We start from the raw sequence: 259,408 nt of genomic DNA, 5'->3' as shown, positions 1-259,408 counted from the left end.
TTCCAGGCAAGACAAGGCAAGGCTATTCCAGGAAAGGCAAATCCAGGCAATGCAAGTCAAGGAAAGGCAAAATATTCCTGGCAAGGCAAGGCAAGGCAAGGCAAGGCAATGCAATCCCAGGCAAGGCAATCACAGGAAAGGCAATTTCAGGCAAGGCAAGGCAAGACAAGGCATGGAAAGAAAATTAGATGCTAGGCAATTGTAGGTTAAACAAGGCAAGGTAATTCCATGGAAGGTAACTCCAAGCAAGGCAAGGCAAGGCAATTCCAGGCAAGGCAAGGCAAGGCAATTCCAGGCAAGACAAGGCAAGGCTATTCCAGGCAATGCAAGGAAAGGAAAGGCTAAAATTTCCAGGCAAGGCATGACAAGGCAAGGCAGGGAAGGGCAGGGCAAGGAAGGGCAGGGAAAGGTAAGGCAAGGCAAGGCAAAAGGCAAAAGGCAAAAAAGGCAAAAGACAAAAGGCAAAAGGCAAAAGGCAAAAGGCAAGGCAAGTCCAATCGAGGCAACTCAAATTCAGACAAAGCAAGACAATTCCAGGGAAGGCAATCCAGGGCAAGGCAAAAGAATGCAAGGCAAGACAATTCCAGGTGAGGAAAGTCAAGGCAAGGCAATTTGAAATGAGGCAATTTCAGTCATGGCAAGGCAAGACAAGACAATTCCAGGCAAGGCTATTCCAGTAAAGTCAAGGCAGGGCAATTCCAGGCAAGGAAAAGCAAGGCAATGCAAGGCAATTCCAGGCAAGCCAATTCCAGGTAAGGCAAAGCAAGGCAATTCCAGGCAAGTCAATTTGAGGCAAGACAATTCTAGGCAATGCAAGGCAAGGCAAGAGAAGGCAATGCCAGGCAAGGCAAGGCAAGGCAAGGCAAGGCAATGCAATGCAATCCAATCCCAGGTGAGGCAATGCAATCACAGGCAAGGCAATTATAGGAAAGGCAATCTCAGGCAAGGCAAGGCAAGACAAGGCAGGGAAAGAAAATTTGAGGCAAGGCAATTGGAGGTAAGACAAGGCAAGGTAATTCAAGGGAAGGTAACTCCAAGCAAGGCAAGGTAAGGCAAGGCAATTCCAGGCAAGACAAGGCAAGGCTATTCCAGGCAAGACAATTCCAGGCAATGCAAGGCAAGGCAAAGTAAGGCAAGGCAAGGCAAGGCAATGCAATCCCATGCAAAGCAATCACAGGAAAGGCAATTTCAGGCAAGGCAAGGCAAGACAAAGCAGGCAAAGGAAATTCGAGGCAAGGCAATTGCAGGTAAGGCAAGGCAAGGTAATTTCAGGAAAGTTAATGCAAGGCAAGGCAAGGCAAGGCAATTCCAGGAAAGACAAGGCAAGGAAAGGCAAAAAAATCCAGGCAAGGCAAAACAAAACAGGGCAGGGCGGGCAAGGCAAGGCGAGGCAAGGTAAGGCAAGGCAAGGTAAGGCAAGGCAAGGCAAGGCAATCCCAGGCAAGGCAAGGCAATCCAAGGCAAGGCAATCCCAGGCAAGACAATCACAGGCAAGGCAATCCCAGGCAAGGCAAGGCAAGGCAGGGCAGGTCAGAGCAGGGCAGGGCAGGGTGGGGTGCAGCGGGGTGGGTCGGAACAGGGCGGGGAGGGGCACGGCAGGGCAGGGCAAGGCAAGGTGGCAAAGCAAAAGGCAGCAAGGTAAAAGGCGGCAAGGCAAAAGGCATCAAGACAAAAGGCGGCGAAAGGCGGCAAGGCAAATGGCAGCAAAGGGCGGCAAGGCAAAAGAAGAAGGCGGGCAAGGAAAAAGGAAGAAGAAGAAGGCAGGCAAGGCAAAAGAAAAGAAGAAGGCAGGCAAGGCAAAAGAAGAAAAAGGCAGGCAAGGCAAAAAAAGAAGGCAGGCAAGGCAAAAGAAGAAGAAGGCAGGCAAGACAAAAGAAAGAAGAAGAAGGCAGGCAAGGCAAAAGAAAGAAGAAGAAGGCAGGCAAGGCAAAAGAAAGAAGAAGAAGGCAGGCAAGGCAAAAGACAGAACAAGAAGGCAGGCAAGGCAAAAGAAAGAAGAAGAAGGCAGGCAAGGCAAAAGAAAGAAGAAGAAGGCAGGCAAGGCAAAAGAGAAGAAGAAGGCAGGCAAGGCAAAAGAAAGAAGAAGAAGGCAGGCAAGGCAAAAGAAAGAAGAAGAAGGCAGGCAAGGCAAAAGAAAGAAGAAGAAGGCAGGCAAGGCAAAAGAAAGAAGAAGAAGACAGCCAAGGCAAAAGAGAGAAGAAGAAGGCAGGCAAGGCAAAAGAAAGAAGAAGAAGCATGGCAAGGCAAAAGAAAGAAGAAGAAGGCAGCCAAGGCAAAAGAAAGAAGAAGAAGGCAGGCAAGGCAAAAGAGAAGAAGAAGGCAGGCAAGGCAAAAGAGAAGAAGAAGGCAGGAAAGGCAAAAGAAAGAAGAAGAAGGCAGGCAAGGCAAAAGAGAAGAAGAAGGCAGGCAAGGCAAAAGAAAGAAGAAGAAGGCAGGCAAGGCAAAAGAGAAGAAGAAGGCAGCCAAGGCAAAAGAAAGAAGAAGAAGGCAGGCAAGGCAAAAGAAGAAGAAGAAGACAGCCAAGGCAAAAGAGAGAAGAAGAAGGCAGCCAAGGCAAAAGAAAGGAGAAGAAGGCAGGCAAGGCAAAAGAAAGAAGAAGAATGCAGGAAAGGCCTGAGATTTGAGAATAATTGTCTTTGGCTCCAAGTCAAATCTTCTCTACACATTGGGATGAGGGTTGGGCCCCCTTGATTTTCCTGGGTGTATCCCAGGAAGTAGATATCACAGGCAAGAGTCTCTTGTATGCAGCCCTCTACAGGTGGCATCTCACACTGCTGGATCTACATTAGCATTTTTGTGACAACCCATCCCCCAAAGTTCTGCTAGAAATTGCCCTCATGGATAAACTCTGTGGTGACCCTTTTCTTGTGTCAATTCTGTATGAGCCCTCTCTGAGGCATCTTTTGACATCTGTAATAGGTAAGCCTACAAAATTAGCACCCAGTAGACACTGCCAAAGTTTATATCCTGAACCTTCTGGAGTGGTGGCTGGAGCCACATATGAGATCCTTTAAGCCACTTATGAAATGATAAGAATTGCTGCTCAGGAATGTACGCATCAGGGACTTGAAGTAGCTCTAGGCATTGAGCATCAATGTGTCAAAGGCTTCCAGGGTCCTTTCAGTGTAATTCTATCCCCTAGATACTGGCATTCTGGACCTGTGATGGGAGAAGCAGCACCCGTAATCTCCAAGGTGCCATTGGGCTCATTCTTTTATTGTCTTGATGAATTGTCTTGCTGAAGAAGCAGTTGGCCTCTTCTATACGTACTAATCTCTTTATCAAATGGTTACTTGGCTATATTTTCAGTTTTCTCTTGTTGACTTGTCTTTTCTTTCTTAAAAACAAAGCAACTCAGATTTTAAAAAATACTTACATTTTGTTTATCTTTTATAAATTATGTCTTCTTTTTTTCATCAACTATTATTTTAAGTTCCAGGGTACATGTGCAGTATATGCAGGTTTGTTATATAGGTAAACATGTGCCATTGTGATTTGTTGCACAGATCAACTCATCACCTAGGTATTAAGCCCAGCATCCATAAGCTTTAAGTTGCTTCTTTCTATTATTAGGTCAGAGGAGCCATGCAGCATCCTCAACAAGTTACTGCTTAGATGTTTCTTTTAACAAATACCCTAGTTCATGATTCTAAAATTCTGCCTTCACAAATTGCTGGGACATAAAGACAATTCAGCCAAGTTCTTTACCACTTTATATAAAGGATGGCCCTTCCTCCATCGTGCAATACCATGCTCCTTGTTTCCATCTAAGACCATACCAGAATTACTCCTAGTGTCTATGTTGCTAACAACATTATGTTTACATTTACTTAAGTAATCTCAGAGATGATGTAGGCTTGGCTGTTAGCTCTCCTTCTTCTGAGCCCTCATCAGAAGAGCCCTTAGCTCTCCTTTAATGGCAATGTAGACTTTTGTAGCCTCTTCTTTCAAACCCACCCAACCTCTGTTCATTACCCAGTTCCAAAGCGGACACACATTTTTAGGTATTTGTTATGGTAAGAATACCACTTCTGGTACCCATTGATATCTTAGTCTTTATTGTGCTGCTAGAACAAAATACCTGAGATGGGGGAATTTGTAACTGACAGAAATTGATTTTCTCACAGCTCTAGAGACTAAGTTCAGTATCTCGGTGCTTGCACTTTGCAATGGCCTTCTTACTGTGTCATCTCAAGGTGAAAGACTGAGTGACAAGAAAAGGAAAGGGAAATAAAGGGGGCCATTTTATAATGGCATTAATCCCCCCCATGAAAACAGAGGCCTCATAGCACAATTAATTCTTTAAGGCAACATGACTTAGTAGTATTGCAAGAGCAATCAAATTTCAACAAAAGTTTTGGAAGAAACACATAACTTGCTTTTGTTTTCCTTTTTGATTTATCTGGATTCTGGTTAATAGTCATCTCAATTAACATATTGGTATTTTTTTAAGGTTTATTTGGCTTCTATTTCTACATTTTTTCTAATTCCATAGCAAGACATCCATTATGGGTTCAGTTTAGATTTGTGGATTTACTACATCTTTGAGGTAGGCCATTGTTCCTCTGAAGAAACAATCTTTTCACATGAGAGGGAATAAAATCTGAGCTCCAAACTCCACTTCTATTCTTTAACTCTCAGATTTTAGGGCAGTTCATATTTGTGCTAGTCCTGAAGCTAATATCAATGTGTGTTTTAAAAGTCCAATGTTGTTCGACAGATGATGGCTCTGACCATGGCTATATGTTTAGCTTTTCGTGTTTTAGGGTTCAGGAATCCAATACTCCTCCCAAAGATAATTCACTCCGAAGTCGAGGATCAGAGTTGTTGGAGCTTTCCCTAAACCAAATTTTGCCCTCCAGTCCATAGGCTTATAATAGAAAGTTGGTAGCAGTCCCTGACAGAGCAATTCCTCCTTAGAAGTCTCACAAAAATAAGTCAAACCCCGTCAGCAACCTCAGTTGATTAGTTAACTGGCCCAGAGACTAGGATGCAGAGACAAGGTATTCACAAAACTGAGTTTGACTCTGTTTCTCTGTGAAGTGCATAATAAATGGAGGAAGTGGGATGGTGGTTAAGGAAATTGAGAGACTATAGACACTCAGAGGATGCGGTATAACTCCAGCTTTCATGTGGAGATGAGGCTGTGGATGGGAAGCTTTTACAAAATGACCACAAAGTAAAATAGCTGCTGGAGTCCGCAGGGAAAGGAGGGGCAAAGTGGAGGAAGGAAGCACAGACTGGGAAGTGGACTGGAATTTCAGGATTTTGTTTGATCACTGTTGGACAGTGGTTCTCTTTAGAGAGGAGGGATCCAATTTTAGTGTCTAAACTAGACAATAAAATTATCTGAATACCTGTCTCCTTATGGGAGGGAGTGGAACAATATGTGATCCCATCTACCAAAAACTTTTCATTCTTACCAGTTGTGTCAGAATTATAGAACTTCTGCAGAATGGGCAATAGAACAGAGAAATAAAGAGCATAGACCCTGGTGTCAGGTACATTGGGTCTGAATTCTGGCTATGCCTCATGTTGTGGCTAATGTGTGACCTTGGGCAAGTTAATCCAACTTTCTGTGGATAAGCTTTTTTTCTGACTAAGGTATCTCTCTTCTATGTAGGGATTTTTTTTTTCCTTGAGACAGAGTCTTGCTCTGTCACCAGGCTGGAGTGCAGTGGCGTGATCTTGGCTCACTGCAACCTCCGCCCCAGGTTCAAGTGATTCTCCTGTCGCCTCCCTAGCAGCTGGAACTACAGGTGTGCACCACCATGCCCAGCTAATTTTTGTATTTTGAGTAGAGATTAAGTTTTCACCATGTTGGCCAGGATGGTCTTGATCTCTTGATCTTGTGATACACCCCTCTCAGCCTCCCAATATGTAGAGATATTTTTAAAAAGTTAATATATTTAACACATGTAAAAATATTTCTCAGAGCATAAAAATTGTAATATACATGTTTTTGCAAATGGAATAATATAAATATTCTAAACTATTATATGAAAGGGTATATTTGAAGGTACATAGAGAATTATAGGTTTTTGTTTTTTTTTTGAGATGGAGTTTCGCTCTTGTTACCCAGGCTGGAGTGCAATGGCACGATCTCGGCTCACTGCAACCTCTGCCTCCTGGGTTCAGGCAATTCTCCTGCCTCAGCCTCCTGAGTAGCTGGAATTACAGGCACGCGCCACCATGCCCAGCTGATTTTTTGTATTTTTAGTAGAGACGGGGTTTCACCATGTTGACCAGGATGGTCTCAATCTCTTGACCTCGTGATCCACCCGCCTTGGCCTCCCAAAGTGCTGGGATTACAGAGAATTACAGTTTAAGCTTTAATCATCACTGTTACGTGCTTAGCAGAAAGTCAACAGTGTTGAGTGCCTTGTTGAACGCATCATCACTATCATCACGCTCTTCCTCCTTTTTCTCCTCAATGTATCTAGCAACAGTCCTAAAGAGTCATTAGAGTTGATTTATTACTTCTTGGCAGTGAGATGTAAGGTGCAGTCCCCAGAACCCTTGATCTTCTTCCATGGGAGTTTCTCTTTCCTCAGGTTTCTTTTGGGACATACCTGGTCAGGAGAGGAGCCTCCATGGTAAATGATGTTAGCATGCCATGAACTGTGTCCCTCCTTTCCCCACTGCCCCAAACAGGATGCTCCACATCTTGTCCTGCTGCCTCCCTTGTCACTTGTCCCACAGATAGGCCTGCTCCAGGTTCACACAATCCCTGCCCTTCCTCCCCAGGCTCCTCCCTTCACACCCATTATCACCATTCCTGGAAGGTCCCTGCTTCTTCATGGGCTGCTGAGGGCCATGGGAACTGGGCACCTGGTTGCTGCTTTGATATGCCCAGTTTGACAAGCTGTTTGTGAAAGAGGACCTTATCTGTAACCACGCCCAGGGTGTGCCAGGAAAAAGGCCCCCCAACCTAATACCAGAATTTCCTTGTGTCAGAGCTATCCGTAGGGCCTCTGAGCTTGTACCCTTGCCCTCTGCTTAGTTCACAATCAAAGCTCTCGTTATAATAGGAGGGATCCACAGGAAAACAGCATCTGTTGTGGATTTAAGGAACTTACAACTTCTCTGAAAACTATATACTCAAGTAAATACATTAAATAACTGGGGTCTTGATAGAGTAGGTGTTTCTAAGTATTCAGTGTTGAATACAAAAGAATGAGATAATGTCCTTTGCAGGGACATGAATGGTGCTGGAGGCCATTACTCTTAGCAAACAAACACAGGAACAGAAAATCAAATACTGTATATTCTCACTTATAAGTGGGAGCTAAGTAATGAGCACAATGGAACAAATAAAGGGGAGCAACACACACTGAGGTCTTTTGGAGGGTGGAATGTGGGAGGAGGAAGGGGGTAAGTAAACGTAACTAATGAGTACTAGGCTTAGTACCTGGGTGATGAAATGATCTGTACAGCAAACCCCCATGATACAAGTTTCTCTATGTAATAAACTTGGATTTGTATCATTTAAAATAAAAGTTAAAAAAGAAAAGAAAATCTGATGCTGTGAGGTATTTTTGTCTTAAATTAAAAAAAATAATTGCTTGTTTAATTTTCACAAGATAAATATGTCATGGTATCAAGTATACTGGACTCTTACCTTATTATATCCTTTGGTAATATTTATAGAAAAATAGAAATCATTCTCTGGTTGTAATCATTTTAAAAGACATAACTACTTTCTGTAAAAGCAGAAATAAATTGGATTAATTTTAAAAAACACATATGAATCAGACAGTGAGAATAAACAATGCTAACATTTGCCATCTTTGTTTAATATCATTGGTTTTCGTTTTTGTCTTTTTGAGACAGTTTCCTGTTCTATAACCCAGGCTGCAGTGCAGTGGCACAACCACAAGTCGCTGCAACCTCAACATCCCGAGCTCAAACAATACCCCAACTCAGCGTCCTAAGTAGCGGAGACTACAGGCATATGCATATGTATACCTGGAGATGTATATATATATATATATATATATATAGCGAGAGAGAGAGAGAGAGAGAGAGATGGGGTCTCCCTATGTTGCCCAGGCTGGCCTTAAATTCCTGGGCTTAAGTGATCTTCTTGCTTCAGCCTTCCAAAGGGCTAGGATTACAGGCTTGAGCCATCACAACAGGCCCACCATTGGTTTTTATACAGAGAAAAAAAAACTTAGAAATTGTTAAGCAAATACTATGAAAAATTGTAATATATATTCTTATATGTCATATTTTTATTTTTTAAACTGTATGAGGATTAATAAACAAAATTTAGTATTAATCTGTCTTTTAAAACCATACATAAAGTTAATGAAAAAGCTTGTAACTTCCTGCAACTGAATTTTATATTCAATGCTATGGTTTTGCTACTAGTCCAAGTTGAAATATAGATATCTACCTTATTCAATTTAAATTCTGTTTAATATCTTATTATATTTTGTTGATCCATTTGTCCCAATTCATATACTCATCTCTCTTTCTGTGAGCATTGAGGTTAGTTTTTCCTTCCTAATTTTGCATTCCGATTGGCATTTATTCCCTGAATTGAAAATGACTATTCTATGATGATTCCGGTAAGTATTCAATTTCATCACACCGTCATTGACTTCATACTAACAAACAGTTGACTTCACATGGCTAGCTTCTTTAAGTTTCCTTAGGCAGCAGCTCTCTACAATTCTCACATTGACGATATCTGTATTTTGTTAGCTCAAACCTTTCTGGACATGTTAAATATTTAGAAATATAAATTTAATCTACTTCTTAAGGTACATCTTGAGAAGTTTGTGAGCCGAAAAAGACATGGGGGAACCACTTAATGCCACAGCACATTGTTTTACATTATTTGGAATCAGTAAATTCCTTCCCAACTTTTCGCCATGACTGACACCAAAGAGGAGCCTCCAAATTTACAGGGAGTAGAAGGAAATCTGCTCTTCTCTGCTCCCTCTGGGTTGCTAGAGGACATGTGAACCCTCAGTTGTTTTCTGCTGAGCAAAAGCAAAGTCCATCTTGGACTTAGATAGCTCGCCAAAGTATTTGCTGGAAGGGGACCTGACTTGTGACCACTCCCAGTGTGTGCCAGGAAGAGGCTTCTACTGGTGCCAGAATCAATGCCGTCAATGCCCTGTCTAGGCCCCGAAACTCAATCCTTGCCTCCACCCCTTTTGTTTGAATGATGTGGTTCTTATCTTTCTGATCCTAATATAAAGCTCCTACAGCTACTTGGCCTGAGAAGCCACCTCAGATTCAGCCAACAGGTAAGTGGGCATTACAGGAAGAAGGCACCTCTGACATGCACTCTAAAATCTTGGGGAAAATACAGTATGAGTTTTTCTGCTAAAAACTCATCTCTCTGTCCAGGAGATTTTAGCAGTAATGAAGCCTCAGTGGGATCCAGGGTTGTTTTTCGATTACTAAGTCTGTATAATCCCCAAACTCTCAAAAGAAACATCTGAAGCTCTGGATGTCTCAGAGGACCTTCCTGGTCTCAGAAATTCTGAGAGGAGGTTTTAAGGAAGGTAATAGAAGCTTTGCTCTCCACCTCTCAGAACCTCCTTCTCTGTTGACCAGGCGGCCCAACTTGGTGACAGGCATCCATTCCTTATCCTCTGCTTTGCCTCCGCGAGCTCCGCGGCCTCGGCCCCGGCCCCTTCCACGGCCGCGACCCCGGCCCCGGATGCCACTGCCGAAACCTCCGCGGAAGCCACCGCGGTTCCCCATCCCGGGGCCCCCAGGGCCTCCGCGCCCCCCCACCCGCCCCCCGCCGCTGCACCGGCGTCATCCGCCATTTGGTGTTTTATTGGAGAAGAAGCTTTTTTTTTTTTTTTTTTTAACATCTTTTTTTTTATTATTAAAAACAAAAGTTGCAGGTAAAGGGTGGTCTCCCCAAACAGGCTCCAGGTGGTTGCCATCTCGTGAGATTGTTGATTTGCCTCTTAATCAAGAAATTCATTGCAGAGCAGCATGGCTCAGACCAGCTCATACTTCATGCTGATCTCCTGCCTGATGTTCCTGTCTCTGAGCCAAGGTAAGATCTCTTTTCTACCAACCAACCCTGTCTAGCCCTGAAGCCTTCACTCTATCCCCAAGCTTATAGGTCTGAGAGAGAGAGAGAGAGAGAGAGAGAGAGCGCAGAATCACCATTAAGGATTGTTTTGTGGTGTTTAGTGATCTTTATTGCTGATCTCATCACATTTATCCACATCCACATCCCATTTAGGAGTTTGAGCTAGAATTTAAAATAACCCCTTATAAGCCACTGCCACAGTTGGCTGAGTTTATCTGATTAAATTTATACATGATGGTGGATTTGGGGATGTCAGTGTGTAGAGAGTCACTAATGGGGTGGAGAACTGAGGAGAGCCTTGTGTTCAGGGAAACCAAGGAGAGGCTTGTGTGAGAAAAGTAGAAGCCTGAGTTCTTCAAGGCAGAAGATCCTGAGTCCCAGACATAAAAGGGAAACTGGAGACATGTTTCTTTAGCCTATCCATTCTGTGTTTTTACCCTGATCAAAGAAACCAAAGAGAGAACATATAGGATACAGGAACAAAAATGAACAGTCATCCCATAATAGACTGTATTCTGTTCCTATATATAGGAGCATCACACACTGGGGTCTGTAGGGGGGAAATAAGGGAGGGACAGCAGGGAGTGGGGAGTTGGGGAGAGATAGCATGGGGAGAAATACCAATTATAGGTGATGGGGAGGAAGGCAGCACATAACACTGCCATGTGTGTACCTATGCAACAATCTTGCATGTTCTTCACATGTACCCCAAAGCCTAAAATGCAATTTAAAAAAAAAGAGAAACCTCAGAATCTTCCACCTCACCTTCCAGCCTTTACCTTACCCTGAGACCCTCTTTTAATCGTCTCTTCTTTTTCAGGCCAAGAGGCCCAGACAGGGTTGCCCCAGGCCCGGATCAGCTGCCCAGAAGGCACCAATGCCTATCGCTCCTACTGCTACTATTTTAATGAAGACCGTGAGACCTGGGTTGATGCAGATGTGAGTGAGGAGGGCAGCGTGGGAAGGGAGGCTCATGAAGGGAGGGGAAGCTGCCACTCTCCAGTGTGTTCAGTGGATGCAATGACATAAAACTGAACCCCTTGCTACCCGATCATCAGCCCCAAACTTTCCAATCTACTTTATCCCATTATTCAGCACATTCCCAGCACAAAGATGCTGGTGGTTGATGACAGCATCATCAGGGACATTACTGTGTGTCCTTTTTCTGACATATCACCTTAAAGGACTCAGTATAATCCTCACACATTCCTCCTCCACTGAGTGCTCCATTTTCTTCCCCAACAGCTCTACTGCCAGAACATGAATTCGGGCAACTTGGTGTCTGTGCTCACCCAGTCTGAGGGCACCTTAATCAGTAGCCTCACTGATTAAGGAGAGTGGCACTGATGACTTCAATGTCTGGATTGGCCTCCATGACCCCAAAAAGGTAGGCTGCAGCCTTCTTTATCTCCTAATGATCAGGTTTGAGAAGTAAGAATGAGGTTCAAGCTCTGGTCTCTTAAGTACCAGTTTTTATCATTTTCCAGAAATCAGTCTGCTTACAGATCCTATAATGTTCTGTGTAGCAAGGTACACTGCAGATGTTTGGAGATACAAGTGGAAGGCTGAATTTTCTAGGTGTCCTGGGCATCTATGAATAAACTCATTCTGTCTACAGTCAACAGAACATCCTTATGCACCAACTTCTTACCTATTTTGTTATTGTCAGCATAATAAGAGAGACTAGATTGCTGACTATACAGTGTTCACTCATGGTAAAGAATCTACTGCTGGCATTTGGGAACATGGTATTATACTAAATAACATAACAACAACTAATGGCCAGCCAATGCTATGCTGGATATGAGGGTCGTGGGCCTCAAAGACAAAAATTCAAGAACCACTTTTTAAGTGAGCTACTCTGGATCTCTATGTCAAATTAGAAACATTTATTTCTCGGTGAAACAGGGGTAGTGATTTGGACAGTTCAGGAAAGAAGAAGTTGAGAGCAAAAGTAGAGGAAAGGAAACAATATTCAGCAAGACAACAAGGTTTATTCTTCTCATGTGTTTGGGCACGTTTCTGAGTGTACACACAGGCCCAGTGATTCTACTGATTTTTGAGTGACCACTGCCTCTGTTCTGGATCTTGCCCAACTAGAACCGCTGCTGGCACTGGAGCAGTGGGTCCCTGGTCTCCTACAAATCCTGGGACATTGGAGCCCCAAGCAGCACTAATCCTGGCTACTGTGTGAGCCTGACCTCAAGCTCAGGTAAGAGGCAGAGAATCCATCCACCTGTTTCTGTTCTCTGCTGCTTAGCTCTAAGGATGGGACTGGTACTGGGATAGAGGAAAGGTAGCTCTTCATCCAGGAAATGGATGTTTGTTTTTTGTCCTGAGTCCTAAAGCCAGGAGGGTCACAATCTTTCTGTTCTCTCATCTCAAACTCTTCTCATTGACTTATAGGATTCAAGAGATGGAAGGATGTGCCTTGTGAAGACAAGTTCTCCTTTGTCTGCAAGTTCAAAAACTAGAGGCAGCTGGAAAATGTCTAGAACTGATCCAGCAATTACGACAGAGTCAAAAATTAAACCAGACCATCTCTCCAACTCAACCTGGACACACTCTTCTCTGCTGAGTTTGCCTTGTTAATGTTAGTACTTTTACTCACCCAAGTCTTTGGAACCCTAGTAATGAAAATAAACACATTTTCATCATAGTGCTATCTTATTGTGTCTGCTATTTCCACAGCTGATGCCTGGGTGGTTGAGATGGGAGTGATTACAACAAAGCTTGCTCTGGCCTATCCACTTTTAAAAACTCTATCCACGTATCATGCATATTAGAAGTCAGTATTTAAGAACATACTTGGCCTTGCTTATGACAAGGTTGACAAGAGGGAGAGTTACCAAAAACCCACATGCTGGCATATCTCAAAGATATTTTGCATTCAGTTCCAGTCCTCTTAAATAAGTCTAATATCACAGAAAAGCAAGTCACACAGGTTTTTTTCTTATATTTTGCTTCCCAATGTATATAAATGTTTTGTTTATATTATACTGTAGTCTATTATATGAGCAATAACATTATGTCTACAAAATAAATATACATTATTTAATAAAATAGTACTTTATTGCTAAAAAAAAAAATGCTAACAATCATCTGAGCCTTCAGCAAGCAATATTCTTTTGCTGGTGAATGGTCTTGCCTCGGTGTTGATGGCTGCTGCCTGATCAGGGCAGTGGTTGCTGAAGGTTAGGGTAGAAGTGGCAGTTTCTTAAAATAAGACTACAATGAAGTTGGCCACATTGATTTGATTCTTCCTTTCATGAGTGATTTCTCTATACTATGTAATATTGTTTGACAGCATTACTCCCACAGTAGAACTTCTTTTAAAATTGTAGTCACCCTTTCCAAACCCTGCTGCTTATTTATCAACTAAGTTTATGTGTTGTTCTAAACCCTATGTTGTCAGATTAACAAGGTTCACAGCACCTTTGTCAAGAGTAGATTCCATATCAGGACACCACTTTCTTTGCTGATCTATAAGAAACAACTCCTCATCCTTTCAACTTTTATCATTAGATTGCAGCAATTCTGTAACCTCTTCACGCTGCATTTCTAATTTGAGTTCTCTTGCTATTTGTACTGCATTTGCAGTTACTTTCTCCACCAAAGTCTTGATCCTTTCAAAGTTATCCTTGAAAGTTGGAATCAACTTCTTCCAAACTCCTGTGAATAATGATATATTGACCTCCTCCCTTAAATCAAAAACATATTCTTAATGGCATCTAAAATGGTGTACCCTTCTTTCCAGATGGGTTTCAATTTACTTTGCCCTGATCCATCAGAGGAATCACTATTATGGCAGCTATAGTTTTGTGATATTTATTTGTTAAATAACAAGAATTAAAAAGTGAAATTACTTTTTGATCCCTAGGCTGCAAAACAGATTTTGTGTTAGAAGCAGGCATGAAAAAAATCATAAATCTTGCATATATCTGTATGCCTAGGTGACAAGGTGCATCATCAATGAGCAGTAATATTTTTGAAAAATCTTTTTTATGATATGTAGGTCTCAACAAATAGGATTAAAATATTTAACAAACAATGCCATAAACAGATGCTGTCATCCAGGTTTTAGTGTCATTACCTTTATTATCTGAGCTAGATCTTCCAGATAACTTTATAGCTTCATCAACACTTGCTGCCTTATCTTGAACTTTTATGTTATGCAGATGGCTTCTTTCCTGAAACCTCATAAATCAACCTCTACTAGGTTCAGACTTTTCTTAGGCAGTTTCCTCAACTCTCTCAGCCTTCATAGAATGTTGCTGACTTTCTCAAAGTCAGCAATAAGAATGTGTTTTTAAATAATTTGTGCTGTGTTCATTGGAGTAACACTTTTAACATTCTTCAAGAACTTTTTCTTTTTATTCACAATTTGTCTTTTTGGCACAAGGGGCCTCAATTTTAGCCCATCTTAGCTTTGGACATGCCTTTCTCACTAAGCTTAATCATTTCTATTTCTTAATTTAACTCAAAAGGCATGCAATTCTTCCTTTCATGAAAAGGTTATTAATTGGCCTAATTTCAATATTATTGTGCCTCTGGGAATAGGGAGGCCTGAGAAAAGGGAGATAGCTGGGGAAGTGGCCAATGAGTAGTCAGAACAAACACATTTATTAATTATAATTTTATATGTTTCATCGAATCCCAAAATAATGATAAAAGTAACATCAAACTGATCACATATCAGCACAACAGATATAATAATAACAAAGTTGTAAATATTGCAAAATTACCAAAATGTAACCCAAAGACTTGAAGTGAGCACACGATATTGGAAAACAGCACTGATAGACTTGTTCAATGTAGAGTTGCCACAAACTGTCTATCAAAAAAAAACAAAACAAAACACAGTATCTATCAGGCACAATAGAATGAAGTATGCTTATATTCATGTAAACCCAGTTCAAGTTACTTGTGATTGTTGATGGTCTACAGATGGCTCCAGTATTTGATATTCATGAGATTTTTACATAGCTATGGTCTGAGGATGTCGCATCTTTGCTCTATATGCAAATGGAAGCCATGATGGAAATGGCAATTTAAGAAAAATTTTCAGATCTAGAGTGCTGAATGCATAGTGGAATGACCTAGAGACTTGGAATCCAGCAACAGTTGTTACGTGGCCCTCCTTGAATACATGATAAACCAATAAATAGTTAAAATATCCAGGTCTACTTAGTTACCTCCTTGAAGACTACATCAACAGATACAGTCAAATTCTGAAGTTCTGAGTCTAAGGAGTTTAACAAATTAATTTTGTGAAGGCCCAGTTCAGACCACAATGCCATCCATATCAATAATACCATTAAATGTGATTTGATAAAACAATCCAATTAAAAAAACATGTTGTCCCATTAAAACAACCACCACAGTAGCAAAATCTAGATCCAATTATGTGGTATCTATAGGAGTTCTGGCTTAAATGTATAGAGTTACTGAATGTTTTCTTCCAAGTGTTTGATAGTTTTATCTCTTAAATATAAATCTATATTCCATTTGAATCAATCTCTATATACAGTGTAAGAAATAGAACCAGATGCATTCCTTAGCATATAGCTATCTAGTTGTTCCAACACTAGCTGCTGAAGAGTATTCTTCTGTCTTGAATTTCTGTAATACACTTGGCAACAAACGACTAACTACAAGGGTAAAACTTTATTTCTAGAGTATGCATTCTATGCCACTGATAATGTATGTTTTTCAATATGACAACTCTACATAATCTTTTATTACTTTAGCTTTGTAATAAGTTCTAACATCTGAAACTGTAACCATAAGAACTTGTGTTCTTTATCCAAAATGTTTGTCTATTCTTGACCAATATTGTTTTGGCTGTTCTGACATTCCGTACGAATATTAGGATCAACCTGACAGTTTCTGCAAGAGGCAGCTGGAACTTTGATGGGGACTGACGCAATCTCTTATCCATGAACACTATTTATTCTAGGTCTTCTCTTTCATTCAATAATGCTTTATAATTTCTAGTGCACAAGATTTGCACTTCTCTTTAAAAACCTTCTTAAACGGTTATTCATTTTGATATTATTGTAATGAAAATGTTTTCTTGATATCCTTTTAAATTGTTCATTCCTACCACATGGTTTTTCCTAGAGAATATTTCTTGTGTACTCAAGAAGAATGTGTATTTTGCTGACATCAGGTGAAGCATTCATTCTACAGAAGTTAGTATGGTCTAGTGAATTTAGAATATTTTTTAAATGTTCTACTTTCTTGCTGATCTTCTAAGTTTTCTGTTCATTACTAAAGTGCTGCATTGAAGGCTCCAACTACTACTGTTCAGTCATCTGTTTCTGCCTTCACTTCTTCCAGATTTTGCTTCATGCATTTTGGGACACTGTTTTTATTTGTATGGGTGTCTACAACTATGACATCTTTCTGAAAGACTAATCACTTTGTCTTTACAAAATGTTCCTCCTTTCCTCTAGTAACATTTTTTTTTCTTTAATGTCGAGCATGTCTGTCATTAGAACAGTTACTTCAGCGTTCTTGTGGTTGCTGTTTGTGTGACATATCTTTTCCCAATTTTTTACTTTCAAACTACTGTATCTATTTCATGAAAGGGCCATATATGCAAAGCAACTGGCAAATGAAGGAGTAGTTGAGAAGTGAAAGAACGAGGCAAACAAATCTAGTTTGTCAATAAAGGGTAATTTAATAGAGAACTTACACACAGAAATGTGGTCTTGATGGCAGCAAGACAGGCAGATCTCTGAACCATAACTTCCCAGGCTCAGTGCTCATATACCACAGGGAAAGGGGGTGCAAGCTTTCTAGGGACAATTAAAGGCAACCTTCCAGAACAAGGAAAAATGCTTTATGTGTCACAGCCTGTAATTCGTAGGAAAAATATTGTATGTGTCTTAGCCTGTAATTTGTATGATAGTATCAAGGTTGCTTTGATCTAAAGGCAAGATTTAGAGTGTATATTCTTTTTTTTTTTTCCATTAACCTATTTAATAAACAGTGCTATACACTAAATTAGAGAAATAAATCTTTTTTTTTTCATTTTATTTCTTTTTTTTTTTTTTTTTAATTTTTTATTGGATTATAGGTTTTGGGGTACATGAGCAGAGCATGCAAGACAGTTGCGTAGGTATACACATGGCAGTGTGCTTTCTTTTCTTCTCCCCTTCACCCACATTTGGCATTTCTCCCCAGGCTATCCCTCCCCACCTCCCCCTCCCACTGGCCCTCCCCTTTTCCCCCCAATAGACCCCAGTGTTTAGTACTCCCCTTTCTGTGTCCATGTGTTCTCATTTTTCATCACCCACCTATGAGTGAGAATATGCGGTGTTTCATTTTCTGTTCTTGTGTCAGTTTGCTGAGGATGATGTTCTCCAGATTCATCCATGTCCCTACAAACGACACAAACTCATCATTTCTGATTGCTGCATAATATTCCATGGTGTATATGTGCCACATTTTTCCAATCCAGTCTATTATCAATGGGCATTTGGGTTGATTCCAGGTCTTTGCTATTGTAAACAGTGCTGCAATGAACATTCGTGTACATGTGTCCTTATAGTAGAACGACTTATAGTCTTTTGGATATATACCCAGTAATGGGATTGCTGGGTCAAATGGAATTTCTATTTCTAAGGCCTTGAGGAATCGCCACACCGTCTTCCACAATGGTTGAACTAATTTACACTCCCACCAACAGTGTAAAAGTGTTCCTTTTACTCCACATCCTCTCCAGCATCTGTTGTCTCCAGATTTTTTAATGATCGCCATTCTAACTGGCGTGAGATGGTATCTCAATGTGGTTTTGATTTGCATCTCTCTGATGACCAGTGACGATGAGCATTTTTTCATATGATTGTTGGCCTCATATATGTCTTCTTTCGTAAAGTGTCTGTTCATATCCTTTGCCCACTTTTGAATGGGCTTGTTTGTTTTTTTCCTGTAAATCTGTTTGAGTTCTTTGTAAATTCTGGATATCAGCCCTTTGTCAGATGGGTAAACTGCAAAAATTCTTTCCCATTCTGTTGGTTGCCGATCCACTCTAGTGACTGTTTCTTTTGCCGTGCAGAAGCTGTGGAGTTTGATTAGGTCCCATTTGTCTATTTTGGCTTTTGTTGCCAATGCTTTTGGTGTTTTGTTCATGAAGTCCTTGCCTACTTCTATGTCCTGGATTTTTTTGCCTAGATTTTCTTCTAGGGTTTTTATGGTGCCAGGTCTTATGTTTAAGTCTTTAATCCATCTGGAGTTAATTTTAGTGTAAGGTGTCAGGAAGGGGTCCAGTTTCTGCTTTCTGTACATGGCTAGCCAGTTTTCCCAACACCATTTGTTAAACATGGAATCCTTTCCCCATTGCTTGTTTTTGTCAGGTTTATCAATATCATACTGAATGGGCAAAAACTGGAAGCATTCCCTTTGAAATCTGGCACTAGACAAGGATGCCCTCTTTCACCACTCCTATTCAATATAGTACTGGAAATTCTAGCCAGAGCAATCAGGCAAGAAAAAGAAATAAAGGGTATTCAAATAGGAAAGGTGGAAGCCAAATTGTCTCTATTTGCAGACGACATGATAGTATACCTAGAAGACCCCATCGCCTCAGCCCAAAAACTCCTGAAACTGATAAGCAACTTCAGCAAAGTCTCAGGATATAAAATCAATGTGAAAAAATCACAAGCATTCGTCTACACCAATAACATACTTAAAGAAAGCCAAATAAAGAGCGAACTGCTATTCGCAATTGCTACAAAAAGAATAAAATACCTTGGAATACAACTCACAAGGAACGTAAGAGACCTCTTCAAGGAGAACTACAAACCACTGCTCAACGAAATCAGAGAGGACACAAACAGATGGAGAAACATTCCATGTTCATGGTTAGGAAGAATTAACATCGTGAAAATGGCTATACTGCCCAAAGTAATTTACAGAATCAACGCTATCCCCATTAAGCTACCATCGACTTTCTTCACAGAACTGGAAAAAACCACCATGAACTTCATATGGAACCAAAAGAGAGCCCGCATAGCCAAGTCAATTCTAAGCAAAAAGAACACAGCGGGGGGCATCACACTACCGGATTTCAAACTATACTACAAGGCTACAGTAATTAAAACAGCATGGTACTGGTACCAAAACAGAGATATAGACCAATGGAACAAAACTGAGGCACCGGAGGCAACACAACATACATACAACTATACAATCTTTGATAGAGTGTATATTCTTATACCAAAGACAGTAAATAAACCAGGGGCAGTGGCTCACACCTGCAATCCCAGCTTTTTAAGAGGCCAAGGCAAGCAGATTGTTTTAGACAGGAGTTTGAGACAAGCTTGGGCAATATGGTGAAGCCCTGTCTCTACTAAATACAAAAATTAGCCAGATGTGGTGACCTGAGGTGCACCTGTCATCCCAGCTACTGTGGAGGCTGAGGCAGGAGGATCACCTGAATCCAGGGAGGCAGAGACTGAAGTGGTCTGTGATCATGCCACTGCACTACATCCTGGGTGATGGGAGTGAGACCCTGTCTCAAAAAAAAAAGAAAAAAAAGATAGTAAATAAAAAATCACGAGGTATTCCTGGGACTGAGTTCAAGCAGAAGTGAATATAGCACATTAGCATCCAAGATGGAGTCACTTTTGTCTCCACACTCCATGGCTCTAATCAGGATCTTATAATTTCACACATCCACTTGTTCCACAGTCATCCCTGAGCTGGGGACCCGGTGTAGGATGGGGGGCACAGCAGTCATTTTGATGGGTGGATAACATATTGCATCAATTTATTTTCTGCATGTAAGCAGAGGCTACAGCAGTAATATGAACAACTGGTGATTATACCTATGCTAAGTATAAGAAACACAATTAATAATGCCTTTTTCCATCATGCTCCTCAGGAGCTGAAAAAAATATAAAGGAGAGTCTTTGGGAGAAAGCATAGCGTCAGAAAGAAAAGGCAGTTATTCATTTATGCATGTCCTATAGGACTGAAGTTATATTGCTATAATTATTAAGAATATATATACAACATTCAGTCTTCATAATAGCACAAATCCCCCCCTTCTGCAGCCATTAAGACAGCTATTGCTGGAAAAGCAAATTTACATGCCTTCCATTTTATACTGCTAGGTAGAGAAAACATTCCCAGTCAGACATAATACCCATTTCATAAAACATTTAAGTAAAGCGGACACAACTGGAGCTTCTTTTCTCCATCCCCAGATCATTTTACATTTTTCTGTGGAAAACGATTTGGGTTCAGGGACTTGGGCTCTTTAATGTTGGGGGCTATGAGAGGCTCCCTTTGGTCCACTCAGCCTTCAATCGTGTTGTATGAAGATCTTTGTTTTAATCCCACTAATTTCCATTTTGTTCGTTCCTTTTTTTTTTTTTTTTTTCTTTTTTTTTGAGACGGAGTTTCGCTCTTGTTACCCAGGCTGGAGTGCAATGGCGCGATCCCGGCTCACGGCAACCTCCGCCTCCTGGGTTCAGGCAATTCTCCTGCCTCAGCCTCCCGAGTAGCTGGGATTACAGGCACGTGCCACTATGTCCAGCTAATTTTTTGTATTTTTAGTAGAGACGGTGTTTCACTATGGTGACCAGGATGGTCTCTATCTCTTGACCTCGTGATCCACCCGCCTCAGCCTCCCAAAGTGCTGGGATTACAGGCTTGAACCACCGCGCCCAGCCCTCGTTCCATTTTTTAATAAGCATCTAAAGATTTTCAACCTGCTGCATAAGTCTCATGTCTCTCCCGTTTCTTTTTCTGCTCAGTTTCATCTCTATCGATGTTTTCTTCACTCACCTTGTTTCTTAATATTTGTTTAAAAATTTCTACCTTTCTGAGATGAGTCCATTCACTCTCCCTCCTGCCTTTTCCCATTCTCTTGTTAATAAACTTAATGTTTTTATTAACATCTGTGAGACCATGAGAGGAAGCTCAGACAGCAAATTTGATAAGGTTTTTTGAACTGACATTTAGCTCTGCAGGAGCAAAGTCACATGTAGAAGGGGTCACCTTAACCACAGCATTTACCCTGACCTAAGTAATGGGGCATACTCAGTGGTGAATATCCCTGTCATCACAGGCCCATGCAGCTTTCATAGGAAGCATATAAACTGCTTCATCTGAGGTGCTTTACTTGGCATTTATAAGGAGAGCTGGACAGTTCCTTTCCTCAGGATAAACAGAGCTTACAATGGCTTTCATCCAGTCCACCTGGCTGACAGTTCCCTCCGGAAAGTCCTCTTGTGTGTCTGGATCATTTACCCCAACTTATAATTGTTCAATAGTGAGTTGTGCATCCTGCATCAACCCAAACATACTATTTCACTCTGCAGCATTTGAAACCAAAGATATTGCTACTAAATTGGTTATTCTCGGAATCCATTTATTTAAGTTTTCTCAAAAAGCTGATAATGGCAATCTGCAACATGAAACAATTCTTTCACACTATGTCCTCTTGATTCAATAGTTTCAATAGAAGGTTATTCCTTCTCCCATATTGACTACCTTTTTGGTAACCACTGGTCTGAGGTACTTTCTTTTGTCTTGGAATAGTCTTCCCTTTCGTGGGTACTTTGAGTTTAGTGGTACGGCTCAGACAGGCCCACATCAAAACTTGCTCCAGCCTTAAGTTCCAACCTAGCACTCTTTTTTACATTCATCTTAACTATTACATGTTACAATAACCAAATAATTGAATATTTTACTTCCTTATTAGTTTCATTTTCTTATGCAATCAGTGAATCAACTCCCTGGAAATTGCAAGGTATTAGAATGTGAGAGTTCTTGCGGTTGTGCCTTCCTTCAAAATGCCATTTCCCTTTCTTTTTCTCTTTTTCTTTATTTATTTATTGTTGAGACTGTGTCTCACTCTGTTGCCCAGGCTGGAGTGCAGTGGCCGGATCTCAGCTCACTGCAACCTCCGCCTCCCAAGTTCAAGCAATTCTGCCTCAGCCTCCCAAATAGCTGGGACCACAGGCATGTGCCACCACTCCTGGCTAATTTTTGTAGTTGTTTTTTTTTTTTTTTTTTTAGTAGAGACGGAATTTCACCATGCTGGCCAGGATGATCTTGATCTCTTGAATTTGTGGTACACCCGCCTTGGCCTTCCACAGTGTTGGGATTACAGGCATCAGCCACCGTACCCAGTAGCCATTTTCCTTTCAATCAACCCTCCTACTTGGGGATTATATAGCATGTGATATCTCCAGTCTATATCTTTTTCATGCATCCAATCTTGGCCATCATATCCAGTAAAATGCAGGCCTCCGTTGTAATCAATGCACGGAGGGTATCCATACATGACACTGAATTTTTCCAAGCCCTTAATGATGGCTGTTTGGTTTGCCGTTTTTCTAGGGAAGGCCTGCAACAATCTCTTGGCAGTATCTACACGTTAGTGCATGCTTTTGTTCCAAGATCCCTGGCAGGGTTCCGATGTAGTCTATCTGCCAGTCTCTTACAAGAGCAGCTGTCCTATGTGTGTGTTTGTATATTCACCTCGTTTCTGTCCAGGTGTTTGTGGGATATGACAGGGGCAGTTGGTAACTGCCACCACTAAATCTGTGTAGTAGAGGGGCAATCTTGTTCACTTTCCTATTTGCCAGCACACTTCTGCACTGTGATGCCCACTGTGTTTATGTGCCAGTCAGCTAGTTCAGATAATTACAAGGGAGCTAAAGTTCTAATTTTTGCTAGAGTATCAGCTGCCATGTTTCCAGGAAGTGAATCTGACTGTTGTGGAAACATGATACACAGTTAAGCTTGCAATGAGTTCTTGCAGCCTTTCTACATAGCAGATCCCCATAAGAGTTTCAAAGCACATATCAGTCATCTGGGGCCCATTAGGCAAGCCAACTGTAAGACCTTTAAAAACTTCCCAATTATCTGTACATAGAAATATAGGCCATAGCTCATGGGTGGAAACCAACCATGCACCTTAGAGTTCTTACCATTGACTGCTTGGCTGCATTCCTAGCTCAAACCAGATAGTATCTGCCCATGGTGGTACAGCTACTGCTATCCATATACAAGGGTTAGTTCTTTTCCATTGGAACACCAAGCATTTTTAGGAATGGAGACTGTGCCTTTGTGCACTATTGGAAGCATCTCTTGTTGGGGATCCACCTTAAGGGCAGCACTGGTTCCACAGATAGCACTGGCTCTAAGATACTACTGGCTCTAAGAGAGTGTGCAGTTTGTTCCCATGGAACTCATGGAGAAGGCAGTATATTGTTGCAGGGATACATCATGCCCCTTTTGTAAAGTGGAGGCTTGGGCAATAGCTGATACAGGCCTAGGAAACAACTCTTCTACCCCACTGATCCCCTCAGGGCTTGTGTTCGCATATAAAGACATTGGCACCTTGGGAAGGGGAGACCAAAGGCTTGTGCCTGAGCCACTAATATTTTAGCCTTCGCCAATGTGTCTTCTTGTTCTTTATCCCAGCAACAACTAGATCCCTTCTTCACTAGTCAGTAGAGGGCATGAAAACATTGAGCTAAAAGTGGAATGAAAGCCTACTGATATTCCAAAAGGCCTAGGAAACTTTGTTACTGTTTAATTGCTTTAAACATGGAAAAGTGTATTTTGTCAATGACTGTGCCTGGATAAGGCATGTCTTACCCAACCAAGTGACTGCTAGGAACTTCGCAGCCAATCTTGGTCCTTGTATCTTTTGTGAGTTGATGGCCCATCCTCTGGATGGGAGAAGAGCACACAATGCATGGAGGTGCTGCTGTAGCAATAGTGAGTCTTCAGAAGTTGGCAAAATATCATTGTTAGAATGAACCTGTTTAACAGCAGGTGCTGCCATAGCAATACTGAATCTTCAGAAGTTGGCATATTATCATTGTTAGAATGAACCTGTTTAACAGCAGGTGGCAGTGAACACAAAGTTAAATCTCTAGCGATCATGTTTTTCATGATCTCTGTTTTCCATGACAAACAGTTGGGCTGTGGTAATAATGCTTGGGCAGCACTTAGAACGTCCACTGTTTGCTATTCCAAGAAAAAGCATATGGGTTCTGTAAGTCAGGGTGCAAAGCGCTACATTTTTATTATTTGCTCCATCACTTAGATTATATTAGGCATAGTAGTGAGGCATGTCTCTGGAACCATCTTATTTAGTTCCTGGTGGTCTACTCTCATGTTCTTAGTGCCATCAGGTATTCTTACTGGCTGTACAGGACTCTAGAAGGGACTCCGGAATGGCCACATAATATTAACTTTGGTCAGCTCCTGCATGATGCCTGTCTTTTTTTTTATCCCACCCAGAAGTGGATATTGATTCACATGAATCATACACAGTGGAGGAGGAAGGTTTACCAGTTTCCATTTTGCTGCTCCTTTTAAAATAGCTTTTACCACCCAAACTCATGGGTTAATTCCCTCACAGACATTTGTAAAGTGCATTTAAAATGGACATTCATACTGAAGACGTTTTCTGGAATAAATGAGATAAAAACACATAATATGTGGGGGTTCTCTGCCCAATAAAAGGAGGAAGGGAATCTGTTTCACTCGAATTGCTGGCCCCCGATAAACATCCACAGCTGCTCACTTACCCGGGTGTCTCTCTGGGTTTCCATGACTTACGGTGCATATTTCACCTATGTCCACTAAAGCTAAGGCTTTCTGCTTCTATTTTGGACTCTGTGTGAGATCCACATGGGGCCTCTGTTTGCCTCCTATCACTGGCAGGTGGAGGCAACAGTCTCTAGACTGGAGAGTAGTCGCCCCTGAAATGCGGAGAGACTGGAGTTGTTTTATTTGAAGCTCCTTCTTTTTCTCCCTATTATGGTGGGGCTCTAGGAAGGAGTGCAACATGTTGATCGGGTGCCAGGTTTTTCTAAAGGCCCACTAATATGGCATTGTGTTTCTGATCGATTTTTTCTTTGTCTTCTCCAGCTGAGATGGGATCATGCCATATCTGTTTCCTGGTAATCCTAACTAGGCTGTTCATTTATTCTGTGTTTAGTCTGGCAGACTTGGCTTCTCCTTCTCCACTCCCATCTTTTTTTAGTAACCAGACAGACCTTATCTCTTTCCTTTTTATTTTCTCTAAGATTAGCTATAGCTTTCTAATGTAATATGTATCTTGTCCCACAAGAGGGCTTAAGAGGCATATGAAAGAACCATACCAATTCTATGGTTGGTGGAGACAGGACAGCTTGCAACAACTTTTTTCCTATGGTAAACACAACCTTATCTGGTCCTGTGAATGACGGGGCATAGCTGGCCTGAGTGTGCCCAACTCCTTTAAACTGGTCCTGGTTTCCTCCTGCATCCACCTTGCCAGCGTCTGACCTGGACAGTCCCCTTCATTTGGCCAAGCCTCTGTCATAGCCAGGATAATCTGATCTGTAAGACTATACTTGACCTCAGGAGTTGCGGCACTATGCAACGCTGTCTTAAAGGGGATTGAGCTCATTTTATCAGCTTCACTTTCTGCTAAGGAAATACCTTCCGCACTAGGGTGTCTTACCTGCATCATCCATGTAGCTCAGCTTTCTCTTGGCTAGTGTTTGAAAAGATTTTGCTAAGTTCAACAATTCTGCCAAGGTGTAATTTTGGACATTCAGACGTTCCTGTTTAAAGGCTGTCCATCACTGCCTGCAGGTTAGGCAGGTTAGGCTTTTGTTTTCCACTGCGTGAGGGGTGCTGCTCTCAAAAGGGAAGGATAATTAGCCTCCTCCTCTTGAGGTATGGCTTCATCTCACTCAGTAATTGGTTCCTAAGGACAACAAGTTGTAACGTTCCAGTCCGGTTTAGGAAGAACAGCTTGCATTTTTGGCCAACACAGCTCTATCCTGCCTAACCATACAAAGCAACAAGCTGGGGGTTCCAGGCGAGTATCCTGAGTTTTGAGCTTATCTGCCAGAACACATGCAAACACAGAGGTGGAGTTCCTCATATCCTTTTCTAACTGTAGTTCTTCCACTAGTGTTAGTACCTTCATCTCAGCTGCTAACTACACTTCTGTGGCCATTCCCACAACCCGTAACAGTGAGCCATAAGACTTGCTACTAACAAGCATTCTAGACCCTCTCACATTTTCAGAGCATCCCTGTACTCACACAATGGTCCACGGGCATCTAACAAGTAGGCAACACCACCCCAGGCATTAGGTGGGGAAATAGCAGACACAGACATGGGGGAAACATGTTTATTTTTATTCTTTAGGACCCCCGCAACTGGGGTAGGTAAAGATACTACAGGTCAGTGATGCAAATTCAGAAGAGAAGAGATGGTCTGGATTGATTTGGAGAGAGATGAGATGGTCCAGTTTAATTCTTTTACTCCATAGTAATTGGTAGACACATTCTAGACATCCACTTTACAGCTACCTCTAGTTTTTGAACTTGCAAACAAAGGAGAACGTCTCCTTACAAGAATCATTCTTCCATTTATCGAATCCTATAAGCCAATGAGAAGATTCAAACTGAGGGGATCAGAACGTGTTGCCCTCTAGGCTGCAGGACTCAGGAAAAGTCAAGAGGAAACGCTCCTCTATTTCCTGAATGAGGAGCTCACCTTTCCTCTATTGCAGTCCCCAGGTCAATCCTGAGACAAATAGGATAGGATGGCAGTAAGTGTGAGGTTGCTGTACCTCTCACCTGAGCTTGAAGTCAGGCTTGCACAACAGGCAACACTGGCACAGCTTGGGGCTCCAGTGTCCCAGGATTTGCAGGAGACCAGGGACCCACTGCTCCAGTGCCAGTGGTGGTTCTAGATGGAGAAGGGCCAGAGCAGGGGCGGACGAGACTCAGAAAGAGAAAGAAACACCTGATTTGTGTTTGACTTGTGTTTCTTGATTCAGAAACTGGTCAAGACATAAGGCAAGGATAAACCTTGCTTTATCTCTGAGTGTCACACATTTCCTCCACATTTTCTCTAAGCTTCTCCTTTCCTGGAATCTTTACCTACCTCTCTGTGTCCTGCCAAACAGTAAGTGTTCTAAATATGACACAGAGAACCATAAAACATCATTATTGGAACTGGTTCCTGATTTTTCTTTCCTGAGGCCCCGAAAGTTCATATCCAGCATAGCATTGGATGGCCATTAGTTGTTGATATATTATTTAGTACACCTTGAGTTTCCCAAATAGAAGCAGCACATTCTCCTCCTCTATTACCTTTCTCTATATGGTTTACAAGATGATAACACAATAGATAAGAGGTGCATAACAGATATATAAAGATGCTACCCTAGAAGTAGACAAAATGAGTTTACTGTGAATGTCTGAAACACAGAGGATATTCAGTTTTAAGCTTATCTCTAAGGACCTATAGAGAAACTTAATATCCTGTACATTATAGGATTTATAGAGAGGTTGCTTTTATCATAGTATGGTAAAAACTGGTGTTTGCGGTGCCAGACATCACACCTCCTTCTTCTCTCTAAAACCTGATAATAAGGAGGTAGAAGATGCAGCAGACTGGCCCAGTGGGAGTCATGGTGGCCAATCCAGACATTGCAATCCTTGGTGCCACCCTCTTTAATCAGCGAAGCCACGAAGGCACCCTCGGCCTCAGTGAGCGCAGACACCAGGTTACCCGAATTCGTATTCTGGCAGTAGAGCTGTTGGAGAGTAAAATGGAGCATTCAGTGAAGGAGGAAAGTGTGGGAGACATAGTGAGCCCTCCCAATGGATGTGATAGTAAAAGGACCGCACAGAAATGTTCCTGATGATGCTTTCACTGACCACCAGCATCTCTGTGCTGAATGATGGATTAAGTATACTGGAAAGTTTTGGGCTGATGATTAGATAGGGAAATGATTAGTCTTATCTTATATCAGCCACTGAACACACTGGAGAGAGGCAGCTGCCTCTGCTTCATGAGCCTCCCTTCCCACACTGCTCTCCTCACCCACATCTGCATCAACCCAGGTCTCAAGGTCTTCATTAAAGTAGTAGCAGTAGGATCCATAGGCATTGTTGCCTTCTGGGCAGCTGACCCGGGACTTGGGCAACTCTGTCTGGCCATCCTATCCCGGGAAAAGAGAGACAATTAAGAAAGACTCTCAGGGCAAGGCAAAAGGCTAAAAGGTGATGTAGGAGCTTCTGAGGATTCTTTATAGGAATAGATGGTTGCTGTACGTCATGAAGTGATTGGTCACTTCCATTCTCCTGCATCTTACTTATAGTCTCTCAATATGTCTTTGCTCCAGACAAAAGCACACAATAAATAGGCTAATGAAATGTGTTCCCATTGTCCCTTTTACTTCTGGGGCTCAGGCCTTTTCTGCCTTGAAGGACTCAGGCTTCTGCCTTTCTCAAGCCTGTCTGGTTTCTCTACTCACAAAGCTCCCCTCAATTCCCCATTCCACTAATGACTGTCTACCTACAGGCATCCCCAAACCCCTGATTATTAATAGAGTTGATATGATAAACCAATGCCAATTGCCACAGTCACTGATAAAGGGTCATACCAAGTTTCATTTCTAATTACCTTATGAGGTGAAGATGTTTTTGAATGGGATGAAATCAGCAATAAATATCACTGAACAACACAAAACAACCCCTGATGTTGACTCTGCTATTTTTCAAGTGAACCCATATGCATGAGGATGGAGGGAAGACTTCAGGGCTGGTGTGAGAGATGTGAGGGAAAATCTCACCTTGGCTCAGAGACAGGAACATCAGGCAGGAGATCAGCATGAAGAATGTGTTGGTCTGAGCCATGCTGAGCAGCAGTGAGTCTCTTGCTTAAGGAGAAAGTCAGAAATCTTCATAGGAGAATACAAGGAAGAGGGTTTGAGAGAATGAGAGCAGAGCACCTATTACCTTCCTTAGATCCTCCTCTGAATTCCTGACAGCAGGAAGGTCCTCTGAGATGTCTACAGTCCCAAATATTTCTCTTGAGAATCTGGCACCTATTCAGACTCAGTAACCCAAAGTAACTTTGGCTCCCACTGAGGCTTCATTACTGTTGACATCTCTTGGGCAGATATGCTGTATCTTCCTCAAGATTTTAGATTCCAGCCTTTGTCCTTCTCCTGTAAAGGTGTTCTCCTTCTGAATGCCCACCTACCTGTGGGCTGAATCTAAGGTAACTTTTCAGGCTAGATAGTGGTAGAGATTTATAACAGGGTCTGAAAGAAGAGCCACAGTGTTTAAGCAAGGGGTGGGGCAAGGAGTGAGGGACAGCGTTCCTACAGAGGGCATTGACAGCAGGAGATTCTTGCATCAAGAGGAGCTCTTCCTGGTATATCCTGGGAAAGGCCACAGATAAGGTCCCTTCCTCCAAACTGGAAAGCTTTCCAAGTTCAAGGCAGATCTTGCCCTTGCTTGGCAGAAACCAGATGTCCTATTTTGTAGGCTTGAAGATCCAGCAAGGAAAGAAAGTGGAGCTAAAACTCAATTCTTCTTTACTTTCTCCTTTCTTCTTATTCTAATACTCTGTTTTGTTTTTTGTTTGTTTGTTTTGTCTCTGAGCACCCTCCACTTTCAGGTTCTGTCAGTCCATGTATGGTCAGTCCTTCTGTACTGTTCATTTCCTGGCAAGATCACTGCCTGCATCACCCTGATATAACTTCCCTGTACTTCTCAAACCATTCCTGCATTTCAGTTTTGACTGTCCCACAAGTAGCTGAAAAGCCCATACTTTTCCTCCTCTATGAACGCACTTAAAGACAATCAAGATCACTCTCTATCTTTTGCAAAAGGAGCTCTAGGTTCTGTCTGAGAATCTCCCTTATTGGATTTGCTGCCTTGCCTTCTGATCCTACCATCCAGTAGAATTTCCTATTGCTTATTTTCAATATTGGCATTTTCTCTATTTAGCTAATTAAAGAACACTACAGGGTCAGACCTAAGAATTCTCCCTCACAGTGTCTCCTTAGCATAGACTAAAATATCCTTAGAATATACCAGAAGATAGGTTAACATCTGCTCATTAAAATTTTAGTGGTACCAAGTCTTTGATCTTTGGAGAAGGTAATTATAACTCACAAGAGGATTCCAGACTAACCCCCATATATGGTCTTTCTCTGTAAACTCAGTTTCTTAGTTTAACTTGGCTGTGTGACAAATTTCCACTTCCATTGAGGTTGACTGAATGCAGTTCCTTGTAGTTGTAGAGTTGTAGCAGTAAGGTCCCCATTTCCTTGCTGGCTATCAGCTTAGGTGCCAGTCTTAGCTAGATTTCTTGGCACAAGAGCCCCTCCATCTTCTAAGCTAGCAAGGGGACCATGCATTTTTTTCAGCCTTTGAATTTCTTGACTTCCCCTTATGCTGCCAGTCAGAGAAAATTCTCTGCTTTCAAATGGCTCATGTGATTAGACTGGGCCTCTCCAGGAATCTCCCAAAACCTTCTTTCTTGTTGAGACAAAGTCAATGAATAGTGACCATCATTGTATCTTCAAGAATCCCTTTTGCCATATAATACAACATAGTTGTGGTTTTTTGATCTCCTTCTATTTACAGGTTCTGCTCACATTCATAGGGCACACATTATACAAGATCAAGATGGGGGCCATAATTCTGCACTGCACAGCACACCATGGCAAATAATTCAATCTCCCCTGAGATGAACCTCCCTCAAACTTGTATGGGGAGAAGAATTACTCTATTTCCCACATGAAAGAACCAAAACACTTGATGCCTAAGACATTTCCTCTGGACTTTCATGTTCATGACCTTTCAGCTAATCTCACTCTCACCCAACTACTCCCCATATGTATAATACTTCAGTCCCTAACAATTTATCTTCACATCTTTTGAGTAAATCCAAATTACTCAATTTATGGCTGCCAGTCCTGAAGAACAGTCCCTCTATGCTTGATAGTGGCTGAAGTACCCTTGCTAAAGCCCCATAAAACATTTCACCATCCTGATCCAGTCAGAATGGCCCTTGAGACTCTTCTTAGGCCAAGAACATTTTCAAATAGTCTTACGCTACTGATGTTGTGCTCGATTTTCCTCCAGTGTTTAGTAGGCTATATCATGTAGGTTTGTGTAAGTACAGTCTTTGATATTCGTATGAAAATGAAATCACCTAAGGATGCATTTTTCAGAACATATCCCCATTGTTAAACAAATTATAACTATATTCTGTGGCACCTTATACTCAAAATGTTCAAAGATTCCAACTGTTTAATGGACAGCCTTTTAAAAGTTTTTATGAAGATGGTTTTAGATATATAAACTCTTTTAAAAAAAGGAAAATCCTAAAATTTATTTTCCCAAGTATTGTTGAGGATAGGCTAATAAAAACATTGACTGTATAATCCCAAATTTTAATAGTACTCTGGTTTATTTTCTTCCACACGGCCACCCGAGGGCACCCCAAGCCAGTGCATCTCAGAGTCTGGGCCAGGTCCTGGTGGACAGAGTGAAGGGAGTGGTTTTAGGAACTTACATGTCTCCTGGATCACTTTTTGAGATGTGCCCTCTCCGGGGAGACAGGAATGTGACAGGATCCCCTCACTGTTGTATCTTGAATAAATGCTGCTGCTTCATCCTCTGGGGTCATGGCCCTGTCCCTGTGTGGGAGGGGCCTCTTCCATTCCCTGACTAGGAAACCACACTCCATTTAGAAAATAATTGAGAGGCTAAGTCAGCACTGGGTAATATTTTGACTCCATTCAAGGCTTTCTTTTTCTTCTTTCCAGAAGGACTTTTGTGCAGAAATGGATCTTTTCTTGCTGTGTTTGTCCTTATTGGAAGGCAGCTCCAGGAGGCCTGTTGAGATGTTGGGGGACTGGACCCCAGGGGAGGGAGTCCCAGGCTATGCGCTTTAGGATTCCTCCTCCAGGGAGAGCAACCTCATCCCTGATCCTGACCGCCCTCCTGGCTCACGCTCTCCTGTTTGGCTTCCACAGGCTGGGACTTCTCTGGCTTCCCTCTGCCCACACTCTCCCTGCTTCACGTGTCCCAAGCACAGGTGGCTTCATTTTTCTCTCAACTCAGGGAACTTGCTCAACTTCTGTAAAAGTCCCCACTTAGTGGTAGAAGCTTGCTGATGGCATGTTTTAAAACTTTGATTCAAATAACCTTTTAATACTTGAATATTTTAAGTTTTATACATAGTTCCTAATTTTTTTCCTAACAGTTTCAGATACCCAATAAGATCCTAGAATGGCACCATGTTGTCTTTCTCTAAGTGCCTGGCTCCACTCTCTCAGGAGTGGGTTCTGAGGTCTCTGGACTACAGGATATTCAGAAGGTCAGGAAGAAGCCCGGCCTAGGGATGAGGGGCAGGGGGACTGCCTCCTTCCTTGAGCAGGCAGAGACACAGCACCACCTGACACCCCTACTGCCAGCACCTGTGTGGGAGCCCAGGCATCCTATGTAACCCTGCATTACCAGCAGGCTGAAAGAAAACAAGCGTGGAGGCCACCACTTATTTTCAACAAATTAACCAATAAACAATTCTCTCATTTTTTCAGAAAAAGGAGGTTGGGGCAAGGAGAGGGGAGAAGGGAGACGAAACCCAGAGCCGATTTTCCAGAAAATCCTGCAGGAGAAAAGGATGCAGCTGCCCAGAGGAGGGAAGCAGGATCACACTCAGGAAAGTGTATGGGGTCCTGGATGACACCAACACCCAGTGCAGTTCTGTCTGGCGACCTCTCCCACGGTGGGGAAGGTGAGTGTTCCCTGGATGTCCATGGGCAGAACCTGCTGAGCACGCAGCATGTTGGGGAGTCTGACACTGGAGCCATTCTCCTCCACTCCAGTCAATTCCAGGCAAGGCAAGACAAGGCAAGACAAAACAATTCCAGGGAAGGCAATCCCAAACAAGGCAAGGCAAGGCAAGGCAAGAGAAGGCAATGCCAGGCAAGGCAATGCAATTCCAGGCTAGGCAATTCCAGGCAAGGCAAGGCAAGGCAAGGGAAGGCAATCAAGGCAATTCCGGGAAAGGCAATTCCAGGAAAGGAAATTCAAGGCAAGGCAATTCCAGGTAAGGCAAGGCAAGGTAATTCCAGGAAAGGTAACTCCAGGCAAGGCAAGGCAAGGCAATTCCAGGCAAGGAAATTCCAGGCAAGGCAAGGCAAGGCAAGGCTATTCCAGGCAAGGCAATTCCAGTCAATGCAAGGTAAGGCAAGGCAAAAAATTCCAGGCAAGGAAATTCCAGCAAGGCAAGGCAAGGCAAGACCAATCCAGGCAAGTCAATTTCAGGCAAAGCAAGGCAATTCCAGGGAAGGCAATTCCAGGCAAGGCAAGGGAATGCAATTCCAGGCAAGGTAACTTCAGGCAAGGCAAGGCAAGGCAACTCCAGGCAAGGCAAGACAAGGCAATTCCAGGCAAGAGAAGGCAAAGCAAGGCAATTCGAGGCAAGGCAAGGAAAGGAAACTCAAGGCAATTCCATACAAGGCAAGGCAAGGCAATTCGAGGCAAGGCAAGGAAAGGAAACTCAAGGCAATTCCATACAAGGCAAGGCAAGGCAAGGCAAGGCCTAGCAATTCCAGGCAAGGCAAGAAAAAGCAAGGCAAGGCAATTCCAGGCATGAAAATTCCAGTCAAACAAGGCAAGGCAATATAATTCCAGGCAAGGCAAGGCAGGGAAATTCCAGTAAAGATGATACCAGGCAAGGCAAGGCAAGGCAATTCCAGGCAAGGCAAGGCAAGACAATTTGAGGCTAGGAAATTCCAGGCAATGGAATTCCAGGAAATGCAAGGCAAGGCAAGGCAATGCAAGGCCATTCCAGACAAAGCAAGGCAAGGGAAGGCAAGCAAGGCAATTCCAGAAAAGGCAATTCCAGGCAAGGCAAGGCAAGACAAGGCAGGGAAAGGCAATTCCAGGTAAGGTGAGGCAAGGCAATTCCAGGGAAGGCAAATCCAGGCAAGGCCAGGCAAGGCAATATCAGGCAAGGCAATTCCAGGCAAGACAAGGCAATGCAGGGTAAGGCAATTCCAGGCAAGGGAAGGCAAGGCTATTCCAGGCAAGGCAAGGCAAAGCAAACAAATTCCAGCAAGGAAATTCCAGGCAAGGCAAGGAAAGGCAATTCCAGACAAGGTAATTTCAGACAAGGAAAGGAAAGGCAATTCCAGGCAAGGCAAAACAAGGCAAAAAAAGGCCATTCAAGTCAAGGCAATTTCAGGCAAGAAAAGGCAAGGCAATTCCAGACAAGGTAATTCCAGGAAAGGCAAGTAAATTCACCTGGAATTGCCTTGCCTTGCCTTGACTTGACTGGAATTGGGTTGCCTGAAATTGCCTTGACCTGCCTTAGTGGGAATTGCCTTGCCTGGAATTGCCTTTCCCTGCCTTTTCTTGCCTTGCCTGGCCTGGAATGCCATTCTGGCAATTGCCTTGCCTGGAATTGCCTTGCATGGAATTGCATTGCCTTGCTTTGCCTTGCCTTGTTTTGCCTGAAATTGCCTGGCCTAGAATTGCATTGTCTTGCCTTATCTTGCCTTGCCTGGAATTGCCTTTCCTTGCCTTTTCTGGAATTACCTTGTCTGAAATTAACTTTTCTGGAATTGCCTTGCCTTGTCTTGCCTGGTATTTTATTGCTCGGAATTGCGTTGCATTGCCTCGCCTGGAATGACCTTGCCTCTCCTTGCCTTTCCTTTCCTTATCTGAAATTACCTTGTCTGGAATTGCCTTTTCTTGCCTGGAATTTCCTTGCTTGGAATTGCGTTGCATTGCATCGCCTTGCCTTGCCTGAAATTGCCTTGCCTGGAATGACCTTGCCTCTCCTTGCCTTTCCTTGCCTTGCCTGGAATTTCCTTGCTGGAATTTGTTTGCCTTGCCTTGTTTTGCATTGCCTAGAATTGCCTTGCCTGTAATAGATTTGCCTTCCCTTGCCTGGAATTGCTTTACCCTGCGTTGCCTTGCCTTTCTTGGAATTGCCTTGCCTGGTATTGCCTTTCCCTGCCTTGTCTTGCCTTGCCTAGCCTGAAATTGCCTTTCCAGCAATTGCCTAGCCTGGAATTGCCTTGCCTTTTTTTGCCTTGCCTGGAATTGCTTTGATTTGCTTTGCCGTGCCTGGAACTGAAATGCCTGGAATTGCCTTGCCTTGCCTTACCTGGAATTGCCTTGCCTGGAATTGCATTGCATTACCTTCCTTCTCCTTGCCTGGAATTGCCCTGCCTTGACTTCCCTGGAATAGCCTTGCCTGGAATTGCCTTGTCTTGCCTTGACTGGAATTGCCTTGTTTCAAGTTGCCTTGGCTTGCCTTTCCTCACCTGGAATTGCTTTGCCTAGAATTTCCTTGCCTTGCATTGAGTTGCTTTGCCTTGACTGGAATTGCCTTGCCTTGTCTTAATGGGAATTGCCTTGCCTGGAATTGCCTTTCCCTGCCTTTTCTTGCCTTGCCTGGCCTGGAATTGCCTTTCTGGCAATTGCCTTGCCTAAAAATGCCTTGCCTTGCATTGCCTTGACTTGCCTGGAATTGCCTGGCCTAGAACTGCATTGCCTTGCCTTACTTTGCCTTGCCTGAAATTGTCTTGCCTGATATTGCCTTGCCTTGCCTTGCCTGGAGTTGCCTTCCCTGGAATTGCCTTGCCTTGCCTTACCTGGAATTGCCTTGCCTGACGTTGACTTTTCCTGTCTTGTCTTGCCTTGCCTAGCCTGGAATTGACTTTCCTGCAATTGCCTAGCCTGGAATTGCATTGCCTTGCCTTGCTTTCTGTTGCCTTGCCTGGAATTGCTTTGACTTGCCTTGCCTTGCCTAGAATTGACATGCCTTGAATTGCCTTGCCTTTCCTTACCTGGAATTGCCTTGCCTGGAATTGCATTGCATTACCTTGCTTCTCCTTGCCTGGAATTGCCCTTACTTACCTTTTCTGGAATAGCCTTGCCTGGAATTGCCTTGTCTTGCCTTGCCTTGACTGGAATTGCCTTGTTTCAAATTGCCTTGGCTTGCCTTTCCTCACCTGGAATTGTCTTGCCTAGAATTTCCTTGCCTTGTGTTGCCTTGCCTTGCCTTGACTGGAATTGCCTTGCCTTGTTTTAGCTAGAATTACCTTGCCTGGAATTGGCTTTCCCTGCCTTATCTTGCCTTGCCTGGCCTGGAATTGCCTTTTGGGCAATTGCTTTGCCTGAAAACGCCTTGCCTTGCATTGCCTTGCCTTGCCTGGAATTGCCTGGCCTAGAATTGCATTGCACTGCCTTACTTTGCCTTGCCTGAAATTGTTTTTTCTTGTCTTTCCTGGGGTTGCCTTGTCTGGAATTGCCTTGCCGTGTCTTGCCTTGCCTTGCCTGGAATTTCCTTGCCTTGCCTTGCCTTGCTTGAAAACACCTTGGCTGGAATTGCCCTTTTTGCCTTGCCTCACCTTGCCTCGAATTGCCTTACTTGGAATTTCCCTGCCTTGCCTTGCCTCAAATTTCCTTACCTGGAATTACCCTGCTTTGCCTTGCCTTTTCTTACCTCAAATTACCTTGCCTGGAATTGGCCTGCCTTGCCTTGTTTTGCCTTGCCTGAAATTGCCTTGCCTGAAATATTCTTGCACTGCCGGGAATTTTCTTGCATTGCCTTGCCTTGCCTTGCCTTGCCTTGCCTGGAATTGCCATGCCTAGAATTGCCTTTCCTTGCCTGCCATGCTTAGATTTGCCTTGCTTGCAATTGCCTTGCCTAGCTTTGCCTGAAATTTACTTGCCTGGAATTGTCTTACATTGACTTGCCTTCCCTTGCCTTCCCTTGCCTTGCCTTGTCTTGCCTTGCCTAGAATTGCCTTGCTTTGCCTTGCCTTGCCTTGCTTGGAGCTGCCTTTCCCGAAATAGATTTTCCTTGACTTGCCTTGACTTGGATTGCCTTGCCTGGAATTGCCTTGCCTTGTGTTGCCTTGCCTGGAATTGCCTTGCCTTACCTTGCTTTGCCTTGCCTGGAATGGTCTTTACTGGAATTGCCCTGCCTTACCCTTCCTGGAATTGCCTTGCCTGGGATTGCCTTCTCTTGTCTTCCTTGACTGGAATTTTCTTGCCTTGAATTGCCTTGCCTTGCCTTGCCTTGCCTTGCCTTGAATTGCCTTGCCTTGGCTTGGCTTGCTTTGCCTGGAATTTTCTTGACTTTCCTTGCATGGAATTGCCTTGAGTTGCCTTTCCTTGCCTTGCCTGGAATTTTTTTGCCTTGCCTTGCCTGGAGTTACCTTTCCTAGAATTGCCTTGCCTTGCACTCCTCTCTGCTTGTGGACCTGGTGAGGCAGGGAGCAGAAAATACAAAAATTAGCAGGACGAGGTGGCATTTGCCTTTATATCCAGGTACTGTTGACAACGAGGCAGGAGAATCGCTTGAACCCGGGAGGCAGAGGTGCAGTAAGCCAAGTTCGGGCCACTGCACTCTAGCCAGAATGACTGCTCAACACTCCAGCTCAAATAAATAAGAAATAAATAAATGTAAGTCTGTAATTCTATCACTTTGGGAGGCTCTGGTAGGTAGTTCACCTGAAGTCAGGAGTTCTAGATCAGCCTGGCCAATATGGAGAAACCCCGTATCTACCAAAAATATAAATACTAGCTGGGTGTTGTGGCATGTGCCTGTAGTCTCAGCTGCTCAGGAAGCTGAGACAGGAGAATTACTTGAACCCAGGAGGCAGAGGTTGCAGTAAGCCAAGATCACGCCACTGCACTTCAGCCTGGGCAACAGAACCAGACTCCATCTCAAAATAAATAAATTAATTAAATTAAAAATTAAAAAAAATGTGTAGTAAGATTGCAGTTGTGCAGCAGAAGCATGCTAGTCCTATCCAGGTAGTGAAGGCAGACTTCATACACAAATCTCACAAGAACTTTTATACCTGCCCCTGAAAGAAAGCCCTGATTGCCTTCCAAAGAAGCAGTACATGGACAAATGCATGGGCGGTCCCAAACAGCACTGGAAAGATCAATAAAAAACAGGGAGTGACATGCTCAGCCCTTGAGGCCAAAATGCCCTTTTTCAGAGCAGCTGCCAGAAAACAGCGAGCAGAATCAGGTTCGAGGTCACCTGTGGGTGAAGGGGAGAATGGTCAAATCTGGGCAGGGGTGTAGGAGCCTCGGCATCCTCACTGGAACAGAAGAGAGCTGCTCTGTGATGCTCAGCTGACAGGCAGAGCCTTGCAAATCCAAGTTCTAATGGTACAGAGAGGCCAGGCCAGGCAAGGTGAGGACAAAGACAGACATGCACAGGAATGGTTTCCTGGAGGACAGGGCCCAGTTACATCTCTCAAATGGGACCAGATTGGTAGGAAGATCAGCTGCTTTGGGCAACCAAGGTACCTTCTGGGTGAGCTCCCAAACTAGATGGTGCTAGGGGCCCTGCACCAGGCAGCTGACTGGACATCACATGGTCCTGTATTCCAGGAAACAGCATCTAGCACTTGTCTGACCAGTTCTCCAAAAGAACCATCCACATGCCATCTTTCCATTTCCCCCCTGTTCACAGACTGGGCATGGCCTGACCAGAAACTCTCCTTTAATGTTTTCAGTCGCTGCCAAAATCAGAGCCCGGCAGTGAGGAGGTGATGTTACCATGTGACTCTGGGCCAGGCGCTGCCTCATGCTGTAAACTTAGTGCTTTTGGGAAGCTGAGCTGGGAAGATCACTTGACATCAGCAGTTCAAGACCAACCTAAGGAACATAGATCTCTACAACAATATAAAAATAAAAATTACCCAGCTCTGGTGACATGCACCCAGAGTCCCAGCTACTCAGGAGGTTGAGGTGGCTGGAGCTCAGGAGTTCAAAGCTGTAGCTCTGATGTTGCCGCTGCACTCCAACATGAAAGACAGAGTGAGGCCATGTCCTGCAAAAGGAACAAACATGCTAGGCATATAAGAAACATACCTGAAAATGGCCGGGCACGTGGCTCACGCCTGTAATCCCACAATTTTGAGAGGCTGAGGTGAGTGGATCACTTGATGTCAGGAATTCAAGAGCAGCCTGTCCAACATGGTGAAACCCCATCTCTACTAAAAGTACAAAAATTAGCCGGGCATAGTGGTGGGCACCTCTAATCCCAGCTCCTCAGGACTGCGAGGCAGGAGAATTGCTGGAACCTGGGAGACGGAGGTTGCAGTGAGCTGAGATCCCACCATTGCACTGCAGCCTGGGTGAAAAGAGCAAGATTTCATCTAAAAAAGAAAAAAACAACCAACATACCTGAAAATAATGAAAGCTGTTTATGACAAAGCCATGCCTAACCTACTACATAATGAGGAAACGTTGAAAGCAATTCCTCTGTAAACAGGAACAACACAAGGATGCCCATTCTCACCACTGCTGTTCAACATCACACAATCAGGCAAGAGGAAAAAATAAAAGGCAGCCACGTTGGAAAAGAGGACCTCAAATTATCCTTATCTGATGAAGATATGATTTTGGATTTAGAAACATGTAAAGGTTCCACCAGAAAACCCCTAGAGTTGATCAATAAATAAATACAGTTATTGCAGGATACAGAATGAATGTACCAAAATCAGCAGCATTTCTATACACCAATAATGGTCTAGTTGGGAAGGAAATTAAGAATGCAGTCCCATTTACAGTAGCAACAAAATGAAAAAAGATATGCCACAGAATGAATTTGACAAGGAGTTTGAAGATTTCTACAAGAAAAACTGCAAAACACTGATGAAAAATTTTAATAAGACAGAAAGAAATGGACAATCATCCCATGCTAATGGATGGAAGAAACTCGTAGCATTAAAATGACTATACTGCCCAAAGCAGCCTAGAGATTGAATATAACCCCTGCCAAAATACCAGTGTCATCACTCTGGAATTGGAAAATCATACAATTCATATGGAACCAAAAAAGAGCTCAAAGAGTCAAAACCTTCCTCAGCAAATAGAAAAAAACTAGAGGTGTCCCATTTCACTACAAATTAGAAAGACAAAGTTTTTGACAGGTGCATGGTAACTAAAACAGCATGGTGCTAGGAGGAAAATAGACACATAGATCAATGAAACACATGACAGAGCCCAGAAAGACAGCCACATATTCACAGCCAATTGATCTTTGACACAGCTGACAGAAACACACACTGGGGAAAGGACACCGTCTTCAGTGAATGGTACTGGGAGGGCTGGATAACCACATGCAGAAGAATGAAAGTGGACACTTTTTATCACACCGTATACAAATATGACCTCCAGATAGATCCAAGACTTGAACGCAAGATACGAAACTAGAAAAATATTAGAAGGAAACCTAGAGAACACTCTTCTGGATCTTGTTTAGCGGAGCCGCCTAACTTTGGCAGGTGTACAGTCTGAGGAGGCAGCATGTGCATCACGGCGAGAGGAAGAAGATGGGTTAGAAAGGGTCCCAGCCTGGCTCGAGGTGGAAGTGGTGGGTAAGGAAACCCCTGTGGCTGAGTGTGCTGTTGTGCCCTGGGCTGTCTGTCTTTGAGCAGAAGATGAGGCTTGGGCTGCAGTTGAAGCAGCTGGACAGGAATATGGATAAACCTGCCTCAAGGTGTGGGTTCCCTGCTGCTGTCCATGAAGGACCACAGGTTTGGGCTGAGTAATGGCTGCAGCCATAATGGCAAGTTTCCATAGTGAGGTGCGACAACTGACCCTTGGTCTGGCCAGGGGGGTGATGAGAGAGGCAGAAAATGGGTTAGAAAGGGTCCCAGCCAGGCCTGCAGCCCAGGTCAACTTTCTTTTGGTCGAGGGGATCAAGACTAAAGCAGCTGGATCTGAATGCGAATGAGCCCACTTCAAGCCACGGGTTCCCTGCTGCTGTCCATGAAGGACCACAGGTTTGGGCTGGGTGGTGGCTGCAGCGGTCACGGCAAGTTTCGGTAGTGAGGTGGGACCACTGATCATCAGTCTGGCCAGGGTGGTGATGAGAGAGGCAGAAGATGGCTTAGAAAGGGTCCCAGCCAGGCTCCAGGTGGAAGTGGTGGGTAAGGAAACCCCTGCAGCTGAGTGTGCTGTGGTGCCCTGGGCTGGCTGTGTTGGAGCAGAAGATGAGGCCTGGGCTGCGGCTGAAGCAGCTGGACGGGAAGATGGATGAGGCTGCTTCAAGCTGCGGGTTCCCTGCCGCTGTCCATGAAGGACCACCGGTTTGGGCTGGGTGATGGCTGCAGCGATAGTGTCAAATTTCTGTAGTAAGGCGAAATCACTGACCCTCTGTCTGGCCAGGGTGGTGGTGTGAGAGGCAGAAGATGGCCTAGAAAGGGTCCCAGCCAGGCTCCAGGTGGAAGTGGTGGGTAAGGAAACCCCTGCAGCTGAGTGTGCTGTGGTGCCCTGGTCTGGCTGTGTTGGAGCAGACGATGAGGCCTGGGCTGAGTCCCGGGAATGTGCAGAGGTGGCAGGAAGGGTGTCTGAGGAGGAGAACAGGGGGCCTGCTGACCTGCACTTCCTCCCAGACACAGGAGGCCTAGAGGGGGACCCTGCAGCAGATGCTTGGAGGGCCACGGGGTCCAGACCATTTTGGAACTTGCATCTCTCCTGCTGTGCCTCTGTGCTGGATGCTTTAGGGACAGCAGGCAGAGAAAACGTCCCTATTGCCGGTGAGGACAGCAGTGAGGCTCTGCACTCCCAGAGGGACTTTTCCTCACCCTGCAGTGCACTATTAAGGCACATGATTTCGGCCATTTTCTTTAGGTCCAGGTCTTCAGCGGTGACCCGGAACCCCAGCTGTAAGGGAGATGGCAGCCTCAGAGGCTCCCCTCGTCTGCGTGGCAGCAGACGGAACTTTCGTCTATGAGGCCTAGAGGCCTGAGATGTCAGGGAGCCACTCCTGGGGGCCGGTTTCTCCCCAGGTGCTGAATCTGCTGCCTTTTCACACTGGGCCTGACCCTGAGAGACAGCCTGAGGGCTGACCTCACTCACTGTCTTTGAAGAAGTGAGGGGCAGCTGGCAGTGGGATGAGGCTGGCCCCTTCCAACTCTTTAGCCACGGGAAGCCTCCCGTGGAGCTGTGGATGGCATTGCACTTGGAGATCCTGGAGGGCTGGGATGCCTGGTCAGATAGGATTTTTGACCTCTGGGTATGGAGGTCTCTCTGCAGGGGCCTGGGCCTGGGCCTGGGTACGAAGGGAGAGAGGCCTCCACTGTCCCACAGTGGTGTACATGCAGACCGTGCATCACTGGTGCCCTCAGGGCCCCCTTTCTGATCATCGGGCCTCTCTTGGACTTTGGGGTCCTTGCCCTGCTCAGGCATCCCTGCCCCACTCTCCATGAGGGCCCTCTACATGATCTCTGGATGGGAGTGTAGGGTAGAGCTGGGTGTTCTGGGCCACAAAAAGGCGATTACCTCCTCCAGGGCCTCTCTGAGAGTCCTTAGGGCACTGGCTTGCTGCGGTACCTGTGCCTTAAATTGAAGGTAGCATCACCGGACAGAACACAGGGCTTGAAGGATAAATCCTTGGAGTTGTTTCAACACCAGGCTAATTTTAAGTGTCTGGGTACTTGTAGAAAGGCTTGCCACTCCGTCCAGGGGCAGGAGCAATGGAGAGATCCCACAAGCAAAATGAAGTGAGGGATGCCGGCAGCAGGCTCAAGGAAACTGAGTCCTACTGTTGGGGTCTTTGGCCCTGGAAAGGGACGGGGACAGGGATAAAGGGCACAGAGTGCCCAGGTAACCACTCCTGGGAGCTGTGGGGTATTTTTGGATCGTTGAACTCTGGCGAGCTGGACTTTGAGCGTCCTGCGAGCAATGGCTGCGGGAAAGGGCGCAGGGTAGAAGGGGCCCCTGATAGGTACTGGAAGGAGAGGCGCGCGCACAAAGGACGCCAGACGTTAACGGTTTGGACGGCAAGGTTCGCGCACAAGGCACCTGATGGCAACGGAAGGGGCGGCGCGCACTCCGTGTACCGTAGGGAGAGACGCGCGCACTAAGGACCTGGGACCTTAACGGATTGGCGGGCAAGGTACGGGCACAAGGCAGCTACTGGCAACCGTGGGATTGGGGGCGGGGTAGGGAGCGGCGCGCGCACTAGGTACTGGAGGGAGAGGCGAGCACAAAGGGCTCGGAATCTTAACGGATTGGCGTGACAAGGCACGCGCACAAGGCCATGATTATCAGTCTACGATTATTAATATCTCTAAGGTTTTGCTCATGCTATCCTCTCCCTTCCTGGAAAACCCTCCGCACCTCAAGGGTTACTTCCTCCAAGAAGCATTCCTGGTGGTGTTCTGGCTGCCGGCCTCCTAGGTACCGCAGCCGCCACTGCCAGGGCCAGGAACCTCTTCAGCACTACGGACAGCGCTCATTCGCCCATTCACAGCCGGCGCCTCAGCCGGCATCGTTTCAGAACGACGGACAGCTCCTGGCGCAACCCCAGCCGGGCCCTGGCGGCAGGGCTCACACACCCCAGGCGCTCCATCAGCACCTGGGCACACTTGGGGCCAAGGCCAACAATGAGAAGAAAGGTTCCCCCGGATTGCCATGCTGCCCCCGGAGCCCCTCTTCAGCAAGAATCTCCCTCGCCGTCGCCAAAGACGTCCCAAGCAGCAGACATGAGTGAGCCGGGAGGAGCAGATGGGCACTGCCATGGTGGGAGCAAGGGAAGCAAGCAGATGTGAGGGGACAGAGAAATCGGCTGCGTAGGAATCTAAAGAACCTGGGTGATGTGGTGTGAAGGGGTGACAAGGTGTTTGGGGGCAGAAGCCTGACAGGGAGATTTGTGGGGAAAGAGGGGAAAATATCAGTGTTTGAGAAGGTTCGGGGGAATGTCGAAGCAAAAAGGAGTAACCAGATCATCGGTAGGGGCAAAGGAGGAAAGAAATTGGACATTTAATCCATTGGGGATATTGAAACCTGGCAGCATTTAAAGGGGCTAGACTGGGAGGAGGTTGGAGTGAAAATCAAACTGAAGAAAATAGAACCATTGAAAATTTTTTCTAAGTTAGAAAAATTTGGAAGAGAGTTTGAGTAGTAAAAGTTTTTGAATGGAGAGTGGGATATGAAAAAATCAGAAGCTTGGAGGCATGCGAAGAGTGCTAAAAGGGCTGTAGCCAAGAAAGCGTACTGGGTAGAGGGGAATTCAGAAAGTGGGGGATAAAGCTGAAAAGCAGGAGTGATATGAGAAGGCAAGGGAGCTGGAAGCAGAGGAAGAGAAAGCATGGCTCTGTGCATTGGTAGTCACAGACAAGAGTGGCTCATTTTGGGAAGCTCTCTCTGCTCTGACCCAAGTGAGCACCTTTCTTCTGAGCACCACCCAAAGTGGGGTGCTCACTTCGAAGTGAGCTGAAGGGGTTAAAAAGACTCAGTGAGACATAGATTTGACACATTCCCATCATGCACCGACACACCCCATGGAATGAAACCTCATGTCCTCTACCCACCTTAGGGGCATTTATTGCACCCTGGTGAGTCCTACTCTACTTTAGTCTGTGTATTTTATTTAAAAATCAATTCACAATCCCTACTGGGTCAGCCTGCAGTCCAAGAAGCACTGTTGCATTCCAACCCCATTTTCCGGACAAGACCACAGACTCACTGGTGCATAGGGCCACCCCACACCTCAGAAGCGTGAGGGTGACCTCACACCTTTGCCCAGCACAGGACAGAGACTTGAAGTACTTTTAGCTGTGCAAGAACTCTGGTTGAGCAAAAACCACACATGCTTATGCCTGCAAGCCTTATTCTCATTCTCAGCAAGATAAGCCTCCCTATCATATTTTTTTCTTTTGCATATCACCCCCACTCTTGCAGCACACTTCTGTTTGTTTGATCTTGTGCATGGTACCCATTAAGGTCATCCTGCTCTCAAACTTCTCTGAAGCCTGTACCTTTCAGGGTTGTACCACTCTGGGGTGATTAATGAGAAACTGCCTGTATTATCTTCCTCTTCTGAGACCCTCTTAGCTTCCTAGTTTGTAGAATGTCTTTGAGGATAGAGACTAGCTTCTTCATGACATAGTAGAGTGCTTGAGTGTACCAAGAACTCTAGAGGGACTAAGATATGTTAAAATATAGGCTTTCTTATTTCTAAGGTAGATGGTGATGTATCAATTTGTATTCCCTAAAAATCAATTTAGAGAATATCATCTCATAAGGAACATCAAATATTTCTCTTGGTTTTATAATTGCTATGTTTCATTGAGTCAAAAAAGTAGTTCTGCCACTCCCATCGCCCCATTTTCTGTCAGGGACACAGAGGCACAGGACAGTTGAATAATCTGTCAAGCGTCACTGGTTGGGACTATTTCCAAGTTTTTCCTTACTCACTAGATTCTTCTTTCTAGGCCAGAGGAAAAGGAGGCATCTCTGCTAATCCTCCCACCCAGTTCCTGAGAAGAAAGCACCAGGACCCCTGGAAGCCACATGCTGTGTTGGCCTGGCTGCTGCTCCCCACTACTCCTTGGGGTTAAAGGCCTGGTGCCCCCTCCCACCACCTCCAGCCATACCTCTCCTGTCTTCAAAAGCCTAGAAGGCTAGTCCTTCCTCACTCTAAAGTCCTTTCAGAAAAACTTCTGAAACAGTGTGTCTCAAACTGCTATAAAGTCATAAAGATTTTTCACAAGAGATCCCCTAGATATATACAGATATAGGCAATTAAGCAAGTGCTGCACAACATACTACTTACCTTTGTGAAATATGATGCACTCCGATAGTTTCTATTGTGATTGCTATGCTGTGCTGTGCTGTGCTGTGCTGTGCTATGCTATGCTATGCTATGCTATGCTATGCTATGCTATGCTATGCTATGCTATGCTATTCTTTTAAGAGCTCATTATAACTGACCAAGTGGATTTCACAACTTTCTAAGGAATCTAAGTCTGCAGCTAAAATACTCCAAAAATTCCAGCAAAGACAAAAACTCAGGCCTAGATTTGCCACCAGTGCCCTCTTCTGGGCAGCTTTATTATAAGTCGTGTCTCATAACATTGTTTAATTGTCATAAACATTGTTTAATTGTCAACATCTGTGTGTGTGTACTGAGTCTCGCCAGGAAATAGATGATTTATGTCGGTTACAACCTAAAAGATTTAAGAAGCAATGTTTAGAAATGTTCTGATAAATAAAGGCTGAGCTAAAAGGGCATTGTGTATATGTGTGTGTGTGAGAGAAAGGCTTTCATCAGAGGTTGTACAGATTTTCCTCTGCGATCTCCTCTCTTCCTGCAAATCAGCCAGAGGTGGGATCTCAGGAACCTATCCCTGCCTCCCCAAAGCCATCCTCACATGAGGACAGCCTGGGAAGAGGACAGCAGAGCTCACATCTCTGTGGAGAGGAGGCTGGGCTCAATGCAGGCCTCTGTGTCTTTGGTCATCTTCACTTCATAGGTCTTGTCCTGAGACCCTCCTGCTGACACACCATGGTTGCATGGCTCTCCCAGGAAAGAACCTACTATGTTCAAGATGGAGAAAATCATTAGGCACTGCCAACCCCACACCCCCACGCTTTGCTCAGCACACATGCATGCATTACTCATGTACACACACGTATATGTGTGCATAAACATGCACACATACACACATGTATACACATGTGAACATGCATGCAGTTTCTGTGGCCTCATTATCCTGTGATGGCCTATGAAGCCATGGAGCCATGGAAGTGTTTAGATTAGGGAGAGGGTTCCATGTGGGAGAACATGTGGTGCTGGATTTAAGGAGATCTGAGTCCTGACCCCAAGTCACTTACTCTCTGGCCCAAGTCACTTAGCCCACTCCATTCCTCAGTTTCCCTTTCTATGAAATTGGAATGATATAGGCCCTGCCTAACTCAGAAGCCTGTTGTGAGTTACAAATAAAACACAGATGAGACGTTGCTCTAAGGTGGATAGAGCCAGCTTTGGCTGAAGGGTCCTGGATTGTGCCATAAAGAACAGGGTTGGCCCGTGAGAAGACTGTCCCCCACCCGCCCCCAGCTGTGATAGCTAGGCCTTTGGGAATTTGTTTGACACATGTCAGATATCCCTGGCATCCTATTTTGATGGTGCCCTTGATTTTGACACCTGCTTCCTGGAGTAAAGACACAGAGAGGAAACCTCACATAGAGGGTTTTGTTCTCCTGAGCAGAGGTTAGTGAGCCTCAGTCCTTGCTGAGTCTGAATCCCTCCTGAGCTCCAGACCCTTCCACACTGAGATGTGCCTTTCCTGCTGGGACAGAGTCTTCTGGTCATGGGGCCATGTCTTCTTTAGCTCTGAGCCACATGCTCTTCTTTTCCCGTCTGTGCTCAGCTCACTGCCTCCCTCTATCTTACTGCCTATAGACCCTGCATGCCCTGCCCACTCTATCCTGAGGGGTCTGAGGGCATCAGTGAAAAATCCCATTCCATCCTTTCTGTACTGAGTGCTGGATCAGTGCCCCTGGCTTTCAACATCTCAGACAGGGTAGGGGAAGTTCTCTCAGGGAGGCTTGCAGATTTCTCCAGAGGGGAAAGAAAGATGAAAGGTGGGAACTCCAAGTGGATTAGGAGGGGAGGGAGGTGGAATGGGCTTTGGAGAGGCCTGGGGGGATGAACTGGAGATGCAGAGTGTCAGCAGGCAGGCAACAGCATTTCTGGGGACTACTGGGCACAGGACGTGCTGGCTTATCCTCAGCACAAGCAATGCCAGTGTCTGAGCTGCCTTTAACTTTGAGCTGCAACAAAGAGGACAAGGCCCAGGAACAGGAATGCGGGCTACACTTGTCTTCACCAAGCTGAATCTTGGCACCCTGTGTGTTGTTTGTCCCAACTGCAGCAGGCAGAAAGAATCAACGCTTTGTGAGCACTGACTGTGTGCTGGGCACTGTGCTGGGTGCTTTGTGTGTTTTGCTTCACAAAGAGATGCATCTGTGGGGACAAGGAAATCCCCTGGGGATTTAAACAGGTCCTCTAAACATCCCTCTCCTCTTATGTCATAGAGAACAAAGCTTCACAGGAAAATGCCCTTAGAGGGTGAGGAATCAATTCACCATGAGCAGCTAAAGATGGACTTGGAGCCCTCCTTAAGCAGAGGCTTTGATGAGGCCAGCATGGGAGAGGGCGGTATGGGGACCAAGTCAGGACTTCTCTGGAATGAGGGTCTCCTGACCTACTTTCAGGCAAGGCAAGTCAAGAATTCCTTTCTGACCATGCTTCAGGGGAGAAAGGGTCAGAGAGTGACCTTCCTGCTGCTGCCGTTTTCTCCATTTCCTTCCATAAAATACTCAGTAGGCCAAGGGGCCACATGTTGGGGTAATGGGTTCCAGGCCCTGGCACTATTCTTCTACCTCTCTGACATTTCCTCTCTCTTCCTTTATGGACTTCTCTCCCAGGCACCCATCGCTCTCCATCATGGGGATCCTGCCAAGGAAGCTGGGAGGAGGAAACCAGGGATCTAAGGTGGTCTGAGGGCAGCCTGAGTGGACTGAATGAAAGGCAGTGGGGCAGGGTTAAAAGGCCAACTCCATTAGGATGATTCACATGAAATTGCTGATATTTGGCCATTTTTTACCTACAAAAATCATAAGTTCTTTTGGTTCAACTAAAATTTCCAAACTTGCTTCAGTCAGGCTCATGTCCATCTGGACTTGTAGCCAGACAGTTGGGAATGCAAGGCACTTACAGGAAGGTGACTGGAAACCTTGCAGCAAGGCTCCTCTGTGCAGCTGGAGTTACAGACTGAAGTGTTTTAGTCCATCTTTGAATTCACATAATAAATGATTTTAAATTAACTAACTAGATCTTATGGTAAAATATGTGCTCCACAATTTCTGATGTGTCTTTGTTATAACTGCTTTTGGGAAAGACCCTGCCTTCTCTTCAACCCCTCATAGCGGCAACTGGTAAAACTCCTGACTTGATAAGGAATTTTAATTACAATATAGCATATCTAATGCTAAGGACAGATTTTCAAAAAGGTACAGACCTAATTTCACAGGTAGTAACCCATAAGATTTCAACTTAGAGCATAATATAAGAATAGTTTCTCTAACTAAAGCAAAATATTCCATAAAAATTTCTGAAAGTGAAACATTATGCAACAGCAATAGATTCCATTGCATATAACTGAAAACATGTACAGGACGTGGTATATATTTTTTTGTGTGAGTTAAAAAGAACATGGCCACACATAGGCTAAATTAAAGAAAATTAGACTTATTTCATGAAAGACGCAAAGAGAAACAGAGATGCATAGCAACAAGGGAAACCATATTTACCCATATAAAAATGGCGAACTCCTTCTTCCAAGCATTTTCTAAAGTGGACTAAAGTAATCCAATCTTTACACTTATCGGGTTCCTATCACAATCACCTATTTTGCATATAAACATAAAGCTAAAGTTTGTGCTTGTTAGACATCACCCTTGAATAACACTTGATCTTGTTGCTTAGTGAGGGCAAGTCACACTCTTGAAGATTCATCTCCAACATGAGCACTTTCCCACTGGAATTGCTCTGCTATGGTATTTCCAATTACTCTGGAAACCTCACCCAATAAAACCTCACCCTGAATGTTTAGTCAAAAAATATTAAGAGCCATGATTTACCTAGCAGTGTTTTAAGATTATACATGTATTTATTCAATTTATATACTTTTTCCTTGTTTTAGGAACATGTGTATGTTGAACCAGAATTATCTTTTTAAGAGTAAGAACCAGTTTTAAAAGTTATATCTGTTTTATTTATTTATTTATTTTTGTCCACATAATAAAATTGTTTAGCAAACGGAGGAAACTAAAGCACTGTGGTTAACAGCAAGCTTCTCATTTACATGGTAGTTGAATTAATTTTGAGAATTACTTTTCTTTATTTCCCTCCCAATTATACAAAATATAAGATGAACCTTGACAGCTGGCTCAGGCATTGGAGTCTTCTCCATAAAGGTGTGTAAATTTTCTTTACTTATTTTTGATGTCTAATTCTGCAGATTACTTCACCATTCTTGAAATGACTCCTTGAAATGAAATCATTCCACTAATTTTTCTCTTACCTCATAATACCTTCTTAGGCTTTTGGGAGATATTCTACTAAATGTTGCTTCAATATTCTTTTTACCCATTTTCTACTCTTTTCTTCCTCCCTCCAGCTTCTCCCTAGATGGCCAAAACCACATCAAATATTTATCTTTAGTTACATTCCAAAGTCCAGAGTCAATTTTTTTGTTTTGTTTTTGTCTACAGAAGGAAGATCATACAAAGCCTTCTCCAACTAAAGGATGTGCTTAATGAAGTCATTATTTGTCTTTCTCTTCCTCAAAACGTGCTGTTTTATCAACATTTCAATGTATCAAATGTCTACAATAATGGTACCAATGTTCATCTTGTTGCCTAAAACAAAACTTTTGAAGATTTCCCCTCCCATGTGATGTTCCTCTTAAACATTTTGGAAAGAAATTTTCCCTCTTCTTCCCCTTAACCTGTTCTACCCTAATTGAAAAGCCAGCAACCTCTAAATACTAATGAAAACACAAAATTTAAAGATCAGTTAAGTAAGTTAACTATAAGATTTTTGTTTGTTTGGTTGTTTTTTGGCAACCATTAAAGATTAGTAGATTAAGAAAGCAAAATTGTTCAACACAGTATCTAATTAAAGACAAATAGTAAAAATAGAAGATTTACACTATATATAAATCTCTCACAAAGATTTAAATTAGTCTGTTATAAAATGATCTCATATTTTGCAGTAATAATCATTCATCTTACAAAATAAATAAATGCCACTTGTGATAATAACTATCCATTGAAAAAAAATGCTTATAGCTCATTTTAAACCTTTTATCAACATGGGGCCAGAGGTAAAAGCCTATCCCATTAAAGATGGATCAAGGAGATCATATACTTAGAAACAAGCATGTGCCTATATATACAAATACACAACAGTCCTACATAAACAATATGTACAGTTAAAATACACTTTAAAAACAAAAGATGTATTAGAGCTAAGTGGCAAAAAGTTCTGACCTCTACCTTGTGCTTATTATATTTTATTATTTTCCCACTTAACCAAAGCCCTGACAAGGAAAAGGAACTAACAAGTGTTAATTGAACAAAAGCTCACTATAGCAGAAAAAAGTGGGAAATACAATTTTCTAAAAGGCACCGGTAGTTTCGTAATTAATAGTCCCTCCTATAAATGCGGAGGGGATTATTTTAGTTCTTATTTTTAAAAAATTACAAGAGCTACATGTTACCTTAGTGGGTAAGCTAAATGAAAGTGATAAAAGGGGCATTAAATGGTAAGATGTTTCTTACCAAATTAAAGTTAGAAATATCACTGATGTATGTTGCTACCACCAATAGCAATGACACCACCTTGCAGACTCTCCATACTCAATGAAGTTACACTAGATATTGTTATGCGCTATGCACATTTATTGCCAGAGCTCTCATGAGATAAAGTATTAAAGCCCAATAGGGGTGTCACATGTCTGACTGGACAAATACCTTATTCGAGTTGACCTTAAGTATTTTATGCAACACCAACTGTCAAACACTTTGGTAGTTTAAATGGATTTTTAAAGAGATTAAGTACAGCATAATCATGGAAAAATCATGATGAAATGATTATTGTAGACACAGTTTTCATTTTTGTTAAAACCTGTTTTATAAAAGTATGGTCAATAATGGTAAATTAGAAGGTAAATTTAGAACGTCTGCCAACCTCCAACCTGCAAGAAATCATCTTGATTAATCAACATCTAATCAACGTTATTAGAATGGTTGGCAGAGCAGTGATCAATTCCTATATAAGTATCATCCTTGCTAGCTCCAAAAACATAACACAGAGCACCCTTCAAACTGTAAAATAAGCACCAAAATAAATCATCAAAATGCCACACTACCACTCTAGGAATCACAAATGCCCATACATGTGAATACTCAAGAAGCTAACTTCAGAAGTGCAACTGCAATTTCAGTGTCTTTGGGCAAGTCACACCTGCAGCTTTCACAGCTCTAAAATAACTGAAGTACATGTTCTTAAACATCGCTTTAAAGTCTTACATTCTTTTAATGCAAATAAAAATTCTTACATCCTTTTATTATGTGGATTATGCACAATGTACATAGATGATGTTTAAATTGCCAATACTTCCTTGATCGACTGCATGCGAAGCAGTGGCTGGAGGTCACGAGGAGCATAGAGGTAAGTTAGTTACCCCCATCATCAAAAAAGACAGGCACCTGAACGAGCAGTGGTGATGTAATTGTTACAGCTGTAACAATTTTATTTATTTATTTATTTTTTGCAACAGTTTTGCTGCGGGAGAGCAAAATCCCATTGTGAGCAGCTCAGAAGTGCACATGTGAGAGATTTCCACTGATAGAAAAGAAAGGTAAAGGCATTCCAAACAGCAAAAATATCATTAACCAAAATTTGAAGATAGGATTGGGAATGGAAAAGAGTAGTTTTTCAGGATAAAACAAGTGGAATGGAAAACTTTGAAAATAAATTTTTTTAATTAGTACAAATATACATTTATTGCAAACAAAAATTAAGCAACAAAACAATAAATGATCAGTGCTTATATGGTTTGGACCTGTGTCCCCAGCAAATCTCTTGTTGAAAAGTAATCCCCAGTGTTGGAGGTGGGGCCTGGTGGGAGGTGATTGGATCATGGGGGCAGACCCTCATGCCTTCAAGCTGTCCTCAAGACAGTGAGTTCTCCCAAGATCTGGTTGTTTAAACATGTGTGATGTCTCTCCCTCTACTCTCTCATGCTTGCTCCTGCTTTCACCATGTGAGATGTCTGCTCCTCCTTCACCTTCTGCCGCAACTGGAAGATTCCTGGGGCCTCCCCAGAAGCTGAGCAGATGCCAGCACATTTCCTGTACAGCCTGCAGAGCTGTGGGCCAATTACATGCCTTTTCTTTATGATTTACCTGGTCCCAGGTGTTTCTTTACAGCAATGCCAGAATGGCCTAACACAAGTGCTTTGCATGTGTTCATTTTACAAAATTGAAAAGTGGGAATAAGAAAAAATGTATTGCTCTGAATACATCGTGTATTCTGAAATATGTAAGATAAGGTATATTTATTCCTATTAGATAACCAGAAGGAAAAAAACATAGTCTAGATTTGGGCCTCTTAAATATTAAATGATATGAAGAAGGAGGAGACATGTCAAATGGAACCAAAACATATCAAGCCAACATTAGAGTAATTTAGAAAAAATTTGTATAATAAGTCATAACTAAAAATTTACCACACTACCCAAAGATATCTAGAAAAGTAATCATGTATAATTTCTCTTAATAACACCGATGACTAAAATTAAAACACATTACTTTAAGTTAAATGAATGGTTCCAGGAAAATATGGTGAGACAAAGATGACAAAATGCCCCTCCTTCAAGATCTACTGGAATTTATACATTCTCCCCCAAATAAATGCATTTCATTAGAACAAGAATTGTATTCTCCAAAAAATTAAGCATTTATTCTGACTTCCTTAACTATACTAAAGGATACTCAAATAGCTGTAGCAGTAGAGAAAATCTTTCTTTATAGAATAATTCCGTAGAAGTTTTTTTACACAAGAATTTTAGCTAACACACGTTAAAAGAGTAAAGGAAAAGAATGGCATTAGCAAAATCACTGTTTTGCAATGACAGGACATTTACAAAGAAAGGAGTGGCTGCCACCACTTGATACACTGATCAATCACTCGTGTGGCCGTTAAAGTGGCAGGTCCAGGCACATGTGCCTCCAGATCCAATGCAAGCTGAAGTAGACAGCAAGCCTGACCAGGTGTCTTAGCAACAACATCAAAATCAAGCTGAATTTAATCAAACCTAGATGTAAATTCCAACTAATTGGAAATACATGGAAGACATGTTTAAAAACTTTCACAATGCAAAGTTCTTTAAAGAACACACAATTACTTGAAGAACTGCTATTCTTGTATCTCAACTGGATTATGAAATTTGGGAGAGATCATGGAGGCAAAACATGAAAGTTGTGGGAAGTTCATGGCATTCCTTAAAAGTTATGTCAAGGAATTTAAATCCTATTCTCAGGCCAGCATTTCCCCAATTGTTCTGAGATATTGATATTTGTTCTTCAGTCTTTAAAAGGTGAGTTGGGTGTTCCCTTTTTTAATAAGTTTAGAAAACATATTCCTTTCCATTAATAATGTTCATGGCCTGGCATGGTGGTTCAAGTCCCTCTAACAATCCTGTTGACATTTTGGCCGTGATTGGTTTTATCGAATCTAAGGTCAGTGTAGGGACAGTTAACATCTTTACCATATTAAATTCTCCAATCTAAGAACATGATACATCTTGTTCATTTAGGTGTTGCGGTTTCTGTGCAGACCTCCAGCACACATTTTGTTAGATTTATTTCTTGGTATTTGATTTCTGCTTTTGATGGTTTTGCATATGGTATCATTTAAAATTTTTAAATACATGTTTGTTGCAATTGTATAACAATGCAATTATTATTTCTATGTTCATCTTATATCCAGTAACTTTGCTAAAATTATTAATTTTAAAAACTTGTCCTTTGGGTTTTCTATGTACACCATCAGCATCTACAAATAAGGGGAGTTTTAGTTCTTTGTATTTTAACTTGCTGGTTAAAAAGACTGAATTAATGAACATTAGCAACTTTCTCTCAATTAATACAAGGACTTGACATCACTCCCCCACATACCTTTTTACTGTTATTCTCATGTAATATTTTATTTTCACTTGTTTTATAGAGCAAGAGGTTTTTAATTTTAATGAAGTTCAACTTATCAATTTTTCCCTTTATGGATTGTACTTTCCTGTTAGGTCTAACTAAAAACTCATTGCCCTGCTCTAGGCCCCAGATATTCTTTTCTGTTTTTTTCCTAAAATGTTTATAGTTTTACATTTTGCATTTGAGTCTCTGACCCATCTCGAGTTAATTTTATATTTTGCCATGAGGACCTGGGCATCCTAAGGTTTCTGTATGGTTTGGGAGGTGGGTAGAGCCATGTATTCTCTCCCTCTTTTCACTCCATGAGTGGAGTCTGCAGAAGAAGATGAAGATGCTTCGAGTCAGAACCAACTTCATATCAGTAGGTTGGTTTCTTATTTTGGGTCCAGTGACTCCTCCAGGAACTTCTGGTGAGTGAGTCAGTGGAGGAGTGTGTGCCTCATCTATTTTGAGTAGGGAATGCATTTGGGACATGTTGGATGCACAGCTTCAAGTAGACAAGTCCCCTTTCTTCTGCCACTTCTTGACCTCAGCCTCACACCACGGTGACTTGTCCTAACCCGGTATCCTCAGCTAAGCTCCTGGGGTCCATTCTCACCCCAGGCCATATTGTGTCCACCTTATCCTAGGGACCCAGGCACATACATCACTAATTGATGGACGCAGCTGCCTGGCAATGCCACAGAAGAACAGCTTGATGTCCCTGCCGTGAATGTGGCAGAGAATGTTGCGCAGGCTCTTGACCACGTGCACTGTCACTCATATCTCTGTGAGGGCAGGAGACTACGCATATGGATGGAGGAAAGGTCATGGTGCCCAGGGCTTCCAGCCCTGCCTCAGGTCCCATGGTCAGGTAAAGCCAGACCAGCTGAGAGCAGGGCATATCTGTTCACGTGGGGTGAAGATGAAGTTGGGGGAGTTGGAGGCTGATGCTGATATGGCTTGAGTTCAAGCCAGATGCTGGGAGGCTTGAATAGTTCTGGGAGGACTAGAACTGTTGACCTCTCCCCAGGCCTTCTCAGCCTCTTTTAACCCTGCCCCCGAAGTGCCAGGAAAGGGAACCCCATTTGAGATGGCTTGGTTCTCTTCTCTTCTCCTTTCAGGAGCAAGTTAGTTAAGATCCTGTGAAATGCTTAGTTCCTCAGCAACAGGAAATGCATGGCTGGAACTGTTGAGCTCTCCCTGCTCTCTCCTGTGCATAGAAGTTCCTGACCATGATCTTCCTCAGCTCATGTGAGCTGTACAGCAGGCTCCACACGTGGTTCAGGAGTCGAAGAGGGATGGAGGACTTGTAGTTCTGCACAGGCCACTGGGACAGGACACGGGAAACCAAGAGTCAACGGGGGGTGAGGAGTGCCCAGAGACCAGTGTGCAGAGAGGATGTGAGAACTGAGGACTCAGGACACCAGAGGCCTGGGAGATTGGGAGGGAGGGTTGAAACTTGAGACCTGGGAGACTAGGATCAGGGGCCAGAGTGGTGCCAGAGGTCCTGGGGAAGTGGTCCCACCTTCTGAGCTCCATGATCCCTGTGTAATAAGCTCTGGGACTGGACAGAAGTTCCCAGCAGCCACGCTCACTTCCACAGGCCACCACTTTGTCATATGAACCTGTCAGGAGCACCAACCTCATGACCTCCAGGGCACAACTGAAGGCCACCACCATCTGGTTTGTAAAAAGAAAAGGACAAAGACATCGACAAGGCTTATGCCCTGGTTGGTACCCCACTGATGGCTGGGTTCTGCTTTCCTGCTGACAAGAAGGCACAGCTCTTTGGAACCCATCTCCAACCACCCACCCACTCAGCCTTGCACCCCTGTCCTTCAGTGAGCCACAAGTCCCACGAAAGAGGCCACAGAGTTATTGGAGTGTAGTGGTTTTCAAATTCTGTTCTCTTGAGTACAGAAGGAGAGTTAGAATCTGTCTTCACCTTCTCATCCACCTAATCTGAATGTCTCTGCTCTATTGGTTTCATTTTTTTCATTGCCATGTAAAGTTTCATTGGAATAAAATGTACTGAGATTAAACAATAAGTATGGGCTGGGTGCAGTGGCTCACACTTGTAACCCCAGCACTTTGGGAGGCCAAGGGGGCGGGAATCACAAAGTCAGGAGTTTGAGACCAGCCTAGAAAATATGGTGAAACCTCATCTCTACTAAAAGTTCAAAACTTAGCTGGGCATAGTGGCGCGCCTCTGTAGTCCCTTCTACTCAGGAGGCTGAGGCAGGAGAATTGCTCAAACTCGGGAGGCAGAGGTTGCAGTGAGCCGAGATCACACCACTGCACCACTCCAGCACTCCAGCCTGGGCAAGAGAGCAAGACTCCATCTACAAAAAAAAAAAAAATGAAGAAGAAGAAGAAGTATGACAACAACTCACTTAGGAGTCTCCTTTTACAGATGAGGAAACTGAATTCCAATAGACCATTGCACAGGAGGATGCAGCTTGTGACAAAGCCAAGCCAGAGGCCAAACAGTCTGATGGACATGGCCAGAACTGCATGGGGAGTGTGTGCCAGCCTGGCCCTGTCTGGCTGATCTCTTCATGTGCAGAGTGATGAGTGTGAATGCAAACCATCACATGGCTCAGTGGGAGAGTACGTGCAGTTAAGAGAGTCAGGACATTGGAGCATCTGGGAGAATGTCCCTATGCACGAAGCTGTAGTCCCCATGCCACCTGTGAGGCTCTGCCCCAGGGTGGCTTCTTTCTGACAACTCTGTCCCTGACTTGGGCAGCATTGGTCCCCTACTGTCATTCTGGCCATGACATAAATGCCACCTTAGTGAGGCATTTGGATTCTCCCCACACAGTGCACAGTGGCTCCCCAGCCCTCCTTCCCATAATCCTACCGTATTTTTATCACAGCACCTGCTCTTTTCTTTCATGTGGACTTGCTCTAGTGGTTTTGTGCAGGTCTCCTAAGACTGTGGGCTCCTCGGGTGAAGAGGGGCTCCTTTGTCATTTTCAGCACCAACACTGAGGCTACCAGGGCACCTGGCACAAGGTGAGTGCTCAGGAAGGAGTCAGTGAGTGAATAAGTTGAGGGGTGGTTAAACCCCACTTCCTGCTTCTGCTGGCCTCCTTATAATGTGGAGATCATTGATAATAACAGGAAGATAATAACCTGTCTCAGAGAATCTCTGGGCTCCAGCTGCCCCAGTAAAGCTCAGTGGGCACCAGGGACGTGGGAGGCTGCTGCCCCCTGGGGGTCAGCACTAGCACTGCAGCCCCAGGCAGGAGTATCACAGAACAGAGCAGGACAGGACAGGACAGACAGGACAGGCAGGTGCATTTGGAGGTCCTTAGGACAGTGGCTTTCCAGGATCCTAGCAGGCCCTGGAGCCAAATCTGCAGGCTCAAGGTCAGTAAGAGGGACCTCAGAAGCCTCCTTTACCCCTGTTCCTCCACTTGTTGGGGTGTACAGTTCACTCTTGAGGACCCTCACTTCATCCAGGGCAGTGATTTCCTGCCACTTCCCAATGGCGACCTCGGGAACCTAACTGGGCCTGGTCTTGTCCCCAGACCTCAGACCTGGGGTCCAGTGTTCTGAAACATTCTGTTCTATCCAAGTCCTCAACTGCCCAAGCCCCCAGTCTTTTTTTTTTTTTTTTTTCGCTTACAAGTAATTCCGGATTTTTTTTTTCTAATTCTGTAAAAAATGACATTGGTATTTTGATGAGGATTGCATTGAATCTGTTGATTTCTTTGGACACTATGGCTGGCCTTCTTAACATTCTTTCAACATAACAAGTTTGTTCCCAACTTTATCAAGCATGTGTTTGCGTTTTATTCAAATATACTCAAATCTTACCACATGAAAGCATTCTTTGAATACACAGAACCCCTTATTCCCCTAAACCTGAATTAATTATTTATCAAACCATTGTATTCCGAAATAGCCTAATGCAATATTCACACTAATATTAACACTCTTATGTAGTTCCCACCACATTATATCAGGATTGGTTTGTGTGACCAATAAAATATGGCGGAAATGATGATATGTTGCCACTGAGATTAAGTTATAAAAGAAACTGTGGCTTCATCTTTTGTTTTTCAATTCCTGCCTTCTCTTTGTCTCCCTGTCTCTCTCTCTTCCTCTCTCTCTCTCTCTCTCTCTCTCTCTCTCTCTCTCTGTCTCTCTCTCTCAATTCACTTGCACTGGGCACACCCAGCTGCCATGTGTCTCAGGTCTGTGGGTGAATCTCTAAGCATCTCTCCCCTTGGGCACATCAGAGGAGGAGACACCTAGAGAGGAGAAGGAAGTCTCCCACCTCCAATTCTTCAGTCCTCATCTGACCTCTATAATAAGCTCACTGTTCTAGAGTTGATTCCAATATGGAGACCAGAGTGGTGAGTGATAGGCATGGTTCTGCTCCCTCCTTGTTAGCCCTGCTAGAAAGTCAAATGACAGCTCCAACTGCTGATGTCTCTTTGGTAGTGAATTATTTTTCATTTTTTAGAATGAGATTTTCTTTGCTTTGTGTTCATAATTGTATCCTACAGTCACCAAGGTCAATACTACTCTGTACCTGAATTTATATGTTAATTACATTTAGATTTCTTTCCTAGAAAACCTCCCATGCCCAACCAAAAAGTTAGTCATTATCCATTTTCTTTATTATTTGCTTTGTTTTAAAAACATCTAAGTCTTCCTTCAACTTCCAAGGGACCTGCAAAATCCCTCTTAGTATAATTTTCCTCACTCTCAAAAGTTAGATAATTGACTTTTGTCTCTGAAAGTCCCATTTCTCCCTTTTAAGTAGGAAAATGCATATCCTGAGTTACTGCCTTTCTCTTCCTTGCTTTTTTTCTTCTGTGAAACACATGGTAGCATACCTTCAGCATATAAGAAGCAAAATCTTTCAAGATTTGTCATGTCGGCAGATGTGTTATGTGACATTCACACTTAAATGATTAACTGATTGAATATAGGATTCTAGGTTGCTATTTTTACTTAGAACTTTAAAGCCCCTGTTCCACCACAGAAACAAGGAGTCATCTTGCAAGCAGAGAGCAGGTTTCACCAGACACTGAATGTGTTGATGCCTGAATCTTAAACTTCCTAACCTGCAGAATGTTGAGAAACTAATTTCTGCTGTTTATCATTACCCAGTCTGCCATCTTGTTAGCAGTAGAAATAGACTAATGCATAAACCCAAGAGTTCAAATTAGTAAATAGCTCATTGCAACCTCTGTCTCCTGGGTTTAAGGGATTCTCCTGCCTCCACCTCCTGGGTAGCTGGGATTACAGTCGGGAGCCACAACGCCCAGCTAATTTTTATATTTTTAGTGAAGACAGCATTTCATTGTGTTAGCAAGCCGGTCTCAAACTCCTGACCTCAGGTGATCTGCCTGCCTCAGCCTCCCAAAGTGCTGGGATTATAGATGTGGGCCACTGTGCCCAGCTGGTCTTGTGTTTTAATGTGGCAGAATATGCAAAACACACAATTTACCATTGAGATGTACAGCTGATGGCTGAGGCAGGAGAATCACTTCAGCCTGGGGGGCAGAGGTTGAAGCGAGCAGAGATGGTGCCACGGCACTCCAGCCTCGGTGACAGAATGACACTCTGTCTCAAAACAAATTGATTTAAGATGTAGAAAGCCTGAATTGTCCTATCACCATTAGATAATTTGCATTGCAGTATAAAAACCATAGCCAGGTTGGGCTTATCTTAAGAATGCAAGGATGGTTTAACATCATAAAAATCTATGAATGGCATTGACCTCACCAGTACATTTAAGGGGAAAAATATTATTTTTCTCAGAAATGAATGTACAAAGGAATTTTGATAAATGTCACATCCATTAATGATTAGAAAGAAAGAGAAAGAAACCTTTGAACAGACTAGGACTAGGGGAAACTTTAACCAAATAAAGACATCTACGGAAAATCGGCAGTTGACATAAATAACAATGGGAAGATACTGGAGGCATCCCCATAACATCAGGAGCCCACTCACCACTCTGTTCATCACTGTGGGGAGGGTGTCCTTGCCAGAGCAATGAACAAAGAAAACAAAACCATGGAGATCAGAAACGAAGAAACAAAGTTGTCATTATTAGGGACATGAAGAATCTCACAAAAACATCTAAAAGAGGCTACAGGCACACTATGAAAAATAATTAGTCTCGGCTCACACCTGTAATCCCAGCACTTTGGAAGGCCGAGGCAGGCAGACTGTTGAGGTCAAGGAGTTTGCGGCCAACCTGGTCAAGATGGCGAAACCCTGTCTCTACTAAAAATACAGAGATTAGCCAGGCATAGTAGTTTGCACCTGTAATCCCAGCTACTTGGGAGGCTGAGATATGAGAATCACTTGAACCCAGGGTCGGGGGCAGAAGTTGCATTGAGCTGAGATCACACCACGGCACTTCAGCCCGGGCAACAAAGCTGTCAAAAAAAATAAAGAAGAAACAGAAGGCTGGCAACAGGTGCACAATGGGCAGAAGAGCAGAGCAGTCCAGTGGTGCACACAAGTCTGGGAGGAGGGGTGGAGACCCAGGAAGGAGGAGTCGGGGGACTTTGATGTCTCCAGAAGACAGAATTAGTGATGAATATACGACCCATTGAGAGGCAAGGTGTGGATGAGATCAGACACCTGAAGGGGCAGAGAAAGGCGTGGAGCATGAGCCAGGAAAGCCGCCTCCAACTCGGGGTAGAGACGGTGTTTGTGGGAGTGGACAGGCCCTGAGAAGGGAAGTGGAATGCAAAGACCAGGCTGGAACATTCTGGCTAGCTGGTTAGGGCCATGTGCGACCTGAGCTGCCTCTCCTTTTTTACAGCAAGCAGTGGGACCTCTCCAGACCCCCTCAGCTCAAGAGGGAGGGCGGGCTGTCTTTCTGGATTCTGCCCCTCTTACTTGGCAGAGTTCAGCTTCCTGGATGGTTCTCACAGGTTGTTGAGTGACTGCAGGTTTTCCAGGTGCAGGGTGAGTGCAAACTGTCAGTGGTTTTACCAATCTGGGGTCTAGAGGATGGTGGCCCCCTTCCTATAGCACCACTAGACAGTGCCCCACTGGGGCTCTGTGTGGGGATTCCAAGCCCACATTTCCCCCCCAGTCTGCCCTAGTAGAGGTTCTCTGTTGGTTAACATTATAAAAATCTATGAATAGCATTGACCTCACCAGTACATTTAAGGGAAAATTTAAGAGAAGGCTCTGCCCCTGCAGCAGGCTCCTACCTAGACACTCAGGCTTTCCCACACATTCCTTGAAATCTAGGCAGTAGCTGCCAAGCCTGCTTCACACTTGCACTCTGTGCAGTGCAGACTAAACACCAAATGGAAACCACCAAGGCTTGAAGCTTGCAGTCTCCAGAGTAGGGGAGGCTCTCGCTACATCTGGGACCATTTGTGCTGAGGCTGGAGCCAGAGCTGCCAGCATGGAGGGAGCAGTGACCCAAGGCTGCACAGGGCAGTGGGGCCATTAGCCTGGCACAGGAGACATTACATTCCTTCTAGGCCTCAGAGCCTGTGATGGGAAGGGCTGCTTCTGAGTTTTCTAACATGCCTTCGAGGCCTTTTCACCACTGCCTTTGCTATCAGCACTTGGCTCCTTTTTAGTTACAGAAATCTCCTCAGCAAGTTATTGCTCCACAGCCTGCTTGAGTTTCTCTCTTAAAAAAAAAAAAAAGCTTTTTCTTTCTCTGCCATATGGTCAGGCTGAAATTTTTCCAAACTTTTATGCTCTGCATCCTGTTTAAATAAAAATTTGATATTTAAGTTATCTCTTTGCTCCCACATCTGAGTTAGGCTGTTACAAGCAGCCAGGACACTTCTTGAATACTTTGCTACTTAAAAATCTTTTCCTGCACTTACGCTAAATCACCACTCTTAAGTTCAAGTTCCACATTTTGGACTTCCTTGAGCACTTTCTGTAAGGCCGATTCAGTCATGATGAATTCCCTTAGTATTTGCTTTTCTGGGAAGACTTTATTTCCCCTTTATTTATGGAAAGAGTAACCTTGCTGGAAATACCATTCTTGACTAACTTTTTTCAGTACCTTAATGTATCATTATATTTTCTTCTGGTCAGTAAGGCTTTGACTGAGAAATTCCCTCTTCATCTGATGGAGTTGGCTTTATAGGTGACTAGATGCTTTTCTTTTGGTGGTTTTAAAATTTGCATTTTCACATGGACTTTAGATAGTCTGACTATAGTTTGCCATGGCAAAGACCCTTTGCACTGCATTCTTTGGAGATATTTGTCTCCTGTATCTGGATGTCTAATTCTCTTGTTAGATATGAGTAGTTTTCATTATTATTTCATTAATAGGCCAGCATGTGGGCTGTGGTTCCAGGTGGGCTCAGAGGGGCAGCTGCCTGATGTCTGGACTGAAAGCTGGACTCAGGACAGGGACTAGGGTACCAGGGGTGCACAGTTATAGAAGGCACAACAGGTTTGCACAAGGTTAGGACTAAGGGGAGGACATCAGTTCAGTGTTCCAGGGCCCCACAAGCCTGGTGAGCCCTCTATGAGGGGCTGAAAGCAGCCCTGTACACCATGCGGGGCCTGGGTGTCTTTCCTCTCCCCAGGCCAGGGGTCCTTCCACCACATCACATCAGGGACAGTCAAGCAGCTGACAGTCCACCTTAAGTACCTTTCCTCTTTTTTTGTTTTTTGTGTTTTTTTGAGACCCAAGCTGAGGTGCAGTGGCATGATCTTGGCTCACTGCAACCTCCGCCTCTCAGGTTCAAGCAATTCTCCTATCTCAGCCTCCCAAATAGCTGGGACTACAGGAGGGTGCCACGATGCCCAGCTAACTTTTTGTATTTTAGGTAGAGATAGGGTTTCACCATATTGGTCAGGCTTGTCTCGAACTCCTGACCTCAGGTACTCCACTCACCTCAGCCTCCCAAGGTGCTGAGATTACAGGGATGAGCCACCTCACCCAGCCTCAACCATTTTTGAGAGCCTTGGAACTCATATGGGCTCTGGGCACAGCATGGCTGGCTGCTCTGATCCTGCCTCTCTCCCAGAACCCAGGGCTTAGCATACCTAAAACCTTCAGCCAACCCGTTCTGATTGATCCCTGCACTGAAGAGAGTCAGCTGAAATCCATCTCACCATGGTATCTGATGGCCAGATTTGATACAGGGGCCACATAGGAACCTGAGCCACCTCGGGGGTGGTTGTGAATCTCAAAGCAGACACACATTCTCCATTAGCAGCCCTCTGAGGAGCCCAATTTCAGCAGAATCATTAAAAGTTGATGATTCTGCAAATGTCTTTTTGTCTGCCATGGGGTGGCGGAAGCAGGAAAGTGTAGTTTTCCTCTGAAATGATGAAGCACTAGGCAAAGGAAGGCAGTAAGACAATCCCACACTTAACCTTAGAGTGACCATGAAATTCAACACTGAAGACTTTTAAGAGAGATTCAGGAGGAGACGAGAGCTCGGGTAACCACTGAAATACTTAAAGGTCAGGAGCAGGGGGAAAAAAAAATATCAAAGACTGCATTCAAAATAAATCAGAGTGCAGAAGACCAGGGCTTAGCATTCCCATCCCCCAACCCCTCCCAAGAATTTAACCAGTCTCACTGTTTAGGCTTTGAGAGTTGCTTGGAGACACTGGACAACATCAGCGTGTGTGAGGGTGTCCTCCTGCATTCAGCCCTGACTGGGTTGGGGAACAGCATCCTGTCTCAGGAGGCCCTCAGCCCCACTTGGGGAGAACTACAGGCTGTAGAACTGCAAAGAGCTCTGGATACATAGATAAGTGAGCAACCCGACTTAGGGGCTGCAAGCCCCTCATAGTCAGAATTCATGGTCAAGCTGAGCTGGAGCTCCTGTTTCCTGATCCCCACCCAAGCTTCATGCTGACCACCCAAAACATACATGTAAGTTGATTCATCTGGGAAAACTAGAGGCCAGGCATGGTGGCTTATGCCTGTCACCCCAGCACTTTGGGAGGCTGAGCTGGGATGATCTCTTGAGATCAGCCTGGGCAACATGGTGAGACCAGTCTCTACAAAAAATTTAAGAAATTATCCAGGGGCAGTGGCAGGAACCTATAGTCTCAGCCATTCATGGGGCTGAGGGAGAATTGCTTGAGTCCAGGAGGTGGAGGCTGCAGTGAGCCACGTTTACACCACAGCACTCCAGTCTGGGTGACAGAACAAGACCTTGTCTCAGAAAAAAAACAAAACAAACAAACAAACAAACAAAAAATAAGTTCTTTCTTTCTTTCTTTCTTTCTTTCTTTCTTTCTTTCTTTCTTTCTTTCTTTCTTTCTTTCAGATGGGCTCATGCCTGTTGCTGGAATGTAGTGATGCAATCACATTATTGCAGCCTTGAACACCTGGGTTCAAGCCATCCTCCTGCCTTGGTCTCCCTGAGTGCTGGGACCACAGGTATGCACCCCCTGCCCAGCTAATTTTTTTTTTTGTTTTTGTAGAGATGGAGTCTCACTATGTTGCCCAGGCTGGTCTCGAACTCCTGAGCTCAAGCAATCCTTCTGCCTCCGCCTCCCAAAAGTGCTGGGACTGCAGGATAAGCCACCTCGCCCAACTTAGAAGTCATTTCTAAATTCTGAATAAAATTTCTAAGATCAATTAACTTGCTAACACAAATACTAGTTTATAAACATAGTACTTCAATTTGGCTGTTTTTCTTTTCCATAAAAGTACAGTTTGCACTCAGTTTTGCTTGTTGACCTACTTCTCTCTGGTTATTTGTCACAGACCCACAGTTGATCAACGTCACCACCGAATCTGGGAAAAATGGCTTATGGGCAGTTTCACGTCATAAAATCTTCTTGCTATTGTTAAACAGAAAAACACCTGTGAGCTCAAAGAAGGAGAATGCTGTTCATGAGGTGCTTTGCAATGGGTGGGTCACCGCCAAGTGAAAAGTTTGCTTCCTCTGTTTCTCTTCAGCTCTTTCCTGGGCAGGTCTGACAGTGTGTGCCTCTCCTCCCAGGTGAGCCATGCTAATTGTCCTCCCCTGAGAGGAGAAGCTCTAAGGGGTCAGGAATGTCTCAGCTTGACATGGGAGATGTCCGAATAAGGCTGCTCTTGTCCTTCCCTGTGCCCTGAGCATGTGGCAGCATGGCCTCCTCTCTTTTATGGAGTGAAAGGGCTTCGTGTGTGGTAACAAGGACACCTTGGGGACAGGAGGCTTGGGTTCCACTCTGTTTGCCACAGACTCAGTGGGTCACCTTGGCAAGCCTCTTAGCTTGCATTACTGTTAAGTCTGCAGAAGCTGGAAGTGGAGCTGAAGAGTTCCTATTTCACATGCTAGCCAGCTCAGTGTGGGTGGGGTGGGAGTGGGAATGGGAGGGAAAAACCAGGGGCTGGTAGCTTCCCACGGTGGGAGACACCACCCCACCAGGAATCTACCCCATTGGAAAATGCCTATGTTCCAGCCCTTCCATGAAGTCCTACTGCTGGGATTACAGGCCAAGCCAACACACCCAGCTAATTTTTTTATTTTTAGTAGAGATGGAGTTTCACCATGTTGGCCAGACTGGTCTCAAACTCCTGACCTCAGGTGATCCACCCATTTCAGTCTTCCAAAGTGCCGGGATTATAGGCATGAGCCACCACACTTGGTCCCCTCCTCCTATTTCTCTGAGTGTAGGAAAAGCTGAGGGGACTGAGACTAGAGGGAGAAGGGAGGGTGATTTCAGATAAAGGAACTTCAGTGACTTAAAAGCTGTAACTCCTATCTTCCTAAAATGCATAAAACTAAACTGTAAACTGACTGCCTCAGAACAACTTATTCAAGGCTTCTTGGGTTCATTTTTCCTCTGGGCTGCCGTCATTCATACTGGCTCAGAATAAACCTCTTTAAAATATTTTACAGGATTTAGTTTTCCTCTTAACACAGGAGATAGCATCAGATCCCACAGTTTGAGAGCTCAGTCCCCAAAACTGCCCCCTCACGTTCAGACACGAGTTGCAAGTCTGAGCATCTGGAACTTCTGACCAACTGGCTTCAAGTTGGGCTTCCTACAACCCTGTCTTTGAGTTCAGTTAATTTAATAATGTGGCTCATAGAAATCAGGGAAACTGGTTTATGTTTACTGGTTTGTTATAAAGGGTATTACAAAGGATACAGATGAAGAGATGCATAGTACAAGGTACAAGGGAAGGGGCGTGGAGCTTCCATGCCTGCCCCAGGGCACCACCCTCCAGGAATCTTCATGCGTTCAACTTTCTGGAAACCCTCTGAATCCTGTCCTCTTGGGTTTTTATGGAGGCTTCATTACACAGGCATGATTGATTAAACCATTGGTCATTGATGATCAACTTAACTTTCAGCCCCTCTCCCCTTCCTGAGGGTCAGGGGTAGAGCTGAAAGTCATCCCTCTAATCCTGTCTTGGTCTTTCCAGTGACCAGCCCCATCCCTAATGTGGAGCTGCCGGTTATCATTAACACACAAAAAGATAACATTCTGGAGATTTCAAGGATTTTAGGAGTTGTATGCCAGAATATGGGATGAAGACTGAATATATATTTCACAATATCACAGAGGGTAAACAGTAAATGTGATTAATGTGATGTTAGTGACTCAGGTCAAAAGCTAAACTTCTGCAACAAACATGTGATAGTTCAAAGCAGACACTTTCTCTCTCTCACTAATAGTCCAATGCAGCAGTTCTAGGTCAGCAGGACTCTGCTCCACACAGTCACTCAGGAGCCCAGGCTCCTGGTAGCCCTGCCATCTCTCCTACTTGGCATCCATAGGGGCTCTGGTTGGTACCATTCCAGCTAGAAAGGAGGAAGCAAAGGGCTTGGAGAAGATCACATGAGGGGCTTTACACACCAGTCCTGGAATGGGGACCTATCATTCTTTTCTACTCCCACTGGCAAGAATTTGATCTCATGGGCACTCCAGACTACAAGGGAGCCTGGAAAATGGGCTCCAGACTTGAGTCCAGGTAGAAAGGAGGGCCAGTTTTTATTGGACAGCCAGTAAGTCTCTGCCCCATCACAATGGAAACATTTGCAAGGAAAACTAGATCTCAGAGTTCAGTTTAACTCCCACATGTCCAGGACCCCTCAGACTTCCCAAAGCTACCTATAGAAGGCCAGGCTTTCACTCTGAGGACTGTCTCCTCTCCCAGCCTCCAGGGATACCAGAACAGGGAATCAGAAGCCCTAGGACCACATTTGAGGTTTATTCTTTGGATCAAGTATGAACATCTGTGGCTCTCTTTTTAAAGCCAAGTACTTCTTCTGGGTGGGTATTGTGGTAAATTGTGCTAGATATCCAGTTAAAGAAAGTACACTCACTCAAGTAATAGATTTTCAGGCAGGCATGATAATTACACCTGTAATCCCAGTACTTTGGGAGGCTGAGATGGAAGGATAGATTGAAGCCAGCAGTTTGTGACCAGCCTTGGCAACATAGTAAGACCTTGTCTCTACAAGAAATAAAAAAAATTAGCCAGGCATGGTGGCACACACCTGTAGTCCCAGCTACTGAGGAAGTTCAATGATCCCTTGAGCCCAGAAATTTGGGAATGCAGTGAGCTAGAATTGCACCACAGCATGCCAGCAGAAAAAAAAATTCCATAAATAATGCTAAAAAAATTTTTTGCATTTATTGTGAAGGAAAAAGCTCAGCCTGACATGTGCTCTTTCAAAGGAAGTTCTCAGGAATATCCTGCTTATGGCATCAGACCTCAGACAATTCAGGTAGACAAAAACCCTCATGTGTATCACCTACATGATGCTAGAAAAAAATCTTGAATATTCAAGCTCAGAGTATTTTTTAGAGGGTTTTTGCTTTTCCCTTATTTATAAGTTTGGCTTTTTCCTGAAGTTCTATCAGGGACTGGTGATTGTATTAGTCCATTCCCATGCTGCTATAAGGACATACCTGAGACTGGGTAATTTATAAAGGAAAGAGGTTTAATTAACTCACAGTTCTGAGTGGCTGCAGAGACCTCAGGAAGCTTACAATCATGGTGGAAGGGGAAGCAAACATCTTCACATGGCAGCAGGAAGAAGAAAGTGAAGGAGGAAAAAGCCCCTTACAAAACCATCAAATCTCATGAGAACAAACTCACTGTCACAAGACCAGCATAGGGAAACCACCCCCATGATTCAATTACCACCAACTGGGTCCCTCCCATGATATATGGGAATTATGAGATTATAATTCAAGATGAGATTTGGGTGGGTACAGAGAGCCAAACCGTATCAGAGATCAATTTTGAGTGCTGGAATTTTGGTGATGCAGCAGAACAATGACACCTTTGGACAAGTCTGAGGTTACTTCTAGATGATATTTCCAAACTGCACATTATTTTGAGGACTTGTACCCCCTAATAACTTGGCTTGAGATATTGTTAAGAAGTGGCTCAATTTATGGTAAAATGCACCTTGCTTCTACCATAAAACTCCATTAAAACCACAGTCTTGGCACTTTTCAAGTAGCCAGTCTCCATATATCAGGAGATGGATTGCCCAGGTTGTGGGTTGTCTGACTTTTGAAAACCAAAAATAAAATTATAAGTCTGCAATCATCTGAATGCATCCTTCCTCTCAGCCAAGGGCATTCCAAAGTTAACCTGAAAAACTAGTTCAGGCCATGATGGAAAGATATGCTTTATTATACCCTCCTCCCTGTTGGAGTTCAGGCACAGCTGACCAGCATTGATATTAAAACAGATCTTAAGACTGACAAAACGACTTTTTGCAGCAATAAGAGATATCAAATTCCAGCCTGACTCTAGTATGGCATCACATGACAGATAGGAGACCCTGAAAGAAATTGAAGTATTTTACCCCCAAATTATGTTTCTTTGACATGTCTTGAAAGAATCCTGTAAAGCTGTCTCTTGTGGGGAAAATCCACATTCTAAAGAGAATCCCTTTTCTCTTCCAGGCCTCTTTCTTGATCCAGGAGAAAATCAACTCTGATAAGAAACATCTACAATCTATTCTTTCTGAAGCCTGCTACCTGGAGGCTTCTTTTGTGTAATGGGAACTTATTTCCCATTTAAAAGAAATCATTAGGGGTCTTCACAACCCCTTATCTTAACCCAGATGTTCCCTTCTATTGATTCTAGGTCTTTAGACAATAACTTAACCTCTCTCAACCAACTGCCAATCAGAAAGTCTTTGAATCCACCTGTGACCTGAAAGCCCCACCTTGCTTCAAGTTGTCCTGCCTTTCCAGGGCAAATTAATGTACATCCTACATGTACTGATTGATGTCATATGTTTTCCTAAAATGTTTGAAACCAAGCTGTAGCCTGACCACCTTGGGCACATGTCCTCAGGATCTCCTGAGGGCTGTGTCACAGGACATTGGTTACTCATATTTGGCTCAGAATAAATCTGCTAATATTTTACAGACTTTGACTCTTTTTGTCGACCCTTTATTTCTCTACGTTTTCCTTGTTAGGCCATTTTGTGGTGTGTGTGTGTGTGTGTGTGTGTGTGTGTGTGTGTGTGTACTTCACACACGTGGAGACCAGGAAAGCCAAGATTACAGAAAATCAGTTCCAGCTAGAGGTGTTGCTCATCAGTGGTAAAATATGAGGACAAGGAGGCTGTATCTAATGCTTAAATCACATTCTTGCACTGTCCTCTGCATCTTGAACACGCGCTAACATGCAAGTTGCAGTTGTGATCAGAGCAGGTGTCTTAGGTAAAGGAGTGAGTTTGCTCTGTCTGGCACACCTTGTGCCCTCTGCCTGGTCAGATACCCTCCTGCCCTTTTCTTTGTTTGAAAATGCTTTGGAGACCTCATGGGAGAGGTAAATACTCTTAGGTGTAAAAGATTTCTAAGGTTTACCAAATACGCCTTCACAGAGCCAACTGCTTTTAGTCCCTTAAGCAAAAGGAATCAACCTGTATTCTGGAAGCTGGGTCTATAAGTAGCAAACTCCCTCAGGTAAGGGACTAATTCCTGAGCAAGCTGTTCCTTAAGCACATGAAAATGGGTCTTACAGATGGCAGCTTTTTTTGGTCTATGCCTGAGGTGGGCCTCAGCCACAATTAATCCAGCAGAAATGCAAATCGCAGAAAGCTCTTGACTTCTGTAGGCATGTTTCTCTATTTAGGCAATCTTTTTCGAAGAAGAAGCTTGGGATATAACATCTTACATGGTGCATTCACAAGGCTAGATAAGAAGGCCTCCAGCCTGTGCATGGTGGCTCATGCCTGTAATCCCAGCACTTTGGGAGGCTGACGTGGGCAGATCACCTGAGGTCAGGAATTTGAGACCAGTGTGACCAACATGGACAAACCCCATCTCCACTAAAAACACAAAATTAGCCAGGCGGGGTAGCGCATTCCTATAATCCCAGCTACTCGGGAGGCTGAGGCAGGAGAATAGCTTGAACCTCGGAGGCGGAGGTTGTGGTGAGTCGAGATAGGGCCATTGCACTCCAGCCTGGGCAACAAGAACAAAACTCTGTCTAAAAAAAAAGAAAAGGCCTCGATCACCAACTGTTAAGCAAACAAAAAAGTTCGTCTTCTTTATTTCCCTTCCCTTTTCTTTAGGTCACCTTAGAGAGGCCGCTTAGAGCTTGTCTATACGTGTCTTGAGTGTATTAAGGCAAAGGTATGGGCAGAAAGGAAAGGAAAACATGAGCAAAGTGATGAAAAACCCATAGGAAAATTTTGTAAGGAAGTTATAATAATTGGCACTACAAGGAAATCACCTGTAAAACTCTAACTTTTAAGACTATAGCTCTATTTTCTATAAACGGTTAACTAAATGTTAACTCCATTTTGGTTGGGTGTGGTGGCTTGTGCCTGTAATCCCAGCACTTTGGCAGGTCACGGTGGGAGGATCCTTTGAGCCCAGGAGTCTGAGATGAGCCTGGGCAACATAATGAGACCTCTCTACAAAAACTTTAAAAAACAACAAAGTTAGCTTCATTTACAATGTCTATGCAAATTTCATTTAGGATAGCATGTAAAATAATAAAATACTTTAGCTAACAAGCTTAACAAAAGAAGTATAAGATTTGTATGCTAGCTAGGTGCAGTGGCTCAAGCCCGTAATCCCAGCACATTGGGAGGCTGAGGCAGGCGGGTCACAAGGTCAGGAGTTCAAGAGCAGCCTGCCCAACATGGTAAAACCCTGTCTCTACTAAAAATACAAAAAATTAGCCGGGCATGGTGGCAGGTGCCTGTAATCCCAGCTACTTGGAAGGCTGAGCCAGGAGAATTGCTTGAACCCGGGAGGCAGAGATGGCAGTAAGCCAAGACTGTGCCACTGCATTCCATCCTGGGCAACAGAGCGAGACTACAGCTCAAAATAATTAAAAAATATTTGTATGCTAAAAACGACAAAATATTGTTGAAATAAGTTAAAGCAGACCTAAATAAGTGAAAGAAATACATATGATCGTAAATTATAAGAGTTACTATTATTAAAATGGCAATACTATTCAAATTGATCTACAGATTCAGTGCAATTCCTGTCAAAGTCCTACCTGGCTTTTTTTTCTTTTAATGGAAATTGACAAGCTGCTCTCAAATTCCTGTGGAAATGCAAGAAACCCAGAGTAGTGAAAATAATCTTGAAAAGAAGAACAAAGTTGGAAGACTCATACTTCCTGATTTCAAAACAAACATAGCTACAATAATCAAGACTATGTAATACTGACAGGCATGGACATATAGATCAATGGAGTAGACTTAAAAGTCCAGAAATAAACGTTTACATTACAGTCAATTGATTTTCAGCAAATGTTCCAAGACAATTTAATGGCGAAATAATTATCTTTTTAACATGTCCCATTGGTTCTGGTACAAATGGATATTTACATGTAAAAGAATGAAGCTGAATCCTACCTCCACCACATGAAAAATTAACTCAAAATGTATAGAAAAAGCACAAATTTCTCATGCCTGTAATCCAAGCACTTTGGAGGCAGGTGGATCACCTGAGGTCAGGAGTTCAAGACCAGCCTGATCAATATGGTGAAACCCTGTCTTTAAAAACAAAAGAAAGAAAGAAAAAGAAAAAGCATTAATTTAAAAGTTAAAACTATAAATTCTTAGAAGCATACATAAGTGTACGTCTTCATTACCCTTAGGCTTCTTACATATGGCACAAAAAGTACAAACAACAAAAAAAGAAAATATAGGTAAACTGAACATCATAAAGATTATAAACATTTGCACTTCAAAGGATACCATCAAGAAAGTGAAAAGACAATCCACGTGAGAAGCGGTTTTTTGAAATCATATATCCCATAAGGGATTTTGTTATGAATGTAACTGTGCTCTCCACAAATTCACAAATTGAAGCTCTCACCCCTAATGTGATATTTGTAGTTAAGGCCTTTAACAAGGTAATTCATGTTAAATGACCTCATAAATACTGGGTCCTAATTTAATAGGACTGGTGTGCTTATAAGAAGAGGAAGAGACTGGGTATAGTGGCTCACGCCTATAATTCCAGCACTTTGGGAGGCTGAGGCAGGTGGATTACTTGAGGTCAGGAGTTCAAGACCAGCCTGACCAACATGGTGAAAACCCATCTCTACTAAAAATACAAAATTAGCAGGGCATGGTGGCATGCACCTATAATCCCAGCTACTTGGGAGATTGAGGCAGGATAATTGCTTGAACCAGGGAGGCAGAGGTTGCAATGAGCTGAGACTGTGCCACTGTACTCCAGCCTGGGCAACAAGAGTGAAACTCCCTCTTAAAAAAAAAAAAAGAAAAAGAAAAAAGAAAAGAAAGGGACACCAGGGGTGCTCAAGCACAGAGAAAAAGGAAGTAACTGTCTACAAACCAAAGAGAGAAGTCTCACCAGAAACCAACCCCGCTGCCATCTTGATCTTGGACTTCCAGAGGCCAAGGTGGGTGGATCTCCTGAGGTTGGGAGTTCGAGACCAGCCTGCCCAACATGGAGAAACCTTGTCTCTACTAAAAATACAAAAATTAGTTGGGCATGGTGGCACATGCCTGTAATCCCAGTTACTTGGGAGGCTGAGGCAGGAGAATTGCTGAACCTGGGAGGCAGAGGTTGCCCTGAGCTGAGATCACGTCATTGCACTGCAGCCGGGGCAACAAGAGCAAAACTCCATCTCAAAATTAAAAAAAAAAAAAAGATCTACCAATGACCAGCGAACACTTGAAAAGATGCTCAAGATCATTAGCTATTAAGAAAACCATAATGGGGTACCACTTCACATTGACTATCATGGCTATAATCAAAAATATAATAATGACCAGGCACAGTGGCTCATGTCTGTAATCACAGCACTTTGGGATGCTAAGGCACGAGGATTGCTTGAGCCCGGGAGTTCAAGACCAGCCTGGACAACATAAGGAGATCTTGTCTCTCCAGAATGTTATTTATTTATTTAATTGATTGATTGATTTCGAGACAAAGTCTAGCTCTTTCACTTAGGTTGGAGTACAGTGGCAGCACCTCAGCTCACTGCAACCTCCTGCTCCTGGGCTCAAGCAATTCTCCTGCCTCAGCTTCTTGAGTAGCTGGGATTACAAGCACATGCTACCACACCTGGCTAATTTTTGTATTTTTAGTAGAGATGGGGTTTCACCATGTTGGCCAGGTTGGTCTTGAACACCCAACCTCAATTGATCCACCTGCCTTGGTCTCCCAATGTGCTGAGATTACAGGCTTGAGCCACCACACCCAGCTTTTACAAAAAATTTAAAAATTATATGGGTGCGATGATGTGTGTCTGTAGTCCTAGCTACTTGAGAGGCTGAGGTGGGAGGATCATTCGAGCCTAGGAGGTCGAGGCTTCAGTGAGCCATGACCGTGTCATTGCACTCCAGCCTGACTGGAAAAAAAAAAAGCAATAACAAATTTTAGTAAGGATATGGAGAAATTGGAAGCTTCATAGATTGCTAGTAGAGATATGAAATAAGGCAACCATTGTGGAGAACAGTGTGGTAGGCAGTTCTTCAAAAAGTTAAACATATTTGAGTTTCTATTTGACCTAACAATTGCACCTAGGTATATACCTTAGAGAAGTGAAAACATATGTTCCCCCAAAAATCTTATACGTGACTGGTCATAGCAGTATTACACATAATAGCCACAAAATGGAAACAATCTGATAGGGTTTGAATCTATGTCCCTGTCGAATCTCGCGTTGAATTGTAATGCCCCATGTTGAAGACGGGACCTGGTAGGAGGTGACTGGATCATGGGGGTGGAATTCTCATGAGTGGTTTAGCACCATGCTGTTGGTGCTGTCCTCATGGTAGTGAGGAGTTCTCGAGAAATCTGGTCATTTAGGAGTTTGTGGCATCTCCCCCAACACTGTCTCTCTTGTTCCTGCCTTCACAATGTGACACATTTGCTCCCTCGGTGCCTTCCACCATGAGTAAAACCTTCCTGAGGCCTCCTCAGAAGCCAAGCAGATGCCAGTACCATGCTTGTACAGCTTGCAGAACTGTGAGCCAATTAAATCTTTTCTCTCTATAAGTTATGTAATGTCAGGTATCTATTAGAGCAATGCAAGAATGGTCTACTACACCATCCAAATACCCATCCACTGATGAGTGGACAAACAAAATATGGCTTATGCACACAATGGAATATTATGCAGCCACAAAAAGGAATACAGCACTACACGCTACAACATGGATAAACCTTGAAAACATTAAACTAAGTGAAAGAAGCCAGACAGAAAAGGCAACATATTGTATAATTCCATTTATATGAAAGGTCCAAGATGGAAAATCTATAGAAAGCAGAATGGAGGTTGTGAGAGCCTGGGGCCAATGGGGAAAAGCAGTGACTATGAATGGGCAGAGTTTCTTTTAGAATATTTGATGAAAATTTCTGGAATTAGATAGGGGTGATGGTTGTATAATCTTTTAGTATTAAAAACCACTGGGTTGTATAGTTTAAAAGGGTGAATTTTATGATATGTGAGTTGTCTCTTAGTAAAACTATTTTTTTTTTTAATCTTCAAAAAATGTATGCAAACATAAAATTAAAAGTATTTTCTTTCTTTCTTTCTTTTTTTTTGAGAGAGAGTCTGGCTCTGTCACCCAGGCTGGAGTGCAGTGGCGTGATCTACCTCCCGAATTCAAGTGACTCCCTGCCTCAACCTCCTGTGTAGCTGGGATTACAGGCATGTGCCACCAAGCCTGGCTAATTTTTGTATTTTTAGTAGAGATGGGGTTTTGCCATGTTGGTCAGGCTAGTCTTGAACTCCTGACCTCTTGATCCGCCTGCCTTGGCCTCCCAAAGTGCTGGAATTACAGGTGTGAACCACCTCGCCTATTCAAAAGTATTTTCAAAATGTAAATACAGTAACCAACATATTATTTTGTCCACTAAGTTGAAAGACTTTGGAAAGTGTCCAGGCCACTTAATTTGTTAGTTTTTCTTCTCTGGTCTTTTCCTCTTTAAAAAGTGATGAATTATGCATGATGATGGTTCCTTCCCGTTTTTCTCCTCTGCCTAAAGCTGTACTCAGGAAGTGAGTTAGCAAACAGTAGGCTCTCCTCTTACTGCTCCCCCATTCCGTTCTGAGGATGGCCGAGGTCAAGGGGAATATTGGTCTGTAAGGCCCAGGGCTCACTTCCCTCTGCAGGGCTGAGTAAGACACACTGCTTTTTTTTTTTTTCCAACAATTATACCACCTGATCTCAGCCTCCAAGCACTTACATTCAGAGACATGTAGAATGTAGATGATAAAGTGTATTTGAGGAGGTGGGACTGGAGGAGCAGTAGGTGGGAGATAGATTTGTCAATGTGTATCATTGTGTACTCTTTGAATTTTTACCATGTGTTATGGACAGAATTGTGCTGCCCTCCCTCCAACCTCACGCACTGCCACACATTAATTTTTTTTTTAAATTTATTTCTTGTTTTGTTTTGTTTTGAGACAGGTCTCATTCTGTCACCCAGGCTGGAGTGCAATGGCATGATCTCGGCTTACTGCAGCCTCTACCTCCTGGGCTCAAATGATTCTCCTGCCTCAGCCTTCTCTGTGTAGGTGGGACTATAAGTGGCACCACCATGCCCAGTTATTCTTTTTTTTATTTTGTAGAAATGTTGCCCAGTTTGGTCTTGAACTCCTGAGCTCCAGCAATCCACCTGCCTCAGCCTCCTAAAGTACTGGGATTACAGGTGTGAGCCATCATACCTGGCCACCAAATTCATTTAAGTCTTAATCTCCAGTACCATTCCAAATATTTGGAGATAGGACCTTTGAGGAGGTGATTAAGGTTAAATATGGACAGGCCTTGATCCAATAGGACTGGTGTCCTTAAAAGAAAAGACAGAGACAAATGATGCCTAAGTGAAGACACTGTGAGAGTGCAGCCATCTGAGAGCCGAGGAGAGAGGCCTTACCAGAAACCAAACCTGTGGCTGCCTTGATTCTCTACTCCCAGCCTCCCGAATAAGGAGAAAATATGTATCTGTTGTTTAAACCACCCAGTCTGTGATATTTTGTTATGGTAGAATAACACAACATGTGAACATGTTTTGGTTTTTCCCTAGTAAGATTACAGTGATACAAAAGAATTTAACAATCTAATTTTAAAACATGAGAAGACAATGAATGAACGAGATGAAGTAATATATTGCTAATCATCAAATGGATGTGATAGTGTGCAGTCTTATTCCTGCTCTCAAGCACTCCCCCTCCAGTGGGCCTTTCTCAGCCAGGCCTCTTAGGTGTTGTTCATTCCATAACTTCATCTTTCCTTGTCCCACCTTTGACACCCCAGCTTGGGGAGGACTCCTTTCCCACTGAAACCATCCCCACAGGGTTGATGAGAATTGTGTTCTGGTTTCTTCCCACTTTCTTGTTGCTGAAAGTAACCCAACACTAGATACTGATCTATTTGCATTTTCATTGTAGTTGGGATTACCTCGTAAGCAACACACCCTGCTAATTTGCATCTCCATTGTCCCTGTAGGTAGGATTTCTGACATTAGGGCTACAAGACTGTTTTGGAATTGATTTGCAGCCAGGCACAAAGGCTCATGCCTATAATCCTAGCACTTTAGGAAGCTGAGGCAGGTAGATAGCTTGAGCCCAAGGAATTTGAGACCAGCCTGAGCAACATAGCAAAACCCCCTCTTTACAAAATATACAAAAACTTAGCAGGGGGTGGATGGTGCGCATCTGTAGCCCCAGCTACTCTGGAGGCTGAGGTAGGAGGATCATGAGCGGGAGGTCAAGGTTGCAGTGAGTTGAAACTGCACTGTACTGCACTCCAGCCCAGGCTACAGCGTGAGAGCCTGTCTTTAAAAAAAATGAAAACTAAATAAAACAGAATTGATTTGCATTTCTATTGTTCCTATAGATAGGATCTCCAACATTAGAATCATAGGCTTTTTTCTTTAGAGACAGGGTCTTGCTCTGTTGCCCACGCTGGAGTGCAATGGCACAATCATAGCTTGCTGTAGCCTTGACCTCCCAGACTCAAGCTATCCGCCCACCTCAGCCTCCTGAGCAGCTGGGACAACAGGTGTGCACGACCACACCTGGCTAATTTTTAATTTTTTTGTAGAGATTAGGTTTTGCTATGTTGAACAGGCTGGTCCGGAACCCCTGGCCTCAAGCTATCCTCCCACTTCAGCCTCCCAAAGTGCTGAGACTACAGACATGAGCCACTTAGCCTGGGCAGAATCACAAGGCTTTTGATTAATGATAGCTTAGAATGTTTTTCAGACACCAACTCTCAGCAATCAGTTTGAAGACCACACCCTTCCCCCACTCCCATAGAGGAGCAGGATCAGCCTGAGAATACAGCTTCTTCCTCTCTCCGTCTCAATGACTTCACCCTGTACTAGTCAACCAATCAACAAGCTCCACACTTTGGGCCATTCCAAAACCCTTAAAAACTCTAGCCCCAAACTCCTCGGGGAGATACATTTGAGGTTCCCCCCTATCTCCTCATTTGGTGACCCTGTGATCAAACCTATTTCTCTGCTGCAATCTGGTATCTCCGCATTTTGACTTGCTGTGTGCATCGGGCAACAAACCTATTACAGTTACACCACCAATCTGGAAGGTGGTCTTGTCTTCCTCCAGAATCTTACAGAAATCACTGCCTCCAAGACTCATTTTTTTTTTTTTTTTTTTTTTTTGAGACGGCGTTTCACTCTTGTTACCCAGGCTGGAGTGCAATGGCGCGATCTCGGCTCACCACAACCTCCACCTCCTGGGTTCAGGCAATTCTCCTGCCTCAGCCTCCCGAGTAGCTGGGATTACAGGCACGCGCCACCATGTCCAGCTAATTTTTTTTTTTGTATTTTTAGTAGAGACAGGGTTTCACCATGTTGTTGTTGTTGTTTACTGATTGAGTCTAATTGTCCGAGGCGTTTGAACCAGAGTGACTCCATTTTGAATAGAGGCTGAGTAAAGTAAGGATGAGATCTAATGGGCTGCATTCCCAGGAGGGTTAGGCATTCTTAGTTAAGAGATGAGATAGGAGGTTGGCACAAGATACATGTCACAAAGACCTTGCTGATAAAACAGGTTTTGGTAAAGAAGTTAGCCAAAACCAAGACGAAAGCGACCTCTGGTGGTCCTCACTGCTCATTATATGCTAATTATAATGCATTAGCATGCTAAAAGACACTCCCAGGAGACCATGGCAGTTTACAGACGTCATGACAACATCAGGAAGCTATTGTATATGGTCTAAAAAGGGGAGGAACCCACAGTTCTGAGAATTGTCCACCTTTTTGCTGAAAAACTCACAAATAATCCAACCCTTATTTAGCATATAATCAAGAAATGACTATAAGCATACTCAGTCGAGCAGCCTATGCTGCTGCTCTGCCCAGGGAGTAGCCATTCTTTTGTTTCTTTACTTCCCTAATAAACTTGCTTTCACTTTATGGATTCTCCTTGAATTCTTTCTTGGATTGTGGTGCACAATCCAAGAACTCCCTCGGGGTCTGGATTGGGACTTGTTTCCGGTAACATAATTAGCATCTCCAACCAGAACAGGAAAGAAGATAAAACCCAATATTTCTTCTACTTAGTTTCTTTGGTTAGAAAAAAAAATGTCAATTGTTGTAATTGTGGGTTTGAAAGACTGGTTCCAATAATTAGAATTTTTAAAATGTTTATATCGATTTAATCTTAGTTATTGTTAATGTATAATTTTCAGAAAGGTTGGCTGGGTGTGATGGCTCATGCCTGTAATCTTAGCACTTTGGGAGGCCAAGGTGGGCAGATCACCTGAGGTCAGGAGTTCTAGACCAGCCTGACCGACATGGAGAAACCCTGTCTCTAGTAAAAAAATACAAAATTATCTGGGAGTGGTGGCACATGCCTGTAATCCCAGCTACTTGGGAGGCTGAGGCAGAAGAATCGCTTGAACCTGGGAGACGGAGGTTGCAGTGAGTCAAGATCACACCATTGCACTCCAGCCTGGGCAACAAGAGTGAAACTCTGTCTCAAAAAAAAAAAGGAAGGTAAAATCATGACTCTTATGGAAATATAAACTGAAAATATATCAAAGATTCAGTTTAACTCATTAATTATAAGGACACAAGTAAAATGTGGTAATTAATAAGATACTATAAGCATTTGAGAAACTAGGTATATATATTGGCAAATTTATACATTGCTGGTTTAGGTGTAGAACTGATTAATGTTCAACAGGACCATAAACTGTAACCTGTGGGATTATCTATTTCACTGAACAGAAACTAGTTTGCATTCCCATGAGACAAAACTCTAAAAGTCAATCATTGTCCCTACAGACTTGCAAAATACCTCTGACAACAAAACCTGAAGCCCAACCTGCTGCAATGAATGAACGTCTGGCATTTTAGTCTGTTCAGACTACTACAACAACATAGCTTAGACAAGGAAGCTAATAAACAACTGATACTTATTTCTCACAATTCTGGTGTCTGCAAAGCCAATGGTCAAGGTGCCAGCAGAGTCCATATTTGCTGAGGGCCTGCTTCCTGATTTATAGATGACCATCTTCTCCCTCTGTCCTCACAGCGTGAAAGGGGTCAGGGATCTCTCTGAGGCATCTTTTAAAAGGGCATCAAGGCCAGGCACGGCTCACGCTTGTAATCCCAGCACTTTGGGAGGCCAAGGAGGGTGATCACTTGAGGTCAGGAGTTTGAAACCAGCCTGGCCAACATGGTGAAACCTCATCTCTACCTAAAATACAAAAATTAGCCAAGTGTGGTGGCACGTACCTGTAATCCCAGCTACTTGGAGGTGGAGGCACTAGAATCACTTGAACCCAGGAGGCAGAGGTTGCAGTGAGCCAAGATTGTGCCACTGCACTCCAGCCTCGGTGACAGAGCAAGACTCTATCTCAAATAAAAATAAAAATAAAGGGGCCGGGCGCGGTGGCTCAAGCCTGTAATCCCAGCACTTTGGGAGGCCGAGGCGGGTGGATCACAAGGTCGAGAGATCGAGACCAACCTGGTCAACATGGTGAAACCCCGTCTCTACTAAAATACAAAAAATTAGCTGGGCATGGTGGTGCGTGCCTGTAATCCCAGCTACTCAGGAGGCTGAGGCAGGAGAATTGCCTGAACCCAGGAGGCGGAGGTTGCGGTGAGCCGAGATCGCGCCATTGCACTCCAGCCTGGGTAACAAGAGCGAAACTCCGTCTCAAAAAAAAAAATAAATAAATAAAATAAAAAAATAAATAAATAAAAATAAAAATAAAACATAAAATAATACATAAATAAAAGGGCACTAACCCCATTCCCAAGGGCTCTAGTTTCAAGATCTAATTTCCTCCCAAAGACCCCACCTTCTCATACCATCTCATTGGGGATTATGTTTCAACATATGAATTTCAGGGGCTCACACACACTCAAATTGTGATCTTTTTTGCCCATTCCCAAGCATCTAAAACAATGCCCAATCCCTTAGGATGGGGTATACCAAACTGAAAAATCAGAGCTGGTACCACCAGAAACCTAAACATTCATTGTAGTTATTAAGCAATGAAGAGGAATCTGTGACTTTTGGTGACTCATTTTTCCCATGCACCAGTAACTGAAATAGAAAATTCAATGTTGGCCATCTGTCTTCTTATGGGTAAAGGGAGGAGATTATAGGCCATGGTCCTCTGAAATAAAATTAAACATTCCTACCTCTAAACATTCGTTTTTCCCTAAACTTATACTATCCATTTCTAAAATTCCTGCTCATGCTTTAAAATTCTTTAAAAATTTTACATTTTGTGGCCCAGTATGGTGGCTCGTACCTGTGTAATCCCAGCACTTTGGGAGGACTAAGCGAGGGGATCACTTGAGCTCAGGAGTTTGAGATGGGCCTGGACAACATGATGAAACCCTGACTCTACAAAAAAATACAAAAATTGGCCAGGTGTGGTGCCTATAAGTCCTAGCTACTTGGGAGGCTGAAGTGGGAGGATTCTTTCAGCCTGGGAGTTTGAGGCTGTGGTGAGTTGTGATCTTGCCACACTGCACTCCAGCCTAGGTCACAGAGTGAGACCCTGTCTCAAAAAAATTCTATATTTCTTACAGTACATAATTTTATGACATATTGTTCTTTTAATGTGTAATGGAAAACAACAGCCTCCTGCTTCATTTTTACTCTCCTCCCATCTCATGCCTATGCCCTACAGACAACCTCTTTCAACTTTTTTCTCAAACTCTGTCAAAACTTCAAGTTCCTCTGAACCCAGTTCCTCTCCATCTGAAAATTTCTCAAGTTGCTAGCTCTCTTAGTACCCTGGGACTTCCTGCTTCACAGCAGATCTGGAGCTTTCTGCCTTTTGCAAGGCTGTTGTGCTGAGATTCACTCGCCTTGACCTTCATTGGGGGAATTCCCTTTGACTGTGTCCTGTGTTGAGTCCTTTACTTTCTGGCTCCCAATTCCTTCCCTTTTTCTTAACTTACTCTCTTGTTTTATTTTCTTCAGTATTTCCTGAGAAAACATATTTGGCAAGTAAAGTTTTTAAGGTGTCTGGAAATGTCTTTATTTTACTATCATATTGGATTAATAGTTTAGTTGGTTATAGAATCCCTAGTTTAAAACCATTCTCCCTCAGACTTTTCTCTTTTTTTGATACATAGTCTTGCTGTGTTGCCTAGGCGAGGCACAATCAAAACTCACTGCATCCTTGAACTCCGAGGCTCAAAAGATTCTCCCATCTCACCTCCGAAGTAGCTGGGACTGCAGGTGTGTGCCACCACACCCAGCTGATTTTTTTATTATTTTGTAGAGATGGGGTCTTAGCTAAGCTAAGTTGCCTTGGCTCATTTTGAACTTCTGGGCTCAAGTGATCCTCTCACCTCAGCCTCCCAGAATACTAGGATTGCAGGTATGAGCCACTATGCTTGGTCACCCTCAGATTTTTGAAGATTTTATTCCACTGTCTAGTAGCTTCAGTGTTTTACTGATAATTGCAATGGTGATTTGATTCCTCATCATCTGTTTGTGATCTTTTTCTTCTTTTTGGAAGGGTTTAGGATCTTTTTATCCTGGATTCTCTGAAATAACCTTGGCAAGAGTCTTTTTTTTTTTTGGAGACAGGGTCTTGCTGTCATCCAAGCCTGTGTGCAGTGATGCAATCATGGGTCACTGCAGCCTTGACCTCCCTGCTCGGAAAATCCTCTAACTTCAGCCTCCTAAGTAGCTGGGATCACAAATGAATACCATAAATTAATTAAAATTTTTAAATAAAATTTTTTAATTTTTAAAAAATTATTTTTTTAGAGATGGGGTCTTGCCATGTTGCCCAGGCTGGTATTGAACTCCTGGGCTCAAGTGATCCTCCTGCCTCAGCCTCCCAAAGTGCTGGGATTATAGGTGGGAGCCACTGCACCCACCCAGTAAGAGTCTTTTTTTGTTTGTTCACTGGGCTATATATCCTTCAAACTGGGTCCTTAAATTTTATCTTTCTTTTTTTTTTTGAGACAGAGTTTCGCTCTCGTTTACCCAGGCTGGAGTGCAATGGTGTGATCTTGGCTCACTGCAACCTCCGCCTCCTGGGTTCAGGCAATTCTCCTGCCTCAGCCTCCTGAGCAGCTGGGATTACAGGCACGCGCCACTATGCCCAGCTGATTTTTTGTATTTTTAGTAGAGACGGGGTTTCATCATGTTGACCAGGATGGTCTCGATCTCTTGACCTCGTGATCCACCCACCTCGGCCTCCCAAAGTGCTGGGATTATAGGCGTGAGCCACCGCGCCTGGCAAATTTTATCTTTCATTGAAAATAGATCCTTACAATATAGACTCATTTCCTCTAGTTCTGGGACATTACCTTGTGATTTTTTTTGTTGTAAGTAATGTTCTCCCTCCTTTTGTCTATTCTTATTTTAAGACTTCGATTTGTCAGATATTCATTTACCCAGTTAGATTGACCCTACTCTTTTCTCCTTTCAACATCTATGCTTTTACTTTTTTGTTGTTGTTTGTTTTTGTTCTGCCTCCTGGGAAATTGTCCTCAACCTCATTTTCTAATTCTTCCATTAAACTTTTCATTTTTGCAATTATATTTTTAAATTTCACAGAATCTTTCTTACTCCCCATTCCTTTTTTATAGTCTCTTGCTCCAGTGTTACGGTGAAATATTTCACTCTTAGTTTTCTGGGGACCTTTATTATAGATTTTAGAAAAGTTTTCTTAGGGCAGTCATGGTGGCTCAGGTCTGTAATCCCAGCACTTTGGGAGGCCAAGGCAGGTGGATAATGAGGTCAGGAGATCGAGACCATCCTGGCAAACATGGCAAAACCGTGTCTCTACTAAAAATACAAGAATTAGCTGGGCATGGTGGCACATGCCTATAATCCCAGCTTCTCAAGAGGCTAAGGCAAGATAATAGCTTGAGCCATGGAGTCGGAGGTTGCAATGAGCTGAGATTGTGGCATTGCACTCCAGCCTGGTGATACAGCAAGACTCTGTCTTAAAGAAAAAAAAAAAAGAAAGAAAAAGAAAAGTTTTCTTCCACTTCCTGCATTATCTCTGTTCTCATTTTATTTTTCCATTGTCTTTTGTTTGTTTGTTTGTTTTGGTTTCTGTCTTTCCTAAAAAGGCATTCTCGTGGCGGTGGCGGATCAAGGTGGCGATAGCCCGGCCTTGGGCTCTGGTGTCTCCCAGTCTGCTGAAGCCCGGAGGCCGTCACCGTGGACTTCCAGCAGCGCCCTGGGGGCAAGACCGGGAGCGGGGCGTGGCCTCCTCCTCAGAGAGCAACCGGGACTGCAGGGAGCGCCTCCGGCAGCTGGCCCTGGAGATCATCGACATCAACAAGGACCCATATTTCATGAAAAACCACCTGGGCTCCTATGAATGCGAACTCTGCCTGATGCTTCACAACAACGAGGGGAGCTACCTGGCACGTACCCCGGGGAAGAAGCACCAGACCAACTTGGCCCGGCGAGCAGCCAAGGAGGCCCCCGCCCAGCCTGCGCCTAAGAAGGTCAAGGTGGAGGTGAAGAAGTTTGTGAAGATCGGCTGCCCGGGCTACAAAGTGACCAAGCAGAGGGACTCGGAAATGGGCCAGCAGAGCCTCCTCTTCCAGATCGACTACCCTGAGATCGCCGAGGGCATCATGCCGCACCACCGCTTCATGTCTGCCTACGAGCAGCGGATCGAGCCCCCGGACCGGCGCTGGCAGTACCTGCTGATGGCCGCTGATGGCCGCTGAGCCCTACGAGACCATCGCCTTCAAGGTGCCGGGCAGAGAGATCAACAAGTCGGAGGGCAAGTTCTGGATGCACTGGAACCGGGAGACCAAGCAGTTCTTTCTCCAGTTCCACTTCAAGATGGAGAAGCCCCCGCCTCCACCCAGCCTCCCCGCCGGCCCCCCTGGGGTGAAGCGGCCTCCACCCCCGCTGATGAACGGTCTGCCCCCTAGACCACGGCTGCCTGAGTCTTTGCCGCTGCCCCCACCAGAAGGCCTGCCTCAGTCGCCCATGCCCCTAATGGGGCCTACGCCCTCAGGGCCCCCAGGACCACCCCAGCTGCCCCCGCCAGCTCCAGGTGCCCACCCCCCAGCCCCAGTGGTGCACCCCCCCACATCTGGGGTCCATCCCCCAGCTCCTGGGATCTACTCCCCAGCTCCTGGTGTCCATCCTCCAGCCCCTGTGGTCCACCCACTAACCTCTGGGGTCCATCCGCCAGCCCCAGGAGTTCACCCTCCAGCCCCTGGAGTCCACCCACCAGCCCCGAGGGTCCACCATCCCCCATTAGCAGGAGTTCACCCCCAGGCCCCAGGGGGTGGCACCCAGCAGCCCCGGCCGTTCACCCTCAGGCCCCGGGGATGCACCCTCAGGCCCCAGGGGCCCACCCCCAACCTCCAGGCGTCTATCCATCAGCTCCTGGGGTCCACCCTCAGCCTCCTGGAGTTCACCCCTCAAATCCTGGGGTACACCCCCAACTCCCATGCCCCCAGTGCTGAGGCCCCCACTCCCCTCTGAAGGCCCAGGGAACATACCTCCCCCTCCCCCAGCCAACTGAGAAGCTGCTCCCTTCCCAGCAAGCCCGGCCCAGGTGCTCCTGCCTTTCCCAGGGAGGGAAGGCTGCTCTTTGTACTGTCCCAGCTCTTTAAACGGCCTCCCCTCCCCCCACCAAAAAAGGCATTCTCTAAGTGTCCTGAGGCACAATGTGTTCCATTCACATTTCAGAATGAGGATGGATGTTGTGTGGGCGTGCATTGTGCTTATTGATGGGTGGTCCTTATAGTGGGGACAAGGTACTTATGGGGTATTTTTCATGGAGGGAGCTCCAAATGACAACATATGTAGGTCATTTTTCTTGAACTAGGCAATTTCCCCATTATATTAGCTTGTTCTCACATTGCTATAAAGAAATACCTGAGACTAGGTAATAAACAAAAGAGGTTTAATTAGCTCACAGTTCTTTAGGCTTTTGTATTAGTCCAATTTCATGCTGCTGATAAAGACATACCTGAGACTGGGCAATTCACAAAAGAAACAGGTTTAATTGGACTTACAGTTCTATGTGGCTGGGGGTCCTCATGATCACAGCAGAAGGCCAGGAGGAACAAGTCACATTTTAGGTGGATGGCAGCAGGCAAAGAGAGTCTGTGCAAGGTAATTCCTCTTTTTAAAACCATCAGATCTTGTGATACTCTATCAAGAGAACAGCATAGGAAAGGCCTGCCCCCATGATTCAATAACCTCCCACTGGGTTCCTCCCACAACACATGGGAATTGTGGGAGTTACAATTCAAGATGAGATTTGAGTAGGGACACAGCCAAACCATACCATTCCACACCTGGCCCCTCCAAAATTTCATGTCCTCACATTTTAAAACCAATCATGGCTTCCCAACAGTCCCCCAAAGTCTTAACTCATTTCAGCATTAATTCAAAAGTCCACACTCCAATGTCTCATCTGAGACAAGGCAATTCCCTTCTGCCTATGAGCCTGTAAGGCAAGTTAGTTAATTCTTAGGTACAATGGGGTACAGGCATTGGGTAAATACAGCCATTTCAAATGGGAGAAATTGGCCAAAACAAAGGGGCTACAGGCCCCATGCAAGTCCAAAATCCAAAGGGGCTGTCAAGTCTTAAAGCTCAAAAAATGATCTCCTTTGACTCCATGTCTCACATCCAGGTCACCCTGATGCAAGAGGGGGGTTCCCATGGTCTTGGGCAGATCCTGCCCTATGGCTTTGCAGGGTACAGCCTCCCTCCCAGCTGCTTTCACTGGCTTTCAGTGAGTGTCTGTGGCTTTTCCAGGCACATGGTGCAAGCTATTGGTGGATCTACCATTCTAGGGTATGGAGGCTGGTAGCCCTCTTCTTATAGCTCCATTAGGCAGTGCCCCAGTAGGGACTCTGTGTGGGGGCTTCAACCCCACATTTCCCTTCCACACTGCCCTAGTAGAGGTTCTTCATGAGAGCCCCACCTGTGCAGCAAACTTTTTTCCAGGCATTTCCATACATCCTCTGAAATCTAGCCGGGGGTTCCCAAACCTCAATTCTTGACTTATTCTTTTTTTTTTTTTTTTTTTTTTTTTTTTCTGAGACAGAGTTTCCACTCTTGTTGCCCAGGCTAGAGTGCAATGGCATGATCTCAGTTCACTACAACCTCTGCCTCCTGGGTTGAAGCGATTCTTGTGCCTCAGACTCCTGAGTAGCTGGGATTACAGGTATGTGCCACCATGTCCAGCTAATTTTTGCATTATTAGTAGAGACGGGGTTTCTCCATATTGGACAGTCTGGTCTTAAATTCTCTACTTCAGGTGATCCATCTGTTTTGGCCTCCCAAAATGTTGGGATTATAGGCGTGAGCCACTGCACCTGGCCAATTCTTGACTTCTTTGCACCTGCAGGCTCAACATCACATCGAAGCTGCCAAGGCTTGGGCTTGCACCCTCTGAAGCCACAGGCAGAGCTGCATTTGCCCTTTAGTAATGGCTAGAGCAGCTGGGAAGCAGGGCACCAAGTCTCTAGACTTCACAAGCACGGGGACCCTGGGCCTGGCCCATGAAACCATTTTTTTCTCCTATACCTCAGGGCCTGTGATGGTATAGGAGACATTTTCCCCATTGTCTTGGGAATTCGCATTTTGCTTCTAGTTACTTAAGCAAATTTCTGCAACAGGCTTGAATTTCTCCTCAGAATATTGGATTGTCTTTTCTATTGCATTGTCAAGCTGCAAATTTTCTGAACTTTCATGCTCTGCTTCCCTTATAAAACTGAATGCCTTTAACAGCACCCAAGTCATTTCTTGAATGCTTTGCTGCTTAAAAATTCCTTCTGCCAGATACCGTCAATCATCTCTCTAAAGTTCAAAGTCCCACAATCTCTAGGGCAGGGGCAAAATGCTGCCAGTCTGTTTGCTAAAACATAACAAGAGTCACCTTTGCTCCAATTCCCAACAAGTTCCTTATCTCCATCTGAGACCACCTCAGCCTGGACCCTTATTGTTTATATCACTATCAGCATTTTGTCAAAGCCATTAAACAAGTCTCTAGAAGTTCCAAACTTTCCCACTTTTTCCTGTCTTCTTTTGAGCCCTCCAAATTGTTCCAACCTCTGCTTGTTACCCATTTCCAAAGTTGATTTCACATTTTCAGGTATCCTTTCAACAGCCCACTCTACTAATACTAATTTACTGTATTAGTCTGTTTTCATGCCACTGATAAAGACATACCCAAGACTGGGCAATTTACAAAAGAAAGAGGTTTAATTGGACTCACAGTTCCCCATGGCTGGGGAGGCCTCATAATCATGGCAGAAGGCAAGGAGGAACAAGTCACATCTTAGGTGGATGGAAGTAGGCAAAGTAAAATGGTGCAGGGGGACTCCTCTTTATAAAACCAACAGATCTCATGAGACTCATCCATTATCACAAGAACAGTGCAGGAAAGACCCGCCCCCACTCCCATAATTCAATCACCTCCCACCGTGTTCCTCCCACGACATATGGTAATTGTGGGAGTTACAATTCAAGTTGAGATTTGGGTGGGGACACAGCCAAACCATATCAGCTTTATAGGAAGCATGGTGACATTTTCTTCAGGGGTGGCCTTAGGAAGCCTATATGGCAGAAGGCTAAAGGAGAGTAGGCTGTCTCACACGACAGAAGCAGGAGCAAGAGAGAGATGAGGGAGGTACTTTTATTTTTATTCTTATTTATTTATTTAATTTTTATTTTTATTTTTTGAGAGGGTCTCTGACACCTAGGCTGGAGTGCAGTGGTGTAATCATGGCTCACTGCAGCCTCCACTTCCCAGGCACGCTCAAGTGATCCTCCAACCTCAGCCACCCAAGTAGCTGGGACCACAGACGCATGCCACCATGCCTGGATAATGTTTGTATTTTTTTGTAGAGATGGGGTTTTGCCATGCTGCCCATGCTAGTTTTGAACTCTTGGGCTCAAGCAATCCACCCACCTTCGCCTCCCAAAGTGTTGGGATTATAGGGGTGAGCCACCATGCCTGGCCTGTCACACACTTAAGTAAACATATCCTACAAGAACTCACTATTGCAAGGACAGTACCAAGTGGATAGTACTAAGCCATTCATGAGAGATCCATCCCCATGATCCAGTCACCTCCCACCAGGCCCCACCTCCAAAATTAGAGATTACATTTCAACATGAGATTTGGGTGGCATCGCACATCCAAACTATGTCATTCTGCCACTGGCTTCTCCCAGATCTCATGTAGTTTTCACATTGCAACATACAATTATGCCTTTCAAACAGTTCCCCAAAGTGTGGCATCACAAATCCAAACTATATTATTCTGCCACTGGCTTCTCCCAAATTTCATGTCATTTTCACATTGCAACATACAATTATGCCTTTCAAACAGTTCCCCGAAGTGTTAACTCATTCCAGTATTAACTCTAAAGTCCAAAGTCTCAGCAGAGACAAGGCAAAACCTTTCCACCCATGAGTCTGTGAAATATTTTAAAAAGTCAGTTCCTTCCAAGATGCAATCGTGTATATGCACTGGGTAAACACTCCCATTCCGAAAGGGAAAAATTAGCCAAAAGAAATGAACTAAAGGCCCCATGCAAGTTCAGAACCCAACAGGGCAGTCATTAAATCGTAAAGCTCCAAAATAATCTCCTTTGACTCCATGTTTTACAACCATGGCACACCAGTCCAAGGAGTTGGCTCCCAAAACCTTGGACAGGTCTGATCCTGTGGCTTTGCAGAGTTCAACACCCCACCCCCAACCTGAGCTGGCATTGAGTGCCTGCAGCTTTTTCATTTTATGTTGCAGGATGTTGGTGGGTCTACCATTCTGGCACCTGGAGGATGATGACCTACTTTTCACAGCTTCTTTACACAGTGCCCTGCTGGAGACTCTGTGTCAGGGCTCCAACCGCACATTTCCACTCTCCTCTACCTGGTTCTCCATGAGGGCTCTGCTCCTGCAGCAGATTTCTGCCTGGACACACAGGCTTCTCCATACGTAATCTGAAATCTAGGTGGAGGCTCCCAAGCCCCAACTCTTGCACTTTTGTGCAGCCACAGACTTAATACCACATGGAAGCCCCTAGAATTTATGGCTTGTACCCTCTGAAACAATTGCCTGAGCTGTACATGGAGCCCTTTGAGCCATGGTAGGATCTAGAGCTGCCAGGATACAGGGAGCAGTGTCCCAGTGCTGCTCAGGGCAGTGGGACCTTGGGCCTGGTTCACAAAATTGTTCTTCCCTCCTAGGCCTCTGGACCTGTGACAGGAGGGACTGCTCAAAGTTCTCTGAAATGCTTTTGAAGTCTTTCCCCTTTTATCTTGGCTATGAGCACTTGGCTTCTTTTTAGTTATGCAAATATATCTGCTTCTCTTTTAAATATAAGTTTCAACTACTGGTCATTTCTTTGCTCACACTATAAGCACAGCCTATTAGAAGCAGCCAGGCCATTTCTTGAATGCTTCACTGCTTAGAAATTTCTTCCACCAGGTACCCTATATCATCACTCTCAAGCTCAAAGTTCCATAGATCCTAGGGCAAGGGCACAATGCAGCCAAGTTATTTGCTAAGTTATAACAACAGTGACCTTTGCTCCAGTTCTCAATAAGTTCCTCATTTCCATCTGAGAGCTCTTCAACCTGGACTTCACTGTCCCTATCACTATCAGCATTTTGGTCATAACCAGTTAACCAATCTCTAAACCACTCCAAACTTTTCCTCATCAACCTATCTTCTTCTGAGCCCTCTAAACTGTCCCAACCTCTGCCTATTACTTGTACATTTTGAGGTATCTTTATAGCAATTTCCCTCTCCTTGCAACAAATTTTCTGTGTTAGTCTATTCTCACATGCTATAAAGAAATATTGGACTGGGTAATTTATAAAGAAAACAGATTTAATTAATGTGAGGCATCTCACATGGGAGGAGCAGGAGCAGGAGCAAGAGAGAGATGGGGGAGGTGCCACACACTTTAAAATGACCAGATCTCATAAGAATTCACTCACTATAGTGAGGACAGTACAGAGCAGGTGGTGCTAAACCATTCATGAGCGATCCACTCCCATGAGTCAATCACCTATCACCAGGCCCCACCTCCAATACTGGGGATTATATTTCAACATGAGATTTGGGCAGGGACATACATTCAAACTATATCACCTACTTTCCTGATTATGCATGTGGGAAGAGAACCTGAAAGTGTTCCTTAAACTTTCAACCAACGCTTCTATTTTAATTTTTTTTTTTTTTTTTGTAAAGTGAAGGTATTTTGCTATGTTGCCCAGGCTAGTCTCAAACTCCTGGATTCAAGTAATCCTCTCTCCTTGGCCTCCCAAAGTGTTGGGATTACAAGCACAGGCCATCATGCCTGGCTCAACCAACACTTCTTATTTTCATTCACATGTTTCAACCATCCTCCAGAAACCTGGGGACATTCAGAGCTAATTGTCCAGATGTTGCTCAGCTGTGTGCAACCAGGGCTCTCCCATGTCTCTTTACATTTATGCTTTCTCCATCTTTTAGACCATTTTCCATTCCATTCCAACTTTGAAAGTGTTATTGCTATCTAGTCTGCTGTTTTCCACCCTGCTATTCTTTTTATCCTTGCAAGTTTATTTCTTTTTAATCCCATTTACTGTAATTTTAATGGAGTTTTGGGAGAGAAAAGATAAATGCCTGTGTTCATTCACCTTCATTTAATGTAACATCTTCCTCCCACCTTTTCAATTACTAAATTGAATTTGAGATAATTCAGTCTCAAATGCTCCTCCTTATAAGTTCTACAAGGCATCAGGATGCTGTTTTCTCTATATTCACCACCACCCACCCCAACATATATTTTCCCCCACCATCACTAAAAAGAAATAATTTACTCATAGAACTTCCTGGGCCTTTCTTTTCAAGCATCTAATCTGGGTTTAGTGCTCTTTTACAATGCAAATAATTAGCTTAAAAACGTTCTTCTTTATAATTTGTTTCTTCTTTATAGATGTTCACACTAAGGACAGCAATATAACTTTGTGAGGTATTTGTTTATCAAAGGAAACCTACAGGGAAAATAAATATTTACAAAACATAATTCTATTTATCACAGAGTTATAATTGGTGAGTTCCAACAATGAGACTCTATAGTTGCCACCAGCCACATGAGGCTATTAAGCAATTAAAATGTGTTCAATGTGAATGAAAAACAAAATTGCATTTTAAAAAATACTTCATTACTTTACATTTAAATCTAGGACCATGTGAGTGGCTCACACCTGTAATGCCAACACTTTGGGAGGCTGAGGTGAGCAGATCACCTGAGGTCAGGAGTTCAAGACCGGCCTGACCAACATGGAGAAACTCTGTCTCTACTAAAAATACAAAACTTGGGGAGGACTCAAGATGGCACTGTGAGAACAACCCAGGATTGGAGCTCTCGTTGAATCTGCGGAGAGGTGAGTGGGAGCTGCATTTCCAGACTGATCTTTGTTGCCCACAGAACGGGGAAAGTCCCAAGTATAAAGGAGACGCAGGATGCCAGGCAGTACCTCTGCCTGGTGAAGCCGGCAGCCGGGGTGGTGGCAACCGGCCCTACCCAGCGCTCCCCACAGGGCGCGCTTGTCCGGGTGCCCTGTTGAACCGGCAACCTGAGACTTGAGAGGGCTGGACTTGAGACTGAACGAGACTTGGACAGTGGGCCAGCCCAGGGGATTGCAGGGACAGAGCGTTTGGGGTAGCCCAGTGGGATGAACAAAACTGTGATGTCAAACGATCCCCATGCAGACGGTCCGAGACGCTCTGTGGGGGAGGGGCGTCCACCATTACCGAGGCAACCCGCCCAACTGAGATACACGCCCACTGCTGATGCAGCCAGACGTTGCCAAGGCAACCCATCCCTACTGAGATACACGCCCACTGCTGACGCAGCCTGCCATTGCCAAGGCAACCCGCTACAACAGAGAGACTCCACCGCAGGGCGTGGCAGAGACCACAGCAGAACAGCAGAGCCTGCAGCAACAGGGTGAACCACACAACAGCAGGGTGGAGCCTCGGCAGGCAAACAGTGGCTAGTCTGCCTCCTAGCTGGGCAGGACACCTCAACAGACATCCAAAAATAAAGCCCGAACCCCCCAACACAGAGCATTTGAGGAAAAAAAGGGTTTTTTTAATGAGCTCTGTTGCAGCAGAATCAAACATAGCAGCCTAAAAGCCCTGAATGAACAACAGAGCTCACAGCTCAGCAATTGAGCTCCTATAAAGTACAGACTGTCTCCTCAAGCAGCTCCCTGACCCCTCTATATCCAGAAGACTGACATTTGGCAGGTATCATCCTGGGACAAAGATAGCAGAAAAAGAAACTGGTAGCATCCCTCGCTGTGCCACAGCTGCTGTAGGTGCACCCCAGAAAAGCAGGGCCTGGAGTGGACCTGAGCAGTCGTACAGCGAAGGGGCTAGACTGGTAGAAGGAAAACCAAGTAACAGAAATACTTCATCATCAACAATCTGGGTGTCCACTCAGAGACCCAATCGAAAAGTCAGCAACTACGCAGATGACAAGCGGATAAATCCACAAAGATGGGAAGAAAGCAGCAAAAAAAGGAGGAAAACACCCGAAACCAGAACACCTCGCCTCCTAGAAAGGACCAAAACTCCTCACCAGCAAGGGAACAAAGCTAGACGGAGAATGACTGTGACGAAATGACGGAATTAGACTTCAGAAGGTGGATAATGAGAAACTTTTGTGAGCTAAAAGAACATGTATTAAATCAATGCAAAGAAACTAAGGAGCTTGAAAAAAGATATGAGGAAATGATAACAAGAATGGATAACTTAGAGAGGAATATGAATGAATTAAAGGAGCCGAAAAACACAATACGAGAACTTCGTGAAGCATGCACAAGTTTCAATAGTCGAATTGACCAAGCAGAAGAAAGAATATCTGAAGTCGAAGATCAACTCAATGAAATAAAACAAGAAACCAAGATTAGAGAAAAAAGCACAAAAAGGAATGAACAAAGTCTCCAAGAAATGTGGGACTATGTGAAAAGACCTAACCTATGTTTAATAGGTGTACCAGCATGTGACAAAGAGAATGAATCCAAGCTGGAAAGTACTCTTCAGGACATCATCCAGGAAAATTTCCCCCACCTAGCAAGACAGGCCAACACTCAAATGCAGGAAGTACAGAGAACACCACAAAGATATTCTGCAAGAAGAGCAACCCCAAGGCACATAATCGTCAGATTCAACAAGGTTGAAATAAAGGAGAAAATACTAAGGGCAGCCAGAGAGAAAGGTCGGGTCACCCACAAAGGGAAGCCCATCAGACTCACAGCAGATCTCTTAGCAGAAACACTACAAGCCAGAAGAGAGTGGGGGCCAATATTCAACATCCTTAAAGAAAAGAACTTTCAACCCAGAATTTCATATCCAGCCAAACTGAGCTTCAGAAGTGAAGGAAAAATAAAATCCTTTGTGAACAAGCAAGTACTCAGAGATTTTGTCACCACCAGGCCTGCTTTACAAGAGCTCCTGAAAGAGGCACTACACATAGAAAGGAACAACCAGTACCAGCCATTCCAAAATCACACTAAATGCTAAAGAGCATCAACATAATCAAGAATCTACAACAACTAACGGGCAAAACATCCACTTAGCATCAAAATGGCAGTATCAAATTCACACATAACAATATTAACCCTAAATGTAAATGGACTAAATGCACCAATCGAAAGACACAGACTGGCAAATTGGATAAAAATCCAAAACCCATCAGTGTGCTGTATCCAGGAAACCCATCTCACATGCAAGGATACACAAAGGCTCAAAATAAAGGGATGGAGGAAGATTTACCAAGCAAATGGAGAGCAAAAAAAAGCAGGAGTTGCAATTCTCATCTCTGATAAAATAGACTTTAAAGCAACAAAGATCAAAAGAGACAAAGAAAGCCATTACATAATGGTAAAAGGATCGATACAACAAGAAGAGCTAACGATCCTGAAAATATATGTACCCAATGCAGGAGCACCCAGATACATAAGGCAAGTTCTTAATGACTTACAAAGAGACTTAGACTGCCACACAATAATAATGGGAGACTTTAACACTCCACTGTCAATATTAGACAGATCAACCAGACAGAAAATCAACAAGGATTTCCAGGGCTTGAACTCAGACCTGAAGCAAGCAAACCTGATAGACATTTACAGAACTCTCCACCCCAAATCCACAGACTACACATTCCTCTCAGCACCACATCACACCTACTCTAAAATTGACCACATGATTGGAAGTAAAGCACTGCTCAACAAATGCAAAACAACTGAAATCATAACAAACAGCCTCTCAGACCATAGTGCAATCAAGTTAGAACTCAGAATACAGAAACCGACCCAGAACCACACAGCTTCATGGAAACTGAACAACTGGCTCTTGAATGTTGACTGGGTAAACAATGAAATGAAGACAGAAATAAAGAAGTTCTTTGAAACCAATGAGAACAACGACACAACATGCCAGAATCTCTGGGACACATTTAAAGCAGTCTCTAGAGGAAAATCTATAGCAATAAGTGCCCATATGAGGAGAATGGAGAGATCCAAAATTGACACCCTATCATCAAAATTGAAAGAGCTAGAGGAGCAAGATCAAAAGAACTCAAAACCCAGCAGAAGACAAGAAATAACTAAGATCAGAGCTGAACTAAAGGAGATTGAGACACGAAAAACCCTTCAAAAAATCAATAAATCCAAGAGCTGGTTTTTTGAAAAGATCAACAAAATAGACAGACCACTAGCCAGATTGATTAAAAAGAAAAGAGAGAACAACCAAATAGATGCAATAAAAAATGATAAAGGGGACATCAGCACAGATTCCACAGAAATTCAAACCATCATCAGAGAATATTACAAACAACTCTATGCACATAAACTAGTAAACCTGGAAGAAATGGATAAATTCCTGGACTCCTGTGTCCTCCCAAGGCTAAACCAGGAGGAAGCTGAAACTATGAATAGACCAATAACAAGGTCAGAAGTTGAGGCAGCAATTAAGAGCCTACTACTCAAAAAAAGCCCAGGTCCAGACGGGTTCACAGCCGAATTCTACCAGACACACAAAGAGGAGCTGGTACCATTCCTTCTGAAACTATTTCAAACAATCCAAAAAGAGGGAATCCTTCCCAAATCATTTTATGAGACCAACAACATTCTGATACCAAAACCTAGCAGAGACCCAACAAGAAAAGAAAACTGCAGGCCAATATCCATGATAAACATAGATGCAAAAATCTTCAATAAAATATTGGCAAGCCGATTGCAACAGCAAATCAAAAAACTTATTCATCATGATCAAGTAGGATTCATGCCTGGGATGCAAGGCTGGTTCAACATACGGAAGTCTATCAACGTAATTCACCACATAAACAGAACCAAAAACAAAAACCACATGGTTATCTCAATTGACGCAGAGAAGACATTTGACAAAATTCAACAGCTCTTTATGCTAAAAGCCCTCAATAAACTCGGTATCGATGGAACGTATCTCAAAGTAATAAAAGCTATTTATGATAAACCAACAGCCAATATCATACTGAATGGGCAAAAACTGGAAGCATTCCCTTTGAAATCTGGCACTAGACAAGGATGCCCTCTTTCACCACTCTTATTCAATATAGTACTGGAAGTTCTAGCCAGAGCAATCAGGCAAGAAAAAGAAATAAAGGGTATTCAAATAGGAAAGGTGGAAGCCAAATTGTCTCTATTTGCAGACGACATAATAGTATACCTAGAAGACCCCATCGCCTCAGCCCAAAAACTCCTGAAACTGATAAGCAACTTCAGCAAAGTCTCAGGATATAAAATCAATGTGCAAAAATCACAAGCATTCCTCTACTCCAATAACAGACTTGAAGAAAGCCAAATCAAGAACAAACTGCCATTCACAATTGCTACAAAAAGAATAAAATACCTAGGAATACAACCCACAAGGAACGTAAGGGACCTCTTCAAGGAGAACTAGAAACCAGTGCTCAATGAAATCAGAAAGGACACAAACAGATGGAGAAACATTCCATGTTCATGGTTAGGAAGAATTAATATCGTGAAAATGGCTATACTGCCCAAAGTAATTTACAGAATCAACACTATCCCCATCAAGCTACCATTGACTTTCTTCACAGAACTGGAAAAAACCACCATGAACTTCATATGGAACCAAAAGAGAGCCCACATAGCCAAGTCAATTCTAAGCAAAAAGAACACAGCGGGGGGCATCACACTACCGGATTTCAAACTATATTACAAGGCTACAGTAATCAAAACAGCATGGTACTGGTACCAAAACAGAGATATAGACCAATGGAACAAAACAGAGGCACCGGAGGCAACACAATATATCTACAACTATACAATCTTTGATAAACCTGACAAAAACAAGCAATGGGGAAAGGATTCCCTGTTTAACAAATGGTGTTGGGAAAACTGGCTAGCCATGTGCAGAAAGCAGAAACTGGACCCCTTCCTGACACCTCACACTAAAATTAACTCCAGATGGCTTAAAGACTTAAACATAAGACCTGGCACCATAAAAACCCTAGAAGGAAATCTAGGCAAAACTATCCAGGACATAGGAGTAGGCGAGGACTTCATGAACAAAACACCAAAAGCATTGGCAACAAAAGCCAAAATAGACAAATGGGACCTAATCAAACTCCACAGCTTCTGCACGGCAAAAGAAACAGTCACTAGAGTGGATCGGCAACCAACAGAATGGGAAGAAATTTTTGCGGTTTACCCATCTGACAAAGGGCTGATATCCAGAATTTACAAAGAACTCAAACAGATTTACAGGAAAAAAACAAACAAGCCCATTCAAAAGTGGGCAAAGGATATGAACAGACACTTTACGAAAGAAGACATATATGAGGCCAACAATCATATGAAAAAATGCTCATTGTCACTGGTCATCAGAGAGATGCAAATCAAAACCACATTGAGATACCATCTCATGCCAGTTAGAATGGCGATCATTAAAAAATCTGGAGACAACAGATGCTGGAGAGGATGTGGAGGAAAAGGAACACTTTTACACTGTTGGTGGGAGTGTAAATTAGTTCAACCATTGTGGAAGACAGTGTGGCGATTCCTCAAGGCCTTAGAAATAGAAATTCCATTTGACCCAGCAATCCCATCACTGGGTATATATCCAAAAGACTACAAATCGTTCTACTATAAGGACACATGTACACGAATGTTCATTGCAGCACTGTTTACAATAGCAAAGACCTGGAATCAACCCAAATGCCCATTGATAATAGACTGGATTGAAAAAATGTGGCACATATACACCATGGAATATTATGCAGCAATCAAAAATGATGCGTTTGTGTCATTTGTAGGGACATGGATGAATCTGGAGAACATCATCCTCAGCAAACTGACACAAGAACAGAAAACAAAACACCGTATATTCTCACTCATAGGCGGGTGATGAAAAATGAGAACACATGGACACAGAGAGGGGAGTACTAAACACTGGGGTCTATTGGGGGAAAAGGGGAGGGCCAGTGGGAGGGGGAGGTGGGGAGGGATAGCCTGGGGAGAAATGCCAAATGTGGGTGAAGGGGAGAAGGAAAGCAAAGCACACTGCCATATGTGTACCTACACAACTGTCTTGCATGCTCTGCTCATGTACCCCAAAACCTAAAATTTAATAAAAAATTTAAAAAAAATACAAAACTTATCTGGGCATGATGGCAGGTGCCTGTAATCTCAGCCACTTAGGAGGCTGAGGCATGAGAATCACCCAAGAGGCAGAGGCTGCAGTGAGCCAAGATGGCACCATTGTACCCCAGTCTGGGTAACAGAGCAAGACTCTGTCTCAAAAAATAAAAATAATACATACATACATACATTTAACTCTAAACAGCCACACATGGCTAGTGGCTACCATAGAGCTCTCACAGAAATTTTCCTTTTCTTCATTTCATAGCATTTTCTGTAACATGAAGGGAATTAAAATTTTGGGCTTGCTTTCAATGAAGCTATCCATTAATGTGTCACCTTAGTCTATTAACGTTGCTGTAAAGAAATACTTGAGGCAGGTTAGGCCGGGCACAGTGGCTCACACCTGTAATCCCAGCACTTTCGCAGGTCTAGGTGGGGGACTGCCTGAGCTTGGGAGTTTGAAACCAGCCTGAGCAATATGGCAAAACTTTGTCACTACTAAAAATACAAAAAATTAGCTGGGTGTGGTGGCAGGTGCTTGTAATCCCAGCTACTTGGGAGGTTGAGTCAGGAGAATTGCCTGAACCGAGGAGGCAGAGGTTGCAGTGAGCTGAGACTGAGCCACTGCACTCCAGCCTGGGTGACAGAGCAAGACTCTGTCTCAAAAGAAAAAAAAGAAAAGAAAAGAAATACTTGAGGCAAGATAATTTATAAGGAAAAGAGGTTTATTTGGCTCACAGTTCTGCAGACTGTACAGGAAGCAGGGCACCAGCATCTGCTTCTGGTGAGGCCTCTAGAAGCTTCCACTCATGGTAGAAGGCAAAGAGAAAGCTGGCATGTCATATGGTGAGGGAGAAAGAGAGAGAGGAGGAGGTGCCAGGCTCTTTTTTACAATCAGATCTTATGGGAACTACAGAGTAAGGATTCACTCACTACCACTAGAACAGCACCAAGACATTTCTCATAACCCAAACACCTCTCACTCGGCCCTGCCTCCAACACTAGGGATCGTATTATTACTGAGAAATCAATAGGCTCACTGCCCAATGTTCATTGAGGCCAATACCATGGCACTAGCTTTTGAGAAAAGAAAAGAAAACAAAAGAAAATCTTTTGCCAGGTGCAGCAGCTCACACCTGTAATCCCAGTACTTTGGGAGGCTGAGGCAGGCAGATTGCCTAAGCTCAAGAGTTTGAGATCAGTCTGGATAACGTGGTAAAACTCCATCTTTACTAAAAATACAAAAAAAAAAAAAAAAAATCAACCAGGTGTAGTAGCCTGTAATCCCAGCTACTCAGGAGGCTCAGGCAGGGGAATTGCTTGAACTGGGGAGGTGGATATTGCAGTGAGCTGAGATTGCACCATTGTACTCCAACCTGGACAAGAGAGTGAGACTCTGTAAACAAAAAACAAAAACAAAAACAAAACAAAAAAAAGCTTTATTGCAATTCAACTGGCAAAGAGACAGGAGAAATGCTCAAAACTGTCTTGCTGAGCTAAGATTTGGGTTGGGTTTTCTAAGTATAGGGTAATGAATTGTGATCTAATTAGATCTTGCAATGAGGTGATGCTGGGAGGCATGATCTGACTGGATCCTGCCACAGGGTGATGCCAGAGATCAGTATGATTGGATTCTGGATTCTGCCAGGCAGCGTGTCTTCTTAATTCAGTCCCTTCTCCTTGATCTGAACATTTAGGTTCCTCCAGGGATTGCAAAGCTTGGTTCCTCTGGGCATGCTCAGGTTACCTGACCTTCAACCTGGGCATCCGTGGCAACCAATAAACAACTCACAACTTTATTACATCATAGTTGAACCATATGGCCCTGATGTGGTTACAAAATTTCAACCTGAGATTTGGAAGAGACAAATATCCCAACTATATCATGTCCATAGACTACATATGTTACAACATAATTGGGACATGAATAGTTTTACATAGGTTTAGGTAATTAGGGAGTAGATTAAATAATATGATAATCAACACATAAAATCTAGAAGAAAACATATGTTAACACCAATAGGTATGATGAAAGAGGAAACGCCACAATATAGTCTGGTGAATAACAATCAGAAATCAGACAGGATAAGAGGAGGTCCTGCTCTTACTGGTTCAGTGGTGACTGAACATGCAAAGAAAACATTTTTAGGTCAAATTTTGGGCTCTCAGAAAGAGTGTAATTTGTACCTTGGGAAGATTCTAATTTATGAAGGCCCTTTTAACTGATCAAAATTCTTTTCTTTCTGCTTAAGGAGCTTATTATTGAAGTAGAATGCAGATTCTGCATCAGCTGAAGATTAGTAACCTTTCAGAGCTAATTAGAGAACATTCCAAGGTTTTGTCCTTTGATTTAATACTATTATGGTGTGGGGGTTCTTAGTATAGGTTCTCTGTCTTATAAAGAAATGAAACAAACTGACCATAAAGTAGGGAAAGAATTTGGAATAGGACAAGGCCATTTGTACATTTCCTACTGTAATTTTCCTTGGCACATGTGCAGACTCACAATCATTGCTATTTGTTATGATTTTTCAGATTCTAATGTGTGTGTGTGTGTGTGTGTGTGTGTGTGTGTGTGTGTGTGTGTTTTGAGATGCAAAAAGAGCTAAAAAGGAAACCTAAGATTTGCTTTTCCCTGCATAGTTCTGCTCCTCCATCTCTTGGCTTTTCTGTGTGCCTTGTTTCTCCAGAGAGGAGTGACTGCACTGGGTGCAGTCTGGACAGTCTTGGGAGGGGACTCGGATGAGCTGGATGCTAGCTTGACTTTTATTGGAGCCTTTCAAATATGTTGACATAATGTAAGTACAGAGATAGGGAAATGCAAGCAGAGGTTAGGTGAACTGTCCTAGATGACAAAGGGATCAGTGCACTGTCCCTGCGAAAGGGGATGCCAGGGACCCTCCTGCTCACCAGCCCCTGAAGAGAGTGCTTTCTGTGGCTGAATTCTAACTATGCCACTGATCAGAAGAGCCCCATGACCTGGGGAGGGAAGAAGGTGGTGGTTGTGTTGGCTATAATTTACTTTAAAATACATTAGCACAGGCTACCAAATGACATACATGTGTGTGCTCACTGGTTTCAATCTCTGCCTTTTGTAGAGGCTGAGGCAGAGAACTGCCTGAACCCGGGAGGCGGAAGTTGCTGTGAGCCAAGATCACACCACTGCACTCTAGCCTGGGTGACAGAGCAAGACTCCGTCTCAAAAAAAAAAGAGAAAAGAAAAAACAGATCCCAAAAATTGGTTGGTAGCAAGGCCTTTGTCCCTCCATCTCCTGGAATGGCATTTGAGGCTTGACCTAAATGGCTCCATGTCCAGCTTGTGACTCAGAGCATTTTGGTTGTGCCAACCATGAAGTTACTTCTAGGACATAGTCACATTTTCACTTTGAGTGAACATTTAATGCAAGTTGTGGTCAAAGACCTGAGACTTCAGGAACTTACAGAACAGGATATAGGACTATCTTGGGCTCTTTTTCTAATCAATTAGTTTTTAAATTTTTAAAAATTTTTGTAGGTACATAGTAGGTGTATATATTTATGGAGTAACTTTTTTTGAGACAGGATCTCACTCTGTCACCCTGGCTAAAATGCAGTGGCATGAACATGGCTCACTGCAGCCTTGACCTCCTAGGCTCAAGTGATCCTCTGGCCTCAGTCTCCTGAGTAGCTGGGACTACAGGCACATGCCACCATGCCTGACTAATTAAAAAAAAAATTTCTTTTGTAGAGAAAGTTTGTCCAGGCTGGCCTCAAACACTTGGGCTCAAGTAATACTCCTGCCTCAGCCTCCCAAAGTACTGGGATTACAGGTATGAGCCACAGTGCCTGGCCTCTAACAAATGTTTAATATATGTTTGAGTGTGCAGCAAAATTTTAGCTATGAAACTTGCTTCCATTTCAACAAATTACCTCTCTTGAGTGTATGGTGGTGACGAAGGGGATATCAACACCCTTGTCTATTTCAAACCAGTAGTGGCTAGTGACATTTAGCAAAAAGAACCTAATGGTTACACATAGCCAAACTAATGTTTGTTTGCAATAGACATTCAATGTGGAGAGGTCGTTATTTCTGAGTTGCTATCATCCTTTCCTGGGGTGCTTGTCTCTCACTGTGCTTGGGAGAATGCTGGGGAAGGTCCTTCAGGCTGCAGGATCTGAAAGCAATTTCAGAATTGCAGATAGAGGTGAGATATGTCACAGGTATCCCAGGGCTAGGGTTAGAACAACCCAGACGTGATTGTAACAGTTGCTATTTAGAAGAGGTGCACAGGGCAAGCCTGAGGTAGGTGTTTGGCTTAGGTTACTTCACTTAAGCCTTATAATATCTTAGTGAGAAATAGGTATCCCTGTGAACACACTAAAATTGTAAGCGATTAAGGAACATGCCTGTAGTTGCATAGCTAGGAGCTAGGGAAAGGAGATTTCTGAATCCACATCTGCCTCCTTTGAAGCCCATGTTATTTGGACAATGGTGCTAATCTTTATTGACAGTAATGCTAAGGAAAAAAATGGATGCCACTCTGCTTCCACAAATAAGACTGAAACCAATTTAAACTGTTCATTAATGGAAAAAGCACTAGGCTGAGATTCAGAAAAGCCTAGGAGCAAATCCTGGTTCTGCCACAGAGCAGATATGTAATATCGGCAAATTTCTAAACTCTTCTGTGGGCTTTTTCTCAGCTGTAAAATGGTAGTAAGTTTAATTTCCTTTTAGATTTACTGTGAGAAATAAGTGAGACACTTATTGAAAGTACAAGCACAGAGCTTAGTATATAGTAGTCTTCCAACAGTGTTCTTTTCCCTTGGGGGAAAGTCCTCCTACTGTGACATAAGGCCAGGAACCAGCATTTATTTATTTGCTTATTTATTTATTTTGAGACAGAGTCTCATTCTGTCACCTAGGCTGGAGAGTAATGGTGTGATCTTGGCTCACTGCAACCTCTACCTTCTGAGTTCAAGCGATTCTTATGCCTCAGCCTCCCCAGTAGCTGGGATTACAGGGGCCCACCACCATGCCTGGGTAAATTTTGTATTTTTATTAGAGACAGGGTTTCACTGTGTTGGCCAGGTGTGTCTTGCACTCATGACCTCAGGTGATCTGCCCCCCTCGGCCTTCCAAAGTGCTGGGATTACAGGTGTGAGCCACAGCACTCAACCTACAATGTTTTTGAATCCCAGGGATTTCTCATGGTGCTAGTCTGTTGAACATAGTTAATGACTGTTTCTTGACTTTGCAAATCCCTTGAAACTTGTTAGCTTATTCCTGGGCTTCTTGTGACTGATTCTGAGCATGCTTTGTGCCCACTGGATAGAAGGCACTGTGGCAGAAGGTGTGAACACACACAGAAGGCTCCTTCACTGCATGTTACCTTACAACCCACCTGTCAGAAATGGAACGGAATCTACAGCCGGTGCCAATGATCTGCCCTTCACAGCAATCATGTTATAAGAGAAAATACAGAGAGGAGGACTCAAGATGGCGCAGTGAGAACAACCCAGGATTGAAGCTCTTGGTGAATGCGTGGAGAGGGTGAGTCAGGGCTGCATTTCCAGACGGATCTTTGTTGTCCACAGAATGGGGAAACTTCCAGGTATAAAAGAGACGTGGGACGCCAGGCAGAGGTTTTGGCTGGCACTGTAGCACAGTGGCGCTACACAGCGCTCCATAAAAAGCGCACTGGTCCGGGTGCCCTGTTGAACTGGCAATCTGAGACTTGAGAGGGCTGAACTTGAGGCTGAATACGACTTGGACAGTGAGCCAGCCCAGGAGATTCCAGGAAACAGCGTTTGGGGTAGCTGAGTGGGACAAAATGATGATTCCAAACGCTCCCGGTGGAGAGGTTTCCTTACAGCACAGCTGAACCCAGTACGGTGCAGCTCCGTGGGGGGGGCATTCGCCATTACCGAGGCAATCTGCCCCTACTGAGGTACACACCCATTGCTGACGCAGCCTGCCATTGCCGAGGCAACCTGCTACAACAGAGAGACTCCCCCACAGGGCGTAGCCGGTGGCAGCAGGGTGGAGACCGCAGCAGAAAGGCAGAGCCTGCAGCAACAGGGCGAACCTCACACCAGCAGGGTGGAGCCTCGGCAGGCAAATAGTGACTAGACTGCCTCCTAGCTGGGCAGGACAGCACAACAGACACTAACAAAGAAAGTCCCAACTCCCCCCCGCCCCAGACAGAGCATCTGAGGAAAAAAAGGTTTTTTTTAAATGAGTTCTGTTGAAGCAGAATTAAACGTAGCAGCCTAACAGCCCTGAATGAGCAACAGAGCTCACAGCTCAGCAATTGAGCTCCTATAAAGTACAGACTGTCTCCTCAAGCAGCTCCCTGACCCCTCTATATCCAAAAGACTGACATTTGGCAGGCATCATCCTGGGACAAAGATAGCAGAAAAAGAAACTGGTAGCATCCCTCACTGTGCCACAGCTGCTATAGGTGCACCCCAGACAAGCAGGGCCTAGAGTGGACCTCAGCAGTCATACAGTGGAGGGGCTAGACTGGTAGAAGGAAAACCAAGTAACAGAAATACTTCATCAACAATCTGGGCTTCCACTCAGAGACCTAATCGAAAAGTCAGCAACTACACAGACGACAGGTGGATAAATCCACAAAGATGGGAAGAAACCAGTGCAAAAAGGAGGAAAACACCCAAAACCAGAACACCTCACTTCCTAGAAAGGACCAAAACTCCTCACCAGCAAGGGAACAAAGCTGGACGGAGAATGACTGTGACAAAATGATGAAATTAGACTTCAGAAGGTGGATAATGAGAAACTTTTGTGAGCTAAAAGAACATGTTTTTTAAAATCAATGCAAAGAAACTAAGAACCTTGAAAAAAGATTTGAAAAAAGATATGAGGAAATGATAACAAGAATGGATACCTTAGAGAGGAATATGAATGAATTAAAGGAGCCGAAAAACACAATACGAGAACTTCATGAAGCATGCACAAGTTTCAATAGCCAAATTGACCAAGCAGAAGAAAGAATATCTGAAGTCGAAGATCAACTCAATGAAATAAAACAAGAAACCAAGATAAGAGAAAAAAGCGCAAAAAGGAATGAACAAAGTCTCCAAGAAATGTGGGACTATGTGAAGAGACCTAGCCTATGTTTGATAGGTGTACCAGCATGTGACAAAGAGAATGAATCCAAGCTGGAAAATACTCTTCAGGACATTATCCAGGAAAATTTCCCCCACCTAGCAAGACAGGCCAACACTCAAATGCAGGAAATACAGAGAACACCACAAGATATTCCGCAAGAAGAGCAACCCCAAGGCACATAATCGTCAGATTCAACAAGGTTGAAATAAAGGAGAAAATACTAAGGGCAGCCAGAGAGAAAGGTCGGGTCACCCACAAAGGGAAGCCCATCAGACTCACAGCAGATCTCTCAGCAAAAACACTACAAGCCAGAAGAGAGTGGGGGCCAATATTCAAAATCCTTAAAGAAAAGAACTTTCAACCCAGAATTTCATATCCAGCCAAACTGAGCTTCAGAAGTGAAGGAAAAATAAAATCCTTTGTGAACAAGCAAGTACTCAGAGATTTTGTCACCACCAGGCCTGCTTTACAAGAGCTCCTGAAAGAGGCACTACACATAGAAAGGAACAACCAGTACCAGCCATTCCAAAATCACACTAAATGCTAAAGAGCATCAACATAATCAAGAATCTACAACAACTAACAGGCAAAACAGCCAGCTAGCATCAAAATGGCAGTATCAAATTCACACATAACGATATTAACCCTAAATGTAAATGGACTAAATGCACCAATCAAAAGACACAGACTGGCAAATTGGATAAAAATCCAAAACCCATCAGTGTGCTGTATCCAGGAAACCCATCTCACATGCAAGGATACACAAAGGCTCAAAATAAAGGGATGGAGGAAGATTTACCAAGCAACTGGAGAGCAAAAAAAAAGCAGGAGTTGCAATTCTCACCTCTGATAAAATAGACTTTAAAGCAACAAAGATCAAAAGAGACAAAGAAGGCCATTACATAATGATAAAAGGATCGATACAACAAGAAAAGCTAACGATCCTAAACATATATGGACCCAATACAGGAGCACCCAGATACATAAGGCAAGTTCTTAATGACTTACAAAGAGACTTAGAATCCCACACAATAATAGTGGGAGACTTCAACACTCCACTGTCAATATTAGACAGATCAACCAGACAGAAAATCAACAAGGATATCCAGGGCTTGAACTCAGACCTGGAGCAAGCAAACCTGATAGACATTTACAGAACTCTCCACCCCAAATCCACAGACTACACATTCTTCTCAGCACCACATCACACCTACTCTAAAATTGACCACATGATTAGAAGTAAAGCACTGCTCAACAAATGCAAAACAACTGAAATCATAACAAACAGCCTCTCAGACCATAGTGCAATCAAGTTAGAACTCAGAATTCAGAAACCAACCCAGAACCACACAGCTTCATGGAAACTGAACAACTGGCTCTTGAATGTTGACTGGATAAACAATGAAATAAAGGCAGAAATAAAGAAGTTCTTTGAAACCAATGAGAACAAAGACACAACATGCCAGAATCTCTGGGACACATTTAAAGCAGTCTCTAGAGGAAAATCTATAGCAATAAGTGCCCATATGAGGCGAATGGAGAGATCCAAAATTGACACCCTATCGTCAAAATTGAAAGAGCTAGAGGAGCAAGATCAAAAGAACTCAAAACTCAGCAGAAGACAAGAAATAACTAAGATCAGAGCTGAACTGAAGGAGATAGAGACACGAAAAATCCTTCAAAAAATCAATAAATCCAAGAGCTGGTTTTTTGTAAAGATCAACAAAATAGACAGACCACTAGCCAGATTGATTAAAAAGGAAAGAGAGAACAACCAAATAGATGCAATAAAAAATGATAAAGGGGAAATCACCACAGATTCCAAAGAAATTCATACCATCATCAGGGAATATTGCAAACAACTCTATGCACATAAACTAGTAAACCTGGAAGAAATGGATAAATTCCTGGACTCCTGTGTCCTCCCAAGGCTAAACCAGGAGGAAACTGAAACTATGAATAGACCAATAACAAGGTCAGAAGTCGAGGCAGCAATTAAGAGCCTACCACACAAAAAAAGCCCAGGTCCAGATGGGTTCACAGCCAAATTCTACCAGACACACAAAGAGGAGCTGGTACCATTCCTTCTGAAACTATTCCAAATAATCCAAAAAGAGGGAATCCTTCCCAAATCATTTTATGAGACCAATATTATCCTGATACCAAAACCTGGCAGAGACCCAACAAGAAAAGAAAACTTCAGGCCAATATCCATGATAAACATAGACGCAAAAATCTTCAATAAAATATTGACAAGCCAATTGCAACAGCAAATCAAAAAACTTATCCATCATGATCAAGTAGGATTTATCCCGGGAATGCAAGGTTGGTTCAATATACGCAAGTATATAAAAGTAATTTACCACATAAACAGAACCAAAATCAAAAACCACATGATTATCTCAATTGATGCAGAGAAGGCATTCGACAAAATTCAACAGCTCTTTATGCTAAAAACCCTCAATAAACTTGATATCGATGGAACGTATCTCAAAGTAATAAAAGTTATTTATGACAAACCAACAGCCAATATCATACTGAATGGGCAAAAACTGGAAGCATTCCCTTTGAAATCTGGCACTAGACAAGGATGCCCTCTTTCACCACTCCTATTCAATATAGTACTGGAAGTTCTAGCCAGAGCAATCAGGCAAGAAAAAGAAATAAAGGGTATTCAAATAGGAAAGGTGGAAGCCAAATATTCTCTATTTGCAGATGACATAATAGTATACCTAGAAGACCCCATCGCCTCAGCCCAAAAACTCCTGAAACTGATAAGCAACTTCAGCAAAGTCTCAGGATATAAAATCAATGTGCAAAAATCACAAGCATTCCTCTACTCCAATAACAGACTTGAAGAAAGCCAAATCAAGAACGAACTGCCATTCACAATTGCTACAAAAAGAATAAAATACCTAGGAATACAACTCACAAGGAACATAAGGGAACTCTTCAAGGAAAACTACAAACCACTGCTCAACCAAATAAGAGAGGACACAAACAGATGGAGAAACATTCCATGTTCATGGTTAGGAAGAATTAATATTGTGAAAATGGCTATACTGCCCAAAGTAATTTACAGAATCAACGCTATCCCCATCAAGCTACCCATCAAGTTCTGACTTTCTTCACAGAACTGGAAAAAACCACCATGAACTTCATATGGAACCAAAAGAGAGCCCACATAGCCAAGTCAATTCTAAGCAAAAAGAACACAGTGGGGGGCATCACACTACCGGATTTCAAACTATACTACAAGGCTACAGTAATCAAAACAGCATGGTACTGGTACCAAAACAGAGACATAGACCAATGGAACAAAACAGAGGCATCGGAGGCAACACAACATATCTCAACCATACAATCTTTGATAAACCTGACAAAAACAAGCAATGGGGAAAGGATTCCCTGTTTAACAAATGGTGTTGGGAAAACTGGCTAGCCATGTGCAGAAAGCAGAAACGGGACCCCTTCCTGACCCCTTACACTAAAATTAACTCCAGATGGATTAAAGACTTAAACATAAGACCTGGCACCATAAAAACCCTAGAAGGAAATCTAGGCAAAACCATCCAGAACATAGGAGTAGGCAAGGACTTCATGAACAAAACACCAAAAGCATTGGCAACAAAAGCCAAAATAGACAAATGGGACCTAATGAAACTCCACAGCTTCTGCACGGCAAAAGAAACAGTCACTAGAGTGGATCGGCAACCAACAGAATGGGAAAAAATTTTTGCGGTTTACCCATCTGACAAAGGGCTGATATCCAGAATTTACAAAGAACTCAAACAGATTTACAGGAAAAAAACAAACAAGCCCATTCAAAAGTGGGCAAAGGATATGAACAGACACTTTACGAAAGAAGACATATATGAGACCAACAATCATATGAAAAAATGCTCATTGTCACTGGTCATCAGAGAGATGCAAATCAAAACCACATTGAGATACCATCTCATGCCAGTTAGAATGGTGATCATTAATAAATCTGGAGACAACAGATGCTAGAGAGGATGTGGAGAAAAAGGAACACTTTTACACTGTTGGTGGGAGTGTAAATTAGTTCAACCATTGTGGAAGACAGTGTGGCGATTCCTCAAGGCCTTAGAAATAGAAATTCCATTTGACCCAGCAATCCCATTACTGGGTATATACCCAAAGGACTATAAATCATTCTACTATAAGGACACATGCACGCGAATGTTTATTGCAGCACTGTTTACAATAGCAAAGACCTGGAACCAACCCAAATGCCCATTGATGATTGACTGGATTGGGAAAATGTGGCACATATACACCATGGAATATTATGCAGCAATCAGAAATGATGAGTTTGTGTCGTTTGTAAGGACATGGATGAATCTGGAGAACATCATTCTCAGCAAACTGACACAAGAACAGAAAATGAAATACCGCATATTCTCACTCATAGGCAGGTGATGAAAAATGAGAACACATGGACACAGGGAGGGGAGTACTAAACACTGGGGTCTATTGGGGGGAAAAGGGGAGGGCTAGCGGGAGGGGGAGGTGGGGAGGGATAGCCTGGGGAGAAATGCCAAATGTGGGTGAAGGGGAGAAAGGAAGCAAAACACACTGCCATGTGTGTACTTATGCAACTGTCTTGCATGTTCTGCACATGTACCCCAAAACCTAAAATGCAATAAAAGAAAGTGAAAATACAAAATCATGATTTACACAAGTAATCAAGCTAGAAATGTGAGCCAAAAGTCAATGAGGAAAATGTGATAGCATTTTTCAAAAGGAAGTCAATAATATCCAAAGCATATATTTAAAAAATTATTTTAAAGATTAAAAAATTAAATCAATGAAAAACCAAAACCAACTACATTTGGTAGCTATCTGGACACTAATGGAAGCTTGTAGGTAACATAAGTGACAATTCCATTAAGAACTAAAGAGTATTAATTATGGGCCAGGTGTGTTGGCTCACGCCTGCAATCCCAACATTTTAGGTCAAGGCAGGCAATCATTTAAGCCCAGGAGTTGGAGATCATCCTGGCCAACATGGTGAAACTCCATCTCTACTAAAAGTATAAAAATTAGCCAGGCGTGGTGGTACATGCTGTGGTCCCAGCTATTTGAGAGGCTAAGGTGGGATAATTACTCGAACCTGGAATGCAGAGGTTGTAGTGAGCTGCGATTGTGCCACTGCACTCCAGCCTGGGTGACAGAGCAACGGAGTCTCCAAAAAAAAAAAAGAGTATTAATTATGAAGGAAACCAGAGATGCCTTACCATTGCTTTCTTACATTGGGTCTAACATTTTCAGAATATTTAGTTTTTCTTCCCCATTTCTCTCCTTTTCCTTCTTCCTCCTCTGCATGTATGAAGGGAAGGGCAAGGGGCTGGTGATGCTGTCTGGAGGGGCTGACATAGACAGGCTGGGCTGCTATGGCAGGGACCTAGGAGCCAGGTCCTGGATCTAGGAAAAGAGGGCCCAGCCCAGCACCACCCCTCACCCCCAAGGGGAAGTAATCATCACATGGATAGACTTTATATATGCAGTTTCCTTCCTTTGCACAAAAAGGGATGTTTGGTATTTTTCACCTCACCAATGATCAGTTGGGCCAGTCACCTGCCAGCTGTGTCCATGTTTACTACAAGCAAGTGATAGTGAAGTGTTGAATAAGTGGGGTGCTTTCATCTCTGAATGCTTGCCATCCCACAGCAGGACATGCAGTGTGCTTGTCTTCCTATGACCTTTCTCAGACTGTCAGTCAGCACATGAGGGAAACCACAGAAGGGAGATGTCATTGCAGTTTGGGTGCTCTCAGAGGAGAGAAGTATCCTAGGGGTTAGGTCTACTTCTCAAGGGTTTGCCAAGGTCTGAGGGACTAGCATCTTTTCTTAGGGCTAGGGCGTATGTTTGGTGGGGTATTTGTACCCTGGATAGGAGAGCAAAAGTATCATTGAAGATCCCTTTCTCTAATCTCTGCTTTTTTTTTTTTTTGGTAGAGATGGGGTCTCACTATGTTGCTCTGGCTGGTCCCAAACTCCTGGCCTCAAGTGATCCTCCTGCCTCTGCCTCCCAAAGTGCTTGGGTAACAGGTGTGAGCCACTGTCTCTGGCTTCTCCTTTTTCCATCTTTCAACACAACAAAGTATTTTCAACACCTTACTAATCATATTCCCTTTATTCTTACTGCTAAAGTATAATTTCCAAAAGTTAAAAGCATGATTCTCATTGTAAATATAAAATGAACACGGATCAAATATTTTATTCAACTCATTCATTAATGAGAGAATCAGTAAGATGTTAAGATTAGTTCAAAGGAGAATTCGAAGAACAGATACATAGGTATAGACATGGATGTTAGTCAGGAATGTGAAGTGAATTTGCTAGTGGATGCAAAATTAATATTCTATAGGATATCCTTATGGACCAAAGTTTATTTGCATTTCTTTGGACAAGAGTCATGTGCATTATGATCTGTTTTCTACAACTTATCTTTTAAAGTGTTCAGCATTTTCTGTATATTCATAGTATATTAAAAAACATCGGCTGGACGCAGTGGCTCATGCCTGTAATCCCAGAACTTTGGAAGGCTGAGGTGGGTGGATCACCTGAGGTCAGGAGTTCAAGACCAGCCTGGCCAATATGGTGAAACCCTGTCTCTACTAAAAATACAAAAAAAGTTAACCAGGCATGGTGGTGGGCAACTGTAATCCCAGCTACTCAGGAGGCTGAGGCATGAGAATCGCTTGAACCTGGGAGGGAGAGGTTGTAGTTAGCTGAGATCACGCCATTGAACTCCAGGCTGGGTGACAGAGCAAGACTCTATCTCAACTGAAAAAAAAAGAAGAGAAACATCACCACATTTTCTACGTTTTAATCACTCCAATATTTTTCTTTATTCCAGTCAGGGTTTTGCTCTGTCACCAGGCTGGAATGCAAAGGTGCCATTATATCTCTCTGCAGCCTTGACCTCCTAGGCTCAAATGATCCTTCTACCTCAGTCTTTGAGCAATTGGGACCAGAGGCATACGTGAACCACCACACATGGCTAACTTTTAAATTTTTTGTAGAGATGGTGTCTCACTGTGTTGCCAAGGCTGGTCTTGAACTCCTGGCCTCGAGCAATCCTCCGGTCTCTGCCTTCCAAAGTGCTGGGATTACAGGCGTGAGCCACCATCCCTGGCCTAACCTGATATTTCATCCCCCTTAGTCTAACACTTTAGAATCGATTGCCATTCACAATTCTCAGCTTCTTTGCAATACATCTTGGCAAGATTTTCCAGCTTTGGTGGTATATAATCCATTTCCATCCTCCCCTTCTCTGGCTGACCTTGCATTTCTCCTTCTGGGCTCTGCAGAGAGTTTATTCTTGTTATGGTTCTAGAGTCTATGAGGTGCACCAGGGGTAAGTTTGGAGGAAAACAGGCAACCACATGGGAGGCAAAGACCCCAGTAAAGTCTTGAAAGGTCTTAGTGTAAGTGAAGGCTAATTTCCTTGCACAGGGGAGGTGAGGCTGCTGTTGTACGCAAGGGAGCCTTGGGATTTGGGAATTCGGCTTTGTCTGTGTCTGTCCAAATGTTCCTATCACAAGCCTACTGTCCTATTCGTTCCAAATCAGTGTCCTAATCTTAGCAAACGAACTTGCTAAGGTTGAGCCACAATTCTGTCATTCGTACGGTTATATTTAGGATCTGAAGATGAAGCTTTTCTGTCCTGTGCCTATCCTAGATAAGTAGTTCTTTGAATTTCAGCATATCTGTACCTTGAAATAAAAATTTAATACTTCATGCTTATCTTTTCCATTGTTTAAAAACTCTCCAGGGCAGTCAGAAACATCCATTTCACTCTACAATCTTTATAATTATCACTGTTGCCATAGCAATCAAGTGCAACAGCAGCAAAAGCCCCCAAAGCCTTGTGGTCCATCTGCCCCTCACACTACTCCCAGCCGTAACTGGAGTAATCCTGCTGCCTCTGTATGCCACGGGTCATGAACATCCCTTTTGTTCCCTATGCACGCACGAATCTGTGGGTACTCCAGCCAGAATCCCACAGTTGAAAAACTGTTTCCTGGGGTCACTCTGCTATCAGCCAGGGTCTTGGTAGGAAATGCAGCCCATTTCTGAAAGGTTGAAGAGACTTGCCACTGAACAGCTGTGGGCAGAATTACAGAAGCAACTGGATTAATTTGATAGGATGGCTGTAACAAAGTATGAGAAGCTAGGTAGCTTAAACAACAGAAATTTATTATCTCCCAGTTCTGGGAGCTAGGTATCTGAGATCAAGGTTGTTGGCAGGGAAGGATCTGTTCCAGGCCCCTCTCCCGGCTTCTGGCAGTTTCTTGGCTTGTAGCAGCACAACTCCAGTCTTCCCGTGGTGTTCTCCCTGTGGATTTGTCTTTCCAAACTTCCTCTTTTTTTTTTTTTTTGAGATGGAGTTTTGCTGTTGTTACCCAGACTGGAGTGCAATGGCACGATCTCGGCTCACCGCAACCTCCGCCTTCTGGGTTCAAGCAATTCTCCTGCCCCAGCCTCCCGAGTAGCTGGGACTACAGGCGCGCGCCACCATGCCCAGCTAATTTTTGTATTTTTAGTAGAGACGGGGTTTCATCTTGTTGACGAGGATGGTCTCGATCTCTTGACCTTGTGATCCACCCGCCTCGGCCTCCCAAAGTGCTGGGATTATAGGCATGAGCCACTGCGCCCGGCCTTCAAATTTCCTCTTTTTATAAGGACACCAGTCATTATGGTTTAGAATCCACTCTAATAACCTGATCTTAACTAATTACACCTGTAATCATCCTTTTTCCAAATAAGGTCACGTTCTGAGATGCTTCAGATTAGGATCTCAACATATGAATTTGGGGAGATACAAGTCAATCTGTAACACCATCAAGGGTGATGAGCAAGTGGAGATGAGCAACAGCGGGAAGTGGTTAGGGCTCCGCTGGATTTTCTCTACCCGCCCCTCCAGATCTCCTCTCCACCCTCTTTCACCCTGTTGTGAGCCTGGGAGGCTGACTGCCACAGATTGCAGCCTGTGCTCCCTTGCCTCCTATTGGCTTCTATTTGACCTGGGTAATGGCACAGGCAGGAGCTTGGAGGTGGGGAAAGAGATAATAGGAAAACAGTACCTCACACTACCTTCCCATGGCTTCCCAACAACTTTCATATCCCTCTCCATGCTTCTGTCATATTTAATATTTGGCAGATCAGAGCTGAATAATGTTTAAAACATAGGTTAGGATGTGTGAACCCTTTCAGGAGTTTTTGTACATCTAATAATAATGGCGGATGTTCATTGAGTACTTACTTTGTGTTCTAAGTACTTAACTACAGTATGCTCTTGATAGTTCCTACAAAGGAACTATCCTAATTTTATAGTTGAGAAAACCGAGGCTCATTGGTATCTTGCCCAAGGTTAAGACCACACAGCTAACTAACAGCAGTTGCAGGATTCGATTGGGGCTATCAGCCACCAGAGGCTGCTCTAAACCACAAGGTTTAGTGCTGCTCCATTTACCAGACATGACCTCCCCTGCTTAACCTCCTGTCAAACCCGTATTCATTTTCAAGTTCTGGTCTAGCAACAGCTGTTCTGTTCCTTCCCCCAAGAACTGACCACTGGTCTGCGCATTGCTCTCTGCTCACTGCCCCCTGCATGGGCTCCTGTTAGGAGGCCCACCTCACTTTTCTGACTCATTTTCTTAACTGAGTTCTTCAGGGCAGACCGGTCTCCTAGTTCATCTGTGCGATTCCGGGCCTGGCAGTGGGTCTGCGCAGGAGGTGCTAGTGAACGATTCTGGAGGGAATGTTTTCTTACCGTCCCTGAATGTTTCATATGCCCTAGTGCACCCTAATGGTCCCGATTACCACTGACTTCCTTCCTCCGTTTCATTCAGAGGCCATTTGTTAGTGGCTGCCAGTCCTGGACCATGCTCTCCTGGCCTCTGGGTGGGCGTTCCTGTCCTCCACCCACAGGGTTCTTGCCTGCCAGGTCCGGTCAGGGTTTCTGAGCTGCTCACTTCTGGGGGCGCTTCCCTTAGTTCCCAGGCGTCCTAGGAGGTCGGGGTGATGGTGTGTGTGTGTGTGGGGGTGGGGTGGGGGGGTGGGAGGTGGGATTGACTTTATTTCCAGTTTTCAATTCTGTCCTAGTTATCAGTCATGCTTTTGTCAGGGATTCTTGTGTCAAAACCCCAGGGATGTTTTGATGGGGTTGTTCTTTTCTTCTTTTCCTTGGTAGGGTGTTGAATGTAACTGCTTCCCTGTGGAGATCGTTGGAGGTTCCCCAGCCTGCTCCAGGCCAGCTACCCTGCGTCTGCTTCCACAACATCCTTGAGGAACTACGCATTTAAAACCTAACCTCTTCACATCGCCTACTCCATATTTTCCAGCTTTCCAATTTCTCTCAGAACAAAGGTTTTATCTCTGGCCAGGGCACCGACCGCGATGGCCCTAATATCGGTACCTCCTGGCCCCTGGAGGGACGTCCAGAGCTGAATCTGGTCTGATGCTTTCTTTAGGATCCCAAAACATCGCTGACGCCTCTACAGCGCCGTCGGATCCCCGGGGAGAGCACCCGAAATATGCACCAAGTATTAAAAACGTTGGAACATAATTGTTTTTAATTCTTATGCTATTTTTTGGTTATTTACAATTGCCGCTGCTGCTGTTTTAAACCCAGCGCACTGAGGTTTTCTGGCGTGCATTTGCCCACCTCCCCACCCCCACCCCACGATTGATGCCCTCGGTGGGGCAACTTGCAGCTGTGAGAGGAGTGCTTTTTCCCGGTCCCTCCTCCACGTCTCAGGTCGAGGTCCGGGACCCGGGTTCTCCGGAGTTCCCCCCGGGAGCGCGGCGGGGCGGGAGGGAAGGAGCCTGGCGCAGGATTGGACTTCCTCCCTTCACTCCGGAACTGTGCGCCGGAGCTGCTGGGACGCGGAAACCCGGGAGGCGCCGCCGCAGCCGCGGGGTGGGGGCGGCCGGGGGGCGGGGCCGGGGGCGGGCACGGGGCGGGGTCACGTGTGGGCTGCGCTGGGTGCGAGCTAAACCCGCTGTGCTCCGCGGGCTTCCAGAGCTCTGGGCGCTGGCCGGGCTGCGGTCCCCGCGCGCCCTCGCTGCCTCCTCTCAAGCGGGCTTGGCCCACAGCTGCCGGCGGTCGGGGAGATGTGAGCCGGGACCGGCGGGCGCGGCTGGACCGTCGCGATGTGGCTCAAACCCGAGGAGGTGCTGCTGAAGAACGCGCTGAAGCTCTGGGTGACCCAGAAGAGCAGCTGCTACTTCATCCTGCAGCGGCGCCGCGGGCACGGCGAGGGGGGCGGCCGCCTCACCGGTAAGCCGCGCGCCGGGGCGAGCGCGGTGGCCGGGCCCGGGGCCTCGCTCCCCGTCGGGCCCGCGGTCCCGGATTCCGGGCTGCGTCGCCAGTGGCGATTTCTTGGGAGACGCGGGGCCCAGGCATCCCTGCTGCGGGCTTGTTTTCCTTTTTTCTGCGTTTCTCCCGCGGGCTCCCGTCGAGGTAGTGACAGAGGGGTTCCCGAGCTAGTGCGTTTTCCCGGGGGAGGCAGGCGTCTTCGCCGCCTCTCCCAGTGAACTGGAGGCCGAATTCGGCTCGGGAATCGATGTAGAAACGCGGGCTGGAGGGTGGCCGGAGGGGGCGGGGCCGCTCTGGAGCGACGCGGCTGCTGTGCGGGGCCAGGTGACAGCGGGGTGGCCTGGCCGGCCGGGACTCGGCCATCTGGAGGCGCCCGAGGCTCCAGGTGGTGTCGCGGCTGGGGGCGCGCGGCGGTGTGCGAGGGGCGCAGCTCGGGAGGCGGCGGCGAGCGGGGACCGTCTCTGAGCCCAGAGGGGAAACCGAGGCTGGGCGAATCCTAAGATCGTGATCTTATTTAAAAAATTGAACAAGTCAGTTTTTTCCTCTCTTTCAGTGTTTTACTGGGAATGGTAGGAAAATAAAAACAAAGGCGTGTGAAGTTGATGAAAAGACAGCATTTTTTTTTTTTTCCTAAAAGTTATGATAGAAAGCTCTTTGAAATTGAAGCCAGCTTGCAGTAGCTGGGACACCTGTTTAAAAGGTCAGTGAAGGAACAGTTAGACTTTTTCATTTGTATCAAAAGGACCTGTATGATTTTTCTTTAAAATTTTGGAATCTGAATAAAAAAGACCTTAGATCTCCTGTCTTATTTCTTTTCTACTGAGGAGAAGACAGAGGCCAGAGAGGTCAAAGGACCTACGTTAGGTCCCCTGGTAAGTTGTTGGCGGCTCTTTGTGCTCTCAGACCATCTAGGGAAGGCTCCTCTGAGGTTGAGTCTGGTAGGAGTTGTACCAACACGCCCTGAAACCACAGAACCAAGTGTGAAGGGAATGGCCTTTGCTAGACTTTAGCTTCTGAGGAAGCTGGTGATTGGGTTTGTTAGGGGAGGGCAGACTTACACTGAGACCCAGTGAGTGGGTGGGAGTTGGCAGGATGCTGCACGGAGGGAGCCGAGGGCAGCTTAGGGTTTCCCATGGAAGGGGCAGAGGGTAGTTAGGATTATGGATGGAGGCGGATAGGTAGGGTGCTTTGGTAACCAGTGGTCCTGATGAGTGGCAGGGACAACTTGGGCAGCGCGTGGGCCTGCTCCAGAAGCTGTTTTGAGCTTTGTGGGAGGGATTTGTGCAGGAGGCAGGGGGCCGCAGTGACCTTGTTGGGCCCTGGGACGCACTGTGGTGCTTAGTGCCCAGGCTCTCGGGGAATGGAGGTGGGTGGTGTCCTGGGAAAGGCATTGGAGGCGAAAAGGCAGAAGAGGAATTTGTCTCTCTCCCTCTCTTTGAGGGCAGTGTATCTTTATTTATGGTGCATTTAACTGGGTTCCTGGTCTATAAATGTTTCATTTAAGAGGACAAGGCCTTAAGATTCGTGAAGTGAGAAACATAAGGACAGTTTGTCCCGTAAACACTAATTCATTCACTTCGTTCCCTGCACATATGTGGGTTGCTCTGCACTGCTCTGGAAAGAGTTCTGAGAGCAGGAGGTGAGGGCCAGCTACCTTCAGCTGATTCACCATCTAATGGGTGAGATGGGTCCAGACACAGGGCAGAGTTGGCTATAGGATGCCTGGTCTGACTTCAGGCCTGCGTCCTGTCCAGAGGGTTTCTGACTCTTGTCCAGAGTCTCTCTGTGATGAACTCAGTGAATTCCCTCCCTGTTCCATTCCAAAGTCAAGCAGGTTCCATGTTGTTATTATACCTATGGCTTTGGCATTCCTTAGTATTTACTTTGGTTTGGACTTAGTGTGGATGTGCAGACTTCTCTTATGTTTATAGGCAACAAGATCAACCATAAAGGGGGAAAAGTCTACAAAAAGACAGAGGACATTCGATGTATTTCTTGGAGACCCTGTTGATTGTGAAAGGATGACATCTGCAGCCAGATACTTTACCTTTGGGCATTGAGCTGGGAAGCCAGTGCTGATGAAGCAGTGCGGACCTACCACGTGTACTGTGGGGGACTGGTCTTCATGCGGCCACTTAGGATTGTTGTAAAGTCAAGACCCATGGGACACTGGGCAGCTCTGGTGGTGGTGGTTTTGGAAAATGTGGAATTCTAATGTGGCAGATTTTTAGCAATTTAAGAGTTTAAAACCTAGATTGAGTTTATTAAACGAATGGGGGCTATAGTGATACATTCTGGTGGGTTGTAGACTTTTGTTTGGAGGGAAGCAAGCAGTGGTGGCCTAAGAGGGATTGGAAGTAAAATGCAAGACAGCAGTAATCAAAAAACGTCTCTTTTCCTTTATTGTGATGCTGAGTTTGTGTTAGACAGTAGGAGATTAGACAGAGGAGGTCTGGTGGTTGAAGTAATCTGAATTGCCTAACTTCAGAAATATTATCAGCTTTTGTTTCCTTGAAGATTATAATTGGCCCTCCTGCTTACATACATGCATATACACACACACTCTCTCTCTCTTCACATCTCCAGGTTTATTTTTCTCCATAGTTCCTTTTCACTTTCTCATATACAATATACCTATTCATTTTCTTCATTGCTAAATCACCTGTTCGATGAGGGCAGGTATTTACCTATGATAGTGCCCATTACATATGCTCAGGAAACATTTGTAGGATGAATGAATGGGTGACTATATGCATGAATGACAGATCCCACTTTTTTCTTAAAAGCTGGGTGAGAATAGAGGCCCAGTGTTTTGGACTGATTGCCTGAAACAGGAACATCTCCTGTCTCTTCTAGGCTTCCTGTTTACCTGGCAGTCTGACTGTTATGGAAAGCTGGAGGGGTATGGGTGGGAAACAGAGTGGTTTCCTCCAGTGTTTTTCTGTAGCTCTCTCTTTTGAGGGGGCAGGATCATCACATCAACTTCTCTGGTGGCCAGAAAGGGCAGGCACAGATGTGGCTGGCATTGCTACCTCCTGGGCTCTGAGCACTGTTAGGGAGGTACCCATCTTTTCCTCAGGTTAGAGCATAGATGTTTCCAAACTTCTGCTTGGAGTTTGGAAGTAAAGTTATACAATGTTCACTTTGATACAGTCTCCAGCCTCTTGTAACAAGTTCAGCCAGCTCTGGGAGAACAAAGAGCAACTGACATTAGCTTGTGGGAGAGAGACTGTGCAGAGAAAGAATACACAACATTGCTGCCCCCTCTCCTAGGGTTTCTGAAGCACTTCAAGTGAGTGGGATAATAAGGAACTTAAATATTAAGCTCAAGAGCAAAAAACCTAATAACCGGATTGAAAAATGGGCAAAAGACCTTAATAGAGGTTTTTCAGAAGACATACAAATGGCCAACAGGTACATGAAACATGCCCAGCATCACTAATCATCAGGGAAAGGCACATCAAAACCATGAGGAAAGGCTGGGCATAGTGGCTCACTCCTGTAATCCAAGCACTTTGGAGGCCAAGGTGGGCGGATCACCTGAGGTCAGGAGTTCAAGACCAGCCTGACCAACACGGTGAAACCCCGTCTTTAAAAAAAAAAAAAACCACGAGGAAATACTGCACTCCAGTTAGAATGGCTGTTACTTATTTATTTAATTAATGTTTTTCTTAGAATGGCTGTTATTAAAAAGACAAGGGAAAAACAAGTGGTGATGAGGATATGGAGAAAAGGGAACACCTGCATACTTGGTAGGATTGTAAATTAATACAGCCATTGTAGAGAACAGTGTGGAGGTTCTTCAGAAAACTAAAAATGTAACTGCTGCATGATCCTGCAATCTGCTACTGAGTATGTATTCAAAGGAAATGAAATCAGTATGTTGAAGAGATGTCTGCATTCCTGTGTTTATTGGAACACTATTTACAATAGCCAAGATACGGAATTGTCCCAAGTGTCCAACAAGAGATAAAGAAAATGTGATATATAATATGATATATATACATATATATATGTGTGTGTACAGCAGAATACTATTTATCTATGGGAAAGAATGAAATCCTATCATTTGTTAACAACATGATCTCGAACTCCTGACCTCAAGCAGTCCTCCCTCCTCAGCTTGAGCCTCCAAAAGCACTGGGATTACAGGTGTGAGCCATTGCGCCTGGCACATCTGCAACATCATAGATGAACCTGGAGGAGGACATCATGTTAAGTGAAATAAACCAGGCACAGAAAGACAAACACTGCATGATCCCACTTATATGTGTAATCTTAAAAAAAAAATTGATATTATAAAAGCAGAGAGTAGAACAGTGGTTACCAGGCTGGGAGAAGATGGATGGGGAGAGGTTTGTCAACAGGTACAAAGTTACAGTTAGATAGGAGAATTAAGTCCTGCCATTTTCTTGCACAATAGGGTATCTGTGGTTAGTTAGTAGCAAGGTACTGTATATTACAGAATGGCTATGAGAGGCTTTCGAATGTTCTCACCACAAGGAAATGATAACTGCATGAGGTGATGGATATGCTAACTACCTGAATTGGATAATTACATGACATATATGAGTATTGAAACATCAAATTGTACCCCATAAATATGTACAATTACAGTGTGACAATTAAAAAATGAGTGGGATAAACATTACTCTTAAAGACCAAATATCACCACCCAACTGTGCCCTCTAAAGGATTTTATTTTTCAGTGTTTTATTGCGTGTATTCTTGTATAATCTTGCAATTCTTTTCCTAAATTGGCTGATAATTTAAAAATTGTAATTTGAAAAAATATTGATGTTTTCTGCTTTGCAACATGGTTACCTTAAGCCCCTATGCCTGTCATTGCATTTGTAGTAGTGATGGGCTGATTCCTTAAACAGTTACGGTCAAGGGAGGAAGTGTGGTATAGTGAAAAACAGTGTAAAATACAAGCCATGGAGTTAAGGTAAGTCTGTTGGTTAGGAATCTGGACTGAGGTTATCCAGTTTCTTTGAACCTTAGTTATAACTCAGCCTTAAGAAAAGAACAATAATGAAACTTACTTTGGAGGGTTAAAAACTGTTTTCCAGTAGCTGAACCATTTTGCATTCCCACCAGCAATGTACAATGTTTATGATTAAAATAAGGCTTAGAATGAAAATAAACAGTATAACATCAAGAGCTTAATTGTGCTTGGCACCTAGTAGGTTTGAAAGAAGAAAAAAAAAGTGCAATTTAAAAAAACTGAATAATGAAGGCTTCTGAGAATAAAGGTGTAAGGACACTTGCATTGTAGTGAAGGACATAAGAAACATTCACCTATCTGTTAGTGCAGTATTTCATACGTGTAATTAAAAGATGAAATATTTAAGTAACAGCTTGGGCTAAGTATTGTTCAAGAGAAAGGTGTTTTTATGGGATTTGGGCACAAGGCTACTCTGACCACATTAAATCGTAGTAAGTAAAGGGAGCTTCACCTTGTTTCAAAATGTTGAGTGTGAGTGCTCATGCCGTGCCTTCATTGAATCACCTACTGCCTTTGGAAGAGTGTCCTAAAGACTGGGGGAGGCAAAACTGACAGGTTAAGGATTCATGTGGGGTTACAAGGCTTGCTCAGGACTCTGTTGGAGGTTGGAAACTGATGAAGCCCAGCATGGATGTTGCATTTCTTGGCTAGTCTGTCTGAGGTTGGCCAGAGTCCTGCTCATATTGCTGAATTTGTTGGTGAATTTTGTCTCCTCCAGCAGTGAAAGTCTTTGACTCAACAGTGCCGCCTATTGCATTGTACAGAAGTCCCAGATGTTGGCTCTAGAGGCTTACATGCTTTGGTCTTTTTTCTTAAAAGCACAATAGGGAAGAAACCACAAATAAAGGAAGTAGTTTGATTTTAGGAGTATAAATCTGAAAAATTAAATAAGTTAAATAGCATATATCTTTAGGGGCTGATAAGCTATTAATAAAAGCCTTGAGATTTCCAAGAGTTGCATTTAATGAGTGCATAGTAAGGGCAAAGTATTTGTAATTAGATAATCAAACAAGGCACGGACTGTGTCACTCAGGGAAATAACATAAGGTACAAATTGTGCAGGTGGTGGGGTACTGGAGGGTGGCTTTTTCTGCCTAATTGGAACTCCTTAGGAAGAGCTGAAAATTTTTGAGAGCCTGGAAGCTTGTAAAGAATTCATTTACTAGCAGTGAAAGCAGAAAGATTTTATGATCTTGACTCCACATTCTAGGTAGCATTGGATAAAGGAGGAATTTATTTAAAATGAGGCCGGGTGCGGTGGCTCACGCCTATAATCCCAGCACTTTGGGAGGCTGAGGCGGGTGGATCACGAGGTCAAGAGATCAAGACCATCCTGGTCAACATGGTGAAACCCCGTCTCTACTAAAAATACAAAAATTAGCTGGGCACGGTGGCGCGTGCCTGTAGTCCCAGCTACTCGGGAGGCTGAGGCAGGAGAATTGCCTGAACCCAGGAGGTGGAGGTTGCGGTGAGCCGAGATCGCATCATTGCACTCCAGCCTGGGTAACAAGACCGAAACTCCGTCTCAAAAAAAAAAAAAAGAAAGTAAATCTGTTAATTTTTTCAGCATGGATTTTTTCCCTCTATTTTAAAAAACTTACATCAATTGTATTAAAAAGCAGCTGTGAGCATATTTTAATCACTTCTGAGGGTTGCAGGAGCTCCCCCTGCACCACCTCTCTGATTGCTTCTCTTCCACCTTCTGCTCTTAAGCACAGACGCTGCAGCATGTTGGCACTTTTCTCTCCCAGGACCCTCATGGCTGTCTCCTCCCTAGCCCCCAAGCATCTGGCTAATTCTTGAGAATCTTTGGGGCTCAGCCTGAGCTCCATTTTCTGGAGATGTACCTGACTCTTCCCTACTCCCACCACTGTAGTCATGAAGAGGCTCCTTGAGGCTTTTTCTGTTTAGGGTGAACCAGATCCTGAGCTCCAGGAGGGAGGTCACAGGTCTGTTCCCTTCTCTGCTGTGTCTTTAGTGCTGATGGTTCTTGTCATCAGAGCACTCTTGATAAATATTTGTTGAATACATGGGTGTAGACATCAAGTAGTGCAATCTTGAGTAGATCAAATACAAATTTCATATAGATGTCATGTAGGAGATACCAAATTATACATATCAAGTAAAATTGATAGATGTGAGCCTATGCAGTTGAGAAGTGTTTTGTATGTATCATCCTAGAAATGGAAATTATGTAGAGTGCAGGAATAAATAATAGAGTATTGTTCTTAACTGGCTCACACCAGCGCTGTGTGCTGTAAGGTCTAGCAGTAGTTTGTGGCTGAATCAGCCCAGCTGTTAGGACTGTTGATGCCGGGCCAGGTGGGCCAGGTGGGCCAGGTGGCTCTCTCCTGTAATCCTAACACTTTGGGAGCCAAGGTGGGTGGATTGCTTGAGCCCAGGAGTTTAAGACCAGCCTGGGCACCATGGCTCTACAAAAAAAATTCTGTCTCTACACCTGCACGCAGTGTGGACGTGGCTGTGTCTTCAGGCCATGCCCACGGGGATTTAAAGCAACCTTGCGGCTCTCTCCTTTCCCAGCCTGGATTAAAAACTGAAGCCAGGAATCTAAAGGAATGCTGATTTCCTCAGTTTCATTCTAAGGAATGGGGAAGGCTCTTCTAAAGAAAAAAAAGATGGGACTGGTTTTCTGGGCAGATCTGCAAGGCTGGCTTTAAAAGCACAAGGAGAGAAATAGTGAAAGGGCTGGACTACTATAAAAGTTACAAATATGTAGTTAGATTAACAGATTTCTATAGTCAGGTTTTTGTCATATAATTTATTAACTATTACAGAAACACAACTAAGAATATCAAGTATTTCTCTGGCTCTTGACAGGAAAAAAAAAATCAGTTGACTTAACCCTTTGCTGTCAAAAGAGTTGGCGTTTCCTGTTCTGGGTGCTATTGCCAGACGTTCTGGTACTTAGAGGTGGAATGCACAACTTCACCGACTTCTCGATGCAGCTGCCTGTGTATTCCAATTGGCCATTATCTTAAGCACTGAGCCACCCAGGTTTAGTTCAGCCATTTCAAGAAGTATATTTAACGTCGGTAGTTTTGCTTTATTAAAATGCAGCAGAGGTACTCTTCTGTCCCTTCCGTTTATAGTTCTCTGAATGAGTTCTATTTTTTGTTTTGTGTTTTCTTTTGCATTTTATATCTTGTATTTATTCCTGAATTCTTTTGTGTATATATAGATACTTGCATGATATACTGTAGTCAACATTCGGTTCCTCGAAAGATCTTGCTGCTGTCGGGTGTTATGCACTCCATCCATCATAACTGTAAGAAGCACATTTCATACATAAATAAACATGGAGCAGTTGGCCCTTGTGCTTCAAAAAAAAAAAAACAAAAATTCTGTCTCAAAAAAGAAAAAATTAGCCGAGCATGGTGGCATGTGCCTGTAGTCCCAGTTACTTGGGAGGCTGAGGTGGGAGAATCACCTGAGCCCTGAAGGTTGAGGCTGCAATGAGCTGCCCTCCAGCCTGGGCATTGGAGTGAGACCCTGCCTCGAAGGGGAAAAAAAAAAAAAAAAAAAAAAGAACAACCTATTGGTAACCTTCATGTAAATGATTTCATACCAGACTTCTTTCTTTTTTTTTTTTTTTTTTTGAGACGGAGTTTCGCTCTTGTTACCCAGGCTGGAGTGCAATGGCGCGATCTCAGCTCACCGCAACCTCCGCCTCCTGAGTTCAGGCAATTCTCCTGCCTCAGCCTCCTGAGCAGCTGAGATTACAGGCACGCGCCACCATGCCCGGCTAATTTTTTTTGTATTTTTAGTAGAGACGGGGTTTCACCGTGTTGACCAGGATGGTCTCGATCTCTTGACCTCGTGATCCACCCACCTCGGCCTCCCAAAGTGCTGGGATTACAGGCTTGAGCCACCGCGCCCGGCCTGATACCAGACTTATTTCTATAGTGTATCACTAGCCAATAATCACAGATGTATGAATTTGAGTCATTCACATTCTTTAACATTTGATGAGTCATTCTACTGGATTTTATTATTTTTCTGCTTCCTGCTTTTTACTAAAAAAAAAACAAAAAAAGGAAAGGAAAAACAACAACAAAGTAAACAGCACCCTAATGAGGTCTCCTTTTGAAAAAGTACTGGATTTGGGGGTTTTTTAGTTATGGACTTTTCTGTGTGCCTAAGTGTATTTGAGGTAAGTTGTAGGTAATGGAGCAAACACTATGTGTCTACTACCTGCAACTAAAAAATAAGAGTATAGCCCATGCCTGAGAGACTCCTTCTGTGTTTTCCTGATTACATTTCCCTTCCTTCCTTGTGGACACCGCTACCCTCAATTATGTGTTAACACTGACTTGCTTTTCTTTATAATTTTAACACATTTATATGTATTCCTAATCAATATATGGTTTAGTTTTTTTTGTGTGTTTTTGTAACTATTACAAAATATACTTTACTTTTATTCATAGTTTTTGTATTTTTCTGTCACTTGATCACTCTGCCCCCGGCATTATGTTTTTCTTGAATTGAACCATGGGAGCCACCATAATTCATTCATTTTCATTGTTGTGTAGTAATCCATTGAGTGAATATATTATTTATTCATTCTCCTGTCCGTGGATATTTGGTTCTAGTTGTTTTGGTAAATAAAGCTGCTGTGAGCATTTTTCTATAGTGTTCACACAGGTATACATTTCTCTAGAGAATCTATCTATGAGTGACATTGTTGAGTGTATCCATCGGGATGAGTTAAGTTATGCTACAGTAACAAACACCCCGACACATGAACTTATTTCTCCTATATGCTGTATATTTAATGTGGGCTAGCAGGGGTCTCTTCTGAGGAGAACTGGGACATTTGTCAGCAGCCCTAGTACTGACTCATAGCGATGAGCATTTTTGACCTTTGTAGATAATTCCGAATTGTTTCCGAGCAGAACTTGATGGTGCACGGCTGTAATCCCATCTAGTTGGGAGGTTGAGGCAGGTGGATTGCTTGGACCCAGGAGTTAAAGTCCAGCCTGGGTAACATAGTGAGACCACTGTCTCTAAGAAAAAACTCCCCACAGTGGTACATCCTTGCTAATGCTTGATATCGTCAGAGATGTTACTTTTTGCCAAACTGGTACATAGTATCTTAAAACCACTGAGATGCTATTTCTCATTATTACTAATAAAGATGAGAATATTTTTATATATGTTTAGTATTTGTTTTTCCTTCGAGAAAAATTTGTGTCGTTTGCTAATTTTTTCTATTGGTTTATCTGTCTTTTTCTTACTTTAGTTTTTTTTTTTTTTATGACCTGTGTGTATGCACCCTTGTGTGGTTTTTCTGTATTCTTTTTCAATTGTATGTATTTTTAAAAAAATCAAGCCTTTTATTTTCATTGTAGGTTTTGTAAAGAACTCACATTCTTAATTTTCATGCAGTCAGATGTATCAGTCTTTTCCCTTTTGTTTTAATTAATTAATTTACCTAGACCTTTTCTGGCAAGATCTTTTTCCTTCAGTTTGTTCTTTTTTTTTGAGACAAAGTCTCACTCTGTTGCCATGCGCCAGGCTGGAGTGCAGTGGTACAATCTTGGCTCGCTGCAACCTCTGCCTCCTGGGTTCAAGCAATTCTCCTGCCTCAGCCTCCTGAGTAGCTGGGACTACAGGCGCACGCCACCACGCCCAGCTAATTTTTGTATTTCGTGAGACGAGGTTTCACCATGTTGGCCAGGATGGTCTCGATCTCTTGACCTCGTGATCCACCAGCCTTGGCCTCTCAAAGTGCTGGGATTACAGGCTTGAGCCACCGCGCCCGGCCTCAGTTTGTTCTTTTTGTTACTTGCTTGAGAAGAGATGCTTGGAGGGGTATCTTGAAGATGATGGTGAAGAAAAATCCTGAGATGTCAGTGAGAACCTCTCTCTTTCCCTCCCCCGATCTAGCATTCAGTCTAGATTGGAGCCTGGCAGGAGGTTGCAGGACAACTTTAGGAGAGGAGAAAGTGATAGACTGTGCAGTGTGTTTGCACGTATTAAATGAAGATGTGTATTTCAGGGGAGAATTTGTGGATGGATTATCTACAGATGGCAAGCTGAGTAAGCCAGAAATTCTGGGACAGTTGTTAATTTCAGGGAAAATTTAAAAGTTGTGTAGGGTGGGAAAAGTATTGTAGTTTTACTGCAAAACTCAGATCTTGCTAATGTTTTTGTAGTTATAATAATGTAAATACTGACTTGTGATCTGACTAAAATTATTGCATAACTGGGGTGTTAATGTTGGGTGATGGTGGTAGTCAATGAAAAGGAGCTAAAGCCTCCATTTCTGAAAGTTGACAGCTAATGCCTACACTAAATATTCAAGAAGTAAGCTAGGCACTGTGGCTTATGCCTGTAATCCTAGCACGTTGGGAGGCTAAGGCAGACAGATTACCTGAGGTCAGAGGTTTGAGACCAGCCTCGCCAACGTGGTAAAACCTTGTCTCTACTTAAAATACAAAAATTAGCCAGGGTGGTGGCATGTGCCTGTAATTCCAGGTGCTGGGGAGGCTGAGGCAGGAGAATCGCTTGAACTTGGGAGGTAGAGGGTGCAGAGAGCCAAGATTGCACCATTGCACTCTAGTCTGGGGGAGAAGAGTGAAATTCCGTCTCAAAAAAAAAAAAAATCAAGTAGTCATATGAATGTATTATTTGGAGATGCGAAGGTGGATACAGAAAGAATCCACTAAGTGTTGGAAGAGGTTGCCTTTGGGGAATTGGGAAGTGGGAGCAGCAGGGGATAAGGGAACTGTTTGTGTTTTTCTTGAGCCTTGCAGAATTACATGCTAATTGACATGCACCTGTAACATTGATATAACAGACAGAATCTAAACTCAGGGAGAGCTTGGAATTTTTTCTAGTTGGCAACTCTGTTTGGGTAGTGGCAGTCAAGAAGGCATTGAAGCCGTGTTCCCTCATTGCCCAGGGACTGTGATTTTCCCCGGACACCTGTGTGTCAGCTATTTGTCCTCTTGGTGTGCTATATTTAGCCTTCAAAATGTCTAGCATGTGTGGGGTGTGTCATTTCACAGAGACTTAGAACTATTTTCAGAAATGCATCTAATTTAGTCATGTACTTTTATTTGAAATCAAAGATATCTGTTCTGGATTTTATTCCGTCTCTCAATAGAGGAAATAGGTTTAGAGTTGTAAGCTCATGATCTTTGTCTTCTTTCTCAACTTTAAAGAAGGTTTCTGTGACCGTGACCCACTCTTTATAGGGTCTCGGTTTATTAACCTGCAAAACAATAGCAACAATTGCAGTAAAAATAATAAAACAGTTTTTGCCAAGGGGGGGTTTTATGCTTCACGTTTTCTAGATGTTGTTTTCTAGATATATTGGTTAAATCAATTAAATTACTTATAGAGGGCCAGGCGCGGTGGCTCAAGCCTGTAATCCCAGCACTTTGGGAGGCCGAGGCGGGTGGATCACGAGGTCAAGAGATCGAGACCATCCTGGTCAACATGGTGAAACCCCATCTCTACTAAAAATACAAAAAATTAGCTGGACATGGTGGCGCGTGCCTGTAATCCCAGCTACTCAGGAGGCTGAGCGGGGAGAATTGCCTGAACCCAGGAGGCGGAGGTTGTGGTGAGCCGAGATCACGCCATTGCACTCCAGCCTGGGTAACGAGCAAAACTCCATCTCAAAAAAAAAAAAAAAGAAGAAAGAAAAAAATTACTTATAGATAAAGCAGCAGAAAGAATCTCAAAAAGCATTTCATTCACCAGTGCTGGGCCCTGTGCCGTCACATAGCTTAGGAGAGGTGGAGTTTGTAGTCATGGTTGTGTGGTGATGTTAAGCCATGAAACACTGAGTTGTCAGTGGTGGTGAGTGCCAGGGTATGTGAGAGAATAACAAGGAAATGAATTTGGGTTGGAACATCAGGGAGCCTGTCTCTGAGGACCTCTGATCTCCACTGAGGACTGTAGGGTGGTAGCTGGTGAGAAGTTGGGAAAAGAGCTGTCTGAGCAGAGGAATTGGCATGTGCAAAGGTCCTGAGGCCTCTGAAAGTCATTTTGGACAAGTTAAGTCTGAGATCCCTAGCAGTTGTCTAGAAAGGCCTGGAGAGGAGGAAAGGGCAGAGGGGACCTAGGCATGGGCAAGGGGCAGGAGGGCCTCAGCGGTGTATTTTCTCTGAAGCCAGGAGGAGGAAGTGTATGTGAGAAGGAAGGAGGGATCCCCTCTGTAGTACAGTACGGAAAAGGCTAGGAAGACCGCAGCGACCTCAGCCACAGCAACTTTAGTGCAGGGAGATGTGGTGTGGAGCGGGCTGGAGACCAGAGGATGGCGAGGAAGTAGGGATGGTGGGTGAAGGCAGCTCTCTCAAGGTGGGATGTGGTGGTGTTTTGTTTGTTTTTTTGGTTATGTATTTATTATTTGTCAATGTTTGTCAATGAATTGAGTCTCTTAAATTCTGGATCTACAGGCATTGTAGATTTGGGGCAGAGCTACTGGGTCTTGAGATGGTTTGGGGAAAGATTTGAATAGGTCGAGGGAGCAGATAAGGCATCTAGGTGAGGGAGTCTCGGGAGCCAGTTCCTGAGGAGTGTTGTTTTAGAAATGAGGTTAGTACTCACTACTGAAAAAAAAATGTGTGAAAGAAATGTATTTCTCATTTGGGCTCTGCTTCTTGTTCCTGGCACAGAGCTCCTAATCCTTTGGAATTTCCTGGGTGCTGGGAGCATCTTTTGTTCTCATGAGGTGATTCTTGGTGGGCTCCTGGGTGGAGACTGGTCACCAGAGAGAACATATTTGGAGCTTGGGGATTATAATTCCACCTCCATCCTCTGGGAGGGGGCACGGGCTGGAGATTAGTTAATGATAGTCATGCTCAGGTGATGAAGCCTCCTTAAGAATCCCTGGACTCTGGAGTTTGGGGAGCTCCAGGGCTGCTGAACACGTGGAAGGTAGCCCACCCAGAGAGGGCAGGGAAATGCCCCATCCCCTCCCATACACCTCTCCCTGTGTACCTCTTCATCTGGGTGTCTTCTGTATCCTTTATCATATTCTTTATCACATAATAAGCTGGGAATGTGTTTCCCTGAGTTCTGTGAGCTATCCCAGCAAATTACCAAACCCGAGGAGGAGGTTATGGGAACCCTTGACTTGTAGCTGGTTGGTCAGAAGTGCAGGTGACCACCTTGGGCTTGCCAATTGGCATTGGCCAGTCTTATGGGACCAAGTCTTAAACCTGCACTAATTTCAGGTAGTTAGTGTCAGAATTGAATGGAATTGTAGAACACCCGGTGATGTCTGGAGAGCTGGAGAATTGGTTGGTATGGGAAAACCCCCATACACTTGCTGTCACAAATGTGAGTAGCAAAGGATGTTTTTTCTTTTGCCACCCAAAGAATTAACTAATTTAAATGGAACCTGATATGGTTTGGATCTGTGTCCCCACCAATTCTCAAGCCAAATTGTAATCCCCAGTGTTGGAAGTGGGGCCTGGTGGGAGGTGATTGGATCATGAGGGCGGATATCCCCTTTGGTGCTGTTCTTGGGATAGACTTCTCCTAAGATCTGGTTGTTTAAAAGTGTGTAGCACCTTCCCCGTCTCCCTCTTCCTCCTGCTTTGATTATGTGAAGACGCCTCTTCTCACTTTGCCTTCTGCCATGAATAAAAACCCCCTGACTCCTCTCCAGCCATGCTTCCTGTACAGCCTGTGGAAGTGTGAGCAAATTAAACCTCTTTATAAATTATCCAGGCTTGGGTTATTTCTTTATAGCAGTAAAAGAACTCATACAGAACCCAAGGCTGTTGGCTTAGCACTAGACAGTGATGTTTTCACCTGGCAAAAGGAGTTCTTTGAGGAGACTATGGCAGCTTAAAAATGTAATGTTGCTTTTTGGCATTTCATGTCACATGGAGCCTGCGTGTGGGATGCCCTTGTACTGTTTTGTCTTGAGTAGATGGTGGTAGGAATCTGATGTGGCTTCACTCAATATGTTTCTCAGAGCTTCATAGATGTATATAATATTTTGTTAGAAATAATGCTGTCAGGATTCAAAAAATATCTGTTTCCAGAAGAACAATACAGATTAAAAGTCATTTCGGTGAATTACAGAAATTTCTGTGTGTTAGGCTGACCAGGAAGTTGGGCTATTCTGAATTATTGGATCCATTTCACAGGGTTTTAGAACAATTTGTGGTCCATTGGTTGGAATGTCGGGAAGTTTTAATAAAGACATGTAGTGGCATTCTCAAAATGGGATTTGCCTAGTGATGAATGGTTTGGAAGCAGCTTTTGGGCTTTCTCACTTGAAAAACAGTGTTTGCATGACAGAAACACTTTTAAAAGCTGTAAACAGCATTGCACAGACTCAGATGGAGATGTGGGTATTTTACCCACCACCGAAGCATAGAGAGCTTAAGTGGGTTCTTAGTATCTGTTATGTTGCTCTTTTGCTGTTATAATTAAAAATAAATGTGAAACATAAGCAAGGCATTAAGATTGCTTTCAGAATATATAGCTCGTGATTGTCCATCATCAAGGATTCAGCCATGGCTGGAGTGAAGGGTCAGACTAGATCTTGGTAAAACCGGTGTCCCAAAACTCTGTAGGTAGGTACAAGTGTACACACTTGTGTGTTTTTATTTTAACCTGTAGCTTCCCTTAGGTTTTTGAGGTAAAGGAAGGCTTTGATGCTCGCTTAGGTTACAAATTGGACTCTGTTTAATCCCAGTATAATGTAGCTGCTTGTTAATGTGGGGATTCGGTTCTCTCTGTGTCCTTGGGAACACCAGAGGCTGGGTAATTTTTAAAGAAAATAGGTTTATTTGGCTTGCAGGTCTGCAGGCTGTACAATAATCATGGTCATGGCATCTGCTTCAGGTGAGGCCTCAGGAAGCTTCCACTCATGATGGAAGGTGAAAAGGAGCCCCTGTGTACAGAAATCACATTGTGAGGGAGCGGGGAAGTGCCAGGCTCTTTTTAACAATCAGTTCTCATAGGAACTACTAGAGTGAAAACTCACTCATTAACACCAAGACAGCACCCAGCCATTCATGAGGGATCTACCCCCACGGCCCAGACACCTCCCACCAGGCTCTACCTTCAACACTGGAGATCAGATTTCAACAGGAGCCCAGGGCAGTGGCTCACACAGTAATCCCAGCATTTTGGGAGGCAGAAGACTGCCAGATCACTTGAGTCCAGGAATTGGAGACCAGTCTAGGCAACATGGTGAAACCCTGTCTCTACAAAAAATTTAAAAAATTAGCCAGGCCTGGTGGTGCCCGCCTGTAGTCCCAGCTACTTTGGAAGCTGAGGTGGGAGGATCACTTGAGCCCTGAAGGCAAAGGTTGCAATGAACCAAGCCATTGTGGCAGTGAGACCCTTCTCAAAAAAAACCCAAAAACCAAGAAACCAAATTTCAACATGAGGACCTATATGAGACAAACATCCAAGCAAAATCAAAACCCAAAAACCAAGAAACCAAATTTCAACATGCGGACCTATATGAGACAAACATCCAAGCAAAATCAGGTTCCAAAATCAATGTGAAGAACAAACATTGCTTGAGGTAAAAACGACTGCAGAAATCAGTAAGCCACCCCACTGCAGAAATCAGCGAGCCACCGTCTTTATGCAATCTGCAGATGTTGTTAGGAGAGCCTGGGAAGTGGCCACCCCTAGATAGCGAGGGAATTCAGCCTTTCCATGAATTCAGGCCAGGGCCTGTGCTCCCTGAGAGCGGGCAGTTTGTGTGAATTGTTGTTTTCCACTCCGTTTCGTCAGTGCATATTGGCTGAATGTGATAAATTCACGTGACCTGTTTGGAGTACTGCCAACTGTACCTCCACTTAGAGCACCTGAGGTGGCTTCAAAGCCAGGTGAGGCCAGGAGTGATTATGCCTACATTTGGTATATTACATGGAGAATTGCTGTTAGGTGAGGTTGGTGGTATTTTTATTTTGTTTTTTTTTTAGTTGAGCTACAATTCTGTTTTCTGCTATTCAGATGCTTATAACAAAAAGGTCTGTTATAAGCAGATGTTGTTTCATCTTTCTGCCTTTTTCTTGTCTTCATTTAGCCAAATAAAACATTTAGATTAGAGGAGAAAAGGGGTTAGAGAGCCTCTTGTAGAACTGGAAGGTCCTCTTTGACAGGATGTGTATCTCACTGTAAAAATGGCTTTTTCTGTTTGGTTTTAACTTCATGTGCAACCTGGAAAGCCAGATTTCAACATTCTGCTTTAATACCAAAAATTAAGTTATGTTGTGGATTGAATGTACCCACTGCCTGACAAATTACTGTGTTGAAGCTCTGATCTCCAGTGTGATTGTATTTGAACATAGTGCTCCAGGGAGGTAACTAAGGTTAACTGAAGCCATAAGGGCAGGGCCCTGATCCTATAGGGCTGGTGCCTTTATAAGAAGAGAGACAGTCACCAGAGAGCTTACCCTCTCTGCCATTTGAGGACACTATGAGAAGGTGGCTGTCTGCAAGCCAAGGAGAGAACCTTCACTAGATATCAAGTTTGCTAGCCCCTTTATTTTAGACTTCCAGACTCCAGAGCCATGAGCAAATAAATTTCTGCAGTTTAAGTCACTCAGTCTGTGGTGTTTTGTTATAGCAGCCTGAGCTAAGACAAGTTAGAATCATGTAATGTAATGTAAATTTGTTTACTTTCTTTGAATTAAAATTTATAGAGACTTTAACTTAGGCACAGTCAGAGATCTGATTAGTATTGATGGTGCCTGAAATTATACTAAGACCCAAGACCAGACAGAGGCCCCAGAGGTGAGCATCCATTTATACCAGAATGATAATTAGAAAGTCTGTGTGTGTGTGTCTGTGTGAGAGAGAGAAGAGAGAAGAGAGAGGTATGGTGTGAATATTTATGTCCCCCCTCCAAATTCATTTGTTGAAATTCTAACCCTGATATGGTTTCGCTCTGTGTCCCCACACAAATCTCATCTCAAATTATAATCCCCACATGTTGAGGGAGGGAGGTGATTGGATCATGGGTGTGGTTTTCCTCCATGCTGTTCTCAAGATAGGAGTTCCCATGAGATCCGATGGTCTTATAATTGTTTGATAGCTCCTCTTTCACACTCTCTGTTTGTCCTGCTGTCTTGTGAAGAAGGTGCCTGCTTCCCCTTAGCCTTCCACCATGGTTGTACGTTTCCTATGGCCTCCCCAGTCATGCAGAACTGTGAGTCGATTAAACCTCTTTCCTTTATTAATTGCCCAGTCTCGGGCAAGTTCTATATATTAATAGCAGAGTGAAAACAGACTAATACAAATTCCTAAGGTGATAGTACTGGAGGTAGATTCCCTGGAGGTGGTTAGGTTATGAGGGTGGAGCCTTCCTGGCTGTGATTAGTGCCCTTAGAAAGAGACCCCAGAGAGCTCCCTATTCCTTTCCACCTTGTGAAGACACAGTGTGAAGCCACCATCTGTGACTCCCCCTCACCAGACACCAAATCTGTTGGTGCGTTGATCTTGGACTTACCAGCTTCCAGAACTGTGGGAAGTAAATTTATGTTATTTATAAGCTATCCAGACAGTGGAGATTTTGTTATAGCATCCCAAGTAGACCAAGACAGGGAGAGAGGGAAGAGGGAAAGAAGGGAGAGAGGAAGAGGGGAAGGAAGTGAATATCTCAGAGAGAGACTTGAATGGTGAATGGACTCACACAAAAAGAGATCATGATCCCAGAAGCATTTGGCAGTGCTTGTTCTAATGTGCTATATGTTTAATATTTCTATATGGATTCCTGAAAAGTTTTACTTAGAATCAGAATTGTCTAAGTTAGACAATTTTCTTATTACTTACATCTTCAGAGAGGTGTATATTTTAAGTAAAAGCAAACTGTTAAAAATTTATAAAAACACATATAAATTTGAATAAGATAATAGTATTCAGATACAAGAATATTTTTATTACAAACTAAAAACAGACATGGTGGCTCATCCCTGTAATCCCAACACTTTCGGAGGCTGAGGCAGGTGGATCAGTTGGGCCCAGGAGTTCAAGACCAGCCTGAGCAAAATAGGGAGACCCTGCTTCTATAAAAAATTGAAAAACAAATAAAACATAGCTGGATGTGGTAGCATATGCCCATAGTCCTAGTTACTTGGGAAGCAAAGGTGGGAGGATCGCCTGAGCCCAAGAGGTTGAGGCTGCAGTGAGCTGTGTTTATGCCATTGCAACAGAGTAAGACCCTGTCTCAAACAAAACAATTGGATCAAAATTGTCAAACATGAAACAGGGAGGGGATGGGGACTTAATATCTTCAAAAATGTCAAAGTCATAAAAGAGAAAGACAGGCTGTGTGTGGAAAAGTTCTTTATTAAAGGAGATAAAGACAGATGGGAACTCAATGTAATATGCAATCACAGAATATACATACTGTACTGGAGGGAGCAGGCGCTATAAAAGACATCATGGAGTCATCCCACAGCATTGACATATGAAGGGTAGATACAAGTCTACACGTGTAAAATCCAATCCTCTTTTGTGTAGGACAGTGTCCCCATTCATAGGAACAGGCTTCCCCTAAAAAGTGTGTGTGTGTGTGTGTGTGTGTGTGTGTGTGATTATATCATATATCGTATCATTATATTGAGAGGAAGAAAAATAGCGAATGATACAGTGAATGGGGTAAGCTGCTCACAGTAGGTAATGCTGAATCTTGGCAGAGAGTGGATGAGTATTCTGTCTTATTTTAGTTCTTTTAGTTTTCCATTAAGTTTGACTTTATTTCCAATTAACACATAAAATGAACATGCAAATCCAGTTTAAGTGTGAATCTGGAAGTACCCGTCTACTTTAATTGAAGTATTTTTAGTCTGTATTAACAAAAGGTAAACTATACCTATATTTTAAAAAATCCTTTATTTAGGAAATTTCTGCAGAAAAATAACTTTATTGTAAGTCTGAAACTACTCCCTGCTTTTCTCATTGGACAACTAGTTTTGGAACCTTGTTTTTAAAGAGGTAAGGGAGGCTGGGCATGGTGGCTCATGCCTGTAATCCCAGCATTTGGGAGGCCAAGGCGGGTGGATCATGAGGTCAAGAGATCCAGATCATCCTGGCCAACATGGTGAAACCCCATCTCTACTAAAAATACAAAAAATTAGCTGGGTGTGGTAGTGGTGCACATCTGCAGCCCCAGCTATTTGGGAGGCTGAGGCAGGAGGATTGCTTGAACCTGGGAAGTGGAGGTTGAGCACCAGGAGCTCACCAAGTGAGCTAACCGGCCGCCCGATGAAAGTGGAGGTTACAGTGCGCTGAGATCACACGACTGCACTCCAGCCTGGTGGCAGAGCAAGACTACCTCTCAAAAAAAAAACAAACAAACAAAAAAAAAGGAGGTAAGGGAGCCGGGCTCAGTGACTTGTGCATATACTCTTAGCTACTTGGGAGGCTGAGGCGGGAGGTTTGCGTAAGCCCAGGAGTTCAAGACCAGCCTGGAAAACATAGCAAGACCCCATCTCTCTAAAATAAATAAATAAAATAAAGAGATGAGGTTTCCTGGGGTCCTGGGTGCCACACCCAGCAGGGCAGGTTGTATATTATTTCATGTGTATGTAGGTATGTCTACCCCCTTTCCAAAGTTAAGTGACTTCCACACAGGACTTTTTGATATAATGTGTATGCATTATTGCAGTGTTCGGTTAGGGCTTGATTGTGGCCAGTAACAGTTAGATATTAAGAGAATGAAGATCTTGGAAAAGAAGGCCATTCAACAGGTATTTACTGTGTGCCCTGCTGTCTCCCAGGCACCTGGATGTAGTAGCAAACAAAACTAGGTCCTACCCTCATGGAGCTTGGAGATGACTCTAGTGATTAATCTAGGGTTGGAATTCTCAAATATACACCGCCAAGCCCCCTAAATATGTCAGCCTGGGCATCATTTTAAACTTACTTCATTAAAACAGTTTGTGCTATTTTCACTGAACCACAAAAAACTGACTTAGATCTTGCCCTTGGAAATGGAAATATCTAGTCAAGGGGCTTAGGGCCTTGTCTAAGCCCCTTGACTAGTATTTGAGCCCTGTCTCTTAGGTTCCTGCCTGCATTAGCTGTGTTATCTGCAAGCTCTGTGACAGGCCCAAAAGCATTGGAACGAGGAACTTCTGCCCCTGGAAGTCTTTCTGACACCTTCCCTTTATAGGGTCCAACTTGGTGAGGGGAAGCACAGCTTGGTTTAGCCCCCTGGGGCCCTGCAGTAGGCCTCAGGGTGCAGGCACCTGTCTTGCTGGCCAGCCCTGCTAAGCCACTGAAGTATCAGCATAGCTGGCCCAGCCAATGTTTCCAGGCTTCCCTGGCCTCACTCCCTTTTGGGAGGCAGCTCAGCAGCCTTCTGGAAGTGACTGGAATGCAGTGGATTCATTTTCTTAGTTAAAAATAACCCCAGCAGCTGTGTGTTCAAGTACCCCAATGGCAAGGCTGGCCTTCGGCTTGTTACTGGGACTCCTGGTCATTGTGGCTCTGAGGGTCATGGCCAGATGAATGTCGTTCCTGTGGTCTTGAAGCCCACCAGCTCATATCGCTTTTTACAGATGAACAAACTGGGGCCCAGGAAAAGGTCCAGTGACTGGTCTAAGGGAGGATGCTCTTGATTTCACTTATATGAAAGGGCTATCTGGCTAGCCCTTTCTAGCAAAACTAGAAACCCCTGAAACGTGGCTGCCCCTGGCTGCCTTCTTCTAGCCCACCTTGGCTCTTCAGATCTCTCCTGCTACTTTTGTCCTTGCTGCTGACTGTAGAAACCCTTGTTTGTTTGTTTGTTTAATGGTTTAAGTAACAGATATTTTTAAAAAACTGTGTTAAGGTCTGGACAGGGTGGCTCACACCTGTAATAATCCCAGCACTTTGGGAGGCCAAGGTGGGTAGATCACCTGAGGTCAGGAGTTCGAGAACAGCCTGGTCAACATGGCAAAACCCCGTCTCTACAAAAAAAATTGGCCAGGTGTGGTGGTGTGTGCCTGTAGTCCCAGCTACTTGGGAGGCTGAAGCATGAGAATTGCTTGAACCTGGGCGGCAGAGGTTGTCAGTGAGCCAAGATCATGCCACTGCACTCTGGCCTGGGTGACAGAGCAAGACTCTGTCTCAATTAAAAAAAAAAAAAAACACCACAAAAACTGTGATAAAGATTTACCATCGTAACCATTTTTAAGTGGCATTACATACATTTACAGTGCTGTGCACTCATCACTACTATCTAACTTCTAGAACTTTTTCACCTTCTCCAAGTGAAAGTCTGTACCTGTTAAATAATAACTCCCCCTACTCCCTCCCTCTATGGTAACCACCATTCTACTCCCTGTCTCTATGAATTTGACTATCCTCATATAATTAGAATCATACAGTATTTGTTCCTCATATAATTAGAATCATACAGTATTTGTCTTTCTGTGTCTGGCTTATTTCACTTAGCATAATGTTATCAAGGTTCTCAAGATTCTCAAGGATTATTATATGAGGCTAATAATGTTCCACTGTATGAATATGCCACATAAAATTTTCATTTATTCACTGAGGGACCCCTGGGTTACTTCCACCTTTTGGCTATTGCAAATAATGCTGCCATGAAAACAGGTGTGCAAATGCTTATTTGAGATACTGCTCTCTCCATTTTGGGTATAGACCCAGAGGTGGAATTGCTGGATCATTTGGTGATTTTGTGCTTGTTTTTTCAGACAATCCTAGACTTTTGCACTTGATTCTTAGTCTCTCCTGGCCTCTGAGGACCTGACTGTCCAGCTAGCATTGCACTGAGTTTTCTGGGGCTGAGACCCCTATCATGGGCTCCTGGCTTCCTGAGCACCCGAAGCCTGGCTCTGAGAACCTCATTTCTCTTCCCAGGAAGCTTAAGGGGAGAATTGGAAGAGAGCTGAAGCTTGTTTAGAGGTGCATTGCAATTAACTTAAAAACAAAGAATAAGAATTAGAATTTGATTTGGGGCATTTTCAGGTTTACTATTCAGTCATTTGTTTTGGATTTCATATAGTTTTGTTTTTCATAACTAGATATGGAGTGGAACACTCAATCTGTATTTGGTAGATTTTTCTAACATGTTCTCAGTTGCATCTATACCTAAGTGTTATGGAGGGGAAAGAATAGGGCTATTAGGAGGTGGAAAAGAAAATAAATCTTTTCCTTATTACCTGACTGACCTTGGACCTTGGTTTCTTATTTTGTGAAAGGGAGTTAATAATATGTAACTAATAAGAATGTTATGAGTAATTGGGGAAAAATGGATCTGAAGTATCTGGGACAGTGCTTAACAGCCAGTGTGCTTAGATAACACCAGTGTATCCTTCCCTGTTTCTGGTTACGGAATAATTATGTAAGCTATGTGTGTGGTCCTAGGCTTCCAAAGGGTGGAGCAGCAACAAAGGGAAGAGCCTGTAGCAGGACTCAGGATCTACGACCCTCACATCCTCCTCCAACTTCCTCCAGGCTCTGGTTCCTCACTTACCCAATGAGGAGGTTGGACTCATCTCTTTGGTTTCTCATGGCTCTAAAAGGTGAACAAGGCGGGGTGTAGTCGCTAACCCTAAAATCCCAGCACTCTGGGAGGCTGAGGTGGGAGGATTGCTTGAGCTCAAGAGTTTGAGACTGCAGTGAGCTGTGATTATGCTGCTGCATTCCAGTCTGGGCAGCAGAATGATGCCCTGTCTCAAAAAAAGTGTTAACATTGTGTGTAGTCTTCTTTTGACTGAGAATGCTTTCTTTTCTACATATTGATGTCTATTTTCCACACGTGGTAGGCCCATCTCCTCAGCAGTGTTGAAGTGAGCTGAGAGATTGAAAAGCCCAGACACAGAGTTTTTGTCATTCTAAGATCTGCTGCTTTAGGGCCATATGGGGCCTGAATTTATTTATTTATTTATTTATTTATTCATTCATTCATTTATTTCTTTTCTTTTCTTTCTTTTGAGACTGAGTCTCGCACTGTCACTGGGGCTGGAGTGTAATGACACGATCTCAGCTCACTGCAGCCTCCTCCTCCCAAGTTCAAGTGATTCTCCTGCCTCAGCCTCCCAAGTAGCTGGGATTACAGATCCCTCCCACCACGCCCAGCTATTTTTTTATATTTTTAGTAGAGATGTGGTTTCACTATGTTGGCCAGGCTGGTTTTGAATGCCTAACCTCCTGATCCACCCTCCTTAGCCTCCCAAAGTGCTGGAGTTACAGGTGTGAGCCACTAGGTTCTGCCGCCAGGGGCCTGAATTTGTTGTTCTCTGTCTCTAGCCCAGAATTCCAATACCTATGAGGAAATCAACCCCCAAGCCTTTGTGACTGGGGGCCATCCATATCTGGCAAGGAAATGAGAAGGTGGAAGGGGCATTGGATGTGATTTTTGATTCCTCAGAAATAGAATGAAACTGTCTTCAAAGAATTGGACAGAAACTTTCTTGCTCCACTCACCTCAAGACTTGGCCATTTTTACAGCTGACCTTGTCTATCGCTATTACTTACTTATCAATCTTCATTTTCTCCAAGGAAGAACAGCTAGCTTAGCTTGTAAGGCCTCCTTCTTCCAGTCTTCCTCTATTGGAGAAACATTTATTGCTTATTAGCATTGCAATAGTAATATCATATGTTTGCATATTGCATTGCACTTTTCATAGGGTTTTCACCTACTTTACCTCTGTCTATATGTGTTAACATTTATCTAGGCCACCTGGTTAGCCCCATTTTGCAAATTGAGATCCACTGTGGTCATCCGATTTGCCAAGCTGTTGGTAGCAGGGCCCTGGTGTCTTGTCTCTTTCTGTGATGCTAGTAATTACAATGTCTGGTGGATGTAGGAAGAGCTATGCACTCAAATGAAGTTTGGGAATGTTTCTTAATTTAATATATGGCTATTGGTTAGCCTGCCTCACTCTGGCATTAAGGAAGGTAATGGTTTTTAAACAATGCATTTAGATATCCCTAAGCCTCTCGGCTCTACATCATATTGCTGCATCATAAAGACTTCTGTACCTTATCTCTGCAAGCAATTTCACACTATTGCTAGGTGTAAAAAGACAGGAAACATTGCCTAACATGCATTATTTCTGATCTTGAGTGCTTGTGGTTAGGGGCTTGGTTTTTCAGGGGATCATTAGAAGTTAGGGCATGAGGCTGACCCAGGACTTTCTTTGGAACAGAAATAAAGATTTTTAAAATAAGTGGCATTCTAATAAATTACACTATACTGTGCTTTGTGGAAGTAACATTTCTGGAAGTAGATCTGCGTGTGTTTGTCTGTATGAGTAAATGTCTGTATAATTTTCTCAGATTCCTGACTTTGCAAGTGCTTCATAAATCTGTAAGAATGTTACTCATATCTGCCTGCACTAGACCTGGAAAATGTGATTTTTTTTTAAACCATTTTTCTTGTGTACTCTTAGAAGGGAGTGGCTGTCAGTAGCTGGTTCAGGAATGTGGGATTGTGTTGTCAGAATCTGAACCCTGGCCCCGCGTGCCCCCCAGGCTCGGTAGGTGCTGCTTTACCGGATTGCTCTTGTTGGCTGGAAGTGATGTTGGCCGGAGGAGTGGCCGGAGGCTGCTTGATTGTTTGGATGATGAATGCAGTTGTCATGGGAGGCTGCTTGTTTTTCAAAAAGGCATAAAAATATCATTTGCTCAGAGGAAATGGATTCACACATAAATGTCATGAACCTTGATTATCTTAGATTGTTCATCTGTGGGATAGTTTGATTATTGAAGAGCTTGTTTCTAAGGCACATGGGAAGGTAAGGGCTCTGACTCACTTGAGGAGTATTTGGCCTCCTGTCCTGATGTTGTAGGAAGCCCTATCACGTCTCCAAATGCTTTGAAAGAGGATTCCTGACCACCCAGCCTCTTTATCACTCTCTGTAGTATTTTTTTCCACAGCTTCCTAAGTAATGAACTGCAAGTACTTCTGGCAGCTGATAGACCTGGGTGTGTACCAACACGAGACCATGTCCGCAAGAAAGTTAGGGAGCAAAGTCACATTGGATCTGGTCCATGAGTTCAGGCTTGGCTTATGGTGGGCTCCAGAGATGATGTTCTCTGCTCTTGGGAGTTAACCCTAACTGACCTCATCATTTCAGCCGAGGGTTTATTTAGAGTCTTTGCCACATTTCCTCTGTCAGCTGAGTGTACTGCATTAACAGCATGTTTTTTTCTTAAATGTGGAGAGTTTTTTAGTATTTGAATTTTTGGATTGGGGACTAGAAATGTGGTCATTTTCATCTTGGTTAGCTTGCAAACAACCCTTATAGCACTCTCCAGAAATAATTTTTAGGAAATTTTCAGCATTTATTTATAGATCCTTGAGATAGGAAATGAGCTTGTCTTAGACACCTACTGCTTAGATGCCCTATGTAATGATGAAAATTCTTTTATACATGTGTGTACAGAAAGAGAAAATGTTGTAATTCTTTTTCTCTTGGCAATTATAATGAATCCTCCATCTCCTCTCTCCTGCTGTTTCTGGCGGCCTCTGACCTTGTGTTTGTATGGTGTTGGAGATCCAGTGGCAGTGGGAAGGAAGTGCTCACTGGTTGGCAGAAGGTTTATGGCTTTAGTTCTTACTCCATGAGCCTCTTGCTGAATCTAAACAACCAGCACTCTTTCAAAATAACGAATGCAGGGACAGGACAACAGGAGATTGAGTCCAAGCACATGGCCGAAGTTCAGTCACTCCTGCCTATATAATGAAACTCTGATGGGTTTCATTACTCTAAACATCGAGGTTTGGTGTAGCCTCCTGATTGGTGAGTACACTTATGTGCCATGAGGGAGAGGCCATGGAAGCTTCCTTTTGGGGACTCTGCAGGACCTTCCTTTTCCTCCATGTGGCTGTTCCTGAGTTGTATCCTTCATCATAAAACTGTATCTGTAAGTACAGCCCAAACAAAACAAAGCAAACAACTGAATCTTCTTTTTTTGTAAGGTAGACCTCTATCTGTGGCAGTATACTGGCCCTTAAGGCGATTTGTGCCTAACAGTGCATGGGAAGTACGTTTTGTCTTTGGAGTAGTGGTGAGACTCAATCACAGGGTGAAACAGCCCAAGAACACAGCTTCCACAGATTGTGGTGGGGGCAGGTGAAATCAGGTACATGACTTACTTAGCCGTGCACACTGGTGCTTGGCATTTGGGGCAGTGGCTCCAGTATTTTTGTGGTTGTGGCCTACTCTGAATACTGCTAGAACTGTCGCTAAGCAAATTAGCCACAGTGCTAATTTGCACTACGTACAACCACGGAATACTGCTAGAAATCCTAGCCAGAGTGAGCGGGCAAGAGAAACAAATAAAAGGCATCCATATTGGAAAAGAGGAAGTTCAGTTATCCCTGCTGGCTGACAATATGATCTTCTATCTAGAAAAGCCTACAGATTCCACCATGCTGGTTGAGATGGCTGTTGCCCAGGCTGGAGTGCAGTGGTCATCATAGCTCACTGCAGCCTTGAACTCTTGGGTTCAAGTGAACTTCCTGCCTCAGCCTCCCAAGTGGCTTGGACTACAGGTGTGTACCACCATGGCCAGTTTCCTGATCTGTTTTATGTATTTATTCCTAAGACCTTTACTGTGTGTGTTCTGGTAAACACAGGTGCTGCCTTGACGCTGTGCCATGACTTTCACCTTTGATTGGCAGCTGCTTACACACCCACATCACATTGCTGTACCACCTGCTGGGCCTGATGTTTTCTCCAACAAATGCCACCATACAAGTCTATATTCCCGGCAAAGTACATTTTACACCTTGATCAGTGTTTGACACTACTGTGAAGGGCTTGCGGTGGTGCTGCTCTGACCTGCACACGGTTGAAAAACACAAGTGGATCTGTCTTCAAAATCTGGGGGGACTGTTTTGCTTGAAAATTTATTTTAAAGCCTTTAACTGAAAACTCAAGTAGTCCAATACTGTACATTTTGGTTTCATTTACAGTATTATGCTTATGCATGCAATCAAGCTATCAAAAGGGCTGGCTGTTCTTGGGAATGAAACATAACAAAACCATCGATAGAGTATTATTTGAAAAAATCGTTTTCAGTCATGAATTAGCTATTTAAATGAGAAAACAAATGTAATGATGCTTTCTGTCATGAGTTTATAACTAAATGTCAATTGTAGGAAATTGGAAAAATAAAGAAAAAAGAAGAACTCATAATCCCACAGTTAACCTTTTTGTTTTGATTTCCTGGTGTTATCCATTCATTTTTTTTTTTAATGGAGTCCATCTTGATGCCCAGGCTGGAGTGCAATGACATGATTTCTGCTCACTGCAACCTCCACCTCCCAGGTTCAAACGATTCTCCTGCCCCAGCCTCTTGAGTAGCTGGGACTACAGGCGCGCACCACCACGCCCAGCCGATTTTGAATTTTTAGTAGAGACAGGGTTTCACCATATAGGCCAGGCTGGTCTTGACCTCCTGACCTCAGGTGATCTGCCTGCCTCAGCTTCCCAAAGTGCTGGGATTATAGGCATGAACCACCTCGCACCTGGCTGCATTTTGTTTATATAATTGGAATAATAGCATTTTGCTATGGGTTAAATGTTTGTGTCCCTCCCAAATCCTTAGATTGAAACAGAATCACCAACAGGATGATATTAGCAGGTGGGGCCTTCCAGAGGTGATTACATCCTGAAGGTGGTGCTCTTAAGATGGGATTAGTGCCCTTACAAATGAGACCGCAGAGAGCTCTCTCCATCCTTTCATTGTCCTGGGACGCAGCTAGAAGGCACCATCTCTAAACCAGGAAATGGGTTGTCACCAGACACTGAATCTGAGATGTGAGTGCCAGTCCCTCTCCCACTCTGCTGTGTGACCCTATACCAGCTACAGAGCCTCCCTGAGTCCTAGGGATGGGACTGTGTCCACCTCTAGGGCTGCGAGGCTTAAACAAAGGCAATGAGTGTGCAGAGCTTGTTGCAGTCCCTGGCACATGTCATATGTCTGATACATGTTAGCTAATGATGGGAGGGGCTGAAACGACCTGTTCAAACAGGCATAGCTGATAACAATGTTATAAAGGATAGAATATAGTATTACTTTATACTTTCGTCACCAAAACCCTTTGGATTTTTTTTTCTTTTTGAGATGGAGTCTCACTTTGTTGCCCAGGCTGGAGTGCAGTGGCACATTCTTGGCTCACTGCAGCCTCTGCCTCCCCAGGTTCAAGCGATTCTCCTGCCTCAGCCTCCTGAGTAGCTGGGACTACGGATGTGTGCTGCCACACCTAGCTAACTTTTTGTATTTTTAGTAGAGATGGGGTTTCACCATGTTAGCCAGGATGGTCTTGATTTCCTGACCTTGTAATCTGGCTGCCTTAGCCTCCCAAAATTTTAGGATTACAGGCATGAACCACTATGCTGGGCCTGGAATTCTTTTCCTCTGACTTCTTTTTTTCCTTTTCCTGAAAAGAGGTCCTTAGTGATATGAGATACTTTAAAATATTTTCTTAGCTGAGGGAGGTTTGCCCATACATAGGATCTGTTAGGTTAGGGTCTTCAATGTTATCATGCTACCTGTGAATTCAATATTTCTAGGCAGCTGAATTTAATAGGGCTAAGGAGTTTTGAAAAAAATGAAAGTAAAGATACCCCGCAGTGATTGCTGCACATCCAGCTGTAGTATAGAGATCGGCTCTCACCTTTAAGATGTCGTTGCCCTACTCGGAAGTGCTTCTGGGCGTGGAAGTGTGCATGTGTACATGTGCCACGTCCTCTGAGTACTTTCTCTCTAACGGCCCCATGTCTCTAGCCCATGGTTGTGAGCTAGCTGTTATTAAGGTCAGACATGAGTCACTGCCCGTAAGGCCCTTGGCTCTGTTCAGAGCTTCCTGGGACTTTGTTTCCTACCCAGTGTTTCTGCCACAAGGTTGAACCTGAGATCCACGTATTTGCATGGGCCTCCTGTCTTATTGCATTTAGCTATTTGATGAATGACACTGCCAGGTAGTTTCTTCCTAAGTGTAGGTTGGCTTTTTCCTGCCTGTACTTTATGTTCTCCTAGGCATATTTTAGCAGGCAGATGCATCAGATAACAAAGGCCCTGCTTAGTTGTGCATATAATAGGATAGACCCTGTGGTTCATACCCTTGGCTGTACAGGTGAGAACATGGAGGACTGGCAGTAGCCCAGGCTGCACCACAGACCATTAACATCTCTGGCATTGGGATTTCAAAAGCTTCCCAGAGGATTCCAGAGATCAGGCAGGATTGAGAACCAGTGGAGCAACCCATGGCTCAGCCTAAGATGTGTCAGGCACCGGAGGGGTGGGCACCAGGAAGACTGGGCACATGAGAGATGGTTTGAGTTGGGAGCAGTGACCAAGGAGGCAGAAGGATCAGGATGACCCTCCAGCATGTCGCGGGCAAGATGTAAGGGGGGGTCTTCATGCTGTCCTCTGTCCTGGTCTGAGGAGCTGGCTTTCAGATGATGGAGCGTCCCTGTTGCCACCCCTACATCGGTGTTGGTGGTGGCGGAGTGAGGGACCCTGTCTGCACTGTGGGACTGGACCTGAAGTGAAGGCATGAGGGAGACCTAGCTCACTTGGGCCTCTAGCTCACTTGGGTTATTTTGCCTGTTCTGTGGAGGGGACACTTCAAGTTCATAAGCAGGAGAGACTATTATCCTCATGTTGCAGATAAGAGAGCTAAGGCTTGAATATTTGATTGGTGTCTTTTCAGGGACCTACTGTAGAAGAATTGTCTGGATGGAGGCTGGATGCAATGGATAAAGAAGAAAGGGGCAGCATGTTCCTTCTGCTGCTCTGTAATTTTCAAGGTGAAAGTGACTAGAGAAGTGAAATTGCAGCTTAAGGGCAGACAATGGCAGAGTCAAGAGCCTTAGGGAAGAGGGAACAAGAAAACATCTTAGAACAGTGGTCCTGGTCTTGGCTACACAGTGAGTCATGGGGGATCCTGTGACAATGCCCGTGCCCAGGCAGCATCTCAAACCAATGACATCAGACTCTGGAGTGGGGCCCAGGCCAGCTCTGCATTACAGCCAAAGGTTGAGAACCCCTGCCCTAGAAGGAGACCCAGGGAGTTAATGCAACCACATCTAGTAGGAAAGGAGTCGGAGGGATTCTCATCTCTTCTGAGCCTGTTCGGAAGGGAAGCAAAGGAGTAGAGATGGGAAGCTTAGGGTGGAAGAGGAGGTGCAGGCTCCTGAGTCCGCAGGGAGGAGGGTACCAGGTAAAGTGTGGAGTCATCTATAACTAAGGTGCTTTGTTTCTCACTGACATTGTTCCCCTATTGGCTGGACGGACATGGGGAGACATGGAGGGCCAGGGGGACTTAGTTGTAAATTCGTGTGGAATAGCTACTGGAAAACATGCATTACCCATGGTTCTTCATATTGGAACCGCCTGAGGAGCCTTAAAAATTCTGAGGCCTTCCTGATTTCATTCTCAGCTAGGTTGTTATTGGTGTAAAGAAATGCTACAATTTTTGTATGATGACTTTGTAGCCTGAAACTTTACTGAATTCATTTATCAAATCTGAGAGTCATTTGGTAGAGTCTTTTTTTTTTTTTGGAGGTAGGATCTCAGTCTGTCATCCAGGCTGGAGTATAATGGTGTGGTCACAGCTTAGTGCAACCTCCGACTCCTAGGCTCAAGTGACCCTCCCCCCTCAGCCTCTCAAGTAGCTGGGACCACAGGTGCATGCCACCATACCCAGATAATTTTTGTAAGTTTTTGGTAGAGTAGGGTTTCACCATGTTGCCCAGGCTAGTCTTGAACTTGTGAATTCTAGCAATCTGATGGCCTTGACCTCCCAGAGTGCTGGGATTACAGGTGTGAGCCACCGTGTCCAGCCTGGTAGAGTCTCTAGGCTTTTCTAGATAGAAGACCATATTGTCAGTTAACAGGGATAATTGGACTTGCTCTTTTCCAATGTGGATGCCTTTTATTCCTTTCTCTTGCCCGATGGCTCTGGCTAGGACTTGTAGCACTATGTACAATTGCACTTGGACCTCCAAAATTTATATAAATGAAAAAAAAAATGTGCTGAAAGCCAGGGCCTAACCTGGCCCAGTAGAACCCAGGCTCTGGAGGTAGGGCCTGGGGTACATGGCTATCTGGCTGTGTGGCCAGGCAGCCCCTTCCCACGTTGAAGGGAGCCCAGTCCTCACTCATTCGTGACTTTGTGGTTGATGATGAATGTGATAAGAGTGGCATTTGCTATTTCAGGAACTTCAGCAAACCAGCATTGTGTTTGGGTCAAGGAGGAGGAAGTTACTGAGAGAAGACTTTCCAATGGCCCTGCAAGAGGTTGGCTTTCCACCTTCTTCCATATGGAGAAATTTGAAGAAGGTTACTCTTTTTAAAGGTTAAAAAAAATGTTCTGCCACCTAACTAACTGTCATAGACTTTGAATATACGGGTGCCTCCCCGCTGAATTTGCCCTTTGCTGGACTCAGATTATTGACAGTTCAGGGCAATAGGTAGAGTAAATAGCAACGTTAATGACTAGTAAATAGAAACTGGTTATGAAATCCCCTTAGGCTCCAGAAAGATTGGCTGGGTGAGATGGTCAGTCTCTTGTGGGAGGCTTTGGAGAGCCATCTCTTTGTATATTTAAAGCTCTCTCAGTCTGTGTATGGAGAAGAGCCAGGCCTTGAGTTGGGCAGTATCTTAGTTTCTGAGGGCTGATCCTCAGTCAGGTGACTTAAAACAACAGATCACAGATCCAGTGTCCAGAAGGCCAAAGTCAGCTTGTTAGCCATGCTCCCTTTGAAACCTATAGTGGGAGTTCTGCCTTCCCTCTTGTGGGGTTCTGGGGTTTGGCTGGCCTGTGTCGCGGTTTCGCATGGCTCCATCCCTGCGTTGGCCATCACACCACGGTGCTCTTCCCTTGTGTCTGTGTCTTCAGTGGCTGTCTGCTCATGATGATCTCATTGGATTAAGGGCCTGCCTCCTCCAGTGTGACTTCATCTTAAATAACATTTAATTTCACTTCTCTGCAGGGCTCAGGTTCACACACCTGTAATGTGAGCACTTTGGGAGGCTGAGGCAGGTAGATCACTTGAGACAAGGAGTTTGAGACTAGCCTAGCCAACATGGCAAAAATCCATATCTACTAAAAATACAAAAATTATTTGGGCGTGGTGGTATGCACCTGTAATCCCAGCTGCTGGGGAGGCTGAAGCAGGGAGAATTGCTTGAGCCCAGGAGGCGGAAGCTGCAGTGAGCTGATTGCACCACTGCACTCAGAAAAAAAGATGCTTACATTGGTAGAACAGTAAGTATGGAAACAAAAATAAATATAAGAAAAATCTCCACCAATCTCACTCCCTCAACAAATCAAACCAACTTCCAAGTTTCCTTCTGGTGAAGGGTGAAGAGGCAGCAAAGTAGTATCTTAGTATTTGACTGATTTCCCACAGATGGGTAATGTCCGTGGGGCCCTGAGAAGGCCCAACAGACATGAGGACTCCAGTCCAAGGAAGTCATAAGAGAACATATGTTTGGTCTAAGTATGGAAGTTGTACACTGCTCTAGACCCACAATCCTCACTCTGCTCTGTATCAGCTGTGTGGCTTGGGTAAGCAGCCTCACCTCTCGCAGTCTCAGCTTCCTCATGTGTCCAGCGGGGATCATCCCCACCACACTGGTCTGCATGGAGATTAAACAAGCAGGCGCAAAGCCCCTCGCCCACTTGTCTCTTACAGGCTAAAGTTTGGAAGGGACCCACTCACCCCTTCCAAAAAAGATATGTTTAAATACTAATCCCTCATACCTCAGAATGTTACCTTATTTTAAAATAGGGCCATTGGAGGTATGATGTTGTTAGTTAATATTAATTAAGAGAAGCGAATTTTTTTTTTTTTCCAAGCGCTCTGTCCCCAAGGCTGGAGTGAAGTGGTTTCATCTCGGCTCACTGCAACCTCTGCTTCCTGGGTTCAAGTGATTCCTCTGCCTCAGCTTCCTGAGTAGCTGGGATTACAGGCGTGTGCCACCATGCCTAGTTAATTTTTTGTATTTTTAGTAGAGATGGGGTTTCACCATGTTGGCCAGCTGTTCTCCAACTCCTGACCTCAAGTGATCCTCCCGCCTCGGCCTCCCAAAGTGTTGAGATTACAGACATGAGCCACCATACCCAGGCAATCATCTTTTAAATGGAATTAAGAGGTGGTTTTTAGAGCTCCAGTAATAATCATCACCCTGCTGAATGCTGCTGATCTCCTGGGATCCGTATATGTTGTCAGCCTTACCTGATGAGGACTTGCCCCATCTTTCCTGGTGGCCAGCCTCCCTGACATGAGCCAGGTCATGGGTTGTCCAGGGCCCTGGTGGTGATGGCCTGGTGCCATCACTACCACTGCTCCTGTTCCTGCAGAATAAATGTCAGAGCATTTTTCAAACAAGCACTGGGCACTGGTTTGTCTCAGGGATCCAGAATCTTTATTTTTTTGAGACAGAGTCTTGCTTTGCCACCCCAGCTGGAGTGCAGTGGTACAATGTCAGGTCACTGCACCCTCTGCCTCCTGGGTTCAAACGATTCTTGTGCCTTGGCCTCCTGAGTAGCTGGAATTAATAGTTGTGCACCACCATGCCCAGCCAATTTTTACATTTTTAGTAGATATGGGTTTTAAGGCCAGGCTGGTCTGGAACTCCTGGCCTCAAGTGATCCACCCGCCTCGGCCTCCCAGAGTGCTGGAATTGCAGACATGTACCACTACACCCAGCTAATTTTTGTATTTTTAGTAGAGATGGGGTTTCACTGGGTTGGCCAGGCTGGTCTTGAATTCCTAGCCTCAAGTGATCCACCTGCCTCCGCCTCCCAGAGTGCTGGGATTACATGCGTAGGCCACTGCTCCTGGCTGAGATTCAGAATCTTGAAGGCTGCAACTTCCCCTAAATGGAAGGCGCATTGAACAATCAGATTTCAAGATCAGAATTCCCAGTAGAAAACTCCTCCTAATAAGAGACATGAGTCTGAGGAAGTGAATTGTTTCTACTAAGGCTCCTCCACTCCATCTTATTAAATTTTAACTTCATTTGATTTTTTCTAATTACTGGCTCCACATCTTTTTTTCCCACAGGTTATCTGTCTGTGAGTGTTGATGGAGATGTATCTTGGGGTCAAAAGGACAGCTTTTCTAAAGATAGCTTGGGCGACTGCTGTCCGTCATAATGTGTCTGCCTTAGAGACAGAGTGAGCTGTCATTTTATCCTTACTCCCTTTCTTCCTTGTCTCTACCTTGGACACTGTTGGGACCCACACGTGACTGACCCTGATCCAAAGCTTTCTTGGTAGCTGGAGAGAGCAATAGGTTCTGTGAAACACACCGGTTGGCAGTGATTTTTACAGACTAGCTCTATGTGTTGTCACTTTATGGGGAAGTCAGACCAGGGACCATGGGGCCAAGTGTGCTTCCTTATTTCCGTGGGGTGGAACTCCTGTTCCTTACCTCGCCTTCCTTACCTCTCGCTTACTCTACTCTCCTACTTTCTCTGCTTTTCAGAATTAATGGTTGAATTCCCATATGTATGACCCTATAGAAGAGAAGGCAGTGTCTGAGCCTATGTATTTAGTATCTGCTGAAATGTCTGCACTGTGTGCTGCTTTCTAAAACCAGAACAAAATAAAAACGAAAAGAAACTGTGTAGTCCCTGATACAAATTTAATTCCTGAAACAGTATCTTCTGCCCAGCGCAGGATGAGATTAGTGGGGTATTGTAACAGAACCATGTAACTGTTGTGTTGCAAATTACTGAAAGAGAGTGACAGATGGCAGGCTTTGAGTAATCGGATTTCATGATCAGAAACCACAGTGAACAAAACTCCAGGTACTTAGAGCATATGGAAAAAGTTTCCTGTAACTGAGTTTAAACAACTGGGTTCTTTGAATTTATTTTACTGAAAGAGCTGATTAAACAAATATTTATTGAGGGCACAGCAGGAACCAGGTATGCCAGGTGTTGGGAATCGATAAAGGAGCCCAGGCCTTACCCTTTTACCCCCTTGTATGTGCACTTAAGAAAGGGTCTATAGTTTGTAAACATCTGACATTTAATTGTAGCAAATTAGATGTAATTTGATGCCTCTGGTATGAGCTTACAGCAAAGGTTGTAAAGGGTATTGGAAACAGTGGTGCCAAACACTTTTGTGTTAAGCTTGACTGCTGTTAGTATACCTGCACACTTCAAGATGAGTGGAACCCCTGTGGCCTCACTGGCTCCAGTTTGCAAATGATTCATCCTTCCCCCAGGGGAGGATTAATCAACTAGAGTGTCCTGAGCGTGAAGTGGGTGTTCAATACATAGTTGTTTGTTTTAGGAATTATATATAAGTTGCTGTCTTGAAATGGATGTAGCTTGGTGAGCCTGATGAAACAGGCAGACTTATTTCCTTTCAAGATTTGTTAGTAGTTTTACAGGCTCCCTGGGGAGTTCTTTCCACTTGAGAAGCCGGAATCCACAGCCTGAGCACTGTCTTTTATTTTGAACTTGAGCCTATGGAGTTGTCTTCCTTCACTGACCCCTTTGCCTCTCATATTGATTTCCATTTTGCAAAGGAGGCACTCTTGCCTTGTCTTATTTATATGTTTTTCTCTGATCCATGAGTGCCTCCAAGCTCCGTTTCCTGCCTTTTATTATGCACAGAGCCATTAAACAAGAGTGTGGTTTGCCAGGTGGAGGTAAAATTGTGTCTGTAACAGCATACAGGGCTGTCAGGCAGCAGGCAGCATTTGTGAGTAAATCTGTCTGGGAAGCGGATTTGTGCATCATGAGCTGTGAGTCTCGCTGAACAGGTTTAACAGCCTTTCTGCAACTGTCTCTGAGCATGAAACAAGAAATTGTAGTACTTCATGTTCAGTCTTGTTTTCGTTTCGTTTTGTTTTTTGTTTTTACTTCCAATTCTTTAGTATCCTGTGTGGGAACTGAATTGTCTAAGTCTATGGCTAAAGAGGAAAGAGGCTAGAGGGACATATACCAGTTGGTTATTGTTGAGTGGCAAGATGAGCGATGAAGTTTAGTTTCCTTCTTTGTGCTTTTATATGTTTTCCAAAATTCTATAATAAAAATGGGTTAATTTTGAAATCAAGAAGAAAAATTGCTTTTAGGAGGACAAATTGAGATTGGACCTTATTTTCTTAGGGAAGGTTTTTGGAAAAGATATTCTTTTTTTTTTTTTTTTTTTTTTTTTTTTTTTTTTTGAGACGGAGTTTTGCTGTTGTTACCCAGACTGGTGTGCAATGGCACGATCTCGGCTCACCGCAACCTCCGCCTTCTGGGTTCAAGCAATTCTCCTGCCTCAGCCTCCCGAGTAGCTGGGACTACAGGCAGGCACCACCATGCCCAGCTAATTTTTGTATTTTTAGTAGAGACGGGGTTTCACCTTGTTGACCAGGATGGTCTCTCTCGATCTCTCGACCTTATGATCCACCCGCCTCGGTCTCCCAAAGTGCTGGGGATTATAGGCGTGAGCCACCGCATCTGGCCAGAAAAGATATTCTTTATAACTGGTTCTCCAGATGTGATTTTGGGACTACAGGTAATACCTGTTGGGCTTGTTAAAATGGGATGTCAATAGTGATACGTTATTCAGACTCAAATGAGAAGTCTTGTGTTACAGTCTGCACCTATATCAGAGTGCACCGGGCTGTTAAAGTACTTGACCCAAGGCAGATACTGTCTCAATCAAATGGAGTAGTCAAAAATGTTTCAGCAAGGGTTCTCTTGACATAGCAGAAACTGGCAAGAGAGTGTTGCTTGTACCATTATATTTGATTACAACATAGTGTCAGATTGTTCTAGTCTTCATGAGTTAGGGGCTCCTGGTCTCTAAGGGAGGAGAGTTTAGAATTAAAATGGGCACATCTGGAAAGAGCCTAGCAGAAAGGTAAGGGTGGGTTACATAGGGTTGGAAACTTCAGGACCGTGAGTGGCCAATACCTGGAGCAGTCAGGCCCCCATTCGTGGCCTCTGGGAGACCAAGAATGGCACCTCAACATCCAGGGAAGAGCTGTGGGTAATCCTGTATTGTTCTGCATTTGGCAGCAGAAGCGGCGCAGGTAACTGTTACAATCTAACCCTGTTGTCTCTGGCACCTGGCGTTTCATTTGAAGACTGCATCAGATCTTAAAGCCAAGCCTTTTGTGACATCTTGGTTTTCCTTCTCCCATTATGGCCCTGGCCTTTATTTTATAGACTTGAATCATCTGTTCAATAAGAGAAATGAAATCTAATTACTCTTCATAACCATCATGGCAGGAGACCGCCTTAGATCAATGAATGGCTGAGTGGATAGATGCGCTGGGGAGTTTTCACTGAACTGTATTCCTTATAGCCACAGCTACAAGTGTGAGAAAGACAAAGCAGTGACCGGGTTTGGAACTGGCTGCTATGATGCTAAGGATTCTTGCTGTCATGCGTTTGAGCATGATATCACCCTGTATGGAGACTCAATACAACAGGACCCCTGCATTCCATCTGAGGCGAAGCAGATGACTTGGTCCACATCCAGGGGTTATTTATGGAGCAGCTAGAGGACTGTGTCATGGGTGAGCAATGTGGACCCAGAGCACATTTAAGTTCAGATGGATTTATGATTCATTGCTTGGGGAATGAGGTTAGGAAAGTTGTTTTTCTATTTACATTAGGAGCCCAACTGCAGAAATCTCTGACCACTAGAATTTCACATGTTGTTTAAATAAAACTTGGTCAAGTACACAGCATTTGAACATTGTAACCATTGTTAAATGTACAGTTCCGTGGCACTAAGTACATTTGCATTGTTGTACCACAAGACACCTTCGGGATTCTTTTCATCCTGCAAAACTGAAACTCTGTAACCAATAAAGAATTTTCAGGTTTTGAGTGAAGACTCAAACCAGTTTTCCCCAGTGTGAATCGGACAATCAGTTTGGGCAGTGTAACCTGCCCTGGCCACCTGAGGCTAGCAGCCACTCACATCCATTGTCCTCTCTTGGTTTCCTGAGAAAGCAAAGGACCATTGTGTAGATGTCATCGTTCCCACATATCTGGGGCCCCGTGTGCAGGTGACTGCCTGTTCTGTTCTTGAGAACGAGGGCCAGCATCCCCTCCCTTGCAGTGCTCTTGAAATGCTCCTCCGGACCTGCACTCATGCACACATTAGGCATTTTTGTTGTGGATTCAGCAGGCTCATTCCACCAGCCGTGGTGGACACAGGACCGCCTAAGTGGTTGGCTTAGTTATAAAAGATAAGCTTGTCAGGTAGCCGCTGCCGGAGCATCCTACATGATATGGTTGCCCTGCGGCTTTGCCCACTGCTCTGCCGCACTCCCTGAAAATAGCAGTCATCTCTTGGTTTAGTGGGAATTCATGGGGATCATAAGTGTTCTCATTAAGAGTGATACTGAATTATAAAATGCTTCGTAAAAACAATTTAAAAGTTGGGTAATTTGGAATTATGAATTTTACTTTGAATAGGTGGTTAATGCAAATTTCTCCAACACTTTTCAGTAGTCATCAGAAAGGACTTCATGTGGTCTTTTTTGGTTGTGACTTTTCATGAATAAAAGCTTTTTCCTTTGTTCTGTTTTTTTATTTGTTTTTGAGACGGAGTTTCACCCTTGTTGCCCGGGCTGGAGTGCAATAGTACAGTCTTGGCTCACTGTAACCTCCGCCTCCTGGGTTCAAATGATTCTACTGCCTCAGCCTCCCAAATAGCTGGGATTACAGGTGCCCGCCACCATGCTGGCCAGGTTGGTCTCAAACTCCTATCCACCTGCCTTGGCCTCCTAAAGTGCTGGAATTGCAGACGTGAGCCTGTTCTGGCTCTTTATCTGCTTTTCCCCTTAACCCTCAAAAACAGTGACAGCAGCCAAAGCAAACAGCCCTAGCATGAGGACAGAGATCTAGTGCACCTGTTTTCCCCACAGTGGCTTGTGGTGCACTATGAAGGTGCTGTCATGGTTTAATAGCTTGTGTATAGTGAGAAGTCTTTCTGTTACTCCAGTAAAAATATTTTCCATCATTCAGCTGCTCAGATGTACTTTTTCTGGGCCCAAAGCTGTTAGGGAAGGCATACTTCCTTTAATGTGGGTGGGAATGGGGGCAGGGAGGAGGGATGGGTGTTACTGTTTTTTAAAAACGGGTTTTATTATGCTGTGTGCTATTATTGGGAAGAGCAGAGTACTCTGCCACTACTGCCTGTGGTTAGCGCAAGGCTCAACACAGTGGTTATAAAAACCATTAAGCCATGGGAAGGATTCTCTGAGTACCCCTGTTTGCCCTGAATCAGTAGCTGTCATTTTGTCTTATGCTTAGGACCATCACCGTGAATCAGATCCAGCCAGAATGAAAGAATTGCTGTACTATTGCTTAGAAGCAAATTATTAGTAGGCCTCTATTTGGGCCCTAATTATAAAACTTGTCACTCGACATCTATCTCAGCCAGAGTTGTTATTCTAAGAGCCTAAAAATAGGAGTGTTGTGCTCGCTTAGACGCCAGGAGGATTTTCCTGTAGCGCCAGACAAGCCATATGGAACTGCTGCGGAAGGGAAAGCAGGATGCATGAGGCGGCAGCCCTGGAGCCCTCGAGAGGGGTCTCGTTTCTGGAGATGCAGCAAATGTCTGAATGTAGATGGAAGTGTAGGTTTATAGATGATGGAGTATTTCTAAAAATAAGTGTTTTCCTGTCTCTAACCAGTTCTCACCCAGTAGAAGAGAACCTGGGCTCTGGAGCCAGGGCTGGGGAGGTGTGGCATCATCTCTCCATGCTCAGGGCCTCAGCTGCTTCATCCCATCCGCAGAAAGGTGGTGGGAGGATCAGATGAGAAAACATGCATGCGGGGTAGGAAGAACAGCAGTATATATATGTTTTTTATGACCCCGCTCATAAATATTGCCCCAAAGACCTCCTTGTGAGTTACCTTCAGCTCAGCTTCCTTATAAAAGGTCAGACTAAGTAGGGGGGCACCCTGTTGTGGGAGCATGCATTAACATTTTGCCATATAGTTGCTTTCTTTACGTGTATATATGTATATATTTTTGTCTTTGACCCTTTGAAATTTGCAGACATGTTAGCCAGTTTTCAGATAATATTGAGGGCATTCTTTGCCATGTTAACCTTTTTTTGTTTGCCCATTTAACAAAAACTTACGGGTAATTTTTTCTTCCTGAGTTTTCTTTTCTCCCTGCTGTCTTCCCCTTGTCTACAGAGTTGTGCCAGGGATTCTCACTGCCCTGCCTGCCAGATTTGCATCTTCCCTTTGGTGCTGTCCTTTGTAGGGTGGGTGGTTCCACCCTGAGTGCTCTAGATTGCCTCCTGGTTTTGTGCCTCTCCCCCACCCCACCTTTGGTTCCTATGGGGGCATTTGCACAGATGTGGGGGTCACTCTCCCCTACTTCTCTGCAGGTCAGCACTGATTGGTGTGACTTTCCATGACACTTTTTTAAAAAATAAATTTTTTTAGAACAGTTTTTGGTTTACAGAAAAATTATGAGTATACTACAGAGGATTCTGGTATACCCCATGTCTGGTTTTGGTTTCTTGTGCTACTGACAGCTTGTATTGGTGTGGTATATTTGTTACAATTAATGAACTGATATTGTTACATTATTGTGGTAAGCTGAATAAAAGCTCCATCTGTGAATGTTAGGTCCCCTGTGACAAAGGAGCATTAAGGTAGTAGATGGAATTAAGGTTGCTAATCAGCTGACCTTAAAATCAAGAGATTATCCTTGCGTATGGTGGGGGGTCAGCACCAATGTGATCACAAAGTTTCTTATAACTGGAAGAGGGGATCCAAATAGAGGATCAGAGAGTTAGTAGCGTGGGGAGCACTTGGCCTGATGTTGCTGGTCTTGGAGATGGAGCAAGGGGCCCCGAGCCAAGTAAAGTTGTCAGTCTCAGAAGCTGGAAAGGGCAAGCAGACAGAGACTCGCACCTGTTGCCACCTGGATCCTAGCTCAGTGTGTTCTGTATCAGACTCATGCATTCGTTTTGTTTTAAGCTGTTGTATTTGTGGTAGCTTGTTATGGCAGCAGTAAAAAATGAATGCAACTATTATTAACCAAAGTCCACGTCTTATTCAGATTTCCCTAGTCTTGTGTTCCAGGATTCCATTCAGGACACCATATTACATTTAGTTGTCAACATGGCTGGGGCAGTTTCTCAGACTTTCCCTGTTTTGGATGACCTTCGAAGTTTCGAGAAGTGTGCTCCTGTATTTTATAGAATGTCCCTTAGTTGGGATTTGTCTGATGTTTTTCTCATGATAGATGAGGGTGATTGGCTTTGGGAGAGGAAGACCACAGAGATAAAGTGCCATTCTCATCACATATCAAGGGTACATTTCCCCCTCCCCTCCCCTTCTCTCCCCTCCCCTTCTCTTTTTCCTTCTCCCTCTTTGTCTTGTTTTCATTTATTTTTTGAGACAGTGTCTTGCTCTCTCACCCAGGCTGGAATGCAGTGGTGATCATAGCTCACTGCAACCTCAAACTCTTGGCTCAAGTGATCCTTCCACCTCAGCCTCCTAAGTAGCTGGGACTACAGGCACCTGCTGCCATGCCTGGCTCAAGGGTACATTCTGTCAACATGACTTTTCTTTATTGATGTAGTCCTCAGTCACCAGGCTGAGGTAGTATTTTTCAGGTTTCTTCAATGTAAAGTTACTTCCCCCACTTTCCATACTGTGGGTTGTGTGTGGTTAGCATTCCTTACTTTTTTGGCACTGTAAATGGTTCCAGGCTCATCTTGTATATTTCCCGCTCCAGTTCTAGAAGCAGCCATTTTTCCAAGGAGCCCTGGTTCCTTTTATTGGAGCATGGTATTAGAAAACAAATCTGTGCCCTATGTGTGCTCATTGCTTCTGGCCTTCTCAGAGGGCAAGGAATTTTTTTCCTGACAGAGCAAGGAAGTAAATCTGTATATTAACCCTTGTATATATGCATATCTATAAATATTTCTTCATGCAACTATATTATGATTCTCCAGAGAGACAGAACCTCTACGATATATGTCTTCCTCTGCCTTTTCTTTTTTTCTCCTGTCTGGGCCCTCAGCCAATTGGATAGTGCCTGCCCACAGGGAGATTGGATCTTCCATGCTTAGTCCACTGATTCAAATGCTTATCCCTTTTGGAAACACCCTCAAAGATATCCCCAGAAATAATGCTTTATGAGCTATTGGGGTATCTCTTAGCCCGGTCAAGTTGACAGCTACAATTAACCATCATAGTAACTAACACTTTGTAGCTATGGTAAGCTGAACTTGAGTTCACACCTGTCTCTGACTCTAGTTCATTACCATCTGGATCATTCTTGCCTCTTTCCCTTGCCTTGTCTGTAAGCTCCTACTGTAGAAATGAGAAACCTGGCTCTCACGTTCTTCCGTCCTTTTTCTTAGTTGTTCATTTACAGTATACTGATGTTCCTTAGCTTACGATGGAGTCATATCCCAATAAAGTCACCCTAGGTTGAAAATATCATAGTCAAAAATGCATTTAACACAGCTGACCCTTTCAATATTACAGCTTAGCCTCACTCACCATAAACATGCTCACAACACTTACATTAGCCTACAGTTAGACGAAGTCTTCTAACACAAAGCATGTTATATAACAAGTGTGAGTGTCTCATGTAATGTATTGAATACAGTGTACTGTAGAGCACAGTACCAGTTGTTTACCTTTGTAATCACGTGGCTGACCGGGACCTGCAGCTCATGGCTGCTGCCCAGCATCATGAGAGAATGCCGTGCTTTGCACCACTAGCTTGGGAAAAGGTTGAAAGTTAAAAATTCAAAGGGTGGTTTCCATCGAATGTGTATTTCACACCATTGTAAAGTCTTAAAACCGTAAGTGGAACCATTGTTAGTCTGGGACTGTCTATGCACGTGTAGTGTCAGAGTTGTTGACCCATGTTCCCTGGAGTCCTGTACTTGTGTATAGTTCTTTGCCTTCCTTTCCACAGACTCCACTTACTTAACAAAATTATTTAAGACTGTCCCCTACTTCCCTCACCTCTCCCAGTGAGGCTGTTTCATACATGTGTAGTACAGTCAGGTTGCTGGGTCACATGCTGCATTAAATCCAGAGGTCCCCTGACCTCCAAATTATTTATTTTTAAAACTTGCAAACATTAAGGTTTATTCTTTGTCCTATAAAGTTCTGGGGGTTTTGATAATTGGACAGTGTCATGCATCCACAATCACGATATTATACAGAATAGTTTTCACTGTCCTAAAATCCTCCTATGTTTGACTAATTTAACCTTTTCCCTCTAGCAACCTCCTATGTTTTTACCCTTGCTATAGTTTTCCCTTTTCCTTTTTCTGGAATAATTGGAATCATACAGTATGTAGCTTTCTTAGGAGGACTTATTTTTTAATTTTTTTGTTTTAATTAATTGATTAATTAATTATTTTTATAGAGACGGGGTTTCACCATGTTGGCCAGGCTGGTCTTGAACTCCTGACCTTGTGATCCACCTGCTTGGGCCTCCCAAAGTGCTGGGATTACAGGAGTGAGCCACCACACCCTGCCTGGAGGGCTTATTTAATTTAGCAATATGCTTTTAAGTTTCTTGTGTGTGAAAAGTCATGGCTTGATAGATTTTTTTTTTTTAAATCACAGAATAATACTCTATTGAATGGATCTAACTGCAGTTTGGTTATCCATTTGCCTATTGAAGGACATCATGGTTGCATCCAGTTTTAGATAATTATGAATAAAGCTGCCGTAAACATTCATACCCAGGTTTTTCTGTAGACATATGTTTTTACATCAGTTGGGTAAATACCTAGGCGTGTGATTAGTTTTGTACAGAATGACCAAATTGTTTTCTAAAGTGGCTGTGCATTTTGTATTACCATCAGCAATGAATGTGTCCTGTTGCTACACATCCTCACAATTGGTATTGTCAGGTTTTGGATTTTAGCCATTCTATTAAGTATATAATGGTATTTTCTGTTAATTTGCAATTTCCTAGTGACAAATGACATTGGACAACATTTCATATATATATATATATATTTCATATATATATATATAAAAAATGGTATCTTCTGTTAATTTGCAATTTCCTAGTGACAAATGACATTGGACAACACTTCATATATATATATATATTTCATATATATATATATAATGGTATCTTCTGTTAATTTGCAATTTCCTAGTGACAAATGACATTGGACATTTCATATATATATATATATATATTTTTTAATTTGAGGCAGAATCTGGTTTGTCGCCCAGGCTGGAGTGCAGTGGCGCAATCTAGGCTCACTGCAACCTCCGTCTCCTGGGTTCAAGTGATTTTGCTGCCTCAGCCTTCCATGTAACTGGGATTAGAGGTGCCTGCCACTATGCCCAGCTAATTTTTATATTTGTAGTAGAAACAGCATTTCACCATGTTAGCCAGGCTAGTTGCAAAACATTTCATATGTTATTTGTCATCTGTGTATCTTCTGTGGTGAGATACCTATTCAAATTTTTGGCCTATTTTTAATTGGGTCATTTGTTTTCTTATTGTTGAGTTTTAAGAATTCTTTGTATATTTTAGATATAAGTCCTTTATCAGATGTGTTTTGCAAGTAGTTTCTCTCAGTCAGTGGCTTGTCTTTTGGTATTCAAGTGTCCTTTGCAGAACAAAAGTTTTAAAATAAAGTCTAACATCAATTTTTTTCCCCCTGGATCATGCTTTTAGTATTATCTCTACAGAGTCATCACCATACTCAAGGTCATGTAGGCCTTCTCCTATGTTATGTTGTAGAAGTTTTATAGTTTTATGTTTTACATGTAGGTTTATGAGCCATTTTGAATTAATTTTCTTGGAAGATGTAAGGTCTGTGTCCGGGTTCATTTCTTTGCATATGGATGTCCAGTGGTATAGCACCGTTTGTTGAAAAGACTATCCTCCACCAAACTACTTTTGCTTTTTTGTCAACAATACGTATTTAGATTGGTCTTTTTCTGGGCTCTCTAATCTATTCCACTGACTTACATATCTAATCTGTTGCCAGTACCACCACACTGTCTTGATTACTGCAGCTTTGTAACAAGTCTTAAAATTGCATATTGTGAGTTCTCCAACTTTGTTCTTCTCCAGTATTGTGTTGGCTTCCCTGCATCTTGACATTTTTGTATCAACTTTAGATTCAGTTGTCAATATTTTTACAAAATAGTGTGTGGGATTTTTATTGGGATTGCATTGAATCTGTAGATCAAACTGGGAGGAATTACATATTAACAGTATTAAATCTTCTAATCCATGAACATGGAATATCTGTCTATTTAGATCTTCTTTCATTTCTTTCATCAGAGTTTTATAGTTTGATACAAATAAAGCCTATGCATATTTAGTTAGGCTTATGCCTAACAAAAATACCCTTTACTGTTGTCAATGGTAATGTTTTTTTTTCAAATTCTAGTTGTTCAAATTCCAGTTTTTCCAGTTGCTGGTATGTAGGAGAGATGTTGTCATATTAACCTTGAATCCTGTAGCCTTGTTCTACTTGCTTATTGGTTCCTTGAGATTTTCTTGCTGGTTCTCTGAGATTTTTCTACCAAGACAAGCATATAATCTGTGAATGAAGTTTTGTTTTTTTCTTCTCTCTCTCTCTCTATATATATATCTTTTATTTTTACTTTTTATCTTATTGCATTAATTAGAGCTTTTAGTATGATGTTGAATAGGAGTTATGTAAAAAGACATTCTTGTCTTGTTCCTGATTTTTTTTGGAAAGTGTCCAGTTTCTCATCATTAAGTATGATGTTAACTGTAGGGAGATTTTCTGTAAATGTTCTTTATCAAGTTAAAGAAGTTCTTGATTCGTAGTTTGCTCAGAGTGTTTTTTTCTCCTGCTTCCCTGCTCCAAGGTTTTTTTTGTTTTTTTGTTTTTTTTTTGAGACAGAGCTTTGCTCTTGTTGCCTTGGCTGGAGAACCTCCGCCTCTCAGGTACAAGTGATTTTCCTGTCTCAGCTTCTCAAGTAGCTTGGATTACAGGCATGTGCCACCACACATGGCTAATTTTTTTTCTGTGTGTGTGTGTGTGTGTGTGTATGTGTTTAGATGGGGTTTCACCATGTTAGTTAGGCTGGTTGCAAACTCTTGACCTCAGGTGATCTACCTGCCTCAGCCTCCCAAAGTGCTGGGATTACAGGTATGTGCCACTGTGCCTTGCCTTTTTAAAAACATTATGAATGGATGTTGCATTTGGTCAAACATTTTTTTTGTGCATCAATTTATATGATCATATGGTTTTCTTCTTTAGCCTGTGGATGTGATGTATTATACTGATCTTTATTTTGAATATTGAACCATCCTTGCATACCTGGAATAAGTCCCATTGGATCATGGTATCATTCATTTTATGCACTGTTGGTTTCTAGTTGCTCATATTTTCTTGTAAAGTTTTGCATGAGAGCTATTCATCTGTAGTTTCCTTTATTTTAATATCTTTATCTGATTTGACTATATTACAGGAATGCTGGCCTCCTTACTTCAATAGAATGAATTTGAGTGTTCCCTCTGCTCTATTTTCTGGAGTAGATTGTGGAAACTTGTTATCATTTCTTTCTAAGGGTTTAGTAGTATTCGCCAGTGAAACTCTCTCAGCCTGGTGTTTTTTTTCTTTTTTTTTTTGACAGATTACTAAATATTGATTTGCTATGTTGCCCAGGCTGGTCTGAAACTCCTGGCCTCAAGCAATCCTTTCACCTTGGCTTCCTAAAATTCAGGGATTACAGATGTGAGCCATCGTACCTGGCTTATAATGCCCCTCTTTATTCCTGATAATACTTCCTGTTTTGAAGTCGATTTGCCTGCAATTAGTATAGCTATTACTGCTTCTTTTGATTAATGTTAACATAGTATATTTTTTTCATAACCCTTTACTCTTTTTCATTCCTTTACTTTTAACCTATGTGAGTCTTAAATGAGTTTCTTGTGGACAACATACAGTTGGGGCATATTTTTTTGTTTTTTGTTTAGTTTTTAATCCACTCTAAAAATCTCATTTAGTTGGTGTACTTAGACCATTCATACTTGAAGCGATTTTTTTTTTTTTTTTTTGAGATGGAGTCTCGCTCTGTCACCTAAGCTGGAATGCAGTAGCACGATCTTGGCTCACTGCAATGTCTGCCTCCTGTTCAAGTTATTCCCCTGCCTCAGCCTCCCAAGTAACTGGGATTATAGGTGCTCACCACCACGCCTGACTAATTTTTATATTCTTAGTAGAGATGGGGTTTCACCATGTTGGTCAGGCTAGTCTTAAACCTGACATCAGGTGATCTGCCTGCCTTGGCCTCCCAAAGTACTGAGATTATAGGTGTGAGCCACTGCACCCAGGCCTTGAAGGGATTATTGATGTAGTTAGATTAATATCCACTATGTTTGTAACTGTTTTCTATTCATTGCTTGCCCCTTCCTTCCTTCTCTCCCCTCCCCTCCTCTCTCCTCTCTCTTCTCTTTCCTTTTCCCTTTTCCCTTTCCTTTCCTTTCTGTATTACCAATAAAATTCAGCTGTGAATCCATGTGGTCCTGGGCCTTTTTTGGTTGGTAGCCTATTAATTACTGCCTCAATTTCAGAGTTTGTAATTGTTCTATTTAGGGATTTGACTTCTTCCTGGTTTTAGTCTTGGTGGGGTGTATGTGTCCAGGAATTTATCCATTTCTTCTAGGTTTTCTAGTTTATTTGTGTAGAACTGTTCGAAGTATTCTCTGATGATAGTTTATATTTCTGTAGGGTCAGTGGTGATATCCCCTTTATCATTTTTTAATTGTGTCTAATTAATTCATCTCTTTCTTCTTTATTAGTCTAGCTAGTGGTCTATTTTGTTAATTTTTTCAAAAAACCACCTCCTGGATTCGCCGATTTTTTGTTTGTTTGTTTGGAGGGTTTTTCTTTTTCTGTCTCCTTCAGTTCTTCTCTGATCTTAGTTATTTCTTGTCTTCTGCTAGCTTTTGGATTAGTTTGCTCTTGCTTATCTAGCTGTTTTAATTGTGATGTTAGGGTGTTGATTTGAGATCTTTCTAGCTTTCTGATGTGGGCATTTAGTGGTATAAATTCCCCTCTTAACACTGCTTTAGTTGTGTTCCAGGGATTCTGGTACGTTGTCTTTTTGTTCTCATCAAAGAATTCCTTGATTTCTGCCTTGATTTCATGATTTACCCAGGAGTCATTCAGGAGCAGGTTGTTCAATTTTCATGAAATTGTGTGGTTTTGAGCAAGTTTCTTAATCCTGAGTTATAGTTTGATTACACTGTGGTCTGAGGGACTGTTCTGTTTTCAGTTTTTTTGCATTTGCTGAGGAGTGTTTTACTTCCAATTATGTGGTCAATTTTAGAATAAGTGCCATGTGGCACTGAGAAGAATGTATATTCTGTTGATTTGGGATAGACAGTTCTGTAGACGTCTGCTAGGTCCACTTGATCCAGACCTGAGTTCAAGTCCTGAATATCCTTGTTAATGTTCCGTCTCATTGATCTGTCTAATACCAACAGGGGGGTGTTAAAATTTCCCACTATTACTGTATGGGAGTCTAAGTCTCTTTTTTATTTATCGTTTGTTCTTTATTTTTAAAAACCTCTCCTTTTCTGTCTTCTCTGGTTTTAACTCACTATTTTATATGATTCTATTTGCTCTCTTTAGCATGTCAGCTATACTTCCTTAAAATTTGTAGCAGTTGCCCTAAGGTTTGCAATATAAATTCTAGATTAATCTACATTCACCTTCAAATAGTACAATACTGTTTCACATTAAATATGGCTTTATTTATTTTATTATTTTGAGATTGGGTCTCACTGTGTCATCCAGGCTAGAGTACAGTAGTGTGATCAATCATAGCTCACCGTGGCCTCAACTCTTGGGCTGATGCAATCCTTTCATCTCAGCCTCCTAAATACTGGGACTACAGGTGCACTCAATCATGCCTGGCTAATTTTTACATTTTTTGTAGAGATGAGGTTTCACTTTGTTGCTGAGGCTGGTCTCACATTCTTGGCCGCAAGTGGTCTTCCCAAAGTGCTGTGATTACAGGTTTGTGCCACTGGGCCCAGTCTAAATACAGGTGTTTTTTGTTTGTTTGTTTTTTGTTTTTTGAGACAATATTTCCAAGCCTTCTATCCCATGTTTATGACTTCACTATCATTTATGTCACTAATACATGTGCTGTGATCCCCAGTACATTCTTACTATTATTACTTTAGATGATTATCTTTTTGATCTATTGAGAATAAGAAAAAATATTTTTACCTTTATTCTCAGACACATTTCCTTCCTTTATGTAGATTTCAGTTGCTGACCTTTGTCATTTTCTTTTTCTCTGGATAATTTCATTTAACATTTTTTGCTAATTAGGTCTGCTGGAAATTATTTTCTCAGTTTTTGTTTAGGAAGCCTTTATTTCTTCAATTTGGAAAGATCATTTCACTGGATATAGAATTCTAGGGTTTCTTTCCTTTGAACATTTGAAATATTGTACTCTACTCTCTTGCTTATATGCCTTTTAAAATGAGAAGTCTGTGGTAATTCTTACCTTTGTTCCTCAAGCTGTTTTTCCCCACATGGCTTCCTTTAGGATTTTCTCTTCTTCTTTCATTTCTGAAATTTAAATATGATTTACCTAGAGTTAGATTTTTTTTTTTTTGACATTTATTTTGCTTGATGTTCTTTTTGGATCTGTGGTTTGGTGTCTGTTATTAATTTTGGAAAATCCCCGGCCATTATTACTTCAAATGATTACTGTCTCTTTTCCTATTATTCCAGTTATGTACATCTTGTACCTTTTGGATTGTTCCACAATTGCTGGATGTTCTGTCCTTTGTGCTGCCTCTCTTTCTTTGTCTTTGCTTTTTGGTTTGGGAAGTTTCTATTGACTTATCTTCCAGCTCACTGATTTTTTTTCCTTGACTATGTCCAGGCTGCTGATGAGCCCATCAAAGGCAATCCTCATTTTTCCTTGATTTTCTTTTCACATCTAGGATTTCTTATGAATCCTTCCTCAGAGTTTTTCCACTTCTTTATTTATCTGTTCTTCCATTTTGTTAAAGTTTCATCTGTTCTTCCATCTTGTTAAAGTTTCATCCTGTTGCTTACTTTACCTTTTCAGACTGTTTTAGCATGCATTATGGTTTTTTTTTGGGGGGGTGTCAAATGCCAGGCATAATATTTTGGGTGATAGGAACTGAGAAGATAGGCTGTAAGTGTGAGCTTTGTGTTATTCTGGCTCAGACTTGGGCAGTGTTTCATCTTCTCATCTTCACTGTAGTTGTAGGTACCAGAACGTTCAGATTCCTCAGGTGTCCTTGTTATACTCTCTCCTTTTGTCTTTGGGCTTCTTCTTTTTTCTTTAATTTTTTTTTTGAGTCAGAATCTCACTCTGTCACCAGGCTTGAAGTGTAGTGGCACGATCTCGGCTCATTGCAACCTCTGCCTCCTGTGTTGAGGCGATTCTCCTGCCTCAGCTTCCTAAGTAGCTGGGATTACAGGGACGTGCCACAATGCCCGGTGAATTTTTGTATTTTTAGTAGAGAGAGGGTTTCACCATGGTGGTCAGGCTGGTCTTGAACTCCTGACCTTGTGATCTGCCCGCCTTGGCCTCCTAAAGTGCTGGGATTACAGGCGTGAACCACTGCACCTGGCCGTCTTTGGGCTTAAGAAGTCCTTGGTTGAGCACTGTGGCTCATGCCTGTGATCTCAGCACTTTGAGAGGCCACGGTGGGAGAACTGTCTGAGTCTAGGAGTTCAAGACAAGCCTGGGCAAGACAGAGAGACCCTATCTTTACAAAAAACTAAAAATAAAAAATTTAAAACAACAACAACAACAACAAAAAACTCCTTCTTAAATAGAGTCTGAATCTTGCAGTACTTCCAGCTGTCCTTACTGTCATTATTCTGGAGCCTGTTGGTGTGGTGGTCAGGTGTGGGGGAGGGGAAGAGTTCTATAATCATAGCATCAATCTTAGTCTTCCATGGGTCTGTGTCCTTGGGTGTGACCTTCACAAGTGATTTCTATTCCTCCTACCCTTATACCACTAATAAGACTAGAAAGCTAGATGGAGTTACGTTCTTATTAGAGAAGAGTAATCCTTGTTCAGTATCCTCAGGGCATTCTCCATAACAAAGGCCAACTCACCAGAGAAGAATTTTCTTTTTTAAAAATCATATATTTTTTTAAGTTTTTTTTTTGGCTGTAAGTTTATTCAACGTAAAATAATCCTCTCCAATTTTACTGAGGTGGCTGGCTGACCACGTCCATGACCAAATTCACCTCTAAACTGGAATTCCGTTGCTGACCCAGCCCCAGCCTTGGCTTTCTTGTCGGCACCAGGTGGCACAGCACTCCCTCTGTAGAAGCCTCTATCGGCTTCCCCTCTTGTGAGTCTTGCAGATTGCTCACCCTCCAGACCTTTAGGCTGAGGCCTACCTGTCTCTGATGGCTGCAGTGCAGGGTGGCACGCACAGTCTTGGGGGGCAGATGAAGGTAATCATGGAGATACTGGATACCATCACTGGTAAGGTACTGTTCCTTGATGTAGCCTCGGGACTTGAGAGACTGCATGGCCTTCATGACATAAAGGTTGGGCACATTCTTGTCTGCCAGCTCCAGGTGCTTAGGCATGTGGACATCCTTCTTGGCCACCATGACTCCCGCCTTAAAAAGTAGTTCATAAATGGTAATCCGGTTCTTCTTAGGAACATCTCAGTGGCTGTAGGGTCCAAGGCCTGTGCTGGAAAGCATATGTATTTTTTTACAGAGATGAGGCTTCTCCATGTTGGTCAGGCTACTCTGACCTCAGGTGATCCGCCTGCCTCAGCCTCCCAAAGTGGTGGGATTGAGCCATCACAATCCCAGGTGTGAGCCATCACAGCTTTAACCCAATGTTCCTAATCACTGAGCTCCCCTGAGTGGTGGCTAAGGTTCTATATTAAAGTGGCAGGCCCTTTATCCAGTAGACAGGTTTCCAGCCCCCTTTGTCATCTGGAACTTAGGAGCAAACCAGGAAGAACGCAAGAATTCTGAGAAGCCTAAGGAGTGTTTGCTATAAAAGCCCAGTGCTCTTCCTTCTTTTCTGAGGGTTATTGAGTGGGCAGATTAAGGAGATTATGGAGGTGGGGCGTGTTGTACCCTGGATGGAGTGAAAAGGGCCTCTGCTGGGGAAGGGGATATTGGTAGCAACAGGAAGACTGATCAGATAAGTAAATATTTTGACAATCAGCCAGGGGTGGTGGCTCATGGCTGTAATCCTAGCACTTGGGGAGGCCAAGGCAAGCGAATCACCTGAGTTCAGAAGTTCAAGACCAGCCTGGCCAACATGGTGAAACCCCATCTCTACTAAAAATAGAAAAATTAGCCAGGTGCTGTGGCATACACCTGTAGTCCCAGCTACTCGGGATGCTGAGGCAGGAGGATCAGTTGAACCTGGGAGGCAACGTTTGCAGGGAGCCGAGATTGTGCCACTGCACTCCAGCCTAGGCAATAGAGTGAGCCTCCGTCTCTTTTTTTCTTGTTCTGTCGCCCAGGCTGGAGTGCAGTGGTGCAATCTCAGCTTACTGCAACCTTGCCTCTGAGGTTCAAGCGATTCTCCTGCCTCAGCCTCCTCAGTAGCTAGGACTGCAGGTGTGTGCCACATACCTGGCTAAAACATTTTTCTTCAGAATAATGGAAGCCAGTTTACTTGGTGTTGGAGAAGGGGTTACAAATATGGAAAGAAATGAGAACTCTGTGGTATTGGGTTGTAGTTGGAGGTACTGGTGTGAACTCGTTTTTCTCTGTGTGGATATATATGAAAATACAAATCGATGTAAATGTGTAAACAAATATGTGTATCTGTGTGTGTGTATGTAAGTATGTAAATGCATACAGAGTTGACCCTGGAGCAATGCCGGGGCTGGGGTGCCAACCCCCATGCAGTCAAAAATCCTCACATACAACTTTTGATCCCTAAAAATGTTACTGCTAATAACCCACTATTAACTAGAAGCCTTATTGATAAAACATTTGGTTAACACATTTTTGTGTGCTATTTGTATTATACACTATGTTCTTCCAATAAAGAAAGATAAAAGGTTAAGAAAATTATAATGAAGAGAAAATATATTTACTGTTCATTAAGTAGAGGGGATCATCATAAAGGTCTTCATCCTCATGATCATCTTCATGTTAAGTAGTCTGAAGAGGAGGAGGGGTTGGTCTTGTTGTCTGAGGTGGCAGAGGCAGAAGAAACTCCATGTATTAGTGGACCCATACAGTTCAAACTGTGTTGTTCAAGGCTTACGTGTACACACATATACATGTACAGACTTATATTGCCTGGCTCTGTGCATTGACGGGATGTGAAAGTACCCCATTAGCATGAGCATACCTGGCTTTCATATGCTGGCTTTTTTTTTTTTTTTATTCCTGAGTATTCTTTTTTTAATTGCATTTTAGGTTTTGGGGTACATGTCAAGAACATACAAGATTGTTGCATAGGTACACACATGGCAGTGTGATTTGCTGCCTTCCTCCCCATCACCTATATCTGGCATTTCTCCCCATGCTGTCTATCCCCAACTCCCCACTCCCCACTGTCCCTCCCCTGTTTCCCCCTGACAGACCCCAGTGTGTGATGGTCCCCTCCCTGTGTCCATGTGTTCTCATTTTTCATCACCCACCTATGAGTGAGAATATGCAGTATTTCATTTTCTGTTCTTGTGTCAGTTTGCTGAGGATGATGGTTTTCAGGTTCATCCATGTCCCTACAAAGGACATGAACTCATCGTTTTTGATGGCTACATAATATTCCATGGTGTATATGTGCCACATTTTCCCTGTCCAGTCTATTATCGATGGGCATTTGGGTTGGTTCCAGGTCTTTGCTATTGTAAACAGTGCTGCAATGAACATTCGTGTGCATGTGTCCTTATACTAGAACGATTTATAAGCCTTTGGATATATACCCAGTAATGGGATTGCTGGGTCAAATGGAATTTCTATTTCTAGGTCCTTGAGAAATCACCACACTGTCTTCCACAATGGTTGAACTAATTTACACTCCCACCAACAGTGTAAAGGTGTTCCTATTTCTCCACATCCTCTCCAGCATCTGTTGTCTCCAGATTTCTTTAATGATCGCCATTCTAATTGGCGTGAGATGGTATCTCAGTGTAGTTTTGATTTGCATTTCTCTAATGACCAGTGATGATGAGCATTTTTTCAGATGTTTGTTGGCCTCATGTATGTCTTCTTTTGTAAAGTGTCTGTTTGTATCCTTCGCCCACTTTTGAATGGGCTTGTTTGTTTTTGTCTTGTAAATCTGTTTTAGTTCTTTGTAAATTCTGGATATCAGCCCTTTGTCAGATGGGTAAACTGCAAAGATTTTTTCCCATTCTGGTTGGTTGCCGATTCACTCTAATGACTGTTTCTTTGACCATGCAGAAGCTGTGGAGTTTGATTAGGTCCCATTTGTCTATTTTGGCTTTTGTTGCCAATGCTTTTGGTGTTTTGGTCATGAAGTCCTTGCCTATGCCTATGTCCTGATTGCTTTTGCCTAGATTTTCTTCTAGGTTTTTTATGGCATTTGGTCTTATGTTTAAGTCTTTAATCCATCAGGAGTTAATTTTAGTGTAAGGTGTCAGGAAGGGGGTCCAGTTTCTGCCTTCTGCACATAGCTAGCCAGTTTTCCCAACACCATTTATTAAACAGGGAATACTTTCCCCATTGCTTGTTTCTGTCAGGGTTATCAAAGATCAGATGGTTGTAGGTGTGTGGCATTGCCTCCATTGCCTCTGTTCTGTTCCATTGGTCTATATCTCTGTTTTGGTACCAGTACCATGCTGTTTTGATTACAGTAGCCTTGTAGTATAGTTTGAAGTTAGGTAATGTGATGCCTCCAGCTTTGTTCTTCTTGCTTAGAATTGACTTGACTATGTGGGCTCTCTTTTGGTTCCATATGAAGTCTAAGGTGGTTTTTTCTGGTTCTATGAAGAAGGTCATTGGTAGCTTGATGGGGATAGCATTGAATCTGTAAATTACTTTGGGCAGTATAGCCATGTTCACGATATTGATTCTTCCTAACCATGAGCATGGAATATTTCTCCATCTGTTTGTGTCCTCTCTTACTTCATTGAGCAGTGGTTTGTAGTTCTCCTTGAAGAGGTCTTTTACATTCCTTGTTAGTTGTATTCCTAGGTATTTTATTCTCTTTGTAGCAATTGTGAATGGGAGTTCACTCATGATTTGGCTCTCTTTAAGTCTGTTATTGGTGAATAGGAATGCTTGTGATTTTTGCACATTGATTTTGTATCCTGAGACTTTGCTGAAGTTGCTTATCAGTTTCAGGAGATTTTGGGCTGAGACGATGGGGTCTTCTAAATATACAATCATGTCGGCTACAAATAGAGACAATTTGACTTCCTCCTTTCCTATTTGAATACCCTTTATTCTTTTTCTTGACTGATTGCTCTGGGTAGAACTCCCAATACTATATTGAATAGGAGTGGTGAGAAAGGGCATCCTTGTCTAGTGCCAAGTTTCAAAGGGAATACTTCCAGTTTTTGCCCATTCAGTATGATATTGGCTGTTAGTTTGTTGTAAATAGCTTTTATTATTTTGAGATCCATCAGTACCTAGTGTATTGAGGGTTTTTAGCATAAAGGCTGTTGAATTTTGTCAAATGCCTTCTCTGCGTCAACTGAGATAATCATGTGTTTTTTGTCTTTGGTTCTGTTTATGTGGTGAATTACGTTTATAAACTTGTGTATGTTGAACCAGCCTTGGATCCTTGGGATGTAGCCTACCTGATCATGGTGGATAAGCTTTTTGATGTGCTTTTGCAATCCGTTTGCCAGTATTTTATTGAAGATTTTTGCATCTATGTTCATCATGGATATTGGCCTGAAGTTTTCTTTTCTTGTTGAGTCTCTGCCGGGTTTTGGTATCAGGATGATGTTGGTCTCATAAAATGATTTGGGAAGGATTCCCTCTTTTTGGATTGTTTGAAATAGTTTCAAAAGGAATGGTTCCAGCTCCTCTTTGTGTGTCTGGTAGAATTCAACTGTGAACCCATCTGGACCTGGGCTTTTTTTGGGTGGTAGGCTCTTAATTACTGCCTCAACTTCAGCCCTTGTTATTGGTCTATTCAGGGTTTCGACTTCTTCCTGGTTTAGGCTTGGGAGGATGCAAGTGTCCAGGAATTTATCCATTTCTTCCAGGTTTGCTAGTTCATGTGCATAGAGTTGTTTGTAATAATCTCTGATGATGGTTTGTATTTCTGTAGAATCTGTGGTGATTTCCCCTTTATCATATTTTATTGCATCTATTTGATTATTCTCTCTTTTCTTTTTTATTAATCTGGCTAGTGGTCTATTTTGTTGATCTTTTCGAAAAACCAACTCCTGGATTTATTGATATATGCTAGCTTTTAAATACCATTCTTCACGAAATAAACCAGAGTTTTTTGGAGAAATGGCTGATTCCAGGGCCAGAGTAGTGAAATTACAAGATGAGGTTGGAATATTTTGTTGTTCCAGAAAATAGGAAGAACAATAGGGACATATCTGAAGGACACAGAAGCCTGCTTGAAGGGATTGCCATTGGCCAAACCTGGAACAATTAGAGTATCAAAATATATCATAGGAATAGATTATAACCCATTGAATAAAACAAAAAAACATGAGGCCATACTGATATAAATAAGTGAATAATGAAATATTTGATGAGGAACAGGAAATTTGCATGGCTTTAGAATACCTCTCCACAGAATACTCATTTGTGGGTCAAGATGGCCAGGGGCAGACCTATGTTATTCTAGTTAAATAATTAGAAGCTTGCTTTGCTTATTGTACACTGAAGTTTGTAACCCGAACTAAGCTGTATCAAATATTGGTGCAGTAAAATAGAAATCAAGCAGCAATAGGAGGCCTAGGGTAAAGACCATCGGAGCGCTGTAAAACCGTGGAACACCGCAGCAGGGTGGTTGCAGAGCAGGAAATACTGCTTTGGTCCCAGGAATGCCTTCTCAACATGGAGGTTGCATGAGGATCTGGTAAAAAGGACTTGCGTAAGATCTCTGAGAAGGGAAGCAACCTCTGCTCACAAGATCCGGAGGGTCTTTGCAGATGGGAGCTTGCAAGGAGGAAAAACCTTGCAGGGCAGAGATACTGCACAGGTTCTGCCTAGGTTCTCAGAATATGGAGTAATCTTGATTGCCCTGTGTCTGCAAAAGCCCAGTGATGTCTTGGTAGCGCCTTATCTGCTATGCTTCTGATGCAAATACACCTAGATAGCAACCAGAGGGAGAACTCAGTTTCTAAGGTTGCATAAGAATCTGCTACTGAATACTGCAGACCACCCTCCTCTCGCTTGGCTATCTTTCCCACTTTAGTTTCAAGGCCTCTCCCAATAGTTTCAAGTCCTCCCTGATCATCCCTTCCTGCTCTGCCACCCCTAAATTAACAAGTGTATACACCTAATAACAGCTTGTGGAGCCCAGAGCTCAGTGCCAATGAGGATCACCCCAGGGGAGAGTGCTTTGGACCCCTGGATCCATGCCATGAACTTCTACTCTTATCTTTGTCTTTATTTCCTTTTCTCCTTCCCCTGTGGCGGCAGGGATATGGGGCACCACACACTGGGTTGGGCTGGTTCCCAACACTTTTAATTACAAAGGAAAAAGGAATAACTTTATAGTGCAAAAGCTTGGCAGCCCCTATTCGAGTCAAGTGATCAAAGCGAAAGTTACCAAGATTGGGACAAGTAGAGGTCATCTGCTACCTGATAGGATGTGGTGAAAACACAGCATCACTTCTGTGATTCTTGCCAAAAATTTATAACCTGTATTAAATCATGATGCGACCTTAGGCAAACTCAGACTTTGGGACAGGCTACAGGAAAAACTGGACTGTAAAGCTTCAAAAGTGTCAAGGTCATGAAAGTCAATTAAAGACTTCTCCAGATCTACGTAGTCTAAAGAGACTTGTCAACTGAATGTGATTCTGAACTGGATCCATTGTAGCAAAATGACATTATTGGGACATTAGGCAACATTTGAATAGGATCTTATGATTAGATATTAGGGTCATATCAATATTAATGTTCTGAATTTGCTGGTTGTACTGTGGTTATATAGGAGGATGCCATGTTTGTATGAAATATATAATGGGGTGTTAAGTAAGTAACTTATTCCCTAATGATTCAACTTTTCTTTATACTTGAGGTTGTTAAACTATATAAAAATAGACACAGTAGTTGCTCAGGCAGCTGTGGCCCTTATTCAGGGCATTCGTTAAGGGTAATGTGTAAAGTAAATTGAGATGCCTGATCTTCTCAGCCATCTTAGCCACCTAGATTCTCAGGCAATCAAGGATCAGGATGCCTTTTTTTTTTTTTTGAAACTGAGTCCTGCTCTGTCTCCCAGGATAGGGTGCAGTGGCACCATCACTGCTAACTGCATTCTTTAACTCCTGAGCTTAAGCCATCCCTGCGCTTCAGCCTCCTGAGTAGCTAGGACTACAGGCACTTGCCACCGTGCCCGGCTAATTCTTTAATTTTTTATAGAGATAAAAAATCTCACTGTATTGCCCAGGCGGCTTTCGAACTCCTGGGCTGACGCGATCCATTTGCCTTGACTTCTCAAAGTGCTGGGATTATAGACATGAGCCATCGCACCCCTTGGGATGCCTTTTTCGTTTGCTTTGTTGTTGTTTTTTGCCTGCCATTGATTTCAGATGCCACTTATTACAGCAAAATGCTAATCCTGCACTCACATTTCATGCTTTATAGTCTGTGAAGGACTTTGATAGGTTTTCCTTTTTTTTTTTTAATATGGAGTTTTGCTCTTGTTGTCCAGGCTGGAGTGCAATGGTGTGATCTTTGCTCGCTGCAACCTCCACCTCGTGGGTTCAAGTAGTTCTCCTGCCTTGGCGTCCTGAGTAGCTGGGATTACAAGTGACTGCCACCATGGCTGGCGAATTTTTTATATTTTTAGTAGAGATGGGGCAAACTCCTGACTTCAGATGATCCTCCCAAAGTGCTGGGATTACAGGGGTGAGCCACCACTCCCTGCTGGTTATCTTATTTACATCTCACAGTACCCTGGAGCAGGCAGGAAATATTCTACCATATTGGAGAGGAGGATAATGATGATTAAATAATAATAATAGGTGACACAGAATACTTCTTATGGGCTTGCAATTGTTTAAGCACTTTGAATATTGAATACATTCACTCATTAATTATCGCAATTACCCTACAAAGTCGGTAGACTGTGCTTATTTTATTTCACCAACAAGGAATCCAGGGCACAGATAAATTAAGTGATTTGCCTACCGTCCACAGCTTGAAAGTGGTTGGAGCCAGGATTTGCATCAGGTAGTCTGACTCCAGAGCCTCTGCTTATTTATGTACTGGTTCATAGCACCTTAGCTAGGCTGGGTGACTGGTTTGGGGCCCTTCATTCACTTCACTGATTCAGCAAATGAGTGTTGAGTGCCTTCAGGGCAGGTCCTGCTGCAGATGCAGAGCCCTTGGCTCCATGGAGCTCAGGCTTTGTGAGGTGAGTCAAAGAACTGGATATGAAACTGTCTCTACCACCCCAGTATGGAGTCAGTCAGCAGCCACGTGCCTCACACACCTGAGGAGCTGGCCAGCCTGTGCTCACAGGTGCACTTTCCTCTCTTTTCTTTTGAAGGTCGCCTGGTCGGTGCTCTGGATGCAGTGTTGGATTCCAATGCACGAGTCGCTCCATTCCGAATTCTGCTTCAAGTGCCCGGCTCCCAGGTTTATTCTCCCATAGCATGTGGTGAGTTACTGAATGGATCAGACGTTTACTGGGCCATAGCCACTGGTGAGTTTTGTTCAGTTGGAATGCTCCAAACCTTAAGGTCTGAGCATGCTGAGTATCTGCATGTCAGTGAAGTTTGAAGGTAATCCCTTTGGGTAACCCCTCATCTGCTTTTAGGAACTTAACTCCCCTCCCCTCCACTCCCCTTCCCTCTCCTTTTCTCCTCTCTTCTTTCCCTCCCTTCCCCTGCCGTCCTCTTTCTTCCCTACCCCTTCCTTCTCCTCTCTTCTGCTCCTCCCTCTCAACCCCTGCTTTCCCTCCCATTTTTTCTTTTTTTTTTTTTGTTTTTTAGCCATCAAAAGCACATAAAGGCGGTAATCTTGGGCAGCATAGCTTGGGCATGCCAGGCTTTTGAGTGGTGTGTTTCCTGGTGCTCATTTATTGTTGATAATGAATCGAGCCATTTTCTTCCTAATCTTGTTTCTGACTTAACAAATGTACTCCTCCTGGCTGTGTACACATATTGTGATGGTGTGGGGCAGATTCTGAGGGCTGTGTCTGACTCAGGGCAGTCTTCTCCTTTGTGATGTGTGGGCACATTCTGAGGGCTCTGTCTGACCTAGGTTAGTCCTCACTCCTTGTTCACCTTAGCAATGAGAGAATGAGTCACTGGACAGCTGGGGGCTGAGAGAAGGTGGAAACTACCTGTTCATCTTCTCCCTCAGGGGTTTCTGTTCCTCCCACAGGCATTACCTGGTCCTCTGTCTAACCACTCAGGTTCCTCTTGGACCAGGAATCATCACTTCTTGAGAAGACGGTTGTATTAAAAAAAAAAAACCAAAATGTCTTTTTTTTAAACACAAGTAGTAAATGCTCATCTTCCAGAAATGAAAAAGTAGATAAGAAAGAAGGAAAAAATAATCACCTGTAACCTATATCCATTGTTAATCTTCCTTCTGCATATATACATGGTTTGGTTTTTTAAAAAATTTTGTTTTCTCATAGCACCTTATTAGATACTTGAACTTTCAAAATCACCTTTACATGTTCTCTAGCAACGCTGAAATTAAAAAAAAAATTTTCTTAATTAAATTTTGTTATATTGAGACAGGGTCTTACTATATTGGCCAGGGTGGTGGTCTTGAACTCCTGGCCTCCAGTGATCCACCTGTCTTGGCCTTCCAGAGTTGCTGGGATTACAGGCATGAGTCACTGTGCCCAGCCAACATTGGAATTCTTTTTCCTGGAAGGTGCAAGAAAGTGTGAAGAGAATTCACATTTCATATCCTACCATCCAAAACGAATCACTGTTAGCATCTTGGCCTGTTTTTTTTTTTTTTTCAGTTTGTTTTATTTTTTAAATAAGGCAGATCATTCTGTATTTGCATAAAATGACAAAGGTAATGCATGCTCAGTAGGAAGAAATCAGGCTGGGAATGGTGACTCACACTTGTAATCACAGTACTTTGGGAAGTCAAGAAGGGAGGATTACTAGAAGCCAGGAGTTCAAGACCAGTCTGGGCAACAAAGTGACTGGGACCTGCATCTTCATAAAAAATTTAAAAATTAGTTAGGCATGGTGGCACATACGTAGTCTCAATTACTAGGAAGGCTGAGGCAGGAGGATCGCTTGAACCCAAGAGTTTAAGGCTGCAGTGAGCTATGATGGTGCCACTGCACTTGAGCCTGGGCAATAGAGGAAGAGCCTGTTTCTTAAAAAAAGAGGCCAGGCGCAGTGGCTCATGGCTGTAATCCCAGCACTTTTGGTAGGCCAAGGCAGGTGGATCACGAGCTCAGGAGTTCAAGACTAGCCTGGCCAAGATGATCAAACCCCATCTCTACTAAAAATACAAAAATTACCCAGGTGTGTTGGTGGGTGCCTGTAATCCCAGCTACTGAGGAGGCTGAGACAGGAGAACTGCTTGAACCTGGGAGGCAAGGTTGCAGTGAGCCGAGATCATGCTACACTCCTGCCTGGGCAACAGAATGAGATTCCATCTCAAAAAAAAAAAAAAAAAAAAAAGAGAAAAGGAAGGGAGGGAGGAGTGTGTCAAAGAAATCAGCTAACTGAAAAAGACAAAGAAGGTATGTATCTCCCCAGATCCCAACCATCCAAAGTAACGTCTCGTTTTATAAGGTTTTTTTTTTCAGCCCAGGCAACTTTCTAAGACATTTAGACACACAGAGATAGTTGAAAAGATGGATAGAAGTACTTTTATAAAGATACAACTTGTGCGTCTGTGCTTTTATAACAAAAGTATTACATTTACTTGATTTTAATAAAAGGAAATAAACTGAAGTGAAACCAAAGAAATGTTAAACTTCAAATAAATGTTTCTTTAGTACAAGAGAGATTTGTTCTAAAAGGTTCAAGTAAGGTTAAGGGAAGAGATTTTTGAAAGCATTATAAGGTTACAGTTGTGGCTTTTGAAAAACAATGTTTTAAGTCTGATAGTGTTCACTGACTCCCCACCCTCTGAGTCAAGGGTGCCAGCATTCTTATTCTCCTCCCTGCTTTCCCAGTCACTCATTTAAAAAAGTTTTATTATTGATTTTACATTGTACTTTCCATTCTGTCATGTAAGGTTATTTCCATTGTTTAGCTCAGTTCTCATTTACATTGATTTTATGCTTTTACTTAGGTGTGGATTTCCCAATCCATAATCTTTTTTTTTTGACACAGGGTCAATGGTGTGATCTTGGCTTGCAGCATCCTCCACCTCCCGGGTTCAAGTGATTCCTGCCTCGGCCTCCCAAATAGCTGGGATTATAGGCATACGTTACCATGCCTGGCTAATTTTTTGTATTTTTAGTAGAGAGGGGGTTTTACCATAGTGGTCTGGCTGGTCTCAAACTCCTGACCTCAGGTAATCCTCCCACCTCAGTCTCCAAAAGTGCTGGGATTACAGGTGTGAGCCACTGCATCCAGCCCCAATCCAGAATCTTTTATCTCTTATTTGGCTGGATTCCTGTTTTCTTCCCTCAGTAATGTTAGCGTCCTGTTTTCTGAATATTTTTTCACATTTGCAAATGTTTGCCTCTTGTTTCTGGACTTGAGTGACACCTTCACTTGGTGATAGTCTAAGGCTACACTCTGGAGCAAACTTGTCCAACCTGTGACCCGCTGACTGCATACAGCCCAAGAGAGATTTGAATGCAGCCCAGTTTATGAGGTAAACATCAGCTCAGACAACAAATTAGTAAACTTTCTTAAAACAGGATGAAATACTGCTGGGCACGGTGGCTCACTCCTTTAATCCCAGCACTTTGGGAGGGCGAGGCAGGCAGATCACCTGAGGTTAGACCCTGTCTCTACTAAAAATACAAAAATTAGCCGACTATGGTCTTGGGTGCCTGTAATCCCAGCTACTCGGGAGACTGAGATAGGGGAATAGCTTGAGCCCAGGAGAGAGGTTGCAGTAAGCTGAGATCATGCCATTGCACTCCAGCCTGGACAACAGAGTGAGATTCCATCTCAAAAAAAAAAAAAGATGAAAAATTTTTTTCTTTTAAGGTTACTAGCTGTAGTTAATGTTAATGTATTTTCTGTGTGGCCCAAGATCATTCTTCTTTCAGTGTGGTCTAGGGAAGCCAAAAGATAGGACACTCCTGTCTAGTGGTTGGTGGCTGTTGTTCTAGGGTCTTCCAGTGTTTGCTAGTGTTTGCTAGGCTAATGGGAGAAATCTCAGGCAGGACTGATTTTTTTTTTCCTTTGTGGGTGATGAGCTTTTTGTGCACATAACTCTGGCTTTATCATTGATGTTTAGTAACTTGATTAACATCTGTACCTACTGTGAACACATTGTGTTACATTTTTGAGAACATGATATGCTCTTGCAGTCTGCAGATTAGTTTCTTTAATCACTTTAGGAAATTTTCTTACATCATTCTGTGTATGTATTATATTTTTGATGCATTTTACATTTTATTTGTTAACTTTTCCACTTCAAGGATAATTTACGTTAGATAGCTGTCATCTGCTTTTCATTTCTGTTTTTATCCGTCTTTTTCATCTGTGCTCTCCATTCTGCTCATAATTCTTTCGAGTTAATAATTTGGTTTGCAACAGTATGTTCCATACTTTGCCTCTTTTAACTTATCTACTAATTTTGTTGTCATGTTGTTTTCATCCTCATTTCATTTTGTTAGGTTTCCAACATCCTTTAGGTCATCTGTAGCGCTTGTTTTACTGAATCCATGTTCTTCTTCAGTGGTTTGGGAGTGTGAAGCATTTGTGAGAATTTTCTCTTCTTCCTTGAGTGTTTCATTCTCTTCTCGCACAGAATCTCTTCTTTTGAGCCTTCTGTTCTCATCTGTTCATTTTCTTTTGTGGTCAAGTGTTCGCTTGCTTGCAGTGCTGGTTCCCCTTGTCTTGCTTGCTCATGCTTGGGGATCATTGTCCTAGATGTTATATTGGCACTAACATAGTGTGACTTTAACTTGTGTTACGGGAATGGAGCAAGGAGGACTGGTATCCCACTAGACAAGACATGGTAGGTGAAGGAGTAGGATCCTCTTTTTCACATTTCTTGTGGATTTGGAGCTTTTGATGTGAGTATTTTTTTTTCTCCCCTGTAGGTTGGCTTCTGGGGAGTTGCCCACATATCTGCTCTGTTCCTGCATCCATGCCCTTTGTAACCACAGCCATACCATGTTCTTAATGGCCACACAGCATTCAACTCTGTGGCTGTAGCTCGATTTACTCATCCATTCCTTTATTGGATACTTAATTGGCCCTGATTTTTTACTATTCTAAAAGTTGAAGTGAATACCCATTCACTTCAGCTTTTCAGGACACTTCACAATCCCTAAATTCCATTCATTTGAAATATTTGGTGCCTGCCATGTACCAGACATATGCTTGGTGTTGTGGATTCTGCCTTGAATGTGTGAGGGGCAATCTTCCCGCACCTAGCTTTTCAGGGCCTGGGGGACGGCAGATAGCAACATGAATTACAGGTGCAGGTGGGCAGAGGGCTTGGGAGACCCGAGAGGAAAGCACCCTTGCAGAGTACATCCTAAGGAATGGCTGCATGGAAGGGATGTGTGTTTCTCTTTTTTTTGAGACAGAGTCTTGCTTTGTCACCCAGGCTGGAGTGCAGTCATGCAGTCTCGGCTCACTGCAACCTCCACCTCCTTGTTTCAAGCGATTTTTCTACCTCAGCCTCCTGAGTAGCTGGGATTACATGTGTGCACCACCATGCCTGGCAAATTTTTTATTTTTAGTGGAGGCAGGTCTTGAATTTCTGACCTCAGGTGATCCTCCCACCTCTGCCTCCCAAAGTGCTGGGATTATAGGTGTGAGCCACCGTGCCTGGCCAGGATGTGTGTTTCTAATGCATTTTGTATTTATTGCCAAATCGCCTGCCATGATGTTTGCACCAGCTTCTCTGGCTCTTCCCCTCCCAGCAGTACAGGAGTCCTAAGCAGGTTAACTCCTAGACCCTCTTTCTGTTGAGTGGAAATCCACTTCTTTTAGTTCTCACTGGGCGTAATTTCTGCCTCAGGCAGGTCTGCAGATGCATCACTTTCTGCTGCCTTCTTGCCCACAGAACATCCCCTGAGTAAGAATTAATTTTTTCAATGCACTTTTCTTGGGTTAAGAATGCAAAAATTGTTGAGTATATTTCTGTCATGGACTGGGGGTATTGATTTAGGTTCTTAGACCTCTTCTGGGAGTTCCTTGGGCATCTTGCATTGTGTTATTGACTCACCATAGTTAATATTTTATTGTTTCTTGAGCATTGCGCACTGTAGGAAAGGCCTGGGCAGCTCCAGGACACGGGTGGGAACAGAAGCGTGGCCTGCACAAATGATTTATATCTTCACTTGAGTTTGGCTGCTTGTACAGCAGGATGGGGAGACATAGGAGGGCTGAGGATAAGTTTTTTTCCTTTTTTTCTAAGCAGAGATAGGTAGATAATTTCATGGGTGAATTGCATTATTATTTGGCAAAAGATATCCGTGGCTGACTGTGGTTTGAAGGAGAGATGAGTTGCTTTTAGTTTTAACTTAACCTGGACTAGAGAATCCCAAGGCTTTATAAAGATTACCAGCTTCAGTGGGTAGAGACATCCTGGGAGAGAGTAGTTGTGAGTTGTTTGTGACGTTGTGGGCAGTGTGATTTAGGTGACAGCTGAGATGTCACCTCCTCTGACTCCCTGTTACACTGCCTCCTCTGTCCTGGCAGTCATTCATCACCAACTATCCTTCGACTTGATGTTCTCTGTCTTTTACTTCATGGAAATAAAATTTCTCTGAGAGTCATGCTTGTGACCCTCTGATGTTTAGGACAGAGCTTGACATGTCATCAATGCTCCGTACACCATGAGTGGGTGTCTAAGCGGGCAGTATGGAGAGAAGGGGAGGAGTCTCAGCAGTCAAGACTCCTTCTGTATGTAAAGAGAGTGAGGTAAGGCACGCAGTTTCGGATGAGATTTCTTGGGTGCTTTCTACTGACCCAGGCCAGGGATATTCCAGGGCAAGGCATGGGCCTGCTTACCACCAACACACAACAAAATAACTTGCGAAACAGGGATGTTTCTTCATTTCCTTAAAAAAAAGGTTTGTGTTGTTATAAAATATACATAAAATTGACCATCTTAACCACTTTTAAGTGTACAGTTCGGTGGCATGAAGTACACTCGCATTATGGTACAACCATCACCACCATCCGTCTCCAGAGCTTTTTTCATCTTCCCAAATTGAAACTGTACCCATTAAACATTCGCTCCCCACTCTGCTCTCTCCAAGCCCCAGCTATCCCAGGTGGGATCCACGTTCTGTCTCTAGGAATTTGCCTACTTGGGCACCTCATGTCAGTGGGTTTGAGCAGTGTTGGTGCTTTGGTGACGGCTCATTACAGTCAGCATCCTGTCTTCAGGAGTCCCTCATGTTGCAGAAAGGTGCCAGAAAGTTCTTCCTTTTTACAGCTGAATGATATTCCATTGTAAGTTGGCTTTCTTTCTGAAATCAGATCTCTTTGTGATTGGGCATAAGTAGAAACAAGGATGTGGGATATCACAGAAGAGCAGAATCCCAGGAGCTAATTCCTAGTCAGGTCAGAGGAAGCAGGAGTGCTGGGAGGGCTAGGGTACCCAGCCTCCAGGAGGGCTGGTTTTTGGCCGAATTGACGCCTATCTTTCGCAGAGCCCTCTGAGTCCCTGGATGAACAAGGAGACTTCATTGCCATTTCTGTGTGTCCGATGGTCTTAGTCATGCCTCTGTCCTGTGCTTGAAAAGTCCAGGCCATCATAGGCTGAGAGTTAGCTATCCTGTTCCTATGTGAGATATTGCTGTCTTGTGTTCTTTTCGGTAGGTGGTTCCCAAGGTGGTTACCAACTGCATTATTCACACATACATTTTATTTTATTTTTATTTGAGACGGAGTCTCACTCTGTCCTTTTGGCTGGAGTGCAGTGGTGTGACCTCAGCTCACTTGCAACCTCTGCGTCCCGGGCTCAAGTGGTTCTCCTGTCTCAGCCTCCCGAGTAGCTGGGATTATAGACACCGGCCACCATGCCTAGCTAATTTTTGTATTTTTAGCAGAGATGGTGTTTCACCATGTTGGTCAGGCTGGTCTTGAACTTCTGACCTCAAGTGTTACACCTGCCTTGGCCTCCCAGAATGCTGGGATTACAGGCATGAGCCACTGTGCCTGGTCACACATTTTATTCTTTATCATAGCACTGTGCATTGAGTGAATTATTCTTGCCCAGTTTTCAGGAAGCAGAAAGAAAAGACAGGCAAGTACTGCAGGACTTCGAATTATCTGCTTAGATCATCCTAAGAAGATTATGCAATAATTAGGCTCCTTTTCCTGTAGATTAATTGAGGCATGAGGTGGACTGTCTCCTTTGGTTACTGGAAGAGGACTTCCTGATTTCCTTTCTTTGAGACAGCCAGGGTTGGGTCCTCCCAAAAGCATGGAGGAGGCAGCCAGGATGGGGTTCTCCCATGAGCATGGTAGATGGTCCCAGGGGCCCCAGTTTAGGGTTGCCTTTCATGAAAAACTCATCAAACCTTTGTACAGATGGCTTTTTAATAATACTCACAGCTTTGCAGATCTGAGTTTGGACTCTGGGCTGCTCTAGTAGTTTGGTGGCTCTGTTCATGGTAGCTTATGTAGCCAGTACCATGGTCTTGAGTTAAATGGGGAGCAGGAAAACAGAAAGAAAGGAAAATGTCACATTGTAGTGGTGGGGGTGGAGGTGGGGGGGTTAGGAGACCACCTGACCTGGGCATGTGGTTGTGGGAATTAGGGGGGGTGGTACCAGCAGAGCAGGAGCTTACCTGGTGGGCAGGGTTACTGCCGCATCTTGGGAGGGGGTATTAGGTATTATATAGTTTGAAAAGGCTTACTTAATAGTTTAGATTTGGAAATGGAATAAACATCCTTTTGAAATGTTACAGGTCATTAAATAAATTTGTGATATTTTCATAAAACAAAATGTGGCATATGTTTTAAAAAATTGAGAATGGCTGGGTGCAGTGGCTTGCTTCTATAATCCCAGTACTCGGGAGGCTGAGGTGGGACGGTTGCTTTAGGCTGGGAGTTCAAGACCAGCCTGGGCAACATAGCGAGATCCCATCTCTACAAAAGAATTTTAAAAAGCAGCTTGGCCTGGTAATGCTTCTGTAGTCTCAGCTACTCAGGAGGCTGAGGTAGGTCTGGGCCTGGAAGGTTGAAACTGCAGTGAGCTGGGATTGTGCTACTGCATTCCAACCTGGGCAACAGAGCAAGACCCTGTCTCAAAAAAAAAAAAAAATTGAGAATATGAGAATAGGGCTTTCCAGTTTTAACAATCCTTTCCTTTCCCATACTTTTTTCATTTGTTCCTCTCAACATTATACTGGGGGGTGTGATGCTTTGCCTGGAGAGGGAAGGAGCAAGCCACAGGGAGCTCAGGGACTTGCCAGGGCTGCTCCAGGCACTGGTGACACCGTGGGTGTGTCAGGTGCTGGCCCTGACAGAATGTTCTTTCAGAGCGTTCTTTCTGACGCACTTTGTCTTATCCCTGCCCTTGACCACCGCTGGCATCTTGGTTTCTTTCATTCCTCATCACTGTTTGCTTTGTCTTTGGAGAGAGAATTTTATTGAGGGAGGAAATGTTCCAGGGTGGATCAGATTAGCATCTCTGTGAACTTTGTACCAGCGTAGCAAAGGAAGTGCCAACTTTTTTTCAAGAACAGAACTCCCTGGGTGCTTCAAGGAAAATCTGGGAGGCAACCCAGGGGGAGGGAAGACAGTGCTTTCCCTGGGTCCCCACGCTGAAGTCAGGTGGTACACGTTGTCACACTTGTTTTCAGTCATGCTGTATTTCCTTAAAACAACATGGGCTGGAATTTTCCATATGGGGTTTACCCTCGGAAACAGCTGAGGGGTGCTGTGGTTCACGTTTCTTTTCTATTATGCAGTTACTATCACCAGGCTCTTACTGTTTTAAATAAAGTCATTTTGCTTATGCTCAAATAATTACACTCATCCAAGGTGCTCTTTCCTTAGGGTTGTTTATAGTTATTTAGAAACCAGGGACCTACCAAGTCTAACTTGTAGATCTAGTAAATACAGACGTCAAAAGTGATGTTAAAAATTATTTTTAAGACTGGACCTGGTGACTCATGCCTTTAATGCCAGCACTTTGGGAGGCTGAGGTGGGAGGATCATTTGAGGCCAAGAGTTTCAGACTAGCCTGGGTGACATAGCAAGACCCTGTCTCTTCAGAAAAAAAAAAAAAAAAAAATTAGCTAGGCGTGGTGGAGCTCACCTGTAGTCCTAACTACTCTAGAGTTGAAGGTCCTGGGAGTTGAAGGCTGCAGTGAGCTATTATGGCGCCATGGCACTCTAGCCTGAGTGACAAAATGAGACTGTCTTTAAATAAATAAATGAATAAAAACCCCCAAAACAAAAAACCTATTTTTTAAGCTTGGAATCAGACTTTTATCTAGTATCTTACAGGTTACAGAACAGGTTGCTAACAACTGCATACAGCGGGACTTGCTTAACAAGGAAACCATCTGGAGGGGATCTTAGCAGGCATCTGGTTTAATCTCTTTCATTTTTAGTAGATGAAGAGACATTGCTGTGGTGTGGGTTTCAAAAGGAGATGACTCTAGCAAATGACTTTTTATTAAATGATTCCTTGATTAAAAAGAACACCGGGAATGAGCATGGCGGCACCATCACTCTGTGCTGCCTGGAGCCCTCCTTCTCAGCCAGTGGTCTGATCCCAGTGGGTGTGTCTGCCTACCTACTTTGGTCTCTCCCATTCTGTGAGGTCCCAGGGGGGCCACTTCAGACTCCTCTGACTTCCATGACATACTAGAGCCTTGTATATCTGAATTTCCTGGGGCTGGGAATGATCCTGATCAAAAAAATAATAAGGCAATTTAGGGTATAAGCACTTCTTTGCCCTGTTTCTTGCCCTGCCTTTTTTACTTCTGATTATATGTTCCTAATAGATAGGAGTCACTTATCCATATTTGTTCCTTTTTTTACTAAGAAAAGTTTGTTTTTCTTTTTCTTTTTTTGTTATGAAGATTTTCAAACATGTCCCAGAGTAGGGAAGAGAGTGTAAGGAAATCTGCAGACTCATTGCATACCTACCTCAGGATTGAGGTTTTGACCTTTTTGAGTTATTTCTTTCTCTCTAAGCCCTTCCCCTACCCTAAAGCATTTTAAAGCAAATTCTAGAAATTATAGTATTTCACCCCTACATATTTTAGTAAACATCTATGAAAAATATGGCCAGTCTTATCGCTATAATGCCCACATTAAACTGATTAAGTTAACGGATTCCCCGGTGTCCCTGTACTCAGTCCATTCTTATAGGCTTCCTGCTTGCTTCAGGAATCTTCTTAGATCTGGGTTTTAATCTGTAGTTAACTAGAACTGCACACTCATTTGGTTGTGTTTCTAAAGTCTCTGAGTCAAGAAAACTGTAACTGTCCAGTGTTTTCATTTTGCCCACTGCCCACTTAGAACCAATTTCTCTAAATGACAGGAATTGCAACAGATAAAGTGTTTAATATGTAGAGAGCTGCCTGAATGGAAGACTAGAGTTTTATTTATTTATTTATTTTGAGACGGAGTTTCGCTCTTGTTACCCAGGCTGGAGTGCAATGGTGCGATCTCGGCTCACCTCAACCTCCACCTCCTGGGTTCAGGCAATTATCCTGCCTCAGCCTCCTGAGTAGCTGGGAATACAGGCGCGCACCACCATGCCCAGCTAATTTTTTGTATCTTTAGTAGAGACAGGGTTTCACCATGTTGACCAGGATGGTCTCTATCTCTTGACCTCGTGATGCACCCGCCTGGGCCTCCCAAAGTGCTGGGATTACAGGCGTGAGCCACGGTGCCCGGCCCGACTAGAGTTTTATTACTCAATCAGTCTCCCTGAAAATAGGGAGACTAGGGTTTTTCAAGGTGAGGGTCATGGGCCAAGGAATGGAAGCTGCTGGTTCGTTGGGGATACAATCATAGGGGTGTGGGAAATGGTCATTCTGTGTGCTGAGCCACTTCTACAGGGGAGGGGGCCAGTTGGCCGGTCTGGGTGGAGCCATCTGCGATCAGAAATGCAAAAATCTGAACAGACATCTCAAAAGGCCAATCTTAGGTACTGCAAGGGTGATGTTATCTGCAGGAGTAATTGGGGAAGTTGCCAATCTTGTGACCTCCAGGGCTAATGGCTGGTAATTGTTTAAGTCTATACCTTAGCAGAATTCAGGTTCTCCTCATCCTCCTAATCTGATGGTCTTTCATTAGCTTTACAAGGGTATTTAATTTGGGGGAAGGGCTATTATCATTTGATATGGTTTGTATCTGTGTTCCCAACCAAATGTCATGTTGAAATGTAATCTCCAGTGTTGGAGGTGGGGCCTGGTAGGAGATGATTGAATCATGGGAGTAGATTTCTTATGAATGGCTCAGCACTATCCCCTTGCTACTGTCCTCAGGATAGCTAATAAGTGAGTTCTTATGAGATCTGCTTGTTTAAAAGTGTGTAGCACCTCTCCGCCCTTGCACCTCCTGCCCCTTGCTCCTCCCCATCTCTTGCTCCTATTCCCACTATGTGTGATATCCCACTTTGCCTTCCAGCATAATTGGAAGCTTCCTGGGGCTCCCCAGAAGCAGAAGCTGCTGTGCTTCTGCAGAACCATGATCCATTTAAACCTCTTTTCTTTATAAATTACCCAGTCTCTGGTATTTCTTTATAGTAATGTGAGAACAGACTAATGCATCATTTATACTATCACCTAAATGTCTCCCAAAGTTAGCTTGGCCCAAGCCCAGGAATGACTAAGGGCAGTTTGAAGGTTAAAGGCAAGATAAAGATTGGTTAGAGCAGATCTCTTTCGCTATCTTAATTTTCTCAGTTATAATTTTTGCAAAGGCAGTTTCGATGTTTTAGCCCTCTTGCCTCCCCCTCCCTCTTTTCATGCCACTGACTTGTTGAAGAAGTTGGGCCAATTTTTATGTGAAATATCCCACTGGCTGCACAGTCTGTTTTCTCCCCCGGGGCATTATTTAACTTAGTGTACTTTCCTTCATGTTTCCTGGAAACTGGAAATTACTAATAAAGGTTTAATTAAATGTAGGTTCAACTGTTTTTAGGAAGAATACTCAATAGACAGTACCATGTATTTTATTTTGCATTATCTCAGGAGGTATGTATTATCTGTATGTCTTGCTCTTATTGATGCTAAGATTAGTTCATGAGTTCAGGTGACAGCTTCCAATTCATACTCCCGCATCAAGCTTTTGTCAAAGATTTTTTCCGTTATGATCATTGCCTGAATTCACTTTTTCTCTATGGATCATGAAATGTTGGTTTTCTAATTTGATCATTCCTTTTACAACTGCTAGCTTGAGTTATCTGTAAAGAAGAACTTTGCCTCCTCAACTAGGGCTATTTCGTCACCCTGAGATATAGTTTATTTAGAAAACATGGGGTAAAATGCCTCCCTTTGCCCTACAGTTGCCTACTGTTAGGGTAAGGAGTTGGTGCCCTGGTCATCTTCGGTGATGACAAGTGAATTATTATTCTTCTGTTTTAACTTCCTTTTCTTTTTCTCTCTCCCTTCTCCCCCTTTTAATAGGATTTTAAAGTTAAGATGCCCTGCTCCTAGCATTTCATTATGAAAATTTTCAAACATACAAAAATGTTGAAAGAAATATACAATGAATACTATAAGCCAGGAGTTTCAAAATATGTTCAGTGTGTTTCGGTTAATTGCTGGATTTTTTTGGTATGTAGATTGAACCATCTTCTGCCCATTAGAGCCCATTTGTAGTCTGTTTTATACTGCTATAAAGAACTGCCTGAGACTGGACAATTTATAAAGGAAAGAGGTTTAATTGACTCACAGTTCAGCATGGCTGGGGAGGCTCAGAGAACTTACAATCATGGTGGAAGGTGCAAAGTGGAAGCAAGACACCGTCTTCATAAGGCAGCAGGACGGAGAAATGCTGAGCGAAGCGGGAAGAGCCCCTGTAAGACCATCATATTATGTGAGAACTCACTCACTATCATGAGAACAGCATGGGGGAAGCTGCCCCCATGATATAGTTACCTCCATCTGATCTCTCCCTTGACACTTGGGAATTATGGGAATTATAATTCAAGAAGAGATAGGTAGGGACACAAAGTCTAACTATATCACCCTTCCTGTGACTTCTGTGACTTTTTTTTTTCCCCTTGGCTCACTGCAACCTCTGCCTCCCAGGTTCAAGCAATTCTCCTGCCTCAGCCTCCCTGGTAGCTGGGACTACGGGCACATGCCACCATGCCTGGCTAGTTTTCTGTATTTTTCGTAGAGACAGAGTTTCACCATGTTGGCTAGGCTGGTCTTGAACTCCTGACCTCAGGTGATCTGCCCACATTGGCCTCCCAAAGTGTTAGGATGGGAATACACCTAATAGTGTTAGGTGTGAGCCACCTTGCCCAGCCAACTTCTATGATTTTATTCTATGACTTTTTTGTCTCAAGTGCTTCCTCACTTTCTGTCCAACAAGCTGTGAAATGCTCAGCTTGTACCTTTCCTATCTTTTATTTGAAATTAGCCATTCCTCAAGTAGACGTGGCTCCTTTTTAATGGGTATGCAATGCATATTTAATGGTATTTAGGGACCACAGTTTAGGCTGTAGGGTGTCTCATTGTTACTGGATTATCATTGCCTGTAAGGCTTTTCAAGTAAGTGTGAACCTAAAAAGTATGTGTGATGATAAAGAAAAATAAATAATGACTTCATACTGACTTTTCCAATTCAACTGTAAAACTACATAGTTAAAACTTAACTTTGATTTTATATTTGTTTTCCTCTTCTCTTACACTAAAAATCGTATTTCAAACAATGTTCACATAATTGTCTGTGTATCTAGTATATATATACACACACCATTTATAAATAATATCAATATTGCTGTTAAGAATAGTTGAATAAGATTTTAAGGTTTTGCAGCTCTATGTGGTATTAGAATACATTTAACTACAGGTATACTTCCTTTTATTGTATTTTACTTTATTGTACTTTGAAGATTGTTAAAGTTGTAAATGCAAAGGTAAAGTTCTGGAAGGAAATTCAAAGTGCTACTCCAGTGAACACATAAATGATGAGAAAGCAAACAGACTTATTGTTTCTGTGGAGAAAGTTTTCGTGGTTGGTATAGAAGATCAAACAAGCTGCAACATCTCTTTTAGCCAAAGCCTAATCCATGCAAAGCTCTGACTTCCTTAAATTCTATGAAGGTTGAGAGAAGTGAGGAGGCTGCAGAAGAAATTTTGAAGCTAGCATACATTGGTTCATAACGTTTGATGAAAGAAGTACAAGGTGAAGCAGCAAGTGCTCATGGAGAAGCTGCAGTGAGTTATAATACCTAGAAGATCTAGCAGAGCTCATCAATGAGGTGGCCACACTACACAACCTATTTTAAAACAATGTAGATTAAAGAGCCTTCTAGGAAGAAGATGCCATCTAGGAATTTTATAGCTAGAGAGAAGTCAGTGCCTGGCTTCAAAGCCGCTCTTAGTGGGGGCTAACATGCCTGGTGACTTTAAGTTGAAGCCAGTGCTCATTAACCACTCTAAAAAATCCTAGGGCCCTTAAGAACTATGGTAACTGTATTCTGCCTGTGCTTTATAAATGGAACAACAAAGCCTGCATGACAGCACATCTGTTTATAGCATAGTTGACTGAATATCTGAAGCCCACTGATATGATTTGGGTGTTTTGTCCCCTCCAAACCTCATGTTGAAATGCAACCTCCAACGTTGGAGGTGGGCCTAGTGGGAAGTGTTTGGGTCATGGGGGTGGAACCCTCATGTATGGCTTAGTGCATAGGTCCTTAATCCACAGGCCGCAGATTGGTACCAGGTAGGTACTAATTCATGGCCTCTTAGGAACTGGGCTGCACAGCAGGAGGTGAGCAGCAAGCAAGTGCACATTACTGCCTGAGTTATGCTTTCTGTTAGATCAATAGTGGTGTTAGATTCTCATAGGAGTGTGATCCCCTATTGTGAACTGTGCATGCATGGTATTTAGGTCGAGTGCTCCTTATGGAATCTAACCAACGCCTGATTATCTGAGATAGAACAGTTTCATCCTGAAACCATCCCCCATGGTCCCTGGAAAAATCGTCTTCCACAAAATCGGTCTCTGGTGCCAAAAAGTTTGAGGACTGCTGGTGTGGTGCCATCCCCTTGGTGATGAGTGAGTTCTTGCTCAGTTCACGCAAGATTTGGTTGGTTAAGAGAGCCTAGGGCCTCTCCCTTCTCTGTCTTATTCCTTCTCTCTTTCTCCCTCTCACACACACACCTTTTGACACACCTGCTCCCCCTTTGCCTTCTGCCATGATTGTAAGCTTCCTGAGGCATCACCAGGAGCAGATGCTGGTACAATGCTTTCCATACAGCCTGCAGAACTGTGAACCAAATAAACCTCTTTCTTTTATAAATTACCCAACCTCACGTATTCCTTAATAGCAATGCAAACAGACTAACACACCTGCTGTTGAAACCTCCGGCTCAGAAAAAAAGATTCCTTTCAAAGTATTACTGCTCATTGACAATCTACCTGGTTACCCAAGAGCTCTGATGGAGATATGTAAGGAGATTCATCTTGCTTTCATGTCTGCTCATACAACATCCATTCTGTAGCCCATGAGTCAAGGAGTAATTTTAACTTTTAAGTCTTATTATTTAAGAAATACATTTCATAAGGCTATTGCTGCATAGACAGTGATTCCTCTGATTGAGCTGGGCAAAGTCAATTGAAAACCATGTGGAAAGAATTCACCATGTTATTTTATTGTTTGGTTTTTTATTTGTAGTACTTTTATTTTGGGTCTTTAAAAACACTTTTAAGTTTCACACAGCAAATTTTAAATTATTTAAGGAAGCATATTTGAACCTAGTGAATTTAATCTGTGTTCCTTGAAAACTTTTTTTTTTTCCTGCACACTTGTAAAATGAGGGTACAATAGTAAATTATTTAAAATTAAACTGAGGAAAAACACATGCACACTTATCTCCATTGTTTACTGCTCTTATCTGGACCTCAATGAAATTTCTAAAACATGTAATACCTTTCATCATTTAAAAATTCTATTACCAAATAATGGTTAGTGTTATAGAAAGCTAGTCTCTAATACCCAAAGCTTTTACATTTACTTAATATGTGAGAAAATATCACCTACCAATCAATAACAATTTACTAAAGAATGACCACATTTCTAACCTCCTTTACGGTGCCTAATAACTCAAACAGGCCTTAAGGTCTATGCTAATTTAAATTGCCTATTATTAACTGCAGCAAACCCCCAAGAATTATATTCAGAATTTACAAAGATACTCTTAGCAATATACCTATCATAGGCTTAGGTATAGTCTTTTAGAATTAAAAATCCAAGTTTAATGTTCATATTTACCTCATGGGGTCTTTCAAGTTGATATTATTTAGGCTTATATAGATAATTACAGTAACTGTTTTTAGGTTTGTAATTGTTTGATAGCTGAATGATAAAGGCAGAAATGTAGTTCTCAAGTCCTTGAAATTAATGTAATTATAAGCTTAGCAGACTACAGAATAGGTGAGGATTTCTTAAAAATCAGATTTGTTGGCCAGGCGCCATGGCTCACGCCTGTAATCCCAGCACTTTGGGAGGCCGAGGCAAGCAGATTACCTGAAGTTAGGAGTTCGAGACCAGCCTGGCCAACATGGTGAAACTCTGTCTCTAGTAAAAATAAAAAAAATTAGCTGGGTGTGGTGGTGGGCGCCTGTAATCCCAGCTACTGAGGTGGCTGAGTCAGGGGAATTGCTTGAATCTGGGAGGCAGAGGTTGCAGTGAGCTGAGATTGTGCCACCATGCACCGGTCTGGGTGACAGAATGAGAATGCCAGGAAAAAAAAAAAAAGAAAATATATTTGTTTTAAGACAGTTTTGTCATTACTGGTAGGATCAGTTGGTCCCAAAATATACTTAATAGTATTTAATGTAACACAGAAAATTGGTTAAAAAAGTTTTTTTTAATTATGTAATATAAAAACCCAACATGAACTTTATGTAAGGTTAGAATGTATCTTCAAATTTAGGTTTTTAATACAAATGTAAACATGCTCTGTATATAAATATTTTTAGTCCCTTGTGCCCAAGAATGTTATCTCTAAAACTGAAAGCAATAAGAATAGTGAATAAGAAGTTATTTTGCAATCCTGAAAATATGACTTGAGGAAAAAGCCCTGTAAAATTTGGTTGAAAGTTTAACTGCTTATGTTTAATGCAAACCAAAGTGTTTAAATTCACAATCAAGTTTTATCAATCTTGAGTATTTTTATATTATTTGTATGAATATTACCAATTTTATTAATACTATTAACAAATACTACTTTTGGTGTACGGATGCACCTTATTTTCTAGTTTTTGTTTTTTTTTCTTTTTTGTGAGATGGAATCTTGCTCTGTTGCCCAAGCTGGAGTGCATTGGTATAATCTTCACTCACTGCAGCCTCTGCCTCCTGGGTTCAAGGGATTCTCCTGCCTCAGCCTCCTGAGTAGCTAGGATTACAGGCACCCACACCACACCCTGTTAAATTTTGTATTTTTAGTAAAGACAGGGTTTCATTATGTTGGCAAGGCTGGTCTTGAACTCCTGACCCTAGGGGATCCACCTGGTTGAAGTGCTGGGATTACAGGCATGAGCCACCGCACCCAGTCAAGTTATTGTTAAATGGTAGACAAGGCTGATGGTTCCCTAAAGTGCTGAGTTATCATCCAGTGGGTTATTTGCCATTGTTCCTTTTCTGCCATTTCTTGTTGGCTAATTGTATCCTGTGCTGCTTGGTGTATTTTCTCTGGTTTTTCCAGAGTCAGAAATTTTAAGGGTAAAAGCTTGGGTTGACACACCACCACTGTGGTTACATTTTCCAGAGACAGCTGCCTGTTTTTTGGGAAGAACTTCCTGGAACATTGACTTCACTTTTGCCTGATACAGTAAGTTTTTTCCTGAAAGTTCTGGTCTTTTTTCTGCAACTTTGGACGTCCAACCTGGTATTACCAAGGTGACCAAGAGTTTTCGACTCAAGACTACAGAAGAAAAGATGCATTCCTTCCCAGGTTCTTCAGCGGCTACTGCAGGTCATGGTCAGGATTCGGCATTTTAGATGCCCTTAGGTACATTTCTCTTCTTAAAAGGAGGTCAAAATACCAGCATTAATGGAGTTTGGAAGAAGTTGATTCTGACCCTTATGGGTGACTTTGAGGGGTTCAAGGTTTCAGTGGAGGGAGTCACTGCAATGTGGTGGAAACAGCAAGAGCACTGGAATTAGAAGTGGAGCCTGAAGATGGGACTGAAGTGCTGCAATTTCATTAGACTTCAGTGGATGAGGAGTTGCTTCTCATGGATGACCAAAGAAAGTGACTTCTGGAGAGGGAATCTATTCCTGGTGAAGAGGCTGCTGAAACATTGTTGAATGCTTTAAACATTGTTGTAATGACAACAAAGGATTTAGAGTATTTCATAAACCTTAGTTCATAAGCAGCAGTTTGAGAGAATTGACTCCAAATCTGAAAGAAGTTCTACTGTGGGCAAAATGCTGTCAACAGCATCTTCAAGAAAGGGAGGTCAATCATGTAAGAAACTTCACTGTTGTCTTATGTTGAGAAGTTGTTAAAGCCACCCCAACTTTCAGCAACCAGCGTAATGATCAGTCAGCAGCCATCTACATTGAGGCAAGACACCCTCCACCAGCAAAAAGACTGTGACTCACTGAAGGCTCAGATAATCATGAACTTTTTTTTAAGCAATAAAGTAATCTCTAAAGTATGTACTTTTTAAAAGACATAATGCTATCACACACTTAATAGACTACAGCATACCATGAACATAATTTTTATATGCGCTGGGAAATTAAAAAACTTGTAAGTGACTCACTTAATTGTGATATTTGCTTTATTGCAGTGGTCTGGAACCAAACCCACAATATCTCCAAGGCATGGCTGTCCCTAATCTCAACATCCCCCATGACAGTCTGAAAACCGTATTCTTCAAGCTTGTTCATCTGTGATTAAGTGTCACCCGGGCTCTCGAAGAGAGAACATTTTACTCTTCCCATGCAGTATTTGGAACGAAATGCCTTAAAGGCCAGTACAGTAGATTGTCGTGGCTGTAGGTCTACTTTATGAGAGGAAGATTCATTATTTTAATAATGTGTGTGAGACCAAGCCAGGTTGTTTAGAGACAGCTGGTTGTTTAGATTTAGCAAGGTGCTCTTGGAGTAAGAACTAAAGTCCTAAACACTCTGCCAGCCAGAGAGCACCTTCCTTCCATAGCCACTGGCTGTATCTCCATCATACAAATAGGTGGCCAGAGGCCACCAGAAATAGCAGGAGAGAGGAGATGGAGGATTTGTAATAATGTGATTGTGCACTTAATAGACTACAGTCTAGTGTCAATATACCTTTTTTTTTTTTTTTTTGAGACAGTCTTGTTCTGTTGCCTAGGCTGGAGTACAGTGGCATTCGATCTCAGCTCACTGCAACTTCCACCTCCCAGGCTCCAGCAATTCTCCTGCCTCAGCCTCCTGAGTAGCTACGATTACAGGTGCACACCATCACGCCTGGCTAGTTTTTGTATTTTTAGTAGAGATGGGGTTTCACCATGTTGGCCAGGCTGGTCTCAAACTTGGCCTCAAGTGATCCGCTCACCTCAGCCTCCCAAAGTGCTGGGATTACAGGTGTGAGCCACTGCGCCCAGCCAGTATAACTTTTATATGCACTAGGAAGCCAAAAAATTTGTGTGACTTGCTTTATTGTGATATTTGCTTAATTTAATGGGTCTGGAACTGAACCCACAATATTTTTGAGGTATGCATATACATATGTGTAGGCAAAACACTGTTTAGTTATTTTTTTCTATAATTATTTTAATAACCCAATAGTTAAATTTATCAATTTTTTAAGAATTGATTTCTCCCCCTTATTGATTTAATCTTATTTAAATACTGTATTTTTCATTCATAAAGGTTTTAGTGGGGTCTTTTTAAAATAAATATCTTCCATTTGGCTTCTTAATGGGCTTGTGCCTTCTTCTACCATTTGAACATAGAGAGTATATTTATATTTATTTTATTTTATTTTTTTGAGACAGAGTCTTGCTCTGTCACCCAGGCTGGAGTGCAGTGGTGTGATCTTGGCTCACTGCAACCTCCGCTTCCTGGGTTCAAGTAATTCTCTTGCCTCAGCCTCCTGCGTAGCTGGGACTACAGGCTTCCACCACCACACTCAACTAACTTTTATATTTTTAGTAGAGATGGGGTTTACCATGTTGACCATGCTGGTCTCAAACTCCTGACCTCAGGTAATCTGCCTGTCTTGGCCTCCCAACGTGCTGGGATTATAGGTGTAAGTGACTGCACCGGCCTTAGAGTATATTTATAATAGCAGTTTTATGTCTTGGTCTACTGATTCTATTGTCTGTATCATTTCTGACTGTTTTTACTTACTGATTTTTCATTTGGTCATAGATCATGTTTTTCTGTCGTCTTCTTTTTTTTTTTGAGACGGAGTTTAGCTCTTGTTACCCAGGCTGGAGTGCAATGGCGCGATCTCGGCTCACTGCAACCTCCGCCTCCTGGGTTCAGGCAATTCTCCTTCCTCAGCCTCCCGAGTAGCCGGGATTACAGGCACGCGCCACCACGCCCAGCTAATTTTTTGTATTTTTAGTAGAGACGGGGTTTCACCATGTACCTCGTGATCCACCGTCCTCGGCCTCCCAAAGTGCTGGGATTAAAGGCTTGAGCCACCGCGCCCGGCCCTTTCTGTGTCTTCTATTCCTGCTTTTATTTCTGAAAAGTGTGTCTAATGAATGGTACTAATACAAGCACATTTTAGTGACCATTTCAATTATAAATTAAAAGGCTATTTTAGTGTCAAAGAGATTGTCTGTCACTCTTAGGATTCCTTAATTTCACTTGAAGGCAAAAAAAAAAGTCAAGGAAATTTGTGAAAAGAAACATTTAAAGCTTATTTTCTTAAACACTTTAGTGAGAAATATACAGGCTGAAAATCTTGTAAGTCATGATGATGGGATGATCATTTTATATGTTCTTTTAAAGATACAGCTTTAGACTTACAGTTTAGATGATATAGTGTCCACTTGAAGAATGTGAGCTTCCTGAAAATGGAAGGCTTTTTGTTCCAACCCTTTTTCTTCTTCATTTTTTTTTTTTTTTTTTGAGACGGAGTTTTGCTCTTGTTACCCAGGCTGGAGTGCAATGGCACGATCTCGGCTCACCACAACCTCCACCTCCTGGATTCAGGCAATTCTCCTGCCTCAGCCTCCTGAGTAGCTGCAATTACAGGCACGCACCACTATGCCCAGCTAATTTTTTGTATTTTTAGTAGAGACGGGGTTTCACCATGTTGACCAGGATGGTCTCGATCTCTTGACCTCGTGATCCACCCACCTCAGCCTCCCAAAGTGCTGGGATTACAGGTGTGAGCCACCGTGCCCGGCTCTGTCCTTCATTTGTAATTTTTGCTTGAATTCTTTGATCCTGAGTTACTCTGCACAGGGTGAGTGTTGAGTGAGATTTGGGAATGACACTGCCATGACAGTTAACTTTTAACTAGCTCCTTTGTAGTCTGTATGGCTGTTAGCCCAGGCATATAGACAGTAGATGGTTAGTGTTTGGCCTATAGGGAAATGTCTTGTCATTTCAGAAGAACGGATCTGAACTATGCACACAGAATGCCCATTTCATTGTTGATGAGGACTTAGGTGGCTGGAGAAGGCCCTTAATTCAGTTGGCTATTTGCTCTGCAGAGAGAAGCAGCTGCTTTTTAAAACAAACTTGGATCAAATTATTTGTGGCAGTGTTCATGCAGAAGCTGTAAGCATAGACAATGAGATGTTTGTTTTAGTTTCTGAAAATACCTCTGGGGAAAACCTAAGAGAATAAATATTGTGTGTGCGTTTCAGTGTGACTCTGCTACTGGGAGCTTCCATCAATGGTGATGTCACAGGCAGAGCCAGGCCTGAGTCAGATGTACTGGCTTTCAGATTGGTTATTTTCTTCACTTCGCTCTTCTCACCTAGAAAATTAAAATACTGGCAGTTACCTTGTAATATTTTTGTGGTGATAAGTGATACTATGTGTATGGTTTATGGAACAAAATTCCCGACACATGTCAGGCATGCAGAAAATTTCACCCGTTGACCACCTCTGGTTGTTCTTAGAACATGGATTGTTTGGTTACGCCTAAGTCATCAGTGTTGTTTGTTCTGTGGTCTTACCTGAGGTTTCTAATACTGAATTTTAGTTTTGCAGAGGCGTTTGTAAGTCTGACTTTTGACTTCTTATGGGGTAAAGTTTAACATTCACTGGAATTTCAGTTTCTTAGAAAATGAAAGTCTGTTTTTTCAAAATTGGAGGCGTAATTTTGCTAATTGAACTTCCATAACACTCCACAATAAATTTTGGTTTTAGACAGCTGTGGTAGTTTGCTAGTGCTGTTCCCCACCCCCACCCCATCCCCAGCCCTCTGTACACACTGAGTAGCTTAAATAACAAGCATTTATTTCTCACAGTTCTAGAGACTGGGAAGTCCAGGATCAAGGTGCCAGTGGGGTTGGTTTCTGGTGAGGCCTTTCCCCTTGGATTGCAGACAGCGGCCTTCTCTCTGTGTCCTCACATAGCCTTTTCTCTGTGGATGCATTTCCCTGGTGTCTCTTCTTATAAGGGCCAAACTAGGGCCCTGCTTTAATAACCTTATTTAACCTTATACCTCCTTAAAAGTGCCATCTCCTAATATACTCCATTGGGAGCTAGAGCTTCAACATGAATTTTGGGTAGACAAAATTCAGGCCATAGTAGCAGTCTCCTCTGTCTTGGTTTTGGAAAGTCAGCAGCAGCAGCAGTGAGAACACTGCTGTGGTACTGGGTTAATTTGTAGGCTTTTTATCATCCTGTGTCTTCAGTGGATGATGCAGTCTCAGTTTCTTGTTTTCTCTTCTCTGCCCTTCCCACTGCTTGTATGTCTATAATGCAGTGGCTTTCAATCTTTTTTTTGACCGTGACCTACAGACAGAAGTATATTCAGGTGTGTTTGTGCATAACTCTAACAAATATTTTACAAACGAGTAGCTACCATTAGGAGTTTGCGTGTCTTCTGTTTTCTATTATATTTTTTTCTTGAAAAAAGGTATTTTCAGATGTGCTACTTTATGTAATTTGAAAAACACAGCTGTAGTGTAGTTTCAGAACTGTGGTATGTGACATATACTGAAGGACTTTCCCTTTTAATCTTTTGCCGTCATGGATGTGCAGTCGGCTTGCATTCATTTGTGGAATTTGTGGAACCCATCATAAGACTTTCTTGCAGAGGAAATTATAGTCTGGAAAATTTCCCTGCCATTTGGCAACTTTTGTAGGAAGTAGAAGCCAGTAGGGTGGAAAAGTTTCATCATATTGATTGTCTTTGCTGAGAGAAGCGTACAATTATGTCTTATATTCAGTAGCAGGGTAGATTGGAACAAAACCTTACTATGGCTCAGAGATAGATTTTTTTTTTTTAATGTGTGGTTTATTTTCTCTTGTGAGATATGGGTTTGTTTTTGTTTTAGAATTATCTTTCTCTATGATAAGCTCCTTCCCAGTAGGCAGAATTTTTTTTTTAAAGAATAAAATTCTAGATTTTTGATGACTTCGTCTCAAATCTTAATTCCATAGGAATATATTGTGTTGGGGCTTGATGATAATTTATTCATGTCAACTAAAGTTATCAGTTGAGGAAGAAGCATGTGTTTAGCTGTTACCAGTTAACAGTGTTAGTCCCTGTGAACTTAATAGCAGGATAAATGAAATAAATGAAAACCTGTATCAGGTCATCCAGAAAGATGCATTTTGGAGGATAGGAATAGAGGAAGAGAGCTTGCTGCAAGTGGAAGTGCCAAGTATCTCTTTTACTGCCCAGCCGTAGCAAGAACTGGACTTCATGTAAGGGTGATGGTGATGAAGATGATGTAAATGATACTTAAAAATTCAAATGTAGCAGGGCCAGGCACTGTCATTCATGCCTATAATTCCAGCACTTTGGGAGGCCGAGGTGGGTGGATCACTTGAGGTCAGGAGTTCAAGACTAGTCTGACCCACATGGTGAAACTCTGTCTCTACTAAAAATACAAAAATTAACTAGGCATGGTGGCATGTGCCTATAATCCTAGCTACTCGGGAGGCTGAGGCAGGAGAATTGCTTGAACTTGGGAGGTGGAGGTTGCAATAAGCTGAGATTTCGCCACTGCACTCCAGCCTGAGCAACAACAGCGAGACTCCATCTCAAAAAAAAAAAAAAAAGAAAAAGAAGTTCAAATGTAGCTTTTTTTTTTTTTTTTGAGATGGAGTTTCGCTGTTGTTACCCAGACTGGAATGCAATGGCATGATCTGGGCTCACTGCAACCTCCGCCTCCTGGGTTCAAGCAATTCTCCTGCCTCAGCCTCCTGAGTAGCTGGGATTACAGACGTGCACCACCATGCCCAGCTAATTTTTTTGTATTTTTAGTAGAAATGGGGTTTCACCTTGTTGACCAGGATGGTCTTGATCTCTTGACTTCATGATCCACTCGCCTCGGCCTCCCAAAGTGCTAGGATTATAGGCGTGAGCCTCCGCGCCTGGCCCAAATGTAGCTTTTTATGGAAGGACCCTGGACCCCGAAGTACTTTGAGGTTGTAGAGAGCCATTTTGTGCTCTGGTTTGCCCTTCACTTGATAAGATTTTGGACAAATACTTGAGCCTCTATTTTCTCGTTCAGTCTTTATCTCAGATCAGTGAATAGTGCCTGGAACAGCCTAGTACCACAAAAGTGAGTCTTCTCCCTGCTTTAGTTTTTCTTCGTTCCTGAAAATCTTGGTTTCTCTTCTCGATTAGTGAGAGAGTCCATGAAAACATATAGCAAAAGATCAAAGGGACTATAAAATGCTGTCTTTTCAGCTTATTCTTTTTTTTTTTTTTTTTTTTTAGTCCTCTGAGTAGTGGTTTTTATTGTAATGGATAATAATGGGTAAAGACCTAGGAAGACCAGGTCTTAAAGTACCACAGAAGAGCAGAGCTCTGGGCCACCCAGGTGCTTGTGCAAGATTTTCGGCTTGGGTGGAACCCAGCTTATGTGACAGAGGCACCATTACTGACCCACTGGATTTAGAGAAGGATGTTCTTGTGGCCGCCACCTGGGGGCACTGAGTAGGGCAGAGAGACTTAAAAGCAGGTAAACCAGATGTACCCCTATGTCAGGCCAGCATGGTGTGTGTTATAAATAGCTGAGGAACCAAGTAGAGCTCTGGGCCTCAATGCAGGTAGGGAAAGGTCAGAAGCTTTAAGAGAGTCATGCTGGGGAGCCTAGAGTAGCTGGGTTTGATTTCGTTTTAAAATAAGCTTTTCTGATTGTAAGAGGGACAGGAATCCTGAAGGGCCAGGGGTTTCCTGACACCGCAGGAGCCCTCCCAGAGGGCAGGAAGTGGATAGCAAGAGGACCGGGACTCCTCACCTCAGAGGAAGTTTCTGCTGCACCTGAGTGGGCTGCTGCTTGGGCTTCTACGATCCATGGAGAATAGGACATAGGAGGTGCAACCGAGGGGCAGCAAGGCAGGGTCCTTGGCCAAGTACTCTTGGTACAGGGACCGGGGGAGTCGTGGCCTGTGAATAGAGACCTCTGGCAGAGAAAAGCCTGGGCCCGCCCTCCCCCGCCCTCCCAGCTCTAATGGCTGTAGTGAGGACCGGAGAACATTGCTTTGGCCAATGCTTTGCCTAAAAATTGGGAAAATACAAAATAAGCACGCTTGTTTTAAACTTTCATTATTCCTTAGGAAGTATTCTATTAGATACTTCCTTTTATTTCTTCCCCAAGTGCCCACTCAGAACAACAGTCTACTACAGATAGGTGTTTTTCACATTCATGGACCCCAAAGTCACAAATCCAGAGCCAGTCATCTGGCACCTTCTTGTGTGGGGTGTTTATATTTAATTATAAGGAAAGGAAGGCTGCACATAACATGCTGAAAAAAAGATGACTTAGAGCAAATGCATGCCTGGCTTTTTTTTTTTTTTTTAAGATAGAGTTGTGCTCTGTCATCCAGGCTGGAGTGCAGTGGTATGATCTTGGCTCACCGCAACCTCCGCCTCCTGGGTTCAACTGATTCTCTTGCCTTAGCCTTTCGAGTGGCTGAGATTAGAGGTGCTTGCCATCATGCCCCGCTAATTTTTGTGTTTTTAGTAGAGACAGGGTTTTACCATGTTGGTCAGGCTGGTCTGAAACTCCTGACCACAAGTGATCTGCCTGCCTTAGCCTTCCAAAATGCTGGGATTGCAGGCGTGAACCACTGCGCCCAGTCCGTGCCTGGCTTTTGGGTAAGTGATGTGTGGCTCCAGGCACCATATCCCTCTCACACTGGCTAGATGATTCAGCTCTGTTGTTTGTCTGGCACTCCTTAATTTCTTTGCTATTAGAGTATCTTCTGCTTCCCATTTTGGAAACCTGGCTACACTAGAAACCCCTGATACCCATGTGCCTTTTGTTGTCCAGGACTGTGTGTACTTCCAGTCGGTGGACTTTATTGAGCATCTGCTGTGTCCCAGGCCCTTCATGAGGAGCGGGGAACAGTCCCTGTATCAAAGTGCCTGTTGTCCAGTGAAGATGATGGGAATAAAGAGGAAGTAGAGACAACTAAAATGACTAAGCTTGCTTAATGCTTTAATAATATGGTGACTCAAAAAAATTGTCATTCAAAAATGAATTTGCTGTCTATGATTGAATGCTTTTGTGTTTCTGTTTTAACATGTAATATAAGACCTCTTTTTATGTATGTTTTTAAAGGTCATTGCTATACATGTTATGAAGTATACATTTGTAAGCCGTAAATTTCCTAGGCCCTTGCTTGTTGTATTGCAGTGATGTTGGGTGCAAGTGGTATCCCCTGGGACCTGCAGCAGAGCCCTGGCAAGAGGCTCCTTCCTCCATGGACTTGGGCTTTGCTACCTCTTGAAGGGACCCTTGCTTTTATGGGAGAACTTTGCAAGGCTGCTCAGGATCGGTGAGCTACTCCGGGCTTGTTCCATGCTGGAGTAGCTGAATAATTACAAATGTTTCTGTCATTTGAGTGCAGATGGTCAGAGTTCTGTGGGTGGGATTGTCAAAGAAGAGTCCCAGCGATAACTCGCTTGGCCAGCTGGCCCATCCTTGTGGCAGTGGGAGTGATGCTTGCACATCCCAGTGCTGCGGGGAGGAGCACCATGGCCCCGACAGGGATGCCTTCATTTTCAGCTGGCGAACCATGGCCAAGTATGAGAGCCCAGATGTTTTAATAACATCAACACAGGGATACGTAATATTTGGAAAATGAGTTCATGTTCTAGGAATCACTTTCATTGCATTTTTAAATCTCTGCTTCTTTTTCTATACAAATCCAGGTGCAACATTAGAGGAAATAAACCAGCACTGGGACTGGCTGGAACAAAATCTCCTCCACACCTTGTCCGTCTTTGATAATAAAGATGACATTGCCAGTTTTGTCAAAGGGAAGGTAAAGGTAGGTCCCTTGAGTTTAATGTTTCTCCCCTTCTTTCCTTCTTTCTTCCTTAAGACATTCTGAAAACTGTAGCATGCTAACAGTTTTTTTCTACTAACTGAACTTTTTGGCTTAGTACATAAAGCCAAGTAAGTTTCATTGATCGTTTGTCTTAATTTTGTAGTCAGTCTAGCAAAATACACCTGACATGTTAAAACAGAAAGCCTTTATTCCCAGGCTTAGTTTTTGTTAGCCTTTACAGGAATGAAGGCCCTTTTTTTGTCCCAGAAAAAAAAAAATAATGTTAAGATTTGTGTTTTTGCAGAGCAACACATTATTTGACTCTTAAATCACTTTTTTTTTGCAACTGTGACATCTTGTCACACTATTCTGTTGAACCTAGCACTTTCCTCTTGCTAGAAGTAGATGTTTATTCTTAAAATATATAAATTAAATGTAATTAAAGCCAATTCAGTTTTGAGTTGGCAATAGAGGAACGTTTTGGGAGGTATCTGTAATACTGCCTGTGAGTTACAGTCTTATATAACTGACCTCACTGCAGTAACCTGATGGGTAATCAGTGCTTTAAAAACCCCATCGGGCTGGGAGAGATGGTTTCTCATTCTAAATTTAACTCTCTCATTAAATACGTTAACACATTAGCGCGTGATACAGTTTTCCTACCTTAGGGTAAAACATCCTACCCCTTCGATTTTGTTTGTTTTCTGCAAAAAGCTTGGCTTTCTAATACCTCAAGTGCTATGGCTTTTAGTAAATGGTGTCAAAGCAAATTTTTGGTTTTGGAGGGACAAATTCTTTTCCTTTGGGGACTGGGGGTACTTGTGGGATCTGATGAAAAGGGAAGGCATCCCAAGTCCAGCCAGCTTGGCAACGTCTTCTTGGAGTTATCCCTGGCCTGTAGGGTTGGGGGGTGGGCTAGTCCGTGGTAGGCTTGGGTCAGCCCTCATCCTGGCCCAGCCAACTGTGGCTCACTTCTCTGGGTCAGATCACACTGGGAGAGGTACAGAAAGGCCCCATTCTACATTATTTTTCACACTCACTTTACCTGTTTTGGTCTAATGCAAGTTGTAGTGGTTCTTTGATTTAGATGTTGCTGTTCTTAATTTGGAGGAAGAAAATTAACTTTCACTACAGTGATTTTAGAAAAGTTTCTGTAGAATAGGAAACTTATCCTTGACTCTCCTAGATTTTGTGGCTGGGGCCCTAGAAATTACACTGACAAAAAATGAGCAAGAGAAAAACAGAGCTGATTTTTGCTGGCTGTGTTTTTGAGACACGGTCTTTCTCTGTCACTCAGGCTGGAGTGTAGTGGTGCAATCATGGCTCACAGCAGCCTTGACCTCCTGGGCTCAAGCGATCCTCCTGCCTCAGCCTCCCGTGTAGCTGGGACTCTAGGCATACACTACCACACCTGGCTAATTTTTTTTATTTTTGTAGAGATGAGGTCTCACTGTGTTGCCCAAGCTGGTTCCAAACTCCTGGGCTCAAGCAACCCTCCCGCCTTGGCTTCCCAAAGTGCTGGGATCATAGATAAGAGCCACTGTGTCCAGCCAAACAGACTTTATATGAACACACACAGCATGCATATGTGTAAAAAGAAACTCAGTGATGAGTAACTCACAGGGGTGGTTAGCACTTGGGCTTATATAGCATCTCAGCAAAGAACAGTGCATTTGTAGAAAGGTGCCAAGACTAGGGAAAAGGCCTTTAGGCTTTTGGGGCAGCATACTGTATGGGAAACTCAGGGAAGCTAAGGATTATTTTAGTGAGGTTTGTTATGTAGATTCTTCTAAGCCCTGTTTTGAGTCAAAGTTATCTCTCTGGTACAGGAGCAGGGCACACCTTGACAAATGGGCCTTTAAAAACAGGTCCTGTTTTTTTAGGCAAATGCCAGGGGAGGACAGAGAGCCTCTTTGGTGTTTGCTATTTCTCAGTTGTCTTCAGCTCAAAATAATCCTTATGCCTAAGTGACATATTATGGGGTGACGTTGTAGTCCCTGACACTTTGAAGCTAAAATGCCTTGAAAAGTAAGTCCTGAGGAGGCAGGGCTGGGGAGTGAGGGGCCTGCCTGGCCTGAGCATGGAAGCGCAGCATGATATTTGATCTCCCCTTCCTCTGGCCAGATCCTAAGGATCTGGGAATTGAGGCTTTCCTACCCATATCCTGAGCCTTCGATGGCTCTATAAGACTTTTAAAAATCCCTGTTTGATGATAAGTCAGAAGAGGAGCAGAGCAGCAGCTCTGTGAAGAACGATGGGACTAATGTGAAGATGGAGTCTGAGGGGTTGCAGATGACTCTGCTGATGAGGGGGAGCTATTGGATGATGAAGACTGGGGGGATGACCAGCTGGAGTTGATCAAGGATGATGAAAAAGAGGCCGAGGAAGGAGAGGATGACAGAGACAGCGCCAATGGCGAGGATGACTCTCAAGCACATAGTGGGGTTTAGAAATCTTACCCTGTTATTTCTTTACCTAGATGCTTGTCTAAGATGGAATTCTTCACCACGTCCTCTCCCCTAGTATCTTCAGCACATGCTCACTGTTCTCCCCATCCTTGTCCTTCCCATGTTCATTAATTGATTCTGCCCTGTGCCTAGTCCCATTTTCACTTCCTTTAATGCTCCTAGTAGTTCTGTTAAGTCTTACCCTGTAACTTTTGCTTTTAATTTTGATACCTTTTTATGACTTAAGAATAAAAAAGATGTATGGTTTAAAAACAAACAATACCTGTTTCAAGCTGTGCCTGTAACCAGAAACCACACCCCAAGAAAGACAGGGGTCTGCACGGCCACCCTCATGCCTGCACCAGAAGCCACTGACTCCTACTCTGCAGCTGTGCCTGCTGCCTATCTGCTCTGGAGCCTTCATAAAGATCCCTCCACGCCTCATTTCCAGAGCAAGGGAGACTCAGCATAATTATATATTAGATATGCCTTTCAAAAATATTCATCTCCCTTAACTAGAATTTTATTAATGTATAATGTCTTGTTAAATAAAACGTGGGAAATAAAGAAAATGAAAATCACGTGAAATTTCACTAGTTTCCAAATTTCTTTTAAAAATAATTTCAATTACATTGTTGTTTTAATGTCAATGCTCAGGTTTAATTTTGAAAATAGCTTATATAATAATGCAGGGTTTGACAGCAATACCCTAAAAGTAGTCTTGTCTTGAAGGACATAGCTTTTCATGAGACATACCTACTATAAAAGGGGAAATGTTAATAAAAATAAATGCCATATATATATGGGAAATGTTAATAAAAATAAATGCTCTACATATATTTAGAGATGGGGTCTTGCTGTGTTGCCTAGGCTGCAGTGCCATGGCTATTCACAGGTACCATCATAGTGCACTGTAGCCTCAAACTTTTGGGCTTACATAATTCTCCTGCCTCAGCTTCCTGAGTAGCTGGGACTTGAATTACAAATGTATTTTTACAATCAAATAGCATATGTGAGGCTTGGGGCCCAGGGGTTCCTAAATAGCTGCTCATGTGAAGGTACTAAGAAGATACTCTCCGGGAAGGATTTTGCGGTGAGCTCCCAGGGATGGGAAATTAGATTTCTGATCTTAGCAATGAGTTGTTAATTAAGAACAAATAGACCACAAGCTTGAATTCTAGGCCCTTCTACCACCACCCCAGATTATGAAGGACACTAGTTGTTACTCATTTTTGGCAAAAAATCTGTAGATTTAGATGCTTTTTTTCCCCATAGACTTGAGTGCACTGGAGGTTATTTATGACCTTGGGAACCTTGGCCAGTGTCCATTTAAGACTACAGAGTGAGCCACAGTCAGGCATGTAGTAGCCTTAAACACAAACATTTTTGAACTGAATGAGGAAGACCTTCATGAGTTTTTCTCAAAAGACTTTTTGAGGCAGGGTCTCACTCTGTCATCCACGTTGAAGTGCGGTGGCACCATCTCGGCTCACTGCAACCTCTGCCTCCAGGGTTTAAGTGATTCTTGTGCCTCAGCCTCTCAAGCAGCTGGGATTACAGGGACGCACAACTACGCCCGGCTAATGTTTTGTATTTTTAGTAGAGGTGGGGCCTTTGCCATGTTGGCCAGGCTGGTCTTGAACTCCTGGCCTAAAGTGATCTGCCCACCTCAGCCTCCCAAAGTGCTGGGATTACAGGTGTGAGCTACCATACCTAGACCCTTAAAGGACTAACTTTTATCTCAAGCTTGGGTAGTTCTTTGGGATTGATGCAGCTAATTCACAGGCTTGAACCAGTCTTTTAATCCTCATATCCCTGTAGGGAGGATTTAGAAAATGATTGGTTTGAGAACTGGGATTAGAAATCGAATGATTTGCCCAGAGGGTCATGGTTAGTAAGTGGCCGAGTAAGAGACTGATTCTTGGGTTTTCTGACCCTGACTCCGTTCCTTTATTTTCTGTTGCAGCTGTGTGTCTGGGTGGCTGACAGATAACACGGCTGAGGTATTCTCCTCGTCAGGTGTGTCTGTTGTTGAAGCAACCCACACTTCTCGGGGGCCTATGTGCCTCAGTCCCTCCTGCTTCCTGTCTCTTGCACCCCCTGCCTTCCCATTCTGGCTCACTGAGCAGGAACTGTCATCTTTGTGTGTGTCAGGCTCTGATAGCCGAGGAGACCAGCAGCAGGCTCGCCGAGCAGGAAGAAGAACCCGAGAAGTTCCGAGAAGCCCTGGTGAAGTTCGAGGCCAGGTTCAACTTCCCTGAGGCAGAGAAGCTGGTCACCTACTACTCCTGCTGCTGTTGGAAGGGCAGGGTGCCCCGCCAGGGCTGGCTGTACCTCAGCATCAACCATCTCTGCTTCTACTCCTTCTTCCTGGGCAAGGAACGTAAGTGAGGCCTGGCAGGCTCTTCCAGATAAAGTTGGCTCCCAGGAAGGGCCATTAACAGGAAGAGTTGAACAGATTTAAACAAATGGTGGAGATGACACCAGGTGGCACTTGATTCCTTACATATGCTGCTGCTAGCAAGGGATTAGATCTGGAGAATTCACTTTTTCTACTTAACCACTAAAGGATTTCAATTGCTATAGATTGTGTTTTGAAAACACAGTGTCATCCATGATAGCTGAATATTTCTCAACATGTAGAACGTATTTCTACTTCTTAACAAAAATTCCCAGCCCTGAAGGTCAGGACTGCCCCTTAGAAGACTGGCTGGATATGCAGTCGCTTACAGAAGGGGAATTCTTCACTTATATCCCCTTGAGATTCATGCACTGAGTCACTGCTCACATATGAGAAGTCACAAGTGTCAGTTGTATACTGAAAGTTTAAAAAGTCATTCCCGTGGAAACATCTTCCAGAACCAAGTATTGTTTCAAGTGTTCATGTTGAGTAGTATGGATGCTGCATATGTGAGCGTGTAATATTTCTTCTTTCTTCATTTATATTTCAAGTTGAACCAGTTACAGGGGCTCTTCTTGAGTGTCTCCTGTGGCTGGCTTCTGGCATGTGGTATTATCTTCCCTTTCCAGCTCACCAGCCTTGGTTCTGATGCTCTAGGATACACACCCTATCTGCACAACCCTTCTGCACCCTTGGAGCGTGCTCTGACCTAACTTTGGCCATCCTTGTCTTCCTTCTTTCTGAAATGCTTTTCAAAGTACACCTGGCTTTCTCTCCTTTCTCTGTACTTAGCCTGTTGGAAACTCCTATTCATCCTTCAAAACTCGGTTTAGATTTTGTCAGCTCCAGAAGGCCTTCCCTGGTCCCCATATTATTTGAAACCAGAATTTATGTAGATTCAAAAACTTTTGCATAACTGTTGAAGTTCAAATATTCTTGAGAAAGATATACATTGTTAACTTGGTATTTCAGAATAGTGTTCCTTTGAAACAAGCAGTAGCCAGCAACTAGGTAAGTTTTACTTAGATCTTTAAGAAAACCATTAGAACATGAGTTGGGTTTTGACCAATAGCTGGCAAGTGGTCTGTGCTCTTCTTTACTGGTCTGGTTTAAAGGTATTTACACCATCAGTATATAAGCATTCCCTTTTCTCCACAACTTCGCCAGCATCTGTTACTTTTTGACTTTTTAATAATAGCCATTCTGGCTGGTGTGAGGTAGCATCTCATTATGTTTTGATTTGCATTTCTCTATTGATCAGTGATGTTGAGCTTTTTTTTCCCATATGCTTGTTGGCCACATGTATGTCTTCTTTTGAAAAGTGTCTGTTCATGTCCTTTGCCCACTTTTTAGTGGGGTGGTTTGCTTTTTCCTTGTAAATTTGTTTAAATTCCTTGTAGATGCTGGATATTAGAACTTTGTGAGATGCATAGTTTGCAAAAAATTTCTCCTATTCTGTAGGCTGTTTATTCTGTTGATGGTTTTTTGTTTTTGTTTTGTTTTTCCTGTGCAGAAGCTCTTTCACTTAATTAGATCCCATTTGTCAATTTTTGCTTCTGTTGGAATTGCTTTTGGTATCTTTGGCATAAAATCTTTGCCTGTTTCTATGTCCAGAATGGTATTGCTGGTGGGATTGTAAATTAGCTCAACCATTGTGGAAAGCAGTGTGGTGATTCTTCAAAGAACTAAAAATAGAACTACCATTCAATACAGCGATCCCATTACCAGATGTATATCCACAGGAATATAAATCGTTCTACCATGGAGACACATACATGTGTATGTTCATTGCAGCACTATTCACAATAGCAAAGACATGGAATCAACCTAAATGCCCATCATTGGTAGACTGGATGAAGAAAATGTGGTACATATACACCATGGAATACTGTGCTGCCATAACAAAGAATGAGATTATGTCCTTTGCAGGAACATGGATGGAACTGGAGGTCATTATGCTTAGCAAACTAGGAACAGAAAACCAAATACTGCATGTTCTCACTTATAAGTGGGAGCTAAATGATGACAATCCATGGACACATAGAGGGGAAGAACTGACACAGGTGCTTACTTGAGGGGGGAAGGTGGGAGGAGGGAGAAGATCAGAAAAAATAACTAATGGTTACCAGGCTTAACACCTGGGTGATGAAATAATCTGTACAGCATACCCCTGTGACATGAGTTTACCTATATAACAAACCTACACATGTACCCCAAACTTAAAAGATTTTTTAAAAAGGCATTTGCACATTGGCCTAAGGAGAGCTTGGGATATTTCCTTGCTGACACACTCAAGTTTGGCTCAAATTTTGTGGAATAATACATATTTCACCCTTTTCTCTTACAGTTAAACTTGTAGTTCCGTGGGTTGATATCCAGAAATTAGAAAGAACATCCAATGTCTTTCTGACGGATACCATCCGAATCACCACACAGAATAAGGAGCGTGACTTCTCCATGTTCTTGAACCTGGATGAGGTGTTTAAGGTCATGGAGCAGCTGGCCGACGTGACGCTGCGAAGGCTGCTGGATAATGAGATCTTTGACCTTGACCCCGATCTGCAGGAGCCGAGCCAGATCACCAAGAGGTGAGAGTGTCTGTTCTAGAGTGTCTGCAGCCTGCACAGGGGACCCATGAGCTATGCCCAGCCCTCATGTGCACTTGCTCTTGTTAGCCTTGGTTATGTTAGATTTAAATTTCTCTGTGGCATAATCCAGATTTTCTTGTGTTGTTAATCTCAACAGAGATATGACAGAAGTGATCCTTCATTTCAGTTACTCAATGGACTTTGATTTCTGGATTTAGTTTACCTCTTTTTCAGATATTATTTCAGAATCGATGTTCATAAAGAATACTTTTAGAAAATGTAGTATGGGTAGCTGCATAATAGAAATCTGTGGAACGCTGTGCTTTGCTAGTGAACATTAGACATTTTGTCTTTTCACAGGAAATTACTTTGTAGAAAAAGTTTTCAGGACAGCTGGACCTATTTTTGGTACCACTTTGTCATCAGAAATATGCCTCACTGATGGTGTAGCCAGTACACTATGTAGTTTGTTTGCCACAAATTGATACTAATCCTACAGACTTGTGAGGTAGTTGTTTGAATTATTTGTTGCTTTAAGGAAGTTCAACTTTATTATCCAAAGTTTTTATTTTTAATTTTTTAAGAACCACTAGTTATTTTTTATCTTGGTGCAAAAGTTATTAAAATTATCCTAGGATCCAGCAATTCCACTTCTGGGTATATACACTAAAGAACTGAAAGCAGGGGCTCGGAGCTATTTGTATGCCCACGTCACAGCAGCATTATTTACTATCCTGAAAAGGTGGAAGCAGCCTGACTGTCTATCAAGAAATGAAGCCATCACTAAAATGTGAGCTGCACAATGGAATATTACTCAGCCTTGAAAAGGAAGGAAATCCTGACACATGCTACCACATGGAAGAACCATGAGCACATTATGTTGAGTGAAATAAGTTGCAAAAAGACAAATACTGACGTTCAAACGTGATTTTTCTGAGCTTTAATCTTCCGTACTCAGGCTGGATGATATGCCACTAAGCTCCTTGAAAGCTCTAAATTTAGTATTCAGCAATAATATAAATCTATGCACTGTCCTCTGTGTTTTCTCAATGTGTGGGGGTGAGAGTGTCTCTTCATTCATGGCCTGTGAGTGGTGGCATGCTGAGGGTTTGATGTGCTCAGAAAGAATTCAAAGCCCCTTCCTGCTGTGTGCATTTGTTTGAAACAGATCATGTGTAGTCACAAGTTAGGTAAAATCAAACACAAATGCTCTTGATGTTTTTGGTTAAGATTCCAAGGAATTTCACATGGTTTTGTGTCACCTCTGATAATCAGACAGTTTGTTTGAGAGATGGAGGGTTGGGGCGGGGGTGCTCGTTGCCCCCTGTGAAAGGGCACACTTGGGGCAGTGTCCTTTGGGGTTTGGACTCGGCCCCTCTTGGCCCCAAGCTTCCCCTGATGGTTTCTCTGGCTCCATCTTAAGAGCATGTTTTAAAAGTAAGACAGCCCAGTCCAGCGGGTACGATTCTCTCCTGTATTTCTTCCAATGCCTCTACAGTAGTTGGTATCTGAGTCCTCTTACTGCAGCTTACAAAGTAATCTGTTAAAAATGGAAAAGTCGCAGTTGCAGGAAGACATGAAGCAACAAGGCTGGGTTGCATGAGTTGCTGGAGGACTCATAGGAGGACCAATTAAAGCTTCTGCCCCTCTTCCTGTGTGCACGGGGCGCATGGGTGTGTGAGTGCAACCATGTAGTTGTGGGAGTCGGAGGCCTGCTAGCAGCTGTTCTGGCCAGCCCCACAGCACTGGGATTTCAGGTGATTCCTCACAAATCTACTGATAGCCTGGCACAGCTCCACTTCCAGATGTAGTGTTTTGGTCTCGGGTAGAAGGGAGGAAAGAATATATTGAAGGTCCATAGCACCAAAACTCTTGTGGTAAGAGAATTGGTTTTGGAGAAAAGCCATCAGTTGGCAGCCTTCATTTACATTCCAGAATTCTGGGAGATTCTATAAGACACTCCCCTTCTGTCTTCTACTCTGGGAACTATCAGAAAGAAGAGGGGAGAGGAAAGGCTAAAAAGGGCCCGGCATTGGCCAGGGCTGAGCTGCCAGGGTGCCTGCAGGTGTGTGGGGCTGGCCCTGTGGTGGGGCTGCAGGCTTCTGGGCCAAGCAGTTGACTGCAGGTTCAGCAGCTTTCTTGAAAAGTGAAAGGCACGTACCTTGCCTCCCAATTCCCGGCCAGCTCTCATTTATAGTGCTTGTCATGGAGATGTGGGCCTGTGGGTATAAACAGGTAATGACTCAGTCTACTTGAAGCCCTGCCAGGAGAGCCCAGATTTGAAAGCTGAGGAAAACAGTCTTTGCAAGCTCACTCCCTGGCTCTCTTTGGTTGGTCTCTTTTCACTTCCCTTCCCAGATAACGGCTACAGAAAGGTGCCCTTGGGGTCACGAGCTGAGTGAGCCTCAGATTGCCAATTAGTCACGGTTGCCATGTCTGGCCACTCCAGCAGGACTTATGGCCACAGTGTGGAGCTGCTTGTAGCTCCCCTGGGAGCAGGGAGGGTTGGGGTGCATTGTTGCCCCCAGTTGATTGGGCTGGTTGGAGTTGTGAGGCATGAGCATCACCTGGCTCAGCCCTCACAGGGCGCAGGGGAGGCCCTGGGCCGGGGATCCTCATATCATAGCCACAGAATCCAGGAGGGCAGAGCGACTGAGGAGCTGCCCATAGAGGGAACAGAGGGAGGGAAGCAGAAAGGAAAAAAAGGTTTAGACCCTGAAATCTAAAAACAGAAAAGATCTATCCCAAAGTTGGGAATGGTGGAGTAAAAAAAAAGTGTATTTGGCTATTTTTTGTGGGGGTGTGGGTGGTTGGAGAGTGATGGGCTTCATTAAATCTAATTACAAACTGTTTTGACTGGCTGAAGATGCTGAAGGAGAATTAAATTAAAGCGTTGTAGTAAATGGAAACTCCATTTCGCACAAGGTGGGCTCTTTCTGCTGGTTTATAAAGATGAATAGCGGCTGCCCAGAGGCAGGTGTCCTAGCAGGGAACCCTGGTCCCACATGGCCTTGCTACTTTTGAACTCCCCTGTCTGGCTGGCTTTTCAGACCCTCTTTGGCCTTCCCCTTCCCCCCCCTCACCTACTCACCCCGTTTTCCTGCTCTTCTCCCTCGGCTCCCACTAGGACCACTTCTGTGTAATTTATTTGACTTTTCATCCCTCTGATTCTAGCTCGAGCCCTCCTCTGCCTCAGAGTCCTCTTGGCCCATTTAAGACATCTCCTAGGGGCTCCTGCAGCCTGACAGCCCCCACCTTACAAGAAAAGACCCATGTCTCACCCTCCACAACTCCAGCCCCCAAGCTGCTCAGTGATTGTCAACAGGTTGGCTTAGGTGGTTCTCTCTCCAGGACAGGATGGGTGGAAGAGGATGGAGGGAGGAGACTTTTTCTGAGGGTCAGAGAGCCTTACAGATGCCCTGTGTTGTCAAGGTCCTGGTCTCTTAGGGGCTCAGTGCAGACAGATTTCCAAAGGAATAAGGGGCCCTTCGTGCTGACTGCCTGTGCAGCGCCTGACCGCCAGGTGAGCCTAGTGGCCGCGGGCTGCCCTGTGTCTCAGCAGCCGCTTTGCTGCTTCATCCACATTTCCTTAGGACTCCTATGGGGTCACAGAGGAAAGGTATTCTGAGTGAATACACATTTGAGAAAGGAGATATTTTATGCACAGACTTGGGCTTTGAGGAAAAGCACATCGATTTGGCCTTGTTTCTAGATTCAAGAAATTCTTGAATCTTGAAACCTTGATATTTCCCTGATTTGATTTAATTAATTAATTAGAGGCGGAATGTTATTCTGTTGCCTTGGCTAGAGTGCAGTGGCATGTTGTCGGCTCGCTGTAGCCTCCACATTGCAGGTTCAAGCGATTCTCCTGACTCAGTCTCCCATGTAGCTGGAATTATAGGCATGTACCACCACGCCCAGCTAATTTTTGTATTTTTAGTAGAGATGGGTTTTTGCCATGTTGGCCAGGCTGGTCTCAAACTCCTAGTCTCAAGTGATCCTCTTGCCTCAGCTGCCCAAAGTGTTGGCATTACAGGCTGGAGCCACCTCTTGGCCATGGGTCTGTGGGTGGGCACATCACTTAGAGCCACTGGAAATCCTTGTGTGCTCCTTTATGAGGCAAACTCACTGCAGAGGACTGAGTTTGCCCTCCTTTATCCAAGAGGGCAGGAGCCATGGCTCCAGACTTTCTGTCTAGTGCACAGATGGGAAGTCCCTGCATGCTGAGCATGGGAGTGCCAAGCTGCCCCGGCCTCTCGCACAGCCTGAGTTTGGGGAAGCTTTAAGCCTGAAAGCAGCATTAAGCCTGCTCACACATAGTAGGCTCTCGTATGTGTGCTAAATGATTGGAGGGAGCAAGAGTTGGCATGTAGCTCAGACAAGGTTCTTCCTAAAGCATTCTAGAGGGTCAATGGGAAGAGAGAGAGAAACAGGAAACCTATTTTGATACATCTTTATCAAAAGTAGGAGAGACAAATATAATTCTGTATTGGCAAAGAAATGAAAGAACTACATACTTTCTTGGGTCCTCTTAGGGGTTAAGCTGAGTTTTTTTAAAAGAATGTATACCTAGTCTAGAATCTTCTGCATAGTTGTTTTGCACTATTTCACATGCTAATTTCAGCTTCAACAACAAATCTGAAGTTTGTCGTTCCAGAGTTGGGTTGACCCACATTTATTCTCTACTTAGTTACAGCCTCATCAGTGGCATGTGTTAAGGTAAGGTGGTTGGGCTGGGCATGGTGACTCACGCCTGTAATCCCAGCACTTTGTGAACCCGTGGGGGGCTGATCATTTGAGGCCAGTAGTTGGAGACCAGCCTGACCAACATGGCAAAACCCCATCTCTACTAAAAATATAAAAATTAGCTGGGCATGGTGGTGGGTGCCTGTAATTCCAGCTACTCAGGAGGCTGAGACAGGAGAATCCCTTGAACCCAGGAAGCAGAGGTTGCGGTGAGCCAAGATTGCATGACAGCACTCCACCCTGGGCAACAGAGTGCAACTGTGTCTCAAAAAAAAAGAAAAGAAAGGTGGCACCTTCCCCTGCTAGTCTTAGTTGTAGCTCTCTCTTAGAGTGATTGCTTTAGCCTGTGTGTGCAGGCACTGGATGGTAAGTGTAGGTGGGGTAGCTGGGATAGTCTCCATCCTCACAGAGGTGCTTCTGCAGTGAAGTACAGCCTGTGTGACCACCTTGTGAATGTCAGGTCATGACCTTCCCTATGGAGGAAAAAAGAAGGCACTTAGGAAGTATTGGAAAGCCTGAGAAGCAGGCTGTGACTAATGGCTTTGTTTTTGATGCTGTTCAGAAAAAGGAATTGATATATTTAGCATCAAAACTAACAACTGCTTTGAAACAGACCTAAAGGATAGGATGGTCTTATTCTGAACTTCATAAAGAGCTGGTTTCTATTCTTTTCAAAGTCACTATACCTTCATCTTAGTTATACTGGGGAAATTTAAATATCTTGTATATAATACATATTTAATGGTGAAATTGGAAGACAACTTTGTAGTACAAAGGAAGGAAGCTAACTCAGATCTTAGGAAAGTCCCCTGTGCTGCTTACTTTTTTGTAACTTGAGGTTTCTGGTCTCTGGCTACCCAAATGTGCAAAACACAGATGTCTACAGAGAAAGCCAGGACTGCCCTGAAAGGGGAATGGAGACTGTGCGCAGCATACCCAGGCTGCTCTGAAGCCATAGAGAAGAGAAGCTGATTGAACTGAGGCAGCAGGTGCACTGGGTAGAAAATGGTTTAGCTGCCTCAGATACTGGACCACCTTATTCTTTTTTCTTTTTTTCATGAGATGGAGTTTCACTCTTGTCACCCAGGCTGGAGTGCAATGGCGCAATCTTGGCTCACTGCAACCTCTGCCTCCTGGGTTCAAGTGATTCCCCTGCCTCAGCCTCCCGAGTAGCTAGGATTACAGGCACGTGCCACCATGCCCAGCTAATTTTTGTATTTTTAGTAGAGGCTGGGTTTCTCCATGTTGGCCAGGCTGGTCTTGAACTCCTGACCTCAGGTAATCTGCCCACCTCAGACTCCCAAAGTGCTGGGATTACAGGTGTGAGCCACCATGCCCAGCCTGGAATACCTTATTCTTAATTGGAGGGATTCGGGGCAAAATAAATATAAATATAAGTCCTCCCACCTTTCTGGTGGCTCAGTGCAAGCTTCTGTGATTTGAATACTCACCATGTATTCAGTTTGACTTCAGCCATGACTTAAGAGGAAAGAGATGCCCAGCTAGGAAGGAAGGCTGACAGGTGAACTCACTGGCGACTAGAACCATGTTTATAAGGTAAGTGCAGGGAGTAAGGGTTGATTTTACTTTCATCAAAGCCAGCATGGCCAGCATGCTCCAAGGATAAGGATGGAAGTTTTCCAATTTAAATGCACTGGACATAGTCAGCTTGGGGAACTTGGGGTCCTCTTGAGGGGCTTTGCTTTCCATTCTTGCTGTGCATGAACTGGTAGAGTGTTTATGGTGCTTTTCCTGTGTCCTGCCAGCTCCTCTCTGGAGGAAGCTCATTCATCCATGGAAACAGTAGTCCATGTTGTATCAGGTATTTAAGGAACTGCAGCTTTGGCCCCCAGGAACTGGACCCATTGTGATCTGTAGAACTTGTATAATTTCTCTGAGTGTCCAGAGGACTTTCTGGGCATGTGTGTGTCTTCTCTTTTTGAGGGCTTGATGGTAAATTCTATAGATTGTGCCATCTCTGTATGATGGCTGCTGCTTGTAAGTCAATTGTATGATGGTGGACATGAGACCTAGAAGGGGTTGCAGAAAGGTGTGTGTCTGGGAGTCCAGCCTGGCATGGTTAAGATGAGGTCATATCTCAGGGCCTCACAACCAGATCATATCTGAAAAGCTCAATTGAGCTGTGTGCAGTTGATTCCAGAGTTGAGAGTTTACTATCTTGTATTTATGGCATTTATGTAACATTTTACAAGTTGTACTTTTCTCTAAAGAAAATAGCTAACTTTTTTTTTTAAAGCTAGTATGTAGTCATGTAAAAAATAAATAAAATTGGGAAGTGGAAGTCCCACTTATGCAAAGACAATCACTATTAACACTTAAGATAAAGTCCTTGTACACATCCCTGTCTGGAAATTTTAAGGAATTGAACTGAGGCAGCAGGTGCATTGGGTAGAACAAAATGGTTTAGTTGCCTTGGATACCGGAACATACTGTAGGATCATACTGTAGGTACTATGCCTAATCTAATTTCTCTTTTACCATATTGTGGGCATCATTTTAGATTTACAGGGATATCTTGAAGCAGAAAATTCAGACATTGTTTCTATTGTGTAGCAATCAAAAGGAGATACAGAGCATCTCATTCAGGGTTACTGAGTACATAAGAAAGCCAAGAATTCATATTGCTGACTTTGAGCAAGTGTTAATTTCATCCTTATTTTATAAAGAACTCTTATTTAAAATGCCAGAGAAAAATCTTTCCCTCTGTATGTTGGACTTTCCCCCCACTAGAATTTTGGAGTATGACATAAATTGATCAATATTTTCAAACACTGTGATTTGACTGCTTTCTAAACTGGTTTTAGAGCCAAAACTCAGGATATGTGGGGTTGCCTGGGGGTTAGGATCCGTCTTTCCTCCTTATCAACATTCTCTCTTGTCATTACTCATGTGATGTGTGAGCCACCACACCCAACCTGGATTCTTAAAAAAAATTTTTTAAAAAGTTAGTAACTAATGTTTATTGATTACTTACTGTGTGTCAGACACACATGCAAACTTTTTTTTTTGAGACAGGATCTCACTCTGTCGTCCAGGCTACAGTGCAGTGGTGCGATCTCTGCTCACTGCAGCCTCTACCTCCTGGGCTCAAGTGATCCTTTCATCTCAGCCTCTGGAGTAGCTTGGACTATAGATGCAAACCACCACACCCAGCTAATGTTTGTGATTTTTTTTTTTTTTTTTTGTAGAGACGGGGTTTTGCCATGTTGTCCAGGCTGGTCTCAAACTTCTGAGCTCAAGCAATCTGCCTCCCTCAGCCTCCCAAAGCGCTGAGATTATAGGCATGTGTCACCATGCCCAGCCACATTAAATTTTTAAATTTTTTTTTGAGATTTAATTTACATACCATGTAATTATTATATGCCCTTTAGAGTGTACCTTTAGAATGGTAAAAACCATTCAGTGGTTTTTACCATATTCACAGTTGTGCAACCATTACCACAATCAATTTTAGAACATTTCATCACCCCAAAAAGAAACCCTGTACCCATGAGCAGTTACTTCCCATTTCTCTCTTCCCCCAAACCCTGAGCAATCACTAATCTATTTTCTGTTTCTAGAGATTTGCTTATTCTAGATATTTCATATAAATGGAATCAGGCAGTATGTCGTCTTTTTGTGTCTGGTTTATTTCACTCAGTGTTATGTTTTCAAGATTCATCTCTGCTGTAGCACACATCAATACTTCGTTCCTTTTTTCTGGCTGAACAATATTTGATTGTTTGGATACACTACCTTTTGTTTATCTATTTGTGAGTCAATGGACATTTGGGTTATCTCTACCTTTTGGTTATCATAAATAATGCTGCTAAGAACATTCGTGTGCCAGACGTACATTTTCAATTCTCTTGGGAATATCTACCTAGGAGTGGAATTTCTTGGTCAAGTGTTAAGTCTACATTTAGCCTTTTGTGGAGCTTCCAGACTGTTTTCCAACATGACCGCACTGTGTTAGTTCCCTCCAGCAGTGCAGTAGGGTTCCAATTTCCCCACATCCTCTTCACCACTTGTTATCAAACTTTTTGAAACTTGGCTTTTTAAGCAATTGTTTTTCTGGTAATTCTCAGTGTTATCCAAACCAGGAAGGAATGCTTATTTGGCCTGTGAGTTTATTAAATCACTTCTGTGCAGAGGCAGCACATCTGTCCTGCATCCTTGTTCTGAAGGTCGGCCAGCAGTTAGAATGTGGCCCAGGTGTACCAGCACAGGACGTGCATGGTACCTTTTTGTACTCACTTAAATACAGATTGTGCCAGTGGCTTTAAAAGTATTTTCTTGGCTGGGCACAGTGGCTCATGCCTGTTATCCCAGCACTTTGGGAGGCTGAGGCAGGTGGATCACCTGAGGTCGGGAGTTTGAGACCAACGTGGGCAACATAGCAAAACCCCATCTCTACTATAAATACAAAAATTAGCAGGGCATGATGGTGCACGTCTGTAATCCCAGCTACTTGGGAGGCTGAGGCAGGACAATTACTTGCACCTGGGAGGCTTAGGTTGCAGTGAGCTGAGATCGTGCCACTGCACTCCACCCTGGGTGACAGAGCAAGACTCCATCTCAAAAATAAAATGAAACAAAAAAGTAAAAGTATTTTCCTTTGTAATCTTGGGTGTCCATTCACCTTTCCTGTTTTTTCCTCTTCTTTCCTCATCCTTCCCCAGGGACCTAGAAGCCAGAGCACAGAATGAGTTCTTCCGGGCTTTCTTCAGGTTGCCCAGGAAGGAGAAGCTGCATGCGGTTATGGACTGCTCACTCTGGACGCCATTCAGTCGCTGTCACACTGCAGGGCGGATGTTCACCTCTGACAGCTACATCTGCTTTGCCAGCAGAGAAGATGGCTGCTGTAAGGTTGTCCTGCCACTCAGAGAGGTAGACCAGCCCTACTGTGTGTTTCCCAAAGCAGCCTTTTGTTGTTTGAAACCAAAGTTGCTGGCTGTGAGATGGAGTGTGGGAGGGGAAATTCAGATGGGACAGCTTTGCCATCTAAAGATGGATGACTACAAGGCTGGGCTTCTTGAGGGAGGCATGGCCTGAATTGGACCATTACCCATTTGGCCATTGCTTTTTCTGCTGTTGCTCTGGCATCCTGAAATTTGCCAACAAGTGATTGTTGAAAACAGGGGACTCTAACCTCTACATTATTGATAAAGCTTTTATTAAAAAGTACATGCCTAGCAATTAAAGATTTTCCCAGCAACTCTTAGGAATGAATCCTCCCATTCACTCACCAAAAAAAAAAAAAAAAAGAAAAGCAAAACAAGCAACCTACCAAAAGCATCACCTTTTAAAAATAAATGACAAATTGCTTGGCTTTTATACTCTCCTAGAACTTTAGTTGAAATTTTAAAATGCTTCCTTTGACAGAGATCAGGTCCCTTCTTCCTGTAAAATTCTGCAGTTCTCTTCTTGGAAATGGGGCTCAGATTTCTTCTAGATCTGAGCAGTTCAGTCCTTTGGCTTCAGGGCAGCAGCTCTGGTGAGATGGCATGCACAACTCTGTTTACACATCAAGACCTCCAGAATCTTTCTTCTGGTAACAAATGCACTGAATATTCTTTGGAAAAACTGAAAAATACTATTTTTTTTTCTTTCTTTTTTTTTTTTTTTTTAAGAGAAGAGGGTCTCACTGCATTGCACAGGCTTGTCTTGAACTCCTGGGCTCAGTCAATTCTCTCACCTTGGCCTCTCACAATGCTGGGATAAACATGTGGTCTCCTGCCTCCCTGTTATTATTCTATAGTAGATATCTTCGTTTTACAAATATTTTTACTTATTAGTGGAGCAAGAAATCTAGGAGCTAACTTACATGCCTAAAAATTTTTTTGGCTATGTGTACCTAACCGGAAATGATCATTGTAACCATTGTATGATTCAGTGGTATTAAGTACATTCACATTGCTGTGCAGCCGTCAGCACCATCCATCTCCAGAACTTTTTCATCACTGCCAATGGAAACACTGTCCCCATGAAACGACTCCCCTCTTCCCCCTCTCCCAGCCCCCAGCGACTGTCCTTGTACTTCCCATCTCTCTGAATTTCCCTCCTCCAAGTACCTCATATACCTCAATATTTGTGACCTGCCTTGTTCACTTAGCATAATGCGCTTGGGGCTTGTCCCTGCTGTAGCCTCTCTCCAAATCCCCCTCCTCTTCAAGGCTGGGTCATACTCCATTGTATGGATAGACCACACTTTGTTACCCAGTCATCCCTTGATGCAGCCTTGCACAGCCTCCCCTCATGGCGGTGGAGAGCAGTGCCACCATGCACACTTTCTCACCTTTGCATCATACCCTTTCTGTAGTAATTGTGCTTTGCACTCTGTTTTGAGACATTCTGCATATGTAATACGATGCCTGCCTCCCTCCCTCCCTGCTGTCCCTGCACGTCACCTCTTGCGCAGGTGGTGAGCATCGAGAAGATGGAGGACACGAGCCTGCTGCCGAACCCCATCATCGTCAGCATCAGAAGCAAGGTGGCCTTCCAGTTCATCGAGCTCCGGGATCGAGACAGCCTGGTGGAGGCGCTGCTCATGAGGCTGAAGCAGGTCCATGCTAACCACCCCGTGCACTACAATACCTCTGCAGATGATGACATGGTATGATCCTTACAGACCCTGATGATCCCCTTCTTCACGTATTGGGCTGTAGTCTCCAAAGGGGAGTGCACAGGAGGACATGGGGTTGAGAAAAATGTGGGGCCTGTGTGTGGTCTGCTGCCATTTCTGATGTGCTGGGTGTCCTGAGAGGGTGTGACACAGAGTAGAGGGGGTGGGGAGCCAACTGCCCCACAGCTTGGAGAGGGTGGCAGGGACGCCCCTCACGGGTGAGAAGGGTTGCTATCCCTGCTCCTGAGGGTCGAGGATGGCCTTATTGGAGGCACGTGTAACCTGCTGAAAGAGGAGCTTCATGGGCCCTGAGGTTGGGCAGCTGCAGAGGTGGCCCTGCAGTGGTTGCTGCCTGCTCTCCTTTCTTCACATCTCTTCTCATTCTCAACCTCTTTTCACCCAAAGTGTAGTGATGGGGAGAAAAGGAGGTGCAGCCTCTATCTACCCCAGGGCTCTTTTCTCGGGATGGCCATCCTCCTGTCCAGAAGCTAAGGGGCCTGGGGGTGTCCATGAGGAACCTGGGCTCTCGGGGCCCTGGACAGCCTTCCCCGGAGCAGGCAGAGGGACTGTGTCTTCCTAGGAACCCTGTCAGAACTAGGTCTGATGTCAGTCTGTCTTCCCCCTGAGTCATTGAAGTCTGCTATGCCCATGTATCCAAAGGCAAAACAAAGACTATCCCCTTCACTCACTCACTCTCTCTCTTTCTCTCTCTCTGTCTGTCTCTGTCTCGCCATCTCTCTATCTCTCTTGCTGTGCAGGCTTCACCCGTGTTTCATTCAACAAGCATGTGCAGTGACCACAGGTTTGAGGATCTTGAAATGGTATCTTCTCCAAATAGCGAGGAGAGTGAAAAAGAGAAGAGCCCGTTGCTGCACCCTGACGCCCTCTTCACCGCCTTCCAGCAGTCAGGCAGCCAGAGCCCTGACTCCCGAATGGTGGGTGATGCTTGGTGCCCAAGCTGGACTGCAGAACTGCACCATGGGCATGAGCATAGGGGGTTGCCCACCTGTCTCACCCACCATGGAAGATGGCACCTGGACTTGGGAAGCTAGTGCTCCTCTTCCCTCTTGTTCTCATGGGTGATAAGTGAGAGGCGTCCACTGAGGGGGTCAGAGGACTGAGGGGCTGCTCTCCTACCTGTCCTTTGGTGGTCCTTGAGCACCTCTCGGTTGTGGAGCCTGGAGAGCTGGTAGCACTGTCCCTTGGGGGTCTCTAGGCACAGAGTGGGTCCCTGTCCTTCCAGCCAGTGCCGTCTGTGTGCCCCTCATTACAGCTTTCCTTTTTTTTTGTCTTCTGGGAGAAGAGGTCATCAGTCTTCTAGTTTTACTAAACTGGAAATATTTTTGCTATATTTACTCACAGATTTCCTCTTTGTAGGGAGAACTTGAGGGACATGTCACATATAGTCTGGTAAAGATACTGGAAGTTAGTTGCCTCCTTAGCACAGAAAGCATCACGTCAGTCTCATAATCTGAATCTGAAGATACTGGAAGTTGTGCTTTGAAATGGGGCCACAGCAGGCAGGGTGCTGTGCTGGACCATGAGCACCAGGCAGTGGCTGTGAACCTGTTACCCCAAGCTTATTTTTGGTTGCTTCATGGCTCCTGTAAAATCTGTTGTTGGTTTTATTTATTCAAAACTGAGCCTTCTCATAGGCTTTACACTCGGATCCTTCATTAACTTTTGTTGATGAAACATAAGAATGTTAAATATATATATAATGTAATTGTTTTCAGGTTTCAGTTTCCCCTCTGGCTATGAGGAAGCTCAGGGGAAATTGTCCCCTTTGCCTTCTGAGCTGACCAGTGTTTTTTCGGCAGATACAACATCCTGAGAAAGCTTCCCCCAGCGTCCTCTTTGCCCAACCCACCCTCCCATCTGATTTGGGCTACTTTAGTACTTGGATTTACATATCCTTATTACCAGCCTTGCTAAGGAAACTGCATTTTGTTCGTATAAATGCACCCACTGGTCTCTGAGCTCCTGCAGGGCCGTACTCTGTGTTATTCATCTTTGTATCCTCTGTGTCCCCTGGTAGAGGTTCAGAAATATTTGCGGCTTGAATACAGGTGTCCTTGCCTGTTGCTGTTGGCCCCTCAGTGAGCAGAGGCAGTACTTCCCCTATCACCAGTGGTGCATTGGCGGGCAGGAGGTGGTGAGGATGGACTTCTTTGTACATTAAGAATATTCCCATTTCCAGTCCAGAGAACAGATAAAAATAAGCCTGTGGAATGACCACTTCATGGAATATGGCAGAACCGTGTGTATGTTTCGCACAGAGAAGATTCGGAAGCTTGTAGCCATGGGCATCCCTGAGTCTTTGCGTGGGAGACTCTGGCTTCTCTTCTCAGGTAAGTGCTCTTGGTATTTCTATGCTACTTGTTCTTTTTGTCACGGACACAAGAACAACCCGGACCTGAACAGCGCATGTGTTTATGTACAGATGAAATGATTCTGTCTTTGGGTCATTCCTGTGAATTCCCAGCCAAGGACTTAGACCCCTTGTTGTGTCAGCTGTGGGAGCTAGGTCAGGTTGCCATGGTGTCCAACTGGGTAAATGTGAGGTCTGAGTACAGTGACAACCATTCCTGTATGAATGCCTTCACGAGTCTCTATATAGTGCTGAGGATTCTATTCAGAACCCTGTGGAAGTGAAGTGTCTGTAATATATGAACTCTGAAATAGATGAAACCACAAGTGCTCATCCATTGTCAATTGGCTGGGCTGTTGAAACACATCCCTCAGAGTGTAGCTGCCATGGGTCCCTCCTCCAGTGAAGACACGTGGCGGGCACCAGAGGCAAAATTGTGGATTTCCCTTCTGTTACATTTCCTCTTTTCTGCTGGACCCATTCAGGGAGTATCTCACTTGACCTCAAAGCCATGGGGCCTCTCCCTGCACCTATTGGGGAATGCCTGGGAACCCGCATCAGGACATTTAATGATGGATAGGCTGAACCTGGGACCAAACTTTCCCAAGGACATGCTGGGTAGACATGTGTCTGTCCCTCTATATCAACTGTGAGGGACTTACCCCTTGGGGCACAGGAGCTGGGGCCCAAGGGCAGGAAGGGATGGCCCTGCCATTGGAGAATGTGCCTTTGCTGCTTTTCCAGTTGCCATGGGAGGCCAAGTGAGAGGGTCCCTTCCCCAGATGACCCTATGGCTCTTGTCAGCAGGGCGGCGCCTGGAGGCTGGGCTGGGTAACTGTTCCCTCCTCCCTCACTCTTCCTGGGACTGGAAGTATCCCTTGTCCTACTTCACCATCAGCCTCTTGCTGGTTCCTTATCTACCCCTATCTTTGTCCCTCACTTTCCTCTTCCACGTCTCCCTCCATTCTGTGACCAGGGCCCGAGACACCAGACACAGCCCTCATACTTCACTGCACTGGGCGTGGTCACTGGTCACCGATGCTGCCTGCGCCACTGCACACCTCATTTCCCTCCTGCCTCCTGGCTTCTGCAGCTGCCTTCCAGAGGCACAGCATCGAAATGTCTCCTTTTAAAAATGAAAAATGTCTTCTGCATTTTTGTATATAGAAATAACAACACATATTCATAGCTGAAAAATAAGGGCATGGAGGAGTGAGCAAAGACCTTCTTTAGAATCCTACCACCTAAAGGAGAGGCCTGTCACTGCCCAAGGTATGCGTTCCTCTAGGTCTTTTTTAACATACACACACACACACACACACACACACACACACGTGTGCACACACGTTTCATAAGGGGCTCATTCATCCCTCCATTTTGCCTGCCCGTTAGAGGCCTGGGCAGTAGCTCTGGCTGTGTGTGGCTGGCGCAGGAGTTTTCTGTGCTGGGTCCTTCTGCTGCAGTTTGTGCATCTCAGACCTGAAGTCAGGTAATCCTTCCCATCCTAGTAATCCTTCCCCCTTGAAACATTGCTTTTGAAATCGTGCTGCTAGCCCCTTCACTCCATCATAGTTGTGCCCTCTCGTGTGCTTCATGCATTGATGCTCAGTGTCATTTCTTGTTGAATTAATGCATAAAATTTGTGTGTGTGTGTTTGTCTATGTGCTTGCACACTCCTGCTACTAGGGAATACGGTGTGTTAAAAGCATATTAGTACATTTATTTGTATTATGAGCTTTCTCCCCTTCACTCTATAAGGTTATTCTTATAAAAGCCATGCTATTCTCCAGGTGCGATAGCTCACGCCTGTAATCCCAGCACTTTGGGAGGCTGAGGCAGGCGGATCACAAGGTCAGAGATCAAGACCATCCTGACCAACATGGTTAAACCCTGTTTCTACTAAAAAATTGGCCGGGCGCAGTGGCTCATGCCTATAATCCCAGCACTTTGGGAGGCCGAGGCGGGTGGATCACGAGGTCAAGAGATCGAGACCATCCTGGTCAACGAGGTGAAACCCCGTCTCTACTAAAAATACAAAAATTAGCTGGGCATGGTGGTGCGCGCCTGTAGTCCCAGGTACTCGGGAGGCTGAGGCAGGAGAATTGCCTGAACCCAGAAGGCGGAGGTTGCGGTGAGCCAAGATCGTGCCATTGCACTCCAGTCTGGGTAACAACAGCGAAACTCTGTCTCAAAAAAAAAAAAAAAAAAAAAAAATTAGCTGGGTGTGGCGGTGCGCACCTGTAGTCCCATCCACTCGGGAAGCTGAGGCAGGAGAATCGCTTAAACGCGGGAGGCGGAGGTTTATAGTGAGCTGGGATTGTGCCACTGCACTCCAGTTTGGCGACAGAGCAAGACTCCATCGCAGAAAAAAAATCCATGCTATTTCTTTTATTTCTGTTTTTTGGACTAGGCTGCATGGCAGAAATGAAGTCCTTAGTCTGTCGCCCAGGCGGGAGTACAATGGCATGATCTTGGCTCACTGTAACCTCTGCCTCCTGGGTTCAAAAGATTTTTGTGCCTTAGCATTCTTACAGGGATTACAGGCACCTGCCACCATACCTGGCTAATTTTTGTAGTTTAGTAGAGATGGGATTTTACCATCTTGGCCAGGCTGGTCTCAAACTCCTGACCTCAAGTGATCTGTCCACCTCAGCCTCCCAAAGTGCTGGGATTACAGGCGTGAGCCACCATGCCTGGCCAATATTTTGCCCCTCAGTTAAGTAATAAGACCCCACTGGGGTCCCCTGGTGGGACAAGCATCCTAGTAATGGTGACACCATCCTAGTAATCCTTCCCCCTTGAAACGTTGCTTTTAAAACTCAGATGCTGTGACGGATCTTGCTTCGCACCCTGGTTACTATGGGAATCTGGTGGAGGAGTCCCTGGGGAAGTGCTGCCTGGTAACTGAGGAGATAGAACGAGACCTGCACCGCTCCCTACCAGAACACCCTGCCTTCCAGAATGAAACAGGAATTGCTGCTTTGAGGAGAGTCTTGACGGCCTATGCCCACCGGAACCCCAGGATTGGATACTGCCAGGTGAAAGGGTGCGCTCCAGGGCGCAGAGTCTTTAGTTGATGTTTCATGTTGACCTTCCCAGGGTTTCGGTTTCATTCCTGGTCATCCAGTCCTGAGTATTGTTGTGTGAAGGCGCCATACTTGGTCCCTTTCTGGAAAGAATGTATCAAATTAGGGTCAAAGGGACTCATCTTCATATAATCAAACAGGCTGAAAATTTGAGATTTAAAAATGGACTGAGTGCCTGAAAAGAGAAACACGCATGTGTAGTGGTTGTTGGCGGCAGGGCAGATTCAGTCTTCAACACTCCTCTTGAGCTCAGACATAGGAGGGCATTAATAGAATTTTTAGATCTCTACATAAGTTACAAGAATTATTTAAAATGCCAGTGCTATCTGTGGAGAAAGAAGATGAACAGTGCCAATCCCCTTCCTTTAGGACACCGGGGTGGAGGTGAGATGTCTGCTGAGCTTTCCCGAGCTGAGGCTGTGGTCAGCAGGCACAGTAGGAAAATCAGTCCATTAAAGCAGCAGCCAAACCCAGCATGAGTTGCGATTAGTGAAGCTCCTGATATTTAAAAATTTAAGATTTCAAACTTTGTTTTCCTGTGAATAAGCAAAGTCCATGAGCAAATTTGTGTGTGCGTGTTTGTGTGCGCATGCATGCATGTCTGTTTGAACAAACGGAGAATAGATGAATTTGAACCAACCCTAAGACTTGTACCGCATCTAAATTCCACACTGCTAAATGGGGACTGGAGCTGAGTAGTGGCTGATCACTCAGCTGGGCATGTCCTGTGAGGACCATGTTGATATCATGGCTGGTTTACGCTGGATCGCTCACCTACAAAATCTTTACTTTTGTGGGTTGTTTGGGCTTGGATACTTGTACCGTCTCTGTGACATCACATGGGCTGGTCAGTAACTGTCCTCCTTGACCCCTGAGCAGTCCATGAACATCCTGACCTCCGTGCTGCTGCTGTATGCCAAGGAGGAGGAAGCCTTTTGGCTGCTGGTTGCCGTGTGTGAGCGGATGCTGCCCGATTACTTCAACCACCGAGTGATCGGTAAACAGACCCCCTTCCTTCTCCTGTGTATTTGGGGAACAGTGACAGAGCCTGGGCAGGATGTTTCTTATCAGTCTTGTTTATAAAATCCCTCAGTACCACTCAGCTAGTCTGTTTGCAAACACAGTTTGACTCCTGAATTTGCAAAACTAACTCATGAAGTTCTCTGCACAGTTCTGACAATGTAATGGAATAAAGAAACTCGAATATGTTCCTGCTACAAAGACCCTACAGGGTTGGGACTAAAACAAACACATGACTTCAGATGGATAGCTGAACTTACAAGAAGGGATGGAAGATCCAAGGCACAGGAAACAAGTCAGAAATTGAAAACCAGGGTGGTTTTGCAAGGATGCCATGGCTTGGAAAGGGAGGATGGGGGTTGGGGGAGATGCCTCTTGGTAGCCCAGAGAGCTTGTTCAGACAGGAGGAGCTCCTTGGTTCCCCTAGAGAGAGGAGGTAGGTGGGACAGAACTAGAGACCCTTGACGCCCATGTGGTCAGTTAAAGGGCAAACTTGGAAAAGCCTTTCACTTCCATAAGAAAGCCCGTTTGCTGCTGTCTAGACTCTAGGTAAATCTGTGGCCCTGCAGAACTCCTGCACTGGGTACCTCTGTCTTTCATGTGGTTGAGATTTGAGTGTGTGCTGTCTCTGTGGTCCAGCAACTTCCTAGTAGAGAAAACAATACAAAAATGGTTCTGGGCTGGTGATACTGTTAAGGACCCTTCTTAGTAATTCAGATAAGAGATGGAGCTGGCCTAAAATTAGGGTGGCAGCCCTGGAAACAGAACCAACTTCAGACAGAATTTAACAACTGAGTGGATGTACAAGCAAGGTGGGGAAAAGGTGCCTTTGGAGCCAGTGTCCTAAGGACTGAAGGGTGGCCCCTAGGGATAAGGAGGGGCAGGTGGTTAGTGTGGTCAGCTGGGAAGGCCGTGATGGCTCTGTGCCTTCTGGCCCTGGTTGTGCCCTTCCCTGAGCCTTTGGTCGTGCTCACTGGCTCCTTCGTGTGCCTGAGTGGCTAGCTGGCTTGCTTCCCTTTTTACTTTGTGTCATGGGAAGCAGTGTAAGGAACAGAGTAGCAAGGAGTAATTAGAACCTCAGCATATTTGAGAGACATGCTGTCAAAGCCATTGTTGATGATTGTTGCTATGCAACAGCTCATATGCAACAGTGCCACGTGGATTCTGTGAGAGTGCATGTGCCTGTGTGGACACCGCCCCAGGACAGGAGGGGACCTTTGGAATACTTGCATCACCCCAGAAAGTTCTCTTCTGCCCCTTCCCTGCCATAGGCAACACCTGGTACTGATTTCTATCACCAGGGATTAATTCGGCCTACTCTTGAACCTTGTATGAATGTAATTATGGCGGACAGGGTCTTCTGTGTCTGGTGTCCATCATGCAGCAGAGCGTCTGTGAGAGGCAGCCACATTGTTGGTGCATCGGTAGAGCTTGCTTCTCTTTGTTGCTGAGTAGGATTTCACTGTGCGCTCAGAACATGGTATGCTTGACCAGTCACCTGTTGATGTGCATTTGACTGGTTTCCAGTCTTGGGATATGATAAATAAAGTAGCAGTGAGTAGTCATGTAAGTCTTCCTGTGAATACATGCTGTCATTTTCCCTGGGTATTTACCTAGGAGAAGAATTGCAGGGTCATAGGTTAGATATATGACTTAATAAGAAACTCAGTGTTCCAGAGTGGATGTAACATGTTCATTTGTCTCATAACAGCAGTGAAGGAGAGTTCAGCTTGCTCCACATACTTGCTAACACTTGTTATGGTCCGTCTTTTTAATTTTAGCCATCTAGTGGGTAAGAAGTGGTGTAACTATGGTGGTTTTAATTTGCACTTATCTGATGATTAATGATGTTGAACAGATGTCTCTGCTTACTGACCATTTGTTTATTGACTTTTGAGTGTTCAGATTTTTAGCCTCTTTAAAAAAGTTTGATTGTTACCTTCTTACTAAGTCTAGAGTTCTTTCTTTTGAATACAAGACCTCTGTCAGGCATGTGGATTGTAAATATTTTCTCCAAGTTTGAAGCTTGCATTTTCATTTTATTAATGGTGCCTTTTGAAGAACAGCAGTTTTAATTTTTATGAAGTCCAGTTTACAATTTTTTCTTTGGTTAGTACTTTTTATGTCCTAAGAAATGTTGTATTTTTCTTAAATTTTCTTCTAAAGGTTTTACAGTACTAACTTTTATATTTAGGTTTATGGTCTATTTGAGATATGTTTTTTTATATGGTTTGAGGTAGGGGCTAGCATTCCTTTTTTATTTTCCCCATGCCAGTTTCCAGCTGATCAAGCAGTATTTTTTTTTATGGCTATCTTTTACCCTTTAAATTACCTTGGTCAAAGTGTCAGAATCAGTGAGTTAGGCATGGGTACTTTTCTGTACTCAAATTCTATCTCTTTGTCCTGGTTATCTCAGAGAGATTTTAATTTCAGACTGTCCTTACAGAGTGAGTCCCACCGCAGCCAGAGCCCTGTGGCCTTCTTTTTCCAGGGGCGCAAGTGGACCAGTCTGTCTTCGAGGAGCTCATCAAGGGTCACCTCCCGGAGCTGGCGGAGCATATGAATGACCTCTCAGCCCTGGCGTCCATCTCTCTCTCTTGGTTCCTGACCCTGTTCCTCAGCATCATGCCTCTAGAGAGTGCGGTGAATGTGGTAGATTGCTTCTTCTACGACGGCATCAAAGCTATCTTCCAGCTGGGACTGGCTGTGCTTGAGGCCAACGCCGAGGACCTGTGCAGCAGCAAGGATGATGGCCAGGCCTTGATGATCCTTAGCAGGTGGGCCCTGCCATGCCTCTGTGGCAGGGATGGAGGAAGCAGCGACACATGCCCAGCAGGGCCATTACTGGGGAAGTTTTCTTTCTTTCTTTTTTTTTTTGACAGAGTCTCACTCTGTTACCCAGGCTGGAGTGCAGTGGTGCAGTCTCTGCTCACTGCAACCTCTGCTTCTCAGCTTCAAGTGATGCTCCTGCCTCAGTCTTCTGAGTAGCTGGGACTACAGGAACCTACCACCATGTTTGGCTAATTTTTGTATTTTTAGTACAGACAAGGTTTTGCCCTGTCAGCCAGGCTGTTTTCAAAGTGATCCACCCACGTTAGCCTCCCACGGTGCTGGGATTACAGGCATGAGCCACTGCGCCTGGCCCCTGTGGAAGTTTTCTGTTCTACTCTGCTTCTTGACACTCTGTGCCTTTCCAAGTCAGTTCACCATGTGGCACCTACTGTCCCAGGCATGGGGTGGAGGGCACCGTTGTCCCTCACTCCTTCCACAGTGAGAGGGTCCAAGAAGAGCAGGGCCATAAATGCTTTTCTTTAAGGAGATTAAATGTCTGGCATTTAGATGGACTCATAGTGGCCTTGAACAGGGCTTGGGAGACACTGGGCATCATGGGCGTCAGGCAGCCAGCTGGAGGCTTGCAGACATTTTCTGTGTAAAGCTGGTGAGCAGCAGTGAGGGAAAAGGTCCACTAGGGTGAGCACTAGAGCTAGGCTTTCTAGGAGCCAAGGGCAATCCAGATGACGTTGAAAGAGGGGGTTCTCTTTCAGAGCATGATGGAAGCTTAACCTTGCATGTATGCACAGAATGTTGGGCTTATTTCACTGGAGAGTTTCAGGCCCAGAAAGCCATCCATGGAGCCCGTTCCACAAGCCGAACTGCCCCTCATTTCTCAAAAATGAGCGGAGCAGCTGCAGCCTTGCCCTCCTCCCCAGTGTTGGTGTTTGGAAGTGCCCTGGCATGTCTAACACTGTGACAGCAGCACATGTTGTGTGGTACCCAAATGAGGATGGACTGGGGGCATTGATGGGCGGTGTGTTCAGGTTTCTAGATCACATTAAGAACGAGGACAGCCCAGGGCCCCCAGTTGGCAGCCACCATACCTTTTTCTCCGATGACCAGGAGCCCTACCCTGTGACTGACATTGCAGACCTGATCCGGGATTCCTATGAGGTAATGGGAACCCCTGCCCCATGCCCCATTGCAGCCCACAATCCCTCCACATTCACCTCACAAGATTGGGAGATGGATGTGGAGGGAAGTTACTGGGCTACCTCCTGTTTCCACACTTTGGATGAACAGGGGACTAAGCAAGTGGCCCCTTGTTTCCCTGCAGAAATTTGGAGACCAGTCTGTGGAGCAGATTGAGCACCTGCGCTACAAGCACAGGATCAGGGTCCTCCAAGGCCACGAGGACACCACAAAGCAGAACGTGGTGGGTAGCGGCCGCCTCATGCCAGTGCTTATGGTTTTGGGGAGCCAGCCTGGGAGTGCATGGCCTTTTCGGTCATGTTATAACAATGCCAGCTTTAAAAAATATATATATATTTTTGCATTACATTAACACCTTAATAGGGGCAAAGTAGTGTAGAAACAGTGTGGGCTTCGGAGCCAGGTGGTGAGTATACTCACCACTTACAGCCTATTTCCCCCGTGTAAAGTGGGGATAACAGTGCCTGCCACATAGTTAAATGAGGTTGGGGTCTATAATGCCTAGCATGGGGACCCACAGGGGCGTTAGCTGGTGCTCAGAAGGCTTCTGCCCATGCTATTTCTCTGCTAGCTTCCTGGCTTCCATTAGAGCTCAGTAGGTTTTTTTGTTTTGCTTTTTTTGAGATGCAGTTTTGCTCTTGTTGCCTAGGCTGGAGTGCAATGGTGTGATCTCAGCCCACCGCAACCTCTACCCTCCTGGGTTCAAGCAGTTCTCCTGCCTAAGCTTCCCAAGTAGCTGGGATTACAGGCATGTACCACCATGCCCAGCTAATTTTGTATTTTTAGTAGAGACAGGGACTCTCCATGTTGGTCAGGCTGGTCTCAAACACCCGACCTCAGGTGATCCATCCTCCTTGGCCTCCCAAAGCTGGGATTAGAGGTGTGAGCCACCACAACTGGCCAGAGCTCAGTAGGTTTGTCCTTAGGCACTGACGTGTGAACTGGAAAGAGGCTGAGGATGAAACACCTAGGAAAGATACCTAGAAGTAATCTTTATGTCACAAAAGAGCCTTTGCAGGAGGGAAGCTGGTGCATGGGCCCCTTGGGTCCCCTTCAGGAGAAAGAGTCCCCTCCTGCCATGACCCCCAGGGGTACAGGCCTAGATTTCATGCCATTACTATGTATTCTTTCCTCAAGCTTCGAGTCGTTATCCCGGAAGTCTCAATTCTTCCTGAGGACCTGGAGGAGCTCTATGACTTATTCAAGGTACGCAGCTCTGGGAAGATGAGGAGTTCCAGGCCCTGAGCTGGCCTGAGCCAGCTGCCTAGGGGCACAGCCTGCCTAGGGGCCAGCATGCAGTAGCCTGCAGGCTCTGTGGAGCAGAGGCCGGAGCTACCCCCCCTTGAAGCTGTCTTAGCCTTGCCTACTCGCTTCTACCCAGAAACCTCTCTCCCCACCTGGAACAAGGGAGGAGTGAGCCTGGGTGTTTCTTGGGTAGCCCAGCAGGCCTTGCCTCCTGCTGAAGCTGCTGCAGTCTGCTGGGAGGGCTTCGGTGCCATGATCTACTCTGCTCTGCTCTCTGCTGCTCTAGTGAGTGCGTGCTCTGGGTCCTTATTCCGCAGGAAATGAAATAGCACCCCTTATTGACATTATCACCTGATATACTTTTTAATTACTTGTGATCCCACTCCACAATACATGCGTGTGTATTTTCATATTTATATGGCAGGTATGCATGCAAGTTTGTATTCTATTTTTCCTTGATGCCATTATTAACATTCTTCCATGTTGCCATATAGTCTTAATCATTTTTAATAACTCTATGACCTGTCATATAGCTAATACTTAATATAGTAAACTAGATTTCTAATATTTGGATATTTACCTGGAATCATCCTGCAAAGAACATCTCCAGGCTTGTTACTAGAAGATGTTTTCTAGAGGCATGTTTTCTTGCTTGAAATAGTGAATGGAAATGAGGAAAAGAGGCAGGCACTTTGGTTGACTCTTGCTACCCTGGCAGAGAAGGGGAGGAAGTGCAGTTGCAGAAAGCAAGCCCGCAGAGAAGGGAGTGTGGCCGCCCCAGCTTGTCCTGGTAGGGGCGCCAAGGCCCTTTCCCTCCTGAGTTCAGGTTCCCAGTATGATTGAAATGACAGTCTGCACAGTCTGGTGCTTCGGAAGCCGTGGAGCAGGCCTTTCCCTGCAGTCACTGACATAGGTTGTTGGGTTAGTAGGTTCCTGCACTTCTCATTCCTAATGAGCAGGATGGGTGGGGAGAATTAGCGGCCGCTTTCTCCCGTAAACATCATGTTTGCAAAGTTTTATTGTTTCCTTTGTTGTGTGAAGGCAAAATATGAAGTCAGAGGTTACTTGGTATCCCAACCCCAGCCTCATTTTGGCTTTCAAGAAAGGAAAACAGGGAATACTAGGAACATAAAAGTAGGCAAACAAATTATGTGAGTTTTTGGTTGTCCTTTTTACCTTAAAAAGATTTTTATTTACTTAGGGCTAATTTTTCTCAAGTTCAGAGAGTAGGAACTCCAGCATGTCTGAATTTATGTAATTTAAATGATGGCTTTAAATTCACAATAAAAACAAATTTCGTTAGGCACCCGCCACATCATTTATGTTTCATGGGAAAGATGAAAGAAGGCCTTCAGAGCCGACCATGCAAGTTTTGTTTCTGTCCTTCCTATGAAGGATGAACAATATTGGTTGGTACTTGAGGAAATTTATTTTTATTATTAGTTTAAAGCCATTCTTTAAATCACATAAATTCAGGTTTGTGGCCAGACGTGGTAGCTCACACCTGTAATCCCAGCACTTTGGGAGGCCAGGGTGGGCGGATCACTTGAGGTCAGTAGTTCAAGACCAGCCTGGCCAATGTGGTGAAACCCTGTCTCTACTAAAAATACAAAAATTAGCTGGGCATGGTGGCGTGTGCTGTTAGTCACAGCTACTCAAGAGTCTGAGGTGGGAGAATCACTTGAACGTGGGAGGTGGAGGTTGCAGTTAGCTGAGATCATGGGCACTGCATTCCAGCCCAGGTGACAGTGAAACTCCATCTCAAAAAATAAAAATAAATAAATAAATAATTTTTTTAAAAAAAGAAAGGAAAGGGCCCTATCCTGTGCCCCTATTACCCTCCCTTGTACAGGTAATTACAGTTAACAGTATGTTGCATATCTTTCTGGAATTTTCCCCCTTGTACCTGCCTATAAATCCACAGCTGCCTACAATACATATACACACGCTCACTTTTCTTTCCCACATAGATGTGAGACTGTGCTATACCTAATGACCTGCAGTTTTCTTTTTTCAGTTGACCATGTATCATGAACGTTGTTCTAGATGAGAGTCTATAGATCTTTTCTCATACTTTTTTTAGTGATTGCAGTTTCCTTGTAGGGTGGAACTCTGATATGTTTAATCATTCACCTCTTGAGTGACATTTGTGTTGCTTCTGGTTGTTGCCGCTTGACACGGAGGACCTGTGCATTTCCTGCTGATTCTGTAGAATGGGTTCCTTGAGGTGGAACTGTTGGGTCATGGGGCATGTATATACCCAACTTTAGTCAATACTGCTGAAGCATTTTTTATTTTTTTAAATTACAGTTCTGAGGGCTGGGTGCGGTGGCTCATGCCTGTAATCCCAGCACTTTGGGAGGCTGAGGCGGGTGGATCACGAGGTCAAGAGATTGAGACCATCCTGGTCAACATGGTGAAACCCCGTCTCTACTAAAAATACAAAAAATTAGCTGGGCATGGTGGGGCGCGCCTGTAGTCCCAGCTACTCAGGAGGCTGCGGGAGGAGAATTGCCTAAACCCAGGAGGCGGAGGTTGCGGTGAGCCGAGATCGTGCCACTGCACTCCAGCCTGGGTAACAAGCGAAACTCCGTCTCAAAAAAAAAAAAACGGTACATTTTACGTTATGTGTATTTTACCACAATGAGAAAAAACAAAACCCTTGATTAAAAAAAGAAACCAGGCTGTGTGCACGGTGGCTCATCCCAGCACTTTGGGAGGCTGAAGTGGGCAGATCACCTGAGGTTGGGAGTTTGAGACCAGCCTGACCAACATGGAGAAAACCGTCTCTACTAAAAATACAAAATTATTCAGGTGTGGTGGCACATGCCTGTAATCCCAGCTCCTCGGGATGCTGAAGGAGGAGAATTGCTTGAACTCTGGAGGTAGAGGTTGTGGTGAGCCGAGATCATGCCATTGCACTCTAGCCTGGGCAACAGGAGCAAAACTCCATCTCAAAAACAAAAAGAAACCAACATCAAAATTACATATTCATGTGGGCAAGGACATCAGGGTAATAAGGAAACCCTTTACGTATCCAGTTAGAGTGGTGAGATTGTGAGTAATTTAATATTTTGTTTGTGTTACAACATGGCTTATTCAGTAAGCAGTAAGAGCTCCCTTTCCCCTCTTGTTTGAAGAGAGAACACATGATGAGCTGTTACTGGGAGCAGCCCAGGCCTGTGGCCCCACGCCACGACCCCAGCCGGCCCTATGCTGAGCAGTACCGCATAGATGCCCGGCAGTTTGCACACCTGTTTCAGCTAGTCTCACCCTGGACCTGCGGGGCCCACACGGAGATCCTTGCTGAAAGGACGTTCAGGCTCTTGGATGACAACATGGACCAACTCATCGAATTCAAAGCATTTGTGAGCTGCCTTGGTATGCTTCTGTGGGATTTCACAGTGAGTTGCTTTGGGCTGTGGGTCTGTGAAGAAAAGACAGTGGATCTTTGGAGCAGGCAAATGCACATGGTGAAACATTTTTGCAACTGGCCTGACATGAACTTACGATTTTGAAATATCACTCTGCAGGCTCCTCTCAGGAACTACTTTCTGAAGGAGGGTGGGAGAGGGGCTGCACTCTCAACATACGAGGCTGTTCACCTTGCTTTCCTTGGTACCCACGATGTGGTGGTGGCTTGATGGGAGCCATGTTCCTAACTTTTGTCCATAAAATTAAAATGTTTTGGAAGGTATGGGGCCAGACAACATTCACAAAGTTCCTTGGAGCTCACACAGCTACCAGCCCTGCCTTTAACACTTTTGTTGCTACCATGGCATGTGTCTGTGGCGGGAGAGTTGGGGGTGGCAGGTATTGACCTTCCCGAGTATTCTCTCCACAGTGAGTTTGTGTCCTGACATACGGACTTTAAGCATTGGCATCAACTCACTTTCTCTTTTTAAAATTTTTGCAGATATTATGTATAATGGAGAAATGAATGAGAAAATTAAACTATTATACAGGCTTCATATCCCTCCAGGTAAGAAAGTCCAAGTAGCAAAATCAGACTATGCTCTGCTTAAACACAAGAACAGCTTTGTGCGTGACCCTGAAGCTCTTCTCTGTTTCAAGTTCACTTACACTTGAGGCAACAGGCGTTTCTAGCTTGGGGTTTCAGGTCACAGGTTTTAAGTTCTGTGCTGCAAAGCTCTGGCAGGAGCTCCCAAACTGAAGTGAGCACCAGAATCTCCTGGAGGGCCTGTTAAAACAGGTTCCTGGGCCCCCACCCTGGTTTCCCACCCCCTGGGTCTGAGGACACCTTGAGAACTGCTGGCCTGTGGAATGTGTGTGGGAGCTAGATGCTGGTTACCTTAATAGAGAGTTATTTTACGCCACTGAATCTCAAGAACCATTGCATGTTTCTAGTGCGTCAGACCATGCTTCCTTCAAATGTCAGTTCTAGTAATCAGGAAAAGGAAGCCACTTGGAAATTGTGAGGTCAGACTTGACGTTGACAGGAACAAGACCCAGGAAGCCTACAAGGTGTTGCTAGGATCTTCAAAACTAATAGAGATGAATCAGACATCCCAGAGGGTCTCCCACCCTCTGCCAGTGCTGTGGTTGTGGTTCTGGTGTTGGATGGTGCCTGAGGAGGCTGGTGGGCACTGAGGGGGCTTCTAGGGCCATGATATCTTGGTGGCTTTTACAACTATTAATGCACATACACATTCCCCTTCATCCACTGGGCATATGTTCCAAGAACCTCCCAACCCCCCCGTGGATGCCTGAAACCCTATATACACTAGGTTTTTTCAATCTGATCACCAAGATGGCTAATGAGTGAGTAACAGGCAGATAGTGTAGACATTGTGGAGATACTGGACAAAGGGAGGCTTCACATCTGGCCTGGGACGGAGTGGAACAGCACAAGATTTCAAAATGTCACTCAGCAGCATGCAGTTTAACACTTCGGATGCTGCTGGGGCTACTGTACAAATGCTGAAGATGCACCTGGACATTACTTGTGGGCTTTCTAGGTCTACTTACTGGATGCAGCCATTACTGAACCTCAGGCACACTGTCCCCAATGAACATTCTGTGCTGGCCACACAGTCCCTCCTTGACCTTCCCATTGACAATTTGCACAATTATGACTTTAGTGCAAATTGTTCATTTGATGATTTTTTGTTTCTCTGTCAACTGATCATAAATGCAAATTGTTTAGCATCACTGAAGTTTTCTGCCCTTTATGTCAATATAAATTGTTTTAATTTATCCTTATTTTTCATAAATGTTTTCCTATTAATGTAGAAGGCATGAATAATTGTTTATTTTCATCATATAATCACCATCATCATCTTTGCATACTTGTCATTATATCTCACATTCTTAAATAGAGCATGATTGTTTTTATTTTACTCAATTATATCTTGGTTTTAAAATAAACATTATTTTGGAATAATTTTAGATTTATAGAACAGTTGCATAGATTAATACAGATAGATTTTCACCATGATATATTTTAAAATTTAGAATTAGCTTTTGAATTATCATCTAAGATTGATTTTTGATTCTTCATCTAACTTTCTAGTGAATTACTATTTGTTTCTAAACAACAACTTTATTTCTAAAAGACATTTTAATTACATTGATTTGTTTAAAAGCATTTGTAGTCCTTCATGGTTTCAGAAAATCAGTTGTTCAAACCTTTTTAACTTATATGATTGTGATATTTACACTGTGTGACTCTGAATTTAAATCAAGTTCAATGGAAATTAAGATTTGATACATTATTTTTTATGTATGTTTCGTATCTGAATTTTTGATGCAGTTAAAAAAAGCCTTAAGAAAACAATGATAAAAAAGCCTTAAGAGTGCAGACAGCCTAAAACCTCTATTTGAAAACATCATTTTCCTGAGGCCATGCAGACTCCTATCTAAGTACTTGTCATTTAAATAGACTTAATTCTAACAAATACTTACTTTCATAATGAATAACTTTGGTGGGACAGACATACTAATTAAGAAATGAAAGTTTACAGTTACAAATCAGGAAGTATGATGAGATTACATCAAATGTGAATTTGTTTGCCTAACGAATTCTCTTCACCTAAGTCTTATTATTATTTGCCTGTGGAAAAGGCAAGGGTACAAAACACGCGTATCAGTGCCTTGCTGCATACACCCACCTGGGTAGAGTAGGTCTGGCCCTCTGCCAGGGTGATGTAGGAGAAAGATGTCTTCTGTGAGCTTCATTGTAAAGGCATCTGCTGCAGTTCAGGTAGCAATGAAGAGCTGAGGCCCAAGGCCTCACCCATTTCCAGGAGGGCTCACTTTAAGGGCTCTTGGCAATTGTAACACTATTTAGCACAGGAGCTAGGAAAGAAATATTACGGATTATTTGGTACCTTATCAGGTCCACAGATAAAGAGTATTCCAGAAGTTAATGAAATCAAGAGTTTTCACTACAGATTGATAAACCTACAGATTTTGTTCATTTTGCTTAGTTAATTATACTCATTGGACTTTCAGAGCAGAACTTCCTGAAAGAACTTTATTTTCCTTGGAAAGAAACATTATAACAAACTGCTGAGAAAGATGTATTGAAAATGGTCAATGAACACACACAAATGAGACAATTTGGAGGTTTTCTGTAAGTTTGTATACTGAGTGGGCCTGTGAGGATCCCTCACATCATGAGTTCCTTCTGAGAACTCTGAGATTCAGGGAATATGCTATTTTATTCACAGATAGATCCTCTGAAAGGTTTGCCTGCCAGCCTGAATCCACATTAAAGAATGTCCTTAAAATGTTGACTAGTAAAATTGGAGCTGCTCCAGTCTTTTGTGTTCAACCTTCTATGAAGGAATAGGTTTCCTTCTGAGGTCTTATACATAACCAAGTGCATCTGCTGTCTCAAGGATGAATTTTGTCAAGAAGTTGAATTAAAAGGAGAAACCTTTTGAAGAATTCCAATCTGCAGTGGTTAAGGGTAATTATTGGCTTTTAAAAAAAAGCACTTAAAACATTGAAAACCTGAATGAATTTACTTGATAGTTGAAAGAGCACATAAAATTATATTAACATGTACTGACAAAATATGAATTCAAAGCAAAAGTTCAACTTTGAAAAAAAGGAGGTCACAAATGCTTCATTAGTGATGTTTAGTCAGTGTTATAATTTGAATTCTAAAACATAATTGTAGATTAGTACAGCAATATCTGTATGAATGAGGGAAAGCTTTGTTATTTTGAAATACTTGATATGAAAAAGTGTTGATTAGATTCAAAATCTAGTCCCATTAACCAAAAAATTGTCAACATTACATTTGTCAGTGAAAAGGGGGTTGATAAATAGAATGAGCACATGCTTGAAGTAGAATTACGAGCATTGGAACTGTTCAAATCCTCTATAATGACTTTTCGTCAAGTAGAGAAAAATGCCATTTGCTTTCCCTTTCTTGTTCAATTTCTCACTGATGGTGACAATCTGTTTTGAAGAGATAATCGTTTTGAAAACCTAATTGGGAATTACATGTAGCTACTTCACTATTAGTATGAAAACTAATATTAAAAAGTCTGGAGTGTGCTAAGATATTGGTAACATCCTTTTTGTCACTTGATCCTGTCTTACCTGTGATAAAGTGATGTATCATGGATATCTGTTAGAATGGATCTGCTTTCCAAACCTGTGTAGTACAACTGGAAATATACAAGATCTTTACATAGCATGGTCTGCTTTGCCAAGGGTATCTGCAGATTAGATGGTAGGTACTGATAAATACGTACCGTTGTATGCCACATAGAGACGTTCTGGACAAGGATAGACTTGCATATATGATGGTGGTCCCATAGGATTACTGTGAGACTGAAAAATTCTGTCTTAGCCATTGTAAACACTGTAGCAAAACATATTACTCATGTTTTTGTGATGATGCTGGTGTAAACAGCTCTACTGCCATTGTATAAAAGTCTAGCATATAAAATTACCTACAACACCTAATATTGGACAATGACAATGAATATTATTGGTTTATGTAATTACTATACTATTTATCATTATTTTAGCATGTATTTCTTCTACTTATTAAAAAACAAGTAAACTGTAAAACAGCCTCAGGCAGATCCCTCAGGAGCTATTCCAGAAGGCACTGTTATCACAGGAGAGGGCCGCCCCGTGTGTGTTATTGCCCCTGAAGATCTTCAGTTGGGACAAGATATGGATGTAGAAGACACTGATACTGACGATCCTGACCCTGTGTAGGCCTAGGCTCATGTGTGTGTTTGTCTTGGTTAGTAACAAAAAAGTTTAAAAGATTTTTTTGATTGAAAAAGGTTTATAAGAATATAAAGAAAATATTTTTGCACAGCTGTACAGTGTGTTTGTGTTTTAAGGCAAGTGTTATAACAAGAGTCAAAAAGTTAAAAAAGTTTATAAAGTAAAAAGTTACAGTAAGCTAAGGTTAATTTATTGAAGATCAAGAAGAATATTTAAAAAATAAAGTCAGTACAGTCTGAGTGTTTACGAAGTCTATGGCAGCGTGCATAATGTCCTAGGCCTTCATATTCACTCACTACTTACTGACTTGCCCAGAGCAGCTTCCAGCCCTGCAACCTCCATTCACAGTAAGTGCTCTATACTGGTATGCCATTTTTTTGTTCTTTTATACTCTATTTTTATAGTGTATTTTCTAGATTTAGATATGTTTAGATACACACATACCATTATGTTACAGTAGAGTAACGTGCTGTACAGGTATGTAGCCTAGGAACAATAGAGTTATAGGCTAGTTGTGTAGTAGGGTACACCATCTAGGTTTCTGTAAGTTCACTTTATGATGCTTGCACAATGACAAAATCGCCGAATGATGTGTTTCTCAGAACTTATGTCATTAAGTGACACATGACTGTGTAAAATAATAGATTTCACAGAATATTTGCTGTGGAGAAAAACCTTACACACATTAGGGAATGGGATGTGTTTAAAAGTGACATCAGCAGGAGTGAAGATAAGAGAACATGTGACTACTGGTTGTCAGAGATAAGCATGGCACTCAAGTTACACCCACCATCTTGATTCTTCATTTTTTGGTCAGCCTTTTCTTATGGCTATGCTAAGAAACAAAACTGAAGATAACTCTGTAAGCTCTCACTTTGAAGAATGTGCCAATATGTCAAGGAATCTGCTGGAACCCAAGAAACTGAGGGATGCTTATACTGCTGCTCTAAGGACCAGAATAATAATGGGAATGGCCCAAACTGCATAGGGGAAGAAGGCTCACCAGGTGAAATGGAAGCAGATTGGCTAAATGATGAATCCAGCTGAGATTAAGAGCCTCCCTCAGGAATAAAAACAGTCATTCTAAAGATTTAGCTGGAGGAGATATGATTCTGAAAATGGATGATGTGTTGAGGAAACTTGCAAAGGTCAACATCTCGCAGCGCACAAAAAATGGTAGTTTAGTTTATATTCCGGTTTAATAGGTGCATAGAAAATTGTACTTTACATTCCAGTTTAACTCAGAACTGGGTTCCTGAGTTAAAATGCTACAGAAGATTTTGAAAAGTATGGCAACATAGAATATAAACTTCATTAAAAAAGAAAACTTTTGTGAAATTCAAAGACTGCATCAGACCCTTTTCAATAAAAGAAAACTAAGTGCTAAAGATTCCTGGTATTATCCAAATCGTCAAGAAGCCACTGAGAAATCGGATGTATGATCCCTGCCTCCCATAGCTATTGCATCTCAAGTGATTTTTCTTACAATAGATCCTTGAAAAACAAGTTGGATACCTTAGTTGATTTACCTATCAGTGACTTGGCTATACTGGAATTTCTAATCCAAATGCAAGGCCTTGCTGCTATAATTTGATTGCTGTTTTCAACCACTATGGAGGGATGAGAGGAAGGCCCTATACTGCTTTTGCAAAATAAGCATGGTGGAGGATGGGATTATTTTGATGATTACTGTCATGTCTCAATTGCATCTGAAGGCCAGATTGTGTTCACAGCCATATGTGAACTCTTCTACCACAGAGAAGATGCTTATGGTGGAACTAGCTTTTTCCCTCCACAGGCATCCCATTTAGAAAGTGAGGAAGCTGGCAGTGGCAATGACAATGATATAGAAAATGAAAACTCTACAATGTGTAATGAAGGTCCCTAAGGCCATAAAGGAGAGACTTTCCTGCTGGTGCTATCTGTTGGAGCAATGAAGTTATCTACTACCTTCAAACAGAAGTCTGATAGGGGTTTCAGATGACCACATGTAAATCCTTTATCTGATTTTAACTTGTGTAGTACTTGAAGTGAGACAATGGACACTAATAGAAAATGCCTCTCAGTCCATTTATATTCTTGAATTACAGGCTACATATATATAGGAATGTAAAAATAAGGTCATGTTTACAGCCCAAATACATAAAAAGATTGAAGGGAGCTTTAAAGATTGTATGTATTCTTAGCAGTTACTGTTGCCCATAATGCATAGTAATCTATACTTACCATAAATAGATTGTGGAATGAGTATTTTCAGTGAGTTCCACGTCCAGGTGATGTTCTCTGCATATGCTATGATGGCAGAGGTTGGGAGGCTCTGCTCCGGGGGTGGTTGGCCCCTTGGCTCCTTGTTACTGTGAATACTTTACCTGCCTCTGCTGGACGCTTGCCCACTCCCTGGCTTAATTGCCATCTTTCTATGGCTCCCATCACATTTTGTTGATGACTTGTACATAGGTTTCTACTTTGTAGTATGCCAAGCTCTTTGGCATCCCAGCACTATTCCCTGGGAAATCCATTTCCATTCTGACTGCCCCAGGTACCAGGGTTTGTAGTTTTTCTCCTATTCAGTTTGGATTCTCACATGTGCCACTGCACAGAATTTGTTTTGGGCAAAGTTGGTAAAAGGGTCGCTTTCCAAAGTTTTGCTGCCATCTTGTGGAAGCTTGTCGAATCGCAGCTGAATTTTGCCTTTGATTTATTCCCAGCAGTGTCCTTCCATGAATGTGTACATTGTTAATTATAACAGTCTCCACATGCCTCTGGGAAAAAGCACATTTGGTGTGGGGGGCATTTTATTTTCTATTTTCTTTGCGTAGCCAGACAGTGCTTGGTGTGCATTTGGGTTCATGGACCCTGCAGAAACTACAGTCCACAGATTGGGAGCTACTGGCTTAGCCTTTAGTTCCTTAAAAAGCTACATTACTGTCAGTTTTGGTAACACAGAAAATTTATTTAAATCTCTCATCTTTTTTTAAGCACTCACTGAAAATGACCGAGACAGCCAGTCGCCATTAAAGAATCCTCTGTTGTCAACCTCAAGACCCCTGGTTTTCGGGAAACCCAATGGCATGTACCTCTTTTCATTGCTGCTCTCCCCTGGGCACACCAGTACAGTGGAAGGAGGCACTGGGTTGCCCTCACCCCTCTTGTAGCAGCCCTGTCTTTTCCCCTCGTCCAATGAATAATCCCCAAACCCACTCCCTCTAGTGGCCAGAAACACTCCAAGGGGGAGTGTTGCTGGGTAGTTGCCCCTTCTTCCTGTTTACTGTTTCACAAGCCCTCTTAGGGCAGATGTTGCCCAATTACCACCCATCTGTGGTCAGTTGTAAAACCAACTGCCTTTCCAAGGGTCTCTTGCTTTGCAGTTTTGTATAGAATTTGCTTAGTGGAATTCCTCACCTCCTTGCTCCCTGCTCCTACAGTTTCCTTTTTGCTTTCATTGAATTTATTTAAACTACATATTGTTTTCCTTTGTTTCAAGGTGGTGCAGTTGATTATCAGAAACAGTTGAAGCAGATGATTAAGGATTTAGCCAAAGAAAAAGATAAGACTGAGAAGGAATTGCCCAAAATGAGCCAGGTATGGACTTTCTTCAGTGCAGAGAATTAACTATTTTTTCAAATGATTAATCTGGGAATCAAGCTTGGGCCCCTTTACTTGCAAAGTCCAGGAAGTGGAACATCGTGGTGATTAAATGGTAAGTATTAAATTGTGATTAATTCTGGATACTCCAGATATTCAAAGTGCTTCCAAACAGGAGGCTGCCACACACTTCACATCTTTGAGGAGTTTTTATATAAAATTCATTTATCCAGGTTGTGATACTGATTTATTCCTCTGGGAGGTAGAGGCTGCGGATACAGCATTCTTCCCTTAAAAAATACTGTGCTCACTCCCTTTCCTGGGAAATCACTGGCTACATGATACACAGTACTCATAGGAGTCTCTAAAGCTTCTGAGCATCTTCCAGAAGAGAGTTGTGCTGTATTCAAGTTCCATATCATGGTGGAAGGTTGGTTTATTGCACTTTGAAAATGGTTCCTCCCAATGTTTAGGAAATGTAGGCTTAACATTAAAAACACTCCTTTTTTGTAGGACTTAAATCATTTTGGTGCTGTGTACTATGAGCCTTCAAGAGTAGAATTTAGCATGTGGTTTTCTCAGTCTTATTTTTTTGACCCAAAAACATCTTGTGGGATTGGCATTTCATAGCCTGTTTGGGAAATGCTGCTTGTCTACCATACCAAGAATTGCTCTCAGATGTTCATTCCACTCCCTGGACATAAGATCAAAATCAGTTAAAACCTCATCACCCAGAGCTATCAGTATTCACGTTTTTGATACACATACCTTTTTTTCCTAGGTAACGCTTCAAACAAAATGTTAATTAAATTAACGACCATGTTAGTACTCTGCTTTTCTTTCAAATAACCATGGATCTTTTCCCCAAATTGATGTTACATTAGTACCTAACCATTTTTCTGTTCCTGGAGTAATTGTGTAGCTAGATCCCACCTGAAGTACCTGTCCTCACATTACATATTCTCAATTTCAGCAGGAGTCTCTCAGATTACACTGAGAAAACAGGCATCACCGTTCCATTTCATTTTACATTGAGGTCCTGCATGGGCTTCCCACCACAGGAACATGGCCTACCTTGATAGCACTTCAGCTGTTTCTAGCATTTTCCTATGGTAAACTAGCTTAAAGATCCCTACAGATAAATTTGTACATTGCTGTGGTTATTTTGAGATGGAGTTTTGCTCTTGGTGCCCACACTGGAGTGCAAGGGTTTGACCTTGGCTCACTGCAACCTCTGCCTCCCGGGTTCAGGCGATTCTTCTGCCTCAGCCTCCCAAGTAGCTGGGATTACAGGCACGCCCCACCATGCCTGGCTAATTTCGTATTTTTAGTAGAGACGGGGTTTCTCCATGTTGGTCGGGCTGGTCTTGAACTCCCAACCTCAGGTGATCTGCCCACCTCGGCCTCCCAAAGTGCTGGGATTACAGGCATGAACCACCATGCCCGGCCTGCTGTGGTTTCTTGAATTGCTGTGTTAAAGGATGTGCACATCCTCTAGAAAGGTCTACCCATTTCCAAGTGTGTGCTAAGATTCTCAGGAGTCAGCACTGTTAATAGTTTTCAGAGTGGAAGGGCAGAGACTACCCTTTCTTACATTCTGTGTCTTCAAAAGTACTGGCATTTTCTCAAAGACCACAGGTAAAATGTTAAAAAATGACACTTCCACCTTGGTTCTGCTGCTACAAAAGACTTATTTCCATTTCAGAGAGAATTTATCCAGTTCTGTAAAACGCTGTACAGCATGTTCCATGAAGATCCAGAAGAAAATGACTTGTACCAAGCCATTGCCACGGTCACCACGCTGCTGCTACAGATCGGGGAGGTGGGGCAGCGAAGCAGCAGCTCCGGAAGCTGCTCCCAGGAGCATGGGGAGGAGCTGCGGGCCTCAGCTCCTTCTCCTGAGCAGGACTCAGTTTTTGTGGACACTGGGAAGACTCCCCAGGACTCCCAGGTGTTTCCAGAGGAGGCAGAAGGGGACTGGACTGTCTCCCTTGAACATATTTTAGCTTCGCTTCTGACTGAACAGTCATTAGTAAACTTTTTTGAAAAGCCACTAGACATGAAATCCAAACTTGAAAATGCCAAGATCAATCAGTACAATCTTAAAACTCTTGAAATGAGCCAATCACAGTCTGAACTTAAGCTGAGTAACTGGTAGCAAGATAGCTGCTATACACACTGGAGTTGGCCATACCAAAGCACGGACCAGACTGTTTCTTGGGGTCAGCCCTAAACCCAGGTTTCAGTCTACTTTACAAATGGGGCATCTGGATAAACAACCTGACAAACTAGCCAGGGGAACCAACACAGTCCTCAAGCATTTCTATGTATTCTGTCAGTGCACTAGGGTACCCATCAGTTCCCTTGATGCTTAGTTTTTGCCAGATTTGCTGAAACGGGCACTTCCGTGATGCTAGTGTGATTTTGCGCTCAGATGAACACAATTCATGTGTCATACTAACCAAGAAGCAAGAAAAGCCCCATGCTTTCATTTTTCACTTGGAATTACAATAGGAGAGGTCGAGAATCAAGTTCAGTTCAAGATTTAAGGGAGTCCACTATCTGTGCAATTGTATTTGGCTTTTTTTGCACTAATTGTTTCAATGCTGGTAATTGAAACCACTTTAATATATTTGGTTGTATTCACTTTGTATGTCCTTCCAAAAATGTTGTGTACAAACCATGCTTTCAATGTTGGCTTCCAAGTTTTTTAATAAGAAACTTTTTTATTTACTTGGTCCTTTTCTTTTACCTTGTAGAAGTGTCTTATGCTGTAGACTGTGCTAGTGAATGGGTAAGCTGGGACATCGCCACTGCCCATCCATGGGTTTCTGGGGGGCGCAACACACTGTAGGTACTCAACCCCACCTTGGGTGTGTCCTACCATTACCAGTGGGGCTTTAGAGACCTTTATGGCAGCATTCAACATACAGCTTGTACATGCTGGTAAAAAATAATCCCAGAAACACTGCTTTAAGACTGAAGTATTTTGCTCTGTTGTGCAGTGGTGTAATCTTGGCTCACTGCAACCTGTCTCCCAAGTAGCTGGGACTATGGGTGTGTGCCACCATGCCTGGCTAATTTTTTATTTTTAGTAGATATGGGATTTCACCACGTTGGCCAGAATGGTCTTGAGTTCCTGGCCTCATGATCCATCCTGCCTGCCTCAGCCTCCCAAAGTGCTGAGTACAGGCATGAGCCACCATGCCTGGCCCAGGACTGAATTATTACTACAAATTTTTGTTACTGATACCTTAAGGAACTTCTGAACCTTGGTTGCCAAGTACCTGAGACTACAAATAGCTCACAGGACCATTACAAATGACTTAAAATACGAATCTGGTTGCCTCACCAAAAATCAATTATTTTTGAAGACAACAATACTTAATACAGATGTAGGCAGAAACTTAAAGACCTACTGCCATGTTAATTTTATTAAATTTAAGATGCTACAGACATTACGTCACTTTAAAGTTGTTTCCTAAAAAGGATAAGATGCCAGTATCAACTGAATTCTACATCCTGGTTTCTGGAAAAATGCTTACCTTAAAATTAACAAAACATAGAAGTAGAATCACTAACAATATACCTTCAGTATCCCAAATACCCGGAACAGTGGTTCTAAAACTAGGTTGCACTTCGAAATCAGCTTTAAAAACCTGCCTAGACCCTGTCCACAAATCTAACCCCTGGGGATAGGGAGAATGCAGCACAGGCCATCAGTGTGAGAAAAGCTCTCCAAATGATCCCATAATTAGGATAGGATATACAAGCACATTATGTTGTAACTAAAAAGAACCAAAACATAAAGGCAATTTTTAAAGTTTATTTGATGTATTTGACGATCAGCGATTAGTTCTCATCCACATTGACTGTCTGTAGATCTGTAAAAGAAATGATAGTCAGCTTCCACACCCACATCACATCTCATATTTTAACTCTCAAAACCTTTTGTAGGAGGGTCTGGGCCTGTAGCATTCTATTTTCCACAATCTTTCCACATTCCAGACGTGGACCAGTTTTGCTTTCTTTAGCGTCTTCCCACACCAACACACAATTTTAATAAAGGCATAATGATGTGTGTCACCCCCTAGCTTAACAAATGAATTCACATTTTAACAGAGCTAAGGACATTTTTCTAACGTTAATTTAAATGGCTTTATGGGATGGAGAACTTACTTTTGAAAGTGGTAACAGGTACATAGGTAACCAAAGTATAGAGCTTATTTGGTGAATCTTCATCCTCATTACGTTTTCTGGACAACCGCACACGGATTCGGTATGGGACATTCCTAATAAACACATAATTGTGTTGCTAAAGTCAATGCGTTCTTTCAACCAAGCAGCTGCCAGCTGTATTCATGTATCTCGTCCCTGCTTCTAATGCTGTCCTGTCCTCTAGTATGACCAACTAAGCATTTATCATGATATTCAACCAGTTAATCCTAAGCAGGTATCTGGGTCCAAATGTGTATTTGTCTCTAGGGCCAGAAACTTGTTACATGATTTTTCTGTTACATTAAAACGTGAAGAAACGGCTGGTTCGTGCCTGTAATCCCAACACTTTGAGAGGCCAAGATGGGCAGATCATATGAGGTCCAGATTTCGAGACCAGCCTGGCTAACATGGTAAAATGCAGTCTCTACTAAAAATACAAAAGAAGCCAGGTGTGGTGGTGGGTGCCTGTAATCCCAGCTACTTGGGAGGCTGAGGCAGGAAAATCACTTGAACCTGGAGGTGGAGGTTGCAGAGCTGAGACTACGCCACTATACTCCAGCCTGGGCACCATCTCATCCCGTCTCCCGTCCCACAAAAAATGAAAAGGCGAGAAACACCTAAAAATTCTGCCCAGGCGCATACTCAGTTTCTCTAGCTTCTGCATGCAATCTTTTCCTCCTGTTTTACCCTCCCCGCAGCATCACTGCTGATTCTCTTTCCTCTATGGATCTTATGATACGCCCAGTATTGTTCTAGGCCCCGGATTTCTATAAATTCAGGACTTCATTCCTCTATCTGCCCCTCACTCTACTTCTGCCACTTGACAAGATGTCCTTTACAAAGCACAAGCCTCCCCTACCTTCTCCCAAGCCTCCCCTCCACTTCACAGCAGGATTGAATGTCAGCACTACTAACACCTGGGCTAGGCAATTCTTTGTTGTGGGAGCAGCCCCATGAATTGTAGGGTGTTTAGTAGTCCCTGGCCCATAGTATTATGCCTCAGTAGTGACAACAACCCCCCCCCGCCGCCCCCCGCCAACAACCCTGGGAAGGGACAGGTAAAACTGCCCCGCTTCTCTCATGGTGGACTTGTCATGCTATCTGTATATCCTACAAGGTCTGCCCTCACCCCTCCCTCCTTGACTGGGCTTGCAGTCACTTATTCCACCCAACCTGCCCTAACCACCCTCCTCCCAGATCCTACCAAGCTTCATCTCTGTGCAGTGCTCTTTCCCACCCTACAGTGCTGGCTCTTTCACTTGGGTCTCAGTTTGTAAGGTACATTTTAGGGGTTCCCTGCAGATGGTAGCCTACCCTGAGGCATGTCACAGTATTTTCGTTATACTTCCACATGCATTAACCAAATTACTCAACTAATATGGGCTCTGCAGGGTAAGCGCCAGATACACTGGTGTCATTGTGAAAGTTCACCTTCTAATACAGATAACTTTAGCACCTTATTCCTTTGGCCCAGACAGCTTTGTTGAGCCTGGTATCAATGCGCACATCTGGAGTTCCCATCTCCTTCATAGCAAACTTCCGAATCTCTTTGAGTGCCCGAGGGGCACGCTTCTTGAAGCCCCTAAGATTCAAACATAAGTGAACAAATTAAAGGAGCACGAAATTAAATTAGATTCATATAAGAAGTCCTCAATATCACTGATAGGCTCCTGGAAATGGACTTTAAGCAATGTCCTCTATAACAAAACCATGTTTTTACAGCATACAGTAGGCCAGTGCACTTAAAGTTCAGTGAAGACTTACTGTAGATGGTATGTCCTGTCGTAAAACCAACCTAAGCCAAACCTTAAACCAGTCAGGAACAATAGTTTTTTTTGCCACCAGTGTGCAACGCTCAGCAACTAGCACAATGTAACTGGATAAGATGCATAAACCATGAAGTCCTCAGGACATGTTTTTGAAACAGATCATTCAATGCTATTAACTTAGTCTACACTTAAAGAGCAGGGATCTGAAATGTGCAGGCAGACTTCCTCTTGAGTATGGTGAGGGCAATGGTTAACTCCATGGAGCTCTCCGTCTGTCAGTCTCTATCCAAAGAGCAGCATGTGCATTCATTAACTTATGTCTGCTCAGAACTCCGAGTTAAGTACTAATAACCCTTTGTTCACGATGAGGTTACACAGATACCTTTAAATTTTATGCTTTCAGTTAAATAAGATATGCAGAAATGCAGAACTCCACAGGCTAAAAAGACCAACTATTTGGATAAGGCCATTTCAAGTGAGGCAGAGATCAAACAGCCTACAGAGGTGTCCCACCTCTCCAAGACTGTAAACTACTTCCTTTGCCCTATCCTCTCCAGTAGTATATGATGCCATTTCCAGAACCCATCAAGCAAGCTCATTTCACTTAAATACTTCAACACAGAAGTAAAGCGTACTAGAAATAACAGCAGCTGGCAATCCATAAATCCACAGGTTGATTACATAAGCTCTGGAGCTTATGTAAGCAACCTATTGAGTCCATCAGATGGTATCTAATACTACGGAGAAAGACAAACCAGGGAAAGAAGAGAGAAAACATTAGGGAAGGGAAGTTTCTATACGACGACCAAGGTGGGCCAGGTGTGATGGCGGGCACCTGTAATCCCAGCCACTCTAAGCGGAGGCTGAGGAACGGAAGCGGAGACCGGACCACTACACTCCAGCCTGGAGATAGAGCAAAACTCTGTATCAAAAAAAGAGGGCCAAGGTTGACACTGGACTCAAGGTTTTACGGCGACGAAGCATTTAATTATCTGTGAAAAAGCATTCAGGAATGGGGAAAAAAAGTAAAAATTCAACAAAGCAGCTACTTTGAAACAGAAGCATGCCCAGTATGATTAAGTGGGTCAGCCAATGTGGGATCACAGCAAGAACTCTTGATTTCTAACCTAAGACAGAAGGCCGATGGAGGATCTGAAAATAGACATTACATGTTTGGGGGGTAGGGAAGGGAACAGGAGCACGAACAACTGCAGGCATTCAGGTAAGAAAGAATGGGGGCGCTCAGAAAGACCAATGCAACTGGTCAGACTGTGAATGTATCTGGAAGGTAGAGTCCACAGGATTTGTTCACTTGCCAATGAATGAAACAGAGAAGGACACAAGAGGAAAAGACTGGAGTGGAGACGATTCGGCACATCTCTGTGAGTGACAACCAGACGCGAGTTTGCCCTCCAGGGCGGGTACGGGGATACTCACACTCCATGGATGCGCTTGTGAATGTTGATGGTGTATTCTCGGGTCACCACCTCGTTGATGGCAGAACGGCCCTTTTTCTTCTCGCCACCCTTCTTTGCGGGAGCCATCTAAATGCAGGCGACAAGGAGGCTCAGAGCAAAGTTAGACAAGCTCAAGCCAAGTCCTCCCTCCCAACCTCACGCTGTCACTCTCGCGCCGCTTTCAGGTGCTGAGGTCTGGCCAGGCTAAGTCGGGTCACCCAGTGGCCCACGCACGCGCTCTCAGATGCCTCCGACCCGGAAATCCCTGCCGCCCCGGCTCCCCTAAGCCTGGTCACTTTCCTCCTCAGGCTCCGGGAACCCTTAAAAATCAGCGTGTATTCCCATCTTTCCACAACCGGAGCCCCGGGCTGGCTCGGGAGAGATTTCGCGGTCCCAGTTAGTACAATCCTAAAGGAGGATGGGGCTGGATTCCAGGAGCCCAGACTCCGCCACACATACTCACTCTGTCCGGTCCGAGGCGGAAAGAAAGAGCGCGAGGAATTGTGGGAGAAGGAAAGCCGCACTTGCAAGTACAACTTCCGGGTCGCCTGGCAAGGGGGTGTGGCTATGGAAGGGGAGAGACGAGACTGTGACGTAAGCTGCGCACGCCGAAATGGGGACAGCGAGCGGGGTCGGCGCCGGTACGCGCGTTTGGGCCGCAAGCTCTTTTGCAGCTTCTCGCTGAGAGATTCCCTCCGGCTCCGCGAAGGAACTTGCGTCCCTTGTCTAAGTCTTCGGATAAAACCAAAACCTAGGCCTACGCTGGATGGGAGCAGGGCCAGGGAGAGAGACATTCGTTTTTTGTTTTTTCCCCATTCATTCATGCATCCTACCAACACTGACTGAGCCTGCGTCGGGCGCGGTGCCTGGCTGGCGGTCCCAGGGTCACTAAGACACAGCCCGGCGCTGGAGGTCTTGGGAGGGCCAGCACAGCATTGCCAGTGATTGCTGTCCTGGGCCGTGGCGCCACAGGACTCTCGCGTCGTCCCGGTGCACGAGGGTGGGTCGGGTGCAGAAAGGAGGGGAGACTTGTGCGCGGTCTGGAAGCACTGGCAGGAGATATTACTAACTGAGGAGTGATAGAGGCTGCTGCACGTGGAAGGACTGGAGCAGTGTGGCTTCCCAGACTCTTGGTTGAGGGGTGAGAGAGCCTGTGGGGACCTACTCGTTAAAGATTTAACTATTACTGGTAATAAGGAGTAATTGAAAGGTTTTCAGGAGGGCAGCGCCATGATCAGATGTTTTAGAATAAATTTATCTGCCCAAAGTATCGCTTGGGAGTAGTTGGTGGCTACAAGACCACTAGAAATAAGCTATTTACAAAATACAAATGATGAGGGTCCAAACTAAGGCAGTTGAAGCGGGATTGGAAATGAGTGGACTAATTTTATAGATACCAGGAGGTAAAATTAAGAGGAGTTGGAAAGAGAAAACCAGAGGAAATGCGACATTTAAGAGGTATGGAAAGCAGAGGCTATAAGAAACTAGTTAAAAATCATTAGAGCAGTGTGGAAAGACCTGAAAATATTCTAGGCTGGGCGTGGTGGGTCACACCTATAATCCCAGCACTTTGGGAGGCCGAAGTGGGTGGATCACGAGGTCAGGAGTTCGAGACCAGCCTGGCCAACATGACGAAACACCGTCTCTACTAAAATACAAAAAATTAGCCAGGCGTGGTGGTGCGTGCGTGTAGTCCCAGCTACTCGGGAGGCTGTGGCAGGGAAATCACTTGAACCCGAGAAACGGAGGTTGCAGTGAGCCGAAATCGAGCCACCGCATTCCAGCCTGGCAAGGAGTGAGACTCCATCTCAAAAGAAAAAGAAAAAAGAAAATATTCTCGGTAGGGCGTGGTGGCTCATGCCTGTAATCCCAACACTTTGGGAGGCTGAGGCGGACGTATTGAGACCAGCCTAACCAACATGGTGAAACCCTGTCTCTACTTAAAAAATACAAAAATTAGCCGGGTGCGGTGGTGCGTGCCTGTAATCCCAGCTACTCAGGAGGCTAAGGCAGGAGAATCGCTTGAACCCAGGAGACGGAGGTTGCAGTGAGCTGAGATCGCACCACTGCACTCCAGTCTGGGTGACAGTTGAGACTGTCTCAAAAAAAAATTCTCATGTAAGCCAACTGGAGGGCAGCATGGCCAACAGGTACTAAGTGCCACAGAGTTCAAGTAAGGCAAAAACAGATGTATCCCTTAGGTTCTACAAACAGGAGATGGTCAGTGATTTTGGCAAACAGTTTTACTTCTGGAGCATTGGAGTGTGGGGGTGGGCTGCTTCCACCTGTTCCCTTCTTTCACAGGAGTACACCATTTTTAGTGCCTTCTTAAGCACAGGAGCTAAAAAGTTTCTGAACCCTCAAATATCTGAATATTCAACCCTCAAATTTAAATTCTGGCTTGTATGGAATTCTAGATTGAAAAGACTTTCTTCCCGGCATTTTGAAGGTGGGCTTCATTGTCTTCAATTTTTCAGTATGGTTGAGAAGTGATACGTCTTTTTTTTTCTCTCTGAAAGATTTTAGGATCTTCTCTTTGAATTTCTGAAATTTCATGATGATGGTATCTTGAATTTAAAGGAAATTTCCAGAATGAAAGAGCTTGATGTTCCAAGTTGAAAGGGCCCACTTAATGCCTGGCACTTTGGTGAATGGGAAAATGCCCAGAACAAGACAATGGACTCGTCTCAGGATCTCACAGGCAGGACTGGAGGCAGACAATTTCAGGGTTGGAACAGGGACTGTGATATGAGGAACCTTTGCGTCCTGTATCAGGGTGGATGTTGTACCTCTAGGTTTCCCAGCAGTCCTCAAAGGCAAGAGTTGGTGGTGGACAAGCAAGGTTCCTGCCATGTATCTTATCAGACTACAGAGGCCTTTCCAGAAACTTCCAGTAGCTTTCTGCCTGTCAGTGGCTAGAACTAGGGGCTCCATTGCAGTTAGGCCGGGAGAGCACGTACCTGCCAAAAGCAAATGGGATTGTCATGATTATGTTGGCCTGATGATGGATTGTGTATCTTTTTGGCCTGGGCTAGACACATTGCTTTTAATGCACAGAAGTGGGTTTCTGTTAACAAGGAAGAAGAGAGGCTGGCACACTTTGTTTCAACCCAGTGATGCTTGCTGTCATCTCTTCCTCTTTCTCATGCTCAGGCATCCTGAAGCTTGCTTCAGGCCTTGCATACCCCCTGGCCCTTTTGGGATCAACATTCCGATCCCCCTGCAATCACTCTGAAGATGTGATCTTGCCCTTTCTATCTGGCTCCCAGCACCTAGAGAGGGATTAAGGGACAGCTTCCTGAGGTACCATCCATTAGAGATAAAAGTGTTACTGTAATAAATCAGAAGTCTAGTGCCAGGGGACTCAAGTTTCCATATAACTGACAAAATGTGGGTAGATCCTACCTTTTGTTGAAACAAATAGACCCCTCCAGTGGGAATCTAAAAAAA

General features: G+C 43.6%; 2 protein-coding genes, 2 long non-coding RNA genes and 2 pseudogenes across 9 annotated transcripts; 4 read left to right on the top strand and 2 right to left on the bottom strand.

Annotated features, from left to right (window-relative positions):
* The first annotated feature begins 9,232 nt into the window (after positions 1-9,232).
* LOC100395386 (lithostathine-1-alpha-like) lies at positions 9,233-12,925 on the top strand (annotated as a pseudogene). Its single transcript, XR_013526334.1, has 6 exons — positions 9,233-9,260; positions 9,961-10,030; positions 10,890-11,008; positions 11,315-11,456; positions 12,170-12,281; positions 12,476-12,925. The product of XR_013526334.1 is annotated as a lithostathine-1-alpha-like (transcript).
* Positions 12,926-26,223: 13,298 nt separating this feature from the next.
* Positions 26,224-28,560, bottom strand: LOC144579228 (uncharacterized). The gene is made up of 2 exons (XR_013526337.1): positions 27,944-28,560; positions 26,224-27,653 (listed from the first exon to the last, which is right to left on the bottom strand). It is a non-coding gene; the product is annotated as an uncharacterized LOC144579228 (long non-coding RNA).
* Positions 28,561-42,712: 14,152 nt separating this feature from the next.
* LOC118147210 (uncharacterized) lies at positions 42,713-45,930 on the top strand. Its single transcript, XR_013526339.1, has 3 exons — positions 42,713-42,817; positions 43,102-43,410; positions 45,138-45,930. It is a non-coding gene; the product is annotated as an uncharacterized LOC118147210 (long non-coding RNA).
* A 1,401-nt stretch (positions 45,931-47,331) lies between these two features.
* LOC100385507 (splicing factor 3A subunit 2 pseudogene) lies at positions 47,332-85,906 on the top strand (annotated as a pseudogene).
* Positions 85,907-117,137: 31,231 nt separating this feature from the next.
* On the top strand, positions 117,138-251,247 carry TBC1D8 (TBC1 domain family member 8). Of its 4 annotated transcripts, none has more exons than XM_002757434.6 (20): positions 117,138-117,413; positions 178,028-178,138; positions 206,075-206,193; positions 210,795-211,023; positions 213,389-213,629; positions 223,058-223,265; positions 224,797-224,991; positions 225,759-225,935; positions 227,201-227,351; positions 230,195-230,409; positions 231,337-231,454; positions 233,969-234,254; positions 235,296-235,425; positions 235,589-235,687; positions 236,602-236,670; positions 239,850-240,090; positions 240,626-240,691; positions 247,909-247,998; positions 248,414-248,511; positions 250,220-251,247. In XM_002757434.6, exons 1-20 carry the CDS (start codon positions 117,287-117,289, stop codon positions 250,670-250,672), a joined length of 3,423 nt encoding a protein of 1,140 aa, XP_002757480.1. In that variant the 5' UTR covers positions 117,138-117,286; the 3' UTR covers positions 250,673-251,247. The 4 variants fall into 4 exon arrangements, with proteins under 4 accessions (XP_002757480.1, XP_008978401.1, XP_035127653.1 ...); XM_008980153.5 differs by having other exon boundaries at positions 178,028-178,183; XM_035271762.3 differs by lacking the exon at positions 236,602-236,670.
* A 1,078-nt stretch (positions 251,248-252,325) lies between these two features.
* On the bottom strand, positions 252,326-256,451 carry RPL31 (ribosomal protein L31). Of its 2 annotated transcripts, none has more exons than XM_003734683.6 (5): positions 256,422-256,451; positions 255,939-256,045; positions 254,189-254,314; positions 252,694-252,806; positions 252,326-252,398 (listed from the first exon to the last, which is right to left on the bottom strand). In XM_003734683.6, the coding sequence occupies exons 2-5, from the start codon at positions 256,043-256,045 to the stop codon at positions 252,367-252,369; spliced, it is 378 nt and encodes a 125-aa protein (XP_003734731.3). In that variant the 5' UTR covers positions 256,422-256,451; the 3' UTR covers positions 252,326-252,366. The 2 variants fall into 2 exon arrangements, with proteins under 2 accessions (XP_003734731.3, XP_035127668.1); XM_035271777.3 differs by having other exon boundaries at positions 256,418-256,444.
* Between the last annotated feature and the right edge of the window lie 2,957 nt (positions 256,452-259,408).

This window comes from Callithrix jacchus, chromosome 14, assembly GCF_049354715.1.
Source record: "Callithrix jacchus isolate 240 chromosome 14, calJac240_pri, whole genome shotgun sequence".
Taxonomy (NCBI): domain Eukaryota; kingdom Metazoa; phylum Chordata; class Mammalia; order Primates; family Cebidae; genus Callithrix; species Callithrix jacchus.
This window is presented reverse-complemented; position numbering and strand designations above follow the sequence as displayed.

Coding starts and splice junctions, on each gene's coding strand:
- TBC1D8 (XM_008980153.5), top strand. CDS start 117,287: ATGTGGCTCAAACCCGAGGAGGTGCTGCTGAAGAACGCGCTGAAGCTC. Junction 234,255..235,295: donor GCCTTGATGATCCTTAGCAG/GTGGGCCCTGCC, acceptor CGGTGTGTTCAG/GTTTCTAGATCACATTAAGA. Junction 240,692..247,908: donor CAGGCTTCATATCCCTCCAG/GTAAGAAAGTCC, acceptor TCTTTTTTTAAG/CACTCACTGAAAATGACCGA.
- RPL31 (XM_003734683.6), bottom strand. CDS start 256,045: ATGGCTCCCGCAAAGAAGGGTGGCGAGAAGAAAAAGGGCCGTTCTGCC. Junction 254,315..255,938: donor CACAAGCGCATCCATGGAGT/GTGAGTATCCCC, acceptor TTTGAATCTTAG/GGGCTTCAAGAAGCGTGCCC. Junction 252,807..254,188: donor GTCTGGGCCAAAGGAATAAG/GTGCTAAAGTTA, acceptor TGTGTTTATTAG/GAATGTCCCATACCGAATCC.